General features: G+C 41.3%; 2 protein-coding genes across 6 annotated transcripts; both read right to left on the bottom strand.

Moving 5' to 3' along the window:
- Nucleotides 1–24,787: 24,787 nt before the first annotated feature.
- Nucleotides 24,788–56,038, bottom strand: HSD17B7 (hydroxysteroid 17-beta dehydrogenase 7). Of its 2 annotated transcripts, XM_040229998.1 has the most exons (9): nt 55,903–56,038; nt 53,138–53,341; nt 51,859–51,951; nt 46,933–47,047; nt 40,823–41,017; nt 37,417–37,521; nt 36,615–36,671; nt 30,863–30,961; nt 24,788–26,117 (listed from the first exon to the last, which is right to left on the bottom strand). In XM_040229998.1, exons 1-9 carry the CDS (start codon nt 56,007–56,009, stop codon nt 26,016–26,018), a joined length of 1,077 nt encoding a protein of 358 aa, XP_040085932.1. In that variant the 5' UTR covers nt 56,010–56,038; the 3' UTR covers nt 24,788–26,015. The 2 variants fall into 2 exon arrangements, 1 of the variants encoding a protein (XP_040085932.1); XR_005719266.1 differs by lacking the exon at nt 46,933–47,047 and having other exon boundaries at nt 55,903–56,026.
- Nucleotides 56,039–65,588: 9,550 nt separating this feature from the next.
- Nucleotides 65,589–236,842, bottom strand: DDR2 (discoidin domain receptor tyrosine kinase 2). 4 transcript variants are annotated; one of them, XM_040230001.1, is made up of 18 exons: nt 236,627–236,842; nt 212,072–212,217; nt 138,108–138,216; nt 113,700–113,802; nt 111,586–111,817; nt 111,118–111,265; nt 110,635–110,740; nt 100,996–101,179; nt 95,721–95,964; nt 92,124–92,186; nt 91,156–91,286; nt 87,529–87,739; nt 85,184–85,407; nt 83,622–83,749; nt 81,179–81,370; nt 80,462–80,696; nt 78,443–78,592; nt 65,589–73,038 (listed from the first exon to the last, which is right to left on the bottom strand). In XM_040230001.1, exons 3-18 carry the CDS (start codon nt 138,187–138,189, stop codon nt 72,904–72,906), a joined length of 2,568 nt encoding a protein of 855 aa, XP_040085935.1. In that variant the 5' UTR covers nt 138,190–138,216; nt 212,072–212,217; nt 236,627–236,842; the 3' UTR covers nt 65,589–72,903. The 4 variants fall into 4 exon arrangements, with proteins under 4 accessions (XP_040085935.1, XP_040085936.1, XP_040085934.1 ...); XM_040230002.1 differs by lacking the exon at nt 236,627–236,842 and adding an exon at nt 236,120–236,588; XM_040230000.1 differs by lacking the exons at nt 212,072–212,217; nt 236,627–236,842 and adding an exon at nt 148,538–148,905 and having other exon boundaries at nt 65,589–71,595; nt 72,882–73,038.
- Nucleotides 236,843–248,780: the final 11,938 nt, after the last annotated feature.

Genomic DNA, 248,780 nt, shown 5'->3' on the forward strand with positions numbered 1-248,780 from the left:
TTTTGTTTTGGTACCATTTCTCCAGTTATAGCCAAGTCAGTTTTATGATTTTTGAAACTTTTATTGATGTCAAATGGATGAAAGGAACAGAAAAAAAAATTGTTTTTGTCTGAGAGTGGGACTTTCCCAGGGAGAAAAGTCCCACTTAGTTCCTAAAGGGACCAGAAGGCCAGCCCGGAATTCAGCACAGTTGATGCCAAGACAGATGATTAGAGAAAATCAGCTTCTACTTAGGGTTTATGAGAAAGCGCTGAGGAATGGTGGCTTGTGAATGACTCTCTACAATCCTGCAGTTAGAGCTATTTTGTAATTAAAAAAAAAAAAGAAAAAAAGAAAGAAAAGAAAGCAGATAAGACTGATAAAAATCCACTATGTGGAAGCATTTGTGCTGTTACATCAGGGACTTAAGAAAAGGAAGGGAACAAGGGTGAAGACAGGTTGCTTCAAACCTTAACTCCTAACGCTGAACTGGCTGTCCCAGCTGCTCCAGCTGTTAGGCCAGTATATCCACCTTTTCTACCACCTCCAGTTCCTATTCAGCCCCAAGTCCCAACACTGGGGCTCAGGAAGTTGTCCGACTCACCTTCCTTGTAAGGATCAATGAGACTATCCTGTTAGATCCTGGGGCACAGAGACCTGATCTGGTATCACTATATAAGACCAAACAGGGTACTCCACGGGGGCCCGGAGCCACTCCTAGGGCAGGGCAATCTCCCTGATGCCATTGTCCTATAGGAAGGCTAACTGTAAGTGGCCAGCCAGCTGGTTTCTGTCAATGCATACTTCATTCTCCACCTCAGACTTACTTAGCTGGAAAGATCACAAGGCCTGCCAAGGTCCTTCTCTGAGGGCCTACTCTGCCTTCAGCCCATAAGCATCAGGCCCTGCCACAGGCTCCACCAAGGAAGTAGGTGCTGGAACCCTAGTTTAATGAGATTATTGGGTCAGACTGAGTGAGCCAGCTCAATACTGAATATAGAAAAGTCAAAGGCAGCTGATGCCGCACAGCTGCCACTGACTAATCTTCCAGTATAAGTCTGGTGAGAACTGGTCTTCAACATGCAGAAGCACAGCCAACACTGAGTCTTGCAAACCTCCTCGATATGGCTACACACAGAACGCCCACTGGCAATCAGGGCCAGCTGGATACGACACAGCCAAAACCTGCTCTGAAGAATCGTGGGCCCAGGTGAACTCCTAGGCAGACCCAAAGCTCGTGTGCCTCAGCGTAGTGGCCAGGTAGATGATGCACTCTCCATCTCCACACACAACAAACCGCCCATTAGGATTGCCATATTCCTGGGGGTGGCATTAGGTTGCTGGAAGGCAAGTAACATGAAGAGGTAAGCCACTGTTGAGGAGGAAATGATGTACTTACTGTGAGGAGGAAGGGCACTGGAAAAAATAATTCCCAAGACTGCATAAGAAAGAAAACCAAAGAATGAGGGGAGCGTCTCAGATGGTAGAAAAAGAGGAATGCGCTGATGATGAGTGAAGAAGCTCGGAGGCTCCCTTGGACTTAAGGCACCCAATTCCAAATTCCCCACAGGAGCCCCAGGTAAAACTGTCAGTGGGAATTGAACTGATGGACTGATCAACACGGGTGCAGCATAGTCCATGTTAAAAACCACAGTGGCACAGAAAACATCTCAATCCATCTCCGTCATGAGAACCTCTGGAGGAGTATTATACAAAATTGTTTGGTCTTAAAGAGGACCAAATAGTAGGGTTTCACTCTTTTTAAAAATCTTTAATTGAGATATAATTCATGTGCCATAAATGTTTCCTTTCTAAGCTATATAATTCAAGGGTTTTTAGTGTATTCATAAAAGTCACTATTTAAATTTAGAATATTTTTGTTACCCCAAAAAGAAAACCTATACCCATCAGCATTCCTTTTCTGTTCCTCCATCCCAAAGCCCTGGAAACCAGTATTCTACTTTCTGTCTCAATAGATTTGCCTATTTGGAACACCCCATGTAAATGGAATCATAAATATGTGGCCTTTTCAAGGCTCATCCATGTTAACAGCATGAATCAGAATTTCATTCCTTTTTTATTGAAGTATAGTTGATTTACAACACTATGTTAGATTCTGGTATATGGCAAACTGATTTAGTTATATACATAAATTTTTCCACTAGAATTTATTACAAGATATTGAATATGGTTCCCTGGACTATACAGTATATCTTCGTTGTTTGTCTATTTTATATATAGTAGCATCTGTTAATCTCAAATTCCTAGTTTGTCCCCACTTTTCCCCCTCTGGTAACTACGAGTTGGTTTTCTATGTTTGAGAGTCTGTTTCTATGTTTGAGAGTCTGTTTCTGTTTTGTAAATAAGTTCATTTGCATCCTATTTGAGATTCCACTGTTTCCACTGTTTCTCCATCTATTTGCCATGAAGTGATGGGACTGGATACCAAATTCTTAGCTTTCTGAATGTTGAGCTTTAAGCCAACTTTTTCACTCTCCACTTTCACTTTCATCAAGAGGCTCTTTAGTTCTTCTACACTTTCTGCGATAAGGGTGGTGTCATCTGCACATCTGAGGTTATTGATCTATCTCCCGGCAATCTTGATTCCAGCTTGTGCTTCTTCCAGCCCAGTGTGTCTCATGATGTACTCTGCATATAAGTTAAATAAGCAGGGTGACAATATACAGCCTTGACATACTCCTTTTCCTATTTGGAACCAGTCTGTTGTTACATGTCCAGTTCTAACCGTTGCTTCCTGACCTGCATACAGATTTCTCAAGAGGCAGGTCAGGTGGTCTGGGATTCCCATCTCTTTCAGAATTTTCCACAGTTTGTTGTGATCCACACAGTCAAAGGCTTTGGCATAGTCAATAAAACAGAAATAGATGTTTTTCTGGAACTCTCTTGCTTTTTCCATGATCCAGCAGATGTTGGCAATTTGATCTCTGGTTCCTCTGTCTTTTCTAAAACCAGCTTGAACATCAGGGAGTTCACAGATCACATATTGTTGAAGCCTGGCTTGGAGAATTTTGAACATTACTTTGCTAACATGTGAGATGAGTGCAATTGTGTGGTAGTTTGAGTATTCTTTGGCATTGCCTTTCTTAGGGATTGGAATGAAAACGGACCTTTTCCAGTCCTGTGGCCACTGCTGAGTTTTCCAAATTTGCTGGCATATTGAGAGCAGCACTTTCACAGCATCATCTTTTAGGATTTGAAACAGCTCAACTGGAATTCCATCACCTCCACTAGCTTTGTTTGTAGTGATGCTTTCTAAGGCCCACTTGACTTCACATTCCAGGATGTCTGGCTGTAGGTGAATGATCACACCATCGTGATTATCTGGGTCATGAAGATCTTCTTTGTATAGTTCTGTGTATTCTTGCCACCTCTTCTTTGTATCTTCTGCTTCTCTTAGGTCCATTTCTGTCCTTTATAGAGCTCATCTTTGCATGAAGTGTTCCCTTGGTATCTCTATTTTTTTTGAAGAGATCTCTAGTCTTTCACACTCTATTGTTTTCCTCTCTTTCTTTGCACTGATCATTGAGGAAAGCTTTCTTATGTCTCCTTGGTATTCTTTGGAACTCTGCATTCATATGGGTATATCTTTCCTTTTCTCCTTTGCTTTTGGCTTGTCTTCTTTTCACAGACAGCCATTTTGCTTTTTTGCATTTCTTTTTCTTGGGGATGATCTTCCTCCCTGCCTCCCGTACAGTGTCACGAACCTCCATCCATAGTTCATCAGACACTCTATTAGACCTAGTCCTTAAATTTATTTCTCACTTCCACTGTAGAACTGTAAGGGATTTGATTTAGGTCATACCTGAATGGTCTAGTGGTTTTCCCTACTTTCTTCAATTTGAGTCTGAATTTGGCAATAAGGAGTTCATGATCTGAGCCACAGTCAGCTCCTGGTCTTGTTTTTGTTGACTCTATAGAGTTTCTCCATCTTTGGCTGCAAAGAATATAATCAATCTGATTTCGGTGTTGACCATCTGGTGATGTCCATGTGTACGGTCTTCTCTTGTGTTGTTGGAAGAGGGTGTTTGCTATGACAACAAACAGTGGAAACAGTGGCAGACTTTATTTTCTTGGGCTCCAAAATCACTGCAGATGGTGACTGCAGCCATGAAATTAAAAGACACTTGCTCCTTGGAAGAAAAGTTATGACCAACCTAGACAGCAGCCAACAAAGGTCCTTCTAGTCAAGGCTATGATTTTTCCAGTAGTCATGTATGGATGTGACAGTTGGACTATAAAAAAGCTGAGCACCAAATAATTGATGCTTTTGAACTGTGCTATTGGAGAAGACTCTTGAGAATTTCTTGGACTGCAAGGAGATCCAACCAGTCCTTCCTAAAGGAAATCAGTCCTGAATGTTCTTTGGAACGACTGATGTTGAAGCTGAAACTCCAATACTTTGGCCACCTGATGTGAAGAACTGACTGGAAAACTCCCTGATGCTAGGAAAGATTGAGGGCAGGAGAAGAAGGGGATGACAGAGGATGAGATGGTTAGACAGCATCACTGACTCAATGGACATGGGTCTGGGTGGGAAGAGAGGCCTGGTGTGCTGCAGTCCATGGTGTCACAAAGAGTCGGACACGACTGAGCGACTGAACTGAACTGAGATTCCACATATGAATAATATCATATGATGTTTGTCTTTCTGTGTTGACTTTGTATATAATATCTAGGACTATCCATGTTGCTACAAATGGCATTATTACATATTTTATAGATGAATAACATTGTATATATATATACCACATCTTTTTCATCCATTCATTTTTCAATGGAAATTCAGGTTGCTTCAATGTCTTGGCTATTGTAGTGTAACTATAAAAATGGGGATGCATGGAACTTTTTAAATTAATAATTTTTTTTCTGGATTTATGTTAGGGAATGGGCTTGCTGGATTGTATGTAACTCTGAATTTAGTTTTCTAAGGAACCTCCATACTGTTTTCCATACTGGAGTGGGTTGCCATTCCCTTCTCCAAGGGATCTTCCTGACCAGGACATAGAACCTGGGTCTTTTGCATTGCAGGCAGATTCTTTACTATCTCAGCCACCAGGGAAGCCCATTAAGCTCCAATATTTTGATTATCTGATGTAAGCAAATGACTCATTGGAAAATTCCCTGATGCTGGGAAAGACTGAGGGCAGAAGGAGAAGAGGGCATCAGAGGATGGGATGACTGGACAGCATCACCAATGCAATGAATATGAACCTGGGCAAATTCCAGGAGATGGTTTAAGGACAGGGAGACCTGGCATGCTACAGTCCAAGGGGTCACAAAGAGTCAGATATGACTGGGCAACTGAACAACAAAATACTGTTTTCCATAGTGGTGGCACTGATTTACATTCCCAACAACAATGAGTGGGGTGGGGGTTCCCTTTCCTCCACACCTTCTCCAGCATATATCTGTAGAGTTTTAATGATTGCTATTCTGATCAGTGTGAGGTGATACTTCGTTGTAGTTTTAATTTACATTTCTCTAATAACCAGTGATATTGAACATCTTTTCAAATGCCTATTGGCCATCTGTGTGGCTTTGGAGAAATATCTGTTGAGCTCTTCTGCCCATTTTAAAAATTAGGTTGGCTTTGTTGTTGTTGTTGTTACTGAGTTGTATGAACTGTGTGTATATTTTGGAAATTAACCCCTTGCTGGTCACATCATTTGCAAATATTTTCTTCCAATCTGTAGGTCAGTTTTACACTTTGTTTACGATTTCCTTTGCTGTGTAAAAGCTTATAAATTTGATTAGGTTCTATTTGTCTATTTTTGCTTTACTTCTATTGCCTTAAGAGACTGACCTAAGAAAACATTACTGTGATTTATGTCACAGAATATTTTGCCTATGTTGTCTTCTAGGAGTTTATGATGTCATACATATTATAATAAGTCTTTAAGCCATTTTGAGTTCATTTTTGTGTATGATAAGAAGGAGTACTCTAACTTCATTGATTAACATATGGCTGTCCTGCTTTCCCAACACTACTTGTTGAAAAACCTCCTCTTCTCCATTGTATATTCTTGCCTCCTTTGTCAAAAATTAATTGACCATAAGTGTCGGGATCTATTTCTGAATTCTCTATTCTTTTCCACTTCTGTGACAATACCATGCTGTTTTGATTACTGTAGCTTTGTAGTATTGTCTGAAATCTGGGAGAGTCATACCTCCCAGCTTTGTTCTTTGTCCTCAGGAATTCTTTGGCAATTCTGGGTCTTCTATAGTTCCATACAAATGTTAGAATTATTTGTTTTAGTTCTGTGAGAGATTTCATGGGTAATTTGGTACAGATTACATTAAATCTATAGACTGCTTTGGGTAGTATGGCCATTTTAACAATATTCTTCCAGCCCAAGAGCATGGGTTATCTTTCTATTTCGTTGATATATCTTCAATTTCCTTTATTAATATTTTATAGTTTGCAGCATATAAGTCTTTCACTTGCATATTCAGGTTTATTCCTAAGTATTTTTGATGCAATTTTAAAAGGGATTGTTTTGCTTTCCCTCTCTATTGTTAATTTATAGAAATGCAACCGACTTCTGTATGGTAACCTTGTATCCTGCTGAAAAGTGAAACTGAAAGTCACTCAGTCATGTCTGACTCTGCAACCCCATGGATATACCCCATGAAATTCTCCAGGCAAGAATACTGGAGTGGGTTGCCATGCCCTTCTCTAGAGGATCTTCCCAACCTGGGGATCAAACTTAGGTCTCCTGCATTACAGGCAGATTCTTTACCAGCTGAGCCACCATCCTGCTACCTTGCTGAATTTGTTTATCAATTCTACTAAGTTTTGTGTGGAGTCTTTAGAATGTTCTCTATATAGAATGTCATTTGCATATAATGACAGATTTATTTACCTTTTCCCTATCAACTATATTGAATAGAAGTGGTGGGAGTGGGCATCTTTGTGCTTTAAATTTTAGGGGAAAGGCTTTCAACTTTTCACCATCAAGTATTATGCTGGCTGTGGGTTTGTCATAAATAGCTTATTATATTGAGATATGTTCCTTCTATATCCACTTTGGTAAGAGGTTTTGTGTTTGTTTGTTTTGTATCATAAATGGATATTGAATTGTATCAAATGCTTGGGGAGAAAAGCTCTACATACATCAAACAACTAGAAACCATGACTACATGCATCAGGACCACCGACTCTGAGTGGAGTCCAGGCCAGTTGGTTGCTCTTGGATCCAATCACACTTGGATCTATGTGATGTATCGATAAGATCCAGTTCCTAGAGTCCAGTTTGATTCAGTTGCATATTCTCTGAGCTCCCCAGGGCTAGGCATAGTGAGGGAAGGTGAGTTGAACATGGTGGGATCTCAGCCCTACCAGGTGATGTAACCACTGGGCATGGGATCCCCCAACTTCACTGTTGCACCCTTCAAGGTCCAGAAGGTGCTCAGTTCAGTTCAGTTTAGTCGCTCAGTCGCTCTTTGCGACCCCATGATTCGAAGCACTCCAGGCCTCTCTGTCCATCACCAACTCCCAGAGTTCACTCAAATTCACGTCCATCGAGTCAGTGATGCCATGCAGCCATCTCATCCTCTGTTGTCCCCTTCTCCTCCTGCCCCCAATCCCTCCCAGCCTCAGAGTCTTTTCCAATGAGTCACCTCTTTGCATGAAGTGGCCAAAGTACTGGAGTTTCAGCTTTAGCATCGTTCCTTCCAAAGAACACCTAGGACTGATCTTTAGAATTGACTGGTTGGATCTCCTTGCAGTCCAAGGGACTCTCAAGAGTCTTCTCCAACACCACAGTTCAAAGAAGGTGCTCACCTCCTCCCTAATGACCACAAACACCTTCATCCTTAGTGTCGTGGTTGTGAAAACTGAGCACCCCGCACCAGGACCACAGACCACAGTTGACTATGTAGTACTTATTTCTTCTCCCTGACTGACTCAGTGGCCCTACCCACAGCTCGACCCTTCATCCTTGTCACACCTGAACCTACAGGGCAGGTAACATGGTCTGCAGGCTGCTCTATTCTCGTGCTGCTGGTTGCATCACTTCATCCCCATGCTTACTGTGCAACCCCTGGCCCAGCGACTGCTCTATGTAAGAGACCCCAGCTGGCTGTGAGGCAGGGCAGGGCCCAGGACCTGCCATTTTTCATCCTGGACTCCACGTGGTTCCACACATCTCCCTGTCACTTACACCCACATCCTCCACCACAGGCTTGACCTATTTCTAAAGCTTTTCCCTAATGTTGAATCATTGTTCCACTTGTTCTTTTACTTCACTTTAAACATAAAGATCATGGCATCTGGTCCCATCACTTCATGGGAAATAGATGGGGAAACAGTGGAAACAGTGTCAGACTTTATTTTGGGGCACTCCTAAATCACTGTAGATGGTGATTGCAGCCATGAAATTAAAAGACACTTACTCCTTGGGAGGAAAGTTATGACCAAACTAGATAGCATATTAAAAAGCAGAGCCATCACTTTGCCAATAAAGGTCCGTCTAGTCAAGGCTATGGTTTTTCCAGTGGTCATGTGTGGATGTGAGACTTGGACTGTGAAGAAAGGCGAGTGCTGAAGAATTGATGTTTTTGAACTGCAGTGTTGGAGAAGACTCTTGAGAGTCCCTTGGACTGCAAGGAGATCCAACCAGTCCATTCTAAAGGAGATCAGCCCTGGGTGTTCATTGAAAGGACTGATGCTGAAGCTGAAACTCCGATACTTTGGCCACCTCATGCGAAAAGACCTTGATGCTGGGAGGGATTGGGGCAGGAGGAGAAGGGGATGACAGAGGATGAGATGGCTGAATGCATCACCGACTCGATGGACATGAGTTTGAGTAAACTCGGGAGGTGGTAATGGACAGGGAGGCCTGGCGTGCTGTGAATTATGGGGTCACAAAGAGTCAGACACGACTGAGCGACTGAACTGAACTGAAACATAAAGATCAAGCCACTCTGTCATTTGAGTTCACATTCCAATTCTTCATCTTCTTTCCCTCTGTTGCCATTACACTCCTAGTCACATCATCTTAGACAATACTCTTTACTTATCTTGATTTATTTATAGGCAAAAGCAGAAAGTCTGGATTTTGATAAGGAATTGTATGTACTACCACAAGAGTAATTTCAGGGTGTCGAAGAGGTCATCCACTTCAACTGCCTACACTTAAAATTGAACCTCCATAAAACATTTCAACTGATTTCTCTTTTTATCTGCTTCTCTGGATCATTTGGCCAAATATCCACCATCAGGGAAAGTGACATCTTCAATGTAGAGGCCTGGAGAAAAAACTAAATATAAACCAATCATTTAATATCCTAGATTTTTTTTCTTCTGGAGCAATACATACTGACAAATAAAACAAAATATATAAACTACATATTCAGTACAAGGGGAATGCATTCAAAATCCTATATACCACTTTTCTTCCCAGAACAGTCAGTTATTATCACAAAACCCAGGTTTCCTGTAGATCCTTCCAGAGATTGTGTGTGTGTGTGTGTGTGTGTATGTGTGTGAGCAAATGAAAGCAAAATATACATATTTCACAGCATCTGTTTTTATTCACTTTAATAACATCAATCCATAAATGCCTACTTATATTCTTTTTACTTCATTTTTTTCAGTACTTTTATTACATTAAACACTTACTACATTTTATGGATATGATATAATTATCTAGGACCCTGGAGACTAAATAAAGTTGAGCCAAGTTTAAGTTTATTCTTCTCTCTTGCTATTACAGGGAAAGAAACATGCTGCAGTGAATGTTCTTGTCTAAAATCCCTTATCTGCAATCCCAAAGCCCAAACAGTTCAGTTTTTTACTGGGTCTTCAAATTCCTAGCACATTCATTTGACAGCTAAATTAACATGAGGCTATCTATAGTCCTTAAACTACTTAATGTGACTTCATAATCTTTTTCAAACACATTACTAGGTTTGATTACAGGTAGATATTTCAGCTCCCACTAGAGTTGTTACAAAAATCCTGTATTGTGTACACTTATTTATTTATTTTATATATATATATAAATTTATTTATTTTAATTGGAGGCTAATTACAATATTGTATTGGTTTTGCCACAGGTGCACTTACTTATTTCTGAAATCCAAGCAATTTTACATTCTGAAGCACATTCAGCCCTAAGGTTTTAGATAAGTTATGGTGGCCCTGCATGGATAACTTGGAGAAGGCAATGGCACCCCACTCCAGTACTCTTGCCTGGAAAATCCCATGGATGGAGGAGCCTGGAAAGCTGCAGTCCATGGGGTCGCTGAGGGTCAGACACGACTGAGCAACTTCACTTTCACTTTTCACTTTCATGCATTGGAGAAGGGAATGGCAACCCACTCCAGTGTTCTTGCCTGGAGAATCCTAGAGACGGTGGAGCCTGGTGGGCTGCCGTCTATGGGGCTGCAGAGTTGGACACAACTGAAGCGACTTAGCAGCAGCAGCAGCAGCAGCAGCATGGATAACTGTACATATTTTTGAGTTGTATCTTTAAGATAAATCTTCAAAGGTGCAGTTGCTAAAGATATGTGCATTTTTAATTTTGATAGATATTGTCAGTTAGTTCTTCAAAGGAGTACATAATATGTATCACGAATAATATTACATGAAAACACCTGTTCTTTCACATGCTGAAAAAACCTATTTAGGTTTGTTAATATGATCAGTGAAAGATGACAACTCATATTCTTTCAATTAAAGCTCAAGTTCATTTATGGGTGAGATTAAGCATCTTTAAAATTTACTGCATTCTTTAGCAGTTAGGTTAGTTACCTCACTGGCTCTCCATATGTGTTATAAATACTTTTCCAAATTGTTTGTGCTTTGATTTTATTTATGATAATTGTATAGAAAGTGTTAATTCTTTTGTAATTATGTTTTTCATCATTGATCCATCTGGAATTTGGTGTAAGGAATTATTTGTAACAAATTGTCACAAAATTAGCAATATAAAACAATACAAATGCAGCATCTCCCAGTTTTGTAGGTCAGAAGTCCAGCATAGCTCAAGTGGATTCTCTGCTCATAGGATCACAGGACTAAAATCAAGACATTAGCTGGATAAGTCTTTCTCTGGAGGCTCTGGGTAGAATTCAAATCCAAATTCACTTAGGCCCTTGGCATAATTTAGCTCCTTGCATGGTGGATCCAAAGTCTCGGATTCCTAGCTGTCAGTTAGGGGGCCAACCTTGGCTGCTAAAGGCCACCCATCATCTCTTGTCACATGGCCCTTTCTAAAATATTGTAACTTCCTCCTTCAGAGTCCACAGGATAGCATCTACTGCAGCTTCATATCTCCATGATTTGACCTCTGCTGCTTCTCTTGTTCTTTTGAAGTCTCATGTGATTACATTGGGCTCATTTGAATAATCCAGAATAATCCTTTTAGGTCAACTGTGCCACATAAGCATAGATCATGCCCACATTTGAAGTCTTCCTGCTACAGCAATGAAGTAGGCTACAATTTTTTTCTTCCAGAGTACTAGCCAGTTGTCCCCAAATTATTATTTTGAATAAATCAGCGATTTGTTTAGTTGTTTGAAATATGAATTTTTGGACAATTCAGATGTGGATGTTTTGAATGGAACCCAACCTCTACTTTCTCCTACTCCAGTTCCTTTAAGGATGAGAGAGATTGGCATTTGACAGACCTAAAATTCCTGGAAATAATCATCATCCCATTCTGGGGCCAGTCCCATAGGTTCAATATGAAAGGGTATTTTCCAAGGAAAGAAAGTGAGTGGAAGTTTAGGCGCATGGCTGTTCCGTATAGAGCTCATCTCTATGGAGACAAGGGGAAGGTCTTGATCTTACAGATGCAGGTTCTTTAAAACCTAGAGAAAAACTAAGAGCTCCAAAAAGGCCTGAAGGCTTTGGATCAAGGTCAGTTCTCTCTCCCTCCCATCATACTTCCAACCAAACCAAGTAAGAAACCCCTAGTTGTTAATACTTGCAGAGACTTGGCACTCTTTAATTAGATAAGTTAATTTCAAGCTGCTGCAACCTTTAAACAACTGGCTGAACTGCTGAAAGTGACAGAGAAGTCAGGAGAATAGAAATTGAGATATCTAAAGAAGTCATTTATTTAAGCTGTTAAATTGTTATGTATAGGATGGTTGTTATACTACTACTGTTTTATTCATATCTCTATGCTTTCATTAACTACAATGTTTTCATCTTGATTATTTTGTTTATGTAGATATTTTGATTTCTGAACACCCAGAAGAACAATCTGGGCATCATAATTCTATCCCTATACATACATTGATCCATTCTAATAATAATCTACCAGCAATCTCTGACTGGTTGAGCTTGCCCATCTGCAATGCAGGAGACACAAGAGACACAGGTTTGATTGCTGGGTCAGGAAGATCCACTGGAGAAGGAAATGACAACCCACTCCAGTATTCTGGCCTGGGAAATCCCATGGACAGAGAAGCCTGGTGGGCTAAAATCCATGGGGTTGCAAAAGTTGGACATGACTTAGCAACTAAACCACCGCCACCATCTCTGACTGGTCACTTGATATTTTCTCATCCTAAGCTTAAAATCTAGTTTTGATGCCCTTCATGTGACTGAACTATGTTGTAGATGGCCAAAAATAAAGTGAGTTAATGTTGTGTTTTGTCACTAAAATGTGTTCAAATCTTTACGACTCTATGGACTATAGCTCACCAGGTTCCTCTGTCTGTGGGATTTTCCAGGCAAGAATACTGGAGTGAGTTGCCATTTCCTTCTCCATGGGATCTTGTCAACCCAGGGGTCAAACCTTTATCTTCTGTGTTAGCAGATGAATTCTTTACCACTGAGTCACCTGGCAAACCCCAAAGTTACAGTCCACCACTGGAAAGCTCGATGAGGATGGGATTCAAACCCACATGTGCAGAGCACGATGGGTTAGCAGTGCGTCACCTTAACCACTTGGCCACCTCATCAGCCCTTTATAAAAGAGAGCTTCCACATCTTGAAATCATATATAAGCCTCTGTGTCCCTGTCTTTTGAAGAAAAAGACTGACTTGAGTTTCACAGGCTCCCTCTGAGTCTCAAAAGGCTGGCTCAAGAGTTAATGAGTAGGAAATGTGAAAAGGTAGAAATAAGGATAGCTGTTAGGCTGGCAAACTGGTAACAGTTTAGACTATAAACCAGCCACATAGCAGAATCACTGAACTCCCAGTTCCCTCAAAGACATTAAGTCCTGACATACATTCCTAAGTTGCTTTATGGGAAGTAGAACCCCACCAGATGAAAACTGCTGACTGTAGGCACATAATTGTGACTTTAGACCAGCTGAAACCAGAAAGTTGATGGTGCTTGAAAATTCATCTTTTTTACCAACCAATCCAAGAATTATGCACAAGCTGATTATATATACACTGCAGCCACCTCCCTCATTCTGCCTTTAAGACTCCTTTCCTGAAAGCCTTCGGGGAGTCTTGGTGTTTTCAGCAGGAGTTGTCCATTCTACTTGCTTGGTGCCCTGCAATAAATGTTGTACCGTCCTTCACCACAACGTGGTGTCAGTAGATTGGCTTTACTGCACATAGACGGTTAGACCCGAGTTCGGTTCAGTAACTTTTGGTGATCATGAAGGGACCTCTTTCCCAAGGGAGCACTTCACATGTGACACATCAGCCCCCAGTTGGTGGCAGCCTTCTGATTCTGTCCAGAATGTTTGTCTTAGGAAATGTCCTGAGTGCTGGCCACTGACTGGGCACCATTGGCTCACGGCATATTCAGTTCTGTGGTAAAGGAAATGAGGTCCTGGTCTTGGTCTGGTCTGATCTGGAAGATATCTCTGGTAAATGGTAAAACCTTGAGTGTGGTGATACAAGGGTATACCTTCCTTTTAGTATACCACAGTTGGAGATGTTCCTTTTTGGAGTGAAAGGTGTAGAACTTAGTCATTTGGGTTTGAGGAGAATGCTGTGTTAACTGGATTTTCCACTCTGGGCTGAGGACTTCTCGGCCATCTGGTATACCCTGAGCAGTGATTGGGAAAATCTCCTGTTAATATTAAGGCTCATCTGGACCCTAGGCTGGTACAGTAGGTAAGAACACTTCCCTGCCACATTAGGGAACTGCAACCCTGAGACCACTGAACACAGTTTATCCAGTCCTGGTTTGTTACTGGTAAATAGTACATTCCTAGAAAGAGAAAGGTTTTTTTATTTAATACTGCATGGACACAATGTTCTTTAAACTCCAAATAAAAATGGCAAACCTGGACCTCATTCCTTCATACTTTATTGAAGTATAGTTGATTTATAATGCTGTGTTAATTTCTAAGGTATAGCAAAGTGAGTCATTTAAATATAAATTATATAACTATATATATTTTTTTCTATTCTTTTCCATTATATTACCATATATTGAATATAGTTCCCCTTTATATAGTAGGACCTTTTTATATATCTATTTCATATATAGTAGTTTGTATCTCTGGGTCAGGAAGATCTCCTGGAGAAGGAAATGGCAACCCACTTCAGTATTCTTACCTGAGAAATACTATGGACTGAGGAGACTGGCAGGCTACAGTCCATGGGGTTGCAAAGAGTCAGACAGGCCTGAATGAGTAAACAACAATAACAGTTTGTATTAGCTAATCCAAATCTAACTTATCCTTTCCTGGCCCTTTCCCTTTGGTAACCAGAAGTTTGCTTTCTATGTCTGTGTGGCTATTTGTTTCATAAATAAATTAATTTGTATTGAAAGAGCTAATGGTTAGGGAGGCCAGGGTCCCCCAAGCAGGAGTGGCAGACTCTTGTTTCCTTTTTTTTTTTCTCTTCTCTACACAGGATTAAAGGAGGCTCGTTTGATCCTGTTATGCCATGACAACAGTTGGGTTCACCTGAAACTATTTCTCAAACCTTGAGTTGTTAATGGCTCAGCAAACAATATATCTTACTCAGGGAAATGTTCTTAAGCTATGTTAATAAAACTATGCATTTGCTGGGGAATCTGCCTTTCTTCAAGAATCATGTCAATTGTTTTATGGCCAGAGATGACTCCCCTTCTGCTGATTCTATCTCAGAATGCATGTGGTAGGAGAGGAGCCTGGTGAAACTCTCAGTCTTGAGGAGTTTCTTTCATCTACGATTAGCAGCTTACTATGAAGAAGGCAATGGCAGCCCACTCCAGTACTCTTGCCTGGAGAATCCCATGGACAGAGGAGCCTGGTAGGCTGCAGTCCATTGGGGTTGCTACGAGTAGGACACGATGGAGCAACTTCACTTTCACTTTTCACTTTCACGCTTTGGAGAAGGAAATAGCAACCCACTCCAGTGTTCTTGCCTGGAGGATCCCAGGGACGGGGGAGCCTGGTTGGCTGCCATCTATGGGGTCGCACAGAATCGGACACGACTGAAGTGACTTAGCAGCAGCAGCAGCAGTAATTGCTTATTTAACTAGCTTATTTATTCCATTTATGTTAATCTTGATCTATCTGAATATATGCATTTTTAATATTCTGGTTGTTTTTTTAAAAGTTGAGGTTATACAGATATATAGTATTGTTTCTGGTGTACAACATAGTGATTCATAACCTTTAGAGGTTATATTTCATTTATAGCTATTATTAAATATTGTGATATTGTCCTGTACCTTATTTTATACATAGTAAATTGACTCTCTTAATCCTCTGACCCTACCATGTCCACCCCCTTGTTTCTCCAGATTGGTAACCTCTAGCTTGTTCTCATGCAGAAGGCAATGGCACCCCACTCCAGTACTCTTCCCTGGAAAATCCCATGGATGGAGGAGCCTGGTGGGCTACAGTCCATGGGGTCACTAAGAGTCGGACATAACTGAGTGACTTCACTTTCACTTTTCACTTTCCTGCATTGGAGAAGGAAATGGCAAACCACTCCAGTGTTCTTGCCTTGAGAATCCCAGGGACGGGGTCACACGGAGTCGGACACGACTGAAGCAACTTAGCAGCAGCAGCAGCAGCAGCTGCTTGTTCTCTATCTGTGAGCCTCTTTCACTATGGTCACTATTTATTTTGAGTCCACATAATAGTGATATCATATAGTATTTGTCTTTATGACTTAGCAAACTATTCTCAGAGTCCATCCATGTGGTTACAAAGACAGAATTTCATTTTTTGAAGACAATAGTATTCCATTGTATATATAACCACATCTTCTTTATCCATTCATCTACTGATGGACACTTAGGTTACTTCAGTATTTTGGCAACTGTAAACAATGCAGCTATGAACATGAGGGATGAATGAATCTTTCTGAATTAGTGTTATGGGTTTATTTTTTAGATATTTACTAAGGAATAGAAATCCTGCATCATATGATAGTTCTCTTTAGAGTTGTGAGGGCATTTGAAAATATATTAAACCTAATTTGGGGATTTTCATTCATCTGTTTTCTCTTAGTACCATAATCAGCTTCTTTCCCTTTCTAATTTATTATATTTTTGGATGGCTTGGGTATTCTTTTTTCTTTATACCTCTGTTCGTATGGAAATTGTATATTTTATTTCTGTATAGTAACATTACCATTAAAAACATAGTAAGTCCATTGGATAGTTAATATCTAAAGGGTCTATGACTTGTTTTTTCCATTTTAGGGAAATTGGATGAAATGACTCAAAATATGTAGAACTAACCTACTGACATATCATAAATGACTTGAAATCAGAATTTAGTTCATGTTTAAAATCTCCTTTTGGGTACTTAGTGTGGAACAGAATTAAATAATAGGTCATATTGACAGCACATACATTATGATGTGTACACACAAATTAGGATATAATCTCACAATTCTGCAAGGTAAGCATCAATATTTCTTAAAATTAAATTGAGGTATAAATTGAAGCAACTTGCCCAAAGTCATGAGTTTGACTCAATGTCTGCTCAGTCCCAGAGCCCATACTCCTCCCTCCAAACCCTCCCACTTAGCCTGATGTTGCTCCAGTGTGATGACTCAACAACTCAGAAAATAGAGTAGGAAAAGTGGCTGCAATGGCACAATAAAGACCCTGAGCTCACCTCCTCTCATGAGCACACCAAAATTACAACTATCAGCAGAACGACCATCAATGACAAAGACAGGACCTACCAGAAAAGGTCTTCTGCAACTAAAGACACAGAGAAGGAATCACAATGAGAGGTAGGAGAGGTGGATTGACAATATATTGAAATCACATGTGACACCAGGGTGGAGGACCCACAAGTTGGGGGATTATATTGCAGAGGTTCTCCCACAGGAGTAAGAGTTCTGAGACCCATGTCAGGCTCTCCAGCCCAGGCTTCTGGCACTGGGAAGATGAGCTTCCGGAGCATTTGGCTTTGTAGGCCACCGGGGTTTAACTGCAGAAGCCCCATGGGACTGGGGGAAACACATACACACACACATCACTTTTAGAGGGCACACACAAAATCCAGTATACACCGGATTTTGTACAGGCTATTATAAGCAGTAACTTAATAGCCTGAGCCAGACCTGCTTGCTGGTCTTGGAGAGTTCTGGTGAGGTAGTGGGCAGCTGCAGTTCACCCTAGGAAAAGACACTGGTGGAAGCCATACTGAGGACCATGCGGCCACATTAACAATCCTGGCATCTTGGACCATTAATGCCAAGACCTGGCCCCCATCCAACAGCCTGTAGATTCCAGTGCTGGGACACTTCAGACAAAAGAACTAAATGGACAGGGACACAGTCCTACCCATTAGGAGACAGGCTGTATAAAGGCTAAAGAGTCCACAGCAAAAATCAGGTGTGAAATATATATCAAAAACAGTAATCATGAGGGAAGGAGAATACAAAGGCAAGGTATTTAAAATGCCTTTGAAATTAACATATCAGCAACTTAAATAATCATATAGAGAGAAACTGCTCAGTAAAAACCTCCTCATAACTAGAAACCTAAAATCTATAATATATATACAAATTTTAAAAAAGGAATCTAAACATAATACAAACACAAGAAAGAGGAAAAAAGATCTACAAAAACAAACCCAAACCAATGAACAAAATGGAAACAAGAATATTGATATTGATAATCACCTTAAATGTAAATAAACTAAATGTTCCAACCAAAAGACACAAACTGGCTGAATGCAAACAAAACCAAGATCTGTAGATATGCTGCCTACAAGAGGCTCACTTCAAATCTAGAGTTTCATACAGACTCAAAGTGATGGGATGGGAAAAGATATTCCATGCAAATGGAAATCAAAGGAGAGCTGGAGTAGCAATACTCATATCAGACAAAATAGATTTTAACATGAAGATTGTTATAAGAGACATAGATGGACATTACATAATCATCAAGGGATCAATCCAAGAAGACATAACAATTATAAATATATATGCACCATATTATATAGCATATTCAAAAGCAGAGACATTACTTTGTCAACAAAGGTCCATCTAGTCAAGGCTATGGTTTTTCCAGTGGTCATGTATGGATGTGAGAGTTGGACTGTGAAGAAAGCTGAGAGCCAAAGAATTGATGCTTTTGAACTGTGATGTTGGAGAAGACTCTTGAAAGTCCCTTGGACTGTAAGGAGACCCAACCAGTCCATTCTAAAGGAGATCAGACCTGGGTGTTCTTTGGAAGGAATGATGCTAAAGCTGAAACTCCAGTACTTTGGCCACCTCATGCGAAGAGTTGACTCATTGGAAAAGACTCTCATGCTGGGAGGGATTGGGGGCAGGAGGAGAAGGGGACGACAGAGGATGAGATGGCTGGATGGCATCACCGACTCAAAGGACATGAGTTTGAGTGGACCCTGGGAGTTGGTGATGGACAGGGAGGCCTGGCATGCTGCGATTCATGGGGTCACAAAGTCAGACACGACTGAGCGACTGAACTGAACTGATGCACCATACATACACACACACACACACACACACACACACACACACACACACTCACACACACACACACACTCCCTCACATAAGAAAGTGAAAATCGCTCAGTTCTGTCTGACTCTTTGCAACCCCATGGACTATACAGTCCATGGAATTCTCCAGGCCAGAATACTGGAGTGGGTAGCCTTTCCTTTCTCCAGGGGATCTTCCCAACCCAGGGATAGAACCTAGTTCTCTTGCATTACAGGCGAATTCTGGAAAAAAAAAATATATATATATATATTTATTTATATATAGGTTTCTTTATATATATATTTACATATAGATTTTCTTTTTATTTATATATATATATCCTTCTAGGACTCTCTAATGTGAATATTAATGCACTTGATGTTGTTCCAGAAGTCTCTTAAACTGTTCTCATTTCTTTTCATTCTTTTTCTGTTCAGTGGTAATGCACCTTAATATATAAGGTAAATATTAACAGATGAAAAGAAAAACTGACAGTAAGACAAAATAAGGGCCTTTAACATGTCATCTGCATCAACAGACAGACCATCCAGACAGAAAATCAATAAAGAAATATAGGCCTTAAATGATACATTAGGCCAAAGAACTTAATTGATATTTATAGAGCATGCCAACAGAAAGCAGCAGAACACTTTCTTTTCAAGTGCACATGGCACATTCTCCAGCACAGATCACATGCTAGGCCACAGAGCAATCCTTGGTAAATTTTAAAACAATTGAAATATCAAGCATTTTTTCGAACCACAACGCTATGATGCTAAAAATGAACAAGAGGGAAAAAAAAAAAAAACTACAAAAAGCCCAAACCACATGGTGGCTTAACAATGTGCTACCAAACAACCAATAGGTCACTAAAGAAATCAAACAGGAAATCAAAAATACTTACTGCCTTATGACCCAGCAATCCCACTGCTGGGCATACACACCGAGGAAACCAGAATTGAAAGAGACACACGTACCCCAATGTTCATCGCAGCATGTTTATAATAGCCAGGACATGGAAACAACCTAGATGTCCATCAGCAGATAAATGGATAAGAAAGCTGTGGTACATATACACAATGGAGTATTACTCAGCCATTAAAAAGAATACATTTGAATCAGTTCTAATGAGATGGATGAAACTGGAGCCGATTATACAGAGTGAAGTAAGCCAGAAAGAAAAACACCAATATAGTATACTAACACATATATATGGAATTTAGAAAGATGGTAATGATGACCCTGTATGCGAGACAGCAAAAGAGACACAGATGTGTAGAGTAGACTTTTGGACTCTGAGGGAGAGGGAGAGGGTGGGATGATTTGGGAGAATGGCATTGAAACATGTATACTATCATGTAAGAAACGAATTGCCAGTCTATGTTCGATGCAGGATACAGGATGCTGGGGACTGGTGCACGGGGATGATCCAGAGAGATGATATGGGGTGGGAGGTGGGAGGGGGGTTCATGTTTGGGAACTCATGTACATCCGTGGAGGATTCATGTCAATGTATGGCAAAACCAATACAGTATTATAAAGTAAAATAAAGTAAAAATAAAAATTTAAATTAAAAAAAAATAAAACAAGCCAAAGATTACCTTCTAAAACCTGATATATTTTTAATGTTTTACAGCAGTACTATAATTTGTATTTTCATGTATTTTAAACAAATAATATTAAAATATATTAAACAAAGCTAAAAAAAAATACTTAGAGATAAATGAAAATATTACAATCCAAAACCTATGGCATGCAGCAAAAGAAGTTCTAGGAGGAAGTTTATAGTGATATAAGCTTACCTCAGGAAATAAGAAAAATCTCAAACAACCTAATCTTATACCTAAAGCAACCAGAGAAAGAAGAATAAGTAAAACCCAAAGTAAGTAGAAGGAAAGATATCATAAAGATCAGAGCAGAAACATATGAAACAGAGACTAAAAAGCAATAGTAACGATGAGTGAAACTAAAAGCTGGTTCTTTGAAAAGGTAAAACTGATAAACTGTTATCCAGAGTCATCAAGAGAAAAAGAGAAGGCCCAAATCAATAAAACTGGAAATGAAAAAGGAGACATTACAATCAACAATACAGAATACAAATGGCCATAAGAGATTACTACAAGCAACTATATGTCAATAAATGTACAGTCTAGAGGAAATGGACAAAGTCTTCAAAAGGTACACTTTCCCAAGACTCAACCAGGAAGAAATAGAAAATAGGAAGGGACTAACTACCAGTAATTAAACTGAATCAGTAATTAAACTCCCAACAAACAAAAGCCTAGCACCAGACAGCTTCACAAGTGAATTGTTCCAGTCATTTAGAAAAGAGTTTAGCTCCTGTCCCTATGAAATTATTCCAGAAAATTGCAGGAAAACACTTCCAAACTCATTATATGAGGCCACCATCACCCTGATGACAAGACCAGATAAAAATATCACAAAACAGAAAATCACAGACCAATGTCACTGAAGAACATAAATGTAAAAATCCTAAACAAAATATAAACAAACTGAATTCAACAACACATTAAAAGGATCATATACCACACTCAACTGGGATTTATCCCAGGGATGCAAGGATTTTTCAATATCTGTCAGTCAATCAAAATTATTAATATACTTATTAATAAAATGAATAAAAACCATATAATTATCTCAATGGACGTATAAAAAGTTTTTGACAAAATTAAACGTCCACTTTGAATAAGAAATCTCCAGGAAGTGAGCATACAGGGAACATACTTCAACATAGTAAAGGCCATATATGACAAACCCACGGCTAACTAATGTTCAAAAGTGAATGCATTCCCTCTAAAATCAGGAATAAGACAAGTATGCCGACTCTCACCACTTTTATTCAAAACAGTTTTGGAAGTATTAGCCACAGGAATCAAAGAAAAGAAACAAAAGGAGTCCAAATTCCAAAGGAAGAAGTAAAACTGTGTTTGCCAATGACATGATACCACACATAGAAAATCCTAAAGATGCTGCGAGAATACTACTAGAACTCAATACAAACAATGGTAAAGTTGCAGGATACAAAGTTAATACACAGAAATCTGTTGCATTGCTGCTACTGCTACTAAGTCACTTCAGTCGTGTCCGACTCTGTGCGACCCAATAGACGGCAGCCCACCAGGCTCCCCCGTCCCTGGGATTCTCCAGGCAAGAACACTGGAGTGGGTTGCCATTTCCTTCTCCAATGCATGAAAGTGAAGAGTGAAAGTGAAAAGTAAAATTGAAGTCGCTCAGTTGTGTCCGACCCTCAGCGACCCCATGGACTGCACCCTTCCAGGCTCCTCCATCCATGGGATCTTCCAGGCAAGAGTACTGGAGTGGGGTGCCATTGTACACTACCAATGAACTATCAGAAACAGTAATTAAGGGAAAAAAAAATCCCATTTACCATTGTATCAAAAGAATAAAATGCCTGGGAATATCCTACCCCAAGGGGCAAAAAACCTGTACTTCAAAAACTCGAAGATGCTGATGAAAGAAACTGAGAGAGATGGAAAGATATACCATGTTCTTGGATTGAAGAATCAATATTGTTAAAATGACCATACCTCCCAAGGCAATCTACAGATTCAATGCAACACCCATCAAATTACCAATAGTGTTTTCACAGGACAAAAAAAAAAAAAATTTAATTTGTGTAGAAACACTAAAGGCCTGAATAGTCAAAACAATCTTAAGAAAGAAGAGCAGAGCTAGATAAATCATGTTTCCTGACCTCAAACTAAACTTCAAAGCTACAGTCATCAAAACAGTATGTTACTGGCACAAAAGCAGACATTTAGCTCAAGGAAGAGGATAGAAAGCCCAGAAATAAACCCACATGCTTATGGTCAATTAATCTATGACAAAGGAGGATAGACTATATAATGGAGAAAAGACAGTTTCTTCAATAATTATTGCTGTAAAACCTGGACAGCTATATGTAAAATAATGAAATTATAATGCCCTATACAAAAAAAAATTCTCAAAATGGATTAAAGACCTAAATGTAAGACTGGATACTATAAAACTCCCAGAGGAAAACATAGGCAGAACACAGCAATATATGTATATTTTTTTGGATCCATCTCCTGAAAGTATTAGTAGCTCAGTCATGGCTGACTCTTTGAGACCCCATTGACTGTTGTGGCTCAGCTGGTAAAGAATCCACCTGCAATGCAGGAAACCTGGGCTCGATCCCTGGGTTGGGAGGATACCATGGAGAAGGGAAAGGCTACCCACTCCAGTATTCTGGCCTGGAGAATTCCATGTCCATGGGGTCACAAAGAGTCTGTCAAAACAGTGAATTTCACTTTCACTTTTGACTATAGTCTGCAGGTTCCTAAGTTCATGGAATTCTTCAGGCCAGAGTACTGGAGTGGGTAGCCATTTAATACTCCAGGGAATCTTCCTGACCCAGGGATTGAGCCCAGATCTCCTGCACACTGTAGACAGACTACCATCTGAGTCATCAGGGAAGCCCTAAAGTAAAGGAAATAAATCAATGCAAAAATAAACAAGTTGGGCCTAATTAAACTTAAAAGCTTAAAAGCAAAAGAAACCATCAACCAACATATAGAATAGAAAATATTTCAAAATTGTGATTGACAAGGGGTTAATTTCCAATATATACAAATAGCTTATACAGTTCAATATTAAAATCAAACACCCCGATCAAAAAATGGACAGAAAACCCAAATAGGCATTTCTCCAAAGAAGACATATTGATGGCCAAAATGCATATTTAAAAAAAAACTCAACATGGCTACTTATTAGAGCAATGCAAATAAAAACTACAATGAAGTATCACCTCACAGCGGTCAGAGTGGCCATCTTCAAAAACTATACAAATAGCAAATGCTGGAGAGGGTGTGGAAAAAATGGAATCCTCCTATGCTATCAGTGGGAATGTAAACTGGGACAGCCACTATGGAGAAGAGTATGTAGGTTACTTTAAAAAGTAAACATAGTTACCATATGATCCAGCAATCCTAGGCTTTCCTGATAGTTCAGTGGGCAAAGAATCTACCTGCAAGGCAGGAGACACAGGAGACATGGTTTGATTCCTGGGTTGGAAAGATCCCCTGGAGCAGGAAATGGCAACCCACTCCACTATTCTCACCTGAGAAATCCCACAGACCAGCCGGTGGGTCCAGTCCACAGGGTTGCAAAGAGTTGGACATGACTGAGAGACTAAACACAACACCAGCAATCCCACTCCTGGGCATGTATCTGGAGGATGAGAACTAACTGGAAAAGATACATGCACCCCTGTGCTCACAGCAGCACCATTAGTCAAGACATCAAAGCCACCCAAATGTCCCCTGACAGGTGAATGGATAAAGATGTGGTATATAAAAATGCTCAGCTACTCCTCAGCTCAGCTGACTACTAATCAGCCATTAAAAAGAATGAAATAATGCCATTTGCAGAAACATGGATGGACCTAGAGATTATCATGAGTCAAATAAGTCAGACAGGGAAAGACAAATATCGCGTGATAGCACTTATATGTGTAATCTAAAAATATGATACAATGAACTTACTTAAAACATATAGATTCACAGAGATAGGAAACAAATTTAGGGTTAAGTAAGGGGATAGCGGGGGAGGGGGATTTAAATTAGCAGTTTGAGAGTAACAGATACACTACAAATAAACAGATACAAACTACAAATAAATAAAACAAGGATCTACTATATAGTACAGGGAACTGTATATTCAGTAACTTGTAACTATCTATGGTGGAAAACAATCTGAAAAACTGAATATAACTGAATCACTCTGCTGTATGCACTGTAAACATTCAATTGAAAAATCTGAGTGTGTGCAGTGGAAACACTGTATATCAATTATACTTTAATTAAAAAAAAAATTCCAGAAACAGAGACCACTCTCAGTCAGACGGCACGTGGTCACTCAGTGCCCCTTATTAATCTCTAAAAAATACTGTGTAGTCATCGTTCTCAAAAAATGCTCTTTATTCATTCACATATATGACTGCATTTAATTCTCACTTCATATCCATGAACAGAGAACACAGGAAGATAATTATTCCACTTCACAGACAAAAAGCTTGAGATCCGCAATAAAGTCCATCTTCCCAATTAACGGTGAGTAAACAGAGGAATGAAAACCAGCTCTGTGCTTTCAGCTCTCTAACTTCACCCTTCTTTTTCAAAGAGAATGGAGAGTGGTCAGCTTTCATTTCCATATATGTTTAAAATTATTAAAAATATCTTTAGCAACAAACTTAGAGAAGGAATAAACAAAATTCCACACTTTAAAACATATAGACATTATATTTACATGTAATTTTTCATATTAACTCATTTAAAATATTACTCTAATATTTCAGATATTGGTTGAAACACCTAGGCATTTTAGCATTTTGTCTTGACATCATGTAAACTAGTCCTAACCACTTTCGACCACTACTAATACTAAGAGACATTCCACCAGTAATTATTCAATTGAAAAACCTGAGTAAATTCATTGAAACAATTTGAGTCAATCATTTTTGGTGCAGGATTACATCCACTAAAATATGTCATGAAAACAAGTTGGTCAGTAATAAATTTGTAAACTGTGGTGAAGGTCAGGCCCACTATTAACACGGACTATCTCAATACCAATAAAAGATACTTTGAAAATAAAGGGAAAATAATTCAAGTGGCCCAAATACATATACTTTTGTTACTATGATGATTAATTACATGGGCATCTGTATTAGGATTTTTAAATGTGGCATGTGGAGGAAGAAATAAGGTACAAGACCTAAGAAAACTGCTTGTGAAGAGCAAGGCTAAGATTGCTACTCAGAGAATGAGTAGTATGTCCTCCTTCTGGGGCAGGTGAAAAGGAGAATCAGTATGTGTTGGTGTCATAATTATTCAAGTCAACACCTCATCCCATGAAGTAGAGCTTGTGCTCTCGTTAGCAGAGCAAACAGATACTCAGTTGGGTGACTCTAGCACGACTTTGATGTGACATCATTCTTAAAGATTGATAAAATATCAGATATTCTTTTCTCACATGCACACACAAACATAATCATAGAGGTGATTCTGCAAATGAAGAGACCGTCAGAAATCACTTTTTACCACAAATGCACATGGTCCAACTCAGGAGAAACCCACGCACTCCAGAATCTACAAAAGGCACAATCTGTTTCAGAGAGCATCATTTTCAGTTCTGGTTAGTGGTGTTTTGAATGGTGACCCTAACCTGCTTTTCAAGTTTCAGTAACTTTTGGTAAAATTTTTCAGCAGTGTCTTCATCTAGGTCCATCTGGAAAAGAAGCAAGATAGGCATGACTAGAAAGGAAAAATAAACAGTATTTGAATAAAAGGAATCCATTTAAATAACAGGAAAGAGAATCCAAAAAAGGCCCAGTGGGGAAGCTGCAGTGGAGGCCATGTGGGGAATGTTTAGGAGTCTTAACTTTTTTTTTTTTACAGCCGATACTTACCTCCTAGTAAGTAACTTCTTTAGTAAAAGAGCACTGATCTTAGCTGAACTCACTACCCTACAAATAAAAGACTAAGTGTCCAGCCTTCACTGAAGCTAATGGTACCATGGACTAAATTCTGGCCAATGAGATATAAGTGGAAGTGTGTGGTACTACCCAGGACTCTCCTTAAAGGTAATGAGGCACCCCTTTCTTTCTCCCTTCTTCACACTGCTCTCCTGAACCATAAGGATGAGGGCCATACCTCAGGAATGGCAGAGGGAACCTGGATACCTGACAATTTGCAAAGCTGCCAGGCCAGCCCAAAGCTGCCATTCTCCAAACTGCTTTACAGGCAAGAAATATTAGCTTTTATCTTGTTTTATCCACTTTACTTTACATTCTTCTGTTTTATGTAGAAAATTAATTTGAACTGATACATTGTATGCAAAGCAAACTTCTAGCCCCCAAAGCTAAAAGGCTATAAATTAAAGAAAACTTTAAAACATTTTGGAAAAACATTACATTCAATCATGTTAGCATTTTTTTCATGTTGTAACTGGAAAAGGAATTATAGCTCTCTTTAATTCAACCCAATCTTTAAACAGCAGAAAGCTGACTTCCTAAAATTAATCGAAGGTTAAAAACATTCAGTAATGCATTTCTAAGAAATGCTAATATAGTCCTTTGGTTTATCGAATTAAACATTTTATCCCCTTGGTAAATCAGCTATTCCTTTGAGATCAATAGATGTAAGTTCAAACAAATTCTGAGGACCTAAAAGTAAGCTTATTCGTTTACAATAGAGTTCCCCAGGTGGCTTCCCAGGTGGTGCTAGTAGTAAAGAACATGTCTGCCAAGGCAGAAGACGCAAGCGATGCTGGTTCAGTCCCTGGATCAGGAAGATCCCCTGGAGAAGGAAATCGCAACCCACTCCAGTATTCCTGCCTGGAGAATCCCATGGACAGAGGAGCCTGGCAGGCTACAGTCCATGGGGTCTCAAAGAGTTGGACATGACTGAAGCAACTGAGCAGAGCACAGAGTTCCCAAAGAATTTCTTGGGATGTTGTTATGCATTCTTAAATTTTAAAAGGAAAAGAAAACATCATATAATCAAGAATAACTTAGAAACAGCAGGATGAAACATGTCAGGCGTATTTCCTAACTGTATCAACTTCTCAAAGCCTTTGCTGGCATAATGTGCATTGTGCGGGTCTCTGAAAGGCGGGGAATATAATATGAAGCATTTCTCAGACTTCCTTGGATGACAAATTGCTTTTTGCAAATCTTAAGGAACTAGTATCTCACATATAGTTTGGAAAACACTGGAGGTTCTTAGTTTCATTTTCAGTAAACATATACTATGGGAAGTGGAGACCATGGTTCCCTTTGACTTCAAGCTACTGACATATAGACAAGGTCACTGTAAATTATGACTCTGCCTTAGCTAACTTATTTGCTTCAATCTAATTTTCCAGCAAATCTGGAAAACTCAACTGTGGCCACAGGACTGGAAAAGGTCAGTTTTCATTCCAATCCCAAAGAAAGGCAATGCCAAAGAATGTTCAAACTGCCACACAAATGCACTCATCTCACATGCTAGCAAAGTAATGCTCACAATTCTCCAAGCCAGGCTTCAACAGTGTGTGAAATGTGAACTTTCAGATGTTCAAGCTGATTTTAGAAAAGCCCAAGGAACCAGAGTTCAAATTGTCAACATGCACTGGATCATCAAAAAAGCAAGAGAGTTCCAGAAAAACACCTATTTCTGCTTTATTGACTATACCAAACAAAGGCTTTGACTATGTGGATCACAACAAACTGTGGAAAATTCTTAAACAGATGGAAATACCAGACAACCTGATCTGCCTTCTGAGAAATCTGTATGCATGTCAAGAAGCAACAGTTGGAACTGGACATGGAACAATAGATTGGTTCCAAGTAGGAAAAGGAGTATGTCAAGGCTGTATATTGTCACCGTGCTTATTTAACTTATATGCAGAGTACATCATGAGAAATGCTAGACTGGATGAAGCACAAACTGGAATCAAGATTGCCAGGAGAAATATAAGTAACCTCAGATATGCAGATGATACCACCCTTATGGCAGAAAGCAAAGAAGAACTAAAGAGCCTCTTGATGAAAGTGAAAGAGGAGAGTGATAAAGTTGGCTTAAAACTCAACATTGAGAAAATTAGATCATGGCATCTGGTCCCATCACTTCGGGGCAAATAGATGGGGAAACAATGGAAACAGTGTCAGACTTTATTTTCTTGGGTTCCAAAATTACTGCAGATGGTGACTGCAGCCATGAAATTAAAAGATGATTGCCCTTGAAAGAAAAGATATGACCAACATAGACAGCATATTAAAAAGCAGAGACATTACTTTGCCAACAAAGGTCCATCTAGTCAAAGCTTTGGTTTTTCCAATAGTCATGTATGGATGTGAGAGTTGGACTATAAAGAAAGCTGAGTGCCAAAGAACTGATGCCTTTGAACTGTGGTATTGGAGAAGACTCTTGAGAGTCCCTTGGACTGCAAAGAGATCAAACCATCCATCCTGAAGGAAATCAGTGCTGAATATTCATTGGAAAGACTGATGCTAAAGCTGAAACTCCAATACTCTGACCACCTGATGCAAAGAACTGACTCATTTGAAAAGACCCTGATGCTGGGAATGACTGAAGGCAGGAGGAGAAGGGAGCGACAGAGGATGAGATGGTTGGATGGCATCACCGACTCAATGGACATGAGTTAGAGTAAGCTCTGGAAGTTGGTGATGGACAGGGAAGCCTGGTATACTGCAGTCCATGGAGTTGCAAAGAGCTGGACATGACTGAGTGACTGAACTGAACTGAATTTTATTTTATGTCATTGCCTCCTCACAATAAGCTAGGCAGTGAAAAATGGGAGGCTGAAATAAACCTTATTCATGACAAAAATGTAACAAAATTGATCCTTATGGGGTCACGATAATTTTTTTCATTTTCTACTATATAACTATGTTTAATTTCATTTTAGATAACAGAGTCTACAAAACACAGCACCCATTTTTCCAAACTCTGTCCCCTGCCTCTTCAAATACCGAACTATTAAAGCTAATAATTGTCAGCGAAACACAAAGCGAACCTAACTTCACTCAGTAAGATGCTTTGTATTTCATTCAACTTGTGTCACATTTCTTGAGCGTGTGCCATGTACAAGGGAACTTGCAAGGAAAGCGGGTGATTCCCCTCTTCACAGAGCTTACCCTTGGAGCAAGGAGCCCACTGCTGTATGAGTTCTACCCAGAACTGGCATTCAGTTCAGTTCAGTTCAGTGCAGTCGCTCAGTCATGTCCGACTCTTTGCGACCCCATGAATCGCAGCATGCCAGGCCTCCCTGTCCATCACTAACTCCTGGAGTTCACTCAAACTCACGTCCATTGAGTCAGTGATGCCATCCAGCCATCTCATCCTCTGTCGTCCCCTTCTCCTCCTGCCCCCAATCCCTCCCAGCATCACAGTCTTTTTCAATGAGTCAACTCTTCACATGAGGTGGCCAAAGTACTGGAGTGTCAGCTTTAGCATCATTCCTTCCAAAGAACACTCAGGGCTGATCTCCTTTAGAATGGACTGGTTGGACCTCCTTGCAGTCCAAGGGACTCTCAAGAGTCTTCTCCAACATCACAATTCAAAAGCATCAATGCTTCAGTGCTCAGCTTTCTTCACAGTCCAACTCTCACATCCATACATGACCACTGGAAAAACCATAGCCTTGACTAGATGGACCTTTGTTGGCAAAATAAGGTCTCTGCCTTTAAATATGCTATCTAGGTTAGTCTAACTTTCCTTCCAAGGAGTAAGTGTCTTTTAATTTCATGGCTGCAATCACAATCTGCAGTGATTTTGGAGCCCCCAAAAATAAAGTCTGACACTGTTTCCACTGTTTCCACATCTATTTCCCATGAAGTGGGATGCCATGATCTTCGTTTTCTGAATGTTGACCTTTAAGCCAACTTTTTCACTCTCCTCTTTCACTTTCATCAAGAGGCTTTTGAGTTCCTCTTCACTTTCTGCCATTAGGGTGGTGTTATCTGCATATCTGAGGTTATTGATATTTCTCCCAGCAATCTTGATTCCAACTTGGGCTTCTTCCAGTCCAGCGTTTCTCATGATGTACTCTGCATAGAAGTTAAATAAGCAGGGTGACAATATACAGCCTTGACGTACTCCTTTTCCTATTTGGAACCAGTCTGTTGTTCCATGTCCAGTTCTAACTATTGCTTCCTGACCTGCATAGGAGGTCAAAAAAAATCTAGCATGGAAGCACCTGACTCGATGTAAAGGTCACATAAAAGCTGAGATCTTAAGAATAAATGGTAGGAATGAATCAGAAAAAAAGACAAGTAAGAGCAGTTGAGGTGGAGAAAAGGTGTGCCAAGCAGAAAGACAGAAGAGAGCAGAAAGAAATGAAAATAGGCCAGTGTGATGGCAGAGAGGGAAGACTCACAGAAGAGAAGCTGGGCAGCTGGCAGGGTGGTCAAGAACCCAGGGACCAGCCCACCATCAACCTCTTCAATGAAACAAAGCAAAGAGAGTCACCTTTTTGGACGTCACATAATTGCTTCCAAAGCCAGTGGTCGCACTCAGATATTTCACCAGAGGATTGAGAGACTCGGGCTTTTGGTGGAAAAGCCAGACCTGGAAAGGAAGGAGGGTGTGAATGACTCTTCTCTTCTGCCCAAAGTGAGTGAGGCTGGAGGGGATTTTTAATCAGCACTTCAGAAAGCCCCAAACAAATTCTAACAACCCTCCTGAATAGCATCAGCTAATTGTGATGCTGGCATGAACCACTACTATAATTTGAAGGAAGAAGGTAGAACAGCCCGCTTAACAGTATCCTTTGACAATTTTTAAGTAAAAGGTCCCATATTTAACTGACTCTTCCCTTAATACTCAAAGCTCAGGACATGTGAACTGGAACTCACTCCAAGAGGATACTCAGCTGACATCACAGCAAAGTACAGGTCATTGATGTAATACTTAATTTTATTAATAGATGACTATGTACATGTACAACAATCAAAAGATGTACATAGTAGTCAAAACTCTTCCTCCCTTTCAGTTTTCTAGCCACCCAGTTCTCTCTGGAAGCAAGCACTCATGTTAGTATTTTGTATACTCTTCCAAAGAAAATGTATTTGGTTAAAAAAATAAATACATCCATTTCTCTTAGGCAAATGGAAGCAAAATATACACTATACCACGCTTTACATTTTTCACTTGAACAACAGGCCTTAGAGATACTTTCAAACCAGTATATGAAAATGTCAGTCTCTTTCAAAGTCTCATCTTGCTATGGATGTGCCATAATTTACATAAAGTTTCCAACTAATACAGAGGTTTTCCCCAGTTTTTGCTATTACAAACCTCACTGTGATGAATAATGACTAAATCATTCTATGTAAGTTTGAGGATATCTTATTTATCTTAGATAAATACTAAAGATGGAATTGCTAGGTTTAAAGGTATGTGTATTTATCATATTGAATGATATTGCCAAAGAGCCCTTGACAGAGGCTGTTATCAGTCTACTCTCTCCAGCAGTGTGGCAGAGTGCTCATTTCCCTAGATCCTTGCCAATATAGCATCAATACACTAACTTTCTAATCTTTGCTAATCAGAGGTGAAAGTTTTTCATTATAGTTTTAATTTGCATTTCTCTTTAGTATAAGATTAGGCATTTCTTCATATGATTACAAGTTTCAAAACTCTCTGTTCATGTCCTCTGCCCATTGTTCCAATAGGTTGTTTTCCCTGATTTGTTGATGTTCCTTAACAATTAAGAAAATTTAGTAATTTCAGTAAAATTACTAGTAAATTTAGTAAATTTTAGTAAAATTTAGTCAGTAATTTACAGTTAATCAAAATTGTAGGTTTGATTTGCATTTCTCTAATAATGAGCGATGCTGAGCATCTTCTCATGTGTTTGTTAGCCATCTGCATGTCTCCTTCGGAGAAGTGTCTGTTTAGGTCTTTTTCCCACTTTTTGATTGGGTTGTTTGTTTTCCTGATATTGAGTTGTATGGGCTGCTTGTAGATTTTGGAAATTAATCCTTTGCCAGTTGTTTCATTTGCTATGATTTTCTCTCACTCTGAGGGATGTCTTTTCACCTTGCTTATGGTTTCCTTTGCTGTGCAAAAGCTTTGAAGTTTCATCAGGTCCCACTTGTTTCCTTTTGTTTTTATTTTTGTTACTCTAGGAGGTGGGCCATAGAGGATCTTGCTTTGACTTATGTCATCGAGTGTTCTGCCTATGTTTTCCTCTATGAGTTTTATAGCTTCTGGTCTTACATTTAGGTCTTTAATCTATTTTGAGTTTGTCTTTGTGTATGGTGTTAAGAAGTATTCTAATTTCATTCTTTTACATGTAGCTGTACAGAATTCCCAGCACCATGTACTGAAGAGGCTGTCTTTGCCCCATTGTACACTCTTGCCTCCTTTGTCAAAAATAAGGTACCCATAGGTGCATGGGTTTATTTCTGGGCTTCCTATCTTGTTCCATTGGTCTATATTTCTGTTTTTGTGCCAGTACCATACTGTCTTGATGACTGTAGCTTTGTCATAATATGAAGTCAGGAAGGTTGATTCCTCCAGCTCCACTCTTCTTTCTCAAGACTGCTTTGGCTATTCTAGGTCTTCTGTGTTTCCATATGAATTATGAAATTTTTTGTTCTAGTTCTGTGAAAAATGCCATTGGTGATTTGATAGGGATCGCATTGAATCTATAGGTCGCATGTGGTAGTACAGTCATTTTCACAACATTGTTTCTTCCTACCCAAGAACATGGAATATCTCTTCATCTGTTTATGTCGTCTTTGATTTCTTTCATCAGAATCTTATGATTTTCACCAGCTAGAATGGCCATCATCAAAAAGTCTACAGACAATAAATGTTGGAGAGGGTGTGGAGAAAAGGGAATGATCTTGCACTGTTGGTGAGAACGTAAATTGATACAGCCACTATGGAAGACAGTATGGAGGTTCCTTAAAAAACTAGCAATAAAACCACCATATGACCCAGCAATCCCACTCCTAGGCACTTACCCTGAGGAAACCCTGAGGAGGAAAAAGACACATGTATCCCATTGTTCATTGTAGCACTATTTACAATAGCTAGAACATGGAAGCAATCTACATGCCCATCAACAGATGAATGGATAAAGAAGTTGTAGTACATATACACAATGGACTACTACTCAGACATTAAAAGGAATGCATTTGAGTCAGTTCTGATGAGGTGGATGAACCTAGAAACTATTATACACAGTAAAGTGAGTCAGAAAGAGTTATCTAAATACTGTATTCTAATGCACAAATACAGAATCTAGAAAAATGGTTCTTAATAATTTATTTACAGGGCAGCAATGAAGAAACAGACATAGAGAATAGATTTATGGACACAGGGAGAGGGAAGCAGAGGGTCTGATGCATGGAGAGAGTAACATGGAAACTTATATCACCATATGTAAAATAGATGGCCAGTGGGGATTTGCTGTATGGCTCAGGAAACTCAAACAGGGGCTCCGTATCAACCTAGAGGGGTGGGATGGGGAGGGAGATGGGAGGGAGGTTCAAAAGGGGGGAGATATATATATATATATACCTATGGCTGATTCATGCTTGACAGAAAACAATAAAATTCTGTAAAGCAATTATCCTTCAATAAAAAAATTTTTTAAAAAAGCAAGTGCTTTGTAAGCGTAGGTGAAAGAGGGCCACATCTTTTGCTCTTCGCCTACACGAGGTCGCAAAATCTTTTTTTTTTTTCCCTTATTGTATTTTTTATTGAAACATAATGGCTTTACAATAGTGTGTTAGTTTCTGCTGTACAATGAAGTGAGAAGTTAATCAGCTATATGCTTATCAAGTTCTAATGCTTTAGTTAAACTCCAAAAACTTTTTTGTACTGTTTTGTTTTTAACAGGATTTTATAATGAGAGCCAAGCATTTTATGGGAATGACCAATGCATAAAATAAAATAAACTATATAGTCTTTTCTTTGTGATGAAAAAAAAAGAAAAGAAAATTTAACCTTTATCTGTGTTATGGGTAGCAAGTATTTTTCTTCCATTTTGTGGTAAATCTTTTGAGTATCTATATAGTGAGAATTTTAGTCATGTCATTTTTTTTTAACTTTTATTTACTCAAATTTTTTAGTTTTTTAGAGTTCCTGGGAATACTTAACCCTCTGCACTCTTAATTATTTTAAAATATCCCCATATTTTTTCCAAGTAACTATACATTCTTTGTGTGTGTGTGTGTAATTTTATTTTATTTTTTTAATTTTTATTTTTACTTTATTTTACTTTATAATACTGTGTTGGTTTTGCCATACTTACTTTTATACATGAATCTTTCAGTTTACCTAGAATTTTATTTGACTGTAAGGTATGTAGAAAAGATACTATTCTATTTTTTGGCAGCATTTGTTGAATAAACCATCTTTACCCTCACTGATTTTCTGCATCATCATAATATACCAAACACCTATTTGCTTTGGGCCTATCCTAAACTTTCTATTTTATTCCATTGAGCTGTCAGTTCACATGCCAACACTGCCTTATTTTCATTAAGATGGTTTTCTTTAAAATCTTAAATGCTAAAATACACAAAATCCTTTACAATAAGCCTTCTCTCATTTTCTCCTGTAATTCCTATTTTACAGCTGATAATAAAAGGCTTAGGCAAGTAAATAATGTGCCCAAGAGTTCACAGTCAGAAACTGGAGAACTGGAATTTGAACAGAATTACTGTAATTCTACAGTCCACATTCATAACCACTGTGTTCTAGGCCACTCAAGCTCAGCCCATTTAAGGAGATAAAATTTATTCAACCAAAGGTTGAAGAGATTCTTGCAACACATGTGGTGTGCTCAAACCCTTATCTGTATCCACAACATATACGATCATCACTAAGTGGTAATGACATCCTACTCATCCACACTGAAGGAAATTACAGCAGGTCAGAAACTTTTTGACCATGACACTGGGGACAAGCCACTCGTCTTGTCAAATTCAACCTATCCTTCAGAGCCCAAATAGGCCTGACTCAGTAAACAGAGCCTGCTCCGACTAGTCCAGCCCCATGGTGATCCTCCTTTCTGACCATTCCTAGAGTACTTGCCACCAGATGATAGAATGTCTTAATTTCTTGTCTATTTTCTTGAATCATTCTTTTTTTTAAACATGACTCTAAGCTCCTCAGCAACTGGAGATTCTGAATTTTAACTATTCCGACTGCTCTGACACAATATATACTTGACCTCTAGATTTGACCTTCAGTGTCATAAATGTGCGGAAGGAGTCACCCCTAAATGATCATTATTCTAAATGGCTTGACAAATATATTAAGAAATAAGCAAAATTAGTTTAAAAGTATTTGCTTCTATTATCAATTTGTCTCTCTATAATAAATGAATTTCCTTCTGCAATGTTTACCAGAACAAGAATGCCAAGTCAATTCCCTTAGTGTTTTCCAGAGTTCATTTCAACTCAGCTATGATTTAAGAATCTGTTAACTATGAACACTATAGTGATAGGCTCTCAGGTTTCCAAAACACAGAGCAAAAATTCTGAAGGAGCTAAGTAGAGTAAGGGAAACACACACACAGAACTGACTTTTATCTAATACAGTGGAATTTCAACCAGATGGTATAAAACACAGAGGACAAATAAGTTTCATCTTGTATGACAATTCTCATCCACTGGTAGGGAATGTCTTTGGGGCCTTTAGTTGAAAAATATTCAGAGACATCATTTATGTACAACAGAACAGAGTATTATGATCCATTCGTAATGCAGTCCATCTGCATGAGTGACTTAAGGAAACAAACTGGCTTTCTAATCAAGTTAATAACTCAGTTCTCTATTATTAATACAGGAAAAGAGAATCTTCATATTGGGAAATGGGGTTGGGCTTTCTTGCCTCTACTCTTGACCCATGAATCACACCTTCTCCGTGGGAAATCTCACACTGACTGCCCAGCCAACATCTTGCTTTGCCTGCCCCTACAGTATTCCATGCTCCGCTCTCCTCTGGCTGCTCATGTCTCTTGCTTCTACAGAAGTGCTGACCCCAGAACCACAGTACTCAGTGCCAAGAAACATACTGAACTTTCAAAGTTCACTCCTAATGACCAGCATTTCACCTTATGACTCACCTTAGTCCTAAATAGGACCTTGCTTATACAGAGCCTGTTCTCATCTTTTCTGTTAAGATTGTTTCTAATCCAGTGAACTTACAGTCTACATCCATGAAGTGAATACAACATGTTAAAACTCTAGTAACATACCAGTGCTTCTGTTCCATTGTGAGGTGTCAACGTGAAAGCATTTGCAAAAAAGCGTAACTGAGAAAAAGAAAACAGTAGTCATTTTGTGGTGGTCTTAGCAGCAGCAGAGTCACAAAAGTACTATCCATTTAAATGTTTAAAAAAGACAAACTGCATTTCTTATTATAGAGTATTTTTTCAGTTTCAGAAAATGAATCTAAACAAGAAATAATTTCCATCATTTAATCTCCATTACTCCAAGTCAGCCACTTTTAACATGAAGGCATATGTCCTTCTCATCTTTTTCCCATGCCTGCCATAAACAGAAGGATATTTCTTCCTGAGCTCTACAAGGGAAGGACATTTCCTGAAAGCAGCATTTTCTAATGAGTGCTGGAGGGATGCTCAAAATACAAACAAAACAAGCAAAATCATGATACTGTGATCATACAATCCACAATCACGCCCTCCTTGGGAAATTTTAGTGCAACTGACTGTATTAAAGGCTCAGAGAAATCCAGGTTGATATCACTTAACACAGGTTTCTCAAAATTATATAATCATAGAACGCCTGGGCTATATGGTGTGTGATCAGAGAAACATTCCCTTAACGCAAAGTGCACACTAAGATGGTGGTACAGTGGGAGTATCAGGCAGTATGAAGCAGAGATTACACGGTAAGTAACATCAAAACTTTGGAGTGAAATGGAATTCTGCCACCTTCAGGTTCAGTTACTTAAAGCACTTCCCAACCCTTAAACATCTTTTTGGTTCCAACTTGAACAGCTTAAGTAAATTAAGAGAAGGAGCATTTATCACTTACCAGCCATATGATTGGCATGATTAACATCCACACAAAGGGAGGTAGAATTCCATATGTCAAATTGGTCAGCATCGTACCTGGGCACACTACACTGGAATACAGACCCTGGGGCACAGAGAGGGGTAGAAGTTCATTTTAATTCAATACACATTGAGCCTGCCTCTGCGTCAGTTAATAAAGGAGAAACACAAATGAGCCAGGAAGCCAGAGAGCCAAGGCTTGATGCTCTAAGCTGTCCTTGCAGCTGGGTAGACCATTTTAGTTTAAGAATCACGTACTGAAAACTCACTATGAGAGACACTCGATAAAGTCTTTTATTCTCAAGTAACTCAGAGAACCAAGAGTAACCAAGCTTGAAGCTGGATGAGAAAAGTAAGACTGGTTACCTGAGTTTTCCATGGCTTAACTGAAAATCAGTTGACCAATCAAAATGAGCAGTTAGAGATAAGAAAGCCATACAAAGAAAGTCTTTGCCTGAAAGAAGTTTCTACTCTAGTAAATATAGACAGCTAAACCTCAAGTGTGTCTCTGTTTCCTGCAGGAACACAAGGCCTAGGGCTCTAGCTTGAGGCACCAGAGAGGCGGGTATGATTCCACAAAGACCTCCTCTAACTGAGGATCTCTAAATAAGGTTCTTAGCCCTGGACTCATCATTTTAGAAAGATCCGTTCTATAAAAAGAGCCCCAGTTAACACATGGCACATATTAATAATAGAAAGGGTGCTTGATGGTCTGTAGGAATCCTTAGAACACTGGGATTTGTTTAACTAGTTTACTTGGTTTAATTTTCACCACATTTCACCTTAGTTTGATATTGACTATTTTAATTCATGGGCGTCCCTGCTGGCTCAGCTGGTAAAGAATCTGCCTGCAATGTGGGAGACCTGGGTTCTATCCCTGGGTTGGGAAGATTCCCTGGAGAAGGGAGAGGCTACCCACTCCAGGATTTCAGCCTGGAGAATTATGGAGTCACAAACACGAAGTCAGCTGGACACGACTGACTTTTACTTTCACTTTCACTTTAATTCATATTTTTATTACTTTTAACTTTTTTTTTTCCTTTTAAACAAAAATAGAAAGTGCCAGGATAGCACAGTCAGTTCAGGGGACAGAAAGCACCCTGACTGTCAGAAGCTAGAAGGCTGGCTTCCTTTATTCACTGCTGCAAGGCCTGGCGGTGCCTGACGTGGATAATTTAGATCTGAGAATCCCCTTAATTTACCAGCAGTCCTCTGAAAAAAGTCAGGAACTTTACAGACCAAAAATTCTTCCCAAATATTTTGCCCCAAAGATAGCTAAGGAGAATTTCTTATTCTGGAAACTAGCCAGGGACAGTTAGGACCTATTCAGCCCTAAATGAAGACATCTGTGAACTAAAATCCAGGGCTTTCAACACATACGACTTTCTGACATTGAGCAACAGAAGAAACAAGCAAGAAGGCCATCTTAATCTAAACTGAAGTCCCTTCACACATTTGATCTGAAGGAATGAGTGTGATGACCCTGAGTGTTTCTCAAGGCTGTGTGACAGGAGCAGTCATTCATGCACAGGTAAAATCTATCAGGCAGCCTATAGGGATCCAACATTTCCAGTCATACAAGTCTTCGAAGGGAGGTAGTTCTTTCTTAGCTACTTCTTTCTTCATAAAAGCCAAGGTAGACACATCATGAGCTACAAACCAATCACACAGATTTTAAAGGAGCTGGCAGTATTAGCTAAATCTTTTTTTTTTTAGATGAAATCCCAAAACTTGACAATTGAGACAAGCAAAATTTCAGAGCTTTTTATATCCACTCTGGCCTTATCCCTAAAAGGGAGTTTTCAGAGGACAAGCAGTTGTGACAAGTTTTTAAACATCCCAAGAAATCTCAGGAGGAGGCTCACATCTGGACCAACACACTGAGCCTGAATAATAACAATAATAAAGGCCAACAAACAAACACACAGCACGTGCATGAACAGGTGCAGACCACATGACCAGACACCTACACCCATGAGCACATAACCACACACAGTCACCTTCACACATGTTCACAAACCCACAAAACCCACACCAGTGCACGTGGCTAGGCACACTCACACGTGTATGCATGCACATAAGTACACATATGTACAGATACATACATACACACACGCACATTCTAACACAAAGCATTGTTGTGAATGCTTCATACCACTCCAATCACTCAACCCTCCCAGCAAATCTATGAGGCAAACACTATTATTAACCCTGTTTCTCAGATGAGGAAACTGGAAGTACAAAGACATTAAATAATCTGTCCAAGGTGACAGAGCCAGGATTCAAAAGCAGTTCTAGAGAACATGCTCATAGCTTCTACTTTTATACCATCCTCTTCACTAAGAGGTTTAATCCTAAGAGCCAGTTCTCAGAAGTGAGAATTCCAGCTGATGAAGGTCTCCATTCCAGAATCAACCAGGTCTACACCATTACATAAGGTTTAGACTGCTCTATCTAATGGATGATCGAAAACAGCCCCTTAAGGGCAAATAGTTTCTGCACTGTCTTTTATTTCTCCTTCCTCCTCAATTCTAAGCCTGGGTCAGTACCCTAAAAATGGTCAGCTTTTGTACATATTGTTGGAGTTAAATTTCTCCCCAGTCCCACATTCAAAAAACACAGTCAAAGCAAACAAAGGAAAATGCCCACAGGAGAGACTGGAGATTTCCAGTTAAAATTTTGGACCTGGGCAAGAAAAACATGCAAAGCAGCACTAAGTATAGAGGCCACAGAAGCCAGCATGTCTGACAAGGGCTGCTCTCTAAGCCCAGGCCTCACAAAGACAGACCTCTGCAGCCTCACCAGAGATCCTCACTCTCCAAGGGCTTTCTAACTGCCAGCTGTCCTGTAACACTGGATATAACACTGGGAGGTGGCACGGCTTGATGGGAAAAGTCCAAGCTTGGCGTTAGACAGCCTTGAGCTCAGCTCTGAGCTCTACCCTTTACTGACCCTGTGAGTTCTGGGGAAATGACTTTAATAAGGACTCCAAACTTTAGTGTCCTTGTATGAAAATGGAAATACTCAGACCCACCTCACTGTGACGGGAAAGGTATTAAATGACACGCATGGCAAAAGCTTAACAGGAGCTGTTGACACCATTAGTAGTGTCATTCTGTTATATAAATTATAGCTCCAGAGGAGCTACAGACTGGTAAGTGAACCCCCACATACCTACAAGTCTGGAGCTCATTATCTCTGCCCTAAAACTTCCTATACATCAACTACCACTCTTTGTCATGTCTTAGCTTGTCCTCACAGCAATCCTGCTCAAGAAACAATATTTCATCTTCACACTACAATAGAGAGCCAGCCAGTTTACTAAGCAATCAGTGCTGGTTCAGCAAAAACTGCCCTGCCATCTCCATATCACTGAGACAGGCTACCTGATGGTTGAAGTTTCTGTTCAAAGCCACACTCAGAAGGTCAATAGCGTATTTGGAAGAGCTGTAGGGCTCCTGGCCTTTGCTGTGCTGGACATCCTCAAGGCTGAAATTAGATTTCTTTGCATTGCGAGATGATGTCCAAATGAGCTGAGATGGACTCTCACTGTGACATAGGAGAGATTCTAGTTCCTGAATCTGAATGAGGAATAAAAGAAACAACAACAACAAAAAAAGTATCAAAATATACTAAGGGATTACAAGATAACAATTTTGAATTCAATATATATGTACATTAGAATTGAACAGGTGTGTCATTGGTAGAGTGGGACACAAGTAAGCAAGAGAAGGAGTTTAGACTGATCCATGTGGTAGGGGATTAGAGTCAGAGACACCAGTGTGAACTCATGTTTAGCTTAATAAAGATTCAGATGGTTACATACAAAATATTTATAGATTTTTATATATAAATGGGTTAGTCTGCACATAGATATTTCCTTGAATTCCAGAAAAACATCTACGTCTGTTTCATCAATTACACTACAGCCTTTGACTGTGTGCATCATAACAAACTGTGGAAAGCTCTTAAAGAGATGGGAACACCAGACCATCTTACCTATCTCCTGAGAAATCTGTATGCGGGTCAAGAAGCAACAGTTAGAACCCTGTATGGAACAACCGATTAGTTCAAGTTTGAGAAAGGAGTACAACAGGGCTGTCTGCTGTCACCCTGTTTGTTTAACCTATGTGCTGGGCACATCATGAGAAATGTCAGGCTGGATGAGTTACAAGCTGGAATCAAGATAGGAGGGAGAAACAACAACAACCTCAGATATGTGGATGATACCACTCTAATGGCAGAAAGCAAGGCAGAACTAAAGAGACTCATGATGAGGGTGAAGGAGGAGAGTGAAAGAGCTGGCTTAAAACTAAATATTAAAAAAAACTAAGATCATGGCATCCAGCCCCATTACTTCATGGCAAATTGAAGGGGAAATGGTGGGCTCTAAAATCACTGTGGATGGTGACTGCAACCATGAAATCAGAAGACAATTGCTTCTTGGCAGGAAAGCTATGACAAAGCTAGACAGTATGTTGAAAAGCAGAGCCATTGCTCTGCCAAAAAGGTCTGTATAGTCAAGGCAATGGTCTTTCCAGTAGTCAAGTACGGTTGTGAGACCTGGACCGTAAAGAAGACAGAATGCCAAAGAACTAATGCCTTCAAACTGTGGTGCTGAAGAAGACTCCTAAGAATCCCTTGGACAGCAAGGAGATTATACTAGTCAAATCTTAAGGAAAGTCAACCCTGAATGTTCACTGGAAGGACTGATACTGAAGCTGAAGCTCTAGCATTTTTGTCCTCTGATGCAAACAGCCAACTCACTGGAAAAGTCCCTAACGCTGGGAAAGATGGAGAGGAGAAAGAAGAGGGCATCAGAGGATGAGATGGCTGGATGGCATCACAGATGAAATGGACATGAACTTGGGCAAGCTTTGGGAGATGAGGGACAGGGAGGCCTGGTGTGCTACAGTTCCATGGGGCTGCAAAGAGTCAGACATGACTGAGAGACTGAACAAAAACAAGATATGTCCTTGCTCTGTGAGCTGAGAGGGGCTACAAGCACATGCTATCTCAACAGCAAGGAGCACCAGGTCTTGGTTTCTAAAACCATTCTCCAACAAAAGGAAACACATCTCCTCAGAGAAATGTCTGATTCTGAGACTGGGATAGGAAATATACAACGTGAGTCTTACACACCATGTGGTGTCAGGAAGGACATGCACAAAACAAAACCGGAAACCCACAATGATGAGGCTATGTCAAAGATATAGAAGCACCACAGGACAGAAAGCCTAGAAATAAACCCACCCACCCACGGTCAAGTAATCTACAAGGGAGGGAAGCACATACAGTGTGAAAAGAAGGTCTCTTCAATAACTGGCACGGGGAAGACTGGACAGCTACATGCAAGTGAATGAAATTAAAACATTCTCTAATACCGCATTCAAAAATAAACTCAAAATGGATGAAAGATCTAAATGTAAGACCAGAGACTATAAAAGTCCTGTAGGAAAACATAGGCAGAACACTCCTTGACATAAGTTGCAACAATATCTTTCTGGATACACCTCCTAGAGTAATGAAAATAAAAATAAAGCTAAACAAATGGGATCTAGTTAAACTTAAAAGCATTTGCACAGGAAAGGAAACAATAAATTGAAAAAATAAATATAAAAAAAATACAACCTACAGAATGGGAGAAAATACTTACAAACAATGCAACCCATAAGGGATTAATTCCAAACTATACAGACAGCCTGTTCAGCTCAATGTCAAAAAACAAACAACCCAATCAAAATATGGGTAGACGATCTAAATAGACATTTCTCCAAAGAAGATACACAGATGGCCAAGAGGCATGTGAAAAGATTTTTAACATCATTCATTATTAGAGAAATGCTAATCAAAACTATTAATACAATGAGGTATCACCTCACACCAGTCTACAAATAACGAACCCTGGAACAGGTACAGAGAAAAAGGAAAACTCTTAAACTGCTGATGGGAATATAAATTGGTACAGCCACTATGGAGAACAGTACGACAAGCTCTACTAAAAACAGAGCTGCCAAAACGTACTTCGAAAAGACACGTACACCATGATGCACATTGCCGCCCTATTTCCAATAGCCGAGGCGTGGAAACCACCTAAATGCCCAGATAGATGAATGGATCTAGATGTGCTGTGTGCATAGACACAAGCAAACATATCACTCAGCCGTGAAATGAACAAAATAACGCCATCTGCAGCAACGTGGGTGAACCTGGAGACGAGCATACTAAGTGAAGTCAGAGAGACAAAGATATGATAGCACTTATATGTGAAATCTAGAAAGAAGTGACACAAAAGGATTTACTTACAAAACAGAAAGAGACTCACAGACACAGAAAACAAATCTGCAGTTACCCAAGGGTAAAGGTGGGAGGGACACGCTATTGCATAACATAGAGAACCAACAAGGACCTACTGTATAGCACAGAGAACTATACTCAATATTTTGTAATAACCTATATAGGAAAAGAATCTGAAAAAGAAGATATGTGTGTATATAGATACACACATACATATGCACGTATACGCAACCTCATCATTTTTCTGTACACCTGAAACTGACACAACATTGCAAGTCAACCATACTTCAATAAAAGCTTTTGAAAAAGATATAAAAGTTCCAACTGAAAGAGGTCCAATGGCCCAAGCTAAAATAATTCGAGTAAGAAAATAATGTTTATAATTCAAAGGAGAAAATACATATCCATGAATCTGCGTGGATGTAACAAATGCCTTTATTCAGCTTTACTAAGGGAGAAGGGGACGACAGAGGATGAGATGGCTGGATGGCATCACTGACTCAATGGACGTGAGTCTGAGTGAACTCCGGGAGTTGGTGATGGACAGGGAGGCCTGGCGTGCTGCGATTCATGGGGTCGCAAAGAGTCGGACACGACTGAGCAACTGAACTGAACTGAAGGAATAATAGGCCAATAAATAAGTGGCTGAAAAAAGAATTAAGTGGAGGAGAACAGACATATCTCCCTTGCAGAAAAACTCCAAATAATTCATATAGCTACTCTATGTTTAAGAAGGCCAAGCACAACCAAGTGTCAGCTACACAAAGCAACTCTCTTCTACAAGACTACTATATGTAAGGGGAGAAAGAAGTAACTTTACAAAGGAAAAACCTGACAAACACTACTTCAAGTCAGCAGATCAAAGAGAACATCAACACTAATAAGACATACTGACAGGACGTGATGAGACTGGCACTCTATCTCTGTGGCCTTCCTTTCAAAAACACATTTTCTCAAATCTAATTATGAGGAAAACAGATACATCTCAATAAGGAACCATGTACAAAACCTGAGCGGTAATCCCCAAACTGCCAGGGTCATCAAAAACAAGGAAAGTGTGAGAAATTATCATGACCAAGAAGAGCCTAAGGAGATTTGGCTATTAAATGTAATGTGAGATTTAACTACTAAATGGGATAATAGAACTGAAAAAGGGTATCACACAAAACTGAAGAAATCTGAATAAAGCACGGAGTTTCATTAACAGTAATATATCAACATTAGTTCACTAACTGTGACAATATACCAAACTTTGCAGGATGTTAATAATAGAGGAAACTGGGACTTCCCTGGTGGTCCAGTGGTTAATACTCCAAGCTTCTAATGCAAGGAGGTGCAGGTTCAAGCCCAAGTCGGGGAACTAAGATCTCGCATGCAGCATGATGCAGCCAAAAGATGATAATAATAGAGGAAACTAGGCCTAAGGTATGCAGAGACTCTCTCTGCAATAATTCTGTAAATCTAAAGCTATCCAAAAACTAGAAGTTTATTAAAGAAATATCTAGGAATGCTTCCAGATCTGCAATGAATATTTACATCAAATCGAGAGAACCCATGAACATGAGATTAACTCAGTTATCTGGCTCCACAATGTATACTGCACTGTACCTGAAAGTTTACAGAAATTATCTCTAGTCTTTTAACAGCCCTAAAAGTTTGATCATTTATAATCAAACTGGGGATGGAACCATTCATATAATGCATTTACACCTGGACCTAGAATCCAAGTTTGTAATCCACAAAGTGGTAAGATTCCTAAAACTAATTTGGAGAGAGTAGAAGGCATCATAAACCTTCCTGTTATTTTATTTGATAAATCAGTCCCCAAACCCCTACTGTTAGGCCTACCTGCTTAAGGACACACAATGTTAAGTCATGTCACTGGAACACCTATGATAATCGTGCCTTTGGTCGCAACTCTCCTCTGCCATTTCCCCAACCTGGATTACCCCAAAATACTAGATTTCCTTAACAACTTGATTTTTTAAACAATAGATTCATCAAAAAGTTGACAGACCATTAATAGTAACATTAACTTACCCTCTATCATTGCCAGTTAATTTAATAATTCAAAAAGATGGCAAAGAATGAGAGGATTATAAAAACATAAGGGATATGTTAGATGAATCTCTGAAGAGTTATAAAACATGATCAAATATGAATTCAACCCTGACTATATTTTAACTTTTATCATTGAAAAAGCAATACCATATTTTTAAGTGCTAAAGGACCTAGAATGACAGATGAATCTCACACTCACTCCTGATATTCTGGTACCCCAGTTCAAAGGGGGTCCCAATTTCATTTGTATCATTCTAGAAATAGATATATATTTTTCTATTTCTTTATACAAATGAGACCACACTATACATAGTACAACCAGCTGTTTCTTCTCAATAATAAAATATTAATGGCTATCCCATCTAAGTGCAAAAGACCTTTTCTTTTAGTGGTTTCACAATATTCCAATGTTTATGTAATCTTAAATTATTATATTTATATTTACAGCTAGTCTTCAAGGAGGTACAATTATGAGGGAAATTATATTTGAGGTGAAAAAAATGATCATAAATCTAAAAGTGTCAGAGATACAAATTCTATGCATCAGAAAGAGTTCTTCTAATACTAAAGAATTAAAAGCAACTGGCAACAGAGCTGGACATTACTTAATCTAGATATTAAAGCTGTCTTATGAGACTAAATGTCAGGCAAGAGCACAGAACAACTTAGGCAATTTGCACATCACTTGCTTAGCTTTATATGTATGTCTGGAATTGTAACACATCAGTCTGGATGCTTAAGAAATCACATCAAGATAGTGAAAGATTAACTATTAAGTACTGTCTAATAGTGTCTTGTCTGTTACCCCATCCTATCTGATGACAAGCCCAGTTTCAAAGACCATTTAGAACAGTTCTTGTGCACTTTCTCAGTTGTGTTCATTGTTTCTAAAAGTGCTTGTGTGTTCACATTTTCTTTCTGCTCTCTGAAGCTGATGTCCAAAGGAAAAAATACACCAGCAGGCTGCTTTAGGGAAGCAATGTTTTCAAAGAGTAATCACCCCATTTAAACACTCAAAGATGTAATGCTAGCCATAAAGCTAGCTCATTAGCTTAACAACACAGCACTGGACATATCTGCACATGTGTTTAGGATCACAGCACTAAGTGTTAGCTTACTGAGTCTAAAACCTTTTTACCAGGATAAAGTGGCCAAAGACGTTGGTTTCAAACACCTCCTGGAGCCCGTCAGGAGTAATCTTGTCATTCTGGGTCAGCAGTCCTTCAGCTGTGGAGAATATATGAATCACTTTTCTGAAACAGCAGAAGACAATGGTATGATTTTTTAAAGCTTCTTTAACTGAAGATACTAAAGAGATACCCCTCCCGCTTTCCCCCAAATTTTCCTTGCTTCTGTAATAACAGGAAAAGAAATACTTATTTCTCAGAGAGGGTTATTTTGAGCACTAAATCAAATGCAAAAATGCTTTCTTGCACCCAGTTCAACTTATATACTTATAGTTCATACAACCATCAGGAACCTGAGCTGCAAAACCCTGCTGCAAAAACTCTCTTCCCTTCATTCCAAATCAAGCTATTAGGTTGGGGAAAAAGTAATTGTGGTTTCAGACCGTGAATTTTAAATCATTATAACTAGGTTCAAACACACCTTTATTAATCAAAATAGGAACCATTACAATCAACACATTTTTGCCAGTGAGAAGTAAGTTTGTTTATTCCTGTGGCAAAAAATTCATGCTTCAGGATTCCACAAACTCTTGGAAAGCATTTTTCTGCCTCCTGCTGGTTGTGGAAGCATTTTCCCTGCAAAAAGTTTCAAGATGCTTGAAGAAGTCGTAGTCAGTTGGCGAGAGATCCAGTGAATATGGTGGATAAGGCAAAACTTTGTACAGCCCAATTCATTCAACTTTTGAAGCGTTGGATGTGCAACGTGTGGTCATGGAGAAGAACTGGGCCCCCTCTCTTGACCAATGCAGCTAGAGGCACTGCAGTTTCCGGTGCAGCTCATTGATTTGGTGAACCTACTTCTCAGATGTAATGGTTTCTCCAGGACTTGGAAAGCTGTAGTGGATCAGAATGGCAGCACACCACAAAACAGTGACCACGACACTTTTCTGGGTGCAAGTTTGGCTTTAGGGAGTGCTCTGGAGCTTCTTCTTGGTCAAAACACTGAGCTGGTTGTCACCAGTTACTTCTTCATCCAAACACTTTGAGCTGGTTGTTGTCAGTTGTCATATACAGTTCACTTTTTTGTGCACATTACAATCTGACTGAGAAGTGGTTCATTGTTTTTGTATGAAATAAGAGAAGATGACACTTCAAAAGGATGATTTTTTTGATTTGCAGTCAGATCATGAGGCTTCCACTTATCAAGCTTTTTTACCTTTCCAATCTGCTTCAAATGCCAAACTACCATAGGATGGTAAACACTGAGTTCTTCAGCAACTTCTCATGAAGTTGTAAGAGGATCAGCTTCAGTGATTGTTCTCAGTTGGTCACTGTCATCTTCTGACCATCGGCCACTGAGTTCCCCAATCTTCAAGGATCTCGTCTATCTTTGCAAAACTTCTCAAACAACCACTGCACTGCATGTTAGCAGTTTCTCGGCCAAATGTGTTGTTGATGTAAGTTGTCTCCACTGCCTTACAAACAATTTTGAACTCAAATAAGAAAATCACTTGAATTTTCTTTTTGTCTAACATCATTTCCCTTGTCTAAAAAAAAATATAAAATACACAGCAAGTAATAAGTCATTAGCAAAAAACAAAGTGAGAAATGTGCATGAAAATGATGTGTAACATAACCACATTTATTTAAGAATATATTCCAATATCAACAGCAAATTTCAACCATGCAAAACCACAATACTTTTGCACCAACCTAATATAAGTCAACTGCCCTGGGGGAATAACAGTCACGCCAAGAAGAAAAAGTCTTCCCCTGCACACTGATGTCTAACTGCTGAACAAAGTAACAAAGTGAAGCAGGCTTTTTTATTATACGGAATTCCTGAGGCATTGAATACAGGAAGACAGTGATTTGCTGTGAGATCAATGTAATAGGTCAAGATGAGCATGTGATTTTGTGTGTAGGGGTGTGTGTGTGTTGAATGGCAGAAAAGTAAAATAAAAGTAGCAGTACAGGAAATAGCATGAAGCAAGAGTAATATCTATTTATGAATAATTATGGATGTGTTCAGTTGTGTCTGACTCTTTGCCACCCCTTGGACTATTGCATGCCAGGTGCCTCTGTCCACTGAATTTTCCAGGCAAGAATACGGGAATGAGTTGGTTGCCATTTCCTTCTCCAGGGACTCCCTGACCCAGGGATAGAACCCATGTCTCCTGCATTGGAAGGTAGATTCTTTACCACTGTGCCACCTCGGAAGTCCACGAATAAATAAGTACACTGGGTCACAAAAAAGATTTATTTCTTACTGTAGGTTGTAGTTAAACATTTTTCAGAAGACTCTACACATGGACATCACCAGATGGTCAACACCGAAATCAGACTGATTATATTCTTTGCAGCCAAAGATGGAGAAGCCCTATACAGTAAGCAAAAACAAGACTGGGAGCTGACTGTGGCTCAGATCATGAGCTCCTTATTGCCAAATTCAGACTTAATTGAAGAAAGTAGCGAAAACCACTAGACCATTCAGGTATGACCTAAATCAAATCCCTTATGATTATACAGTGGAAGTGAGAAATAGATTTAAGGGACTAGATCTGATAGATAGAATGCCTGATAAACTATGGAATGAGGTTCATGACATTGTACAGGAGACAGGGATCAAGACCATTCCCATGGAAAAGAAATGCAAAAAAGCAAAATGGCTGTCTGGGGAGGCCTTACAAATAGCTGTGAAAAGAAGAGAAGCAAAAAGCAAAGGAGAAAAGGAAAGATATAAACATCTGAATGCAGAGTTCCAAAGAATAGCAAGAAGAGATAAGAAAGCCTTCCTCAGCTATCAATGCCAAGAAATAGAGGAAAACAACAGAATGGGAAAGACTAGAGATCTCTTCAAGAAAATTAGAGATACCAAGGGAACATTTCATGCAAAGATGGGCTCGATAAAGGACAGAAATAGTATGGACCTAACAGAAGCAGAAGATATTAAGAAGAGGTGGCAAAAATACACAGAAGAACTGTACAAAAAAGATCTTCGTGACCAAGATAATCACGATGGTATGATCAATCACCTAGAGCCAGACATCCTGGAATGTGAAGTCAAGTGGGCCTTAAAAAGCATCACTATGAACAAAGCTAGTGAAGGTGATGGAATTCCAGTTGAGCTGTTTCAAATACTGAAAGATGATGCTGTGAAAGTGCTGCACTCAATATGCCAGCAAATTTGGAAAACTCAGCAGTGGCCACAGGACTGGAAAAGGTCAGTTTTCATTCCAATCCCAAAGAAAGGCAATGCCAAAGAATGCTCAAACTACTGCACGCATCTCACACGCTAGCAAAGTAATGCTCAAAATTCTCCAAGCCAGGCTGGTTTTAGAAAAGGCAGAGGAACTAGAGATCAAATTGCCAACATCTGCTGGATCATGGAAAAAGCAAGAGAGTTCCAGAAAAACATCTATTTCTGCTTTCTTGACTATGCCAAAACCTTTGACTGTGTGGATCACAATCAACTGTGGAAAATTCTGAAAGAGATGGAATACCAGACCACTTGACCTGCCTCTTGAGAAACCTATATGCAGGTCAGGAAGCAACAGTTAGAACTGGACATGGAACAATAGACTGGTTCCAAATAGGAAAAGGAGTAAGTCAAGGCTGTATATTGTCACCTTGCTTATTTAACTTATATGCAGAGTACATCATGAGAAACACTGGGCTGGATGAAGCACAAGCTGGTGTCAAGATTGCCGGGAGAAATATCAATAACCTCAGATATGCAGATGACACCACCCTTATGGCAGAAAGTGAAGAGGAACTAAAAAGCCTCTTGATGAAAGTGAAAGAGGAGAGTGAAAAAGTTGGCTTAAAGCTCAACATTCAGAAAACGAAGATGATGGCATCTGGTCACATCACTTCATGGGAAATAGATGGGGAAACAGTAGAAACAGTGTCAGACTTTATATTTTTGGGCTCCAAAATCACTGCAGATGGTGATTGCAGCCATGAAATTAAAAGACACTTACTCCTTGGAAGAAAGTTATGACCAACCTAGAGAGCATATTGAAAAGCAGACATTACTTTGCCAACAAGGTCCATCTAGTCAAGGCTATGGTTTTTCCAGTGGTCATGTATGGATGTGAGAGTTGGACTGTGAAGAAAGCTGAGAGCCAAAGAATTGATGCTTTTGAATTGTGGTGTTGGAGAAGACTCTTGAGAGTCCCTTGGACTGCAAGGAGATCCAACCAGTCCATTCTAAAGGAGATCAGCCCTGGCTGTTCTTTGGAATGAATGATGCTAAAGCTGAAAGTCCAGTACTTTGGCCACCTCTTGCGAAGAGTTGACTCATTGGAAAAGACTCTGATGCTGGGAGGGATTGGGGGCAGGAGGAGAAGGGAACGACAGAGGAGGAGATGGCTGGATGGCATCACTGACTCGATGGACGTGAGTCTGAGTGAACTCCAGGAGATGGTGATGGACAGGGAGGCCTGGCGTGCTGCGATTCATGGGGTTGCAAAGAGTTGGACACGACTGAGCGACTGAACTGAACTGAATGTGTATTGAGAATCTCCCAGGAAGGTATTTAGCCATGTACATGTCCTCAGCCTACTGGTCAGAGTACCTGACCCATGGCTGAGAAATGCTGCTCAAGTTGCCTTCCTGGATATTAGTCTCACTGACAACTCTGCCTAGTTCTGAAATGTTCTAATGGACACAGTGAGGCAGGCCAAAACTGACCTGCCAAAACATGCAACATCGTTGGAATATCCGCGGACCAAGAACACAGAATCATGACTTGCTACGTTCCTTACAAAGACGAAAGCACGTGTCATGACACAGCTGCAACACGCACTTTCTATCTTCATTCTTCTCCACACCCTCTCACCCCCTCAACTTAATGGACTGACGGCAAAACTAGGCAAAAAATAAATCAACAAACACCTTCCTTCCAATCAGTTAATCTAGAAGATAGACATTACCTTGAAAAGAGACCACGAAAAAGTGCTTTGATATTCAGCTGTGGATTAGGCATGATCCCAGCATTTAGATATACATAGTCTAATCTCTGAAACCTGCAAGTAAAATCAAGAAAGATTGTTAGCTGTCTCTTAGAGCAATTAGAATAAAGAAGGTCCGTGAAGGACAGAAAGCACAAAAAAGATGGCCGTAGCAAGCTAAGGCATCAGTACTACCTTCTCAACATTTTTTATTTAGCCTGGTAAATATTTGAGTATTCTTTTTTTGATGGTGACCTCAAACAGAATTTGGAGAGCTATAAAGGGTTTTGAAGTCAAATCTTCTCTGATCAATACTCCTTCCAGCTTAGTCCTCCCAATAAGGTACCACAGCGACTCTATTAAACCCACACTCCCTCTGGTCTTAGAAACGTTTTTGCTTTTAAAAAAAAAAAAAAAAAAAAAACTCACATCTTGCCTCTTTGACAAGTAAAATTTGTATAATCTGATCCATTAATGCTGGAATCTGAACACCAAGATATCCACTAGAGTAGGGAACACAGGTAATGCAAACGGCTATCAAACATAAATGAAATACAATATATTATTCTTCAGCCAATTCTTTTACCAAGAATGCTTTCCTTATATATACTGAAGTTCATTTTACTGTCTGTGGAAATAAAGACGCTCTTGCTTATTAAGGGCCTAAATTACAAAAATGTAATTAATATTTTATTAATTAAACTAATTATTATTCATTCCTCTTAGAAGAAAAAAACATGTCTCTCCAGAAAAATGCATTGTGTAGCTATATGCAATTTATTGTACATTTTTTGAGAAGTTATATATCTAAGGATTCTAGCCCTTCAGATACTAAACATTTATCAAATGTTTACTGTATGCCAATTACTGTCAGTATGAACAAATTTTTAGTGAGTGGCCTGGGGAAATTTCTTCACTTGTCAATACCTGCCTCACATACTTAATGGAGTTTTTTTATGTGAAGCAAAGATGCAAAAAATGTATTTAAACATCAAAGGAGTTACACTAACCTAAGGCTTTACAACTGACTGCATGTCAAAATATGCTCATAAATTAATCTTCATGGAATGGTCATGATTGTGATTAAGAATGAAAATATCGTATACTGAGGCATAATAATATGTTACTCTACAGATTTCCTCAGTGTAACTTCTTTTTACACTGCACCTGTTTCTTTTATAGATCTTCCCATCCCTTCTTACTCTATTAGTTGTTGCACTGCACAATCACATGAGAAAAAAGCCATCAGTAAGATGCAGACCTTTGCTTGAGCTCCTTGGTGGCCTGGAACACCGACGGCAGGCTGCTGACATCCACCTGCACGATGGAGACCTCAGCAGTGGGGTGGGAGGCCAGCAGAGAGGTGCGGACAGCTTCTGCTTTGCTCATGCTCCTGCACGCCAAGCACAGGTGAAGCGCATCATCTTCTTCCAGCAGCCGCCTGCAGAGGGCCAGGCCCACGCCACTGAGAGGACAATTCAGATATCGAACATGCATTAAATGAGATGGTGCCAAATAGAGGCAACTTCTCTCTGGCTCAGAAGACTGACTTTGTCAACTTGAGCCCCAAACAGGAGCCCAGGTAGACAGAAAGCACTCAAAAACTATGTAAAGAAGTGGGGAACCCTCCAACTCTAATAGTCACTGGCTCAGGATGTTGTCCAGCTTGTGTTTCTTTCATTTTGCAAAAGCTCAATGACCCGAATAACTGCAAATCAGAATTGCCCTTTAGCATTTAAGACAGAGTTTATCCTGTCAGTGGTTTTCATTTTATGCTGATTATGACACTCATGAAAGTGATTCAATACATCATCAGCAAGTGCTAAAAAGAGCATCTCAGCAGTCAGCAGTGTGCATGTTTTACGCTATGTCTAGGTTTCTCAAGGGCAAGGGCTCTTCCATCAGTTGGTGTGATGGCCACTATCAGCAGCACCAGAAATTCCTAATTTAAGCAATGGGTGACTCTTTCAGGGTAAGGTATAAGCAAACGGCAGGAGAGACAAGTCCCTCTCCTACTACTAGGAGACTACTAGGACTGAATAACCAAAAGGAAGATGATTAAGTAGAAGATAGGAAATATAAGATGGCTACACGGAAAGAGAAGCAGGGATGAATGCGTGCTTCGTGCTTAGTCAATCAGTCGTGTCTGACTCTTGGCGACCCTATGGATTGTTGCCCACTAGGCTGCAGATGGTGACTGCAGCCATGAAATTAAAAGATGCTTACTCCTTGGAAGAAAAGTTATGACCAACCTAGATAGCATGTTGAAAAGCAGAGATATTTGCCAAAAAATGTCCATCTAGTCAAGGCTATGGTTTTCCAGTGGTCATGTATGGATGTGAGAGTTGGACTATGAAGAAAGCTGAGTGCCGAAGAATTGATGCTTTTGAACTGTGGTGTTGGAGAAGACTCCTGAGAGTCCCTTGGACTCTCAAGGAGATCCAACCAGTCCATTCTAAAGGAGATCAGCCCTGGGATTTCTTTGGAAGGACTGATGCTAAAGCTGAAACTCCAGTACTTTGGCCACCTCATGCAAAGAGTTGACTCACTGAGAGGGACTGGGGGCAGGAGGAGAAAGGGACGACCGAGGATGAGATGGTTGGATGGCATTACTTACTCGATGCACATGAGTCTGAGTGAACTCCGGGAGTTGGTGATGGACAGGGATGCCTGGCGAGCTGCAATTCATGGGGTTGCAAAGAGTCGGACACGACTGAGCGACTGAACTGAACTGAACTGGGGCTCCTCTGTCTATGGAATTTTCCAGGCAAGAACACTGGAGAGGGTTGCCATTTCCTCCTCCAGGGGATCTTCCCCAGGAAGGGATGAGTACATGTGTCAATTACCTCCTTCAGAAAGAGCATTGTGAAACGACACAGTAGATGGAGAGAGGGGTCGGATCAGGTTGGCTGATAACAGTGAAACCCTAGGTAAGTGGGCTTTTTCCAAGACCTTAAAGCTGATTCCAGGCAAAGAGCCTAGCACCATGAATAAACCATAGTTTATTCATCCCCACTTGGGAATAGGCCTTTACTATAAATATACAATTGCACATATCACGATATTTGTAAAAGGAACAAACACAAAATCAAGCCTGACTTATTTAAGCACATCAACATAGAAAGCACCACACTGGTTGTTAAAGTTATTCAGGTGAGGGCATATTAAAATTCTGCCCATCACAGGACACCTGCCAGGTTTGTCTTTTAACATGGACATGTCTAGATAACTAAAAGCTGAACTAATTTTAAATGTCGTTTAACATAACCTCAGTCTTAATCCACCCGCCCCTCCCCCACAAAACGCCTCAATTAGAAAACTGCTTTGGTTAGTTTCATCCTTCACACACTGTTCATTGAATTACAAACGAAAAGTAAAACAGAGGCTGAATCCAAATACCCAACCCCCGGAGTAAATTACTCATCGGCAGTAAGGTTACTTGCACTCCTTCCACGCCTTAACAGAAAAAAGTTACTTTTCTCTGAGTCTCTGAAGAGTACTTATACTAGGTGTCTAGCACTGTGTTATATGAGATATTCCCACCCCACCCCCAACCCCCGTATTCTAACGTTCTTGGACGCTGAAATTTATCTAGGGGCGGAAGTCTAGCACAGAAAAAAACTGGGAGAGTACAAAATATATGGTGATCTGGTCTAATTTACCAGTGATGAGAAAGTTAAAAGTGTAAAGGGGGCAAGGTCTGAGTAGATAGAGCCCTTTCTCTGCATACCGACAGGATCGTCACTGAGACACATCTCTTAGTGACGCTCTACTTTTTGTTTTTCGCAGTCATGTTTAATTGAAAGCACGTTACTGAGCTGCTCACGACGCCGACAGGCCTGGTACCTCGCGCACAGGGGAACCCAGGGAAAAGCCGGACAGGATCTCGGCCCTGTCCCCACCAAGGCAGGGTCAACAACGACAGGAGCTCCTAGGGTCTGTCGGTGGCGGGTCCACCTGGCTCGGTACTTCCTGCTCCCTTGGACCCCAGCCCCGCCGCCTGCACTATCTCGAAGGAGGTCTCACCTGCTCGCCCCGGTGATCAAAACCACTTTCCGCATGCTTGCGCACCCTGTGACCACGCGCCCCAAAGCAGGAACCCAGCAAAGCTTCCCACGGGTACTTAGACCCATATCCCCGCCTCGGCCACGCCCCCGGGCCGTCAATCAGGGCCCGCCGGGGCCCCGCCTCCCTTTTTCATCATGGATTTCGCGCTGGGCGGCTCTTCGCTCGCGGCCTCCAAGCCGCTCGCAGCGCAGGAGCCCGGATGGAGTGAGATAGGCCGAGGGGCGGATCCGCGTTGTCGCACGAGGCCCGAGCCAATCCGAGCTGTCCCTGCTCCTGGGCCTCGGAAGGTGTCCCGCCCCGCGTCCGCCCCGCTGACGTCAGGCTTCTGTCGTGGTTGGGGCGTTCTCCTAACTGTGCGCTCCGGTAGGGGAGTCGCGGCTCACGCAGGGTGAATACCCTGGCGCCTCTGATTAGCACTTCATGGCAGTAATACCTCAGGATATTTTCACCAGAGCTCCGTATTTTAGAGGAGAGGTTTGAGGCTAAGAAGTGAAGTTTAGAGATGATCATTACTTAGTTTTCCATCCAGGCACTGTGCCAATTAACACCCAAGCTTCTGGTTCCAAAACTCCTCCTCTTCCTCTAAAAAATCATCTTCGTGAAAATGAGCGTTGATTTTACTAAGAACTTTACGGAGAATTATGCATGAATTGGCCAGTTTTCAAAACTTGGAATATGGTGTAGAGTCAAGAGAAGCTTAGAATTCCATAGGACTTAATGGGTCCTGTATTGTAACCTCCTATTTCAGTGTGTCTCAAATTCTTTGTGGTAAAGGACCCGCTTTGTTTTTCCAAGCCACCCCAGATGGGTATTTCTGGAATAACCAATAAAAATAAATTGCTAGAAAAATTAAATAAAAAGCAAGAAGCATACAAGCCCCAATTTTTTTTAAATTAAATTCAACAGATGTGAGTACTCTGCCAAATTGCCATAAAAGTTTCTAATGCTTACTTTAGGTTTCTGGATTTATTGTGGGCTAGTCACAATGTGACCACCAGTCTGGGTCCACAGTAAGGAATTCTGCACGTCTCGTATCAAACTCTGTGGAAGGTACTTCATAACCACTTTCAAAGTTTTAATTATTTATAAACAGCAATGATCTCTGAAAGATACGAGACTGAGGTCATTTTCATTGGCTTTTGAGTAACCTGGACGTTTTGATTAATTTTATATCAGTTTAGTATTAGATAAATCTTATGCCAATAAAATTAGATTGAAAGAATAAATGTGATTATTAAAGATTTAATTCCTGTATCATCAATATATATATATTTTTTTGAGTGGCACCCAGCTTCTACCCATAACCCACTTACAACTATTATAAAGAAACCATGATTTAACAATATTTTCTGAAAGTTCTGCAGTAAAATTAACTCTTATGTTGGGCTGCAGCCCTACAGTCTTGCAAGCCTTGTAGCTGCCCAGTTGCTAGACCAAAGAAAGAATCCAGAGGCAGCAAAAGAGACATCAAAGATTTATTACATCTCACACATCAGAGGCACTGTCCTGGAGTGAGGCCCCGCTGTGCATGGTCAACAGGAGGCAGGACAAAAGGCAGCAGTATTCACTGCACGGTGGAGGAGAAGGCTGTCGGTAACAGGGAACTTGACATCCAAAGGACTCCTTGATGGCCAGGGAGACTGCTGAAACGTCTTCCCACAGTTCTTTGAGTTAGCAACCTGTGCAAGGGCCACTGTTTCTTGTTGGTGATCAAACGTGTTGGCATCATTCTGGCCCTCAGTTTTAGAGTAATTGTTAGCTAGGGCCGGGGCTGATCATAACCAATTAAACTTTCAGCTCAGAAGAAGGAGGCCACCATGGCCGTATAGTAAGGATGAGGCAGGGCCAGGTAGGGCAGCGATGTACAGAGACCAAGAGAGCAGCAATTTTATAGGGCCTGACAGTACATCTCAATCTTTAGAATCTAGACCCAAAGCCTCCTTTTAGAGGGTCCAGAGTTCAGAGTTCCCTGGAGGAGGGCGTGGCAACCCATTCCAGTATTCTTGCCTAGATAATCCGATGGACAGAGGAGCCTGGCGGGCTACAGACTGTGGGGTTGCAAAGAGTCAGACATTACTGAAGCAACTTAGCATGAAAGCCCATAGAGCTCAGAAGTGACTTGTGAAATAAATAAGAGAGGGGACATTGAGTTGTATGGCTATCCTATGAAAAACTCATTCTTACCAATAAGGGGAGGGCCCAGACTCAGGATTTAGTATCATCACAATCTTAGGATGACCACCAGTATAGGACTGATTGTGAGTTAAGTGAAGGCCTGAAGACTTGGGAGCAAGACCAGCAGTCTTTCCTTCCATCATTATGTCTATCCAAGCCAAGTGAGGAAACCTTGGTCCTCTCCAAATAAAGTTTCTGCTTTCAAGGTTCTGCAGCCTCTGAAAGATAGGCTGAACTGCTAGATGTGCCAGAGAGACCAGAGAGACTCTGTTGATGACAGATACTTAATTTTGTATTTTAAAGATATTCCATCAAATGTCAGATGCTGCTCCATAACAGCCATAATTGTTTTAATAAATCTTTTTTTAAAAATTTATTCGCCTGCACTGGGTTTAGTTGTGGCATGTGGGATCTAGTTCCCTATCCAAGGATCAAACCCAGGCCACCTTCATTGGGAGCGCAGAGTGTTAGCCATTGGACCACCAGAGAAGTCCTTACAGGTGAATAACTGTGACTTTTATCACCGCAAGCTAGTCATCTTTTTTTTTTATGTTTTATAAACTGCATGGTTTTATTGATTTCAAATATTTTGTGGTATTTTCCATACTATTAATAAATCCCAGCAGGATCCTCTATGACCCACCTTCCAGAATATTGGAAATAAAAGCAAAAATAAATGGGACCTAATTAAAATTAAAAGCTTCTGCACAACAAAGGAAACTATAAGCAAGGTGAAAACACAGCCTTCAGAATGGGAGAAAATAATAGCAAATGATGCAACTGACAAAGAACCAATCTAAAAAAATGTACAAGCAACTCCTGCAGCTCCTCAATTCCAGAAAAATAAACGACCCAATCAAAAAATGGGCCAAAAGAACCAAACAGACATTTCTCCAAAGAAGACATACAGATGGCTAAGAGACACATGAAAAGATGCTCAACATCACTCACCGTCAGAGAAATGCAAATCTGAATCACAATGAAGTACAGTTAAGGGACCAGACCTGAGCTATGACAGGCTCAACAAGCTATACTAGGCCTAAGATTCAGATTCTTGTAAAACCTGTCATGATTCCGGGAAACCACACCCTGGGAAAGTCCCCACTGGAGCCAAACCTGAGCCAATCCGGATAGGGATGCGGGATTTGAAAATCGCGTGAGTGTGTATGGCTCAGCCAATCATAACCCGCCAGCTGTACTAAGAACCGCGTGTATAAAAGCAGCTGTGATTCAGAGCTCGGGGCTCTTGTCAAGACTCCACTGGGCTGGATGAGACAGGAGCCCTAGTTCGAGCTAGCAATAAAACTCCTTTATGCTTTTGCATTGCTGTGGACGTCTTATTCTCTCAGTTTTGGGGACTCGGACTTTGGGCATAACAGTACCATTACATGCCAGTCAGAATGGCTGCAATCCAAAAGTCTACAAGCAATAAATGCTGGAGAGGGTGTGGAGAAAAGGGAACCCTCTTACACTGTTGGTGGGAATGCAAACTAGTACAGCCACTATGGAAAACAGTGTGGAGATTCCTTAAAAAACTGGAAATAGAACTGCCTTATGATCCAGCAATCCCACTGCTGGGCATACATACTGAAGAAACCAGAATTGAAAGAGACACACGTGTGTCCCAATGTTCATCACAGCACTGTTTATAATAGCCAGGACATGGAAGCGACCTAGATGTCCACCAGCAGACGAATGGACAAGAAAGCTGTGGTACATATACACAATGGAGTATTACTCAGCCACTAAAAAGAATACATTTGAATCAGTTCTATTGAGGTGGATGAAACTGGAGCCTATTATACAGAGTGAGGTAAGCCAGAAAGAAAAACACCAATACACTATCAGTTCGGTTCAGTTCAGTCGCTCAGCCATGTCCAACTCTTTGCAACCCCATGGACTGCAGCACACCAGGCCTCCCTGTCCATCACCAACTCCCGGAGTGCACTCAAACTCACATCCATCGAGTCGGTGATGCCATCCAGCCATCTCATCCTCTGTCGTCCCATTTTCCTCCTGCCCCCAATCCCTCCCAGCATCAGAGTCTTTTCCAATGAGTCAGCTCTTCCTATGAGGTGGCCAAAGTACTGGAGCTTCAGCTTTAGCATCATTCCTTCTGTCACACGAGTGTATGTTCCTCGGTTCTTTGTCTCATCACAACAAAGATTTGGAGCAACGGACATTAAAGCCCTTGGCTCATCACAGCTCTCGGGTCTTGGACAAACCGTGTTATAGCTCTTAGGCAAATCAGTGTTACAGCTCTTGGGAGGGGGGAGAGAGAGAGGGAGAGAGAGAGAAAAAGCGCACGCACGTGGGAGAGAAAGAGAGAGAAAGAGAGCACGCACGTGGGAGAGGAAGAGAGAGAGAAAGAGCGCTTTGGCTCCTCCTTTTATATGTTTTCCTCCACCTGGGCCTGCCCTATGCAAATTGGGCTTAGCCAGGAGTGCTGTTTCTTCTACCTGAAGTCTTCACTCTGGTCCTCGGACCTTCCTTTGACCTTCCTTGTTTTTTTAGCCCTCGCCATTTTGGACTCCTTTTCCCTATTCTACCTAACATTCCCCCCTCAAGAGATGGGAGGCCCAATTCTTTGGGAATAGGGGTGTCGAGGTCTTTCTGGCTACTTCCTGCTGAACTTGGGTGGTGAGGGGTATTGGGCCTCCTCCTCTCAGAGTCCTTATAGTGGTGTCCATCTAAGGGTGTGATATTTTTCGTCATCGGCTGTAGTTTTATATCTTTGTTGAACTGGCACTGTATGTTGTAGCTTGTTGACAGGTGTATTGAGTGTCCTCTTCTGTCTTCTTCCATGGCCTGACTCGTGCGTAGTGAATCCAAGAGTCATGTCCTGGTACCTTGACTGCTGGTGGCAGAGGCTTAGCCTTTATGGTCTCAAAATTGGAGACTACTGCATACCCAGCTCTTCTTTTTCCATCCAAGACAAAGCTGCTTCCATCAGTGTACCAGATTTCTTCAGGATTGGTCAGAGGATCTTCTGACAATCCCTCTCGGGATTTTGTCCAGTGGTCCAAGGTTTCTTAACCAGAGGTCTTCTGGGATCTGAGACTGGGCCGCGTGAGCTTTCTGCTGAGTTTGTTTTTTGCTGTCCCGGTTTCCAGCACGATGGGCCTTCCCCTGCACTGGATTTTCTTTACGTTCTGCCTCTACCACAGGAGCTTCGCTGAGTTGGGCTCCGGCTGTGCTTGGCCTCTTCCACGCGAAGGTTGTTTCAGCCAGGTTACATCCGAGTCACAGCACCATTGATGTCACGCGAGTGTCTGTTCCTCAGTTCTTTGTCTCATCACAACAAAGATTTGGAGCAACGGACATTAAAGCCCTTGGCGCATCACAGCTCTCGGGTCTTGGACAAACCGTGTTATAGCTCTTAGGCAAATCAGTGTTACAGCTCTTGGGAGAGAGGGAGAGAGAGAGAAAGAGCACACGCACGCGGGAGAGGACGAGAGAGAGCAAGTCATCTTGAGTTTATATTGTTCATGGGCTGTTTTCCTAGAGATGTCAGAAGAAACGTGCTACCCAGAGATCGCATTTATCCCTAACACACCTTGGCCCCATGATCAGCATAGTAAATGTAGCCATTACCTTTGGCGGTTTATTCATTTCTTCATATAATAAATTTGCATCTACACTAAACTCTGAAACTGATCTCTCATTTCTTGTATCGTGCCTGAAATTGTCCTTAGGTAGACAAAAATAAATAAAGATATCGTTAGCCTCCATAACAGAGCTTTGTTCTGGGTCCTTACAGTCCTCTCTAGAACTAACTTGCCTATGGTTTGCAACAGGGGCAAAAAAATACAGCTGCCAATGGGACCTTACTTGTAGATACCTTTCATCTGTCTTTTCTTCAAATCACTGTACATCCAGTGTGGCCAAGAACTACTTTGAGAGTGGCATTTTACCAATGTCATTAGATAGCAGAAGGTCACATGCTGCCTATACATAATTAGTTATTGTTCTGTAGGACTCAAGGACCAGAAGATATTATGTGTGTGCATTCCTTTTTCAAATAAAAAAATGAATATAAAATTGTAAATGGGGATAAATCAGTTTTCTAGTACTGATTTTACTAGTTTTTAAACAGCGGTTGAAAAAATGCACCAGGACTTCCCCGGTGGCTCAGAGGGTAAAGCGTCTGCCTGCAATGCGGAAGACCCAGGTTCGATCCCTGGGTTGGGAAGATCCCCTGGAGAAGGAAATGGCAACCCACTCCAGTATTCTTGCCTAGAGAATCCCATGGACAGAGAAGCCTGGTAGTCTACAGTCCATGGGGTTGCAAAGAGTCGGACACAACTGAGAGACTTCGCTCACTCAAAAAAATGCAGGGTCTTTTAAGTTGTTAGATAAAATATTAAAGAGCAGATATAATCTGTTTTTATTTTTTAAATTTTTTAATATAAATTTATTTATTTTAATTGAAGGCTAATTACAATATTGTATTGGTTTTGCCATACATTGACAGGAATCCACCACAGATGTACATGTGTTCCCCATCCTGAACCCCCTCCCACCTCCTTCCCCACCCCATCCCTCTGGGTCATCCCAGTGCACCAGCCCAAGCATCCTGTATCCTGCATCGGACCTGGACTGGTGATTCATTTCACATATATAATATACATGTCTCAGTGTCTTTCTCCCAAATCATCCCACCCTCGCCCTCTCCCACAGAGTCCAAAAGACTGTTCTATATATCTGTGTCTCTTTTGCTGTCTCACATACAGGGTTATCGTTACCATCTTTCTAAATTCCATATATATGTGTTATTATACTGTATTGGTGTTTTTCTTTCTGGCTTACTTCACTCTGTATAATAGGCTCCAGTTTCATCCACCTCATTAGAACTGATTCAAATGTATTCTTTTTAATGGCTGAGTAATACTCCATTGTGTATATGTACCACATCTTTCTTACCCATTCGTCTGCTGATGGACATCTAGGTTGCTTCCATGTCCTGGCTAGTATAAACAGTACTGCGGTACTGTTGGGGTGCTACGAAACATTGGGGTACACGTGTCCCTTTCAATTCTGGTTTCCTTGGTGTGTATGCCTGGCACTGGGATTGCTGGGTCATAAGGCAGTTCTATTTCCAGTTTTTTAAGGAATCTCCACACTGTTCTCCATAGTGGCTGTACTAGTTTACATTCCCACCAACAGTGTAAGAGGGTTCCCTTTTCTCCACACCCTCTCCAGCATTTATTGCTTGTAGACTTTGGGATAGCAGCCATTCTGATTGGTGTGAAATGGTACTTCATTGTGGTTTTAATTTGCATTTCTCTGATAATGAGTGATGTTGAGCATCTTTTCATGTGTTTGTTAGCCATCTGTATGTCTTCTTTGGAGAAATGCCTGTTTAGTTCTTTGGCCCATTTTTTGATTGGGTCATTTATTTTTCGGGAATTGAGGTGCAGGAGTTACTTGTATATTTTTGAGATTAGTTGTTTGTCAGTCGCTTCATTTGCTATTATTTTATCCCATTCTGAAGGCTGTCTTTTCACCTTGCTTAGAGTTTCCTTTGTTGTACAGAAGCTTTTGATTTTAATTAGATCCCATTTGTTTATTTTTGCTTTTATTTCCATTATTCTGGGAGGTGGGTCATAGAGGATCCTGCTGTGATTTATGTCAGAGAGTGTTTTGCCTATGTTCTCCTCTAGGAGTTTTATAGTTTCTGGTCTTATGTTTAGATCTTTAATCCATTTTGAGTTTATTTTTGTGTATGGTGTTAGAAAGTGTTTTAGTTTCATTCTTTTACAAGTGGTTGACCAGTTTCCCAGGCACCACTTGTTAAAGAGATTGTCTTTAATCCATTGTATATTTTTGCCTCCTTTGTCAAAGATAAGGTGTCCATAGGTGCGTGGATTTATCTCTGGGCTTTCTATTTTGTTCCATTGATCTATATTTCTCTTTGTGCCAGTACCATACTGTCTTGACGACTGTGGCTTTGTAGCAGAGCCTGAAGTCAGGCAGGTTGATTCTTCCAGTTCCATTCTTCTTTCTCAAGATTGCTTTGGCTATTCGAGGTGTTTTGTATTTTCATACAAATCGTGAAATTATTTGTTCTAGCTCTGTGAAAAATAACGTTGGTAGCTTGATAGGGATTGCTTTGAATCTATAGATTACTTTGGGTAGCATACTCTTTTCACTATATTGATTCTCCACCAGAAAATTACTAGAGCTAATCAATGAATATAGTAAAGTTGCAGGATATAAAATCAACACACAGAAATTCCTTGCATTCCTATACACTAATAATGAGAAAATAGAAAGAGAAATTAAGGAAACAATTCTATTCACCATTGCAATGAAAAGAATAAAATACTTAGTAATATATTTACCTAATCTCTGTCTTTAGTAATAAATTATATATTCAGATATATGTATAATATATGAAAATGAAAGTGTTAATTGCTCAGTCGTGTCCAATCTTTGCGACCCCACAGACTGTAGCCTGCCAGGCTCCTCTGTCCATTGGATTCTCCAGGCAAGAGTACTGAAGTGGGTAGCCATTCCATACTCTTCTCCAAGTGATCTTCCTGACCCAGGAACTGAACCTGGGTCTCCTGCATTGCAGGCAGATTCTTTACTGTCTGAGCCATATATATATATATATATATATATATATGGCTTATCACCTGTGGATCCAAATGTATCGCTTATACCTACCTTTAAACTTTGGGAACAGCTGTTGAGAACAGAATTGTACCTCTTTGAGCATCTCTGCTATCCCTGTTTATTTTTTATCTCCTCCACTTCCAACCCTACTGCCATTACATATATACTTGAACTCCTGGTCTTTAATTGTGAAACCAAACCAGAAACTCTGGGGGGAAAGAGTATGTTTTCAGGAGTCCTCTGGTTATTCTCTGGGGGGTTATATCCTTTTGCTTATATATTGTGGCCATCACTGAAAAAGATAATATTACTCAGAATTTTTAAAATATAAATGTATTCTTCAGGGACCAGATAAGATATACGTTGTTTTGGGTGGCTCCATCTTATTCTCTGTTATGAAGACTGAGTCTGCATGCTGGTTAATCATAGTTTTTTGTAGCTCTTTCTATGTGTGGGCAGTCTTGAGACAGACCATATTTGGATTTAGAAGGGATTTCTATGTATTAAACAAGACAACTTTGTATCCAGAACAGTAAAGGATACCCAATTTTGGACTAGGTTCTCTAGAACTGGACTAATCTAACAACCTACATCAATCTCTAGTAGGTTTGGATATGCCAGGGGCCAAGATGCTTTTCTTTCAATAAACAGTCAATTAACATATCAGAAGCCTATGTAAATAACCCTCTGTTGCACTTCCTTCAACAAATAAGGCATCCACACCACATACATCCCTCAGCTCTGTCCTCATGCCCCATCACTTCTCCAAAAAGGGTGTAAGGGTATAAGGAGTAATGGTAATGAAGCCCAGAACCAGTGCTATTTTCACAGAAAAAAAAAAAAAAGGATCCATCAGTAGCATATTTCTTTAATCATTGTTATTTACAATTTATCACCTGACAGACTTACAGAGAATAAATAAAGACAATATACAGTTGGTATCTCATTTCTTTTTCTAATACAGAGAATTTTTATGCATACTATTTTGGAATGACTATGACAGTTTTAAGCAGAAATAAAATCAATTTGCTATTTTTACCCCCTTGACAAGACACATCAACCTCCAAAGCTTGAAGAATAAAGCCCAGATGTTTTCTCCTCATAGGAAGAGTGCACCACATTGCTTTAGAAATCGGTCCTCAGAAAATGTTACCAGACAATGGGGTGGAAGACTAGAATATCATGAATAGTCAAGGACATAAAATGAATAGGCTAGATTACAAACCCTTGGTGCATTAGTAGTAATCTGATCAACTTTCACTTCTTTCCAAGCCTCTTTTCAAGAAACAGTTTTTCACCAAAAGTGATTACCTTATCCCTTTATGCTTTCCCTTGAGTCTCTTTGCAAATTCTTCCTTTACATGCAATTGTGAACGTAGGTAAGCATGAGCTAGCCTGGGACTCCCATCTTTTACCTTTGGAGGCCCGAGAAGTTGTTGACAAAGTGTTTGCAGGAGAAACTAAAAATCTTGTTCCAAAAGAGCTGGGTTTGGGGCCGGGATCTCTCCCTGCTCTTGATGGGGTACCATGCAGAGAAGAACCTTGCATTTCTGTCTAAATACCTCAAAGAATAAGACATTTACATAGATCAATTTCAACATCAGTAAACATAGAAATGGAGGACGTACAAGTTTGGGGACAGTTTCCTCTTTCTTCATTTGAAAATAAACCCTCTACATTACAGCAAAGTAGTTCTACCTAAATTCACCCTAGTTATGCCAGTTGACAAGTTTTTGCTTCTACCTTTTATTTGTTCAAAAAAAATTCAGCAAATATTTATGGTGTGCTCACTATGTGTTAGGAACTTTCTAGGACGTGGGATATGCGGAGGTTAACTCAGATATAATCTCGTGACCCTTAAACAGGGCAGCTTAAAAATGCCATTACAGAACTCAAAACTGTAATCCACAAAACTAAAGCTTCAACTCCTCTATCTTTCTGAACCTCTGGGCCAGGTTGCTGCTGTATCTGTACTTAATTTAGTCCAGTGTGGTTATTATTCCATTTAAGAACAGACATTTAAGTAAATGAAACTTCTCTAATATTCTGAGAATAGTGTTTTACTACACAATAAGAGTCTCCACCATTGTACTCTATTCCTTCCAAAAGCTCTTCCTCGTGCCAAGAATGAAGTGCCACCTAGTTTTTAATCAAAATACTGATTTATTCTAAAGTCCTCTCCTTGCCACGATATAAGCCCTACTCAAAGGAACTGCGGAAACCATCTATAATTTCCTTCTATACCTAGCTAGTGAGCTATGGGTCTTACTCTTCTTTGTGTTATCTGATTTTTCTAAGCTGTTTTTGGATTGTTTCAGGTGCCAAACAGCCAAACTAGTCAGAAAATATGGATACACTCTAGGCAAGATATTATTTATTGATTAAGGAACAGATTAATTTGTTATATCCTCTTAAGGATTTGACAGAATTGTATCCCAATAATGTCTTTCCTGATGATACAAATCAGCAAGGGTTAAAAGTATCCAGAAATGAAATGTATAGATATGAAGAACTGGTGAACTAGTTTAGTTAATAGCATTATACCAATGTCAATTTTCTGGTTTTGAAACTGGACTATGATTACATAAGATGTTATCAATCCTGGTATTAGGTAAAGGCCACACTGAAGTATTTTCGCAACTTCTTGTGAGTCTTAAAGTATTTCAATATAACAGTTGGAGGAAAAAAAAAAAAAAGATACATCAACTAAACAATTACCCTCCATATTTTTGCTACCAAGTAATGCAGTTAACTGCAGCAGAGAACTCAAAATGCCAGAAATCTAAAAACCTTTAACCATTCCAGTCTCTTTTTATCTCAATTTAGCATTCTAAGACATTTACCAAGTAGAAAAGACATTCATCTGTTTCTATAAAAATGTTAAATTTTAATTCAGAAGGAAATTCAGCCTAGATTTGGATCTACATCTTTCAGAAACCTATTATAAGCACTCCCAGATATCAGAAGTCTCACTGAAAAGAGCAAGATGGAAAATCCCAGGTCTACAAACTCAGTTTAGGATCAAAGACTTAATAGCTCTGTATTGGGAGTAATCTAAGCCTTAAAACTGTGATTTTCTCCATTTATTTTTGTAGCTTTGGACAAAACAGATGTTATTCTGTTTTACACTATTTCCTTGGAACATCTTCATCTCTTTCCTTTCTTCTGTTCTCCTTTACTTGAAACAAATGGCTTAGCCCCACATCGTGGCTTTCTTGTGGGACGCCTGGATGGGACTAGAAAAATACATGGTTCCAACATGGCACGTACCTCTTGGTGCAGATATCAAACAAGATTTCATCTAGTTTGACCTAAGCCTGTTGTCCCAGTGTTTCCCTGTGTCCTCTCTGGACACAAGAGTGATGAGCATTACCTAAAGTGGATTTCAGTGACAGGAACAAAGAGGGGAAGACAGAGCCTCGTGAGCTAACATGAATTCCCCGGCTCCTCTCTTGGTCTTCATTTCCAAAGCAGCACTTGGAAAGCCAAGTCCAGCTCAGACAGAGTTGATCTCTTCACCACCATGAATCCCTGGCACTGGAGGTGGTCTAGAACACCCATGTTCAAACTGCCTCCCTCTCCTACATCCCATGAGATGAAAAGGTCATTCCCTGGTGGTTGCGTATGTGTTTTTATATTCTTGATGGGTTTATCTTTTCCTAAAGCTCTGAAAAGCTCCCTTCCATGTCATACTCTGCACCTCACTTTTCGTTTTTTAATGACTACTTTTAATAATCTCTATCATCCAGAATTTCCTCTCTCTCCACACACATTTATCTTTTATCTTCAAGACTCTTACGTTTTCTGAGATTGGCTTTCATGCTTCACAGTGGATTCTCAGCAGCACCATCTGTCTCTGTCTTGCTGCCCTTACCTCCCCCATCCTTCTCTCTATCACCCTTTACTATGTAGCCTCCTTTCTAAACCCCACCTGCCTCCCCGACCAGTCACATGCACACTCGTTGCTCTACGTTCATACAGTGCCCTTTGTTATACAGTCTTGTACACGTGCAAGTGGTCTTTCCAGAGCATTAAAATCACATTTCCCCTTGGGTGCCTCTTTAGACTCCAGATCTTTTCTTAGCACATATGTGTCTGGACAGCTCATCAAGATTTGGACCTAGCTATCACCACATTCACTAGCGAAAGTATAAATTTAAATCTACTACCCCAAACCACAATCTGGACATAAAACATTTCACACATATCATGAAAAAGATGACTTCCTAGAAAGGTAACAAGGCCCCACAGTTTCTCATCCCTTTTCCTACCTCCTTTTCTACATAATTCCTAGCTTCATTCTTCTATTCTTTAAAAGTTCTTCGTTCTTCTTTAAAAGTCCACCTACTTTTAAATTCTAGATACTATGCCAAAGCCTTTGACTGTTTGGATCACTATAAGCTGTGGAAAATTCTGAAAGAGATGGGAATACCAGACCACCTCACCTGCCTCTTGAGAAACCTGTATGCAGGTCAGGAAGCAACAGTTAGAACTGGACATGGAACAACAGACTGGTTCCAAATAGGAAAAAGAGTATGTCAAGGCTGTATATTGTCACCCTGCTTATTTAACCTCTATGCAGAGTACATCATGAGAAACGCTGGGCTGGAAGAAGCACAAGCTGGAATCAAGATTGCCAGGAGAAATATCAATAACCTCAGATATGCAGATGACTCCAACCTTATGGCAGAAAGTGGAAGAACTGAAACGCCTCTTGATGAAAATGAAAGCGGAAAGTGAAAAAGTTGGCTTGAAGCTCAACATTCAGAAAACTAAGATCATGGCATCTGGTCCCATCACTTCATGGGAAATACATGGGGAAACAGTGTCAGACTTTATTTTCTGGGCTCCAAAATCACTGCAGATGGTGACTGCAGCCATGAAATTAAAAGACGCTTACTCCTTGGAAGAGAAATTATGACCAACCTAGGTAGCATATTTAAAGGCAGAGATCTAGACAAGGCTATGGTTTTTCCTGTGGTCATGTATGGATGTGACAGTTGGACTGTGAAGAAAAATGAGCACTGAAGAATTGATGCTTTTGAACTGTGGTGTTGGAGAAGACTCTTGAGAGTCCCTTGGACTGCAAGGAGATCCAACCAGTCCATTCTGAAGGAGATCAGCCCTGGGATTTCTTTGGAAGGAATGATGCTGAAGCTGAAACTCCAGTACTTTGGCTACCTCATGCGAAGAGTTGACTCATTGGAAAAGACTGTGATGCTGGGAGGGATTGGGGACAGGAGGAGAAGGGGACAGCAGAGGATGAGATGGCTGGATAGCATCACGGACTCAATGGACGTGAGTCTGAGTGAACTCCGGGAGTTGGTGATGGACAGGGAGGCCTGGCGTGCTGCAATTCATGGGGTTGCAAAGAGTCGGACATGACTGAGCAACTGAACTGACTGAACTGAACTGAAGCCTTGATCATTTACCCTGATGGCTCTCTTAGATTTGTACTGCTGAACTCAATGTGTATGACAAAGGAAGAAGTTAAAACTGTGTCTATAATACAAAAGTCTTAGTGCCAGAAGATGGAACATTCCTCATCTCAGAAAAATATAACTGTACATGACATTACATATTTGCCAGTTGCTTCCAACAGATCACCTCTATGACTCAAGGACAGGAAAATCTAGACATACTAAGTTAATTTTAAACTTTTTTTTTTTTTATGGTATCATGCAATGCAGTGGCTTGAGGCAGAATTGTAAAAAGAAATAAGTGGAAAGATACTAGACAAAGGAAGGATAAATTACATTACATATTTCCTCTTGCCACATGGGAAGTCATGGACTGGTCTGAATGTAGCCCTGCCAGATGCTCATGGATCAAGAACAAGTTGCAGGCCCTGATTTCAAGTCCCTTTGATTCTACTGAAATGGAAAGATTAACTTTAATGCATCAACTTGACTGAGACATGTGGCACCCAGGTTAAACATTATTTCTGGGTGTTTTTCTATAATGGTATTTCCAGATGAGATTAACATTTTCATTGGTGAGCTGAGTAAGGCAGATTGCCCTCTCCAGCATGGATGGGCATCATCCACTCCAATGATGGCCTAAATAGAAGAAAAAAAAGTAAGGGGGTATTTACCCTCTCTGCCTGACTACTTGAGCTCACACATCAGTCTTCAGCTCTCAACTGGGACTTAAACCTTTGACCTTCTGGTTCTCAGAAGTACATCACCACCAGCTTTGTGGAACTCCTCAGTCTCCATAATTATGTAACCCAATTCCCCAATTCATTATAATAAATCATATATATATATATATAAAGTTCTGTTTCTCTGGGGAACTATGAATAATAAACGAAGTTATTACTGATCTTGAGAAGACAGAGTGTGTGGCAGGTCCCAAGTATAAAACAACATGAGAACATGTCTGGCCCTGCAGATATCAAATGAGATAAAGTATGTAGAAACACATGATAAACTTTAAAGCACTGAGCCGGTGACAGGCATTCCTATTACTACTATTATCATGACTTCTTCACATGATCTCTTTTGCTGACCACAATTATCAGAGCAGGAGATGACCGGACAACTGAGTCTGCAGCAATTGTAGATTTAATTATCCACTGAGGTCTGAATACATCAGAACTGGAAGAGACTTCAAGACCATCTCATTCCTGTTTCCTGTTCCCTACTGAATCTGAGGATCTGTGGAGTGTGAAAGCTCAGACTCTGTTCTGAGGGGACTTTTATTTAACAGTGTTATCAGTATCCATGGATTCTGAAGCCAGAGCCTCAAGCTTTCTTTTTCTGCTGGTCATACCATCTCCAAGGCAAGAGTGTAAATCCCAAGCAGTAGCAGCAGATGACTCTTCCACACTCAACCTGCTCCTCTCAAGAACTCCTAGGGTTAGAAGGACATAAAACATCATCTCCCACAACCACTTATTATGTCTGAAACACTACCTCTTTCTTGCCTAGTCTTCAGCCTGTATCTCAACCTTTTCAGTGACAAAGGACTCCCCACCTCTCTAGGCAGCCCATTCATCCTTGTATATTCTGCCTCTGGCTGTATTTTCCCTAATAGGGAGTTAAAATCAATCTCCCTGTAATTTCCTTTCACTGATCCTCAGTCAACCCTTTGGAAACATTCAGAACATATCTATTCCCTATTGTACATGACCTTCAGATTTATGCCTGAGAAATGTAATCCCCAGCCCATAGGTTCCATAGAGTATTCATCCATTAAAAGAGCTGGAAGTTTTTGAGGAGATGAACCAAAGGGCCTACGATCAAGATATAGAAACAACAGTTTGTATTGACTCAAAATCAGGCTCTCACTAAAACACATACCTGAAAATGTCTGAACAAGGTAAGGGGAGGACCCTCTGCAGAAATGAACGGCACACCGGTTACCTGTCCTCCACTGACCTCTTTTCCTGTGTCCATTCTCTACTTAAGAATACTTCCATACATGAGGCACATTTTTTTTTTTGCAAATAACAATCCCTGTTCAGAAAGCCTTGCAGTAAATATTCTTCCCTATGTACATACTCTGTATTTCCTATGCATATAGATCTCAACCCTCATCCCTGCCCAGGAATGAACAAAACCACCATTCCAGTAAGTTGAGTTTTTTCCAAGCATGTAACATTTTGCCAGGAGAAGAAAATGCAGAGTTTAGGTCATGTCTACAGGCCAAATTAGGAAATCAAACCATCGGTAACTAGTTACTGAATATCATTTCATCATATTCTCCACACTTACTAAGTGTTTTCCCTACGCCTAGTCTCATGTTTCCTAAGACATTAGTATTCTTCAAGTTTTTCTTTCTGAAATCACTTTTTAAAAGATAACATGGAAAATACTTTGTAGAATCTGCACATTCATAAACACGAGCATATTTATCCTTTATAAATTATCTAGCCTTTGTTATCCAATACTTTAAGTACGTCAAGTAAGAGTCTTTACTAGATTTTATCTGTCCTAGGCTTTTTTTTTTTTTTTTTAGTTCTTTAATGTAAAAAAAAAAACTATATATGTGTCAGGGGTAGAGAGTCGGGGAGTGGAGTGGAGGGAGACAAGGGACAGAAAGAGAGAAAGACAAACAAGCCTCTGTCCCCCAGGTCCATTTAGTGTCCAGATGGAGTGGCTTAAGCGAGGGTGAGTGGTGGGGCTTGTGAGGAGGACCTGTTGCCAGGCTCTGACAGCATCACTCGTCCGCCTGCTGAAGAAGCAGAAGGTGGATTTCCTGGAAAGAGGGCCGGTGCTTGGTGTCTCTTCTCCAGCAGCTGAGCATCAGCTTATACACAGAGTCAGGGCAAATGGCAGGCTGAGGGAGGTAAGTCTTTGGAAACAAAAAATGAACAAAAGAGGAGAATATTAGAAGAGTGGAGAAGAGGTCACTGCATCACAGTATGATTTGCCCACTCCCCACTTTCCTGGACTTGATAACTGAAACGGGTGTGGTGTCTCTCCTTCTTCACGAGAATTTTACATCATATCAGTCCCTTTCCATTCTCTTTGTCTTTTCCAGGTCTGCAGAGCAGAATTTCCTGATGGGCCATCCTGTGGTCCCTGTGCATGCATGCCTGCTAAGTTGCTTCCCATCATGCAAAAGATGAAACTGAAGCAAGAAGACATCTTTGACTGGAAAGTGATCAGAACACCTAATCCTCCAATTATGGCCTATCCACAGTGAGCTTTATCTTGGTTGAGCCAATTATGGCAAGGGCGGAAAGCACGTTAGTTGCCTTGGCTCCTTGACTAAGAATGGAATCTGAGCCACTGAGACACAGGATGTATCCTGTGTCTTAACCATAGGATAAGTTTTTTAAAACTTTTTCCCTGGGCTGTCCTTCTTCTGTACTGGCCGCAGGTGGGAAGATTGGATTTCTTCTTTACATTATTCACCAACATTTGTACGTTTAACCCCTCTACAGCCCTGCCCTGAATTCCAACCTAGATCTGTATTTGGATCTACTCTCAAAGCAAGTTACTGTGTCCACCCAGCAAGATCAACTCCACATCATCTTCTGCTTACCTTTAATGTGTGCTGTCATTTCCTGACCTATGTTTTTTAAAACCTTGTATACTGACATATTCCTGAACCAAACCTAAATGTCTCAAGCTTTTGGAATCACAGGTCCAACATCTGCTGCTGGTTAGTAATTACCCATTTCAATATTGCCTTCTCCCACACATAGACCAGCCTGTATCATGCATGGTAGGATCAGATGGTAGTTCCATCTTTAATTATTTGAAGAACCTCCATACTGTTTTGTATAGTGGCTGCACCAATGTACATTCCCATCAGCAGTGCATGAGGCTTCCCTATTTCTCTACGAGCTCACTAACATTTGTCGTTCCTTGTCTTTTTGATTATAGCCATTCTAAAGGTGCGAGGTGATATCTCATGATGATTTTGATTTGCACTTCCCTGGCCTGCCAGGCTCCTTCCTCTGTCCATGGGATTCTCCAGGCAGGAATACTGGAGTGGGCTGCCATGCCCTCCTCCAGGAGACCTCCCTGAGCCAGGGATCAGACCCACATCTCTTCTGTCTCCTGCATTGGCAGGCAGGTTCTATGCCACCAGTGCCACCTGGGAAGCCCAGTAACTAGCAGTGTTGAGCGCCTTTCCATGTACCTGCTGGCCATCTGTTTGTTTGTCTTCTTTGGGAAAATGTTTAGTCAGATCTGCTCATTTAAAATTGGATGGTTGGGGGATTTTTGCTCTTGAGTTGCATGAGTCGTTTATGCATTTTGGATATTAACCCATACCAGATATATGATTTACAAATTTTTCTCCAGTTTGGTAGTTTGCCTTTTCATTTTGATGGTTTTCTTTGTTATAAAGAAGATTTTTAGTTTGATGTAGTCCCACATGTTTAGGGTCTTGGCTTTGGTTGTCAGATCCAGAAAATCATTGCTAAGACCAATGCCAAGGAGTTTTCCATCATCCATTCTTAATTAAAGTAAAAAGATAAATACCTCTGGCTTCTATTTGAATATATAATAAGATCTGACAAACCTTAACTCAGTATGTTAGAAGTGACTATGGCTACAAAATAGCAAGTATTTAAAAGAAATATTACTACTATTATAAAAGATATAGGATAATAGACACTCTCGTATACTACTTGTGAAACTTAAAACTGTTAAGCCTTATCTAGGGTGTTCACTAAATAATTTTAGAAAAAATATCTGTTTTGAGCCAACAGATATCAATAAAATGAAATGATAAATAACTTATTTGCCTTTTTCAAAGTTGTATAAACTTGGCAAACAAAGTTATATTTCATAATAATTCTCATTATGTTGACAGTATTTTACTTTTCATAACATCAAACAAAATAAGCTTTTAAAACTGTATTTAATTTTTAATCATTTAATTTCATTTTGACAATGGGATTTCAAGAAAAGTGCTTTCTGAGAATTCTTTACAATTTGTAAAAACAAACTGAAAACAAAAATTGTCAAATACATTTTTAAATTACTGGAATTATTATTATAGATTTCCAAGCATTTTTAATTGACTATGAAAGATTTAAGATTTGTCTAAGCTATGAGCCCTAACGATAAGATTCTCTCTAGAATTTGTGTTACTGAAAAGTTTTCTCCTGCACTTTATCTGCTATATTCAACAAGTTGGTGACATTAACAATGCTGTTTGAATACAAATTAGATCATATGCGTAGAGTCCATAAAAATCCATCTAGCAGCTGAGAGTGATGCATAACTATTGTGCTTACATTCTAATGTCAAACTTTCAAAATTTGAATACTGAAATTTTAACAATAAAATTTAAAGTAATTAAAATTTGTAAACTGTTATAAAATATAGATTTAGTGAATTATGCTTAGTTTGTTCATATGTTGAATTAAATAAACTTTTATCAATATTTTAAACCTATAGGTGAGAAGCTTACTCAGCATATGATGGTGATATTAGGCTTTGGTCTTGGCTTCACTCAAATATTTAATTTAGTAGTTGGTCAAAATATATTTGACTCTCTAGCATCATTTAGTAAAAGTGAACATGATGGACCCTTTTAATAAGCAGTTAAAAATAAATAAGAAAAATTAAATCCCCGAGATTATTAGAATTTAAAACTTCCATTAAATGATAAAACAATATTTTCTTTGGAAATGAATAGCATAACATTTTATTAATTAATATGCAACTTGAAGGCGATGGCACCCCACTCCAGTACTCTGGCCTGGCAAATCCCATGGACAGAGGAGCCTGATAGGCTACAGTCAATGGGGTCGCGAAGAGTTGGACGTGACTGAAGGACTTCACTTTCACTTTTCACTTTCATCCATTGGAGAAGGATATGGCAGCCCACTCCAGTGTTCTTGCCTGAAGAATCCCAGGGACGGGGGAGCCTGGTGGGCTGCTGTCTACGGGGTCACACAGTCAGACACGACTGAAGTGACTTAGCAGCAGCAGCAGCAGCATAACATTTGATTAATTAATATGCAACTTTTTAGTACTAAGTAAAAAGTTACCTAATATCAAAAATACATATAATGCAAAGCAGACAGTGGACATAAAGTGTGGGGAGGGGAAGCATGCCTGTCTTGACTGAATGTTTTGGTGGTTCAATTGTGCCTCATACAAATTGTTTTTTGCATGTGAGATTTCAGTCACTGAATAATAAAATCAGGGAAACTGAAAGGTTTAAAATATTCCTCCCTTTGCTTATACTTCCAGGATGTAAGCAAATTAGAATCATTGTTATGATGAATAAAATTACACTTTCTAATTGAATGCATTACCTTTAATTGGCCATGAGACATCTAATAGGTTACCCAGGTGGCCATGAAACGCCCCTAGTCCAGAAAAAAAAATTTTTCCTTTGGTGCACTCCTTATCTCACGCACCCAGCAGTAAATCATCTTTTGCCAAGATGAGAAGGCAATTACCTCATAACCAAAATAGATAATTTAGATCCCCTGAGTGATCTTAAAGCTTAAAGCTCAACATTCAGAAAACTAAGATCATGGCATCTGGTCCCATCACTTCATGGGAAATAGATGCGGAAACCGTGGAAACAGTGTCAGACTTTATTTTGGGGGGCTCCAAAATCACTGCAGATGGTGACTGCAGCCATGAAATTAAAAGACGCTTACTCCTTGGAAGGAAAGTTATAACCAACCTAGATAGCATATTCAAAAGCAGAGACATTACTTTGCCAACAAGGTCCATCTAGTCAAGGCTATGGTTTTTCCAGTGGTCATGTATGGATGTGAGAGTTGGACTGTGAAGTAAGCTGAGTGCCAAAGAATTGATGCTTTTGAACTGTGGTGTTGGAGAAGACTCTTGAGAGTCCCTTGGACTGCAAGGAGATCCAACCAGTCCATTCTAAAGGAGATCAGCCCTGGGGGTTCATTGGAAGGAATGATGCTAAAGCTGAAAGTCCAGTGCTTTGGCCACCTCATGCGAAGAGTTGACTCATTGGAAAAGACTGTGATGCTGGGAGGGATTGGGGGCAGGAGAAGAAGGGGACGTCCGAGGATGAGATGGCTGGATGGCATCACTGACTCGATGGATGTGAGTTTGAGTGAACTCCGGGAGTTGGTGATGGACAGGGAGGCCTGGTGTGCTGCGATTCATGGGGTTGCAAAGAGTCGGACACAACTGAGCAACTGAGCTGAGCTGAGCTACCAAAATATCTACAGAGTATCACAATAAAACTTTAGGACACCCCCTTCCCTATTTATAACCTGCTTATTCCACAATCTCTAGTCACTCCCTTATCTTTTGTTTGCTTTAATCTGTTTAAGCACAGAGGATCCACTTTTAATTTTCTTTAAGAGCTTTTTCCCTCTCCTCAACTGTTATCATTTCCCTGTCTGAGATGCCACACTCCAAGTCACTCTGGGGGCTCAGCACTCCAGCCACCAGAAAGCTTTCAGTCCCACATCTCACAGGAACTTTAGACACTGAGTTATCAGAAAGAATCTTGGAATATCTTAACTAGAAATTGGAACCCCTATCAGCTTAGAAGCTTATCTTTTCCTGAGTCCCAAGAGGCCACAACATCTGGGCCCTGAGGTGCCTTCCAGGAACAGCAAAGCCAGGATGCACTTGATGGTCTCTGGGCATGTAAGCCGAGAAATATTTTTAAATAGTCCAAACCAAATTTTTAACAAGTGCTAATAACTCCCTTATTCACTTTTAGCTTATGGTTTTATTCTTATGTTCCTCAACCACAAAGACACACTGTACAGTCTAGACCAGGAAACGGATCAAATATGAGAGACAGGATTTATTTCTTGATATCTTTGACTTGGGCTTCCCTGGTGGCTCAGTTGGTTAAGAATCCACCTGCAATGCAGGAGACCCAGGTTCAATCCCTGGGTCAAGAAGGTCCCCTGGAGAAGTAAATGCCAACCCACCCAGTATTCTTACCTGGAGAATCCCATGGACAGAGGAGCCTGGCAGACTACAGTCCATGGGGTTGCACAGAGTAGGACACAGCAACTAAACCACCACCATCTTTGAGTTATTCAGAAGCCTGATGGGACTCCCCAATGACCAGTGGGTTGACCCATGGATAAAGCAGAGTGTATGGATGCCTAGGGAGGGCCTTGGTCTTTCTCATCACCCGGATAATTAGTGACAAATGACTGTCATCCAGGTAGCCCATCTTCCAGCTCAGGCCTATCCTGTTAAATCAGAACTTTTCTTTCTCTCACCTTCAGGAGCACCCAAGGCCACAGCTCTCCACCCCCAGAAGCTCTCACCTGCCTCCCTTGGTCTCGGAAGAACTCTCCAGTATTCTCAATGACCTGTTCATCTGACAGTTGGGAATAGGGCTGTTCCTGGCAAAAGGTGAATGTCTCCCACAGAGTCACCCCAAAGGCCCACACATCACTTGCTGTGGTAAATTTGCCCTGTTTAAGTAAGGAAAAGAAGAGAAAGTCAGAATAATCTGTGTACGACAAGAGCAGAGAGATTTTCATAAAATGGAGTTTTTCACTACTCAAGGCAAGGAATACTGGGACTGCCAAGATGTGCACTGGGAATCTGAAAACGACAACAGGAAGTTGTTTCAATGCCAACCTCCACCCATCTCTCACCCTCAGGATCTCTGCTGAGGTCTGCTTCTCTTGCAGATCAGATCCAAGGACTGAAGAGGATGTGGCCATAAGCTACCTGACTCTCCCGCTGAGAGTTAGAAGGTCAAACTCTAGGATCTAGGGCAGCCTCAAGTAAATGCCCTCGGGAAAGGCAAAATAAGAACAGGAAGAGATCCAGATATCTCTGTGTTCGAGATAGAGGAATCCAGTGTGAGTGCCTCGAGTAGTTCCTGTTCAATGATCATCACAGTCTTGAATGATAGACTGACAAGTGATCTCAGTGAGATTCAGATGCAGTCAACATCCATTAAATACCTGCACGTGTTCTATTCAATAATCACAGTGCTGAAGTAGATAATATTTATTCCTACTTTTTAGATCAGAAAAGTGAGACAACATAGCTTTACTAAAATCCCCTGGGTTATAAGACCATTAATAATAGAAAAACTGAGAGTTGGACCAAAACCCTCTGAATCTTGGTCTAATAATGTTTTATAATACCATGAAATACATTTAAAGGGAGCAAAGCTTAATAATCACATTAGAAAGGGGTAAATACGTGATTTACCTATATAGATGATAAAAATCTTTATAATGATTTATAAAATGGTATATCTTACAGCATCATTCATAATCATAGGAAATTGGAAAGTACCAAATTATTATGACATTAGATTACAGGATATATCTATAACAGAATATTATATAACCATTAAAATCATGTTTTTGAAGAATATTTACTGCCAATGAGAGAGAATTTTATGTGCATAGTATCATCCCAATATGTAAAATAATTTTATATACCTAATACATATATTCAGAGAAATACATGTGTAGAAAAAATCCTCAAAGAAAATATACTAGAATATTAATATTAATAGTGGTTATCTTGGTGAGAGGAAAAGGATGACTATACAATTTTTATTTTTAAATTAACAAATCTTACAAGAATATGAACAAGAAACAAACAGATTAACAATAAATGAACAAAACTAGATTACTTTCAGGCTTTTCTCTGGAATATTAAATGACAAAAGACAAAATTACATGTATTCAGCATCGTAGGAAGTAAAAGTTTAAAGTTTAATAATTCTATAAATCAGCTAAGTGGCATAAAACCAAGTGGCATAAATTGCCTCAAATATGCATGGTAAGAGAAGAGAAGCATTTGGGAAAAAAAAAATTATTTGCTTGTGATTCAGAATACCAAGAGTTGAATAAAAATTATAAAAGCAAAGAACGAGGAACTTAAAAAGTAAATGATGATAATCATTGAAATAGAAACAAAATAATTAATTAGAAATATGGTTATGAAATTAATACAAAAAATATTTTATGTGGATATCAGTTCTTTAAATGACAAAATTTTAATACCCCAAATTAAGATCAATAATATCCGAAGGGTAGAGATTTTTAAAAACTCATACTAAATCTCTTATCATTCCAGGTATATTTTTAACCTTTCTCTCCAAATTTTCTATAGTAAGCATTTACATTTTATCAGAAGAAATAGGCAAGTGTTAAAAAATACTGATTAGTACCAAAGTAAGTCATCTCAGGTCAGAGAAAACATTAAAGTCTATTCATCGTCTGTCCCCTGCTGTCTCTGGCTCACCTCTACATGCCCCGTGCACCTGCCTATATGCTGGTTGCTAGGGCAGAGCTCAAAAACAGGAAACTCACCAGCAAGATGCTCTCCCAGGACATCCAGCGGATCGGGAGCACTGCCCGGCCCTGGATTCGGTAGTAGTCACCACTGTATAGGTTTCTGCTCATTCCAAAATCAGCTATCTTGATGGTATAGTTCTTACCCACTAAGCAGTTTCGTGTGGCCAGATCTCGATGAACAAAATTAAGTGAGGAAAGGTACTTCATACCAGATGCAATCTGGGTAGCCATAAACTTCAGGTTGGCATAACTGAGGAAATACAAAGGAAGAGAGAAAGTAGCCTCTGGAAACAAGAACCTGTGAAAGGTACATACTCTAAAGTTGGTACCAACAAACTGGGGTTCCAACCTCAGCACCCCTTCTCTATTCCTCCTTTATCTCTTTGCTTTCCCCCAAAGCGCAGCTGCTCTGTTATTCCCTGCACACTAATTGGGAAAGACCCTGATGCTGGGAAAGATTGAGGGAAGGAGGAGAAGGGAGCGACAGAGGATGAGATGGCTGGATGGCATCACTGACTCAATGGACATAAGTTTAAGTAAACTCTGGGAGATAGTGAAGAATAGGGAAGCCTGGCGTGCTGCAGTCTATGGGGTTGCAAAGAGTCAGACACAACTTAGCAACTGAACAACAACATCCCCTACCATCCAAGAACAATGATGAACTTTAAAGCTCACTGCTCCCCATCTTAGTCTCATGAACCAGGAAAGAGATGGAAGACTCAGCTTATTTACCTGACAGTGGGTACACTGGCAGAGGAAGAACTGGGTGGCTCGTGGCGGGAAAGAAACTGATTGAGATCTCCATTTTCCATGTACTCAGTGATCATGCAAAGAGGGTCCTCAGTGATGCACACAGCTAAGAGACGGATGATGTTTGGGTCCTTGAGCCGGGACATGATCTTTATCTCCTTGAGAAAATCATTCCTTTGAAGGACACAGACATAGATAAACCCAGAGGTTGCCAGAGTTAGAATCAAGAAGTGGGAAAAGACACAGCAAAGTCTAGTCCTGCCCATTATACTAGTCTTCTTTTCCTTTGGATAACCTTTGTGAGAACAGAGAAATTGCTTCCTGGAAACTGTCTCATTCTACTCATCCTGGAATATGATAAACCCTTATTTAACTGTAATTTTGGAGGCATATAGACCATGACATTCACATTTGCACCCTTAGTATCCAACAAAAGCCCTGCCACATAGAAAGTGATTCAGTTCAGTTCAGTTCAGTCGCTCAGTCGTGTCTGACTCTTTGCGACCCCATGAATCACAGCACACCAGGCCTCCCTGTCCATCACCAACTCCTAGAATTCACTCAAACTCATGTGATTAATATTTGCTAAATCAAATGTAGGTTACTAAAAACTAGTCTTAAAAATAAAACCTTCAACTGAAAATTATATCTTAAGTGCACTGGGGTCTTTCCCTTTTTTAAAAGCCATGGAGTCACTCTATAAACAAAGCTAAGGCACTTTTTTTTGAAAATGAACAACCATCCTCTGGTTTATCTGATAATTTTGTATGTCCCATGCTGGCTTCTTTTAATGCAGAGTGTACCAGCAGACAATCACAACACACATTTAGTAACCTGTTCAAAATTGAGCGGTTTAAAGTTCATGGTGGTAATGCAGTCATTTCAAAAGAAGTACTCACTTGGCCAAAACTAATAGGTGTTAGAGTAGATGGTGATGACCACCCTTGAAATGGCTACCTTCCCAGTAGCAATATTTGGGGGAGTAAAACCACTAGCCCACATTCTCAAAACTATTGGAACAGACATGTTGTACGTCTCCTAGGAGTTTTCTAGCAATCCTGGACTGGGAGTCATACCAGTCAATATAAAATCCTTAAAATCAATATGGTTTCAACACCTCTCCTCTTTTATTCCTCCTTCAACCTCAAAGCAAGGGGGTCCATGGTTTGGGAGGGCACACAACCTAAGCCATCTATTGTTGCTTAATTGGAGTGGGCACAGATGGGACACCAAACCTCACCAAAAAACAGTGAGCAAGGAGGGAGGCTCAAGAGGGAGGGGGTATATGTATAACTATGGCTTATTCACATTGCTGTATGGCACAAACCAATACAACATTGTAAAAAAAACAAAATGTTTTTAAAGAGTAAAAGATTTGTTACATCCCATAGTTCTTTTTCCTCTCTTCTTGCCACCTTCTCTAATCATGGGCTAATACTTATATCAGGAATATTCTTTCTTTCAATGGGACCTGAGGATATCACTTTTCATTCATATTAGTATCCTTAAGATCAAAATTCTCACAGTTAAAATCCCAAAACCACTACAGTTTTGTTCCCTTGACTTTCTTTCTTCTTCATACCACATCCTGCCGATTGCAAGACTTTTAATAAAACCCTATTCACCATTCTTGAAATGTATGATAATTTGAGGTATAGCAATGTAAACTTTTTATGAATTTGAACATCAGTGAGACAAATCAAGCCAACACAAATGAAGAAATGCATATGTTACCCAGATGTGCAGATTTTCCTGAGACACATTCAATCAGCTTTCAACCAGCATGCCTGTCTGGGTGAGGATTAACTCACCATTACTGTAATGGAAAGGCTGTCAAACAACGGAGTGTGGCTGGAAACTGCAATTTATGTAGTAAAGGATCCAAGAGATTATTAGCCAGTTTGGAAAACTGCTAAAGGACTGTGGATCTTTTTGCTTTGAGGTCCATGGGTACTTTTCCAAGTAGAGGTAGCTTCTCATTTAGGGGGTTGCTGGATATAGACGAAGAGGAGCATAAAAGAGAAAACAGGGGATGAGAAAGTAAATAGAGATTCAGTGCGAAAAAAGAATGGCAGAAGCTTAGCAAGAAAGATGTGTGTGACTGTGAAAAGTTTGCAAGGGTAGGTAATGACATTCAGGAATGTCAGACTGTTGTGTAGGTTGGGAAGCACAGTGCTGTGCAAAGGAGGTTAGGAAGTAAATAGGTAGCAGATCTAACAGAAAATGTACATTTGTTTTAGACGGAGATGAGAATGAAGATGAGGATTACTGACCCATCCGAAATATAAAACACAACAATGGATCTATAAGGCAACTCACAGACCTTCCCATCTCAAAAGAAACAAATTGCTCAGAAGTTTCCAAGAGTATCCCTGATCCTGAAGATGAAACAAATATAGGAGAATTCAAAATGTAGACCACAGACCTGGCATTCTTGTTGGCATCTGCTCGGAGCATTTTCACAGCCACCAGGACAGGCTGGTTGGCACTGACATCTAGGGCAAAATCTTTGTCTTTGAACTTTTCCATTCCCTCCACTTCACAGAGATGAACCTAGACAAAAGTCATCTAGTCTCAGCATCATCATTTCTCCGGAAGATGTCTCAGTACTCTTGCTGGGCATTTCCTGGAGATAAACTAACTCTTACAACTCAGGCAAAATAATCAAAGACCAATAAGAAGCTATGTGTAGCATATCTTTGACTCAAATAATTGATTTTTTAAAAAATGGTAAGCTAATGTGATATGTTACTGCTTTATAAAAAATATATATGGGTTGGAATATTAAATATGTGAATGAATTTATAACAGCATTTTGTTACAGCTATAAAATACAGTATTACTTTATTATACTATAAAATGTCATCTTGTATAAATGCTTCAACTTTGATTCAAGGGAGTTTGGCTATAAGATTGCACAAAACATAAGGTATTTTATTCTCTAAGGTAATCCGTTAGGATGGAATTAGCATTATCAGGAACACCTACATGTCAGTAACAGTATAACAAGCCTGCATTTTCAACTCAGGGGACAGGATGAATGGACATAACACCACAAACGAATGCCATGGGCCCTTCTTCCTCCACCACCACCAAACCTACACAAGGTTAAAGCAGGCCACCCATGCTGGAAACCAGTACCATACTCTTAAGAAACCAAGTTACATTTGGAGTTTAGATGGCGGTATTGAAGAACTTCTGTTGCCACTTAAATCATTGCTTTGAATTCTCGGAAGGCTCATGTGACTGTTGTAAGAGTGAAAAGTCAAATATTACATGCATCACTCTGAGGGCAATTGAGAAGAGTGTTCTCCTTATCTTGGTTAGTGATTTATTCCCTAGTGGCTGATTCTGGGACTAAAAGCAGGGGCGAGGTTGTTTTTGACCATTTTACACGTAACTCCCATTAAAATGGAAAAAAACAAAGTGGCTATCCAATAGCAGGATGTTCTTGGACAGTTTATAAAAGATGATCACATCTTATGGTCCCCACCCTCTGTAACCTACTGTAAAATATTTAGAAAATATTGGATGTTTTTAGGATCTCTAAGTCTAGTGACTTTCCTGCTTTAACAACTCTTGTACAGGAATCAGAATTCCTAGGAATTCCACAGCTATTTGACAAAGATGAGACTAACCCAATACTAGTCTTCTAGAGTAGGGGTCCCCACCTCCAGGAATGTATATATGATCTAAAGGTGGAGCTGATATAATAGTAATAGAAACAAAGTACACAATAAATGTAATACAGTTAGGATTTGGGGATGCCAACACCACCCCTCCCCCAATCGAAAACTGTCTTCCATGACACCTGGTGCCCAAACTGTTGGGGACCACTATAGAGGACAACGCAAGGAGAGACGGCTAGAGGACACGTCCCGTGTGAGTCCACTCTGGATGGGCCACTTTGCCCTACACATCATTTTTATTCCACTACTCCCTCTGAACTGCCAAGGACTGGAGACTCCACTCCAAGAATCAGCTTACCTCCCCAAACTGGCCTTCACCCAACTTCTCCTTGAATGTTAAGAGCTTCCTGGGGAACTCTTCCACAGCCACGTCTTTTCCTGAAAGCAGGTCCATGGTAACGGCAGGCACAGAGTAGGTGTTGCCTCCAGTCACCCCCTGGAGGTTCACAATGTCAGCCTCTGCATAGTGGGGCACGCCCTCGGGCCCACTGGGCTGGACTGGCTTCACAACGCCACTGCAGCCTGGGAAGACAAGGGCAATGAGCTTCATCCCGTGGAGCATTTCTGGAGATCTCTTTAAGAAAGAAAATCTGACAGGAAGGCTAAAACATGCAGCCAATTCATGTTAATGTATGGCAAAACCCATCACAATATCGTAAAGTAATTATCTTCCAATTATAATAAAGGGAAAAAAAAGAAAAGCCCCCAGTCTAACCTAGGCTATGACATTATTACTTGGACAATGGTTCCTCTAGAGACTTTCCTGTGGCCTCCAGAATACAGGTCACCATTTTATCTCTTACCCTTCTCCTCATACTACATGATCATTGACAATCTCCTTGACTAAACTTATGGAATTGCAGTGAAGCTCTAGGAAGGCTGGCTATACTAGTTAGGGCGGGAGTATTAAAGTTTTAGGATTTAACAGCATATTTGCTTAATTTTAAGATACAATCACTGATGCAAATAACCTACTTTCCGGATTTAAAACTTTGATTAAATTTATATGATCTAGCTTAAGACAGCCTAACTTTAAAACACATTAAAATATGAGGGGGGATATTTTAGACTTCAGGAAGTAGGTAAGCTACTTTGGTTCGGACTAAAAAATAGAATTATATCCCTTTTCTTGTTATCTCTGTGACAGTCCCATAGTTCAATATGCTCTGTCAAAGTTTGCTATCCACTGAGCGGTAAATATAAAGAAAGCTGAACTCCAAAGAATTGATGCTTTTGAACTGTGAGAAGACTCTTGAGAGTCCCTTGGACTGCAAGGAGATCCAACCAGTCCATCCTAAAGGAAATCAGTCCTGAATATTCATTAGAAGGACTGATGCTGAAGCTGAAACTCCAATACTTTGGCCACCTGATGTGGAGAACTGACTCACTGGAAAAGACCGTGATGCTGGGAAAGACTGAAGGAAGGAGGAGAAGGGGACGACAGAGGATGAGATAGTTGGATGGCATCAAAACTCGATAGACATGAGTCTGTGCAAGCTTCGGGAGTTGGTGATGGACAGGGAAGCCTGGCATGCTGCAGTCCATGGGGTCGCAAAGAGTCAGACATGAGTGAGCTGCTGAACTGAACTGAACTAAACTGAGTGGTAAACACACATGAGTGTCCTTTCTTCATTTGGAAAGACTCCCTTGAAAAGCCTCTGCCCTCGTGGTTAGTCCTGCTACTTTTCCAGTGATCTCTCCTGAACACCATCAGTCCTCTCCTATTGACGCGGGTCACTTTTGGTTGCTGTAATTATGGAAAGAAAACCTGCTCTTAGTCTCAGTGATGACCCCAGCATCCCTTCTGATGTCACTCTGTAGCCCTTTTAAAAAACACTGGGATAGGAATCAATTGGCATCATTTACCAAAGCAATGCTTTTACTGAGAAAAGGCAAGAGATATTTACTTTCATAAATATATGAGTCTAATACATCATTCACCAAAGAGAGATGAACAAAAATTAAATAACACAATTATCTGTGCTTAGTCTCTCAGTCATGTCCAACTCTTTGCAACCCCATGGACTATAGCCCGCCAGGCTCCTCTGTCCATGGGGATTCTCCAAGCAAGAATACTGGAGTGGGCCCTTTTCCAGGGGATCTTCCCTACCCAGGGATCGAACCTAGGTCTCTCACATTGCAGGCGGATTCTTTACTGTCTGTACCACCAAGGACGCCCAACACAATTATCTAGGTGACTAAAAACTGAGGATTTTAGGATGTCGTTAGCTTCATTGTTTTTTCTTCAAGTTTGATTTTAGTCCTGAATTTATCCCTATTGGTGTTTGATGTTGAGTAAATACCTTATCTGAGTCTTCTTACTTTCCTCTTATGAAAAAAGAGGAGGTTGGACTAGTTGCGCTGTTTAGGTTCTTCCGGTGTTAACACTTTACTAACACATTTTATCTATTTTCTTCTTCTAACATGTGGGGCCTTCCAAACATCTGCTATTATTAGTAGCAGAGGAGAGATGCTCAGATTTGAGTAGGAGTAGCAGCATACCCAATCTAGAAAGACAGTGTGGACTTCCCAGGAGAAGGTGGATTTCTCTAGACTAAACTAGACTTGGTTGAGCAGGAGTAAATTGTGTCACACCTTCATAAACCTTGTCCCTCAATTCTCTGCCTATCACTTCATCCTCACCTGACTCTTCCTCCCCTGGAGCAAATTCTGGAAGTTTTCGTATCAGCCTGGATGGCTCCTGGTAGTCAGGGCGAAGTGGAAAGATGCGATCATAAGTGGAGTTGGACTCCTGCTCACTTGGTGATGAGGAGCGATTATTGTTGAACATGCTGGATTCGCTGGGCAGGGAAAGGCTGACTGTCATTTCATCATCCAGCATCCTCCGGGAAGCCTAAAAGAGAAGGGGAGAAAGGCATGTTGGCACAAAAGAGATCATCACTCCCTCCTCTTCTTAAAGCCAGCTCTTCCACTCAGATGAAAATAACTCTTTAATACTCAAACTCCAGAAGCAATGCATGTGACAGGGATGAAACCTGGTTCCACAAATACCTACACTGTAGAAATTCAGAATAATCTTTCATTTCATCAAGGAAGAATTTGACTTCTAAATATAGACACTGCCGACATTCATTAACTCCCACTGAAGGACTTAGAAGCATCATTCACATACTGTAGGAACCTATCAATAACCAGAGAATCTCAATCTTGGCATTTTCAAAGTTCTATTAAATAATGGGTTTTCCTGACACCATTCAACCACTTGATTTTGTGTAGATATAAATTAAAATTCTCATGAACACAACAAATGTGTTGTAATACGATGAATCTGCACTTCACCTGATCACCCTGCCATTGTATGTTAGAGTAATACTCTCTTTATCCTGCATTTCTGCTAACCAAAAATAAAATGACTACAAAATAGGAAAGGAAAGCCCTGCATGTCTAGGGATACTGAAGTGAATTATACCTGTGTGTGTGTGTGTGTGTGTGTGTGTGTGTGTGTGTGTTAGTGGCTCAGTCATGTCCCACTCTCTGTGACTCCCTGAACTGTAGTCCACCAGGCTCCTCTGCCCATGGAATTCTCCAGGCAAGAATACTGGAATGGGTTCCCATTCCCTTCTCCAGGGCATCTTCTCAACCCAGGGATTCAGGTCTCCTGCACTGAAGGCAGATTCTTTACCATTTGAGCCACCAGGGAAGCCCAAATTATACCTAACACAGGAATAAGAAGAATTAAACAGCTAATTGTTCTTGCATTCCATCTAATATGGCCTGCCTGCTCCTTCAAAATGAACTCTCATAATCTAAATATATATGACTCTTTAGATTTAAACACGTGAAATGTTCTACTCCAGCAAACACACCTTGAGTGTGCAATGGAGAAATTGAGATGTCTGCTCCATAAGCTAGGCTGATAGATCCTCAACAATGAGTATAGAGCCCAGCACATATAGGTACTCAATAAATATGGGTTGATTCTCTCAAAGAGAGAATTGAGGACACCATTAAAAGTATCCTGCAAATAATGCTATAGCATAAGGCTACTTTGAGTAATGTATTGGGAATATAAATATATGCTTAAAGGTCTTCTACAAAAAAAATCCTTTCCTCAAGGAGAAATCCTGTGTTATTCCAGAGCATTTTTGAATTTTCTCACTCAAGATGTACAGGGATAGAAAGAATTTCTTGAAGGACCAAATTAAGTATTCAAGGGCAAAATGTTTAGTCTCCCTTTTACCTAGAGAGTCTCCAGCCCCAAATTCCTCTCCCAGACCATGAATATATTCCAGTCGGTTTCAGAAGAAAGATTCAGAGAAGAGTGGTAAATTCTGGTGCAGAGAAAAATAGCTTATAGAATAGAGAACACAGACTTTCTCCCTCAACTGAAAAAATGCAGTCATAGCAGACTGTTCAATAAGAGCACGCATCAAGCTTTCCAGTGAATCTTCAGACCACCAGCTTCTTCCACCACCACTCTTTGCTAGCCTTCTCCCTGGAATCTAGAGACTCAGAGTGTGCTTCAGCATGCTAAAAGAAGAAAGGTTTTCGTGTTGCCTCATCATGCCAGTGTGTGAGCTCTCTGTGGATTCTACCTTTCAGCCTTCAGTCACTATTTATGGACTGAAAGCTTTAATTTAGTCAAAGTATTTTCAGACTCATGATAGAAGTCCCAGTGGGAAGCAAAGAGATTCTCTCTTCTGTGAAATATTCCTGCCTAAAAACCTTAAAGTAAACTTCAGGCTTTCAGCGCCTAAGTGTGTAACAGCTCAGAAGGACTCGCAGGCTGCTTGTCTGGGCCATTCCCGTCACTTCTCTGATATTAGCCCCTTCCTCTTGTCCCACCCACCAAGAGTTCAGAAGGTTCCAGTCCATTCACCTCTTCTGGTATGTACTCCACAGAGGCACTGGTCTCTTCTGAGAGCCCATCTCCAAACACAGGAGCTATGAACACAATCAGGCATTATAACCCTCCCTCCCGGTCCCAGCCGTCAACGGGCACTTCAAAGTCTCACAACCCAGAGCACCTGTGACCTCTCACAGTCCACATCCATTTGAGCTCATTGACCAGGGACAATGCCCATGGCCAAAGGTGGAAACACTTTATCATCAGCAAACTCCAAGAATATCACACACTTAGCAACCGTGCCCAAAGTTGCTATCTGGTCTAAAAAAACCAAAAGAAGTCATAGATAATCCATCTGCGCATGTGTGCTAAATCGCTTCGGTCATGCTCGACTCTGTACCCCTATGGACTGTAACCGGCCAGGCTCCTCTGTCCATGGGATCCTCCAGGCAAGAATACTGGAGTGGGCTGCCATTTCCTTCTCCAGGGGCTCTCCCTGACCCAGGGATGGAACCCACATCTGTTTATGTCTCCTGCATTGGCAGGCAGAGTCTTTACCACTAGTGCCATTGGGAAGCCCCAGTCTACCTGTGGTGGAATGTACATAGTTTAGAAGAAAAAAAGTCAAACAAATTTCAAGACTGACAATTGGAACCAGCATAAAAAACAGGATATTAATGGCACTGAGAACTTCATATTTTTTAAACAGAAAAACAGTTAAATATAACTACTATGACCAACTCACCATTATTCAATGAGGTTCAGGTAAAATCATTGGAAAAAGTCTCTGTAGACTGTAAAGTGTTAGACAAATGCAGTAGAAATTATACAGATCACTTGGCCTAGACAAAATGAATCGGAGGAGGCATTCAGAGGATGTATAGCCATAACATTCAAGTACAAAAAGAAGTTGGAATAGAATTGCAAGAAACTTGGCTTGGATATTAATGATGTTGGATATTTTTCTACACACACACACACCAAAAAACAACCAAGCAGTAAAAACAAAAGGAACAGCATTATCAGAAATTTTAGCTAGATATCAGTTATGCATCAGAATCGCTTGTTAACTTTTTTAATTAATTTATTTTAATTGTAGAATAATTACTTTATAATTTTTTTTAAAATACAGATGCTGACACTCCACCCAAAACCCAGTGAATCAGAATCTTCCAGGAAGATGCCTAAGTTGAGATGCCTAAATGTGTTGGGAAGAAAAAAAAGTTTTTGAGTTCTCTAGGGAGGTTTCAAAATCTCCATCCTAAAAATGAGAAACTGGACTTAGCTTATTCTTTTCTGATCCTTTCAGCCCTAGCTTCTCTATTCCTATGCCTCTTGGCAGCCTTGATTATCTTTCTAACCATTTACATAATTTTGTAATTTGCCTCCTACTCCCAGGGTAAGAGCAGCACAGGAAAGGATGGAGTAGTTTCCTATGTCATGATTGTTCTGCACTTCCTCACCTTCTCCAGCATTTTCTGCCAGAACTGCCTCCAAAGGATGATGACAATGATGGCCAAGAGAATGAAGATAATGGCTACCAAGCAGCCAATCAGGATTCGAGTGTTGCTGTCATCAACTTTAAGCATGGGATCTGTAACCAGGAAAGGAAAGATGAAGAATATTATTATCCCTCAAGGCAAGAAAAGCATGAAGGCTTGGACTAGAGATAAGAAGGGAGAACTTGCTGCTTCAGGATAATTCCACAACATGTCACCTTAACACTTGGTATTGCTCCTCTTGTATTACCTTGCTCCTATATCCTACAGTCCACATCCATGGGACAGTAGCCTCCTCTTCTTCATGTTTTAGACTGGATAATGGAGAGGCTTTCCATTCTTCCCAAAATTTTGCTCCTTCATACAATGGCTTGGGTCTGCTGGCCTCTAATCTCACCTCATGTAAAGCAGGTGAAGAACTAGTCTCACTGTGATTTCTTTGAGACATTCCAGGGTAGTGAGAGTCCTCTCTGGACTTTACACTATGATTATGTATTTCCCAGATAGCTGACTTATACAGCCAGTGGCTGTCTGAAGCAATGGATACATTTGTCCATATTTCCCTGCAATTGGGGAGACTAGCTTTTTGTTCCATAGACTTCCATTCTTTCCTTGAGATCCCTACAGTGGGTCTCACCTAGACACATCCCCCTCCCTGTTTTTGCTCCAAGTGTCCCAAACTTCCAAGAAGCTGTTGGGACAACCCAAGACTCAGCCTCAGCTGAAGAAGCACATAGACCAGCAGGGAAGGGAGTGAGTTTGGGCCATTAACTTTGGATGTGGACTGTCCTATCTTTCCAGAGCTACTCTTCATCCAAGGACACCTTGTATCAAGCTTCCTACACAGTCAGGCCTTTGCAAATCTCCACTCTTCATCCTCTGGAAGGTCTCCTCAACTTAATTTTTATAACGAAGAATTCTGTAACACATACCATAGGTTGTGGGTGCCACAGGCGATGTGGGCAGGGCTCCAGAGTTGTTGTACATTGCAGCATCTGTTATAAAACAAGGGTGAGTCAGAGCTCAAGGGAAGAAGACAGCTAGACAGCTAGGTAGTGGTTTTTCTGAAGGTAGGTTCTAAGCTAGTACTTTGTGAAATCAATTTACTGGATTAGAAATGAAATCATATATTATTAATAAATAATATTACCATTCCTCTCAATAGCAAGGGCAACTTTTCTTTTGTAAGTATCATGATATAAAAAAATTTAAGAAAGAATGATCAGAGGGCTGTGACCACACATTATCATAAAGCGTGCATAGGAAGTGAGACCCAAGTTCAGTAAAATACAGAGAGAATATAATGAGTTAGAGACATGGAACAGACATGGTGCTAAAGATCATCTTTCCTTCAAGGAAATTAAATTAATTGAACTCTTTTGTTTATAAAGAGTTTTCATTATGTTTCATTGTCCTAGACTTTTAATTTATAAATTAAGCCTTCATCATTATAGATAAATTAGAGCAAGGGTCCCCAACCTCCAGGGTCTAATGCCTGATGATCTGAGGTGGAGTTGATGTAATAACAGTAGAAATAAAGTACACAATAAATGTAATGTGCTTGAATTATCCTGAAACTACCACCCCTCTCCACCCCGTCAGTGGAAAAATTGTCTTCCATGAAACTGGTCCCTGGTGCCAAAAATGTTGGGAACCACTGAGTTAAATTATCCTTTTCTGTGATCCTGAAGCTTCCAAGACTAGATCCCAAAACTGTATTTGACAGATTGATGTTGGTAACTTATTTTCCCTTCTGATTTGTCTAATAAAGAGGGGAAGAATTAAAATACTCACTTCCCATCCAAAAGAGATTCTGTCCCCAAAACCTAATTTTTCTTCTTATTAGCATTATGATATAAACAAAGTTTCTGGCACCCACCTGTACTTTTCTGAATTGGATTCTCAGGCTTCAGTGAAAACTAATACTATCATGACATTAAAGTTCAAGATATTTCAGCAGTCAAAAAGTATGTAACTATAGTTACATAGCTACAACTATTTTAAGTCTTTTTCTCACACTTCTAAAAGTGTCTTCTTTAATGTTAATGAGAATATATACAGCAGGCATAACTAACATGTTGGTCTGATTTGGGTTTACACAGGATGTATTTAATCACTTACTGAGAATATTTTTTCAAAGTTGTGTTCTTATCAAGAAAATGTAAAAAAGATATGAATGCATTTTCTGTGATTTTATGCCAACAAACATCACTGTTTAGGAGATCATTTAATATGAAATAATTGCACTGACACACCTTGTTCTATTTTCCTATCAGAAATACAAGTTTAAGATGACTTAAACTAATCATTTATGTTGTTCTAAAATTCTCTGGTCATTAAGTTAGCAAAATATGCCTTATATTAATTCCTGAAGCAAACATTTCAAGTCTTCTGCAGAAACTCTGAGGATGGTGGAAACCTACTGTCTCCTAATTAACACTTACAACTTTAAGTAACACTGCTTTTGAACATTTAAATTTCTTCCCTCAATAAATACTTTATAAAATAATGAATCCACTTACTTTTAGCTTAATTAATTTTCATAACAGAAGGTATTGAGGCACCAAATCTCTTTTTCTAAACATGTGCTCTATTTCCTTATCAATACATCTTAATTAGCAAAACATCTTAAATTTTTTTCTTTTAAAAATCAAATTAGGAAGAATGGGATCTTCTGGTTTATTTTTAGTCTCCCCTCTTCTCTGATGTCATTTTTTTGCCTATATTCTTCTTCCAGATCTAGTATAAAGTCTCACTCCTTTGTCCATTACAAATCCACTCTCTAGTGACCTCTCTTCTTCTGACCTTATTGTTGGTCACCACTTTGAACATCTTATAAAAAAAAAATCATTATCTAAGTTTTAAATCCTCATCTAAACTGTGATGATATAGACAGTGTCCTAAATGGCTTTTAATTTTTCATGATTTGACACAGTCCATATTGCCAACTTTGTGGTCTCTAAATACCGTTCCCCAATAAAAGGAACCAAGATCAATTGAGGAAATGTGATTCCACATCTGGGGCAGTGAATGCTCAAAATAAGCTCGGAACATCTCATTCTTTCAGATAGTAAAACAGCTATCAAAAACTTATAGGATCCAATTCAAAGTAGACAGAGTCAGCTTAAAGGCATGTGCTTTGGTCAAATGCAGGCAATCTGTATATTAAAAAGAACATTAATTGCAACAAACACTGAATTTATAAAAACCAATGAATGCATAATGATACTAAGAAACATAACAAGGATGAAAATCAAAACAAAATCTATTCAACACCATTGAAAGTTGCTAAAGGTTGCATTAACGCATTACTCTGAAAATTGATGAAAAAATTAATCATGTATCCTGCCCTTGCAATGTGAACTATATTTCAGGGTTAACAAGGGTATGGAGAATAGTTCTCATATTCAGAATAAATTCAGCTAATAAATGCAAAAGGAACAAAAGAATTAGAAAGTCATCAGTCAACAACTCCTAATGAAATAATTTAAGCAGTAGTCATCAGTGGAGGGTAAAGTGTAAGGAGAAAGATCGTGGGGAACTTTTCTGTGAAAGAAAAACCACCTGAGCCCAAAGATCAATCTTAGCATCACTAAAAGTGAGGGAGTCTAACATAACATCTCCATGATGAGATTCAACACAAAGTACACAACACTATCTATGAAAAATCCTTAGCAAAAATAAATATTGAATTTGAATCAAATTCACCTGTAGATATAACCTCCAGTCAACAAGATGACAGAGGATATAAGTTACAGTAAAATGACACCACAGAAAGCAGTTAATCCAGAATGGAAATTTTTTTAAATTTATTTAGATTAAAAGAGATACAACCTAGCAATGTAATAAAGGTAATACACCAGGAGGGGCTTATTTGTAGGATCCTAATTCATTCAAGCCCACTGTTGTTAAGACATTATTAGACAATCAAGGATACATGAGTGCGGGTTGGCTATTATATTAAGGAATTAGTTATTAATAAATGTTGTTATAATACATTGTTATAAAGATAATGTTATCTTCTCAGGTGTATTCTAAAATTTTATTATTGAAATCAATTAACATCTCAGATTTGCTTCAAAACTCTATAGCAAAAAGGAAGGAATAAATGAAACAAGGATGACAAAAAAAATCAACAATTAGTAAAGCTAAGTGATGGATGGAGGTTCATTGTTCTCTTTAGTGTATATTTAGACATCTTCATTTAAAGACTTTAATAGTGCTAAGGTTTGCATTCCCTTAACTGGTTTGATTTACATTAAAGTTTTAACACATTGTATTCATTTTCTTTTTCTTTTTTTTTTTAGATAAATATGAGTGAGAGCCAAGTAAACATTCTGTCTACTTCCACAGTCTCATCTCTGCCCTTCCACAACCAAACTAGTGGCGAAAAAGATTCTATCTACCCATGAGACGCCACTTGTATAACTTTTTTCTTCTCAGAGACCCACCAATGAGAAGCTCTGGACACTGCCTTCCTCCTTCACCACCCTGCTCCCACTTCCCTAAGGGCCATCCAAGCTCCCAACCTGATTGGAAGGTGATCTCACTGAACATCATCCAGGTGTCAGCAAAATGGTATTGGCACTTGATGGCACTGGCCATGCGGTGGTGGAGGGGCACAGTGACGAAGCGAGCACTGGGGTTGACGTCATCCAGCACCAGCGGGAAGGAGACGGCGTTAGGTTCCCATTCATTGGCTTCAGAGCGGAAGTAGCACTGGACCTCCTTAAAAATCTTCACACCCTTAGCAAACATGTTGTTGCAGTGGACCTGGCCAAAAAAGAGGCACGGAGTGACAGCTTGACCCTGCTGGGTGGCACTGGGGACACAGTGCAACCTCACCCAGTAAGACCTTAGACTTGTCAAATTTCTCTCAGCACTACCCTTGGTGAATAACTGATGCTCTGCAGTAATGCATTTTCCCCTTCTAGGAACCTCATGGTGGCAGGGGAGCACTGCTCTGACTATAAAACCTAGGCTACTACTCTAGTCACCTTTATACAATTGTGCTCCCCTAGCCATGGGGTTGCCAAGAGTCAGACACGACTGAGCGACTTCGCTTTCACTTTTCACTTTCATGCATTGGAGAAGGAAATGGCAACCCACTCCAGTGTTCTTGCCTGGAGAACCCCAGGGACGGGGAAGCCTGGTGGGCTGCCGTCTATGGGGTCGCACAGAGTCGGACACGACTGAAGCGATTTAGCAGCAGCAGCAGCAGCAGCCCTCTTGCTGCACACTCCTGGGAGAGGCGTCCTCATCTGTTAAATGAGGGCTGGACCAGCCTCCTCTCAGATCCTTTATTGCCCTTAACACTCGCTGGTCTATAACTGTACCTCTCACCACTCCAATCCTCTCAACCATGATTGCTATTTACCCAGAATCAAGCTATTCTGAACTACTTTCTGCTAGGTACATTTCCAAAGTTAATCCACTCCTTTCGATGAGTTTAGATGAGAACCCAAAATAACACACTATCCAGTACAATTTCATCTTTCTCTTTAGAAATCTCATTTTAACTGTCAGATACTAGCATTTGTCAGCCAGAGACGCAAGACTTAATTATCTCTCTTAATTAAATTCATTTTGGTAAAGCCATTCTGAGGAATGCATTAAATCTTCATCATAGATACTTTCTGAGATGAGAAAAGAAAGTCTTTGGGAAGGTATCTTGTCCCCTCTTGCCTGCTGCCATGACTCTCTAGCCAGGGTATTTGTATGGCTTTTAAGGGTCATCAGGAAGAAGGATTCCACAACAGTTCTGTAGCACCTTGCTGTGAGTAACATCCCTCAAAAGCAGAATGTCCGTGTTTGTAACTAAGTCAAGTCTCTGGTGGTAGTTCAGTAACATTACCTCAGGCTCAGTCCTATGTAGAAAATGGAACTTTGCTGGTCACTCGCCCCTGAATTTAAAGACTTTATGTTGGAAAAGCATCACTGTAATTTTTGGAATATATTTGTTATTTCAATTTTATGTCTTGCTTAGTCCCTGAATTGTAACCCTTTAAAATACCATCCTCTGGTTTCTGGGTAATCAGTACAACCCAAGTGGCTCAAATGGTAAAGAATTTGCCTGCAATGCAGATCTCAGTTTGATCCCTGGATTGGGAAGATCCCCTGGAATAGGAAATGGCAACCCATTCCACTATTCTTGCCTGGAGAATTTCATGGACAGAGGAGCCTGGCAGGCCACAGTCCAATGGGTCACAAAGAGTCGGACACCACTGAGCAACTAGCACTTTCATTTTTTTTAATTCAGAATTTGTTTTTAGCTGAGGAGAAGAAGTAATGATATAGGAATTTAATGACTGATGAAACAGACCAGAGATATGTGAAAAGAATAAAATCATGAAATATTAGAGTGACTGGAGTCTTCAAAAATCTTCTGTATACTAATCTCTGTATACTAATGAGGAAACTGACGCTCCAAGAGGTTTGATCTGTCTGGGGTCAGTCAACATCAGAACAGGATCTAGAATCATAGACTACAGTCCAGCATGCTTTCTATATCCATGCCACATGGAAAGGGGGCAAATCACCTCAAATTTCCCATTTGGATTTTCCTCTAAATGTTAATGATGAAAACATGTGTTAATATCTTCTTTGGGATGAATTAACAGCTTCAGTCTATTGAACACAAGTAAGTAGAATAAGGCTAAGAAGAGAATCAAAGAAATGCCATCTACAGCTTCAATAGATTTTTCAGATGTTTTGAAATCTATGGAGTGTTGGATAAGTGGTCTGTGGGGAAGACAATAATCTGTCCTGCAAATGTTTTGGGAATCCTCCTGGAATGCAAAAACATAGCACAGGATTTCATTCCCCAATGGACTTAAACACCCGTGGCGGATTCATGTTGATGTATGGCAAAACCAGTACAATATTATAAAGTAATTAGCCTCCAATTAAATAAATTTATATTAAAAAATAAATATTTATTTAACAAATAGAAAACATTTTTAAATGCATTTATATATATATTTCAGAATCTCTTTTAATTTATTTTTCCTTGTCTTTTATTTTATTTTCATTTTACGTTTTTCCAAAGAAAAAGCTCTTGGGTTTACAATAATTTATATAGTTTTCCAGTTTCAATTAATTGGTTTATACATTAATCTTTGATGTGGGAATTCAGTGTCTAGTTCATTTGTTTTATATCTTCCTTTTTAAATAATGAGTAAAATATTCAATACCATGAATTTTATTCAGTGTAGTTTTATATGTATCCCATTTGTTTTGACATATGTAATGTTATCATTTTCTAAATGCTCTGTGGATTCGCATTTCTTCTAAAGGCTATATTTTAACTACAATCAGGGCAGAGAGGGAAATGGGCAATACTTTGCCTAGGAAGCAAAACTCCTCTCTAGAAGACATTGATGACCTGAAACTCATCTTTTACTTTTTGTTTCAGAAAAGTTAAAACAAGGTAGATACCTGTTCAGCCTCTTAGCCTTAAGAGGACCAACCCTGAGTCAGCTCTTGAGAAGTCTCTGGTACCTTCTCATTGCAGAATATGCTTTTGTATAATTTTGACCTGTGATAAACTACACAGGAGTGGCTGGGGACTCAGGAAGATCAAAGTCAATTGAGTTAGTGTTATAGCTTTATGGGGACTTTAAAATACATTTTATTATTTGTGGGACTAGAAATTCTCCCAATGATATGCTTGTTCATAGGTATACATTGGGTATACATCTTATTCACAGCACAAATTAATTTTTCTTTGAAGAATACATAGTTTTGCTACTATGCAAATTTCCCTCCTCCCCCCAAAAAACTTGTGAAGGACAATTTGTTATACACAATTGCACAAATGTTTTACAACTGCCAAAGAACCATTCATGAGCAACACACTGGCAGACCAGGTATATTCTTCTGTTCTTATTATATAACTAATAGTTATTAATCCAATTAGAAGATATTATCATCTTAACATGTGAGAGTGATATAATAGTCATGCATTTTCTTTTTGACTCCAGTTTCATGCCAAGAATTAGCAAATTTTTGTTTACTAGGAAGCCTTAATGGTAAAACAGTTCCCTTCTTCAGGGTTCCTACATACCTCCTTCTGCAAACAAATAGTGTCTTCCCCCACTGAACCTCGAACTGTCCCAAGAAAGAGACTATTTCTTATTCATCTGTTTACCCCAGAATCTAGCATTCAGGTTTAGCATCTAATCTGGTCAGACTTCACATGGATGTTTTCTTCCCTTCTATTCCTTTCTCTCTGAAATATACACGGGATTGAAAAGGCAAAATGACCATTTGAGCTAAGTACCACCATGCCAATAGAGATGTCCTCAATGCTTACATCTAGGGTGGGCTCTCCTGAAAGGCCCTACCCCAGAGAAAAGGGAAATCAGGCCTTAAGTCCCCTCCTTCAGCTCTTCTCAGGGACTCACTTAACTCTCCCCAGAGCTGTCCTTTTCCCAGATCTTTCAGCTTTCATCCAAGTCCTCAATAAAATTTACTTACTCATTCTTAACTACTCTGTAATAATAAACTGATAAAATCACTTCTGCTATTGCATTTAAGACATTAACTTTTTATTGTTTTACTGTCCCTGAGGTAAAATATTTGCATTTTAATGCAGACTTTGGGGTGATGGCATTTTATCAAAAACAAATACAAAAACCTAATAACTTAACATTTGAGGGCTTAGAAAAGACTTGGGTTAAAACCACACCACCTCACCCCACCACTTGCCTTGAATCTCATTCATTGGATAAAACTCCTCTGGCGAAGCAAAGAGTCACAGAGATCTCAGAATCTGTGCCTGAGGTCTAAAATCCAGATATTGGCCCAGCCAGGTCACAGTAATTTCTCCTGCCTGGCCCCAGTCCTTCTACAAGTTTCTGTTTATAGTTGAGAAAATACAATTGTATTTTCAATGTCTCATTATTATTCATCATATCTCCTCCTCCTAGGTGGCACAGATATTTATAACTATACATGGTGAAAGTAGGCAATAAAGGATATCATTTGTTCACTTGCAAACATTTTTTGAGCCTGCATATATCAACTGCCAGGTGCTTGGGTACCGAGAGCAGAAAGCAGAGTCACCACCTTGAAGGAGCTTGAGGTCTAATAAGAGAGCCAGACACATACACATATAGATGATCATAGATAAGGAAACGAAGAACTCTGGGACTAGAAGCGTATGGGATCTTTTATCACGGTTTCTCAATGCTGAGCGCATACAGAAAATACTCAGAGGGTGGAGAGTGGTTCAAAATATAAAGCCCTTTCTTCTTCCATTAAGCATCAGAGCTACAGTGAGTCACCCTTACTGACAAGAGCGTGATCCCTCCCTGAAGAGTGCTGGGCAGAGCCAAGTAATGATGTTCATGGGCCCTAGTCGCTTCTGCCTTTGTGGGCGCTACCCTTCATAAAAACACATTAAAATTATATTTTACAACCGTATTTGTTAAAAAGATGAGAATAACTTTGACCCTAAAGCTCATTTCTTTTATTCTGACAGTAAAAGAAGTTAAATCATTTCTGTGGGCTTAAAGTATCATGGGTCCCAGAAGGTGCACCCAATTTGCATAATGGATACATCAACTCTGTTGATGAGACAACAGCAACAAAATACATTGAAAAACAGTGACCTAGTCCAACACCCTTCTTTACAAATGAAGAAACCAGCCCAGAGAAATGAAGTGACTCATGAAATGCCTGCAGCTAGTTAGCAGTAAAATATGTATTTGAATCCTGTTCTGCTGGCATCACCCTCAGGTTCTTCCCAGCATGCCTTTTTCCTTGATCATGATTTTGGCTTCCATGCCTAACTCCACTGACCTTCATAGTAGTAAAATTCCTGATGCGGTCAAATTCAAACATGATCTCAATGTAACCATTGGTGGCACTCTCGTTTCTCCAGCCCACGTAGTCATAGCCCGGCCACACATGGTATTCATGGGTCTGCGTGAAATCATCCAGGCCAGACACCCCATCAGTCAACTGGCCCAGCCCTTCAGTCATGCTGCTCAAACCAAAAGAGGAGAAGGAAAAAGAAGAGAGGAACTTGGAGTTAATCGCATATTCACAGAAGAGTTTTTATCCAGTTTCTCCACCCCAAGTTTTGTAAGAGTTGATTATCTTGGAGGTTGAAGAATTATGAAAAATCCAATATAGTTTACAGTACTGACTCATTTATCCTACATCAATGGGGAACAAGGAATTCCATATAAATGAACTTTACATAATATTCGATACTTAACTCTATTACAGCAAAGCTTTTAAACACTTTTTAAAATCATTTTATATGAAACGCTTTCTATGATCTATTGTATCCTTACCTTTTCTTATACTTAACATAATAAGTCTTTATATAATGATTCAATATTATCAGGTGCATTTGACAAATTCATCCATTAATGAGTAAATAAATGAATGCATAGAATGAATAATGTAGTAGATGGTGGCACTTGCTCATCACTAAATAAATGGTTCCAGAGCTGGTTGGAAATTTTTCTGACTCCTCTTTGACTGTATATTGTTATTGTTTGATAAATCAATTTCAGAGCAACCAGTCTTGCCTTCTACCTCACATCCCCAACAACTTAATTTGATATCAAACTAAAGGGGAAAAAAGTAACCACTGCCAAATTTAAATACTAATTTAACTCTAATTACATTTGTAGAATACTAGACTCATGCAGTAAAATGCATGGATCCCATGAATATCTCAAGTATTGGATTTCATTTTCTTTTCTAGTTTGGCAGCCTTTCCACTTCTGAGTGTGAGGCTATTGTGAATGGCTGAAATTGCCAGAAGCCTGACCGCTTCTGTTTAAAGTTTGAAGAACATAAAGAGACCTCATTCCTTCTTTTATGGAGGGACAGAATGAGAACACATCATGTGGAGTTTCTCTCTCCTCAAGCTCTGGAAGCTATGTCAGGAGTCTCCCAAATGAAAAGATTGGGATAGTCACCCTCAAGCAATAACCTGTGTAATCCTTGAGGTTACAGGCAAAGCAATGCCATGTAAAATTTGTGAATTACCAAAAAAAAAAAAAAAAGATTAAAATGATTGTGCCAAGCTTACAGATATATTTTTAAATATATTTGCTCATTGAAAAATGTTTGGCAAATTATAATATTTATCTGCTGCTACTGCTACTGCTAAGTCACTTCAGTCGTGTCCGACTCTGTGCGACCCCATAGACGGCAGCCCACCAGGCTCCCCCGTCCCTGGGATTCTCCAGGCAAGAACACTGGAGTGGGTTGCCATTTCCTTCTCCAATGCAGGAAAGTGAAAAGTGAAAGTGAAGTCGCTCAGTCTTATCCGACCCTCAGTGACCCCATGGACTGCAGCCTTCCAGGCTACTCTGTCCATGGGATTTTCCAGGCAAGAGTGGACTACAGGGACTAAAGCCTGGCTCTCCCTTCCAAGGTTTTGCCTTCTTTTTCTTCTCTCTACAGATCAAAAAGGCGAGGACAGCATAAGTTTACTTGCCATGAATGTATTACCCATTGTCCCCAGAAAATTAAATCCCCATGAAAATCTTCAGAAAAGCAACACAAATTAAAAGGAATGCTAATTCAATTCCCTTTAATCAGAATTTAATCAAGTGGGGAAAAAGTAAGGAAAGAAACTTTGCCTGTTTGCTTTATATACTTTAGGATTGTTAGAATTTCTACAAGAGTATACATTACTTTTAGATTTTTAAAAATTTAAATAAGTAATTTTTGCTACTATAACTGTTTATTTCCTGAGAACTTGAATTAGGTAACTGTTATCTTCTCACTCAGCCACACCCGAACTAGATATCTCATGACCTCAGTTATGAGGTGGAAGCTGATTATGTCTAAATCTCTGTGATCATTTTTTTTTAAATCTTTTCTCTGGGGTCCATCTAGAATCATATTTCCAGTTTTCTGCCTTATTTCTCCATCTGAAGTCTTATCAGTTCCTTACATTAATAACCCAAACTGAATCCATCATCATCCATTTCTAAACTAAATCTTCACCTAGATTTCCCATTTCTGTCAACTATACTTCTCTTCCATATCCACTGAGTTCCTGGCATATAATAAGCATATGTTTGTTGAATGAATAAATGTCATCTTTGTTGTTTTAGTTACCTAGACTACCATGTTTCATCTTTTCCTCACATCCAGTGATCCCTAAGTGAGTACCTCTTTCTCATTCCCATTCTCACAGTCACCATTTTGGCCTGGGTCCTTAACTCTTTTCATCTGACTGAACTTGGAATTAGAATATATCCCCCTCTTATCCTCTTTTTCCATTCAAATCTAGCCTTTGAATAGCTTAATGAATCTACCTAAAGCACAGCTCCCATCATGTTCTTCTCCAGCTTTAAAAAATCTTCAGCAGCTCATTGTGTTGGTGATGTTGATAAAGAAGAACAACTCCCCATCCTGTCTCTTCTTCCTGGCCTTGGTTCCCTTTTCTCCACATTCTCTCTATAATTTATCATTTGTAGATTTTTTAAATCATGGCCATACTGATGGTTGTGAGGTGATCCTTCATGTAGTTTTGATTTGCATTTCTCTAATAATAAGCAATGTTGAGCACTTTTTCATGTAAGACCAGAAACTATAAAACTCTTAGAGGAAAACATAGGCAGAACATTCTTTGACATAAATCACAGCAAGACCCTCTTAGAGTACCCACCTCTTAGGGTAGTGGAAATAAAAATGAACAGATGGGATCTAATTAAACTTAAAAAGCTTTTGCACAGCAAAGGAAGCCATAAACAAGATGAAAAGATGGAAAAATCTACATCCAAGATTACTGCACCCAACAAGGATCTCATTCAAAATTGATGGAGAAATAAAAAGGTTTACAGACAACCAAAAGTTAAGAGAATTTAGTACCACCAAAGCAGCTTTACAACAAATGTTAAAGGGACTTGTATAGTCAAGAAATAGAAGAGAAGGAACAGATCTACAAAATCAACCCCAAACAATTAAGAAAACAGCAATAGGAACATATCTATCTATAATTACTTTAAATGTAAATGGGTTAAATGCGCCAACCAAAAGACACAGATTGGCTGAATGGATACAAAAATAAGACCCATATATATGTCTACAAGAAACCCATTTCAGACCTAAAGATACATATAGACTGAAAGTGAGAGGATGGGAAAATATATTCCATGCAAATGGGAAGCAACAGAAAGCTGCAGTAACAATCCTCATCAGACAAAATAGACCTTAAAATAAAGAAGATTACAAGAGATAAGGAAGTACACTACATGATGATCAAGGGGTCAATCCAAGAGGAAGACATAAGAATTGTAAATATCTATGTACCCAACATAGGAGCACGTCAATACATAAGACAAACACTAACAGATATGAAAGAAGAAATTGACAGTAACACAATAATAGTAGGAGACTTTAACTCCCCACTCACACCACTGGTCAGATCATCAAAACAGAAAATTAATAAGGAAACACAAGTCTTAAATGATACATTAGATGAGATGGATCTCATTGAAATCTTCAGGATATTCCATCCAAATGCAGAAGAATACACCTTCTTCTCAAATGCACATGGAACATTCTCCAGGACAGACCACATCTTGGGTCACACATCAAACCTCAGTCAATTTAAGAGAACTGAAATCATATTAAGCATCTTCTCCAACCACAACACTGAGACTAGATATCAATTACAAGGAAAAAACTGTAAAAAATACAAAGAAATGGAGATTAAACAATACATTTCTAAATAACCAACAGGTTACTGAAAAAATCAACAGAGAAATTAAAAAAATTTCTAGAAACAAATGACAATGAAAACACGACAACTCAAAACCTATGGGATGCAGCAAAAGCAGTTCTAAGAAGGAAGTTTATAGCAATACAATCCTACCTCAAGAAAGAAGATAAACATCAAAGAGACAACCTAACTTTACACCTAAAACAACTGGGAAAAGAAGAACAAGAAAACCAAAATTATAAGGAAAGAAATCATAAAGATCAAAGCAGAAATAATTGAAAAAGAAATGAAAGAAACCACTGTAAAGATTAATAAAACTAAAAGCTGGTTCTTTGAGAAGATAAATAAAATTGACAAACCTTTAGCCAGGCTCATTAAGAAAAAATAAGAGAAGAATCCATTCAACAAAATTATAAATGAAAAAGGAGAGCTTACAACAGACAATGCAGAGATACAAAGGATTATAAGAGACTACTATGAACAGCTATATGGCAATAAAATGGATAACCTGGAAGAAACAGACAGATTCTTAGAAAGGTTCAATCTTCCAGGACTGAACCAGGAAGAAATAGAAATTATGAACAACCCAATTACAAACACTGAAATTGAAGCTATGATCAAAAATCTCCCTAAAAACAAAAGCCCAGGACCAGATGGCTTCACAGGATAATTCTATCAAGAGCTAATGCCTATCCTTCTAAAACTCTTTCAAAAAACTGCAGAGGAAGGAACACTCCCAAACTCAGTCTATGAGGCCACCATCACCCTGATACCAAAACCAGACAAAGACAACACAAAAAAAGAAAACTAAAGCCCAATATCACTGATGAACATAGATGCAAAAATTCTCAACAAAATTTTAGCAAATAGAATTCAGCAACACATCAAAAAGCACATACACCATGATCAAGTTGGTGTTATTATTCCAGGAATGCAAGGATTCTTCAATATATAAATATCAATCAATGTGATACACCATGTTAACAAATTGAAAGAAAAAATCATATGACAGTCTCAATAGATGCAGAAAAAGCCTTTCTCAAAATTCAGCACTCATTTATGATTAAAACTCTTCAAAAAAATGGGCATAGAAGGAACCTACCTCAACACAGTAAAGGCCATATATGGTAAGTCTACAGCAAACAGTATTCTCAGTGGTGAAAAACTGAAAGCATTCCCCCTAAGATCAGGAACAAGACAAGTGTGTCCACGTTCACCACCATTATTCAACATAGTTCTGAAAATCCTAGCTACAGCAATCAGAGAAGAAAAAGAAATAAAAGGAATCCAGACTGGAAAAGAAGTAAAGCTCTCACTGTTTGCAGATGACATGATACTGTACATAGAAAACACTAAAGATAGTATCAGAAAATTACTAGAGCTAATCAGTGAAATTAGCAAAGTTGCAGGATACAAAATCAATACACAGAAATCACTCACATTTCTATATACTAATCAATGAAATCAGAAAGATAAATTAAGGAATCAATCCCATTCACCATTGCAACAAAAAGAATAAAATATCTAGGAATAAACTTACCTAAGGAGACAAAAGAACTGTACACAGAAAATTATAAGACACTAATGAAAGAAATCAAAGATGACATAAACAGATGGAGAAATATTCCATGTCCCTGAATAAGAAAAATCAATATTGTGAAAAATGACTGTACTACCAAATGTGACATACAGATTCAGTGTGATCCCTATCAAATTACCAATGGCATTTTTCACAGAACTAGAACAAAAAATTTCACAGTTCTTCTGGAAAGTGAAAAGACCCCAAACAGCCAAAGCAGTCTTGAGAAAGAAGAATGGAGCTGGAGGAATCAACCTTCCTGACTTCATATTATACTACAAAGCTACAGTCAACAAGACAGTATGGTACTGGCACAAAAACAGAAATATAAACCAATGAAACAAGATATGAAGCCCAGAAATAAACCCATGCACCTATGGATACCTTATTTTTTGACAAAAGAGGCAAGAATATACAATGGGGCAAAGACAGCCTCTTTGATAAATGGTGCTGGGAAAACTGGACAGCCACATGCAAAAGAATGAAACTAGAACACCTCCTAACACTCTACACAAAGATAAAGTCAAAATGGATTAAAATCTAAATGTAAGACCAGAAACTATAAAACTCTTAGAGGAAAACATAGGCAGAACACTCGATGACATAAATCAAAGCAAGATCCTCTATGATCCACCTCCTAGAGTAACAGAAATAAAAACAAAAGTAAACAAGTGGGACCTGATTAAACTTAAAAGCTTTTGCACAACAAAGCAAACTATAAGCAAGGTGAAGAGACAAACCTCAGAATGGGAGAAAAATAATAGCAAATGAAGCAACTGACAAAGGGTTAATTTCCAAAATATACAAGCAGCTCATACAACTCAATGCCAGAAAAACAAACAACCCAATCAAAAAGTGGGAAAAAGACCTAAATAGACATATCTTGAAAGAAGACATACAGATGGCTAACAAACTGAGAAGATGCTCAGCATCACTCATTATTAGAGAAATGCAAATCAAAACTACAATGAGATTTCACCTCACACCGGTCAGGATGGCCATCACCAAAAAGTCTACAAACAATAAATGCTGGAGGGGGTGTGGAGAGAAGGGACTGCTCCTGCACTGTTGGTGGGAATGTAAATTGATACAGCCACTATGGAAGACAGTATGGAGATTCCTTAAAAAGCTAGGAATAAAACCACCATGTGACCCAGCAGTCTCACTCCTAGGCATATACCCTGAGGAAACCAAACTGAAAAAGACACATGTATCCCATTGTTCACTGCAGCACTATTTACAATAGCTAGAACAAGGAAGCAACCTAGATGTCTATCAGCAGATGAATGGATAAAGAAAGTGTGGTACACAATGGCATATTACTCAGACATAAAAAGAAACACATTTGAGTCAGTCTTAATGAGGTGGGTGAACCTAGAATCTATTATACAGAGTGAAGTCCAAAAAACAAAGATAAATATCGTATTCTAATGCATATATATGGAATCTAGAAAAATGGTACTGAGGAATTTATTTACAGGGCAGCAGTGGAGAAACAGACATAGAGAATAGGCATATGGAAAAGCAACCAAATCAAAAAAATAGGCAGAACACCTAAACAGATGTTTCTCCAAAGAAGACGTACAGATAGCTAATAAACTGTGAGCTTCTTAAAGGTAGGATCAATGATTTTACTATATTTGAATCCCTACCAAATTCCTTGCATGTAGTAACAGTTGATTAGCAAAGATTTACTAAACTAAACTGAATTCAGTTGATCTCTGCTTTCCTCTGTGCCTTGATTTATGGCATTTGGGTGTGGCTAAGTGAAATGATGCCAAGACCAACTTATGTAAATGGGGAAGAACAATGACTGAGTAGATGGAAAGGAAGTGATTCGCAGTAGAAATCCTGATGAGTCAGGTCTTCAGATAGGGATCGGGAAGCTGAAGGCAGTAGTTTATTCTTCACATCGCACAGAGTCGGACATGAATGAAGTGACTTAGCAGCAGCAGCAGCAGCAAGACAAGGGAAGTGCTGTAATTCCACAGTCCTCTTCCTGAGACTCACTAATTTCTCTCTCTCTCTCAACCACCTACAACCTCCATTATGCAGTGTGGGCTTCACTATGATTGAGACCTCTCTGCCAAGCTCAACCTGTGTAGACAAAGATCAACTTCAGGGAGAAAACTATTGATCTGGGGTAGAAGAATGGCAAGACTTGGAATCAATCGGAATAGATGGGAACATCTCTTACCCAACCCTAAATTCCTCCTGTATCTGAACATATTCCTCTACCATGGCCTTCCCTTGGTTCACTTCAAGTATCCATCGGTCCTTCTGCTGTTCCCAGTTCTAGCTTCTGCTGTAGTCAGGTCATTCTGGTCCTCACCCCTGATTCCTTTCCTCTGCTCCCTCTACCGACCTCCTTTTCGCCAACTATCATCTCATCCTAGAAACTTTCCTTGTCTATTATAAGTCTTAACAGTCTCCTTCTTTTCACAATTTCTAAAGCATTTACATGTATGGAATTCATTCTTTCTGAACTTCTTTATAAGTCCAATTCATTGTAGCTTTAGTTCTTCTGGCCCTTGTCTCCATAAGTAGGCTCTTATTTATGTTAGACCTCATGTCTGTTTTGAGGGTCAAAAACATGGCTACCTTATCATACTACAACATTTAGTCCTTCTTTGTATAATTTACTGTATTCCTTGTGATTATTTTGTCTTGTTGAAGATCTCCTGGAGAAGGAAATGGCAATCCACTTCATTATTCTTGCTGGAAAATCCCATGGAGAGAGGAGCCTGACAGGCTACAGTCTATGGTGTCACAAAGAGTTGGACCCGACTGAGCGAATAACACTTTACTTTCACTTTGTCTTCCCAAACTAGGCTCTCAGCTCCTTCCAAATAAAGACTACATCCATTACATTGTTGGATCATCAAAAAAGCAAAAGTTCCAGAAAAACATCTACTTCTGCTTTATTGACTACGCCAAAGCCTTTGACTGTGTGGATCACAACAAACTGTGGAAAATTCTTAAACAGATGGGAACACCAGACCACCTGACCTGACTCCTGAGAAATCTGTATGCAGGTCAAGAAGCAATGGTTAGAACATGAAACAACAGACAGGTTCCAAATCAAGAAAAGAGAACATCAAGGCTGTATATTGTCACCCTTCTTATTTAACTTATATGCAGAGTACATCATGAGAACTGCTGGACTGGATGAAGCACAAGCTGTAATCAAGATTGCTGGGAGAAATATCAATAACTTCAGATATGCAGATGACACCATCCTTATGGCAGAAAGCAAAGAAGAACTAAAGAGCCTCTTAATGAAAGTGAAAGAGGAGAGCGAAAAAGCTGGCTTAAAACTCAACATTCAAAAAATGAAGGTCATGGCATTCAGTCTCATCACTTAATGGCAACTAGATGAGGAAACAATGGAAACAGTGACAGACTTTATTTTCTTGGTCTCCAAAATCACTGCAGATGGTGACTGTAGCCATGAAATTAAAAGATACTTGCTCCTTGGAAGAAAAGCTATGACCAACTTAGACAGCATATTAAAAAGTAGGTCCATATTCAAAGGTGCATATAGTCAAAGCTATGGTTTTTCCAGTAGTCATGTATGGATGTGAGAATTGGACCATAAAGAAAGCTGAGCACCAAAGAATTGATGCTTTTGAACTGTGGTGTTGGAGAAGACTCTTGAGAGTCCTTTGGACTGCAAAGCGATCCAACCAGTCCATCCTAAAGGAAATCAGTCCTGAATATTCACTGGAAGGACTAATGCTGAAGCTGAAATTCCAATACTTTGGCCACCTGATGCGAAGAACTGACTTATTGGAAAAGACCATGATGCTGGGAAAGATTGAAGGCAGGAGGAGAAGGGGACGACACAGGATGAGATGGCTGGAGGGCATCACCAACTCGGTGGACATGAATTTGAGCAAGCTCTGAGAGTTGATGATGGACAGGGTAGCCTGGTGTGCTTCAGTCCATGGGGTCACAAAGAGTCGGACATGACTGAGTGACTGAACTGAACTGAACTGATTTTACTTTCTCTAAATTTATCTCACGATGCCTAGTATAAGTGCTAAATAAACACTGGCTAGTTGATTGATTCATTGAGTGTTGTTCCCAGGCCATGATAAAGTATTATTCTCTTCTGGTGGTCATTTTCCTAGTCTGATGATTAAAGTCTCTTAGGATTTACCTGTACCCAACAGCTCCATCATAGACAGAATCGTTGAGATAAATGATGGAGCCTCCCGGCAGTACAAACTGCTGTCCAGCTGGAGCACTGTAAGACACCAAGCCATCTGCCAAAGGAAACACGGACGTGTCAGTGTCTTTGGGAAGGAGATGTACCTGCTGCTTAGACCAGCTATCCCAGGGAACTCTCTGAGGCTTCAAGAGTGATCTTTTGAGCAGCGTGTCCACCTAGGATTCAATTTGGGCACACAAGGAGCAATCCTGCGAAACACTCCTCTGCAGCAGCAGTCAGCAAAGTAAGGGTGTGGGGCACGACACCCTGGATGGACGAATAATATTCCTTTCTTTACTCTAACCAGGATGATTAGTAATTCCAGTGAAATTCTTAGTGGAAATAAATCCTCCTTCTGATTTGATTGCCTTTATTGACCAGGGGTTGATGTTTTTAATAAAGTTTATAAGCTCTCTCTCTTTAGACACCTACCCAGCCAGACACATCCGTAAAGTTCCACCCTCATGCACACATTCATGGAGTGATCAGTTACTGGGATAAAGCGGACGAATCTGGCCACAATGGGTGGCTCCAAATCCTTTAGGAAAATGTCATAGGGGTTACTATTTCCATCCAGCACCTGAGAAGAAGGAAGAGAAAGAGTGAGGAGATGCAATGAAGTTACTGACTCTTCTTCATTCCCCAAGTCATTATCTCTTTGATCGAACCTCTCTTTTTAGTTCAAGGAGCAGACTGTAATCATTCACAGCTCTCTCAGCAGCCTTGATATCCCTGTCTATGCCCCCACCCTATCCTCTTCATCTTGGGTCACACATTCACAAGCGCATGGCAGGTCTGTGGACACATACACCTGCATAGACAATCTGCGTGCTTCCTCTTCTAGCCTAAGTCAAAATACGGTCCCAGACACCCCAGAGTTTGCATGCCTCTTCTTCTTACCTGTTTCCCATGCCGGTTCCGCCAAGAGATCCAGCGAGTGCCATCTCGGCTGTAGTTGATCTTGTACATGGGGGCAAACTCAATGCCATGGCCCCCTGCATGGCGTCCCTGGGTCCCCACCAGAGTGATAAAGTGCAGGGTGTGCAAGTCAATCTGCAGAAACTCCTTCAGGTCATCAGGTTCCACTGGAATCTCGGGACACCAGGCTCCGTCCCCTTCTTCTGAGTCCAGCCTTGATGGATGGGGGTTAGGGGAAGAGGAAGGAACCATGAAACCACAGTTATTTGCCAGTCCCCAGCAAGCAGCTGCCAGTCCTGAAGGGAGAGAGCAGGCTGGGAGTCCAGTCCAGACGGACTCTTTGGGTTCTTCCCACCAGTCTGACTGTCACCACCATACCCACTTGTGGCCAGTTCCCTCTCCCTGGGGCACCATGAAACCCAGAAAGACACTCATCACCAGGGAGATGGAGACCTTCAGATAACATGTAGCCTTTACTTCCCACCCTTATTTAGAGGTCTCAAGGGAGGTCCCATGCAGTGAAACCTCCCTATCCTCTATTCCTTATAACAAAGCTAGCCACTCCTTGCCTGGATATCAAGTTATAGGAGTAGGGAGGGAGGAATCATCAGATCTGCAGTGTGGGTTGTGCAATGCAGTGGAATTTCAACCAGCAGGGTGAGCGTGGCAGCTCAGCAAAAAGCCATGAAAACCTATGGTAAGAGTGAGGAGTAAGGGCATGTCAGGGAAGAGTAAATAATCTGGTTTCATTTTATGACCTCCAGGATGACCAACCAGCAAGTAAAACTGTGAAATCATTGTAAAGCTTATTGTGGGACCCTCTTCCCCTCTTCTGTCTTCCCAGGAATGTGTCTCCTCTCACAGATGATACCTACTCATTGCCACTCCCTTCCAGCCCTACCAGACATCACTCTAATCTTTCACACACCAAGACAGAAATCATGGAGAAGGTTTATAGGGATGTTTATAAGAAGGCTTAAAATGGATGATTCCATTTTAACAGAGATCAATACTTTACACCAAAAGAACTAGATTCCAAGAAGAACGTTATTTCCTAACAAGTTAAATAGTTTTTGACAAGGGTGTTTATCGCTTTAAAGGACCCCTAATATTAGACCAGAAGAAACCTACCATATTTTGTTTATGGATGAGGATGGCCCTTCAGTGTAAGGTATCATTGAGAGGAGGGAAGAATTTGCTGGATACCTCAATGTCTAGTTAAGTCCTTGATGTCTTCTTCTGTGAGTGATGTTTCACAGATACTCACCAAGAAGAGGATCAGGTCTCCTAAATCCCAGTGTCCTACCTAATCTGCACTTTCCCATAGGTACCACTGTAGTCCACTTCCTACAGAAGTTCATGCTGAGAAGAAAGTGGCTAAAGCAAGTGTAAAGTGAAGCCACTCAGTCGTGTCTGACTCTTTGCGACCCCACGGACTGTAGCCTACCAGGCTTCTCAGTCCATGGGATTTTCCAGGCAAGAGTACTGGAGTGGGTTGCCATTTCCTTCTCCGGGGAGCTTCCCAACCCAGGGATCGAACCTGAGTCTCCCTCATTGTAGGCAGACACTTCCCAGGTTCGATCCCTGGGTCGGGAAGATCCCCTGGAGAAGGGAATGGCAACCCACTCCACTATTCTTGCCTCCCCTCCCCCCAAAAAGGGGCTCAAAGCAAGTGTACTACATGTCAACAAACCAACCTGCAACCTGGGTGGTGAGGCTCTAGGGGTGAGGTTGCTAGACTAGCACATGATGTCTTCCCCATTCCCACCAGCTCCCACCAAGTATCATCCGTCTCTGTTAGCCCCTTGAGCCAGTTATTCTGTCCAACCCATGCATGCATGTTCAGTCCCTCAGAAGTGTCTGACTCTTTGCAACCCCATGGACTGCAGTCTGCCAGGTGGTCCATGGAATTCTCCAGGCAAGAATACTGGAGTGGGGTGCCATTTCCTCCTCCAGGGGATCTTCCTAATGCAGGGATCGAGCCTGCATCTCCTGCATTGCCAGGCAGATTCTTTACCTCTGGGCCACCTGGGAAGCCCCAAGAGAGCCATCTGTCCAACCCAGAACTCAGGTTTTTTTGAGGTGCCCGTTCTCACCTTCCATATCTGGCAGCGGTGGACTCTGACCACTGACTGGAGGCTGTGATGTCCTCGTCGGGAATGTGGCCTCCTGACATGCCCAGAGGGTAGCGGCATACAGCTGAACCAAGAGGCACCAAAGAGAGAGGAGAGGAAACGCTTTTACTTTTATTTTCAGAGACCCCCAGCCAGAATGTAGCTGATTATTGGACCGGAAAGAGGGGCTAAATCCCTCTGCAACCCCAGTTTGACCACTCTGACTCTCTCAGCCTTTTCTTCCTGGACTGGCCTCCAAACTTATTAGCGTCTGTTTTCCAATCATTGACCCTCAGTCAACCCTATTTTTTGGTCCAAATTCTGACAATCCAGTGACATGCTGATTTATCCTTTCACTTGGTAATAACTCCATGGCCCATCCCCATTTCCTTATTAGCAGACATGCATTTCTAATCAGTTTCCCAACAGTGGCTAAGTCCACATCCTCATAATTACTAGGTACCTTTTATGACCCATAGCATTTCTTTCCTTAGATAGCTGATTTCATAAAACTATGGAGCAGAGTTTTTAAAAAACTCTCCTAAAGGTATTGAACACATGGCTTTGGCCCCATCAGCACCATGTTTTTGCCTCTGGCTAAGAATAATAATCTCTAGAGATGGACTTCCTCCTTCAGCCAAGATAGACTAACAAAGACCAGATTTATTCTCCTGGGTAAAACAACAAAAAACAGGAATAGTATATGAAAAATTGGGTTTCAACATAATGAAAATCAGACAACAAAGGGCAGCAATCCCTGAGAGAAAGGAAACGAAGAATATGAGCTCCACAATGGCAACAGCTTACTTCCATGAGTGCATCCAGGCTGTAGCAGAGGAAGTGAAAACTCAGGCAGTGGCTGGAGGATTTCCTGAGCTCAGAAGACAAAGAAAAGAGTCTGGAGAGGTCAAGGGGACTAAAGGTCTCAAGACATAAATTGCAATAAAATAGAGGATCCTTAGCTAAATTTAAACTTCAGATAAACAATGAATAATTTTTTTAGTATAGATATATCCCATGCAATTAAAAAAATTGGGCTGTAAGAGAAGCAGAGTAGTATCTATAATAAAAAAATAAATCAGTTGAAACAGATTCATAATTAATACAGAAGTTAGAATGGGTAAAGAAAAACACCAAAATAGTCATAACTGTGTTTCATAGGTTCAAAAAATAAGGAAAGCTATAGAGGATATAGAAAAGTGGTAAATCAAATTTCCAGAGATAAAACGTGATATGTGAGCTAAAATACACTGTATGGAATTAAAAGCAAATCACATATTGGAAAGAAAATAATACACATAAAGACAACAGTAGAAACTCTTCAAAATGAAACAATGAAAGAAAAGAGAATCAAGCAATAATCAAAAAGCAGAACATCAGTAAGATATGGAGCAATTTCAAATATCTAGATATACATGGAAATGGATTCCGTGAAGAGGAAGGAGGAAGATAGAAAATTATTTGAATAAAAATGGTGTAAAATTGTTTCAATTTGATGAAAATTATAAACTCAAGAAAATAATCTGAAGCAAAAAAAAAAATGAAGAAAACTATGCTGCTTCTGCTCCTGCTGCTAAGTCGCTTCAGTAGTGTCCGACTCTTGCGACCCCATAGATAGCAGCCCACCAGGCTCCCTTGTCCCTGGGATTCTCCAGGCAAGAATACTGGAGTGGGTTGCCATTTCCTTCTCCAGTGCATGAAAGTGAAAAGTGAAAGTGAAGTCGCTCAGTCGTGTCCGACTCTTCGCGACCCCATGGACCACAGCCCACCAGGCTCCTCCATCCATGGGATTTTCCAGACAAGAGTACTGGAGTGGGGTGCCATCGCCTTCTCCGAAACTATGCTACAGCCTATCATAATCCAATTGCTTAGAACAGGTGATAAAGAGAAAATTTTAAAAACATCTAGAGGAAAAGGATACTTTATGATCAGAGGACCAAAGATAAAGATGACAGCAAATATCCCATTCAAAATGGCAATTACATGGTAAATAAGATGATTTTTAATGTTATTTATATCTCTTTAAGAGGTAATAGGCTATTTAAACAAAAATAATAATATATTGTGTTTAGGACATATACAAAATTAAAATACATGACAATAATAGCATAAAGACTTAAAGAGGAAAAATAGAAGCTATCCTGTTGGAAGGTTTTTTTTTATACTCCGCGTGAAGTGATATAACATCATGTGAAGGCAGACTTTATTTAGTTAAAGATGTACACTACAAACCCTAAAGCAAGCACTAAAATCATATTTTTTAAAGACTTATGGTTAGTAAGTCAAGAAAAGATAAAATGGAATCATGAAAATTCAATTAAAGTTGGAAAGAAGACAGAATTAAAGGAAACAAATAGGGCAAATAGAAAACAAATAGAAAGAATATAGATTTTATGCTAACCATATAAATACTCCCATTAAATAGAAATGGTCTACATATACCAATTAGAAAGTAGGAATTATCAGAGTGGATTTAAAAAGAAAAATCAAGTTTAAAGTACATATAACCTATAAGAAACATATTTTAAATATTAAAACACAGATAAATTATAAGAAAATATGGAAAAAATATACCATGAAAAGTTAATCAAAAGAAAGCTGAATGTCAGACCCAATATATCAAGACAAGGGATAAAGATGGTATTTCACAGTGATAAAGGGGTTCGTTCATTAAGAATACATGACAGTCCTAAACATTTATTCACATCATAACAAAGCTTCCCAAAAGATGAAGCCAAAAAAAAAAAAAAACCTGCCAAAAAGTTATCAAATTCATAATTATAGTTGGAGATTTCAACTATTCTTCAACTAACTCCCTTCCAAAGAAGACATACAGATGGTCAACATATGAATAGTATATGAAAGAAACTTAATATCACTAATCATCAATGAAATGCAAATCAAAACCACAATGAGACAGCACCTCACGTCTGTCAGAATGGCTATTATGAAAGACAGGAAGTGACAAGTATTGGCGAGGGTGTGGAGAAAGGAGACTGCTTATGCACTGCTGGTAGAAATGTAAATTGGTGCAGCAACTATGGAAAAAAATACAAAGCTTCCTCAAAAAATTAAAAATACGATTACCATATAATCTACCAATTCTATTTCTGGGCATTTATCTGAAGAAAATGAAAACCACACTCAAAACTACATGTTTACCCTTCACTTCAATTGTAGCGTTCTTTACAATAGCTAAGTTATGGAACAGCATGAGTGTCCTTTGATAGGTGAATGGATAAAGAAGATATGTGGTGTGTGTGTGTGTGTATACATACATATATATGTATATGTACATACATACACGATGGAGTATACACAATAGAATGATAATCAGTCATAAGAAAAAGAATGAAGTCTTGCCATTTGTGACCACATGGATGGATCCTGAAAGCATTATGTTAAGTGAAATAAGTCAAAGACAAATACCATATGATTCACTTACATGTGGAATCTAAAAACCAAACAATCAAAAAAAGAAAGAAAAAAAAAAGCTCACAGATACAGAGAACATCAATCAATGGTTGCCAGAGGCAGGTAGTGTGGGATGAGCCAACTGGGTGAAAGGGGTCAAAAGGTGCAAATTTCTAATTATACAATAGACATGTCATAGGGATGTAAAGTACAGCATGGGACTATAATTAATAATACTGTACTGCATACTTAAAGTTATTGAGAGTAGAACTTTAGAACTTAAAAGTTCTTATCACAGGAAAAAATATTTTTGTAACTATGCATGGTGATAGATGTCAACTTAGACTTACTGTTGTGATCATTTCTCAATATGTACAGTTATCATTTCAATATACTATATCCCTGAAACTAGTATGCTGCTATATGTCAATTTTAGCTCAATGTTGGAATACTGAAATTATTCTAATAATGATTGAATATTTTAGAATACTGAAATTTCCTTTTAGAACAACAGGTCAAGGGGAAAACAATAATAAAAGGTACCCAGATTGGAAAGGAAGAAGTAAAACTGTCTTTAATTGGAGATAATATGATCAGTTATATAAAAAATTAGATTAAGTTTATACATGGTGAACAGTTGCAATTTAAATACCATCAAAAACTACAAAATACTTAGGAATAAACTGATGCTGAAGCGGAAGCTCCAGTATTTTGATCATCTGATGCAAACAACCAAGTCACTGGAAAAGTGCCTGATACTGGGAAAGATTGGGGGCAGGAGAAGAGGGAGGCAGAGGATGAGATGGCTGGATGCAATGGACATGAACTTGGGCAAACTTCAGGAGACGGTGAGGGATGGGGAGGCCTGGCGTGCTGCAGTCCATGGGGTTGCAAAGGGTCAAACGTGACTGGGGGACTGAACAGCAACAGCAAACCTTACAAAAGAGTGAAAGACCTAAATACTAAGAACTACCCGACACTGCAAAAAGAAAGGAAAGATCTAGAGAAGTAGAGATGCACACTGCTGCGCTCATGGGTCAAGAGAGTCAACTCGCCCAGTCCACCCAATCAAAGTCTCAGCAGACACTTTAGTGTAAATGAACGGATTGTTCTGAAGAGCCTATGGAAAGGCGAAGACCACAGAAACGCTGAAAAGCTGAAAAAGAAGATCAAAGCAGAAGGACTAACATCAGACTTAAAGACATTACAAAACTACAGAAATCAAGACTGTGTAATATTGGTGTAAAGACAGACAAGCGTACCAATGAAGCAGGAGAAAGTCTAGAAGTAGACCTACGTATCTATGCTTGGGTGCGTGCTCAGTCGGGTCTGACTCTTGGTGACCCATGGGCTGTAAACCGCCAGGCTCCTCTGTCCATGGGGTTTTCCAGGCAAGAATGCTAGAGTGTGTTTCCATTTCCTCCTCCAGGGGATCTTCCCAACCCAGGAATCAAACCGGAGTCTCCTGCATCAACAGGCTGATTCTTTACCACTGAGCCACCTAGGAAGCCCAGTTCACTCCTAGGTATTTGCCCAAAAGAAATAAAAGTGTATGTTCATGCAAAGACTTAGCAGTGTGCCTAACAGCTTTATTTCCAATATGTAATTAAGATTGGAAAATGATCATATGTCATCAACAGATAAAGGGATAAACAAATCACAATATACCCATGCAATGAAATACTACTCAGCAGGACTGGGATTAGAGTGAAGCAAGCGAGAAGCTGAGGGTGCGAAACTCCCAGGGTCATGGGAATGCCAGCGCTGCCTTTGCAGAGGGCAAGCGCCTGTTTCCACTTTGCACCCTAGGCCCCTCCTTTGCCTCACCCTAGTCCCAGCTCTACTACCCAGTAGGAACAAAAAAGGATGTTCCATCAGTACCTACTACAGCACAGATGACTTTCAAAATATCTGCTGAGGGAGAGTATTGAAGAAGTTGGCCAAAAAAGAGTATATGTGACGTGCTTCCATTTATACATAATTCTAGAAAGTGAAAACAAGTCAATCCACAGTGACAGAAAGACAATCAGTGGCTTCCGAGGGAAGGAAGGCGTGGGCAGGAGGAATTACAAAGTGGCACAAAGAAACTTTTGGCAGGAATGGATATGGTCATTATCCTGATTATGGTGATGATTTCACAGGTCTATACATATGTCAAAGCAGACCAAATCATGCATTTTTAATGTGTGTAGTCTACTGTATGTCAGTTGTACATCAGAGAAGTTATTTTTCAAAAAGTAACCTCTGGAATAGGATAACACATTGAGATTTTATTTGTATATTTCCAAAGCCCTTTTCAAAGCAGGTAGCCAGGCCTTCCTATTCCTTCACCCCTTGGAAGATTTATGTTGACAGGGAAGAAATAAGAAAGAAAACCAATGACTTCCTAGAAAGCCTGTGCTTGTTAAGGGACTGTAGCATGAAGTAGAGATGGCAGGAAGACAGGTGAGATTTCCCTAGGCAGGAAGGCGACAGAGGTAGGGAAGTCACAATGCTGCTGCTGCTACTGCTGCTGCTAAGTCGCTTCAGTCGTGGCCGACTCTGTGTGACCCCATAGAGGGCAGCCCATCAGGCTCTGCCGTCCCTGGGATTCTCCAGGCAAGAACACTGGAGTGGGTTGCCATTTCCTTCTCCAATGCAGGAAAGTGAAAAGTGAAAGGGAAGTCGCTCAGTCGTGGCCGACTCTTAGAGACGCCATGGACTGCAGCTGACCAGGCTCCTCCGTCCATGGGATTTTCCAGGCAAGAACACTGGAGTGGGGTGCCATTGCCTTCTCCAAGTCACAAGGCTAGCAGGAGCCAAGCTCCTTTCCTAGAAGTTCCCTGGAGTGGCTGCAAACTGTCAAAGAGAAAATGATTCCACACGAGCATTGTGTCCAAGGTTGGCACAGAAACAGCCAACCTGCTGTACTTGGGAACAGGGTGGGCTTGGAAAATAATGACATCCACTGTAATAATGACAAACTGAAGGCAAGGGGCCCTTCTGTGTGTATCACACCAAGCAAAGCTCCTGGATTCTTGTCTGACCCTAGGGAAAGGATGATTCTGGGCCAGCTAACTCTCCCAGAAATAGTATGATTAAGCAAAATCATATATAGGTAGCTTTGGCAAGAAACATGGCCATATACCCAACTGAAACTCTTCTATGTTACTGTCCACTTCCTTTTCCAAGTCAGATTTTAATCAAGAGATGAGCATGGGGATTTAGTTTTGCCTTTTCTTATCAAATATATAATTTCTCCTTCAGAGGTGATTGGTTCCACAGATAATCATTATTCTAGACCCTTAAGTGAAAATCTTAAGTGTAAATCTGGGAGTTCCACGAATGAAGCATCAAATTCTCAAACTCTGAACTCTCTAGAATGAGAAATTGAAGGGAGGAGTAAGGATTAGGAAATTCTAATACAAGATGCCAGTGAGCCAAGATTACTAATGAGTGAGGTCAATATACATTTCAAAATCACACACAGGGCATGGTCCTCTCTTCTGCTCCATTCCATCATTCAGCAAAAGTGGTACCCTGACTCCAGGTCTGCTCCAGCCCCATGGTGTTGGGTGTACTAAATGTTTTCATCTTTAGCACCAGTGACTTAATGGCAAGGAAAAGCTTCTGGAGGTCTAGCCCACAATCTACATGCCCTAGTCCAGTCTTCCAGAGGACTTGCATGGACATTTGGGACACAAGTGCAGTTACTTGTACTTTGCTTTCCCTTTGCAATTGTCCCTTGTGAGTATATTCCTCTCAGGGACCTCCTGGGGAAGGGGCTGAGCTGGCCAAGGCAGGTATTCCTGGCTCCTTTGGCAATCATCCAAGTTGCAGTGCCCTCAATTGCCATCTTGACCCCTAACACACAATTCTTCACAGTCTGCAAAGTGCTGTCCAATTGCTTACCTCATTTTACCCTTCCAATAACTCAATATGATAGGCAGGGCATGTACTATTATTTTCAAATTATATATATGAGGAAACAAACTGAAGTCCCATGACTATTAAGCAGTAGGGGTTTGACTTGGATCACATTTCTGAGTCCCAACCCAAAGTCTGTCCCAGCGCACCAGACTGCCCTCTCTGCTTCAGCCAAAAGAGAGACTGGAGGCAAGCTGTCTCTCCCAAGACGCAAGCTACTCAGCAGATCCATAAGAGAGCTGCTCCCCGGCATTCCCCTCTCCCTTCTGAAACCAAAGCTTGATTCCCAAAGCTAGTCCCATCCCCAAAATCACCCCCAGCATGAAAATCTATTTGTTTGAGCATTGCTTTCCAAATCCGTGAGGTTTTTAATTCTTATTTTTATTAACTTGCTCAGTAACTTGGGGGGATTTCTGTGGTGTTACAGTAGCAAACAAAAGAGACAGAGGACCTTTTCTCACAGAGTTTACATTCTAGGGTGGAAGAGAGGACAGAAAGCAAATAAGTATCTGATCTGAGAGAAGATGGTAAAGATAAGGCATCTGAACACAAATCTCAGTGAAGGAAGACAGCAAACCAGGTGACGCCAGAGGGGAGCACGCTTCATGTAAAGGGAACAGGGAATGCAAGGAACGAGCATTTTTGGTTGGTTGAGTTTGAGCAAGGAGGTCAGTATAACCTGCAATGGAAAGACTAGCGTAAGTTATTATGTAGTGTCCTCCTTTGGCCGTCTAATAAACTTGTACTCAACTAAAGCAAGCATTTTGGAGGGAGGATAGTACCACTTTCAATAAATTTCTCCTTCCTCTGATTTCTGACATTTCCAACATCTCTCTTATAGCAGTAGGCACACACTGCTATGTAACACTTGTATCTAGTCCTATCTCCCTACAGATGGCCAAGTTTTGGAGGGAAAAAGTAAAAGGACTGTATCTTATTCATTTTTCTTTTATTTCTCAGTGCACATCTGGGGAGAGAATAGTTGCTTTAAAACATTTCTTGAAAACAGAAGGTAAACCTTTGAGATAGATATAGCTCAGGAATAAAAAGAAAGCGGAGTAAAATATTCTCCCTCTGAAACTCATTCCTGGGTCTTTCCATTTCAGCCAACTCCACTATTCCAATGACTTGAGCCAAAAATCTTGAGGCCCATCTTTGACTCCTTTCACACTTCATATCCAGGCCATCAGCTGATAGGAAATTCTGTTAGCTACTCTAAAAATATTCCTATATCCCATCCACCTTTTGCAAATACTATGCTACCAGTCTAGGCCAATTTACTGTCCTCTGTCACCACGAATAGAATAAGAATCTTCTACCTGGCCTCCCTTCATCCACCCTACCCTTCCCCATATATCTACTACAATATAAATGAGATCATGTAAATCTTCTGTTCAAAGCTCTCCATTAACTTCCCATCTCACTTGTAATGAAATTAAAACTCTTCACACATAACCTGCCCCCTGACTGTCCTGAACCTCACCTCTACCCGAGCCTTCCATCAGCCACACTGGTCTCCTTGCTGTTCTTCTCATATGCTGTGTGCTTCTTCTTCACAGATCTTACTGTTGAAGTATTTAATTTAATAACATAATTATCTTTATAAGGTGGAGGAAAGAGAAGTGGAATACCGTATTTCCCATTTTTTTCCCACATGTGAATGTCCCTAAAATCTGAATGCATCTTGCGAGCAAATAGTGAGTCATGGTTCCTCGGTGTTTTTCTTTCCTTAGAGGCACAGAAAGTAATGACACATCTTAGAGTCAGCAGTTTCTTAAATTCGATGAAATATGTAATAATAACATTCATTTAGAGGCATTTATCAAGTGTCAGGCAACAAGATAAGCGTTTTCTTACTCATTATTTCAGGTTTCCCACTTATTACCCATTTTACTGGAAAGAATTTAAATAATTGCCCAAGACCTTTCATTGAGTAAATACTAACTCAGATTAGAATCTGGTTCTAGAATCTGTGACAACACTAGACTTTACAACCTCTGAAAAGCAAATGATTTCAAGTTCATTCCTGGCTCCACCACTTAATCCATGTGGGATCTGAGCAAACGCCACAGCCTCTTTGGATCTCAGTTTCCTCCCGTGGACAGCAAGGGAGTCAGAGCAGATGTTCGCTAAGGCAGTGGTTCCCAAAAGCCAGTCCATGGACCAATTGTTTAGAATTGCCTGGGGAGGTTCTGCTGCTGCTAAGTCACTTCAGTCGTGTCCCACCAGGCTCCCCCGTCCCTGGGATCCTCCAGGCAGGAATACTGGAGTGGGTTGCCATTTCTTTCTCCAATTGGGAAGGTTCTAGAATGCACATTTGTGAGCCTCTGCTTCTGAAGCTGAGCCCAGGAACCTGCACACTTCTAAAGTTTTCCCAGTGATTCTGCTGTGCAGCCAGTCTTGGGAACCACTCTGCTCCCAGATCCTTTGCAGCCTGAACACCAGATGATCTTCTGAGACCATGCCGGACAGAAAGAGAAACCCATGTTCACAGTCCCACTGGGCTTTCATTCCCGGCTATCATGTATCTCTAGACACTGAGCTGTGAGTGTATGAGAACTGTTTCCCGGAACATCTAAAGTAAACCAGAAATGGGGAAGGGGGGTCGCCTGGGGTGAATCATGATATTGTTGCAAATAACTTCCCCACCAAGGCATAGCTTATCCTGGGAAAAGCAACCAAGAAGTTTCAACAGAGCTGCTGCTGCTGTAGCTGCCTTCATGAAATATTTTGGTTCCATTATATTCCCTAGGTTCAGGGATCCTTTCTATTTTATGGTCTAACTAAACGTATATGGGAATTTACCCTGTTAAACAGAGAGAGAGAAAACCTGAGATCCCACCTGGGATGCTCTCCTTGGTACAAAGGAGTGCCAACTCCCTTCCCCAAGGTTCCGGTCTCCTTATCTACCACTGTGTTAGAGCGGTGGTCCTCTGAGCATGCTCCCAGGCCCAGTAGCACCAGCAGCACCCAGGAACATGTTAGAAATGTGAACTCTGAGTCCCTACCCCCATCCTACTGGATCTGCAGACGGGGCCCAGCAAAGGATGGTCCCACAGCCATTGGCACTGATGTGCAATCAAGTTTGATAATTAGAGGAACTGGGGGAGAAGATGAGGCTCCAGTTCTTCACAGAAAAAGTGCTGAATGTCCCAGAGCCCCCTCCTCATCCTCTCCAGTCCATCCATCACAAAAGGGTTTAAGCTCACTGTGTGTAAATAGCAGAGTGGCAACAACATTGACAAAAACTAGAAGGGCTCTCCCTGAGTCGGGGGAGAGGGGCAGTGGTCTCTGAACCTCTGCCTGGAAACTGATACAAACATTTTGGAGAGGAAGGATTCAGGATGACAGATGACATGTTATTTCTGCTAAGAGGCAATCAAGAAGTGCGATGTAAACTTGGCCTTTGAGAATCATCTGGTTCATCAGCAAATCCCTCAAATTTGTTGGTTTGGCCAAAAAGTTTATTCCGGTTTTTCCATAAGATGGTGTGAGGAAATTAACAAGATAGCGCCAGTCAGGCTCTCCCACCCCATGTTCTGTAAACAATGACTTTGCATGGTTATGTAATGGCTGAGATCATTCATAGCACTGCACATGTGTGTCACGAGGTACTCGCTTGGCCGCGGGCTACTGTGTGCAGTTCACCTGTATGAGCTTCACCGTGAAAGCCCTGGCTGCTGCTGCGCTGGAGCTGTGTTGGAGCGACAGCATGGTTATGTTAAATGAGGTTATGTTATGGTTATGTTATGGCTGCTGAGTCAGCCAGGAGAGAGGCTGTGTTATAGCTGCCATGCCAGCCAGGAGAGAATAATTGTGTCTGCAGTTCCGACGGCTCCTTGAATCTTTTTCCAGCTTATTAGCTCACGCCTTGCCTACCCTGGGTTCAGCGAACAGTGCAAACAATGTGAACAGTGAGATAGATGGTACAGAAAACGCGAATGAACTCTTGCCAACCCAATGAAAGTGAAAGTAACAGTTGCTCAATCGTGTCCAACTCTTTGCAACCCCATGGGCTATAGTCTGTGGAATTCTCTAGGCCAGAATACTGGAGTGGGTAGCCTTTCCCTTCTCCAGGGGATCTTTCCAACCCAGGGATTTAGCCCAGGTCTCCCGGCCCTGCATAGAAGTAGTGGAGAAGGGGAGAAATAGCTGAACTTAAAAAATTTGCAGGAGGCATTGGACTGGCAAATTTTTTAAGTTCAGTTACTTCTCCCCTTCCCCACTACTTCTACACAGGGCCCAACCTCCACCACCTCGTGCCTGAAATACTATAATGCCTTCTAGCTCTTCTTCCTGGCTCTCCTATTGTCCCTTCTCCATATAGTAACACAAGTGAGCTTCCTAAAGCCTTATTCGAACATGAACATTCTAACAGCTTCTCATTCTTCTCAAGATAATGTGTCCCATGAGGCCTACATGATCAGGCCTCAGGTTACCTCTCCGGCCTAATCTTGTGCTATCCCAGATCTTTACTCTCTATATCCCAGCACACTGGTCTTATTTCAACTTCACAAAGACACAAAGTATCCTCCAGCCTGGAGGTCTTTCTAAACATGATGTTCCCTTTGCCTGACACATTCTTCCTTTCCCCCCCTTTACCTCCTAAATCCTGCTCAAGCTCTAGCTCCCAGACCATCCCTCCATCAGGGAATTCCTCTGTGTCTTCAGCTCAATAAGAATTGTTTGCTACATGATCTTATAATGCACTACTCTTCTTTTATAGCACTTTTTACACTTTTAGAACAAGTAACTGTTTAATTTTGGCCTCTCCATTAAACAGTACATGTCTTGAGGGCAAGGATCCTATCTAGCTTTTTCTTTGTTGTCTCTCTGGTTTATGGTAGGGTGTCTGGCATTAACTGAGTCCTTAATAAATATATACAGGTAGAAAAACTACTAAAAGAAGAATTCTGTATTGTGTTGTTTATTATTGCAGAACTTAAAAACATGTTGATGTAAATCAAGCCAATATTATAAAGCAATGAATTAAGAATAAATAAATATGCAAAAATAATAAAATAAAATAAAAATTTTGTAAAAGAAAGAAAAAAAAAAGGCCTAGGAAGTTAAAGAAGGATAACCCCTATTAGTGACATTTAACCTGGCAGCAGATATCTGAGACATCGTTAAAAGTCTGGGCCATTATAGGGCTTCCCTGGTGGCTCAGACAGTAAAGAATCTGCCTGCAAAGTGGGAGACCTGGGTTTGATCCCTGGGTTGGGAAGATTCCCTGAAGGAAGGCATGGCAATCCACTCCAGTATTCTTGCCTGGAGAATCCCCATGGATTGAGGAGCCTGGCGGGCTACAGTTCATGGGGTCACAAAGAATTGGACACGATTGAGCAACTAACACACACACACACACACATCTTTTTGTTCATGAATTTAACAAGTTTGTTGTTGTTCAGTCACTCAGTCATGCCTGACTCTTTGCAACCCTGTGGACTATAGCCTACCAGGCTCCTCTGTCCATGGGATTTCCCAGGCAAGAATACTGGGGTGCATGCTGCTGCTGCTAAGTCGCTTCAGTCGTGTCCGACTCTGTGCGACCCCACAGACAGCAGCCCACCAGGCTCCCCCGTCCCTGGGATTCTCCAAGCAAGAACACTGGAATGGGTTGCCATTTCCTTCTCCAATGCATGAAAGTGAAAAGTGAAAGTGAAGTCGCTCAGTCATGTCTGACTCTTAGCAACCCCATGGACTGCAGCCTACCAGGCTCCTCCATCCATGGGATTTTCCAGGCAAGAGTACTGGAGTGGGGTGCCATTGCCTAGCCATTGCATTCTCCAGAGGATCTCCCTGACCCAGGGATCAAATGTGGGTCTCCTGCATTGCAGGCAGACTCTTTACCGTCTAACAGAGAAGCCTGACAAAACTATGGAAAACATTAAACATGGTGTGAGGATAAAAGCGATGGCGGGAAAAATTGGGACATTCACTTAGGTAGCAACCTTCACCTGAGATTTTCCATTTTACTTATGCTTATTTACCTCCTTACTGAAATTGTAAGCACTTTTGAAAATACTAATTATATCAGATTTTTTCTTTCCCCCCTTACCACCTACAAACACAGAGTACCATTAGGTACTCACCAGGCATTTAGCAATTAAATAAATAAAGAAAGAGATAGAGTGATGGGTAGATGGATGGAAGGATGAATTCAAGGATGGATAAATGAAGAGTGTGATCTTAACAACATGTTGAATTCTTTAGAGCAGGTGCTACAACTGATCTGCCCCAGAACCTCTCAAAGTGCCTGCCCATAAAAGGCACTCAGCCCATGTTTGCTGAGAAAATACCCTGATTAGCAGTGTTTCCCTGATGAGGGTCAGGGTTTGTCACAGGGAGCACCATCTTGTTGCCAATTCACAACAATCTCTAGAGGACAGTGCTGCAAGAGTGCTTTGTGGGCATTTGCATGAGAGGATGGGGAAACAATAGAAACAGTAAGAAATGTACTGTCTTAACAATAAAGAGACTTTATTTGGGGGGGCTCCAAAATCACTGCAGATGGTGACTGCAGCCATGAAATTAAAAGACGCTTGTTCCTTGGAAGAAAAGCCATGACCCACCTAGACAGCATATTAAAAAGCAGAGACATTACTTTGCCAACAAAGGTTCATCTAATCAAAGCTATGGTTTTTCCAGAGGTCATGTATGGATGTGAGAGATGGACCATAAAGAAAGCTGAGCACCAAAGAATTGATGCTTTTGAACTGCAGTGTTGGAGAAGATTCTTGAGAGTTACTTGGACAGCAAGGAGATCCAGCTAGTCCATCCTAAAGGAAATCAGTCCTGAATATTCATTGGAAGGACTGATGCTGAAGCTGAAACTCCAATACTTTGGCCACCTGATATGAAGAACTGACTCATTGGAAAAGACCCTGATGCTGGGAAAGATTGAAGGCAGGAGGCAAAGGGGACGACAGGATGAGATAGTTGGTTAGCATCACCAACTCAATGGACATGAGTTTGGGCAGGCTCTGGGAGTTAGTGATGGACAGTGGGGCCTGGCATGCTGCAGTCCATGGGGTCTCAAAGAGGCAGACATGACTGAGCGACTGAACTGAACTGCATGAGAGAAAGAGAAGTTCTGACCAGACTATTAGTCAGTAGAAGACCCCCAACTCAAGCCAGAGTAAGACTCTGGGCTACAAGTATTACACACCTTCTTCAGACAATGGAGCAGAGCTGTAGGTCTAGAAGCTGAGACCAATGAGCATAGCATGAAGAAAGGGAGTTCAGAGATAAAAGCCATCACAGCAGCCACTAGGCAAAGTTCCTTGATGAATCGCTACTCCCAAGAGCCTCAGAAAAAGGCCGCAGGGAAGTAGACAAGCTGGTCTTGGATGGCCTTCCTCATCCTAGTGGGTCTTTGGAACCAGGATAAACCTTGGCCCTCAGCAACCAACGTGGCACTTCTCAGCAGTACCAATGTGGTTTTCCCGTTGAATGTGCCTATTTTTGACAAACTCCTTCTGTGGAAGGGATCCCAGCCAAGAGTGAAGACTCAGAATTGCCAAGTCGGCCCAAGTCCTAAATGTCAGGTCCCCTTCCTTTCCCCCAAGCCCACTTCATTGTTAATCCAAACCCACCCATCTGTCTCTGAGCTTCACATTATGAAATATAAAGCAGCATGAGAAGGCAGAAAATCACAAAGGGAAGCAAGAGACCCTGAAGCAAAGAGGCATCACCTGATTTTGCCTGCTGAGTTGTCTTGGTGGTTGCCTACGCTTCCGTTACCCGCCAATCTCCTGGACAGAGAAGCTAATTGACTTTTCCAGTTTCCCAGAGTGGAAAACTACTAGCGCTGGCTGCTGCATGCCCGGGCAGCAAGGCAGTTCCCCCTGAGCTCTGGTAGGGCCTGGCAGGCAGGCTGAGGAGAAGCAGCTGCCACCAGGCCCCAGCTTCCAAGAATTATTTTCACACTGTGCTGCCAAAGTTGAGAGCCTGAAAGAGCCGCTTGTTTCATGATGTTTACCATCTCACTGTCAACTCCAGACCACAGGCTCTCCCCATCAATGAGTGTCCTATATGCAGCTTCCAGGAAAACGCTCGCATGGCACATAGGCCTGAGGCCACGGAGAGCTGACAGCTGGGCCCCTCTGGCACAGGGCTGGTAAGACTGGTGGGGGTGCAGCTCAGCTATTAGGTTCAACCAGGGGACCCGAGGCAGCTGATGACCTAAAGGAACATCTGTAATCATGAAACTTGAGAGCCAGGCCTTCAAGAAATCAATCCTTCCGGTGGCTCCATGAATATCAGAACCTCTGAGGCTCAGAAAGGTGAATTGACTTACTCAAGGATGAACAGTTAATTAAGGTAATCAGGACTGAAATTCAAATCTGATCCCTGGTTCCTCTTTCTTCAAGCTCAGGCTACCATGACCTAGTTTTTCCAGCTCCAGAGAGGACAAGGTGGTCTAATTAAAGAAGCTGTCATTTGGGCCCCTTCTCTCCAGAAACCCTACTGAGCAGACTTGTTCACTGTGCAAGTAAATATCTACATACTGGGATCTTGCTAGGTGCCAAGGAAACTTACTTGGGTTCCTCTAAGTACAATGAGGCTATTTTGCCAAGACTTCTTTTGCCCAAGTTGAAATTTCCCTTAAGAACAGCCCTTTAGAATTGCAGTTTTCCTAAAAGCCTAAAATACTCTCCAGAAACAATTATTGTAGAACTCCAGAAGAGGGGTCCCCAAGCTGTACTGGACTTCCGGGTACTGAGATAAGGATTGGACAAGGTATGTTAGACTTCCTGGTTAACAAAGTCAGTGAAAGCCTCCTGCTAAAATAGTGTGTCCTTTTCCTCAACAAGGATGTAAGTTGAGACAGCTGGGTAGCCATGAGCTAGGAGTTGAGAACAAACTCGTGGCATAGTTTGGAATCAAAAGAGGCCTATGCTTAAAACTTGATTCTGCCATTTGCAAATTGTAGGACCTCAAGACAAATAACTAAGCCTCTCTGAACCTCCACTTCCTCATCTTAAATAACCCTGCCAAGCAAGGTTGTTGCAGAGATGTAATATATAAGGAACTTAACAATTCCTGGAAGGCAATAGGGTTCAATAAATGATATCCAGAAGGAGAGGGATCACTCATTTTAAATATTACATTCACTCCTTCTTAAGCAATTTAGAGGTTTTATGGCCTTAGGAAAATTAATTAAGCTTTAAATGGCTCAGTTTTACAGTAATAACAGTACTTGTTTATGAGAAAATATGAGTTATAAATGTCAAGTACTTAGTAATGTTTATAGCACAGTAATGCTTAGAACAGTAACATTTAATAAAGGGTAGGTGTTATTGATTTTTTAACTATTTTTACTCTGACTCATTCTAAAAAAAACTTGGAACTGGCTTCCAAAACTGTACAATATACTAAGTAAATAAACAAACAAATAAGTGTAGAAATGCAGATATGGGGAAAGAGAATAAGGACATTAAGGTAAGCTGGAGCTAAGGTTAATACTAAAAATATAATCAATATTACATTTGGTTCTATACACTTTGCTGGTGATGGGCCTCAAATTTGTCTCCAAGCTTCCTACTAACCAATTCAAAAAGCAAGGCATAATCAGTTAACACGAATCACAGCAACAGCAAGGTAAAAGTTAACTTTTTATTTTTGTTCCCAGGTGGGATGGCGTAGCTTATAGTAACCAACATGCCCCCTGAAGATAACTGGAAGAACTAGATAAAATCTGTAAATCATCTGTTTACAGCCATTCGATTGCTGCTGACATGGTGAGAACAGAGGAACTGAAGCTTCAGAGAAGGATTGAGAAGCAGCGTCGCCTCTGCAGTCATATGTAGCCGTTTGTCAACTGCAAGGGGCAGAGGCAAGAGGCTGACCCTGGGCTTCGCACTGGTAGAGGGTCACTGGAGGATAAAATCTCAGAGTTTCTGAAGGAGTCCTGGGATCCTTCTAGCAGGCAGCTTTTTTCTTGTCCAGTACATTTGCCAAATGCTGGGGTTGTATAAGAGAGGCAGTGTAAAAACCTAAGGAGAAACCCTCTGAAAAGCTGAGCTGAGTGTTTGAATCTGATAAAGATTAGAGTTCAGGACCCACCAGGAAGAGAGGCCACAGAAAATGTGGGAGTTTTTAAAAGCACTGAATGACCAAGAATCCAAGTTTAAACCCTGCCAATTGCCCAAGGTGAAGACAGTCCACCCTACTGTGTAAAGGCAGACCCAACTGCTTTCACTGTTAGCCAGGCTGGACTTTGGGTTCACATCCTCTTAAGAAAATCAAAGACCCAAACACATTTCTAAAGAGAAGACCACCCAAGCCTCAGAGAACTGAGACGAGCCAGTTTTCTACCTATATGCAGGGCATCTTAGTGGTCATAAATGCTGAAAAAAAAGTCTTTAAATTTACCCCAATATTTGTAACTTTCTTACTCTTGGCACTTCAAGAGAGGAATCCAGATTCATCATCATAAGAGAAATTAAGGATTAATTTTACTTAATGAAGAAACAAAAACAGTAACCAGAGATTTATCATGTCATTATTGCTATTATCACTAGTAGTAAGAGCAGTAGAGGTAGTATTTGTATAGTAGGAGGAGAGGCAGCCATTACTATTTAGCAAGTTACTCAATAAGAAGCTATAAAAAGTCCTAAATATTGGTTTAACCTACTTAGAACAAACAAACTAATATTGTAGCTTTCTCAACGTGGCTTTAGCCTATCCCCATATTCAGGGATTCTCCTATGCCAAGATGAAACATTTCTTAAATTAGCAATAATTATGCATACAGGATACTCTTCATTGTTAGATCTTATATCTTGACTATAGCTTACAGCACCCAAAAGATTAAGTCTGAATCCTTCCCTTGAAATGTCAAGAGTAATACAAATTTGGGTAAACGTAAGCACATTTTTATTTATAACCACTAAAATGCTCTGCCCATAGACCAGAGGAGAGGGAATTTAGGCTTTTAGGAATAATCACAGAGGTTACTCTACCTCTGCAAGGAAAAAGACTCTCAAAGCCCTCGAACACCAGGGGCTGGACCTCATTACTGCATATTAGTAGCTGCAGTTCAGGGAACTTCAGTCTGTCTTCCTTCTACTTAACACCCCCATCATTTAAAAGAATGATATTCTTATTTCTTCTTCTCAGCTTCTGAACATCTTTGTGAGCTCAAACCTCTCATGGCATAACTTAGATCCATTTTTGTAGAAAAATACAGAGAAGAAAGGGAGCTTCTCGACGTCCTTTCTTTCCTGCCTTCTTTTTACTCCTCAAACACTTACTGATTGCCTTTACAAGCCAAGCACTATGACAGGTGTCCATCATGAGGACCCAGGAGATCAACACCACACCAGATAAGACAATGACCCAAGTCATTAACATCTGTGAAGCAGGGAAAAAAGAAGTTGCATACTTTTTAGCAACTCATCGCCTTCCACTTAAGCCCCTCCAAAACCCTCATTGTTTTGAATGTCTTAACTTTTGCCTTACTTTACTGTGTACGTGTCCAAACCACTGAAAAATTCTGGGAGGCCTATCTTACCACATCCATGCTCTTCAGGGGCCTGTTGGCTAAGACCAAGAGCTAAGTCAACAATCACACTATTCTCCCCAGAAAAAAAACAAAACAAAACACTGTCATGGATATGCTCAGCCTGGGCACAGGGCCCTGCAACCCTTGGAGTTGGGATGGCCAGAGTTCAGGGTTGTTAGAACCCCTATTCCCCAAAGGTAACATGAGTCTCTCTTGGAGACCTCGAGGGACCATAATAGTTACTAATGAACTCTTTTTCTCTCTCCTCCTCCATCATCAGCTTGAAAGAAACTGTTGTTTTACAGTTTGCATTATTTTCATTTCCTTCTCTTCCAAAAGTAACAAGTTACAACCCTTGATATTTGCATATAACTTTCCAGAGCCCACTGACTTCCATTATCTCATTTGGTCCCCCTATTGTAACCCTGTGAAGGGCAGAAAGCAGACTTTATTCTCCCCATTTTATAAGTGAGCAAAGTAAAGTGAAGAAAGGTAGCTAAAGTCACAAAGGAGATAGTGCCAGAGCTGAGACTCGAATCTAGATCTCTCAGTTGCCATCGTCTCTTCGCCATCTATGTTGCCATCACACTCTTCTGTCAGCACATACTCTCCATACTGTCTGTAGTGTAACAGCAGGGTCAAGAAGAACCACCAATTTAGGGAACAATCTGGAAAGATGGCCCAGAGAAGCTTATTGCTTGTTTGAGTTTTAGAATGCCCTGATTCCTGATTTGTTGAAATCTTATAGCAAAAGGAACATGCATCCTGGGCGGAAAGACATAGCATGGCATTTTGTTATCACTGGGTGAAGGCAAAGCCTTTGATTGGGAAGCATTTGCCATATACCAAGGATCCCAGAGTCATGTGGTTCCTGCTTTGGGTACTAACTTAACTTCACGTTTGCCCTATTACTCCTCGGTGACAACCATCTCCACCCTCTTGTTTTTCTATTTGTGGTTATGCGTCTTTACTCCATGTTCTCCCTTTCTCTTTTTACCCAACCTAGCAAATTTCTTTTCCTCTGGATCACTCTCAGCCTTCACTGTCTCTGCCAGCATGACATTAGAGACTTGATGTGATTGGTTAGCACACAGTCAGTGAGGCTAACTCTCCAGGAGGCAGCAGAGCACAGAGGTCAAGAATATGCTCCCTGGAGGTGGATCACGTCCCAGTTCTGCCACTTGCCTTGAGTGAGGTACCTAATTTCTATGGGCCTCAATTTCCCCTCTGTGAAACTGGAATAACAATGCCACCTAATTCCTAAGGTGCTTCTGAAGACTAAATTTGCTGATAGAATGGTACCAGGAATATATTAAGTGCTTCTTAAATATTAGCTGGTACTCTTCTTTGAAATTGCATCTTTTTTTCTCTACTTGGCATAACTAAAGTGCTTAAGGGGCAAATGAGTTTCTGATATCCCCAGAGAAAGATCTTTTACTGTTAGGAAGGATACCAGAGGCCACCCTCAGGCTAGATTTGACAAACAAACATATTGATACAAGCAAGAAAAAGCCAATCTGGGCAGCATCTAGCATTGCTCACTGAAGAGAAATTTAACCCAGGAGGTCCCTTTCCAAGGCCTTTCTCAAGCCACACACACACACATACAAACATACACACAGCCTTCATAACTCAGGCCTGGGCTCAGAAACCTGGGACTAGCATCACATTCTCATTAGCAGTTGAGATCCCATAAACCCTCTCAGCACATCTCTGGGGGCATGAATAGTGAGAACCCAGGGAAATAAAAATGATTTTCCGGAGTGGAAATGTGTATAGGTAAAGTTGGTGATAGACAGGGAGGCCTGGAGTGCTGCGATTCATGGGGTCGCAAAGAGTCGGATACAACTGGGCGACTGAACTGAACTGAAAGTAGCTGTATGAACTTTGGTGGGAGACACAAAGTTGGGAGAAGGGGACAGTTGTGCAGAAGGCAACCAGAGCATCTTCAGCACTTGGGTTTCTTTGCCAGGGTGAGCTGGTCCCGAGGGCCTTCGAACTCTAGCCTTTCTTGCTGAGCATGCTAACAAGACCAAGGTTCCAAGAGCTATGCGGGAACCTGTTGTCTTGCCCAATTCCTTGGATTCAGGCTGTCCCTCAAACCCAAATTACTTCTCATCCCCATAAATGTGCATCAGAAGTCACAGAAAGGAAACCATAAAGCTGTCCAGCTATACATGATCATTAGAGAAAGACTGTTTCCTCAAGTGGCCTCCAAAGGGGTGGGTAGTCTGACGGAAGGAACCTGGGCCTGGGAGTCATGAGCCGGTGGTCCCTGCTTTACCGTTAGCTATGGGTGTTGTCCTGGGCAAACCACCAACTCACTCACCCTATTTGACACCCAGTTCCTTTATCTATAAAATGAGGAAGAAGGCCTTAAATATCTCTAAGATTCATTGCAGCATGACTAGCGTAGGATATCAAGTCCTTAGACCTTAAGAGCTCACTGGATGTAGGATTGATGCTAGAAAGAATAAAACCACAAAGATGAACTGAAAGTCAATTTGGAGCCAGCAGGAAGAGGACACTCTGAATCTCCGATCCTTAATGTCTTTGTGCCTCCAAACATTTAAGATACCAAAGGAGGACTCCACCACCCCCAAGACTCTAAACTGCTAGCAGGTTGCCTGCTTCTTATGAGGGGAAAATCCAGGTGGGAAGTCCCAGCACGTGCCCTGGCTCTGTACCATGGATCCTAAATGCCTAGATTGCCTGTCGGAGAGAAGGGGTGTTCTCCCTTTTCCAAGCACAAGTAGTTGTCACAGGCCAAGTCAGGAGAGTGGGGCTGACTGCCCCTGTGCTCTCCACACTCAGCAGTTATTTAGTTGGCTGGGTGAGTCCTCAAGACTAACAGACCCTCAGCAAAGTTTTCAGGACGACCAGGTTGGTTCTACCACTTCCCTCTACCTGAAATTCCACCAGGTTCTGGACCCCCAGTGGCAATCAAAACACTGGTTTTTTACATTCTGGAGGAGCCTGACCCTGGAAACTGATCAGACAAATTCAGTAGCCAGGAGTATTCATATACATCATATGGAGTCTAGAGATATCCCTTTCCCGCGGAGGCAGGCTAGGTTGGGGCATGATTTCTAGATGCAGCTTCTTACTAAGGAGCATTTTAGGATTTACATCTTTAAGATATTCATCAGCTATCTTCTATGTGCTTAGACTAAGGGACACGATTCCTCTGAAGTTCTGACTTTAGATTCCTGAGCCTGGGAAGTGGCAGGGAGTTGGGGACAAATGGTCTTTCTTGTGAAAAACAGCCGTGCAAGTTCAAGGACCCTGTTTCCAAGCCCAAAGTCTATCAGTGTCTTCCAAAATGGGCAGCAAAGCCATTATACCACTAAATTATAGTAAGTTTGTGACAAAGGTTTCATAGCTTATCTAATCCAACTTTATTTTACTGCTGGTGAATGAAAGAAGTACAAAGAGAAGTACATGACTATTGTCATGTAACTAACTTAAGACCAAGTAGAAGGCAATTAGACTTCAACTCGGTGAGAGGAACACAAAGTGAAAAACGAAAGAATGGTGTCAAAGTTCAGGTCTGAGATGCACTCACTAGGCTTATTACAAAAAAGTAACAAGGTATAGATTTACTGAACCAATTAATCACTGATATTAAAGTATCTTGATTATATGCCCTATGGAAGAAAAAAGAATATCCCATGGAAATGGAATTTTTGCAAAGATAAGAAGGTGAGTGTTTCACAAATGTATACTCATACTGTATGAAGAAGAGGAAATGAAAATATCCTCAGGAATTCAAATATAGCCTGAAGCCACTGGGACTCTCAAACACTGCAATGGGGTGGGATATCAGTAAAATCACTTTGGAAAACTCTTTAGCAATATGTAGGAAAATAGATCATATGTAATATATAAGCTGTGTCGTGCTGTGCTTAGTCACTCAGTCATGTCTGACTCTTTGTGACCCCATGGACTATAGCTTGCCAGGCTCCTCTGTCCATGGGGTTCTCCAGGCAAGAACACTGGAGTGGGTTGTCATGCCCTCCTCCAGGGGATCTTCCCAATCCAGGGATCGAACTCAGGTCTCCTGCATTGCAGGCGGAATCTTTACCATCTGAGCCACCAGGGAAGCCTAACATATAAGCTACTTCTAGGTATATATCTAAAAGACTTCAGTATTTACCTCTACCAAAAGATGACCAAGAAGGCTTATAGGAGCTTTATTTATAATGAGCTCAAACTGGAAATAATCCAAATTACCATCCAAAGTAGACTGAATAAATAAAATATTCAAACAAAATTATACAACAACGAAAACAGAGTTGCCAACTGCATGCCACGATATGAATATCATGAACAAAATGTTGAGAGAAAGAAGCCAGAAACAAAAGGTGATCCCACTTATATAAAGTACAAAAACAAGTATCACTGATTTGTGTTGTTACAAAACAATAATGACTACCCTTGGGATGAAAGTGGGGCAAAGTGACTTGAAGAGAGTGTAAGAAGAGCTTATGAAGTCCTGGTATAATTCTGTTGTTTAATCTGGATACTGCTTAGATGATGTGCTCAGTTTATAAAATTCATCAAACTGACACGTATGCTATGTCTAGTTTCCTACATTTATATTTGTGGCAAAAAGGAAATATGGCTCCAACCCTTACTCTTCCCTGTACTCAGACCTCCCCTGGGTAATATTTTTATGCTCTCGCACTCTGACTCTGGGCTTGGCCATGTGGCTCGCTTTGGACGATGAGATCTCAGCAAACACGACTGAAGCACTGGTTTGAAAAATGCTACACATTTCCCTCTCTGCTTTGCTGCTATGCAATTTCCATTCAAAGGTATCTACACTAGTGGTGCTAGAGGAGAGCACATCGAAGCTGCCCCAGTTGTCAGAGCCAAGGCCATCCTCGACGAGTCAGTAAATGATGAGCTTACTCCCAGATATGTACAGAAGGGACATCCAGAAGGGACCAGAAGAATAATCCCATCAAAACCAGACTAAATCACCAACTTTGCATATGTTGTTAAGTGGCATCACTATGGTAATAGACAATTGATACCATTGTATACTTCAATTTAAAGTGTACACATAATTTTAAAAATTGAGAGAAGGGGACTAACATATCTATTTTTGAGCATGGCCCACACCCTGTAGGAAAGAGAAACTGCCTGAGATCCTACAAGACCAGGGTCCCCAAAGCATAACATGACAGCCAAGTAAAATATAGGCCTAAACCAACCAAACATAACTGGGAAACCAACTTGCAGAAGTTCTCTAAGGTATCTGAAAATTTTCTTGTTTGTTTCCCAGAAGATACAGAAGCAAATTGTTGCTTCTTCCACCTCCCATTTTATTTTCTTTTTATTCCACCCAACTCCATGTAAGAAACACTTCAACACTATTCAGCCTGTTACAGAGTATATTCATTTCTATTTCTGCTACGGCCCTGTTTCACCATAGAGAAAGAAAGGAAGGAGGGACCTTTGGACCCCTCAGCAGTGCTTTTCCCAAGATGAACACTGAAGGGCTTGAGTGTTCAGCTGGTCTCCAGCATGTGGCTGAGCAATGGCAGTGTTACCTGGGTTAACCTGAGCTTTTGCAGAACTCAAGATAGGCAGCAGCAGGAGCAGCACCAAGGGCATTCTGGGAATCAGGATCATCTCAGAAGATGGTGTTGGAACTGGAGCCTTCAGCCCACCAACAATGCAAGACAAGAAGAAAGAGGAGAGGGAATGAGTGAAGCAGAAACTGTCAACACGATGAGCACAGTTTACATAATTATCTTTGTGTTTTTACAGTGTTTATTTCTATATTTAGAATTTTAAATCATGAACTTTGATAGTTGAATGGGACACTGAATTGTCACAAAATATAAAAACTTTCAAATTCTGGGACATTCAATAGTTAGGTAATATAAGAACTTTCAAACTTTATTAGATTATATTCTCATGGAATTAAAATTAGCAAAACTATAGGTGGGCAACAAAGTTTCAATAAGATAAATACCCAAATTGTGAACAGTGATAAAGTAAAACTGACTTTTACAATATTTTCATAATTTTAATATTTATTCCACTATTAAACCAAGAAAAACATTTAATGATGTTAACGTGTTTACCTTTCAAAAGATGTAAGGTGAATATTTATCCTGATTTATTAGCTCTGGAGTTGTACCTGAAGCTCAAATTCCCCTAGAATAATCCATGTGGTTATGGATTAGAGTTGAGACATCAGCATGAACTCATATTTAGCTTAAAAGAGATATAAATGGTTACACACGGAAATATTTATAGATGTTTACACACAGGTTAGTACATACCCATATATCTATCTTCTTATTATGAGAGTGCCTAGAAGCAGTGACACCCAATAGTAATGAGCAAACCTGATGCCCAGATCTTGACTTCTTATACCATTCTCCAATAAAAGGAACCAGGGTTCCTTGGAGAGACTGCTACTTTCAGGGCTGAGGCAGGAAATACAATTATCTTGGAGAATGTTTCAGTGCTCCAAGTTGAGCATATATACACACACAAGAATGATGGGGATATGGCAAGAGAACACAGCCAATGAAAGGGTCCTCATGGCCAAAGCTGGAGCAATTTACGCAACAAAACGGATAAAGCGGTATTGCATTATAACTCGAGACATAAAATAAATATTTACAAGCCCATAAATAAGTGATTGAATAAACAAATGGGGGAGAATAAACAAATTTTCTCATGCAAAAGAATTCTAAATAATTTATGTAGATACTCTCTGGTCTGTTGTCTTTCTCCCAAGAACCCATCTCTCCAGCCTAATCATGAGAAACACATCAGACAAATAACATTCTACAAAATTCCTGCTATATAATCCTCAAAACTTTCATGGTCACCCAAGACTAGAAAGTGTGAGAAACTGACACAGCTAATGTCAAATGTGACACGTGACATCCTCGATGGGATCTTGGAACAGAAAAAGGACATTTGGGGAAAACTGAGGAAATCTGAATGAAGTGCAGACTTTAGTTAATAATAATGTGTCAATATTGGTTCATTCACTATGACATGTTTACTATACTAAGTTAAGATGTTAATAATGGGGGAAACTGGGTAATGGGTAAATAGAAAATCTATGTACTCTTTGCAATGATCCCATAAATATAAAACTGTTCAAGAATAAAAACTTTCTTTTAAAAAAGAAAGTTTCTTCCAGGTAACACTATTAGTCAACAAACACCGGGTCCACTATTAGAAAACGGTATAATGTGAAATTATAAAGGGAGACAAGATCCCTTTAAGCTGGAGTGATTAGAGGAGGTTTCATGGGGAAACAAGCATCTAATCAGATTCTTAAAGGATGAATATGATTTTAATGGACAATAATGGGAATACAGTAAATAATAGAATGGCATAGCTAAGAGGAAACAGAAGCTTTTTTTTTTTTTTTTGAGGAAACAGAAGCTTTCTATGATGTTTTCTAGGCAACAGAATTCTGACCAACCCCAAGTGGTTAGATAGATAGATGGATAGAGTGGCTCAGATGGTAAAGCGTCTGCCTGCAATGCAGGAGACCCGAGTTCGATCCCTGTGTAGGGAAGATCCCCTGGAGAAGGAAATGGCAACCCACTCCAGTACTCTTGCCTGGAAAATCCCATGGACAGGGGAGCCTGGTAAGCTATAGTCCAGGAGGTCGCAAAGAGTCAGACTCAAGTGAACACACACATACATACATACAGATAGTTCTGACTGAAGAGGATAGAGCCAAAACTAGTCAAACACAAAAAAACTAAAGTGGCCTCATGGTAGGGGGCAGGGAAAAGCGGTCCATAGATGTGTTGACCATGGTTTTGTGGCATAGATTTGGATGAGAGCAAATATGTCTCAGTACCTACTCACTGCCAGCAGCAGGAACACTGTTTCCACGACTGAGTCCACAAACAAACATGCCCAGAAAAGAGACACACAGGCAGACCTTGGAGACATCGGTCTCGGCTGTAAACTGGAACTAGTCCATGACCATGATTCAGGATGTCCTTCTACAAATAGCTTAGCTTCTTGGGAGCACTGCCTTAGGCAGCTACCCTCTCTTAGCAGCTTTTGAAGAACAGTTCTCCAGTTCTCTTTCATGACACCTTCCTTGTGGATTATTGGCTATCACTTTCTCCCCTCCATAACCTTCCCCAGGATTCCTTCTTCAAGGATTGTCTCCTACACCTCATTCCCCTCACACAATGAATTTGTTTCTATTAGATCCTCCATAACATTGCTATAAAATTACCCATTTAATCATAAGCTGCAAATGGTTTGTTCTTGTATCCTCAAAACAAAACATTATATCTTATACAAAGTAGATGCTCAAAAAATGGTTTCTAACTGAACTAAGCAGAACTTCAGTTCAGTTCAGTTGCTCAGTCATGTCTGACTCTTTGCGACTCCATGGGCCTCAGCATGCCAGGCCTCCCTGTCCATCACCAACTCCCAGAGTTTACTCAAACTCATCTCCATTGAGTCGGTGAGCTTTCCAACCATCTCATCCTCTGTCGTCCCCTTCTCCTCCTGCCTTCAATCCCTCCCAGCATCAGGGTATTTTCCAATGAGTCAGCTCTTCGCACCAGGTGGCCAAAGTATCGGAGTTTTAGCTTCAACATCAGTCCTTCCAATGAACACTCAGGACTGATCTCCTCTAGGATGGACTGGTTGGATCTCCCTGCAGTCCAAGGGACTCTCAAGAGTCTTCTCCAACACCACAGTTCAAAAGCATCAATTCTTCAGTGCTCAGCTTTCTTTATAGTCCAACTCTCACATCCATACATAACCACAGGAAAAACCATAGCCTTGATGAGATGGACACTTGTTGGCAAAGTAATATCTCTGCTTTTTAATATGCTGTCTAGGTTGATCATAACTTTCCTTCCAAGGATAAGCATATTTTAATTTCATGGCTGCAGTCACCATCTGCAGTGATTTTGGAACCCCCCAAAATAAAGTCAGCCACTGTTTCCCCATTTATTTGCCATGAAGTGATGGGACCAGATGCCATGATCTTAGTTTTCTGAATGTTGAGCTTTAAGCCAACTTTTTCACTCTCCTCTTTCACTTTCATCAAGAGGCTCTTTAGTTCTTCTTCACTTTCTGCCATGAGGGTGGTATCATCTACATATCTGAGGGTATTGATATTTCTCCCAGCAATCTTGATTCCAGCTTTGCTTCATCTAGCCCAGCATTTCTCATGATGTACTCTGCATACAAGTTATTCAAAAAGTATTGACTGAACTTTCTTTTGGAAAGTTTTGCTTGGTTCAGGTTGTGAATCCCCAATACCAGTGATTATTTCTGCTTTGTTTGCGTAAATTAGGGTTCCCAGCAGGTAACAAACACAAAAGAACCGTTAAACTTAGAAGTACTGTACCATGGATACCTAACATGTGCCAAGGACTATCTCATGTAATATTTACAGTCACTCTACCAGGTTTATTTTCATCAATAAAGTAACTGAGCAGAAAGAAGTTAAAACTGATCTGGTTACACAATTGATAGGCATCAAAGCTCATGCACGAAGCCAGTGTTTGCATTACTCCAAAATCTACTAAGGTTGCTTTGTTGCTGTTTGTTTTGTTTTTGTCTTTGTTTGTCATCATAATACACTCTCCTTTGATCTGATCTCTGCTGCTTCACCAGAGCTACACTCCTGCTCAACCTTTCTGCTTAGTTACATTCAGACTTCTTTCTTTTTTTCACCTTGCCTCCTTAGGACCTCTATTTAAAAGTTTCAGTCCTCTCTTTGATTCAAATCACCACCAAATGGTTATTTCTTCAGTGAAATATTCTCTTACCCCCTTGATTGCACATGCACTGAAAGCATCGTATAATTTTTCTCCATAGAAAGGATCATAGTTTATAATCATATATCCATTGCTATGGTTGTCTAATTAGTGCCTGCACCCCTATAAGCTCCTTGTTTATTTTACTCACCATGGTATTCCCAGCACTTATCAGAGGGCTGGATAAATAGTTGCAGAATGAATTAATGATTGTCTTAAGCCACATATTCAGTTGTTATATCTGGCTAGTCTAAATTCCATACCTTAAAAGGAAGTACAAAACTTACTATAAACAGACATCACCCTTTTCTGCCTCTTTGAATGAATCTTTCTAAAGGTTCAAAATTTAAGTGATGTGACATGTGAATAAAACCCATAAACATACATGAAAGAATTTCAAGAAGATGGAAGGTCCTTCTCTACCCACTTCTTTGGTTAACAGTGCAAATTCATTTGACAAGAAATTTATTCAAACCTTAAAAATAAAAAGTTATTGGCCTTCATTCATTCAGCAACTATTTTCTGAAAGGTGCTATTCTGGGTGCTAAAAAAGGCAGAGAAGACTCCTGCCATCATGGTGCTTATAATATCTAAACTAGCAAATTAATAAGTAAGAAACCTAAAGAGATATTCATGCCATGAAGACAATAAAATCCAGTAATGTGATGGAGAATGAATGAGGGTCATTTTGGGTAAGATGATCAGGAAAGGCCTCCCTAAATATGAGATTGACAAAGAAATAGATAAATAGGACAATGAAAAGAATAGGCAATACTCATATACACAAGAAAAAAATATATATAAGTGGGAACTTTCCATATAAGAAAAAGGGCATTTAGAATCAGTGAAAAGTTTCAGATGAATCAGTAGCTTTTTCAAAAACAAATAAAGGTATATTCATATCTCACACAAAAATAAAGAGTCCAAAATGTAAAAACAGAACAATCAAAGTATTTCTAGAAAACACTGAGAATCTGCTGTGAGCAAGAGGAAAACCTACATAAATAAGACATAGAAAGTAAGATATAAAAATAAAAAGAATGATAATGCTTTCACCAAAGTTCAAAACATCTTTGAGATAAAAGGCATCATGAACTTAAGAGACAAGCAACAGGCCAAGAGAAACATTTGAAATTTTAGAACAAAACAATGTGTATGTATTTTTCTGGTATAAAGAGTCTCTATAAATCATTTTTTAAAGCGACTAGAAAAATGGGCCAAGTAAATAAAAAGCATTTTAAAGAGGAAACAATATAATACCAGTAAACATCTAAAAGCACTCAGTCTCACTAGAATCAGAAAGACAAACAGCAGCAGCTGAATACCAATTTTATCGGTCAGACTGGCAAAAATTTAAAGTGTGAAACTATGAAATTTGGCAATAGTGTGGAGAAATAGAGACTCCTACTCTGCGACTGGGTTTATAAATCGGAAGATGATTTAAATCAAAACATGCAAATAGACTCTGATCTATACATTCCATTTATTATTTATCCTAGAGAAGATTTACATAGGTGCATAACGATGTAGCCACAAAGAAGTGCTTTGCTCTTTTTTTAATTTTTATTTTTCATTGAAGGATAATTACTTTACAATATTGTGCTGGTTTCTGCCATACAACAGTGTGAATCAGTTATAAGTATACATATATCCTTCCCTGTGAGCCTCCCTCCCAATCCCCCATCTCTCCCTTTTTTTAATTTTATCATGGTAAGAACAATTAATATAAGACCTACCCTTAACAAATTTTTAAGTGTATAACATATTATTATTGACTACATATTATTGTTGACTACATGTGTAATATTGTATCAGATCTCCAGAACTTATCTCACCTTGCTTAACTGAAACTGTATGCCTATTGATTAATAACTCTCCATTTACCCCTCCCCTTAAAAGTGAAAGTCTTAGTCACTCAGTCCTGTCCAACTCTGCGACCCCATGGACTGTAGCCTGCCAGGCTCCTCTGTCCATGGAGTTCTCCAGGCAAGAATACTGGAGTGGGCAGCCATTCCCTTCTCCAGGGAATCGTCCTAACCCAGGGATCGAACCCAGCTACACTGCAGGCACATTCTTTACCATCTGAGCCATCAGAGAAGCCCACCCCTCCCCTTCGTCTCTGGCAACCACCATCCCACTCTTTCATTCTATGAATTTCACTATTTGGGATACCTAATTTAAGTGCAATCGTGCGCTACTTTTTCTGTGACTGATTTTTTTCCCTTAACAAAATGTCCTCAAATCTCATTCATGCTGTTGCATATTGCAAAATCTGCTTCTTTTTTTAAAGCTAAATATATTTCACTGCATGTATAAGCCACATTTTCTTTATCCATTTATTTGTCAGTGGACATTTAGGGTGTTTCCACATCTAGGCTATTGTGAATACAGTGAACAAGGGGAATGCTAGTGTCTTCAAGATCTTGATTTTAATTATTTTGGATAAATACCCAGAAGTGGGGTTACTGGGTCATGTGGTATTTCTATATTTAATTTTGAGGAATCTTCATACAGTTTTCCATAAATGCTGTGGCCAACTGATCTTCAAGAAGGATGCAAAGAATATATAATGTGGAAAATGAGTCTCTTAAACAAATACTGTTAAGAAAACTAGGTACTCACAAACAAAAGAATGAAATTGGACCCTTATCTTACACCATTCACAAAAATCAACTCAAAGTAGTTAAAGACTTAAATGTAAGACCTGAAACTTTAAAACTTCTAGAAGAAAACATAGAGAAAAAGCTTCATGATAGTGGTCTTGGCAATGACAACATAGATATGATACCAAAAGCACAAGCAGAAAAAAGCAAACATAAAGAAGTGAAACTACATTAAACCAAAAAGCACAGCAAAGGAAACAATCAACAGGATGAAAAGGCAACCTACAGAATAGGAGAAACTGTTTGTAAATCATATATCCAACAAGCAACTAATACACAAAATACCTAAGTAACTCATACAACTTAATGGCGAAAAAATAAAATAAAATTCCACTAATAAAATCCCTGAAAATGGGCTAAGGAATTGAACAGACATGTCTCCAATGAAGACATATAAATGGTCAAGAGATATACGAAAAATGCTCAACCTTGCTAGCCATCAGGAAATACAAATCAAAACCACAGTAAGACACCAACCCCATATCTGTCAGGATGGCTATTATAAAAAATGAATAAGTGAAAGACAACTGTAGACAAGAGTGTGGAGAAACTGAAATCCTTGAACACGTGAGTACAATATTTTTCTAAGTAACAAAACTTGGACATTTTCTACCAATAAGGGAGTGTTAGAAACTATGGCATATTCCTGCTACGAAATACTCATCAATAGTTTAAAAGTATGAGTTAGAACCATATGTGACTACATGGTTAGATGTCCATGACATGGTTTTAGGTGAATAAACAGGATTCAAGACATACATAAAGCACACTATATATTTCTATGCATACAAAAACATACATACATATATACACATATATACAAAAAAGATCTAGAAAGTTAAACACCATCAATCTAGGGCTCAGTCTAGTGCTAAAATAGGCTAGTACATGAGTACAGAGCAAGGAATCTTGGAAGGCAAGTGCTGATAATAGTAATTCCCTCAGAGATCGTAGTGTCTGGCATTAGAGATTGGAAATGAAGATCAAAAGGAAACTTTAGTCTTATTTGTGATGTTTTGATTTTAACAAAATATGCCCCCTGTTAATGTCATTCACATTTGTTTCTCTGACAAAAGAAAAATATTCCTTGGGGCAATCTATCAGAACCTTGGGGGTGCTAACCAACCAACCATGCATATCCAACAATGTGTGCGGCGACCTATCTTATGTTTTGAGAATCACTTCAGATATTGAGATATTCTTTAATAGTATTATATCTTGTGACAGAGTAGAAGAAAAAACAGTTCATAATTGCTACTTAAACCTTTCTCTCTCTCTCTCTCTTTTTAGAACTTACAAATGAGTAATCATCAAGCCTTACAAGAAACCTGAAAGGAAAGATTATCATCCTCGCTTTACAAAGTGGGAAAGTAAAGCCCTAAGTCACTTCACTCACAACCTAGGTAGACTTACCTGATCTGGCTGCTAGACCCCATTCATCATACTGAATTTATATTGTCTGTCTCTCAAGCCAAATCGTGAGTCATTTAAAGTTAGGGATCTTGCTTCCCTATATATCAAAATCAGATTAACTCTAACTTGCCTGAGTCACAAAACTAGAAAGAGACAGCATTAAGACTCTTCCAGTTCCTCTGACTCCTTGGCCAGGGCTACTTCACCCATAGCCCAGTAGTTTCCAAGGAACACCAATGACTATATAGTTCAGAGAGCATATGTTTGTGTAATGAAAAACCCACTTCCCTCTTGACAGTCAAAATTCCCAACCCTGGCCAAGCTGGATACTTGGCTGGAACACTCCAAACTGACTCCAAAGGAGCCATGATTCTGGACCTCCCAGATCTAATGGTAGATGGTTGACTCTGCATTGCAGGACTGACCACACCAGGACTGAGACAGGCCATGGGTCAAAGCCATCAGGAAAACTGGGAAGTAAATGGAAGGCTAGGCAGATGTGACTGTGACAGTCATAGCCAGAAATTACCAGGAATTTTTTAAAAAGAACCTAGAATCAAACTTTTCACAAGTCATTTCTGTACTTGGATGAGTTTCCAAAGGCCTCTTTCTGAAACAGAGCCAGGGCCACATCACAGTTTAGAGCAAGTCACCAGCATATGCTGCTTGATATCGTCTTGTTCTGTGGAGATTTTATGCAGGGAGGGCTCCCTCCTGGTCAGTCCTGTGTCTCCTGCAGCTTCAGGTTATACACAACTGAGAAAGTATAACACCCTTCTTTTACGACTGCCATAGACAGTTAGACCAGGGGCTTTCTGCATGGTCCAGGGGCTAAGACTCTGCCTTCCAATGGAGGGCCTGTGGGTTTGAGCCTTTTTGGGGAACTAAGGTCTCAGATGCCACAGGGTGCAGCCAAAATTTTTTTTAATGTTGGACCATTTCCTACTTTATGCTATCACTTATATGTGGAATCTAAAAAAAGCCAAACTCAGAGAAACAAAGCGGTAGTTATCATGGGAAGGGGGTGGGTTGGAATGGAGAAGTATTAATCAAAAGGTACAGACTTACAGCTATAAGATGAATAAGTTCTGGGGATCTAATGTACAGCATGGTGGTTATAGCTAATAATACTATATTTTATACCAAAGTATAGATATCAAATATTCTTACCACAAAAAGGAAATTATATGCCAGGATGAAGATGTTAGTTAATGCTATGATGATGATCATTTTGTAGCATATAAATGTATCAGATCAGCAGGCTGTACACCTTAAATTTACACAGTGTTGTATGTTATTTATAGCTCAGTAAAGCTGAGCCGGGAGTCATACCACATTCCCAGGCACAAGCTCTGCTCTGGGGCTCAAACAGGAGCATGAGTGAAGATGGAGACCTGGAGATGAGTGCTGAAACGACCTCTGACATGCTGAGTGAGAAAGGGTGTACAAGAAGCTACGGCCTGTCACATAGTTCACACCTGGGGTCTCAGGGTGTGAGGCTCCCTGCACTGATGGAGCAACAGATTCCAGGGCTCCAAAACGCAAGCCCGACTGCAGAGTCTGCTTTCTACGACAGGACTGATAGATGGTAGACAGATAGACACACAGACAAGAGATAAACACATGATGAAGAGGTAGATAGACGATATTTATTTAGATGATACAGATTTAATATAAAAAGAAACAGTTTCATAAGTGTTGCTATAATAGTTAACTGCATTTATTTGGAAAAAATAGCACCATAATTTCCCCTTGGTGATAACACGGAAAGTAGGAAAAAAGGCCACCCTTACGATTTCCTGCCCTAAAAAAAAATGGAAAATTTGAGTACCTCTATTTCTCCCAAGTCCCTCTGAAGTGACTATAACTCACAGATAGTAGAGTTCTCATTTTCCCCCCAAATCTGATTATTAGCAAAAATCACCTTTTTCTCTGAAGCAGAGCTAGAGGTATATCCCCCTTTAAAAAATGTCTGAACTTGCCAAGCTCATAAATCATGAAAAGTTTATCCACATTTCACAATAATTCTTTGAACAAGCCTTCAGTGCTGAGTACCTTTGAATAACAAGTTTCCACACAGTACATTTAAAATAACATTCAGTATACAAAAATGTTCCATCTACTTACCAAACTCATAAATCATGGAGAGAGTCTCCACATTACAAACTAATTCTTCACTTTACGAAAGGATCCACTGCTAAGTTCCTCTGATAGAAAATTCTTCCAGTAATTCAGAATATGACTCAGTATACCTTAATCCAGTTTATGCTCAACTTTCCAGGAATACAGCTTGTGTACCAAGCAGGCAACATCTGGTTTGGCAGATGGTCATTCTTCCCAGATAATACATCCTTCCAGGTCCAAAAGCTAGAGATAATCTGAGGTGACTACCACTTAATGGAAAAACAAAAGTCTCAGATTTCCCTGAGGGATCTTTACACTGAGCCTGTGAAAGGAACCAAAGAGGAAGTACCTGCCCTCCTAGAAATCAGCTATGGCCTGCAGCCAGGGCCCCTCCACCTAAACTCGGGTAGACCATCCTGCAGGAAGGGGTGGGGGCCCTGGAAAGGCTGGAGTGGGAGGGGAAATGAGATAAAGGGACTTGGGTCAAACAGGAGCCTATCTGAGGTGCGGCGTGTGCACAGCTGGGCACGGTATACTTGTCCTCGTGTGTGTGTTGAAGAGCCTGGTGGGGAGAAGAGAAGCCACATGCTTTGCGACCGTAGATTTTCATTCAGGGGCCACTCAGGGCATTCGAAGCTTGTTTTCCTCTCTGCTGAGTCATTTTTCATTTCAGATTCAACAAATAAAAAGCGCAATCTTTGGAGTATTTAATACTCAGCAAACAAATATGCAGAAATGAGCTTAGGTTTTGGCAGAAGAAGAGCCACACACACACCCACACACACCCACACACACACACACATACACACACCCTCACTGTACCAAACATCCTCCTGTTTTATATTGATTCCCAAAGATTTGTTGATGTCTTCCTCATTCCCAGCTTTCCTCTGGGAATCCCAGTCTCTTGCTTCTCAAAATGTAGCTGCTCAGAGCTGAGCCAAAGACCTGGGCTGGCCCAGTCTGTAAGTGTTTAAGCACACAGGATGTTCCCCAGATGACCCGAGCTGACCCTCGCTGCTCAGAGGAGGATGACAGCCGGCTGCGCTCCTGCCTTTGTTAGAAGAGTACTTTGCTTTCTTCACCCTTGTCACCTGTAAAATGGAGACAACTAGAGGTCGCTGAGTGAGATCCCTGTGTGGAAGACATCCCCCTGCCCGGGCAGAGGGAACCACAGAACATCCATGATGTGACATCATTTGTCTGCCGTCCTTTCTAAGAATATAATCACTATAATGCCTTCATGAGATTAGGAGGAGGGAGGGAAAATATTGATACATAGTGAAGGCGGGGTGTTTTCTAAACCCAAAGGGCTCTGTTAGAAGCTCAGCATCCCTTGGCCTGCTGAGCCCTCCGGCAGAGCCTTCGGCCTCACTGAGTTCTAGCAGCCTCAGCTCTCCACCAGGCTGTCTCACTCCCACCCTGACTTCCAGGCTCCCATACTTGAGCACCTTCCCCACCCCGCCTCTCTCACTCTCGCCCCATCCCACCCTCTACCCAGGCTCCTCAGGCCCCTGAGCCATGTCCTGGGGAGCAGAGGGCTGCTTGCAGGCATTCTCGAGCACAGGATGGTTAACAGGAGGGCTGACTGACAGTCTTTCAGAAGGTTTTGGAGGTTATGAAATAAAGATATTAGTCCTCAAAATTATGGACTCACAGCCACAAGAGCTTGAAGGTACCTGAAAACTCAACTGTATCGATCCTCTGTGGTTAAAGGTAAGCAAGGTCAGTCAGCCCCCAAAGCAGAGAGCCCTCGGTGGGGGCAACAGCTGGTCAGAGGCAGGGCAGGCCTCTAGTCACCAGGCGAGCATGGGTTCTCTGATGACACTGCCCCCCATGACCCAGCCTCCTGCTTTTCTTTCCTCAAACTCAGCACACGCACCTGCTTTACCCTGTCTGTCTCGGTAACTGATCTCTTTAAACCACAGTGAAGTTATTTGGAAAACCTCTGTGATGGTTTTCAAATGTGTCCACAAATCCGTGACCCGGAGCCATGTGTTCATGGAAAGCTGGCATCTCACTTCCCTCCTCCTGAATACAAGCTCAACAGGGTGCCTCACTTCTAACAAAATTAAAACAGGAGGAGAGATGGCTGTGAACCTCCAGAGCTGGGTCCCAGAAGGTAATCCACATCCACTGGGCTCTCTCACAGACTTGCCCTGCGAGCGCACTGCCAGGCAATAAGGGAGCCCAGGCCACGTGGAGAAGCCAGGCACAGGTCTTTTGGCGGATGCCATTGCCAAGGTCCCTGCAGGCAGCAGCAGAATCTCACACACTTGTGAGTGAGGAAGGCACCCAGGTGACTCCAGCCTCAGCCATTAACTGTTACAGTCCCAGGAGAGACGGTGGGCAAGACAGCTGAGCTGAGCCCAGTCCCCAGAAACAGAAGCGATAACAACAATGACATGATCGCTGTCTGTTAAGTCACTAAGTTGTGAGGTGATTCATCACATGGCAAAAATAACTGGAACAACCTCCTTGGGTAAGGAAGGCACAGCTTCCTGCAGACCCAAGGATTGGGTTTTGAATGCCCCCTGGTTGTTATTCATCAGCAATCTGTCCATTGCCTCAAAATCTAGGGGTAAGATGGAAACAATGGTGAGCAAGAAACACAGCTCTCTCATCAAACCCAGAGGTGGGCTGAAAGACTAACCATCCACATATAAAGTGCCTTTCCCTTGAGGGCTTGGTAGTGAATCTGGAAGCAGCACCTTACTCACTATATCACCCCTTCCTATTGCCCCTGGGTCCCTGCACCCCATGCTTGACCACCCCTCTCTCCAACAACTCCTTCCCAGTCACCAGGTCCAAAGCCAGACCTTCCAGGTTTGACTCCTGCAGAGTTATGTGGACCTGAGCACACACCTGAACCTGGGCTCTACAGGAGTGTCGTGAGGATGGAATGAGTTATCACATAGAAAGTACTTAGAACAATGACCGGTTCACAAATTTTCACAGATACTTAAACTTCTACTTTATTTTTGCTAGGTACATCTCCTTGTCTCAATAAATTTGCAAGTTACAGGCAAAAATATGCCTCCCCATTCATCACCCTCTATGTGCACCAGTTCACATCTACACAGTGGGTGCTCAGGAACACTTGCAGGTGGGCAGGTCATTTCAATGGTAATAAAACAGGCAATGCCACCAACACAAACTCCTTGCCTTTGACAAGCACACTAAACCTATGAACATCCGATGAGTGACGCTGTCTCTGGAGAAAGTGAATTGACCCTTTGCGTACAGTCGTTCACAAGTCATGAGAGACTCGGGCACTTCACTATGAATCAGCACAGCACAAACCAGCCTGGGGCTGAGGAGCGCAGGGCTAGACCATGTCTGGCGGGACAGTGATGTGATCACACCGCTAGATCAAGTGCTGTTCTGTTCCCATGTGAGCGTGCACACCTCCCAGCGACCTTTCAATCCAGCCACCCAAAGCCACGAGGTTCCAGACATGCCATTTCCACGAGGGGCTGCCTTATTCTTGTGGTCCATGGTAGTGCTAGCCTCTTAAGAACACATGTCTCTATCAGGCTGCTTATTAATTTGCATAGGCCCAATCAACGTGAAGTAAATTTGATCTCACCCACCCATAAGAAACCCTCCTGAGCCTCAGAAAAGATTTGGTGTGATGCCAATGAACCCCGCTTCAGGTCCCTGCAGGAGGCCAGCCAGCCTGCATCTCCCCTTTCAGCACAGGGACCTAGGTGTCTTTCCCTTAACATAGTCAGGGACTCCCGAATACAAGGGTTAACACCAGTGCTTTTGCCACAAAAAGAATGGAGATCCCTCACCTTCTCTGAGACCATCAGCTGAACAAGGAAGCAAGGATTTCACCTCTTAGGGCTTTGCAACCATATTCTGTAGTGAAAACTTCAGCCATGATACAGGTCAGGCACTTCAGCCAGATACTAATTGATCTCTGGGTTGAAGGACACTTTTCTATAGATCTGGAAAGTATGAAATATGGATAAAAGTAGAAAATGGTGTCACAATTAAAGTTAACTGAGATGATGCATGTAAAGGACTTAGAGCACCAGTGCCTGGGAGATAGTAAGTACCTGTTAGCGTTTAGTTGTTATTAGTAGTACTATGAAGCTCCAATACTTTGACTACCTGATGCAAACGGCTGACTCACTGGAAAAGACCCAGATGCTGGGAAAGATTGATGGCCAAAGGAGAAGGGCGCAGCAGTGGATGAGATGGTTAGAAAGCATCACCAGTTCAGTGGACATGAAACTGGGCGAACTCCGTGAGACGGTAAGGGACAGGGAGGCCTGGTGTGCTACCGTCCATGGGGTCACAGAGTCACACACGACTTAGCGACTGAATAACAACAACAAGTGCTACTATGAATAGAATGGTGCACAGGAACAAAAAAAAAAAAAGCTCAGCAGTTGAGGTGACACGTATATACTGAAAATCTGTTGTGAGCCCCATACAGGTTGAGTCACCTGGAGGCAATACAACAAAAAAGCATCGGGAGAGTTACATGGCTGGCACACGCAAACATTTGGAAAAACAAAGCTAGCGGGCCGGCAAGTTCACGGCGGGTCATAGCTACGGGGATGGTGTGATAGAGCAGGAGACACACAAGTGGGCCTGGATGAATAATGGACTTTAGGAAAGACCAAGAAGGAAAGAAAAAGTAAAGAATTCTGAAAAATTGCAAAGTTTGACGGGTCTGGCCAATGAAAGAGGTGAAGGCTTACTAAGACCTTCAAGGCTGAGAAAAAGAAAGAGAGGAATTCAGCCATCACTACCAAGCTCAGATACCTCACAGACCCTTTTGGGGACCTGCAGATCTTCCTACACTTAAGAGTCTTAAGAAAAACAAGCAAGGCAAGGACATGGAGCAGTAGTGATAAACTTAACCTGCTCACTTCGCTCTGAGTTTAGGGGTGGCACAGCAAAGCAGAAGATGCAGTATTATGCAGTTCTTGTCATGGGGCCATATAGACACTAAATGTAAAGTGGGCCCCACCACCTTAGACAAATATAGAGTCCCTGCCCAAACCCCAGAGCCCAAATTTTCATTCAGCAGTTGGGTCGGGACCAAATGTCTGGGACTCCTTTCCTGGTTCCTACCCTGCTCTTCAAGCAAGTCACTCCCTCCTCACCTGCAGCTCCTACAATCCTTGCCAAAATAATGTCACTGGTCATGAGATGTCTGGCCTCTAACCCTTTGCATTTCACGCTTCCTTCATATTGCTAGCTGGCATTCCCTTCTATGTTACTTTCACTGGAAGCCTCTGAACCAGAAAATATAAGTTTATTTAAGGCTATGAAACATCTGCAGACTTCATCTGACTTCAGGAAGTTTCCCTGTGCGTCACCAATGCCTGGCACTTACTCCTGATGTGTAAAGAGCCTCCTCTCTCCAACCTGCCAGGCCTAATCCTCCCCACTTCCTAGCTCAGCTCCTAACCCCTACATTGCCAAGGACAAGTGAGAGACCAAAAGCTTGCCTGATCCTGGTCTCAAAGCCTGAGATCCTAGTCTCAAAGACTGAGAGTGGAGATTCTCAGTCTCAGAAAGTTCTAATAACTCCACCTCTCCTGCAGAAAGACTCACACCTTCCAGTTCCTTTGAATGAGACCTAATGGCTCTTAAGCTGTCCCTTTTCACCAAGTAGATCCATGATTTTGTTCAAATTCATGCTCTGAACACCTATCTGACTTGCCCCATCCCACCTTTGGCCTCAGATGATGACTTTGGAGATATATATAGATATGAATAGAACATCTGTTAGTGCAATATTTCTCTGGATGCCCCTCCCCACTACGCTAGGCTGTGTGAGCACTTGTAGGCAGGGACCTTGTCATGCCTTCTTTGAATCTTCAGAGCATAGTCTGGAGATAATCAGTGAACATGTTAGGCAGATGAACAGATGTCCAGAGGGGTCCTTAGGATCCAGGAGTGGCTGTTGGCTTGTCCTTCTCTCTGCTGACAACAGAGAAGATGGAGTGCACCGGCTTCTTCATTAGTCTCTCCTCTCCTTTTTGGCAGTGCTTCCAGGTCAAAATAGAGTCTCCTCTCTCGATTCCTTTGCATCTATAGCCCATAACATAGCAGATACCATCCACTGACTGATATAACTGTGCTTGTATATATGTGGGACAATCTTGTCTCCTCAGTAAAACTGTGAGTTCCAGAGGGCAAGGATATTTCTTATCTCAGCACTTATGAGAGCCACAGTAAAGATTTCTGGAGCATGTATTACACAGTAGGCAATACACTCGGTCTTATATGAACTTTCTCAGCCCTCGTAACTCTCTCTGAGGTTTTTATTATTATTGTCCTCATTTTGCAGACGAGAAGACAGAAACACAGAGAACAGATAATTTGTCCAAGATCACACAAGTGGCAAGTGCAACAGCATTCAGTATATGGTTACCCACTGGAAGGCTGATGAGGTTGGTGGCTGCACTCTGCCATGCTCTCCCCACCCAGTCCAGTCAAACTGTACATTGTCACTGGGCACAAAGTTATGTTCAGCTCACCTACACTTGCAAGATTTCTATCACACTGCCAGCAAGTGAATCTGCCTGCAAGAGGCCATCCCCCTGGCCTCCACCTTTTCTTTAAATTGAAGTATAGTCAATTTACAATGTTGTGTCAGTTTCTGGTGTACAACAAAGTGATTCAGTTATATTCAAAGTGATTTACACACACACACACACACACATATGGATATTTTTCATGTTCTTTCCCATTCTGGTTTATCATAAGATATTGAATGTAGTTCCCTGTGCTATACAGTAGGACCTTGCTATTTATTTTATATACAGTAGTGTATACCTGTTAATCCCAAACTCCTAATTTATCCCTCCCGTAGCCCCTTTCCCATTTGGTAACCATAAGTTTGCTTTCTATATCTGTGAGTCTGCTTCTGTTTTGTAAGCAAATTCATCTGTATCATATGTGAGACTGCACATACAAGAGATGTCATGGCGTTTGTCTTTCACTTTCTGACTTCCTTCACTTAGTATGATAATCTTTGGGTCCATCCATGCTGCTGCAAATGGCATTATTTCATTCTTTTTTATGGCTGAGTGACACTCTATTGTGTAAATGTACCACATTTTCGTTATCCAGTCATCTGAGGATGAACATTTAAAGTGGCCCCTAAGTCTTTGGGGCTTCCCTGGTAGCTTGGATATTGTAAATAATGCTGCTATGAACATTGGGGTGTCTTTATCTCTTTTCATTAGAATCTTCTCCAGACACATGCCTAGGAGTGAGACTCAAGATCATATGCCCCTGCCTGCACCTCATGCCCCTTGATTCCCACTGGCTGACCTGGAGCCCTTCAGGTACCTGACCTCAGAGCTGCACTAGGCATCAGAGCACTGAGACAGCCCGGTGTTCCCATCTGCCTCTTCTCCTCACAAACACAGGCAGCTCAATATAGTAGAAAGGTCTGGGCAGGGATGCGTGGTTCTGTGGCTCTTGAAACTTAGACAGTTGGAAGGGCCCCTTCGCTTAAGAAACAGAATACAAAATTACAGATACAAAATGAAGTTCAGGGCCTCAAAAGGATCTTGAATTAATGAGGAGGGCAGAAGCAGAAGCTGTACCTACTATCACAAATCCATCTCAGGGCCTGCATTCTAGTCCCGACCCTTCCACTACCATGCTACAGCCTGAGCAATCCCTTTCCTTGAGCAGGCTCAGCTCCCTCCTGGTTCAAATGAGGGGGCTGGGAGGAGAAAGAGTCAGGGAGCTCTGCACCCCCTCTCAGCCCTGGAACTCTGAACTCTATCAGCCATAGTCCAAACACTTTCCCAGGCTCCCTGCAAAATCACAGAACGGCCTCTGATCCGGGAGGGATGCTACTCCTCCCTCCAGCCCAAAGCATATACTGTATTACAGTAATGAGAGCTTAGGTTGCTTTAAATATCACAAAACAAAAACAACAGCATCCCTGGTTCATCATCATTCCCTGCCCAGACCACAGAGGAGAGCGCCGCCAGACCGACACCAGGGTAGAGATGGAGAGAGAGCCCACACAGCCCCTTTCAGGAATCCATTGGCCCGTGTCTAGAGAGAAAATCACTCGTGGCAGAGGTTGTGAAGAGCCAGTCAGAGGGAGAGCCCACAAGGTCGCTCTGGGACACAGAGGCCCTTAAATGGAGTGAGGCTGGAGGTCAGGGTCCTGGATCCACCACGGCCGAGCTGGTGCCAAGCCTGAGGCTGCAGGAACCGCGGTCTCTCACCTCTGGGAGAGCCAGAGAAGTCCAGCCAAAGGTCTCTGCAAAAGGAGGCTCATCTCCCCCCAGGTCCTGGGAGGCATCCACTGAGCAGAAGAGCAAGCATTCCTCAGAAATGAAGGAACCGTGGGGACGTCGAGGGGACTTTCTCTCTCAGGGCTCCCCGAAGCCAAAGGACAACTCCTTGGGGGAACCTGGCAGACCTTACAAGTTTCATTCTTAAAGCAAGAACTAACTAAACTGTTCAGCTCACCATAAAGAGGCCCTAGTTAACTCATGTTCTGTAAAATGGTCTATGACAGATCAGAGGTCCTGTCAGACAGTTGTTTGATGTTGACATGTGTCAAACTGCAGAGTAGGACATGCCCACAGCAACCCTTCCCAGACAGGGATGAGACACACACACATACTCTCTGCACACCTGGCTCCCCTGCCCCTCATGGCTCTTAGGCCACCCCTGCCCCTCATGGCTCTCAGGCCATGTGACTCCACTGCTCCAAGGCTGGCCCTGGTGACCAGGGAACATGGCATTTAGAACACATGGGGGTTGCAGCCAGGGAGGTGCCCTCTCTACACTGTGCCAATCCCAGTCCCCGAACCTCTAATGCATGGTGCTCCCACCAGAGAAAGAAGTGACGAGCGGAGCTGCCAGTGATCTGTGTTTAACAGCAAACACACACGAGCACCTCTTTCCTAAGCCTTGGGTTCTTTTCAGGCTGAGGATGCTGAGTTATTGAGAAATAACTATGTTATGTCAGCCAGATATTTTAAAAGGGAAGTGGAAAGTCTGAAGTCAAATGGAGGACTGAGCTCCTTTCACCGGGACCCTGCTCAGCAGTGACTACAGGAATGCGCATTGAGCATCCAATGGCGGGTGGTGTCACCAATGCATGGGGATCCCAGCCTGCTTACAGGGGACAGAACTAGGCTTGAGAGAGACAGAGACTCAAGAAGGCTGGTGTTGGGTGGAGCGGAAGAAACTACTGTAAAATTCATTAAACAGGGAAACCAGGACCTGGAACACCCGGTTCCTAGCACACAGCCTGGCCTACTCTTGAATTTACACTCCAGTACAAAGATAGCACTGATCCTTGATCTCTGCTGAATCCCCAACATCTAACACACTGCCTGACATGGAGCAGGTGCTCGGGAAATCTATTGAATTAATGTACAGTAGTCTGCCTGCAATGCAGAAGATCCAGGTTCAATCCCTGGATTGGGAAGATCCCCTGGGGAAGGAAATGGCAACTCCAGTATTCTCCCTGGAGAATCCCATGGACAGAGGAGCCTGGTGGGCTACAGTCCATGGGGTCACAAAGAGTCAGACAGGATGGAGCGACTAAGCACAAGCACACACAAGGTGCCCAATAAAGAAGGCTGGGTGCCGAAGAAGACTCTTCAGAGTCCCTTGGGCTGCAAGGAGATCAAACCAGTCAATCCTAAAGGAAATCAACCCTCAATATTCACTGGAAGAACTAATGCTGAAGCTGAAGCTCCAATACTTTGGCCACCTGATGTGAAGAACCAACTCATTGGAAAAGATCTTGATGCTGGGAATGATTGATGACAGGAGGAGAAAGAGGTGACAGAGGATAAGGTGGTTGGATGGCATCACCAGCTCAGTGGACATGAGTTTGAGCAAACTCCAGGAGATAGTGAAGGACAGAGAAGCCTGGCGTGCTGTAGTTCATGGGGTCACAAATAGTGGGACATGACTTTGCACCTGAGCATCAACAAATGTGCCTAATAAACTCTTGTTCCCTTTTTTACATTCTTAATCTCCTCCATCTCAGGAACTTAAGCTGACTGTGGGTTTGTGAACTGTTTGCCACTTGTGGCTGGAACTCAATGAACAATACTGTTTTGGAGCACACCAGTGCCTCACTTATACTTACCACCCTTCCAACATAACAGCAAGCCTTCCATTACCTTCCCTTCTCTGAGCTCCTCATTGATTGCATTCTCCCTTGGATTGGAAGTTAATTTTTTTCATATGATGCAGTCTTGTCTCTATTTTTATCCCATTTATACAGTGCCAAGTATATTCATCCCATTATAAACTCACTGAGATTGGACTGAGTTCTACATCCTTTGTAGGCACCATGACACCAAGCAAGATGCTTTATCTATCTCTGAGCAAACCTCACAGTCTCTTTCTCCCAAGATCTGACCTCCATAGTTATACTGAATTCTTCATTACTCAATATGGTCTTTTCTCTTTATTTTTTTCTTTTTTTAATATAAATTTATTTATTTTAATTGGAGGTTAATTACTTTACAATATTGTATTGGTTTTGCCATACATCAACATGAATCCGCCACAGGTATACATGTTTCCCCATCCTGAACCCCCCTCCCTCCTCCCTCCCCATACCATCCCTCTGGGTCATCCCAGTGCACCAGCCCCAAGCATCCAGTATCATGCATCGATACTGGACTGGCGATTCATTTCATATATGATATTATACATGTTTCAATGCCATTCTCCCAAATCATCCCACCCTCTCCCTCTCCCACAGAGTCCAAAAGACTGTTCTATATACCTGTGTCTCTTTTGCTGTCTCACATACAGGGTTATTGTTACCATCTTTCTAAATTCCATATATATGTGTTAGTATACTGTATTGGTGTTTTTCTTTCTGGCTTACTTCACTCTGTATAATAGGCTCCAGTTTCATCCACCTCATTAGAACTGATTCAAATGTATTCTTTTTAATGGCTGAGTAATACTCCATTGTGTATATGTATCACAGCTTTCTTATCCATTCATCTGCTGATGGACATATAGGTTGCTTCCATGTCCTGGCTATTATAAACAGTGCTGTGATGAACATTGGGGTACACGTGTCTCTTTCAACTATACAGAAAGGCCACCCCAAACTCAGCAATATAAACAAGATGAAGAGACAGAGGAATACTCAGCAGGTAAAGGAACAGGAGAAATGCCCACCAAACCAAACAAAAGAGGAAGAGATAGGGAATCTACCTGATAAAGAATTCTGAATAATGATAGTGAAAATAATCCAAAATCTTGAAATCAAAATGGAATCACAGATAAATAGCCTGGAGACAAGGATTGAGAAGATGCAAGAAAGGTTTAACAAGGACCTAGAAGAAATAAAAAGGAGTCAGTATATAAAGAATAATGCAATAAATGAGATCAAAAACACTCTGGAGGCAACAAATAGTAGAATAACAGAAGCAGAAGATAGGATTAGTGAAGTAGAAGATAGAATGGTAGACATAAATGAAGCAGAGAGGAAAAAAGAAAAACGAATTAAAAGAAATGAAGACAATCTCAGAGACCTCCAGGACAATGTTAAACGCCCCAACATTCGAATCATAGGAGTCCCAGAAGACAAAAAGAAAGACCATGAGAAAATACTTGAGGAGATAATAGTTGAAAACTTCCCTAAAATGGGGAAGGAAATAATCACCCAAGTCCAAGAAACCCAGAGAGTCCCAAACAGGATAAACCCAAGGTGAAACACCCCAAGACACATATTAATCAAATTAACAAAGATCAAACACAAAGAACAAATATTAAAAGCAGCAAGGGAAAAACAACAAATAACACACAAGTAGATTCCCATAAGGATAACAGCTGATCTTTCAATAGAAACTCTTCAGGCCAGGAGGGAATGGCAAGACACACTTAAAGTGATGAAAGAAAATAACCTACAGCCCAGATTACTGTACCCAGCAAGGATCTCATTCAAATATGAAAGAGAAATCAAAAGCTTTACAGACAAGCAAAAGCTGAGAGAATTCAGCACCACCAAACCAGCTCTCCAACAAATGCTAAAGGATATTCTCTAGACAGGAAACACAAAAAGGATGTATAAACTCAAACCCAAAACAATAAAGTAAATGGCAACAGGATCATACTCATCAATAATTACCTTAAACATAAATGGGTTGAATGCCCCAACCAAAAGACAAAGACTGGCTGAATGGATACAAAAACAAGACCCCTATATATGTTGTCTACAAGAGACCCACCTCAAAACAGGGGTCTTTTCTCTTTAAACAGCTTTCCAACTTTCAAAAAGAAAAAAAAAAAAACTTGAAATATTCATTAACCAGCTTTTATTGAGAACTATACCAGGCACAGTGCTAAGTGGTAAAAGAGGGAAAATGAACACACACATTAGAGATCAGAAACACCACAGTTTAAGACTCCTTCTCTACTAAAGCCAAAAGAGTTACCTAGCTAAGTGGTCTAGTGGAAACAGTATCTGACCAACTGCTCAATTAATGGTGTAACCTTGGATGAACTAAATATTCTCCCTGATATCTTACTAATCTGAAAAATAAAGGAGAGGAACACCAAGGACATGCCCTCTCTCATTTTTCGTTCCTTCTTGACAATAAGCAGTACCAAAGTTTATGTGATTACATTCTACGGTAAAGAGTAAAAGTTCTGTAGTATTGAGAGAAGAATGAGAGCCATAAGGTTGAAATCATTTGCAGGTAAAATTTAAACTACCATTGGCAGTAACTATCCTTAAGCCCACATCAACAAACTGCATACTCAGAGACTTTACCAGTGATACACACTCAACGAGTCATCTATACTCAGGGTCACATACATGAATCCAGCTGGGTTGACAGCATCCAGGCAAAATGAGAGTGATGGACAGGGAGGCCTGGCATGCTGCAGTCCATGGGGTCGCAAAGAGTCAGACATGAGTGAGCGACTGAACTGAACTGATAAGACTTTATGTTGCTCTAGGTCATTTTGCACTCACTGGTTCTAAGGGCTGCAACTATAATTTGATTTCGCAGCAGGAGGAAAAAGAAAAGGACCTAAAGAGTGTCTCTTTTTTTTTTCCCATATGATGGAAGAGTTTAAATTTTTTCAAAGGAGAATGGAAGAAATAATTCAAGAAGGAAGATAGAGTGGCAATAATTGTAAAGGAGTAAAGATAAGGAAAATGGCTCAGCACTTGATGTACAAGGATGCTGGGAAGAAAAGTAAGATAAAGAGGAGCAAGAAGAGAACTCAAAATTGTACAACCGGAACTTATAAGAAGAAGGAGAGTTTTCTCAGAGAAGGCGTATCGGACTTTGCGGAATTCCAAGGAAGAAGAACCTCCAGGATCCACAGGTTCAAGAAGTTTAATATTCAACAAGTGGGAAGGGAGGAGAGGATATTTCTCTACAAAGCAACCAAGAGCATTCATTGAAGGAGACTTTGGAATATTTCAAATGGAAAAAAGAAGAATCCACTGGGAGTTGATGGTCTTCATAGACATGATACACCATCCTGAAGTAGAAGGATCCAGATCATGCAACCGACCTGTAAAGTCATAGCTAAGGAAGTTTTGGAGAGGAAGATTTTGACCAAAACTAAAGGGGAACATCCTAAAAATTAGAATCACCCAAAACTGGTATGTGTTTCTTTGTGAGGCTATGAGCTCCTCATTACTGGAAGTGCTTATTCAAGTGCTGCTGCTGCTGCTAAGTCCCTTCAGTCGTGTCCGACTCTGTAACCCTACGGACAGCAGCCCTCCAGGCTCCTCCATCCACGGGGTCCTCCAGGCAAGAATACTGGAGTGAGTTGCCATTTCCTTCTCCAGCTTATTCAAGTAGAGGCTGAATAATCATTTTATTTCGGAGACTCATGTTCCTTTTCTATGATTAGGCTGGCAAACTTCTCAAAGTTCCCTTCCAACTTTAAGAGTCTATATGTCTGTTCACCAGAGTGAAGAAACAATATAATCTAACACAAGGACTTCCCTGGTGGTCCAGTAGCTAAGACTCCCAGTGCAGGGGGCCCAGGTTCAACTCCCTGTCAGGGAGCCAGATCCCACGTGCCTCAACTAAGAGTTCACACACTGCAGCTAAAAACCCCCACATGCGGTAACTGAAGGTTCCCCATGTCCCCACGAAGATCGGAAGTCCTGCACGCTACAACCAAGACTCAGAGCAGCCAAATAAATAAGTAAATATTAAAGTAAAAAGATAAGCTGACACCAGCCTGATATAGAGGACACAGTGAATTGAGAGAATGACTTATTTATGCAGACACAGATGAGAAGACTCATGTTACAATAACTTCTGGCCCAAGAAGCATATGGCCTGTAGTCATAGTCATATAGACTCTCACATGCTCACATCACACACACATGCACACTTCAGAGCTGATCACTGTCCCCTTTCCTTTCATGCGCATTCCATATGGCCCAGATTCGGTGGCAAAAGAGACATCATCAGGACTCAACTCTACTACAGTCAAATTGTTTACAGCAACTTTGAGCTTCAGTCAGAAGTGGGCAAAATTAACCACTCTTCCAAGAACATACAATCAACCTATTTAATGCCACTTGACAGTTGTAAAGAATAATTAGATTTATTATAGTTGGTCATAAAATCCTAGCCATTTAGCGTTTTAATCTATAAATATACATTAGTAAATTACCAGTTTCTCAGTTCCTCCTCTCATGTCCTGATCTCCCCAAATCTTGAATTATTTATCTGAATTATTGTATCGTTGAAATAGAAGCCAATACTGCTCATATCCATAGTGTTAGGAAACTAAAATTGGGTATTCACCTCCATAAAACTGATGGCATTTGTAGAAATGATGAGTAATTCTTATAGAAAGGAAATAAAAATAAACTTAAGAGAAGTTGAACACATTGAATATATTCCACATTTGGCTTTTATTTTCTGATGCTCTGAATGAATCAGATATGAAATAGAGAAAGGCATCATGTGTCCAGCCACCAGCCTGACAGTTTGTAGGAACCAGATCACACAACCACATTCAGCTTCCAACTGTTCTCTAACAACACTCCATACTCTTGAAGGCCAACATCCATAAAAGTAAACAATCCCAAGTTAGAGCAACTATGACAATCAGGTTTTCACAGAAATTGAATTTGCAATGCAGAGCAAACACTATTTTTTAAACAACATTGGGGAAGTATCCAAAATTAATACAGAATCAAAATGACAGGATGTAATGAATGCAACCAGAACCAACATAGATCTTATTAAAGCAATCATTAAATCACTATGGCCTAGAAGGGCCAGCACTTAGAATGATTAGATGTTTCAATTCACTTCAGCAAACAGCTTTTGAGACGGCACTGAGAAACCTCCTTGCCCTCTGCTCACGGCCCAGGCTTCTCGAAGCACTGATATAAGTTAGCAGTCTTTGCTGGTCCTCTCCTGCACTCCCTGCCAGGGGAGCATCCTGTTGCAGATAATTCTGGTTAAAAAAGGATATGGAGAGCCCCAGAAAGTACCCTCACAACACCCCTCCCCAAACCCCGAAGGATTATAGGTTAAAAGCTCCTTGCCCTGTGAATCAGAGCAATTTCAGGCTTGAGAAAACCAACTAATCTCTCTTCTTTTTCCTCTGAAAGCCCAAGACAGGCCTTTAGGAAGAAAGCATATTCTTAAGAGGCCGTGACTTGTGGGAGAAGCCCTCCAAAGCTAGCAATGAGAACAATCAGGGAGGAACTCACTGAACAAGCTCCTCAGACTCCATTGAAGTTCAAGAGGAAAGATGAGCACTGCAAGGTGCCTGTGAGCCTCCCCGTGGTCAGCTTCTGCGGGTGGGCACACTCCTTCCCATGACCCTCTCCAGCCCTGAAGATGCATAATCTGTGCCCACATACCAGGAAGCAGGGGAGAGTCCAGGGAAGGAAAACCTGACCCCTACCATAGGGCTGGACCTCAACCCAGCTTGAGATAGGTACTAGTCTTCCTTCTCTCCTGAAGAATAATCACCATGGCACATCCAAAATGAAAATAAAGGAGACGGAAGGGTAAATTAAAACATCCTCAGGTGCTTCTCCGGTAGTCCAGTGGCTAAGATTCCGTGCTCCCAATGCAGGGGGCCCAGGTTCGATGGTTGGTTAGGAAACTAGATCCCACACGGTGCAACGAAGAGTTCACAAGCCACAGCTAAAAATCTTGCATGCCACAACCAAGACTGGAGAGCCCACACGACACAACTAAGATGCAGTGCAGTCAAGTAAGTAAACATTTTTTAAAATAATAAAAAAATAAAACATCCTCATACCAGGTAAGCCTAAAGGGGCAATAGGATTAGACACCTCGAGTGAGTCACAGAAAATACCTCCCCTGATTTTTTAAATGTTTTAATTCTAATACAATTAATTTACAATATTGTGTTAGTTTCAAATGTACAACAAAGTGGTTCAGTAGCATATATATTTTTTTCAGTTTATTTTCCCTTATAGGGTATTAGAAGATGTTAAATATAGTTCCCTATGGTGGCTCAGACGGTAAAGCATCTGTCTACAATGCGGGAGACCTGAGTTCGATCCCTGGGTCAGGAAGATGCCCTGGAGAAGGAAATGGCAATCCACTCCAGTACTATTGCCTGGAAAATCCCATGGACACAGGAGCTTGGTAGGCTACAGTCCATGGGGTAGCAAAGAGTTGGACACGACTGAGCAACTTCACTACTCACTACTGTGCTTTGAACAGCCTCAAGTGTGCACACAGCAAGGGGCCAATTCGCTATGGTGAGCAGAGCATGCACTTGGAAGCTTCTTAGACCTGAACCCCGGATGGCTCTGCCTGGACACAGCACTCCACAGAGCTCTGCCATTTGTCTGATCTCACTCCCTTCTCAGTTTTCCTCTCAGTCAGCCACCCCAGCGATTGGTTTCCTTTAACAAGATCTTCTAAGAAGACAGTTAGTTCTAAGGCACAGAGATGAGAAGACAAACGACACACATCAGTCACCAATAAATTCCTACATCCTGTTCTCAGTCTCAGGGAGGGTTTATTTAATTGGCACTTGCTAACTTTCTGATCAATAAGTCTAGATTCTCAGAGTTAGGCATGGATAAGCTTAGACTGCCTAGTGGGTTTCCCCAGTGGCTCAGCGGTAAAGAATCCGTCTACAGTGCAGGAGACCCAGGAGACATGAGCTCAGTCCCTGGGAAGGGAAGATCTCCAGGAGGAGGAAATGGCAACCCACTCCAGTATTCTTGCTGAGAGTCCCATAGACAGAGGAGCCTGGTGGGCTACAGGCCACGGGGTCACAGAGAGTCAGACACGACGGAGCGACCGAGCAGTCACTCCCTCAGACCGTCTAATGCTGTAACTGCTTCTTCACCAATCGTAGCAAGAAGGGTAGCTCCATAGGCGAGCTGTAAGACCTGCAACCAGATCTCCTATCTTTAAATCTCAACTCTGATTTCTACGAGCTGTGTGATTTTAAGCAAGTGATGGAATGATCCTGCCTCAGTTTCTTCCTCCAAAACACAGGATACCAATAGCAGAATGGCCTAAAAGGACTGCTGGATTCTAATAGAACAGTGCCCAGCTTCAAATCTTAGCTATTATTATTATTACAACTGGAGCTGTTTAAATGACTGGAGCTTGTCTCATTTCATAGTAAATATATTTTGACTATCCCTAGTGCATGGCTAGGGCTCATACATATAATAATAAATAATCATGACATTACAACCCCTTGGCAGCAAAAGCAAACAAAAAGCTCTACCTCCTTTGCCATAACGAGCAGCAGTCCAGGTTAGCATGCAAAGTTGTCAGATTCAGTCTCTCCCTGGAACATATTTCTGCAAATGTGTCTAATGCTACATCAGTTATAAAGTTACTGGGATACTTCAGCTTGCAGCAAACAACTATGAGAATCTCTGCAGTTTCAACAACTTCTTAGCAGCAGAGATCTCATCACCTAGGTTCTCCAACCTCCCTAGACGACCACTTAGGCTCTGATAGCGAAGCTCCTCTGTGCACACCTGGAAGACAGTCCTTGGTTCTTCTTAAAAACAGTCTCTAATTTCATCGCCTCTAGGAAACACATGCTGTAACCAATGATCCTAATCCATGAATTCTATGAAGTTCACCGAACAAATTAGCAGAGAAAGCGTTGCTTATCAATGTGTTATTTCTTCTCTTCTGTGTTTTCCCCCAAAGATGACGCTCAGACTCCAGATACATGAGTCCCCACCAATCTCATTCCAGCTTCCCCCAGGGATGATGGGGGATTCAGTAAAAGGAGGAACGGAAGTGAGAGGAGAGGGCACTGGGTGAGCCTCTTATGGAAACCTCAGCAGGGATGTGGAGAGTCTAGGGAGCTAAGTACAGGGATGCAAGGTCCAGAAATCCAGAAGTGAATTCTGGAGCCTGAAGAAGAGGATTAGCCCAGTTAAATAAGTGGGGGCTTTCCGTGTCAGAAGAAACTAGTGCTGGGCAGAGGGTAGAGTAGAGAAGAAGGCTGTGAAGCACATGGCCTGCCTCTGATTTCAGCAGGAAGCACTGGGCAAGCTGCAAGGGTGTGGGTGGGGAGGAGAGGGAAAGGGCCTCTCTTAATAAGGCAGTGGTTTGGGCCCCAACCAGGAGGGTGTAGCTGTCAGCTTCATTTTGGGCGGGGGATGAGTGAGGTGCTTCTCCAGCAATCACCCCCATCAAATGTGCATCCAATCAGTGTCATTTTTCAAACCCTCATCCTGCTTTGGCCAAGGAGGCAGGAATGAAAGCCAGGGGCGCAGGCTGAAACTGGAGGGAGCCTGGAGCTCTATGGCAGGCTCTGGCCCTGGAGCTCAGGAAATATGACACCTAGAGAGAGAAACTGCAGGAAAAGAGTCACAGCCAAACAAACACACCCTCAGCCAGAGCGCTGAGCCCAGAGGCCAGAGAGGGGGCCTCTGGCCTTTCAGGGAAACATGGCCAGCAGTTCTCGTTCTTTCTCTCCAGGATCAATATTTCCTCAAAGAGGAGGGACTCTTTTTGCTCACAAAGTATACTTACCTGCCTCACCCACAATTTAGAGATCTTCTTTTATGAATCCTTGCTTGGTGAAGCTTTTCTAGTGCTATTTGGTGAAAAAGATGGTGCTTCAGTGTCTCCTGTAGGTTTGATGCCCACATTTGCATGGAGTTTGCTGTCACTTCTCTCCTGCCCTTTAACCAGAACTGGAGCATAATGGGCGGACTCTGCCACAGATAATCCGCAGGGATAGATAACCTACAGTAAGATGCATGTAGCTGTAGAATAAGTCAGCTGGTTTGTTTTTTGATATGGGAGACAATAGAGCCTAGTGATTAGGACCCCTGCGCCTTTCAAGTCAGAGAGAATGGGTTTATAACTCAGCATGACCTCTGACCTGCTGTGTAACCTAGGGCAAACCACTCAGCCTCTCTGAGCCTGACATTCTCATCTAGAAGATGAGGATATAGCTTGATTCCACACGAGTGTTAGTAGAATTAAAGAAGATTGTCTCCTTAAAGAAGTTATACCTCTTGGCATAAACAGCACATGCTCCAGGTGGCACTAGTGGTAAAGAACTCGCCAAGGCAGGGGACATAAGAGACTCAGTTTGATCCCTGCATAGGGAAGATTCCCTGGAGAAGGAAATGGCAACCCACTCTTGCCTGGAGAGTCCCCTGGACAGAGGAGCCCGGCGGGCTACAGTCCAAGGGGTCGCAGAGAGTTGGATACGACTGAAGCGATTTAGCACGCACGTGCACACACAGTAAAGAGTAGTTATGAGTGTACCTTATGCACAAATATTTATAATTCTCCGAATAATCCTGTTAAGCAACTTTTAAAGGGCAATTTGAGAGACCAGGACAGTGTGCCAACCCCCGCTTGCGTCCCTTGCTCTGCTGTCTTCTAAGTATCACGCCTCAGGGGTCAGCAACATCCCTTGTCGCCCAAGTACAAAGGATCAGCATAAGAAGAGCTACTTTTGCTGTCTCTTTTCCTTTCTCTTGTCTCTCCTACTCTCTCACGTTAAAAGCTTTCATTTTCATATGTGATAAATTTAAAAGAACATCCACCTACCAGGCCCCGTAATTCACAAAACTAATAATGTTTACCTTGGAAATCTTTTTCTAGGGATTTTCCGTTTTAGAAATAAGTCACAATAATGATATTGCTCTGTAGCCAAAACAAGACATTTGGTCTCAACATTTGAATTTTTTCACAAATAGGTACAAAACTCCCCAAATTGAAATTTTACATGATATTGAATGAAATAAGATAAACTTAACATTGAAATATACTATTTATGTGTTTGAGAAACTAAGTTACCTGGCACAAGAACTTAAATACAAAACTGGTCTGACTTTTCTAAGTTAATAAATATTGTTTTGACTGGAAAATATTTCCGTCAGTGACTAGCAAAAATACTAGACTGTTATCATACCATAGGGCTCTAGTTCAACACACATTCATTCATTTAGTATCCATTATGCAACTTCTAAATGCAGGAACTGAGCTTACAACTGAGACACAAAACAGAAACAGCTACTTCCCACCTGCATCTTAGAGTTTACCAAGAGGTTCAGAAAAATAAAAAGCAAGTACAGAATGGTGTAAAAGAGCAATGATGGGGAGACGCAGGGTGCAGTGAGAGCCCTTGGGAGGATACCTGGCCAACAGTTAAGGGGCAGAAAAAATTTCCCAAAATAAACAACATCAAAGCAAAACCCGCAAGATGTACAAAGCCTGAAATAAGTAGGTGGGGCAGGGAAAGAAGGCTGCAGGCAGTAGCACCCTAGGGTAGAACGGCCCAGAGGGAAACTGGGGACGTGGACTCATTTTTGTTGTTGACTCGAGTAGGAGTCAACATGTACTCCATAAACATGGAGTTCAAGGCACAAGCAGCAAGAAACGAGACCAGAGAGGAAAGCAGGAGACGTGGGGGGCATTTACTCTGAGCAAAGGGGGGACCCCATCAGAGCACCCAATTTAAAAAATGGGACATGAGAAGGCAGAGTTAAGAAACCATTGTCCGAATAGGCAAGGATGGTGAGGATGGAGAAAAAGTGAAAAGGTTAAGAGATATTTCAATATGGAATTAAATGGATTGATGGCTTGGTTTGAATAAGAGGTGAAGGAGAGAGAGAGAGAGAAGCCAAGAGTAAGGCCCAAGTTTCTGGCTTAGGAAGCTGGAGGTCCCACCCCAGGGCCTTTGCACTTGCTGTTCTCGCTGCCTGGAATACTCTTTACCATATACCTTCTAGATTCATCTCTCACGTCTTTCAGGTTCCTGCTCAACTACCACCTTATCAAAGCATCTACTTCACCCTATATAAGCCTAATTTAGTTTAGTACCCAAATCTTCATCCCAGGTCCATTACTCTCTATTCTCTTAACCCCTAATAGTACCCCAGAGCATTTATCGGCCCCTGACATTTTATGTCCTTGCTCAGCTGCTCTTCTGTCCACATGAAAATATGCACTCCATGAAAGCAGCATTTTTTTTCTATTTTGTTCCTTATTTATCCACAGTATCTAAAATAGCTCCTGGTTACTCTCAACATATCTTTTAATGTTTAATGGTTAAATTCACAGAGGCAGAAAACACTGAAAAAGAAAACACAGAAGTGGTCAAGGAAAACACATTCACTTCTATGTCTAACACTCAGGTTCAGAAGCTCCTTTGTTTTTCAGTCAATGAAAATATAAGACATACAGAAAGGTACACAAATCGTACATATATCACTCAAGGAATTATAACAAAATGTTGCTAGCATGCAGCACAAGACATAAAACATCATCAGAGCCCCCAGCATGGCCCTCCCAATCACTAACGCTCTTGTACCTCCCCAAAGGTAACCAGGAAACTGACTTCTAACCCCATCAATAGTTTTGCCTGTTCTTCAACTATTAATAAATATAAATGGAATAATGTCATTTGTATTCTTTGTGTCTTACCTCTTTCACTTAATATTAAATTTGTGAGATTCATCCACGTTGTTATATGAAACAACACTTTCTTCTTTTTTTTGTGGCTGTATGGGATTCCAGTTTGTGAATGGTCACAACTTATTTTCCATCAACAAACATCTGGGTGTTTTGAATTTGGAGCCATCACTACAGATGCTGCTATGAACATTCCAGTATATACCTTTAGGTGAACACATGTATTTGAGGGAGTGGGAAGGGTGGGCTATATGTCTAGGAAAATAAGTGCTGGATCATAGCGTATGTATGCGCTTCCCTGGTAGCTCAGCTAATAAAGAATTCACCTGCAATGCAGGAGACCCTGGTTCAATTCCTGTGTGGGGAAGATCCCCTTGAGAAAGGATAGGCTACCCACTCCAGTATTCTTGGGCTTCCCTGGTGGCTCAGACACTAAAGAATCTGCCTGCAAGGTGGGAGACCTAGGTTCAGTCCCTCGGTTGGGAAGATCCCCTAGAGGAAGGCATGGCAACCTACTCCAGTATTCTTGCCTGGAGAACCCCATGCACAGAGGAGCCTAGCGGGCTACAGTCCGCAGGGTTGCACAGAGTTGGACGTGACTGAAGCAGTTGAGCAGCAACAGCATGGAGTTGTATATATGTTCAATTTTAATAAGTCCTACCAAAAAGTGATCAAAATAATTGGATCAGTTCCAAATCTAACCTGCAATGTATTCCATATGTTATTTTCCACTGCTCTAAATCCTCAACAATACTTAACAGTGTAAGTCTATTTAATTTTCTTGGTGGATGTTTGTGAGTATTTCACCTTCCCAATGACTAGTGAAGGTAAGCATATTTGCTATTTGGAGATCCATGCTTATGAAGTTCCTGTTCAAGCCTCTTTCCGTTTTGCTGTCTTTGTTTTATTAACTTGGGAAGATTACTAATACATTCTGAATACAAACTCTTCATTGGTTTTAAGTGCTGCAAATAGTTTTCCTTATTCTATTATTTGTCTTTCACTTTCTTAACACTGCCTCTTGATGAACCTAAATTCTTAACTTTGATGTAATTCTCTTTATCAATCTTTTCCTTTATGGTTCATGCTTTCTGTGACTTGGAAGAATTCATAAAGGAGGATATGGGGAAAGCAGAAAAACGAAGACAAAGAGAAAGTGTTTTGGAAAAGAAGGGATAGTGTCAGCCAAGGCAGAGATGTGTTCCTAAGAGCGGAAGAAAAGGTTAGCCAGGGAAGATAACAATAGACTGAAAGGGACCTTAAAATTGGCCAACGTGTTTCCTTTTGACCTGAAGACAATGGCGATGCTATAAGGTCCTATCTCTACCTGACTGCCTTCCTTACACATCTTTTCTGCCCCTGCAGCTCAGGGGATGTGCCCATCACAGAATTTAACCACTCTCTTCCATGACACTTTTCTACCTTCTACATGCTTCTATCTCACCTTTTTCATACTGCATTGCAATTTATCAATGTTCCAATCTAAACTGACAGCTTCTGGAAAGCAGGCACCAGCAACAGAGTACAGGACCAGCTTGTATAGACTCATGAGAGCTGACTTAAATTTTTTTAAGAATTCTGCAAGCCCGTTGACATTATGTCAGTAGCTTGAAATCAACCATGGCATTTTATTTTATTTTTTTAACCAGTGTTTTTTACATCAAGCGGAGTATTCTTACACTGTGGAAATCAGCAAATGCTACAAAGCAGGGCTCCTCCCTCCCCACACAGCCTGTTGTTAATCATTTACCAGCACACCACTAGACACAGGTCTTATTCATCTCTATACGTTTGTCACTGAACACAGTGCTTGCTCCAACATTTATTGAATTAAATTGCATTTTTTTCACAATACCTATCACTCCCTTTAGAATCCCAAGTAAATAAATTCTCTTTATAATTGGACATTATGCTAAGTGAAATGCCAAACACAGAAAGACAAGCACTACGTGACTCCCTTTATACAGAATATATACAATAGTCATAATCATAAAATCAAAATGTGGAATGGTGTTTACCAGAGGCTGGAGGAGGTAGGGAAGGGAAATAGAGAGTTATTCATCAACAGGCATAAAGTTTCAGTTCAGAAATAGGATTACACTCCAGAGACATGCTGTCCAACATGGCACCTACAGTCATCAACAATGTAGTGTATACTTAAAATTTTATCAGAGGGTGGATTTCATGGTCTTGTCAAAAAAAATTTTTTTTTAATTCAGAGAATTCTGCTCTCTGCTCCTTCAGTAGATAAATTATGCTTGTTCACTATGCATGGTTGACACCATCTCTGAGAGTTTATATATGAGTCCCCGAAATAATTAAGGACAGTATGGGCAACACATAAGCAAGTGCCAGGTAAAGCGAGCTTGAAAAGCCCATCTTCCTGAAGCCGAGTTTTCAGGAGGCACTTGTAAGCCAGTTGGTGTTCCCAAGGGGTCTGTAAAGCACAATTTCCCATACAGATCTCAAAGTACACAGCCCAGACATTTCTTAGAGACAAAACATTCATCTAACTCACAAGGCCACTGAATGAGGAGGAGCCTGTGGACCTCTCTTTCCTATACGCAGGCATGTTCTTTGATGATCCCTCCATTAACAGGATGGGAAAATGTCAGATGGTAAGAGAAATCATGACTCACGATGATGTCCTGGTGGGGAGAAAGGGTTTTCAGTAAAGGGCATGAGTGAAGTTTTACGTGCCACACAAACCCAAGGGCCAAAATTTGGTGAAAGAATGAATACAAATGAGACACAATGCCAGCATTGCAAAGCAACTGGAAATTTAACTGTCAATCCCTTTGTTGTTAGTGAGACACCATTCTGATGATTCTTCAAGGAAAGAATGCCGAGGATTGGGGGCTCGGCATGTAAGAATCTCCCTAGGGGTAGGGGTGAGGGCCTGTGTGATTCAAAACAAAAATTACTCAACATTATAATTGCTTTATTTTTAGTCATGGTAACTCAATTACTTGGAAATTTCTGAAACCATTAGGAAAAGCGTAATGTTTATGTTTATAAAAAGAGGCATGGGTTTTCAAAAGGACAAGAAATGTTTTTTACTATATTTTAATTCTTAACTTTTAAAGATGAGGAAACTGAATTCAACTGTAAACTGTACAAGAGCATGGACCAAGCCTGTCTCCTTCACCAGGATTTGCCCAGCACTAACCATGCCTGGCACACAGTAGGTGTGCTATAAACAGTGGCCGAATGGATGAATGAAGACCGGAGGAAAGGCGAGGCTTGGCCAGCATTACACATGTTGACATTTTGTCAGAGCTGGCAAGACTGTCCTAACCCCAGCGATCTTTCCACCCTAAGTGGTGGTTAATTAAACACAGGGACTGTGGAGGCAGACTGCCTGGGCTCCCAGACCAGCCCCATTACAAGCTTTGTGACTGTGAGCAGTTTATGTAACATCCCTGAATCTCAATTTCCTCTCTCATAAAATGGGAATAATCATAATCTACTCCCAGAGACCAGTTGTGAACATAAGGTGAGAAAACCCAGGTAAAGAGTTTACAAAGTGCCCAGCTCACAGAATGTGCTCAATATACAATGGCCGTTATTATTAGCTACAAATAATAAAGTGGGACTATGTGATCTGAATCCCTAATGGTTCAGCATTGTCTTCTGTGGGAAGACAGAAACCCTTTGGAAAATTTACCTGAGACAAAACCTTGAAGCATTACTTATAAATGACACTTTATATTCCAGAAGTCCATCAAGTTCACATAAGCACAAAGACTACTGAAATCCAAATAAATGAGGCCAATGAGCCAGTCTTTGAGGGAAGGTCCTGTGTTATTTGTCCGTTTATCCCCTATAAAGCATAGCAGAGGGGAGGTGGGATAGCCTGGTGGTCGAGAACACAGAGGCTGGGCCTCAACTGCCTAGGTTTAAATCCTAATTCCTTTATTTGTTTACTGTGTGACCCAGGCCAAGTTACGTATCTTCTCTGTGCCTTTGCTTCTTAATTGTAAAACGAGTTTAATAACTGCATCTACCATATGGGATTGTGGTGAGGACAAAGAGGTGGCTGATTCTTAGATGGTGCTAACAGCCATCACCACACACAACGGGCATTTGTATGAAATCACATGCGTTGCCATGACTTCAGCCGCATAAACGACAGCGTCACTGCCTTGCCATTGGCTCTCTTGGCAATGGCTGATCATGTTACAACCAGCACCAGAGTCATGGCCCCAGTCTATTAGTGTAGCCCTGACACCACACCAAAGAGACGCACTGCTGCTGCTGCTGCTGCTAAGTCGCTTCAGTCGTGTCCGACTCTGTGCGACCCACACCATAGACGGAGCCCACCAGGCGCCTCTGTCCCTGGGACTCTCCAGGCGAGAACACCAGAGTGGGGGGCCGTTTCCTTCTCCAAAAGAGATGCACAGAATAATACAAACACCAACACTAATCACTGGAACAAAGTCCAGTCAAACAAACTGAATTAAGGAACCAAGATTCCCTGGCAGAACGATGTAACGATGTTTCCAAAAGGAAACAAACCCATGAAGGTACCAACACATTGACAAGAGTCTAAGGACAGCCATCACCACGGCCAGAACCAGCCAAGACATGATCGGCGGTGCCCAGAGCCCCTGGGAGCTGGGAATTCCTTTCCACCATCTGTACTTTCCTGGACCATCTCCAGCCAGTGTTGTGGCAGCCATAACAAATAACTTCAACCCAGGACAGCTTTTGGATTATCTTGTCCACTAACACTCCTCAGGATATCACTGCTTTGTGAATCACAGCAGAGTCTGCCTTACAGACATCTATAACTCACACACAGTTCAGATGTTTAATAGAAACAGTCTATAAATGCTTTGCAACTAACAGAGTTTGAACTCAATAACCTTGGAGATTTTATAGAGACAGTACAGCATTGTGGTTAAAAGCCTAGTCTCTAGCGTCAAGTGCTGAGTTCAAATGTTGGCTGAATCGTTTCCTTACTGTAGATGAGATACTTAACCTCTCTGGGCCTCAGCTGCTTTATCAGTAAATTATAACAATTATATCTACAGCATATAACTTCTGTGAGACTAAAGGAGGTAACATGTAATACACTTAGGAAGTATCAGACAAGTGGCAATCACTATAGACAGACTAGCTTTGACAAGCGCACAGCTTACACTGGCTGGTGAAAGCATCTGTGCAAAGGAAGAGAAAGGACACAGAAGACGCCTCACAGTTACAGAACAGGAGACTGTGTTCATCTGTGTGTGCTGGCACTTGATGGGAGAAATGTTAGTCTTACTTGTTTCAGCCTTAACCCATGCTCAAGGATTCCCGTTGGTTAAGTCACTTAGAACGTACCAGAGCAAAAGTTCTTTCAATTGCCTCCATCCTTCTGCTTGCATAATACTGGAGTCACAGAACCAATCTCATTCAACTTTTCCAAAACAATCACCTTTGCCCTGAGTCAGCCTGGAATCTTTTAGTAGACGGGGTTGCAGTTTCTAAACGCTTAGACCGCAAATACCAGATGCTCACCTACATCATATCTTGCTTGTTTCTCTAGTTGTACCAATATATAAATGGGGAGCCACAAAAATGATCCACCCAATTGCCCCATTAATGCTTGGTATGTGTGCTCTGCGCTCAGGGGCTCAGTCATGTCTGACCCTTTTGTGACCCCACAGACTGTAGCCCTCCAGGCTCCTCTGTCCATGGCATTTTCCAGGCAAGAATACTGGAGTGGGTTTCCATCTCCTTCTCCAGGGATTGAACTCACATCTCTTGTGTCTCCTGCATTGGCAGCCAGATTCTTTACTACTGCACCACCTGGGGAAAATACTCATTATTCATTATGGGATCAGGTTAGCAACTATATTGGGGTCAGAATTGGTGAGTTCAAGTTCTTAGAATTCACGGCTTCTCTATGTCCAAACTGACTCAGGAAATAGCATCTCTGGTTCAGATTCTCAAGCATTCCCTACATCCCTACTAGATTTGTATCATCTTAGTCAACAACAAGATTGATATACATGTTTACTACAGTCTGTATGAAGCTCCGGGTAATCTACAGGTCTGTAATGAATAGGACACAGTCCCTTTTCTTTTTTAATTTTATTTTTTAAAAATTTTATTGGAGTATAGTTTCTTTACAATGTTGTATGAGTTTTTGCTGTATAGCAAAGTGAATCAGTTATTCATATATACATATCCTCTCTTTTTCACATTTCCTTCCCATTTAGTTCACCACAGAGCACTGAGTAGAGTTCCTATAATAATGTGTGTGTATGTACATATATATATATATATATATATATACATATATATATATATACTCCTTTCCCAATTTTGACCCAGTCCATTGTTTCATGTCTGGCTCTAACTTTTGCTTCTTGACTTGCATACAGGTTTCTCAGGCAACAGGTAAGGTGGTCTGGTATTCCCATCCCTTTAAGAATTTTCCATAGTTTATTGTGATCTGCACAGTCAAAGGCTTTAGTATAGTCAATGAAGCAGAAGTAGATGTTTTTCTGGAATTCCCTTGCTTTTTCTATGATCCAACAAATGTTGGCAATTTGATCTCTGGTACTTCTGCCTTTTCTATACCCAGCTTATACATCTTGAAGTTCTCAGTTCAAGTACTGCTGAAGCCTAGCTTGAAGGATTTTCAGCATAACCTAACTAGCATGAAATGAGCATAACTGTATGGTAGCCGGAACATTATTTGGCACTGCCCTTCTTTGGTATTAGAATGAAAACTGACCTTTTCCAGTCCTGTGGCCGCTGCTGAGTTTTCCATATTTGCTCACTTATTGAGTGAAGCAATTTAACAACATCATCTTTTAGGATTTTAGAAAGTTCAGCTGGAATTCCATCACCTCTACTAGCTTTGTTAGCAGTAATGCTTCTTAAGGGCCACTTGACTTCACCTTGAGCCAGTCTCCAGGATGTCTGGCTCAAGATGAGTGACTACACCATAGTGGTTATCTGCATCTTAAGACCTTTTTTGTATAGTTCTATGTATTCTTGCCACCTCTTCTTAATCTCTTCTGCTTCTCTTAGATCCTTACCATTTCTGTCCTTTATCATGCCTATCCTTGCATGAAATATTTCCTTGATATCTCCAATTTTCTTGACGAGATCTCTAGTCTTTCCCATTCTACTGTTTTCCTCTACTTATTTGCACTATTTATTTAAGAAGGCCTTCTTATCTCTCCTTGCTATTCTCTGAAATTCTGAATTCAGTTGGGTATATCCTTCCCATTCTCCCTTGCTTTTTACTTCTCTTTCTTTTCTCAAATATTTGTAAAGCCTCCTCAGACAACCATTTTGCTTCTTGCATTTCTTTTTCTTTGGAATGGATTTGATCAGACTCCTGCACAATGTTATGAACCTCTGTCCATAGTTCTTCAGGTACTCTGTCTGTTAGATCTAATCCATTGAATCTATTCATCACCTCCACTGTATAATCAGAAGGGATTTGATTTAGGTCATACGTGAGTGGTGGGAAGACCCCCTGGAGAAGGAAATGGCAACCCACTCCAGTATTATTGCCTAAAAAATCCTAGGGACAAAGGAGCCTAGAGGGTTACAGTCTATAAGGTCACAAAGAGTTGGACACAACTGAGCAAATAACACACATTGAATGGCCTAGCGGTGGTCCCTACTTTATTCAATTTATGCCTGACTTTTGCAATAAGGAGTTCATGAGCTGAGCTACAGTCAGCTCCAGATCTTGCTTTTGCTGACTATATACAGCTTCTCCATCCTTGGCTGCAAAGAATATAATCAGTCTGATTTCGGTACGGACCATTTGGTGATGTCCACATACAGAGTCATCGCTTGTGTTGTTGGAAAGAGTGTTTGCTATGACAAGTGTGTTCTCTTGACAAAACTCTGTTCACCTTTGCCCTGCTTTATTTTGTACTCTGAAGTCAAAGTTGTCTGTTACTCCGGGTATTGCTTGACTTCCTACTTTGCATTCCAATCCTCTATGATGAAAAGGATATCTTTGTGTGTGAGTGTGTGTGTATATGTTAGTTCTAGAAGGTCTTTTGTAAATCTCCATAGAACCAGTCAACTTCAGCTTCTTAACCCTTGGTGGTTGGGGCATAGCCTCGGATTACTGTGATGCTTATTGGTTTGCCTTTGAAACAAGCTGAAATCATTCTGTCGTTTTTGAGACTGCACCTAAATACCATATTTTAGACTCTTTTGTTGACTATGAGGGATATTCCATTTCTTCTAAGGGATTCTTGCCCACAGTAGTACTTGTAATGGTCATCTGAATTAAATTCACCCATTCCTGTCCGTTTTAGTTAACTGATTCCTAAAACGTCAATGTTCACTCTTGCCATCCCATTTGACCATGCCCAATTTACCTTGATTTGTGGAGCTAACATTCCAGGTTCCTATGCAATATTGTCCTTGACAGCATCGGACTTCACTGTCATCACCAGACACATCCACAACTGAGCATTGTTTCCACTTTGGCCCAGCCACCTCATTCTTTCTGGAACTATTAATAATTGCCCTCCATTCTTCCCCAGCCGCATACTGGACACATTTCGACCTGGGGGCTCATCTTACAGTGTCATATATTTTTACCTTTTCATACTGTTCATGGGGTTCTCATGACAAGAATACTGGAGTGCTCTGGCATTCCCTCCTCCAGTGGACCACATTTCATCAGAACTCTTCACTGTGACACATCTGAGTGGCCCTGCACAGCATCATAGCTCATAACTTCACTGAGCTATACAAGCCCCTTGGCCACAACAAGGCTGTAATCCATGAAGAAGGTACTCTCCATTATCTGAATATAAATCCTAGTTCTGTCACTTATTAGCCACATGACCTTGGGCAAATTATTGACCCTCTCTCGGCCTCAGTTTCCATATCTATAAAATGGGGATAATGATAAAGCCTTCTTCATAGGATTGCTGCAAATGTTAAACAGGTCAAAGGACTCTGAAAAGTGGTAGCTACAGAAATAGTGTTCAGTGAATAACTACCTATTATTAAGCTTCCATAGGAAAATGGTCTCTTCATCTATGGAGCATCCTGTCTCTTTAAATATTAGAGCTGGGACGGACCTCAGTGGTCACACAGTTCAGCTTCTTCAGGGTACAGATTAGAATGAGGTTCAGGACGCCAAAGGACTTGTCCATAATTATAAACCCTATCAACAGGAGCCCTGAGATTAGACCCAGGCCCCTAAAACTAGTCTTCAAACTGCCTCCCAGTCTAACATTGTTTAGTTGCTAACTCACATCTCACTCTTTTGTGCCCCCATGGTCTGTAGCCCATCACATCCCTCTGTCCATGGAATTGTCCAGGCAAAAATACTGGGGTGGGTTGCCAATTTCTTCTCCAGGGGATCTTCCCGACTCAGGGATTGCACCCATGTCTTCTGCATTTGTAAGTAGATTCTGTACCACTGAGCCACTAGAGAAGCCCCCAGTCTAGTAAGCTGGTTTATAAATCACTCTGTTGATCCTCCTCAAAAAAAATTGTATTTAGTGATTTAAATAAAGAAATGAATATTGTTGTAGGAGTATTGTGGCAAGAGTACCGTGACAAAATACGTGAAGAAATTATCTTAAGGCAGCGGTCCCATTCCATTCATACATTACACGAAAGCACACAATTATTTCTGCTTTAATCTGTTCTAAATGTGTTTCATGCCTAAAAGCTCAGCATAAATTGTCCTTTCAAATCCTCACAACAATCCTATGAGATAGGTATTATTCCAGTTATAGTGAAGGGCAAACTAGGCACAAAGTAGTTAAATAATATGCCTAAAAATCATAGCTACTAAATGGTGAGATTGTGATTTCAACCCATGAAGTCTGCCTCTAGATTTCATACTTCTAACCACTATATTGTACTGCTTCAGTAGCATAAGAGGGTAAAGTTCTCATGGCTCAGTTAAAGTCTGGGTGTTAACAACTATGTATTGTTAGGTTTTATCTTCCTAACAGGAGTATTTATGGTAATAAACACAGAGGTGGCAGAGGTGCTAAGGTATTGCTGTATGTCTATCTGTATATCTGCATTTCACGTATGTGGCTTTCAAAGCTCCCAGTACCCATACAGTATGAATTTACATACAATCCTCTTTGGGTGGTTGGCTGTTGGATGAATTATTTCAAGATCTTCCTGCCCACAGAAGCAGAAATATTCTGCTGGGAAACAGAGCGTCTTTGAACCTCTCTTTAATTGCTATAAATCTCTTCTTTACATTCTCAGAAGCTTACATAGCCAAACCCAGAACTTTGGGCCTTGGAAAACTCCAAAAACAGCTCCACACAAATCAGACACCATTCCTCATGCTCCTGAAGAAGTCCAAATGAGGAACTGACGGTATTGGAAAGAAAGAAAGAAACCAAATTGAAAAACTACACTAAAGTTCTTGGCACTTGAACTTGAGGGCACAAAGTCAAGTTCTGACAGTGTTGAGGTTTATTATGAACTCAATTAATGTAGTCATTCTTTTGGCTTGTAGAATCCTTGATACATAAAAGAGAAAGGGATTTTGTACCTCCTTGTAAACAGAGGGTTGGAAGAGTGAGGACAAAATATCTCCTTTAAATAGAAAAGGAAACAGACAGAAAAAGTTGTGATTTACATCCAAAGAATCAAAGACTTTTAGAACTGGAAGAAGTCACTTGTCCAGGCCACACAGCAAGTAGATAGTAGTCCTGGGACCTAAACTTGGGGCTCCTGACTCCAACTCTAGAGACTCTCAAGCAAAATAAAGCCACAGATAAGCATGTTTGTGTGGGTCTATTTTTGTACTTTCTATCGTGTTCCTTTGATCTGTGTGTCTATCTTTCTGCTTGTACCACACAGCTTTGACTCCCATAGCTACTTAAGTCTTCAAGTAGGGTAGCCTGATGCCTCCCACTTTATTATTCTTTCAAAACTGCTCTAGTTCCTTGCCCTGTCCATGTAAATTTTAGGGTAATCTGGTCTGTATTCATTATAAAAAACATTAATATTTTGATAACAGTTGTGCTAAACCGATATATCAATTTGGGGAAACTGGCATTTTACTATATTGACTCTTTCAATCCAATAGTATGTTTCTCCATTTATATAGTCCTATTAATTTCTTTCTCAGGTTTTACAATTTTGAGCAAACAAGTTCTTTGCATGTTTTATTAAATGTATATGTAAGTATTTTTAGTGATTATAAATGTCATTGTATTTTTAATTGTGGTATCCACATGTTCATTGCTAGTATAATGGAAACACAACTGATTCTTGCATGCAATTTTTGAGCTTTGTAGTTTGTATTCTGTGACTTTGCTGAACCCCTTTTTTGGTTCCAGGAGGGGGATTTTTTGGTTGATTTCTTGGGATTTTTTAAATAAGCAATAATGTCATCTTCACAGCTTTATTTCTTCCTTTCTAATCTGCAGGTCAGGAAGCAACAGTTAGAACTGGACATGGAACAACAGACTGGTTCCAAATAGGAAAAGGAGTCCGTCAAGGCTGTATATTGTCACCCTGCTTATTTAACTTATATGCAGAGTACATCATGAGAAATGCTGGAGTGGAAGAAACACAAGCTGGAATCAAGATGGCCAGGAGAAATATCAATAACCTTAGATATGCAGATGACACTACCCTTATGGCAGAAAGTGAAGAGGAGCTAAAAAGCCTCTTGATGAAAGTGAAAGTGGAGAGTGAAAAAGTTGGCTTAAAGCTCAACATTCAGAAAACGAAGATATTGCATCCGGTCCCATCACTTCATGGCAAATAGATGGGGAAACAGTGGAAACAGTATTTTTGGGGGCTCCAAAATCACTGCAGATGGTGACTGCAGCCATGAAATTAAAAGACACTTACTCCTTGGAAGAAAAGTTATGACCAACCTAGATAGCATATTCAAAAGCAGAGACATTACTTTGGCGACTAAGGTCCATCTAGTCAAGGCTATGGTTTTTCCAGTGGTCATGTATGGATGTGAGAGTTGGACTGTGAAGAAGGCTGAGCACCAAAGAATTGATGCTTTTGAACTGTGGTGTTGGAGAAGACTCTTGAGAGTCCCTTGGACTGCAAGGAGATCCAACCAGTCCATTCTGAAGGAGATCAGCCCTGGGCATTCTTTGGAAGGAATGATGCTAAAGCTGAAACTCCAATACTTTGGCCACCTCATACGAAGATTTGACTCATTGGAAAAGACTCTGATGCTGGGATGGATTGGGGGCAGGAGGAGAAGGGGACGACAGAGGATGAGATGGCTGGATGGCATCACTGACTCGATGGACGTGAGTCTGAGTGAACTCCGGGAGATGGTGATGGACAGGGAGGCCTGGCGTGCTGCGATTCATGGAGTCACAAAGAGTTGGACATGACTGAGCGACTGAACTGAACTGAATCTGCATACCTTTATTTCTTTTTTTGCAATGGCTAGAACTTCCAGGACTATATTGAATAAGAGTGTCAAAAGCAGACATACTTGCTGTGATCCTAGTCTTAGAAAGAAAAGCATCCAGTCTTTCATTATTAAGTATACCATTTGTTATAGACTTTTTAAGTTCCCTTCTATTCCTGTCTTGCTGAGAGTGTTCATCATGAGTGGGTGTTGAATCTTATGATATTATTTTTCTACATCAATTAATGTAAACATGTGATTTTTCATACTGAACTAGCCTTCCTTGTATGGCTGGAATAAATTGCACTTGGTTGTAGTGTTGTTGTTGTTCTTTAGTCACTCAGTCATGTCCAGCTGTTTCGTGACCTCATGAACTGTAGCCCTCCAGGCTGCTCAGACCATGGGATTTCCCAGGTAAGAATACTGGAGTGGGGTGCCATTTCCTTCTCCAGGGGATCATCTTGACTCAGGGATCACACCTCTTTCTCCTGCATTGGCAGGCTGATTCTTTACCACTGAGCCATTTGTGAAGCCCTGGTTGTAGGGTTCTTTTAAAAGAATGTATAAACAAGTTGTTGTTTTTTATTTGCTAATATTTTGTTGAGGACTTTCACATATATTAATATAGTTCTTGCTTTCTTTTGGTTAGTATTTTCATAGCTTTTTTCATCTTTTTTTTCTTTCAACTTGTCTATGTCATTATATTTGAAGTGAGTATCCTAGACAGCATATAGAATATATATTTTGAAAGCATTCTGCTAATCCTTGTTATGTTTATAGGTTTTCAATGATGAAGATATCAGCAATCACATATGCGTCACATGTTTGGGAACGCATGTACACCCGTGGTGGATTCATGTCAATGTATGGCAAAACCAATACAGTATTGTAAAGTAAAATAAAGTAAAAATAAAAAAATTTTTAATAAATAAATAAAGTGTTAGTTCATTTAATCCTCAATACAATATTCTCAAAACCCTTAAAATACACCCATTTTACAAAGTAGCAAACTGAGACGTATTGCCTAAGTTAACACATCCAGGTAGCAGTGGAGTTGGCATTTGAACCCAGCCCAGCTCCAGCTTGATTGCACCCAGTCCACTTCACAGCCTGAACAAGGGAGCAAGCAGACTGCCCCGTACTTGCTCCAGGAGGCGTCTGACACAAGCTATGAGTACGCCAACAGGCCCACCTGCCCAGGAGCATCAGCCCCACTAAGGAGAGAAGTGAAGTTCTGGCTCACTGGCTAGACCTTGGCCCTGAGAGTGCTTGCAGCCACGCACGCCAGTCCTGATTAACTGCTGTTAGGTTTGGGCTGGCAGGGAGAAACAGTGCTCTCCTTATGCCCCTAGAGAACCTGAACAGAAAGAGTCAAAACCATTGGCAGACCAAGCCCCTGGGGAGAGTCCCTGGACAACATAAAAAAGAGAGGTGTGCTTCAACCTGTCAAAACAGCAGTGTGCAGTTCAAGTGAGGTCCACCAAGACACACCCTGACCCCATCCTCCACCCTTACTGTGGAGAAGACACGGGCCAGCACCTTGGGTCTGGCCCAAAGCAGACATACAGACATCCAGGGGCCTCAGGAGGTTACCGCTCAAGGCTATCCTGGATTTGGCAAGAATCCTTTAATGTTCCAGAGGGAACCCCAAATTAACCTTCCTCCCTTGAAATAAAGCAGCTAATAAGATGACTCAAGGCAGAGGAGTGGAGGTCTACACACAACTCATGGCTCCCTTTAGTTGTGAACACCTCTGCGCTAGAAACATTTACTCTCCTGCCATCCCATCAATGATGCATGGTCTCCTGTGGCTTAATAATGAAAACAGAAGGGTGAAATGATCTAGGAAATGACCCTTGTCGCCAGAGAGAGGAGAAGACCTGGGAAAGGAGCGTAGAAGACAATAGATAATAAAGGCTCTCAATCAATCCACAATTATAAATCAATCAAATCGTTGTCAAAGACCATATAGATGAAATTGTGCCTCGAGTCCCTGGAAACCTTTTGCTTGTGTCAAGACTGAGCAGAGAGCACAGTACACAAGCCGGTGCTATCACCACGCAGCAGTAACCTATGTAGTAAAAGCCAGAAGGCAGATCCAGAAAGGTGACGACGCTTTCTGAAAGTCGTCCAGCAAACACAGAAGCGGGGCTCAGGCTTAGAATCTGGTTTCCACCACATTCATCACACAAAGACTCCAATGCTCCCATCTGTAAGGATGCAACATTCGCCTCCCCCCAAAAGAGCCAGATTACCTTTTCTGAGAACAGTCAGCAAGTCCTTGACTAAACCAAGAGCATGAGTTGAATTTTCTTAGAAATGTCTTGCTCTAAAATTTCAATTTTAAAAAATGTTGTGTTTATAGAAAAATAGTGAAAGTAAAGTCCTCTTCACCAGAAAAAAAAAATACTGTCTAAGTTTGGGTTGTATTATTTTTATACTTAAAAAAAAAAATAGAAGTCCATTTTCCCCAATGTCAAGGCCAGAGAATTGAGGACTTTTTCAAGAAATTTCATGCTAAGGATCATCATTCTGGTAAGGAACACGCGTCAGCATTGCAGGAACCATCACGACAAAAACTTCCCAAGTCCTTGACTTAAAAATAAGATGTTCAACTGTGTCTTTGAGACTTTTTGTGTTCTCCATTCCATATCATAGACTTCTTTATACACAGGCTCCAGGACCTATAAACTCCACCAAGCTCCTGTCACCAGGTTCAATACAGGGACTAGTGACCAGGGCAGTTTCTCTACCTCCCTGGTCTTTCAACATAACTACTATGTTACCTGAGAGACTCTCATAGAAACTGTGCCACTGTTGGAGGGGAAATGGCTTTATATGGAGATAGGCAGTCACACCTGGAGGGCTGGTCCATCTGTCCTGCAGGCCAATGACGGGCAGCTTTGTAAGAAGAGACGTGTTCTGAGCAGCAGACAGAACACTGTTTTCTCATGCCTCTAGGACTCAGGCCTGTGCTTCCTCATCTACAAACCAGAGCCTCTCAGATTCTTCCCAGCCCTAAATTTTCGCAAGTGTCTAATGCTGAATCCCAGAAGGTTCATTTGAGAGAGACTGACATACCAGGTAGGACAGACTTTATTTAGACTGACCAGATATTAACAATAGCACATTGTAATGAGTGTTTAATGCGTGTCATGTACTATTCTGAGTTTACTGTATATATTTCTTTATTTAATCCTTAACAACACTATGAGGTAAAAATGATTGTTATCACTAACTTATATATGAGTAAATAAGGCTCAGAGAAGTTTCCTCACCTGCTCAGGGCCAGACAACTGGTAGGTAATAGAGACAACACTAGAACTCAGCCAATTTTGTTCCAAAGCTATGTTCTTAACTGCTATAACTATATGCAGCTTCTATAATCACATATACATTGGAAGATCTGTCTGCAGAACTCAGTCTCTCCCAAATGAATGAACTTTACTGGCTTCAGGTCTCGCTAAATTCACCCTCTTCCTTCCCTACATGTTGCCCAAAGTCTTCATGGATCTCCCTCTATAATTAAAAAAAAAAAAAAAAAAAAAAAAAACCTCTTGCTCAAACCCCAGAACATAGGTGTAAATACTATGAAATGGGAGAGGTGGTTACCATTGTGTCTAATGGTGAGATCTAAGCCGAAATGGGCTTCCCAGGTGGCGCTAAGTGGTAAAGAATCTGCCTGCCAACACTGGAGATGCAGGAGATGAGGGTTTGATCTCCGGGTAAGGAAGATCCCCTGGAGGAGGGCATGGCAACCCACTCCAGTATTCATGCCTGGAGAATCCCATGGACAGTGGAGCCTGGCAGGCTACAAAGGGTTGCAAAGAGTAGTATGCAACTGAAGTGACTGAGCAACATGCAAGTCTAAAGAGGAAAGAATGAAGCTAATATCCAGCAGATGAGGGAAGTGGTTTTAGAAGATGGGTACCTTCCTGCAGGCTTGAAATCACTGACTACCTTGAAATTCATAACATCCCATGTTCATTTCTGCCCAGTTCCTAGGACGGAGGGCTCACCGGGAGGCGCTATTCAGTCCCAAGATGCTAAATAAAAAGACTATGTGGATGAGTCATCCAGATTGGAGAGTATAGAAAAGTCAGGCAGAAAGAAAACAAGCTAAAACACCTACCTTGGATATCCCCACCTGTCCATGCGGGAGAGCCTCCCTTGGATTTCCTCTTTCTCCTTGGGTTTCCCTGACAATGAGAAACCCACTGGGAAAAGAGCTAAGGAGCCTGGAAAGACCAGCAGTGATTTATCCACAAATGGAGCCTTGCAAAGACTAACCAGCCAGTTAGGAACCATCAACAAATAAAATATTAATAGAATATCAACCATGTGCAAGGCAATCTGGAGATAGGGAGTTGTAGCCTTTTTGTTTGAATTCACTATAGTAACTAGAGCTGGAAATAGCAAACCTTCAATGAAGTTGAAGTTTGCAACCCAGAGGCAGAGCCGATTTGGGAACTGGCTCCCCATGGAGTAGAAAGCATCCTGCCTGGATCCTAGGAAAAGAAGAGAAAATGGCCAACATTCAAGGAAAGGGAAATCTTAGTCCTCAACCCACCATGAGCTTGAATCTCAATTGAACTGATCATCATTCCTCCTACACTCCTGGGAACCAGCTACAACATCCGGAGCTAGAGTTAGCACAAACTGGCCACGTCTCTGGGATAATATTGTTCTTGGTTCCCTCTCTGTAACTGGCCAAACCTCCTTGAGAACAGAGGAAACACTGTTTCCTTTTGACCAGATTAAACCCTTTTATTCTCATAGGGAGGGCAGGGACGCTCACCACCATGCAGGAAACAGTGCAGGGATGAGGCACCATAGGGAACTGCGGGCTGCAGGACACAGGAGTTAAGGAGCCAGACTTTGGTTCCAGTTGTGGGGCTGTGCTTTCTACCTGGGTGACTTGCTGAGTGACTTGACCTTTGTGAGCTTCCGTCGGTCAACTGTAGAAAGTAGTCAATAATATCCATCTCCTTAGGACCTCCTGAACATTGCACATAATGTATCTGGCATTGAAACTAGCACAGAGCAGGTTCTTTAACATTGGGAACTGTTATTAATGTTATTTCCAAAATATAGGAGGCCATACAAGAGTTTCCATTGGAGACTTTAGGTGTTGGCTAAGTAAACTACAAAATTACCGCTTTTTCTTTATTCAGCAAACATTAGAGAAACTGCTATGTGCTGAGTAAGTTAGGCTCCAGGGATAGAAAGACAAATAGATAGGTAGAAAATAAGATAAGTGATGCACTTTCCCATCTGTAAGGATTTCACAGGTTAGCAAGGAGAAAGTGTTATATAAACTCATAAAAATAGTGGTGTCACAAGTGTAATGGAGGAAAATGCTGTATGAGCATAAGGGGGGAGCAATTAATTAAGTTGGCTGGAAACAGCTTAGTGTGAGTCAGGATGGAATTACTGGGCTGAGCTGTTCTGCCCATTTCTCTGTGTAACTTGGAGCATGTGATTGGGAGTAAGGCATAAGGAGGGCTTCATGAGCCTTTAGGCCAAATAGATAAGTATTAGTAGGAATCATTTTTGAATGTTCACTTGCACTCCTACGTGTATACACATACAAACACACACACACGTTCCAACTTTCTCTCTCTAAAGCACACATTCAACTTAACTGTGCCCACACCTACCAGTCAGTCCCCAGAATATGGCATTCCACCCGCCTGTCTCTACCTCTCCATGCCACTAGGGCAGCCATAGGACTGCTCTTAAATTATATAACCATCTCTGAAAGCCCTTCTTGTCCACGCTTTCAGCTCCCACCTAAATTTATAACCCTTCCTGTCTGTGCTTATAGCTTTAGTCTCATTCTTTCCGATCTAGCCTCTGTTCTACAGCCAAAGGGGATTAAAAAAAAATTCAAACCAGTGAGGTCTCTTCCCTGCTTAAAGGAGACTCCACTAGCCACTTGCCCACTCCCACCCTAGCCCTAGCATGGCCTTTGAGGCCCTCCATGGCCTTGCCTCTTCCAATGTCTCTGGCCTCCCCCTGCCATTTTTATCCACTCATTCACTAACTACTAACTAAGTGCCTACTCTGTGCAAGCCTTTGGCCCAGGCATATTTTCTTTGAAGTGCACACTTCAGCAGGTCAGCAACATGTGGTTCCTTGAAAGCCCCAGCCTCTCTCCAGCCTGGTCCCTGGATCATGAGAAGTTCTTAAGAAATGCTTACTGAGCAAAGCAGTGTTTCCTCAGTTTCCAACCATGAGAACTTGCTTTGCAGTATTTATCCCTCACTGTCAAAGTGGTTATGGGGAGGAAACTCCATATGGGTTTCCAATATTGAGGTTATCTTTAGTAAGAATAATTGCAAGGTAATTAGCAAATGGTAAGGTTTGTACAATATTCTCTACCAGAATATGAGTGAAGGGCAGACATAGGATTCAGATTCAGACTTCTGATGGAATTGTGTGTTCAGAAGAACTGGCAAAAACAAAAGTGGGATCATGGAAGCAGAAAGTAGAATGATGGTAGTCAGGGGCTGAGAGGAGGGGTAAATGAGGAATTATTGTTTAATGGTTATAGAGTTTCAGTTTTACAAGATGAAAAGAGCTTTGTACATGGATGGTAATAATGGTTACACACTATGAATATCTTTAATATCACTGAACTTAATACTTATAAATAGTTAAAATGATGTTTTGATATTATGTATGTTTTATCACAATAAAGAAGAATTAGGGAAAGAGGAGATTTGTTGGTAAAATAGTAAAGCAAAAGGGATGGTCTGCTCTCACCTAAAGTAAATGTCAAACTACCCAGTCCATTGATTACCTATGAAAGTACATTAATCCTGCCCTGAATTATTCATTCCTAGGGGACAGAGTGTCTGTTATTCATTCATTCGTTCCTTAATAATAATATTGAGTATGAGTATGTTCTGAGTTCTGTGTTAAATGCTGGGCAAACCCATCAGTGGGAGTAGGAACTGCTGTCCCAGTGGAATTTACAATCTGTTGGGGGAGATAATTACAAGGTGTGCTGAGTGTGACAGAAACATCTAGAACCTGAGGGCTGAAAATAATAAAGGTAACTGCAAATAGGGAGGTCTTCCCTGAGACGGTGAAAGCTCAGACCTGAACGACAGAAAGGAATCACCAGGAGAAAGGTCAGGAGCAGAGGATGATGCCAGTTATTCTAGGTAAATAAAATAGCTTGCATAAAGGATCTAAGCAGAAGAGAAATTAGCCTGTTCCAGAAGCCAAAATGAATCCAGAGTGACTGGACTGGAGATGACCACAGAGAGTAGAAAGTACCCCACCATAAAAAGCTTCACAACCATGGGCAAAAACTGACTCATGTCTCCCTCGAAACCCATATGTTGAAGCCATAACCCCTAATATGACAGTATTTGGAGATAGAACATATAGGGAGGTTGTTAAGGTTGAGTGAGATCATAAGGGTGAGGTCCTGATCTGATAGGATTAGTGCCCTTATAAGAAGAGAACCAGAAATCTCACTTTCTCTCTTTCTCTCTCTCTCTCTGCCATGTGTGAAAAGCCTGATTCTGCAAGCAAGAAAGGAAGCTCTTACCAGAAACCTAACCCTGCTGCGCCTTGATTGTAGATTTTCCAGCCTGCCAAACTGTGGGGAAATAAATTTCAGTTGTTTAAGCCACACAGTTTGTGGCATTCTGTTATGGTGGCTCAAAACGATTAATACACCATGGTTAGAAATTTGAGTTGTATACAAAAGAAATCTATAACATTTTTCAAGCAAGGGAATGACATGAACTAATTTGTTTTTTATAACAGCTTTTGCTGGCATTGGGGGAAAGATGAAGAGAAAGAAGCACCAAAAAGGAGAAAACAAGAAGCTACTGCAGTCAGCTGGGTGAGCAGTGGTGGCAGCCTGAACTGGGATGCTGACACCAAAAAGAGAAAGAATGGGACCGATTTAAGATACGGTCTGGGATTCCCAAGTGGCGCTAGTGGTGAAGAACCTGCCTGACAATGAAGGAGACGTGAGAGCCACAGGTTCCATCTCTAGGTCAGGAAGATCTCCTGGAGGAGGGCATGGCAATCCACTCCAGTATTCTTTCCTGGACAGAGAAGTGTGAAGGGCTACAGTCCATAGGGTTGCAAAGAGTTCACATGACTAAAGCGACTCAGGACACATACAAGAGACATTTTAGAGAAAAAACCAGCCTTGTTGACAGCTCACGTGAGGAAAGAGGAACCACAGAGGATAACTTTGTGAGTTTTGGCTTGACTAGCTGAGTGGATGGTGCTGTCATTTACCATGTCTAGGAAGGAAGAAAGAGCAAAGAGTTTGGGGAAGAAGTAAATTCAGTTTTGGACACATCAAGCTTAAAATATCTATGAGTAGTCCAAGCGGAGATATCAAGAGTTCTGATTGTTATCTGAATCTGGAGCTCAGAGGAGAGGTTGGGACTAGAGATCTAAATTGAAGAACAAGAGCTTACAAACAGCATTTAAAGTATGAGACCAGGGAGATGAAATACAGAGAACCTACATGTGCAAAAAGAGAAGATACATGTGCAAAAGGACCAGGATCCTTACTAAGGCTCTTTCTACTCTACCAAGCTTCCTCTTTTTCCTTATATTTATAAATGAGAGAGCTAGATAAATATGTAAAATATATAGGATAAAATGAACACAGTAAGGTCCATAGGGAAAGACTGTCTTTTAGTGCTGCCTTTTAAAAGCAGAGTGCTTAACTAGAGAAAGAAATGAAGAGAGATCTGAATTATTGAGAATTCTTATAAAATAAATTATAGTTTAAAAAGGTCTGTGTTTGTTAAAAATGTAAAGCAATTCCTCTCTTTCTCTGATGATAGAGAAGTGATAGAATGATACAAACATAGATAATTAGCTACTCTCACACACACAGAATATAAACTCTATGAATCTAAAATGCCTTTTCATCATTAAGATGAAATAAGTTACAAGAGAAACAAAAAGCCAGAGTTGCTCTATCATTAGTTCTTTCCTCTCTTGTTAGTGATTCACTGACAATTAATGCCACCTTTAAATATTTCAGTCAAGAGAAATTGGTTTTATTTATACAAATACAAGGAGTTCTAACTACGCTAGACCCAGCAAGATCCCTCTAAGAAGAAACTGCACAATCTACAAGGAATATAATCAGGGTAATGCTCCCATATCCTTTTGAACCAGGGTCCCTCCCTTGAAAACACCCACTGGCTCCCAAAAGCTGCCCTCTGAGAGGCTCCTTCTGTGCACAAACTTTTTAAAGATATATTAATTTTCTTTGAAAGGTAGCGTTGGGGAAAGAATCGGGAAGTGCATTTGAGCTGATTGTAATATCTACAAAATTAACTTCTTTATATTTAATTATAGAATGAAAATAGGCAATTAAAGCCCATAATTAAAAGATATACATAATGATGAAGTTACACTGTCAAGAAAAATCCTAACTACATGCTGTCAACCTGAAATCCCTGACACCACCTCCCACTGCTATTTCCATCACAGAAACCATTTACAAGGGCTTATCTAAGGAAGGCTTTCCATGTTTCTGAGCAGATCCATTTCATAGGGACAGAGAGTCTCTGAGAACATCCCTGCTGGTAATTTTCACTAAGACCAGTCAGCAAATCCACCCTTTACAGAAAGACTGGTTCATTGGGGGGAGGGGGGGAAATATATATATATATATACACACACACATATATATATATCTTATGGTTAGTGGGATGGAAAGCTATTTTCTGAACAGTTCTCAAAATTACTCTTTCACCATCACACCATAAGTAAGGATTTGCCCAGGTTTTTTTCTTCCTTGGTGGCTCAGACTGTAAAGAATTTGCCTGCAGTGCGGGAGACCTGGGATCATCCCTGGGTCAGGAAGATCCCTTGGAGAAGGGAAAGGTTCCAGTACTCTTGCCTGGAGAATTCTTGTCTGGAGAATTCCATGGACAGAGGAGCCTGGTGTGCTACAGTCCATGGGATCCCAAAGAGTCGGACATGACTGAGCAAGTAACACTTTCACTTTTTTCTTTTCAATCAAAACATTGAGTCAATTAAGAAACAAAGAAAAGAGTATATGTGACTCTATATATGTATGTGTGCGTGTTTGTATAGTTCGGTACATATATACATATGTGTGTATATGTGTGTATGTATATATGCATATATGTACATATTTAGAGGTATATATGTTTGTGTGTCTATGTATGTGAGAGAGAGAGAGTTTTCTGGGAAATGTGAAGAAAAACACAGTAGTATCATGTAGTTCAGTTTCAGCCACTAGTCTGTGGACTAGTTTGCAAACAGTTTAGAAATATAATAGACAATGTGAGTGATAAAACCAAAAAGTTAAGGTACAAGAGAAAAAACATGGAGAAACAAGGGGTGAGAGGATGCACCTAGATGGAATGCTGATATTACATCAGGCACTTTAATAAGCACTGCACACGTGCTGACTCATCTAATCTTTATGACAATCTTCTGAGATGAACATGACTCTCTTACAGGCAGAACAAGCACAGCACAGTGTTTAATAACTTGCCAAGGTGCCAAGGGTAGGGCTAAGAGACTGGCAGGTGTGACAGAGAGTCAAAGGTGACTAAGTTTTTGACCTAAATGAAAAAAGAATTATGATAAAATTTTCAGAGACCAAAAAGGGAAGAAAAACAATGGCCTTGTTGAGTTCTTCCACAGATGTTGTGCCTTTGAAATGCCTGAGGGTTCCCATGAGGAGGTGTCCATTATGCAGCTGGAGATTCCAGACAAGAACCTGAGCAAAAGGTCAGCCTAGAGGTCTGAAGAGAGGAGACAAGCCGGTGGCTTGAGGAAGCCAAGAGAGAAGACACAGAGGAGAGGAAAAGAGGGTCAGAGAAAGGACATGAGCCCAAAGTAGGACAAGCATCAATAACTAATCATCTCTTACCAGAGTCTCCCCTGACCTTAACCTCCACGAACTCCCTGCTTCTTCCATCATAACCCCCATGCTTGGGACAAGATAACCCTCAGCGAGTACTAAGGACAGGATCGTTGTTACTCATTGCAATTGCTCAACAGTAAGACCAAAAAGCACAGGGATTGTCACAGAGCACAGGGGTGGAATTGGAGCAAGGAGAGGGAGGCTCAAGACGGAGGGGAGACATATATATATATATATAATTATAACTGATTTGCACTGATGTATGGCAGAAACCACCACAGCGGTGTAAAGCAATTATCCTCCAATAAAAAAAAAAGCACAGAGGTAGCATCGGTCTTGTTCACAATTCAATTCTAAAAGTGCTTAGCCTGGCACTAAATCAATATAGCCTGAGTCATGAAGGAATGAGCAGAGGATTGAAGAAGCCTCACAGATGAGAAGTAGTCAGAGTCAGTAAGCAGTGGAAACTCACTCCAGTCCGGTGCCGTTTCTACCACACTCCACCGCCTCCCCTCCCCTCGCGGAGACCACTGCCCACAGTTCCTCAAGGTCAGCCCCCACACAACGTCTTCACATGTTACAGAGCATGTGTGTGTGTGTGCCATACGGTGTGGAGAGGCCAAGCCGCGGCCACTTTCCCCTAACAGACCACACCCCATTTACTGTGAACCTCCTGGCACACAGATACAATATCAAATCCAGCATTTCAACCACTGTAACAAGCATCAAATGTTTACCCAGGCCAAAGCAAAAAGCACCATCCCACCCTCTGGCCCCACGGAACTTGTACCAGAATCAAATCACTGAAATTAGTGTGCTGGCTCCTCAGCTAACATAACCACTCGCTTCTGGCAAATCAGAGAGGAACCACTTACCCTTTCCGACCACGCAAGCCTTTGAGCATCAACAGATGACAGAAGAAGCTCAGGGAAATTTGCACTTTGTGTTAAAGCCACTGAAGTCAGAGGGGGCATTAATGCTGAACTCAGTCAATATCACCAAAAGTATTCCAGTGGATATTAGCTATAGTGTTGAGGCATTGGAAATACTGACAGACTGGATCCTGGCTTTAAAGTGGGATGAACATGATTCCTCCTTTTCAGTGAAAACCTGGATCAAAGCATCAAGAGGTTCAGGGTTTGGCGAGACCTGGCAGGTGGGGAACAGCAGAGCCGCCCCAGCGTGGCTTTGGCGCCACTCCCAGGGGTGGACATTGACGAGTGAGTCCCTGGGCGGGGGACGGGGAGGTGTGGCTGTGGAGGACACAGCAGTGGCAGCGGTGGCAGCAGCCACGGCCCCTGCTCTCTGGCACTGGAGCCCTCCAGGAGCCAGAATGGGAGTGGGGAAGAAAGAGGAGAAAAACGGAGCTGTTTCAGGGTAGATGAGATGGCCCTGTTCCTGAGCCACAGGAGAAAAGCATGCTAAGAATCCCTGGAGCTGTTAGAGGAGATTTTAATGCCATGAAAGAGAAAGAGTTGGTGGTTCTCTAATTGAGGATGCAGTCAGAAACTTTATTATTATTATTATATTTGCTCAATGTTTATCCTCACCAGCCTCAAGAAACCCAGGTAGAGTAAGCGAAAAATATTAAACTCACAGGAAACACCAATACTATGGCAAGGACTCTGCATAAGCCTGAAGCACTCTGCCAAATCTAAAGGCCCAGTGGCCCTGTATTGCTGCTGTAACAGATTATCACAAACTTAGTGGCTCAGAACAACATGAATTTATTATCCTGAGGTCAGAAGTCCTAAAGTTGATGCATTGGCAGAGCTGTCTTCCTTCTGGAGGCTCTAGGGGAGAATCTGTTTTCTTGCCTTTTCCAGCATCCCCAGGCTGTCTGCATGCCTGGGCCCATGGTCAGCAGCATACCACGGCCTCTTTCCTCTTTTCCAGCATACCTCTTTCCTCTCTGGCCTCTGCTTCTGACTTTAAATCTTCTCTCTTTTACTATGATCCTCCTGACTCCCTCTTTCAAGGACCCTTGTGAGTACATCAGGACCACCCAGATAATCCAGCAAAACCTCTCCATTTCAAGGTCCTTAACCTTAATTAACCATATCTGCAAAATCCTTTTTATCACATATAAATAAATAAATCCTCAGATTCCAGGAATTAGGACATGAACATCTTTGGGGGGAATCAGTCAGCCTACCACAAGCCTCTTGAAATTTCCCACTAGATTCTCTCTGCTCTTAGCCATCTCAGGCCAAAGAGCATCCAGGCAGAGCTGCCTCCCGCTCCTTGTGCCTGGTCCACAGTGCTGGGCTTCAGGGCCACACGAGAGCAGCACCCAGACCAGCTCTCTGCCAGCAGGACTCCCTTATGCTTCTTGCGCGTTTTAGAGGTTACAGAGAAGTTTTCCATTCTCTCTTTCTCTCTTCTGTGATCAATTTCATGAGGCAAGAGGAGAGATGCTATTTAACTCCTTTTACAGACAAGATACAGAAGGGTTCACCAATGAGCTTAAGGCCACACATTCAGAAAGCAGTCAAGTGGAGCTCAGATGCCTGCCTCTCTGCTCCAAGTCAGTATACATTTTGCTGCCTGAATGATACCCTGGGTAAAGGTGGACAGAACGTGTCATCTTCAGTAAGGACCACACAGTGGAAAACTTTTCAGCTATTTCACTTCATTCCTCTTGACCCATGAGCCATCTATAAGGCCACACCCTGCCGTCACACACACACACACACACACACATATTCCTAACACAGCATCACACCCAAGCCCTCACACACTCACAGACAGAATCAAAAATGAGAAGGACAATATGGTTCCTCCAACCTGGGAGATCCTAACATTGTTTTATGCCCTGGACCCTTATGCAGTCTGGTGAAGCTTCTGAGTGTTTTCTAGGAATAACGTTTAATGCATAAAATAAACAGCATAGGATTAGAAACAAAACTAATGATACTAGTTATAAAATATTTGAAAATGTACAGTAAAATAATAGATCTTATTAATCCATTAAATAATAAGATCTAGTCAATGATCTAATAACACTAAAGTTTCAAAGGGGTGATGAGTATTTATAATATTTTGAGATAGCCACTAAAATTATGTGACAGAAAAATACTATTAATTTCTACTAATTGGAAGAAATATTACATTTTGGTTAGAGTTTAGAAAAATAGAGGATTTTTTTTCCTATCAAGGTTATAGAACACTACCTTCCAAGTTCTACCTAGAGAATTCATGTCTGAACCTCAGATTTCAGAATCTTTATTTCAGCCTTGCCTCAAGATAATCACATACTTAAAGCAATGAAATGACAAGCATTTAAAGAAATTTAAATTTTCAACAAGAATGGAAAGTCCACAAACACCTTTAGTCACTTCGTTCAAATTCTGGGACTTCATTCTTCAGACACTTTCTAAAATTATATATTTATAATATATATAAATTATATATATATAATATATATATATAGTTTCTACTCATTCTTAGTTTTAGTGAGGGATAAACTGAATTAAAATAAATTTAATTTTATCTTTGTACTATAAAAAATGTTTACAAAGCAAATCAATCACTTCGACAAACAAGATCGCAAGGAGAACTTTAGCCTTTTGGAAAAGAGCGGACGCTTTCCAAGCTCTTAAAAAGTCCTTTAGTAGTGTAATGGATGCACCAGCATGCAGATGTCCATGACAACTGGTTTCTGTCTGACTTGCTCCTTCACTAACGCTAGCACAGTTTGCTGACCGTGCTTCCTGGGTGTTCGGGTCAAATGCTCTCATACAGAAAACAGCCTATGTACAGAAATACCTCCAAATGGGCTAGTGATCCTCAACCAAAAGCAGAAAATATATGCAGGTCATTTCAAACCCAAGTAAACAGAATCTCGTTCTCAGGAAAGAATTACTGCATTAGAAGTGAAATAATGCACTTAAAGTGATCTATCCCTGTACCTGGTATGTAATAAGCACTCAAACTTCAGCTATTATTACTGAACTGTTAATTTATTGATACATTTATTGATTATATAATAACTATGGATTAGTGATCCAATAATCAAAATAGCTAATAATATTAAATATGATTGCTATACAATGGATTTTTCCCACATTTTAAATAGGATGTTAATAACATTGTTCACTAAAGGAATATGCCACATTTATGTTTCAGAACTTGGCTTTGATGTGTCTGGAACATGGGAGAAAACAGATTTGGTTCCCTTGCACATCTATCTCAACTTCAAATTCAAATGATATTCAATAATCCCCATTGTTTCATCCTCTTCTGGCAGGTCTCAGAGGCATAATCATATTTCATGAACAAAAAGTCAGCATGCTAGGTCTGACAGAAGATTTTTTTCTTCTAGTTTGTGCATTTATGTGAAAAAATCTCTAAAACTTGTCACATTCAGTTATATTCATAACAAATTAGAAAATTGCTTTTATGGAGAAAACTAAAAAATCAACAACAGAAAGATAAAATTGAGCAAAAATATTTTCCAATCATCATCATTTGAATATCTGAAATCAGGACTACCCTTAAAAATCCTGCACCCATTGGTTACCACATCCATTCGCAGAAGTTAGAACATTTATACCCCCAAAGAAACCAAACTGTGTATCTTTAAATATTTTCTTAGGTATTTAAATCATGGCAGGTGTTGGCCCATGCCTTGGCTGCCAGATTCCTACAAACAGATAATATGCTTCTGTTCCATCTATGTTAAACCAAACCCACCACTGTTAATTAATAATAGCGCAGTAGGTCAAACTGTGTCACCCTAGGAGAAAGTCCTAACCCCTAGTACCTATAAACGTGGCCTTATTGGGAAATAGAATCTTCGCAGATGTTATCAAGTTAAATTGAGGTTATACTAGATGAGGGCGTCATCCAATGACTAGTGTCTTTTAGAGAAAGGAGAGGGAGGTTCAGACACAGAGGCACAGACACACACTAGGAAGTCTGTGTGACTACAGAGGCAGAACTAGAGTAACGCGGGAGGCACCAGGAGCTACAAGAGACCAGCAGGATGGTTCCGTAGAGCCCCTGGACGGAGCGTGGCTCTGCCGACTCCTTCCTGGCCAGAACTTCCAGGCTCCAGAAGGATGCATTATTACTGCAGTAACAGGGCAGTAAGGATGCAATAATAAATTTTGGTTGCTGTAAGCCAGCCAGTTTGTGGCAATTTGTTAATTCAGCCCCAGGAAGCAAATAGAAACAGTTAAATCTACCTATTCTTTTTTTTCAGAGGTATTTTTTTCCATAAATCATGGCCTAATGTCTGATATGTCTAACACTCATGTGCTTAACCAAGGCTTTTACATGTCAAATATTAGCTTGGAGCTCCACTGCTGCTGTATTTCAATATCACATTAAAGGATTATTTCTCTTTATCACTGAGATTTTAGTACCCCTTTAAAGTTTTAAAGGCCTCCCTGTTTCACCCCATCTCCAGCCCTGTTTCCCTAAGCCTTTTCCCACTGTATCCATCAGTTTGTATTTTTCCAGGCTGAATTGTTCTCTTTCCTGTCAGCACCCCCCAAACAGTCTTGATGCCTGTGAAATAATTATTGGTCTCCAGTGACTCTGACAATTGATTGCATCTGTGAATTTTAATAACATACTTGATATTTCCTGCAGATAGTTGAGGAAGATGTCAATTAAGGCCAATCCTAACCAGATGCCTACAGGCCCTTTCTAGATACTTCCCTGGGGTGGGGTGGGGTGGTGGTGGGGTAGTATCATTGTTGAGATATCCTTTGTAATTTTTCTGCTACATTTCTGCAACCTAAGCCTTCCTCACCATTTCAATGCCATCCTGAGAACATTTCAAAAGAGGTGATGGGAAAGAAATCCAACAAAGAAGGGATACGTGTATGTGTATAGCCAATTCACTTTGCTGTACATAAATATATGCCTATGCAAATTTGGAATAGGATCAGGAAGGATAAGCATCAGACATGAAATGTTAAGGAAAGTAGATATCTCTGGGGAATTAAATGGCTGAGAAAAGAAATTTTACTTCTCACTTCATATCATTCTTAAATGATGAGATTATGGGTTGTGTTTCCTGAGTGACTTTGAGGTTTTTTAATTTTAAAATATTTGAGGAAAAACAGTGTTACAAAAGTGCCTGCTATTCAGCTGCAACATTGTGCCACATGAATTAGCATATACTGTCCTTAAGGTGCACATTTTCCATCAGTAATCAACACACACACACACACACACATCACACTTTTTCAACAGCTGGGGAAACCACCCTCACAGAGAGGAAGGCACTTCCCCAAGGTTACATAACGAGTAAATCAGAGCAAGGACACATTCACCACTCTGACTATAGCCCTGTACTCTCTCCACAGTTCCCACTGCTCCTGTTACCATCAGATTCTGTCTGTCCCGCATTTGTTCACTCACTTGCTCCACTAACACACGCCAATGCCTACCTGTGTTTAGCACCACACTTCGTACCCCAAAAAGCCGCAAAGATGAGCAAAGCAGAATGCCTGCCCTTTAACAGTTCACAGTCTCTTCTGCGGTTTATAAGAAACAGAAGGAAAAAGAAGGCTCCCTGGGCAGAGAGAGAGTAAAGAGCGGGGAACTGTCCATCCGCCCCTGCGACTCTTGTGAGGTTGAGTCACAAGAGCACTCTGAGCCCCTCCTTCTAAAAGGGCCCTTTTGTGCTAGAACAGGGCAAAGATGCTCTTGACATTGGAGCATATCTTTGGTTATCTCAACCAACCTCTTATTTTTGTCCCACATGTGCACAGAGGAAGTGGGGGAAAAGGAGGGGAGCAAAGTATTTGTAGAAACTTGAAGAGAGTGAGGACTCTGGTTGTGGTATAAATTATACATGGAACGGCAGGTTAAACTAACGGTTGATAGAAGGGGGATACACACTCTGGGGGCTCTTGTTGTTCAGACTCCTATGAGTTTCATTTTTATATGCTGGTGAAAAAGGAATACAATTGCTCTGACCCAAAACAAAGAAACACAGACTTACTGTGGACGCATGGGTGATTTTTCTAAGGATTTTCAGAAACGTTATAGTCGAAATATTGTAAATAACTCTCCCCTTATATAAATGGGGGTCACATGTTGGGTTCTATTGGACCTTGATGGACATGTAGACACTGCTATACTTAAAATGTATAACTAACAAGGACCTATTGTATAGCACAGGGAACTCTGCTCAACATTCTGCAACAACCTAATTGAGGAAAGAATTTGAAAAAGAATAGACAAAGGTGATGTATAACTGAATCACGGTTGTGCAGCTGAAACTGAGACAACATTGTTAATCAACTGTACTCCAATATAAGATAAAAAGTTTCAAAAAGGATTTTAAAAAGTATGCAGCTTCCCCTCAAAGTTCACTTAATTTGTTTTCTTTCCCCTGGGGTTAAAATGTTTTCAAATGATAGTACATTTTACATCCTTGGCATACACCATGGTTTTGACAAGAGGCAGTAAATATAGTGCCCAAGGGACTGGTGTGCACACTCACTGTTAACTGGAACTTCTTGGGTCATATCATGAAGGACAAGAACAGTGAACTGGGAAGGGTAGAATCTGCAAGGTGCAGAGGAGGGCCGTGGGCACTTGAGGCAGCTGTCACCATGGAGACGAGGTGCTGAGAGATGAAGGAGCGCACCCAGGACCGCAAGGGAACAAGGCTGGCCAGGCTCTTGAGATGCAAGGAACCCTGGCAACCACCTGTCACCCTCCCACCTGTCACCCTCCCTCCTGTCACAGGGTGCCACCTGAGGCTCAGAGAGGTGCAGTGGTCTGTAAGCACCACACAGCAGCATCGGCCTGGCCATCTGAGCAAGGACCCCGCTCTGCTCGGCTGTTCAGTACGTGCTCTGTGAACACAGCCCCAGCAAGAAGCAGAGGTTCCGAAGTGGGAAGGTGGGGACCCAAACAAGAAATGACGAGTCTGAGAGGGGTTTTGATGTGAGCAGAAAACACATGTAGGGATAAATAAGTCATAGGATGAAGTGCAGAGCATGGGGAATATAGTTAATAACACTGTAGCATCTTTATAGGATAACAGGTGGTAACTAGACTTATCATGATAATCATTTTGCAGTGAATAGGAACATCAAATCACTGTTGTAAATCTAGAAATAACATAATGTTGTACGTCAGTTATAACTCAATAATAATAATTAATCCATTAATTAAAATACATGTAGGAAACTGATGAGAAGTTAGAGAGATCAGGTGGGGTTTGGGGCTGATAGCCCTTGAATATCATATCAAAGTGTCTCATACCTTTTTTTTTCCAGGAAGGTAACAGAGAATTACCACATATTGGAACAGAGCTCAAACAGCAAGTTCACTATTTTTTTGTCCCCAGAAACAGACTAACTTGTGATGAGGAAGGAAAAGATCTTCCTGAGAGTAAAAATAATCTCAGAAAAGATCTTCCTGAGAATAAAAATAATCTCAGAATCCCAGGGAAGGAAAGAGGGTGCCTAGATTTTTCACACATTCTCTCTGAAAAGAACAAATACTTTCATAATATCTTCCTTTAAAAAAATACATACCTTCTTTTCTGTCTTTTTCTGATGTAATGCATACATAGTAATTATTTATGAACTTTCAATTGTATGAAGAACCAAAAACAATCCTTGTAATCTCCTCATCTGAAATCAAACATGGTTAATCTTTTAGTATATTTCCTTTAAAGGTTTGATTTTTTGTGCCCATTTTTACATAACTGATCTCATACTTTTATTTGACTCTATAACTTCTAACTTTTCTTAATATGACATAAATTCCTTTCAGTGGTATTCAACAAATACCTACAATTAAAATTCTCAAACCCATCATTTCAAAGGTTTAAAACCTATACACTTAACCATGCCCTCATGGCCACTTAGATTATTTCTTTTTTGTATCTAATGCTTAATTTTTTGTTTACATTTTTTCCCTTTCAGTATGTTTACTTAGAACAGATTCATAAAAATTAAACTCCTACATGAAATAGCAGGGACATTTTTAAGGTCATTCATATATCTTGTTGAATTGACATAATTCTGGAGTATATACAGTATATATATATATATTATTTTTACATATATAGAATTGCTAGAGTTTTTAGTTGAATGAAAGCAGTTTCTCCTTTTTAATGGCTTTTCTCCAATTAAAAAAATATTTCATATTTGAAGAAAAGAACACTCTCCACAATGGTAGACTGCTGGGACTGGGGATAGGGCGGCAGATGCTTACATGAAATTTAATGTCTACCACCCTGGGGCAATTTTTACAGTGCTGCTTTCTCCTGTCTTCTGATCAGGGCTACACGACCCTCCATTTCCTCATCAACTACTCCACCCAGGTTCTCTGCCAGCCTCTCAGATTCTTGGATATGATCTGTCCTATGATTTATCAAGGGAGATTCCATCTTGCATTTCCTGGTAAAGAGGCCAAGTTCACACAAAGAGGCTTCTGCACCCTTGCCCAGGGCTTTGGAAAGTGAAGTTTTGCAACAAAAAGATTTGTGGTGCATTCCTGATCTTCACAGCCTGTGTGTTTCTCATTATCTTCCCTTGGATACAGTCACTGGCTTTCGTTCCAAAGGCACCCAAGGCTGGTCACTGTTCCTCCCAGAGCAGGGAGACTTCTTTAGCGCTAATGGTATAGAGAGATGAGTCATCAACCTTTCATGTAGTCAGGCCTCCTCCTCTCCATCCCTTCGGGCAGAGGTCTGCTTCACTCCCTCACTACCCACCTGCTCTCTTGCTGGGCCTCCCCACCCCCCCACCTCCTCTCCCTTCCAGTATTTATCATCCACCACAGCAAGGTCAGGTCTTCTTGGAGCAGAAGTCGTATTATCTTACAACTCTGCTCCAACATCTGCAGCAGTTCTTTGTTACCTACATGGGAAACAGGGCCCAGCATTTTGCAATGGGTCAATAAATGTTTAGCATCTGCTTTTTAATGAGTAAGCTCTAAGCACCATGGGAGCTATACAATGAGCTCTATGTCTGGTTCTGGGAGCTGAAACAGACATATGAAAAGTTAAATAAGAAGGCATCAGCTTCCACCACTTTCCAGTTCCCTAGTCCTGCATATTTGGCCGCCAGCTCTCACACTCAACTTGTTTCAAACAGAACTTACTCTCTTCTCCCCCAATCTATATTCTCTATAGAATGGCCCCACTATCCATGTTCTCAGGACAAGACAGATACAAGCCAGGAATATGGGGAGATGTAGGGGTCAGGAAATTCTGGCTTCATAGTGCCCATCAACATCAGTTATCTACTTATTCACTTTCTTAGTAGTGCTTAGATACATAAAAAGTATAAACATAAAAAAATAAACAAGGCATGTACCCACTGTTGTGAGTAGATAACCTAGCGGAAGAGACAGAGTGTGCAGGAACAAACTGTCCAGCGTCAACTCATACACCCAAACTGTGGCTCACAAACCTGAGTCTCCAGGTCCTCCCCCAATCATCCAGTGCAGGAAAAATGGGCTAAGACATCTCCATGCATCCTCACAATTCTCTTGGACTTCTCTTCTACCAAATCTCAATCAATCCAAACACTAGAACCACAATTTGTGGGCACTTTATACTTATAGAGCACTCTTCCAAACATCCCAAACCCTTCACGCAATATCTTGTTGTGATTTAACCCTTACAACAAAATCACAGGGTGTGTTCTCATCACCTTCATTTTACAGATGAGAAAATCATGCTTGAAGGAATTTATATCCTTTTGGTGCAACAGATATATGTTTAAGTTCTAACGTGTCAGAAATTAAGGGTGAACATGTATTCATGAAGATCGTCGCCATTAGTGACTTAACAATCTGAGGAGAGAGACAGAAACCTAAACGAATAATTTCCACATAATATGGTGAGAGGACAGAATATGCACAAGTTGCACCAAACGTAGAAAAATAACATCATTCAGCCCAACCCACAGTTTCAGGGAGAGTCCAGGGAAGGTGGGTGCGAAGAGAAGAAACATGTCAACTAACCCAGAACTTCAATGAGTTGTTGGCTCACAGATAGGGAAACTAGAATCTGAATTTGGGCTTGTCGGACTCTCCAATTCATGTTTTTCCCTGTTCTGTGACATGGTAGGTTTTCAATGGATATTCATTGAATGACAGAAGAAATGAAGGAATAAATGAGTACATCATGCTTCCTCCTATGGAGAGAACGGCTGAAATATCGGTCCAAACAGTAACTTTGGCTTCCAAACGCCCACATTCTGACCAGCTGAGCTAACCAGCTAATGCAGCTTAGGGAATTCCAGGAAGGCTCCCTGGTAACAGGGCAGGTGGTTCTCAACATTGGAGGTCCTAATTCACTGCTACGATCTTGCAGAATTGGTTGGTGGGTCCTAGAATTGAGAGGAGGACTCCCCACTTCTTTCTACTCCACTGCCTCAAAAAACCTTTTGTAGTGTCCTGGGCTTTGCAGACAATGGAAAATAAACTACAATAAGTGAGACCAGAGTTCCAGTTGCCACAGCAAAGATTCCCTCAGAATTCCACACGAAACCCCTTTGGCTCCAGATAACTCTGTGTAAGGAAAACGGATCCTAATTCTCCTATGCCTACCTCCTCTGAAAGTCGGTTTTGGAAGGAGGAGAGCCAAGATCTCCAAGACTTGAAGATCAGAGCGGTGCACCCGCTTCCTCAAGCAATTACATGGGGCTGGCTCTCTCCTCCCACGGCCTCCTGCTCCACTGTGTTTGCAGAGCAGGTACCTCTGTCCCAGCAGCCCCCGTTCTGTACTTCCTGCTCCGCAGCCCAAATCTCTGCCTTCTGTCTTCCTATGTTTGTACACATGCAGTAAGCTTGGAGTTTGTGTGTGCCACCATTTCACAGTTAAAAAACCCCAAATAAGAGACAGGTGGCGGGATTCTCCCAGGGAATTAAAAGAAAGACATCAAGCCCACACCGCCGCCTGAATCTGGCTACCCAGTGAGCACCCCCGGGGTGGGTATGATTTCAGTAGTAAAAATGCAGAATCTACCCAAACCATAAAAAGTTGCTTTTATTCCCTGGTCCCAAATATTTCTATTCAGAATTTCCTCTTGGCTCTTCCCAATTCTTGAGAAAAGTCGGACTCATTTTGAACAATTAACAGAATCAGTTTGTGGAGATGTGTCATCTCAATAAAATCACAATGGTTTCTTGAAGGACGGCAATATGAAATGGACCTTAGAAAGTCACAGACTCTTTGGTACCGTTATTTGCATCAGTTTGGGGCTCAGGAATCTTCATTGCCTGCTTGGGAATTAAGATTTAATGAATCAACTTCTCCATGGTGGGTTAAGATGGGCTTGCAGATTTTGCCACTGGGGCAAAAATCACTGTTATTTTCCTTTCCTCTAAGGAAGTAGGGTTCATCTCATACTCTGGGGGTCAGCAGACATGTTCCTGAAAAGGCCCAGATAGTAAATATTTTAGGTTTCGTGGGCCATAAGAATTCTGCTGCAACTATTCAACTCAGCTGATGTAGCACAAAAGAAGTCACAGACAATATGTAAATATATGAGCATAGCTAGGTTTCAATAAAACTTTATTTACAAAAGCAGGCCTGTTTGTTCTACCATCATCTAACTAACCTCTAAAAATATCAGAACCAGCATTAAACATGATTCCCAGGTGATCTGTATACAATATATCTGGAAACCAATGTGTCTCAAATCTAATCAAATTGCAAATCCTGAGGCCTGAAATTCTGTATTTTCAAACAAGCTCCCAGGTGATACTAATGCTGTCAGTGGATGTTGCTTTAATTAGCAAAGATCTATTTAGAGATGCTGCACAAAACCAATACTGGGGTAGAACATAGGAATTGGTGGGTACTAGCAGCCCACCAATCAGTTCAGTTCAGTCGCTCAGTCGTGTCCGACTGTCTGTGACCCAAGGACAGCAGCACGCCAGACCTCCCTGTCCATCACCACCTCCCGGAGTTCACCCAAACTCATGTCCATCGAGTTGGTGATGCCATCCAACCATCTCATCCTCTGCCGTCCCCTTCTCCTCCTGCCTTCAACCTTTGCCAACATAAAGGTCTTTTCCAGTAAGTCAGTTCTTCGCATCAGGTGGCCAAAGTGTTGGAGGTTCAGCTTCAGCATCAGTTCTTCCAATGAATATTCAGCACTGACTTCCTTTAGGATGGACTGGTTGGATCTCCTTGCAGTCCAAGAATCTTCTCCAACACCACAGTTTAAAAGCATCAGTTCTTCAGTGCTCAGCTTTCTTTATAGTCTAACTCTCACATCCATACATGACTACTGGAAAAACCATGGCTTTGACTAGACTGACCTTTGTTGGCAAAATAATGCCTCTGCTTTTTAACATTCTGTCTAGGTTGGTCATAGTTTTTCTTCCAAGGAGCAAGTGTCTTTTAATTTCATGGCTGCAGTGATTTTGGAACCCAAAACAATAAGGTCTCTCTCTATTTCCATTGTTTCCCCATCTATTTGCCATGAAGTGATGGGACCAGATGCCATGATCTTAGTTTTCTGAATGTTGAGTTTGAAGCCAACTTTTTAACTCTCTTTCACTTTCATCAAGCCCACCGATATCCACTCAGTTTCTCCACCTCCAAACAAAATAATACATGGATGATCCTATGCTAAATATTATGCCAAAGCCAAAATAACTGACAGATACTCAGACCATGACTAAGAGGGTCTCACAATCGTTTGGAATGGGAGTGGGGGGGTGCAAGTGGAACCTCATACACATAAAAAAGTAATAAATACAAGAGACAGTGTGAATGTCTTTTGTAAGACAATGAGACATCAGTGAAAAACCCTGACAAATGCTCTGACTATCTAGCAGGAAGACCCCAATCCTTCTCATCCATCATAAAGTGAGGAATGAGGGGCTCTGTAATCCAGGAAGCAGGAATTTTGAGTAAGCTCAGGGTCAAGAGGAAATTCAGTGAACATTTCTAGCCAGAAACACAATATGATTCCTTCAGCCCACAATAGCAGAATAAAAGTTGACGTAATATGAGAAATTATAGAGTATTGAAAATGGAAACAATGGAAATAAGATTCTTTATAGCAGCCCTAGATCAACTCTGAGGGCAAAACAGTTTGTGACTGACCCTTAAATCTACTCTTAAAAGCTACAAAGACTAAAGCCAGAGCAAGAGGTTGAGATCTTAGAAAACACTAGCTCAAAGTGTTTCATGCATATATATTTTGAGGTCCCTAGATATTTCCCCCTGAAGGCTTATTGTTATGACACCCTAAATCTGGTTCACTCCCCTGGTAGCTTAGTTGGTAAAGAATCCACCTGTAATGCAGGAGACCCCGGTTCACTTCCTGGGTCGGGAAGATCTGCTGGAGAAGGGATAGGCTACCCACTCCAGTATTCTCTGGCTTCCCTCGTGGTTCAGCTGGTAAAGAATCCACCTGCAATGCGGGAGACCTGGGTTTGATCCCTGGGTTGGGAAGATCCCCTGGAGAAGGGAACGGCTAACTACTCCAGTATTCTAGCCTGGAGAATTAAGGAGAGGTTGCAAAGAGTTGGACATGACTGAGAAACTATCCCAAAAAAATCTGGTTCAGAAATGCAACCACACTCAGCAAGAGGGGCATCGGAAATGAGCATCTCCCAAAGCAAAGTCATCCATCCTGCCTGGAGCATGTTCCACACAGATGGTGGATTTCAAGGATGGTATCCAGATGTCTCAAGCCAGCCAGCGAGCAGGCTGGAACCTCCCTCCTTTGTAACTCTATCTTTCACCACTCCTCCTCCCCAACCCTCTGCTCCTAGGAGATGGCTATTTCCTCCTTCCCCTCCACCTGTATGCCCAGTTCCATCCTTGTTTACTGGTCATTCTGCATCTTTGTTGTCTAGGTCCGCTCCATCAATAATGAGTGACCTACACCTTTCTCTGTGTATCAAATCTCTGCCTGGCCTCCAAGCCGCACCCCCTCCACAGTCAAGGCATTTATCCTCTGACCCGCCCAGCCACAATTGCTGCTCTCTTCCCTTCAACCTTTCATCACTCTCTCAACACATCCTCACCTGCTTAGAGGGAATTCTCTTCTGCATTACTTCTCTGTTGTTAGCCATGAGCAGCTTAGGCTGGGTTATTTCTCATTTATACTTAAATCATTCCAAGTCTCTTCCAGAGTCACTTACATATCACAGGGGCTCAGTAAACAGTGTTATTATTTTATTAAGTAAAAATACTATGCAAAGTCCTTGGATCCCATGAGAAAAAAAAAAGAAAGAGCATGTTGCCTAGCCCACCAGTTCTTTTTCAGATCACTGCAGTCTGCTCTCAGGTTCTGCTTTTCAGAATGTTTTTGGAGCCTGGTTCATCCGGAAATGTCTGAGTCAACCTGCCCACCTCCAGCGCATCTCACCCCACCCCACCCCCGTCTCTGTACAGGGCTAGCTTCCTCCTTGTCTATCGGGCTCCCTGCTGTCCTGCAGTCACACACCCTCCATAGTTGTGGCTCCCTGATTAGATGCGAACCAGGATCTTGCCTTCTCTAAAATGATCCAGACACAGTCCAATTCCAAAATCTCAGACCCTCGGGTTTATTGCAGCAACACAATTACAGTGTGTCATTGATCTCAACTATAATCCATTCTGTGACTAAGCAGGCGTCTCCAGGGTTTGCTCCTGTCACAGCCCCAACTTCCACCCACCCCTCACCTCCAACACCGCCACCACCACCACCCCCCCCCGCATGCTGTCTTCATGCCTCAGCACACATGTCCCCCAGGACACATGAAACCAGAACTTCCCCTCAGAGATGCTCTTGAGAAACAGGCCACTTGCAGTGAGAAAAGGACGGCCTGCAGCTTGTGAAGGAAAACCAAGCTACAGCAGGAAAGACAAGCTTTTCCTTTAAAGGAGAAAGTCAGCTTGGCAGCAGTGCTCTCCTAAGCTGCCTCCAACAGTGTCGAAAGAGCCATTTTGGGAGAGAGGGAAAGGAAGAGCGTGCCAGTGACAAATGGGGAGCAGAAGATAGCGAAAGAGCAGAGAGAGAGGAGACAGAAGAGCAGCAAAAAGGCACAGTGGAGAGAGGAGGGGGAGGCAGAGCAAGAGAATGGGGATCCGAAAACAGGAAAAGGGGAGAGGAGCAGAGGGGGCGGCGGGAGCACCGGGAAGGAGGGGAGCAAGGGCGGAGGAGGACGGGCCGGCACCACCGGGTCTCACAAACAGGGCCGCCAGTTCTGTAGGAATCCTGCCTGTCTCCCGTGGGAGCTCTGCCATCCAGAAGAGGACAGGCTCTCCACTGGCTTATTAGAAACACTCAGTGCTAAGAAGTCCATGCCAGATCCCCTTGGCCCAATACAGCTAACTGAACAGAATTCAGGGAAGCTATCTCCAAAGGCACTTGTTGACCTTCTGCGCTCAGCCTTCATTAGAGATGCAAGATCTTTGAAAAGTCGGTGAGCAAATATCCAGGGTTTCTATTAATAACGCTCCTTTTCCCTCACAAGTGTTCCAGTTTAGATGCTAAATACTTGCTCTTCCTATTAATAAGAGACACAGGAAGCTGAAACTTATTGAGTCTTTAAACAGATTGAAATACTTAGTCTCATCATTTGAGAAAAGAAGGAAGTCTGCACTAGTGACCAGCAGAGACCAGCAGGGTGAAATGAATCCAAAGTACCTGAGATAATTCTGGGCAACACTACGATGGGGAGGGTGGGGTGCACACGGACAAGGTGCTCAAGCCAAAGCTACTTATAGCACATCTTGGATATTGAAATAATACTTTCTAGAAATAGTCATTAAGATCGGGTGGCAGGGGAAGAAAAGACCACAATGATGAGTACTTTTACCCTTCTGAGAGGTAAAACAGAATGAATCACAGATAAATAATGGAATAGAGAGTCAAATGGAGTCAGTCAAATGGAGAGAGTCAAATCACAGTCAAATGGAATAGAGAGACTCTGCAGTAACCTCTGGTTAGCGGTTAAATGCAGCTATGGATTCTTCGTTCTGAAATGTACACCATGAAGGTTCAAGTTAAAGAACACTTAGCTCTCCAGTATCAAGAATCTGTTGGAAGGAGGAAACGAAGGAATGAAGGATGGAAGGGAATTGGTTTCGGGGCAATCTATGGGAAGAAAGGGACCCAAGTTATTTTATCACCACAAGTAGGCTAAGGAGTAATGGGGGAAGGTGGGCAGCTACCTAGACAATAAACAGAAAGGAGTGTGTAATCCCAGGAGCATTGTTAGTGAGAAGAAATCTCCTGGGGAAGGTGAGGAAATAGTACTTTACCCACCTGCCCTTCATCCTTCATCCCAAGGGTTGTCCACATTATTCACTCAACTGTGCATTCATTCAACAAGTGTCATAGAAGCTGCAAGTTAGACATAAGCCTAAGTCAAGGCACGGGGTCCTCAGTGAGCATCTCCCACGTGCCAGAACCCACACTAGATGCTAGGGATACAGGCATGAAGGAGATGTTCTCTGCCTTTGGTGACCTATGGACTGAGAGGGTCTCAGATGCATGAAATTACCGCAGACCTAGTTTAGTTGGTAGGATTCAAGTCTGCTAACAGATGAACTAAGAAGTCTCCTTCAGACCAAAATTCACCTACAGCTGACCACCTGGACCTGTGCAAGTGCTTTTGGTTTCCTCATGAAGCTTTGCAGTATATCATGCTTCTTTTTTTGCCTTGAGACCTAGAGCTAAGTGGCCCACTTATCTCCAATTAGCATCCCTGGCTAGGTTTTCTTGTGCTTTTAACTCTCCCAAACCTTATTATAGGGCTCTGGTTCTCTTATCCTGGTTTTAGTAGTTCTATTAAGTTGTTTGTTTGTTTTTTTTCTAAACCACCTCAAATTATTGCTGGAAGCAGGAAATTGATTTAAATTTTTTCTAAATGGAATTGTACTATTAGAAGAGGCCTAGATTGATCCAGAAAACCCAGAGATTCCAGTGGGTCCTATAAAAATAGGGGAGACCTAGAGATCCTGGGTCACTCAGAGCTGGGGGTCCAGGACACCCTAGGATGAACATTTACTCTGGGTTGGCCACAACCAGATCCTTGAAGTGCAAAGAGAACATGGACATTCAACAGCAGGTTCCCTATATGATCAAACCCATGACCTTTTCGTTTGCTATCAGCTCTAGGATACAGGGCTTCCCAAGTGGCTCAGAGGTAAAGAATTCATCTGCCAGTGTAGGAAGTGTGGGTTCGATCCCTTGTCCAGGAAAATCTCCTGGAGAAGGAAATGACAACCAACTCCAGCATTCTTGCCTGGAAAACCCCATGAACAGAGGCACCCAGTGGGCTACAGTCCATGGAGTTGCAAAAGAGTCAGACACAACTTAGCAACTGAACAACAACAACAACAAAGACAGAACCCAAGGTGCACCTTTCTCCATGACACCGACCAGGGTAAGCGAGGCGCTCGGGGGAGCCACACTGTCACCCTCAATCATCTGTGGCTAGAAGAGTGTACTTACATCAATGGGTGCAGAGCATTCTCCGAGGGACAGGATACTCAGGAATAGCTGGCCTCTGCTTCTCTTCAATTATTGTAGCGTCTTGGCTTCAAGGCACAGCCTTAGAACTTTCTAGAGCACTGAACCCCGGACCAGTTGTGGATCTCCTTTTAGGAAGGGGGAGAAAAGGGAAAGCAATGCTTTGTTACAAACTTTTTCTTCACTCACATTTTCTTTCCTGCTTGACATTTCTGTCCACCACTATTAAACAGAAGCCTCCCAGCGGCCCCAGGCTCTGAAGGAATTTGACAGATCCTCAGAGATTTTGTTTATAGGGGTTACACAATTGATATTTATCAATTTAGAAATTAAAAACTGAATTTTAAATTTACTACTTATTTCATTAAAATATAATTGTATGTTAACACATATAATAATTTTTATTAAAATTTTTCAAAAAAATAGTGAGAAGACTGACACTGCTTTATATTTTTAAAAATCTCTTTGATATCTGACTTAATCAAATAGATCCTCTTATCTGCTTCTAGACTCAATTTGTTACAATAATAACGCAAGTCATTTAACCTCTGGAAAACTCCACCATACACTTGTGGGAGAATGAGAGTGAAAAAAAAAGCAAATCCTAATGTTATTTTGAGAATAGTTTTGATCTTGTGGATCCCGTAAAATGGTCTCACACACTTGCAGGGACCCCCAGAGCACCCTAGAATAACTGCTCCATATTCCACCTCAGACTATCAGTCCCCTTCTTCAGGTACAACTAGTTATCAGCTGACTGAGTAATTTTCTAGAACCATCCTACATGTATGTAAAACTATACGGATGTACAGGGTTTTTAATTTAAAAAAATCAAGTTTTAGTATCCTGTACATTTCACTTTGGGCTTTCTGTTTACATGTTGGGGGTAGTTGCATTTTAGCATATGTAGTTATGTCATTCCTTTCTAAAGATCTGTTGTTTTCCACTGAATGGATGTAACCGTATATAACTACATCAGTGTTGCAGTGTCCAAGTGAGTTGATGAACAGCTACCAGAAGTTGGCAGCTTCTTCACTGAAAGATCTAGAACTTAAAGGGAATAAAGTGGCCACACAGATCAAGAAGGGATATCACATATGTTAGTACAGCTTTCCTCTGGCGTCTCGTTCCCCAGAAAGGCATGCAGCTGAAGCCTTCAAAATTTGAGAAAATATTCAAACTCTTGCTCTACTACTGTCCTTTTCTAGTTGGGGTTTATCTCACTATTTCAGAAGAAACTTGTACTAATATCTCTGCACCTACCTGTGCAGGAATGTTTACAAACATCAGCCTCTCAAAGCACACACACTATCATCAGTGTTACATCATCATGGGGGAAGTGAGTGTCCCCAAGTATTTTATTTTATTTGGCCACACCATGCAGCATGTGAGATCTTAGTTTCCTGACCAGGAATCAAACCTAAGCCCCCTGCAGTGGAAGCACAGAGTCTCAACCACTGGACCTCCAGGGAAGTCCCCCAAACAGTATTCCTGAAAACTAGTTCCCTGTGGCACTAACGTGGCAAAGACTAACCCTGTTAGATCACAATTTTCCTGACACAGAAAATGCATCACCTAAAGGAAACCCTCACCTCATATGGCTAATGTGGTTTAATTACATTGAAGGATTCAAAGGCTAAAATGTATGCAGACTACCCGGGTTCATTTCCTCACTTTCATATTCACTAGCTGTGAATCTTGGGAGTTACTTAGCTTCTACTTACTTGTGAAATGGAGATAATGACACCTGTCTCAAGAAGTCATAAAGAAGAATTGTAATTCTCCATTAGATGGGCCTGCCACAGAAGGTGCTCAGGGCTCAGGAACTGCTCACCTTCTCCCTTTACTGTTCTATTAACAGAAATAATATGTAAGATGGGTCTTACGTCCTGGACTGAAGATGTCATGTCTTATGTCCTGGCTTTCCAGGAACCTCAGTCACCCTGTCCTTTAGGAAGTCTGGAGCTATTAGACACTAGGACGGGAGAAGATGATGGAGATTGTTTTTTTCTCCTCTTGTGAGAGGTTTGTCATCTGTCTGATGCAGAATGAGAGACACAGGCCTGCTTTCCTTTTCACTAGGCCAGGAAAACAGGCACCAACATTCCCAGCATTTCTGCCTCAAGTTTCCAGTCTACCTCTGAAATTCTATAGGCCAGTGTGGTTTTTAGACCCATAGAACCTAGAGAAAACCTCCTAGGTTTAGGGATCCTCCTCCAGTGAGGATGAGCAAAGATTTGCTTTTGAACAATTCCTAGGGGTAGAACCAGCACAGGATAATTACAGACAGACGTATTATAACCTTCATTTATCGATGTGAGACTAAGGTTTGAAGACAATAGGTAAATCCCCCAAGGTAACACAGCTAACAAGGTCAGGATTGTAACTCAAAACCAGGTTTGCCCTACTCTGAAGCTCCAGTTTTTAACCACATCATATGATGCTCCTGTTAGAAAGGAAATCAGCCCCATCATGACATAGCAAGACACACAGCTTCACTGAAATGGTCTCACAAAAGAGACAAACTATCCTTAACTGTAAGCTAAGGAGTTTACTAACCCAATATTGTAAAAACGTAAAATTAAAATTCTTCAGGAAATCATCCCTCAGCTACATGCAAAGAGAACAGCAGGATACCAAAACCAGTATTTTATTAGTTTGGGATTATTTACCTTACTTTAAGGTGATATGCCTTATTTTAAGGTAAGATTATTTACCTTACTTTATTAGTATTTGATTAGATCAATTACTAAAATGAATTGGTTGTTTCCATTATTATTATTTTTAAAATTGATTAATATCAACTTAGCCAATAGTATTTCTAGCTCCTAGTATATACCAGGGACTTCAAATGTTATAGATGAAGAAAGCATGTTCCTTGGCCTTGATGAAGAAGATGTAGTGGACATTATAAGATCTGATACATATATGACTATATATATATATATATATATATATATATTTGTGTTGGTGAGATACTAAGATAGAAAAGAATAAGATGCTAAAAGAAGGAGAAATCAAGCCAGTGGAGTGGCTTGATTTCTCCTGACTTCCCTGACTTCAAGTCAGGGAAGACTTGAAGGAGGAAGGAGGCATCATTTGAGCTGACTCTTGAAATATAACTAGAATTTTGTCAAAAAAAAAAAATAAAAAGCCGAAAAAAAAAGGAACAATTTGAATTGCAAGTTATGTGGCTGGAGGACAGGAACAGCACAATAATCAAAGCTAGAGCTGGAAGGTGGCTGAGGCTATAGATGCTAACAAGAGGTGAGCATGTGCGGCCCAGGAAAAGCTTTGGGAGAGAGGGATGGCAGGTGAGGGAGGCTCTCTACAGCCTAACCTGGCATGTGGGGTGCTTTATAGGGGAGAGGGGAGCAGAGAGGCCAATGGGAGCCTGACCCAGAACAATGACATCAGGAAGGGGAAAGAAATAATATGGAGGTATGCTAATGATCACATAAGGGGACTGAGCATCAGTCAGCAACTAGTTACAGCAGGGAAGAAGGAAGGAGTCCAGGAAGCCTGCATGTCCAGCCTGCAGGTGACCAAGAGCACAGCACTACAAGTAACGGATCCTGGGAAAACTGGGAGAGGAATTGGTTCAACAGGGATGATTGCGAGTTTGGTTTGAACATAAAGAATTTGCTTTCCCTTCCATGAAAAGAGGCAAATACATCAAGCAGAGGAGTAGAAATCTGGGTCCAGCATTCAAGAGTTTGGTACCATCAACAGATGAATGGATAAAGAATATATACATATACACACACACACACATATATACATATATACACGCAGAATGGAATGATGTAGTAGATAGCATCACTGACTCAACAGACATGAATCTGAGCAAACTCCAGGAGATAGTGAAGGACAGAGAAGCCTGGTGTGCTGCAGTCCATGGGGTGGCAAAGAGTTGAGCAACAAGAATGGAATACTAACACTATGTGTTCGGTCATTTTTTTTTTTTTTTAATTGCCAATTTCAGCAACATGAACATACTTGGAGAGCATTAAGTGAAATGTCAGACAGAGAAAGACAAATACTGCAAGGTATCATTTATATGTGGAATCTAAAAAGTAAAACCAGTGAACATAAGAAAAAAGCAGACTCACAGATAAAGAGATCAAACTAGCGGTTACCAGTGGGGCAAGGGACGGGCCACATAGTGGTAGGTGATTAAGAGGTACAAATTATTGGGTACAAAATAATCTGGGCCTCCCGGGTGGCTGAGTGGTAAAGAATACACCTGCCAATGCAGGAAACAAGAGTTTGATCCCTGGGTCAGGAAGATACACTGGAGAAGGAAATGGCAACCCACTCCAGTATTCTTGCTGGGAAATCCCGTGGATGGAGGAGCCTGGTGAGCTACAGTCCATGGGGTTGCAAAAGGATTGGAAATGGCTGAGCAACTAAACAATAACATAAAATAAGCTACAGGGATATATTGTATAATGTGGGAAATATTGCCAATATTTTTATAATAACTATAAATGGACCATAATATTTAAAGACTGTGAATCACTATTGTATACCTGTAACTTATACAATATTGTGAATCATCTATACCTCAATTTAAATAAACAAATGAGAGAGTTTAATGTTAGAGATTCATATTTGAACATCAAGTACATAAAGGCAATCATTGAAGTCTGAGGCAGATGAAATGATCTGGGAAGAAGGAAGAGAAGAAAACTGAAGACAGAACCCTGGGGCTTATCTGCACTGAGTGATGGAAGAAGGTCTCTGCTTTCCCTACCACGCTCCGGTAAGAGTCAAGATGACTTGACCAACAGTTCCTCTTCACAAAACATCAGGACTCCCTGATCTAATGCAGCTTCCTTAGTTCACAGATGAAGAAAACTCAGGCCCAGATGGTTAACTGATTTACCCAAAGCCTCACAGCTGCTTATCAGCAAAACTGAGACAAGATGGATTAAGTGACTGTTAGGAATTAACCTCGCCTTGAAAGTGAAAGTGAAGTCGCTCAATCATGTCCAACTCTTTGCGACCCCATGGACTGTAGCCTACCAGGCTCCTCTGTCCGTGGGATTTTCCAGGCAACAGTATTGGAGTGGATTGCCATTTCCTTCTCCAGGGGATCTTCCCAACCCAGGGATCGAACCTCGCCTTAGCCATTGGATAATTGTGTGTGCCCCACTTGACATGCTTGGATTCAGAGAAGCCTGGGAGCAAACCAGGAGCTTCGTTCACTCTGCTCCGCCAGCCCACTCTGCGATGGTGCCCAACCACATAATCAGCGCAGGGCTCAAAGCACCTCTCACTCATCTTGCTGTCACCATCCCACCACTGTCTCTGCCACCAGCATTATTACAGCATAGAAAAACCAGATTATTTTCCTCCTCTGCATATGCACACAACCACAGACTTTGGAGTTTTAAGAACTAAAGAATTCATCTAGTATTAGTATAACCTCTGTGCAAACAGACCCAAAGTAGTTCAATACCAGATGACAAGTCAGTAGTAGACCCCTGACAAATCCCAAACTCTTTTTTTCTTTCCATTACACTACCAACCTTAAGTGCAAGAGACTTACTTTTTAAGTATTCATTTATTTCTTTGGCTGCACCAGATCCTAGTTGAGGCACATGGACCCTTATTTGCATCATGTGAGATCTAGCTCCCCGGCCAAGGATCAAACCCAGGCCCCCAGCTTTGGGAGCATAGTCTTAGCCACTGAACCACCAGGGAAGTCTCAAGAGACTTATTTTTAAGACAAAATTTCTTGTCTCCAATCTCTTGAAATGTGTCCTATGTAGCCATTTCCCCTCAAGATGCTTCTTGAAAAAAAGAGAGCTCCATGATCCAAACGTTCATTGAGTGTTATAAGCTACATCTCTCTCAGAAGGTAAAAACGCTCATTTCCATATTATAGACCTTGGGAAGTCCTTACAGTAAACAAATCTGCTTAATTCTCAAAGAATATTTTCCCAAACTTATTAAGCCACAGAAGTCTGGCCCTTGCCCTCCCCTATTGTTTTCTATTTAAAAACCCACAAGTTTCCAAGGATTGTACTTTGGGAAGTACCATGTTTGTCCAATTAGCAAGATTTCCTTCGTTAGGTCCCAACAGAAGTGCCCGTCCTGAGAGGTTCTCCTTGTGGGAACCCAGCTGGGGAGGGATGAGAGACAGAGAAGGAAAAGGAAGCAACCACGTGCCCAGCCTCCTCCAGGGCCATCTGCTCTGCCGACATCAAAGCGCATTTGAAAAACCTGGACTCAGGGTCCTGGTTAGAAGCTTAAGGCACTTTTCTCCGGCCTAAAGTTCTTGCGGGAAGATGGGTCTCTAGGTTCTCACACACTCCACATCAGTTAGTGTGGGAGCGTCACCCTGCTTCTACCCCACCATTAGTAGCAATACTGTCTCACTGGTGTCCTTCAGGTTACACCCACGCCAGCCCTATCTTGTCCTGGTTCCTTCTGCCATCTTGGTCCAAACCTGGTCGCTTCACATCTGGAGGACTGAGAAGAGCCTTTGGCTAACTCTCCCTGGCTTAACCCCTCCCCTGCAATTTCCCTGACATGCTACAGTCACATTAATCTTAAACAACACTGCACTTGCTCTAAGATAAAGGAAAATGTTCAAAATTCCACAACTCCCCTTAATGTAATAAAACACATCTATGCAAGGCTGTTTTCTCCATGCTCCCCAGTACAAATTTCCCACTATACCAGGCTTACATCCTCACTGTTCCAAGCCAGCTGATCCTAAGCACTCTGACAGCCAAGCCTTTTCCTGTTCTTTGCTTCCTGTCTGTCTAATTCCATCCAATTCTTACACCACTTCTAGCATCCAGCTCCAGTCCCCTGACAATACAACCCCTTCCCTGCATTTTAGTGTTTGCAGACACTGAGCAACTAGCCCCACATTTCCTTTACTGTTTCCTGAATTTTCTAACTGATAATAAACTCAGGAAGAGAAAAGACTGTGCCTTATGACATTCAAGTCACTTAGTAAGTACGCAACAAAAAAAATTTTTTTTTTTGCTGAATAAAGGAATAAATCCATGTAGATCTCAGAACCACGAGTTAAGCAGAACTCTTGGAAAATGCCTACAACACTGTGGGAAAATGAGCCCCTTTCTGGGCCTCCAAGGCATTTACACTTTTCTATTGATCTTAGTTTTAGGAAAGGGGAAGAAGATTGATTCTATCTCATCATGGGGCACCTGGTGAGTTTTCATTCTTTTTTTTTTATAGACAGAGCTATGCTTTCTGCCCCTTCTCATAGACTCCTTGCCATTTTGGCCTCCAGGAGAGAGTCTAGACTGAGTACATTAAGTGATATTTAAACATGTATCTCTAAATTTTCCAAGGGTCTGGCCAAAAGAATGTTCTTTCCAAGAACATATTCTCTATTGACAATTGTTCCTTCTTTGAATTTAGTGAGTCCTTGAGATAGAAGGATGGATAAAAAACAATCATGGGCCACGAAGCACCCACAGTCAAATGCAGTTTTACTCTAAATGGACGCCTGCAACAGAATCAGTCACCTGAGGGAGGCTGCTAAAAACACAGGTTCCCTGGACACTTTGCAGAAAATGTTTCCATCTAGCAAGTTTTACGGGCTTCCTCAGGGGCTCAGTGGTAAAGAATCTGCCTGCAATGCAGGGACGCGGGTTCAATCCCTGGGTCAGGAAGATCCCCTGGAGGCAGGCATGGCAACCCACTCCAGTATTCTTGCCTGGAGAATCCCATGGACAGAGGAGTCCGGCGGGCTACAGTCCATAAAGTCTCAAAGAGTCAGACACAACTGAAGGGACTTAGCATGCATATATCTCATGCATGTTTTGCGTGGAGCCTGGGCTCTGCATTTTTCAGAAGCACTGCAGATGATTCTGATGCATACTGAAGTTTGAGACTCACTGGCTCAACAGAAAAGACAAGGGTATCAGGAGATAACTATAAAACAGGGATGCCTACTTGCAACAAAAAAAAAGTGAGATCCACAGGTTCAAGAAGAGTAACCAAGTAGTGGTAAAAAGTGAGGTGCTTCAGTGAGAAAGACCTAGGTTCCAATTCTTATTCTGCTACTTATTAGTATCTGCTATGTGAGTGAGCCTCTCTTAGCATCTTGTGTTCTCATATATACATAGGAAAGCTAACCACTTCACACAATTATAAGGTTTTGATGAGATAATGTATATAAAGTGCTTAACATAGATTTTGGTATAAAATAAGCACTCACTGCTAAGTTGTCATAATGTTTTTGATTATTAGCAAAATTTAAAGAGGACAGATCAGAAAGGCTTTCCTGGAAAAAAAAAAAAAAACGTAGCTTGAATTTACTTTTAGAGTGGAGTCTCTCCAAGTACAAATACATTCTTTCAGACCATGATATTTATAGAATTTTTTAAATTTTATATCTTCGATTCTATAATTTGGAACTTTTAATGCTAGTGGTAACAAAGTGATTTCAGGGCCTGCCTTTTCATCTGGGTTTGTGATTGTCCAAATGCCAAATGAAAGCCAGATCAAATCAAGAACCAATCTAGAAACTGAGGAAATGGTGGGAGAATTGAGTCACCAGGTGGCACAAGGCAGTTTAATCCGCTCAGCCATTGCGGTCAGCACCATGTTCCTGCAGTGGGCAGGTGTGTGGCATGAGCTCTGACTCTACATACCAGTGCCTACAAGTTTATAAGCAGAAATCTAAAGCATAAACACAAAAATACAATGGTTCTGTCACTGATTCTAGTAATAGTTAGATTAGATAGCAATTTCTTTATCAGCCCCATGCTAACCCTATCTTCAAGAGAATAGACACTTTAACAAATATTTAATGATACCGAATTAAAATTAACATTTGACCACTGCCTACTGGCAGAGACTTGGTTAAGTAAATATGAGATCTGATTTTCCCAAATGCATAAACCCTTGAGGCTATTAATAACAATATGTTTAACACACTCTAATAAGCCTAGATAGCATATTCAAAAGCAGAGACATTACTTTGCCAACAAAGGTCCATCTAGTCAAGGCTATGGTTTTTCCAGTGGTCATGTATGAATGTGAGAGTTGGACTGTGAAGAAAGTTGAGCGCCGAAGAATTGATGCATTTGAACTGTGCTGTTGGAGAAGACTCTTGAGAGTCCCTTGGACTGCAAGGGGATCCAACCAGTCCATTCTGAAAGAGACCAGTCCTGGGTGTCCTTTGGAAGGAATGGTGCTAAAGCTGAATCTCCAATACTTTGGCCACCTCATGCGAAGAGTTGACTCACTGGGAAAGACTTTGATGCTGGGAAGGATTGGAGGCAGGAGGAGAAGGGGACAACAGAGGATGAGATGGCTGGACGGCATCCCTGACTTAATGGACGTGAGTTTGAGTGAACTCCGGGAGTTGGTGATGGACAGGGAGGCCTGGTGTGCTGCAATTCATGGGGTCGCAAAGAGTCAGACACAACTGAGCGACTGAACTGAACTGAACTGAATAAACATTTTCTGCACAAATATTAATTACGTTTAAAAAACAGTCCCAAATTAAACATAGACCAGGCCCTAAGGCTACATGTGTCCACTCTATCTTTAAACCCCACACTAGTGGTTAGTCTCAACAAACCACATCATCTCCCGCATTAAAATAATGTTTTATTATTTTATTGAGTTTATAGCTATATTTGACTTCACTTAAAACTTTGCTTCAGCTTTATAGTTGCAGAAAAACTAAAGTATAAGAGATGTTGTATATTATGATTTATAAGAAACATATAGCTGGTCATTCAAAGACCAAAATAAATTTCTCATATATATTTGGTCTTCATCCACAGATCCAGGCTCACAGACTCCCCAAACCTTTGGAATTTCCTAAGTGAGGAGAGCCATAAAGGTGCCTTTGGTTACATTACTGAGGTGATTCTAGGACCCTACCTAAGGATGGGAGCTGGTTGCCAGGGAAACCAACGTTGGGATTAGAAGGGTGGAACTTTCAGTCCCAGCTCCACTGATCACTGGGTAGAAGAGAGGCTGGAGTTTGAATCTATCTCCAATAGCCAATGATTTAATCAGTCATGCCTGTGGCATGAGGCCGCCATAAAAACCCAAAAGGACAGGGTTTGGACAGATTTCAAGTTGAAGAATACACAGAGATTTGGGGATAGTGATGCCTGGTGAGGGCATAAATGCTCCTCCCCTCTCTCCATACCTTGCCCTATGCATCTCTTCATCTGCCTGTGCCTAACATTTCCTTTTATGATAAACCTGTCATCTAGTAAATAAAATGTTTCTCTGAGTTTTGTGAGCCACTCTAACAAGTTAATCAAATCTGAGGAGGGGGTCTTGGCAGCCTCTAATGTGTAACCAGTAGATCAGAAGCACAGGTAACAGCCTGAGCTTACAACTGGCCTCTAAAGTGAGGCATAGTAAGGAGGTGGGGGCAAGACACTGAACCCTTAACCTGTGGCATCTGATGATACCTCTAAGGAGATGGTGTCAGAGTTCGTGTGAATTGTAGGACACCCAGCTTGTGTCCAGAGAATTGTCTGATGTCCTGTGGGAAGCCCTCCCCATCCACACACAACGTGTACATGGAAACTGAGTCCAGGAACCTAATTTAAGTGTATACCTGGCTTTAATGTCTGTATATATTTTGCTGTTGTTCAATCGCTAAGTAATGTCCAACTCTTTGCGACCCCATGAAATGCAGCATGCCAGGCTTCCCTGTCCTCCACTATCTCCCAGTGTTTGCTCAGACTCAGGGCCATTTCATTGGTGATGCCATCCAACCATCTCATCCTCCATTGCCCCTTTCTCCTCCTGTCTTCAATCTTCCCCAACATCAGGGTCTTTTCCAGTGAGTCAGTTCTTCGCATCAAGTGGCCAAAGTATTGGAGTTTCAGCTTCAACATCAGTCCTTCCAATGAATATTCAGGGTTGATTTCCTTTAGGACTGACTGGTTTGATCATGACTACTGGAAAAACCATAACTTTGGCTATACAGATCTTTGTCAGAAAAGTGATATGGCTGCTTTTAATACACTAAGTCTGTCATAGCTTTTCATGTTTTAATAGTGTCCAAATATGGAGAAGGCACTGGCACCCCACTCCAGCACTCTTGCCTGGAAAATCCCAGGGACGGAGGAGCCTGGTGGGCTGCAGTCTATGGGGTCGTGAAGAGTCGGGCACAACTGAGTGACTTCCCTTTCACTTTTCACTTTCATGCATTGGAGAAGGAAATGGCAATCCACTCCAGTGTTCTTGCCTGGAGAATCCCAGGGACGGGGGAGCCTGGTGGGCTGCCGTCTATGGGGGCACACAGAGTCGGACACGACTGAAGCAACTTAGCAGCAGTAGCAGCTGTGTCCTAATAATTGATCATCCTAAAAAGCTGAAAAAAAAATTCTCTATAAAATAGGTGCACATGTTGCTCAGGTGTGAGTAATTAGATAATCCTGAGGGAAATTTTTTAGACTGCTGAGTCTGTTCTGTGACCCTGCCTTTCCACAAAAGGAAGCAGCAGAGGATGTGCTCCTTCCCAGCAGCCCCACTGCTGGGCATACACACCGAGGAAATCAAAATTGAAAGAGACACATGTACCCCAGTGTTCACTGAAGCACTGTTTTCAATACCTAGGACATGGAAGCAACGTAGATGTCCATCAGCAGATGAATGGATAAAGAAGTTGTGGTATGTGTACACAATGGAATAATACTCAACTATGAAAAGGAATTAACTTGAGTCAGTTCTGATGAGGTAGATGAACCTGGAGCCTATTATACAGAGCAAAATAAGTCAGAAAGAGAAAGACAAATACTGTATATTAATGCGTATATATGGAATTTAGAAAGATGGTACCGACAATCCTACATGCAGGGCAGCAAAGGAGACACAGATGTAAAGAACAGACTTTTGGACTCTGTGGGAGAAGGTGAGGGTGGAATGATTTGAGAGAATAGCTTTGAAATATGTACATTACCATATGTAAAACAGACGACCAGTGTGATGCATGAAGCAGCGCGCCCAAAGCCAGTGCTCTGGGACAACCCAGAGGGATAGGGTGGGGAGGGATGTGGGAGGGAGGTTCAGGAAGGGGGGACACATGTATACCTGTGACTGATTCGTGTCGCTGTATGGCAAAAACCCATCACGATATTGTAATTACCCTCCAATTAAAATAAATCAATTTTTAAAAAGAGGAAAAAAAAGAAACCCATGACTAAAAGCATCCCTGCAGGATGGCTGGTTCCTACATCTTCAGCAGCTGTCTCATGACTTTCCCAGTGGCCCCTATAGCAGCATCAGGAAAGGTACTACGGTGCAGGGAGGGAAGGGGGGGAGAGTACTTCTTTGAGTGTGGAACACCATTTACCTTACACTTAAGACCATTTACCTGGCCTGAAGAAATGTGGTTAGTGGTGAGGGTGGGGATTATTAAACTCTAATGAAAGGAAGTCACATGAATCTAGACATCCCATTGCTTTGTCACCACTCTCACCTAATCTTCATTGATTCACTAGAAAGTATGCTTGACACCCCATGACCAGTGAGTGGATTATTTTTCCCCAATACGCATTACTGAATCATGCAGTGGTAACTATTGGCTTGGGCAATAGTTAGTTTGGGGTTTTCTGTAACGCCTTACAGAAAAACGCTGAATGAACTTTTTGACCAACCCAGTATAATAATTTTCTCATTGTAAGGATAGATTTGAACATATTTATGAAGAGCATCAGAGTACTACTTCTCCTAGGAGCTCTGAGGAATGGTGGCCCAATAGATTTGGGAGCAAATTGTGGCTGACAATAGCTTCTGTTCCTACGAAGGGCTGGATTCAGATGTTTAGGAGACCCAGGTGGTGAAAATATTATAACACCTTCCTCACTCCCACCTTACCAAGTACTCCGTTATAAAAAATAACACTCAATGTAACATGAAGTATAAGAACATTCAGTAAAGTTCCAATTTTTTCATTATGATTGTTTCAATACTTTTTTGGAAACCAAATTTCTATTTATTTCTGAAAGAATTTGGAGATGCCCCTGCTAGGGCCTTAAACACCTTCATGTAAAGCAACATTGTAAGTGAATCCAGGGTCCTCACTTCCATCATTTCACTTGAAACCAGGGTCATGTGTTGCATCTAGTCTACTGATAACAAAGATGGAGTCTTTTTTTGTGTTGAATTCCTTTCTTCCTATGTACTGCCCAAGAACTTCTGCACCAGCCTTCTCTTTGCCCTAACCTACCCAACTCAAATAAAGACTTAGATCTAAAAATCTGAAATTCCTTTCAATATCCATACTACTTAGTAAATTAGGGCTAGAAATGAGAACTTCTGCCCTATTTAAAACAATGTTCCTTTTTTTTTCCCTCTCTTATATTACTCCTGCCCAAGGCAAGAAGGAACTGGATGTCGGATCACCAGGAAATGCAGTCATTGAAGTTTACATATGTATATAGGATAAAAGTAGCCATCCTGAGATCTTTGACAAAACATGTTTTGTAAATGCTGGCAACTACTTGTCAGCTGGAAAATGAAAGTGGGGAGCACCTGAGAGGCTAGAGGTGAGCCCTCCTACAGCTAAGCAAAAGGCACAAAACAGCTCCCTTTTTCTAGAGGGCTTGGGGCTCCTATGGATCTAGGAGGGGGGAAGAAGTTAGCACCCTAAGTCATAAAAATGAAAGAGGAGAGTAAACATCAGGGACTTGTGAAAGGGAAACAATGGGAAGAGCATCAATCATCTTTTATTCTTCAAAAGCCAAGTCTGTCACCAAAAACACAGCAAAAGGATGACAAAGTAACTTTTCACACTCCACTAAGGTATCCGCATAAGTCTAGAATTTACATCTTAGCTTGACATTCAAGCTTGACATCTCTTTGGTAATGAATGGCTGACCAAAATGCTTAGAAAACTCTTCACCTCCAAACATAATATTAAGTAACAGTTAATTTACTCTTCACATAACACTAACTAATCAAATGAGAATTTTTAGGGAAAAGTAAGAGGAAAGCATTTCTATCACCAGAGGTATGAACACACCAATGAGGAAAGAAGCATGATGAGGAAGACATCAGCTCTGCGCATGGTCAAACCAAGAGAAACCAAATCTGGAGCTGTACCCTAAAACCTAGAACGATAATCATCACCCTCTGGGAATAACCATTTTCTATTTATTGCTTAAAGGAAAACAGCCCTGTGTGCATTATATACCCAATACCCACTCCAGTATTCTGGACCGGAGAATTCCATGGCCATACAGTCCACGGGGTCGCAAAGAGTCAGACACGACTGAGCGACTTTCACTTCACACTCACACAAAGTATTCAGATGTAAACTTACATGTTACTCCACATCTGTGCTCATAAAGACTTTACTGACTTCAATTTTCACAACTAAAAGAAACAGGATCTGAACCCAGCGCTTCTGATAGCAGTCTCAGTGCTTACACCATTTCTCCATGACCTGCTCTCTTCCGTGTTTTGAAGTTATGACTAAAGTTGCCATAATCATCTGTACTTAGGTTTCTGCATAAACATAAGTTCTCAATTTGTTTGGGTAAATGCCAAGGAGCATGATTTCTGGGTCACGCATATGAATATGTTGATTTCTGTGAAAAACTGCCAAAGTGGCTGTGCAATTTTGTATTTCCAGCAGCAATGAATAAAAGTTATCACTGCTCTCATCAGCACCAGTATGGGGTGCCGTCAGTGCTCTGGATTTCGGCCATTCTAACAGGTACTGTAATGATAATTCATTGCTGTCTTAATTTGAAATTTCCTGATGACCTACAATGCTGAGCATTGTTTCATGTCTACTGTGGCTCTGCTGGTAAAGAATCCGCCTGCAATGCAGGAGACCTGGGTTCGATCCCTGGGTTGGGAAAATCCCCTGGAGAAGGGGAACGGCTACCCACTCCAGTATTCTTGCCTGGAGAATCCCATGGATTGTATAGCATGGGGTCACAAAGAGTTGGACTCAGCAACACGACTGAGCAACTATCACTTTCACTGCGATCTGTGGGCTTCCCTGGTGGCTCAGGTGGTAAAGAATCTGCCCACAATGCTGGGGACCTGGGTTCAGCCCCTGGATGGAGAAGATCCCCTGGAGAAAGGAGTGGCAACCCTCTCCAGGATTCTTGCCTGGGAAATCCTATGGACAGAAGAGCCTGGCAGGCTACAGTCCACGGGGTTGCAAAGAGTTGGACATGACTGAGTGACTAACACTTTTGCCATCTGTATATCTTCTTTGGCGAACTGTCTGTTTATTTCTTTTGCTCATTTTCTTATTGTTGAATTTGAAGAGTCCCTTACACATTTTATGTAACTGTCCTCTATTGGATAGGTCTTTTGCAAATATTTTCTCCCAATCCATGTCTTGTAGTCTCATTGTCTTTAGCTTTCACAGAGCAAAAATTTTTCATTCTAATGAAGTCCACTTTATCGATTTTTTCTTTCAAGGATTGTACCTTTGGTGTTGAAACGTCATCACCATACCCAAGGTCACCTAGGTTTTCTCCTATGTTATGTCATAGTTTTCTGGTTTCTCATTTTACATTTAGGTTCATGATCTATTTTGAGTTCATTCTTGTGAAGGACATAAGGTGTGAGTGTAGATTTGTTTTGGTTTTTGGGTTTTCTTTTGCATGTTCAATTATTCCAGCACCATTTGGTGAAAAGACTATCTTTCTCCATTGTACTGCCTTTGTTTCTTTGCCAAAGACCAGTTGGCTATATTTGCTGCTGCTGCTAAGTAGCTTCAGTCGTGTCCGACTCTGTGCGACCCCATAGACGGCAGCCCACCAGGCTCTGCCGTCCCTGGGGTTCTCCAGGCAAGAACACTGGAGTGGGTTGCCATTTCCTTCTCTAATGCATGAAAGTAAAAACTGAAAGTGAAGTCTCTCAGTCATGTCCGACTCTTAGTGACCCCATGGACTGCAGCCCACCAGGCTCCTCGGTCCATGGGATTTTCCAGGCAAGAGTACTGGAGTGGGGTGCCATGGCTATATTTACATGGATTTATTTCTGGGCTCTCTAGTCTGTTCTGTTGATCTACTTATCTTTTTTTCCAGCAATACCACACTGTCTTAATTACTGTAACTATATATTAAGTCTTAAAATCGGGTAACATCAGTCCTCTGACTTTGTTCTTCTCTAATATTGTGTTGGTTACTCTGGATCTTTTGCCTCTCATTATAAATTTTCAATAGTCACAAAATAACTTACTGGGATTTTTACTGGGATTAGGATCTATCTATAATTTCCTTTTATATTATTTTAACATTTTATCTCAATTTTAAAAATCTATCTAGTGTACACACTCTTAAAGTAGAACTATATCTGTCTGAGGAACAATTAGCTACTCTTAAGTAACATTTTATTTATTTATTTAATTGAAGGATAATTGCTTTACAATATTGTGTTGGTTTCTGCCATATATCAACATGAGTCAGCCACAGTACTCCTGAGTAACTTTAACACTGCTCTCTTCTTTAGGTCAACTTGTTCCCCAGGCTCTCAAGAGAGTACATCTTAAAGAACCAACCCCAGCAGCCTTTGTAAACTTCAGCTCTCCTCTAAACTTTATATGCCTCTGGGAAATTACAGTCCTGCATGGCCTTTGTTGGTATCACTCCCGTAGGGACTGCCAAGACAATCCTGCACACAGTAAATTTTGCTGGATTTGCTACTATGAAAAGTGTTCAAAAGGCATTTGGACCAACCTTCCCCATAGGCATAGTGCTTTCCCATTTACAAAGTTTCCTAACAGTATCTTCTCTGAACCTAAAAGAAGGGGATAAAGACATATGAGGAAAATAGATGAGGAAACTGAGGAGCACCAAAGTTAAAAGCCTTGAGGTAAAAAAAAAATCTAGAAAATGATGGTGCTGAGATCAAAACTTACTACATATTTGCATCACTACCTTTTGCTCACAAGGTTCTATTCTTCAGAAGCCCTCCCAGTTATACCCACACCATGGAGTACACAGCAATGTTTGAGCAGTAGATCCCAGGCACTGTCCTCAAACATTTTTGGAAGGTCTCATTAAGCACAAAACACAAGCCACAGACAGTTGAGAGAGTGAATACATTAAAGACAGTGATGATCTCCAGGAGAAGCCCAGCTGAACCCAGGAGCTTTGAAGTAAGTCTAAACCCCTCTTAGAATCTCTCTGACCTCTCATTGCTCTTCCAGGCCTCAGGGATACTTGGGCTGGCTCAAACCTAACATTTCTCAGTCCTCAGAGACCAAGATGAGAGTCCAACTAACAAGTAGTGTGTGCACACTCAGTCATTTCAATCATGTCCAACTCTCTGCGACTGCATGGACTGTAGCCCACCAGGTTCCTCCATCTATGGGATTTTCCAGGCAAAAATACTGGAGTGGGTTGCCATTTCCTTCTCCAGGGGATCTTCCTGACCCAGGGATCGAACCTGGGTCTCCAGCACTGCAGGCAGACTTGTTACCACTGGCCCAACAGGGAAACCCCAGCTAATAAGTAAACAATCTGCCAAATTCTGTCACCTCTGTTGCTTGGAGAATTACAGAACTTGGAAATATCTAGTAGTTCTATGCACAATAGAAAGCAAAAAATAAGAAAACCAAAATAAGAAGAGAATTATTTTCAACCAAATCATGTCTGAATAACACAGTATCAACCATAATATGTCCAAATGCATGCAAATAAAATTAAAAGAGATGGAAAAAGTTTAGAGAGACCATCACTTTAGCCATTAGGTGATAGTTTTTTTAGTGACTATCCTTGGACAGGCATCTGGACATCTTGGTTCCTCTGTTAAGCTATTGTTATTAGAAAATGTTAAGCAGAGTGTCTTATACTCAGAAGTAGTCAATAAAAGCTGGTAAATAGAATTAAACCCAGTAAAACACAGTTGAATTGTTGAGGGAACCCAACGCAATCAGGGAGATAAACAGGTTAGAAACCACTGAGAAATGTAGCCAGATGGGGAAAATGGACAAGACTTGGGCATTAGGAGCAGGAGGGGGAAATGTGTGAACATCAGTCAAGGCCAGTCTTCACTCTGGTGGTCCCTCCAGCTTGGAGCCTTGGTGGGACAAGTGAGTTACTGGTTGACTACTCCAGAAGCACGAAACTTGATTTCTCCTTTGTTAACTCATCTCTCCCTTTCCTGAATGCATTTAGTTATGATAGCACTAGCAATTGGAACCCATACTGTTTTACACTGCCCTTTAAATCTTCCCACCATAATAGGATTATTTGTCCAATATATAATATATTTTGTCCCTCCTTCCCTACCTGTCCCAAGGTGCCAACTCTTTTTTCCTTTAGGTGTTGCATGGACCCCTAGCCAAGTACTCCACTCTTGTGTTTAATTCCTTGTGAAGATAGCATTATGCACAAGTCTGTTTTGACCATCAAGGGAAAGGTTGGGGAAAAGTGAGGTAAGGGTGCATAAGGGAGTGGGGACAAGGAGATGAACTGACAGCTGTCTTTTCAAATAGAAGAGGACAAGTTTCCCACAGATTACATCCATGCTGCTTCCCAGGGAGCACCAGTTGTAAAGAACCTGCCTGCCAATGCAAGAGACATAAGAGATTTGGTTCCATCCCTAGGTCAGGAAGATCCCCTGGAGGAGGGCATGGCAACCTACTGCAGTATTCTTGCTTGGAGAATCCATGGACAGAAGAGCCTGGCGGGCTACCGTGCATGGGGTCACAAAGAGTCAGACAGAGTGAAACAACTTAGCACACACTCACATAGTGAAATGAAATAGATCTATCCAAGATACCAGTCTCCATGATTCATACATGATGGGCTTTTAGACCAGAGAGTATTGAAGATTCCACCAGAAAAAGCAAGAGAAGTGAGCATTGCCTTACTCGGAGCATCTACTGTGTATGAGGCTATGTACTGGCCTCTTTGCAAATCTAATGGCACCTATGAGACAAGAAAAATGAGACCTGAAAATGTTAAATATCTTGCCCAAGTTTACATGGCTAGTAAATGGTGGCAAAACCAGAATTTAAACCCATGTCCTTTCCAGTGCAAAAGTACTTTGAGAAGTATTATCTGTAGAGGGGGATTTTGCTCAGTGAATGTTGTTGCCTGGAAGAATGTTGCTGGACTGAGGATATGGGGAAATAACTGAGCTGAACAAGCCAAAGCAGCTGTGCCAAACTAATAATAAAAACAACCATCATCAGCATCACTTATTAGCTACATGCCAAATGTTATGCTATATACTCACAAGTGGCATCTGTAATACCTATTAGATGGGAATTACCAACCTTATTTTACCAATTAGGAAACTGAGAGAGTTTAAGCAACTAGCCCAGGGTCACAAGGTCAGTGAGTACAGAGCTGGGAGTGGAAATCAGGTCTGTCTGACTTCACAACAGAAGGAGTTCAAGGCCTAGACAAGTGGTCCATGTAAGGGGAAAAGGCAGATTGTGGACATTTTAAGGTGGTCTTGACCCAGCTCGAAGCAGTCAGCTAGGGGAAGGAGGCATGCCAACCAGAGGAGGGAGGCACTGGCTGCTAAATTTTTTACAGGACAACAGGGTGGGGCTGTCCTATAAAGGATGTCCTTACTTCATGTTGAGGAGTGACCGAGGCGACAGACTTGGAGATTTATCAGCAGAGATTCAGGTTAGACTCACACGGGAAACACTTCAAAGTGCTGATTTCCACCTTCAGCTACTCTTACTTAATTGATCCTTAAGGTCTACCCAAAATTCCTAACATAGTGGTAAGCAACCCACATTGTGGACGGTTGCTGAATTCAGAAGTCCTGGGAGGACTGGGGATGCTGGACGCATATATGGACTGAGTTGTCATTTTTGGGAGAAAGTCAATTCAAACACTGCACGACTTCAAACAGCGCAAGGGGCATAAAGAATCCAGTGTGTCTGTGTTATGGGCAGGTTACCATTTATGTCAGTGGGTGCACAATATCAGAAGGTCTGTGGAGGTCAGTTTTTGAGGGGTTTTAGCTTTCTGGATGCCCAGGAGACGTGCCTGAAAGTGGATCTTATAAGAAAACTTTGGAAGAAGAGTCTGAGAGCTAATGTTAATTTAAAGTGGTATGACATCCACTCACTTTATTGTCTAAAATAATGCCTTTAGCCAAATCACTGTAAAATTCTGACTAGATCTTCAACCTTCTCACCTCTTTGGTTTAGACCCTAATCAGAGTTACCTCCAAAATCTAACAGTGATAATTGTTATAAAATGCACAGTGCATACTTCAGTAATTCACAAAGCTTTCTCCCATGTGTATTTGATATACGCGTAACGGTAACAGGAGCAGCAGTGATGACGTGAAATCAGTATCTGTTGAGCACTAGATGCTAAGCTTAGAGTGTTTCATGTACGTTATTTCAGGAAGTCTTTGTAACAGTCCTGTTGGTGGGGGAGAATGGTGTGGCATCAATATACAGAGGAGTGGGAGGCACTCTAATATTGTAGTGTGTCTATTAAAAGGTAATCATGAGCTTCCTTGGTGGTTCAGTGGTGGAGAGTCCAGCTGCCAGAGCAGAAGACACGGGTTCGATCCCTGGTCCAGGAGGACCCCACGTGCCATGGGGCATATAAGCCCATGTCCCACAACTGTTCAGCCTGTGCTCTAGAGCCTGGGAACCGTAACTACTGAGCCCACATGCCCTAGAGCCCTTGCTCCCAAACAAGAGAAGCCACCACAATGAGAAGCCTGCACACAGCAATTAGAGAGTAGCCTTTGATCACCACAACTAGAGAAAAGCCAGGGCAGCAATGAAGACCTGGGCACAGCCAAAAATAATAAATAAATAATATGGATCTTTAAAAAATGTAATGATATGAAATGATCTGGACTTGATTTGTTACATGTGATAGATAATCCATATGACTTAATGTCTGGGAAGTGACCGTATAAGAAGGGAAGAAAGCAGTGAGTTAACAGAGAGGCTAGAGGAGAGACAGGAGGGGAGACTCCTTTGGACGACACTCCCACTCTGTGCTCCGACATTGTCTAGGAGAAGCTCACTGTTTTCCTCTCCTCACACACTCACTTCCTGGAGCTGGTGCAGCCCCCACAGGTTGAGGGCTCAGACCCACAAAGGGCCCCACAGGAGAGACACTGATGACAAGGGTCCCCAACTCACCTACAACTTCTTTCCAACTTGACTACGAATCACAGGTTGCCACAACCCATCCCCCATCTCCACCACCCCCAGCTCACAAAAGCAGTGTGATGTGACGTGAAGTAAAGTGAAAGTCACTAAGTCGTGTCCAACTCTTTGTGACCCTATGGACTGTAACCTACCAGGCTCCTCTGACCATGGAATTCTCCAGGCAAGAATACTGGAGTGGGTAGCCATTCCTTCCTCCAGGTGGTCTTCCCAACCCAGGGATTGAACCCAGGTCTCCCGTATTGCAGGCAGATTCTTTACCATCTTCCCCACCAGGGAAGCCCATACACTTATGGGTACTTGTTTATTATGTATTAAAGGATATGGATTAAATGGGGCTTCCACAGTGGCTCAGCGGTAGAGAAGCCACCTGCAATGCAGGAGACCAGGGTTCAATCCCTGGCTTAGGAAAATCCCCTGGAGGAGGGCATAGCAACCCACTCCAGTATTCTTGCCTGGAGAATCCTATGAACAGATGAGCCTGGTGGGTTATAGTCCATGGAGTCAGGCATGACTGAAGCAACTGAACAGCACAGATGAACAGCCAGCCAAAGAGATACATAGTGCAAAAGAGCGTAGGAGCTTCTGTCCCTGTTGGGCAGGGGTGCACCATCCTCCAAATACATGGTTGTGCTCACCAACCCAGAAGCTCTCCAAACTTGATACTTTGGGGATTTCCATCACGTGGGGATAATTAATCATTAACTCCATCTCCAGCCCTTCTCCCCTTCCTGGAAGGCAGGAGGTAGCGCTGAGAATCCCAAGTCTTCCGGGACACCAGCCTCCATCCAGGAGCCCACCCAAAGTCACCTCATTAGAAAAAAAGACAGTCCTATCACCCAGAAAATTCTGAGGGACTTAAGAGCTCTACCCTAGGAACACAGGTCAGAAGCCAAATATTAGAATAAAAGATGCTCCTAATACTCTCATCACTTAGGAAACTGTAAGGGTTTCAGAAGCTCTGTCCCAGGAACCAGGGAAAGAGACAAATATACTTTTTCTGCATATGTCACAGACATGGATACTGTTGGAGTTACAATTTGTAGATTCTAAGTAAAAGAAACTGGGAATTCCTTCCACACTTCCCTTAACTTTAGTGTTTGTAAAGCAAACAGCTCTTAACTAGAAACAGAGGAAGGGCCTCCCCAGCACCTGCTGGGCCTCCACAACCCCCCACCCTCATTCCCAGGACCAGAGGTATCCCTTCTGACCACAGGCACAGATGAGGGAACACGAGGAAGGTCCAAGGTCGAGCAACAACCCTTAACCAGATATGAAGCTCCTGGAAAGCCATCTCCTTCGAGGAGAAAGCTGTGGACTGATCCAAACAGACCTTCCTTGTTCAGAGATGGTGCAGAGGCAGGCAAAGGAAGCATGGTATCCTTCAGCGCCCACCGAGCCCCCGGTTGAGGCAGTGTAACCAGGCCAGGCACCAGAGGAAAGTTTCAGATGGAAAGTCTGGGGATATCCCCTGCAAGGAAGGACTGGTTCCATTCAAAAGAGATGGGCACTAAGGCAGAAGCCCCCCACTGCAGCCGCCCTCCCACCAGCACCAGCAGGCGCTGCCTCACATTTCATCCCAGTGACCAGTGTCCATTGTCACAAAACCCATATGGGGAAGCCCTTTACAGCCTTCAGACGGCATTCATGTCCAATATCTCTTCAAACAATAATACAGAAAAGTAGTGCTATTATTCCCGTATACTACATACAGAGGCCAAGGTACAGAAAGGAAGAGCAACTTTGCCAAGTAGTAAAAGGGAGAGACAGAACTTGAACTTGGGTCTTCAGAACCTAAATCCAAGGCTCTTTGCAGAACAAAGGTAAATATATACCGAACACTCAGAAGTAATGCACAGAGCTGCCCATCTGCAACCTCTTTCTGGTATCCAGACAGATAACCATCCAAGTGCGGAAGTGGCCTCCAAGAGACGGTCCGCACAGCTCCCCTCGCCTGACATCTTCGCCCCCTAGTCACCAGTCACCCACCGAGGGAAATGTGGAGTTTGACTTGGAAGTAATCAAATGTGTGTATGGAGTTGGGGAGGGGAGTGTTATTAGAGAGTGAGTCAGAGCACAGAGTTTAGAGTCAGACATTCGTGAGTTTCAACCTTATTAGCTGTACTTCCTTTTGCAGCTCACTCCACTTCTCTAAGTTTTAAGGTCCTTATTCATAAAATAGGAATAATGTCTCCAGAACTGTGAGGATTCAGACAGATTATGGATGGAGAGCTCTGAGCATGGAGTCTGGGGTAGAACAAGCACCTCGCTTTTTTTATTTTACACACAGACACACAACCAAAGATGACCACAGATACCATTTGCTGATGAACCACTATTGGGCATCCTCTCTTGAGGGTAACTAATGTCCTTGTGGTGACTTGTTAATTAAACTGCCTCAGCCTCATGAATGTGGAGGTATGGAGTGCAAAGAGCAGTGGGTTAGCAGGAAAGAGAACTTCGATTTCATCTGCAGCTTCACTACTAATGTTGCTGTGTGACCCTGAGTGTGTCAGTCCCCCTCTGGCACTCCCACCGCTTGAGAAACGAGGGGTCATGAGAGCTCTCTAAGGCTCTTTACAGTCGCTGACTCTCATTCTTCCAGAGAAAGGACGCAGAAGGCGAGCAGTCAGCAAAATGGTGCTGAACCCCTCCTGGCCTGAGCAGTGCAGACTCCCGCCTCAAATGGCTGGCCTAAGAGCTTCAGCCACTTGGAAAAATCCTCTTCCCCCTTGGATGAGACTCTTGAACCTCAGCCAGGACTCAGAGGTCCCAACTGCAAACAGTTACAAGTCATTTGATAACAAAGGGAAAGACACCCCGGCCAGCGAATTGGGGAAGATGAGGCTGGTCACAACTGAAAAATACCCCAGCCAGCCAGCACCCCACCCAGCCATCCCAAACCTCAGGGTGAAGCCACTGCTTACCCGAAGATGTCCTTCTCACAATTAGGTCTGCAACTCCCCTGAAAAACCAGAAGTACTAAAAGCTGTCCTCTCCCAAACTCAGGACCCTCCAACATCACTACTAAGTGCCGTAAACGTAGCACTCCGCTCAGGCTTCTCCATCTCTGAAATCAGCTCTGCGATCGGCCTGTCTTGCCTGCCAACAGTTTCAACTCTACGGACGCTGTTTATTGTATCCTGCAGTTGCGATGGATTCGTTTATTTTGCCTCAGTCTTCTTTGGTTAGTAGTGCTTTATTCTTCTCTCCATAACATAAATCCAGCCTCCCAAAATGCGAAACCTTGGATTTCTCAAGCCTATGGTGACCCATTTCCTTCCCTTCCTGGCCTGACTTGAAATGAAACTCCCTTCTGCCTCCTTTTTCAAACTTTTTCTGAGACACCGGGAGAAGGATAGTGAGAGCTTTCGTTTTTGGAAAAGTGGGAAAAAAAAATGAAGGAAGAAAAAAAATCAAAACACATAACTTACGTTCATCCAGAAGTGCACAGTTTTGGATGGAAGAAAACAGAGCTATAATCCACTGCGTTCCCCCAACCCGAAAAGAAGAATCTGTTGTGAAACGCTTCTTTTTCCACTTTGCCGGTGGAGGAGCCCCGTGGTAGGCATACATCCACAGGCTGATGCAAGATGCCTTTGAGAGAAACCTCACATTCTGAGGATTCCTGGGAAAGCGCCAGGGATCCCAGCATCCAATATATTGCACATTTGGTTTCAATTAGGAAGGGGGTTGGGGAGGGAAGAAGGAAAGTCACCAATCAGAGCTGTTTTCTGTTTAGAGACTATTTCTTTTGACCCAAGGGACCACGGGCAAAGCTATAATTTACAGCAAAACCCATTCATAGAAGAAAAAATATGTATAACCATAGGACAGACTTAAAGACACAGTTCCCTTCCGCCTTATCCCCACCGCATCCATCCCCAAGCCCTCCCCTTCTTCCATCTAAGATTTGGTCCCCACCCTGTGTCCCCCCCACCTCATTTTACTTACTGGAGCTGAAGCTATGAGCACAACTTAAGGTTTGGATTCTCCTCCAACCGAAGCTTCCAGGACAGTTGGGTCACACAAATGAAGCTGATCTTTAGTGTTTTATCCATGAAAGCCCAGAGCTGAGCCCTCCCCCCAAAAGAGTTTATTTAATCCTCCCCTCCACCCCTATTACCTCCCCCACCAAAAAAGAAAAAAAAGAACTAGATAGTTTGAGAGTCTAGGATTCCTTTTTTTTTTCACTCAGTTCCCAGTTGGTTGCTCCCTCTGAGGGTCTGTTGCTGTCCTGAATCCATGCTGCTAAATGAAAACACAAGCATTTACAAGGACTTTCTAAATTATTTTGAAACTTTTTTCCTCTTTTTTTTTTTTTTCCTATCCACTGCTGTGAAGTAAGATCATGTGAAAGGAGAGTGTAAGTGACAGGGAGGAACTCTTCCTCTGCTCTTTAAAAGAGTAACTAATAATCCTCTTCATCCATCAAGGCTCCTGGCATTAACCCTTCAGAGCCTGGATCCTTCCTTACCAAGCACAGGCTTGGTCTTTCCTGGAGGTCTCGATGTTCTGTGAGTACAGGAAATGCAGGGTAAGCAGAGACTTAAGGTCAGCAGATCCAAAGAGAAAGGTAGATGGCAAAAGAGGTTAAGAAGACCTAACCCACCTTTGAGCAATGCTTCCTATAAAAAGACCTTCTACCTCTGGGCTCTTAAGTGATCCCTACCTCTTCCCTGTTGTACTCTGCCAGGTAATCTGTGATTGCACAGCCCCCAAGATGAGCAAGGAGAGAGGTGGGACTAACAGGAAAAGGAGAGTGGAAAGGGATCATGCAAGGACATTCTCATAGTAAGTTTGAGGACCGAGATATTTCAGAAGAGGAAGGGGAAGGCAAGAGGACATCCAATTGGCATGGCCATGAGGAGTCAAGCTGCCAGTATTAAGTCCTGAATAGGCCTTTAAGCTCAACCAGAAAGTAGCCTTCCAAATCTGTGCTTTCCAGGTGGAAGACGCAGAGGACCCAGAGAGCGATCAGAGGGCAAACACAGAGATGGTTGAAGGTAGAGAACAAAGACCAAGAGGAGACACTAGAACTCGGGGCATCTTACAAAGAGCAAAAACAATGCAGAGATAAATCTATCAAGAAGACTTCAGATAACTTAGACAATCCAAAATTAGCTGAGGGTGACTGACTCAGCTCAACTCAATAAATATATATTGAGCTTTTATCAGGCACTTTACTGGGTGCTTGCTTGAAACAACTACAGATATCTTGTTACAGAAATAGTCCTAGAATCCTCCCAGATATCTAGGCCTATAATCATTCACCTCTTTGGCATGACCAGGAAGAATGCACTGATAGCCTGACCTATAATTTCACGGATTTAGTGAGACTACAGTTCAAGTGTGGAAAACAGTGTAATAACTTCATGAAGCCAGAAGCTAATAAAGGACAGATAAAATATGTGTCCCCAGACACCAGTATTTAAAGTGGTTCAGCTCCATAGTCAGGGCTGGTTGTCTGTCTGTGTATCTGTGTAACTAGGAGTCCAGCTTGAGCCAATGACGCTGACTACAGAGCTCAGACACGCCGGGGTCTGTCTGAGGAAGGGTGGGTAGGGCTGTCAAGAGTCTATTGCTGGGACTTTCTTAGTGGTCCAGCAGTTAAGAATCTGCCTGCCAGTGCAGCAGACACGGGTTCGATCTTCCCTGGCTCCACATGCTGTAGAAAGACGAAGTCCTTGTACCACAACTACCGAGCCAGCGCTCTAGAGCCTGAGCTCCACAACAAGGAAAGCCTCCAAAATGAGAAGTCTGCGCCCCGCAAAGAACAACAGCCCCAACTAGCTCCAACTAGAGAAAGCACACACAGCAACAAAAACCCAGGGCAACCAAAAATAAACATTTTTCAAAAAGAATCTATTGGTACACAGACCAAGGAGACTATAGGGAAAAACTCGCTGAGTGAAGAGAGAAACAAGGGACAAAAGACCGCCCCAAGTACAACCAAGCTGTGTCAAAGATAAGGGAAAGCGCTAGAAAATTACCAAGTCTATCACTCAGGTTGTGTGTGTATGCTGTCACTGCAGTCGTGTCTGACTCTTTGTGACCCCATAGATTACAGCCCCCCAGGCTTCTCTGTCCATGGGACTTTTCAGGCAAGAATACTGGAGTGGGTTGCCACACCCTCCTCTAGGGGACCTTCCCGGCCCAGGGTTTGAACCCGCATCTCCTGCGTCTCCTGCATTACAGGCAGATTCTTTACTGCTGTAAAGAAAGGGAGCTACAAAGGAAGCCCCATCACTCAGCTTGCTGCTGCCGCTGCTGCTGCGTCGCTTCAGTCGTGTCCGACTCTGTGTGACCCCATAGACGGCAGCCCACCAGGTTCCCCCCGTCCCTGGGATTCTCCAGGCAAGAACACTGGAGTGGGTTGCCATTCACTCAGGTTACTCTTAGACAAATCTGAGAGTCTCACCTTGAATTCTAAGAAGAAGATGCTACCAAAAATAGAGCAAAGAAAAGCTGAAAGCAGTATTTTACTAAAATATCTGAGGGATACTGAAAGCATTAGGAGGGATCATCAGATTTGAATCTCCACTTTGGAAGAAAGCTCTGGTTGGAGGAGAGGAGTATGCTCCTTCAGACTTGACAACAGCCACTGATGGCTCAGTGGTAAAGAATCCACCTGCAAAGAAGGAGAGCCGGGTTCAGTCCCTGGGTCAGAAAGATCCTCCAGAGAAGGAAATAGCAACCCACTGCAGTATTCTTGCTTGGAGAATTCCATGGACAGAGGAGCAGGCATGGGGTTGCAAAGAGTCAGACAGGACTGAGCAGCTAACATACACACAGGCTGCTACACAAAGCTGCAGCTGAAAAGAAAGAAAATGGCAAAGGCCATTTTAAAGCCGAAAGCATAATTCTCAGAATACACAGAAAAATATTTCCTGGAGATTCTCATAACTATTTGACAGAGTTTTGAGTAAGGCTGGAATTCCTAAAATTGTGGGAACAGATGTGGAGAAATATCATTTTGTTACTCTTTTGTGAACAGATTTTGCCTCCTGGAATGGTTTGGGAAACATGAGTCATTGCAACCAGAATTATTTATGTTCCATGGGAGGTAATCCATCCTAGTTATGAGGACTGTTTCACACTAAAAATGAATTACTGACAAACATATAGAACTCCATTACTGGAACTTTACTAAAAAATAAGACAGATCTATCTGGAATGGCCAAGATACAGGATTAATTAAAAGTAAGGAAATATGCAAGATGATTTTTTTAAGATCTTTTCTATTCAATAAACCCAGCTCCAAGTAAATACAAGTGTTAAAGAGTTGAAATAACTATAGTATTTCTGTCTCCAAATTCTCAAGGGCTGGAGACATTTGTGGTGCCTTAGGAAGTAAAATAAAAGCTGAAAATAAAAGGAATGTAACTCAGTTTAAGAAATACACGCACACACATCTTAATATCTTAACAGGCTATATAGGTATTCACAGAAACCAAACCCAATTGGTACATTTAAGCTTCTGCGCTGTGCTTAGTTATTCAGTGTGTCCAACTCTTTGCAATGCCACAGACTGCAGCCTGCCAGGCTCCTCTGTCCATGGGGATTCTGCCGGCAAAATACTGGAGTGGGTTGCCATGCCCTCCTCCAGGGGATCTTCCCAACCCAGGGATCGAACCCAGATCTTCAGCATTGCAAGCAGTTTCTTTACCGTCTGAGACATCAGGGAAACCCTGGTACATTTAAGCTTCACAAGGAATTAAAACCAGAAATTAACCACTATCAATTAATTCCTAATTAATTGTATCTCTCTTTTTCTTTGTCTCTTTCTTTTCTTCTCTTTCTCCTTCTCTTTATTCTCCCTCTCTCCTTTCCCTCCCTCCCCATCTCTCTCTCTCTCTCTCTCATTTATCCATTCATTTTCCACCTCTCTCTTACACATCTTGCTTTAACCTATTCTTTTTCAGCAGACCAGACTTTTCTACTTCTTTTCACACATTATTGAAAATGCTTACCCTAAAATGAGGTCTTAATTCTCAAATACATACATCTCCTCATTTCAAGCAAATGACAAAGAGTGACTAGTTTTCTGAAGCCCAGTTCTGGAATCCTGAGATGAAGAATTTGACTGATCAGGTGTGTTTCAAGTATTCATCCTCTGTTTCTAAACTGTGGAGGGCAATGAGTCATGTAATATGAATATCACTCCATCACGCTCATTGGTGGGTCAGTTCTCAGAAAAGAAGTGTCATACATTAAAAGGCAAGCCAAGATATCTAGACAAAGCTAATTCAAAAAGATACATGCACCCCTATGCTCATGGAAGCCCTATTCACAATAGCCAAGACATGGAAACAACCAAAATATCCATTTTGGATGAATGGATACATATAAACAATGGAGTACAACTCAGCCACACACAAAACAGAATGAAATAATACCATTTGCAGCAACATGGATGCAACTGCAGATGATCATAGCAAGTGAAATAAGTCAGAAAGAGAAAGACAAATACCATATGATGTCACTTATATGTGGAATCTAAAACATGGCACAAATGAACCTGTCTATGAAGCAGAAACAGACTCACAGACAGAGAGCAGACTTGTGATTGCCAAGGGGGAGGGAGACGGATGAGGGGAGGACTAGGAGCTTGGGGTTAATAGATACAAATTGGTATATACAGAATGGGTAAACAACAAGATCCTACTAGATAGCAGAAGGAATTATATGCAATATCCTGGGATAAGCTATAATGGAGAAGAGTATAAAAAAAGAATATATATGTGTGTATAACTGAGCTACTTTTTCTGTCCAGCAGAAAGTAAGATATTATAAATCAACTATACTTCAAGTAAAAAATAAATTTAAAAAGGACAAGCCAAAAGTATCTGCTATGTTAATAATTAACAAAGCCTGATAATCCCTGGATTTTAAAGAAATTTTAAACCAAAAAAGAGAACAATGTATAGAATGAAGTCTTATTGTATACACATTTAACTGAAGTACCAGTTTTAGAACCTAATCCTTAAAATAAGATGTCTTTTTATTAGTTAATCTGTCCATAATATATAAATCCATTGACATATATGTTATAAAGTCTTAATTTAAAAAAAAATCAACACAGAGGAAATCTTGTAGGCAGTAGAAATACTCTGGTTTTCTTCAGCAGTGTGGTCTTGGTGTCTGGTTGGCTGCATAAAGACTTTCATTTGACTTCTTCCTGAGTTAAGCTCATGATTCAGGAATCTTTGTGTGCTTAAGAGTTATCCTATGGAATTGTGAATACTATCTTTATGAGCAATTTAAAGGTTTCAGATATAATTTTTGAGATTATCACAAAAGCATGAATATTATTTTTATGGGAGATTTCAAGGTCTCAAGGATAATCTTAACCCTGAGAGATTTGTTTTCCCTCTATGGGCTGGGTCTTAACACTACCTGTTACCCGAAGCTGCTCTCCTCTGATAGACTTTAGTGGAAAATGAGCCAAGCCCAAACCTCTATGAATAGAGTCACCTTGAACAAGTCATTAACTTTCCCATCTATAAAATGAGGGGTGATATGAATACACAACTCTCAGAGTTGTGAGAATAAAATGAGATCAGGAAAGAATAATTGACTGAGTACTGACTGTACGCCAGGCATTCTTCCAAGAACTTTACGCTTATTATCTCATTTCTCAAAAGAACTTTATGGGATTAGGTACTAGTATTTCTCCAACATTCATATGTGAAAATTAATGCACAACAAATCTAACTTGCCTACAATCATAACTGGTGAGCTAGATTACATGTATGTAGGTATGTACGTATGTGCTTTGTTGATAGCAAAGTGTATGTGCTTATGGGTGAACAGGAAACATGTAGAGAGGGTGGGGAAAGAGTCAGTTCTTAGTTACTCAGGGATTGAAGGCGGGTTAGCCATTTGGAGAATCAACTACGTATTTTCCTTTCTGTCCTTTTCCCCTGAAGCCCACCTTTGTGTCATGGCGTCTCAGCACTTCCACCAGAAAAAGAAATGAGAACATTTAAAACATTAAAATCATTCTGTCTGTGACTCTCCCGTGGACAAGCTGAAAAGTCACATAAAGAGGAAGTTGAGGTTAATGGCCAAAATAAGGTTCTTATTCGCGTGTGTTTTTAACAATGCCATATATAATATTTCACAGGGTAAAGGAGTGCTTTCACAGACATGACTTCATCTGATCCTCAGACAGCCCCAATATGTACTCAGTGCAGATATTAATATCCTCCTCTGACAAACAAGGAAAATGAAGCTCAGGGAAGTAGTAACTTACTTGAAGTTGTTGCTGGTAAGTGGCAGAATCTGAGCTGGAATCCATTTCTTCCCATTCTCAGTGCTCTTTCTGCCCATTTGGTATCAACAACACACCTGAGAGCCTCTAGCCTCTTGGTTTACACCCAGTTCTCGTGAACTAGGTTACCTGATTTCCCGTCTGATTTTCTCTTCTTCCATTTCCTTTTTCACTGTGAAGAAAGAATAACAAATCTTCACTTTGGCAGAAATTCTGAGATGAGAGGGTGAAAAAAATAGGCACAGAAAACTCAGAAGTGTAACTCAGCTTAGATTCCCTAAGGAGGGTGAGGGCTACAAAAGGAGTTTTTTAAACAATGCATTTCATAGTCTCATCCTAGGAATGTAACCCTTCTCTGGGCTTTAGTCTGGAAATCTAAACTGTCCTTGTCAGATAAGAAAGTAACCTACTTTAAATATCTCCAAGAGAACAGGATCTTTCAACAGCCGGAGTGTTTATCAACACTGTGTCAAAAGTTCTGCTTTTTATCTATCCCAAATCTCCCCTACCACCACTTTACCTCCTCCTTGTCTGCGCTCTTCAAAAACAACCCTCAGCTAGTTAAACTGTCTCCCAGCTCCTTAGACACACATACACATCTTTCAGAGCAGAGTGGAGTTTGAGCAGCCGTATCATTTTTCCATGTTCAGGCCCAGTTTGGAGCAATCATTTTATACATAATGATAACCCTCCTTATGAAATTTGAAGACCCTCAGCTGCCTCGCATCCGGACTGGGTTTTTTCCGGCGTCTGGAAGAGAAACACCATAATCCCCACTGACTGTCCTGTTAGGGATCCAAGAAGCTTGGAAAATCAAAGGACTTTGTTATTTGAGTCTTGCTTTTAGGGATTCATCCTCTTTTCCTTGCGTCTCTCTGGAGAACGTTCAGAAGCCTGAGAGGTTAATATCTCTGAGTTCCTGGGGGGAGAGGCCCTGCATAATTATTGAGTTTAATTTTATCTTCTAAAACATCTCACTTTAGAGACTCTGCTTAATGCTCTGCCATTCATCTCTCGATGCATAATTCCACCCAGTGCCCTGAGTTACACGTAAACATCACCTCTCTGCTTCTAACACACAGCACATTTCAAAGCAGAAAGGAATTTATAGTGCCAATGGTATTTTTCCAAGTACAATTCCAGTTTGGAATGTCCAGCAGCACTCAAATCGCCTTTCAAGATAAAGACCAGATTCTGATTCTATGTAATCCTTGTGTACTTCTGGGAAAGCTCAAATGTTAGACTTATGGATGGAATCCATGTTTTCCAGGACCCTTCGTGTCCCAGAGAGGAACCATTTATACCAAGCCAGTGACTTAGCAGCAGGTTGCATCAAAATTCTCCAGTGGCCTTTTGCCAGAGCTCTCACAATGAGCAAGACAAGCTTCAGTGGCAAGATCCGTGTGACACAGAGCAAGGGCAAGTTCTTCTATCCCGAACTCAGTTCAGTGTAAACTGGGAGGAGCCTCAAATGTCAACCAGCCTAGCCCCCTTGTTTTCAGCTGAGTCCCAGAACAGTTAAGTGATGACTGAGGTCACCCAAAACAGGAGAGGAAAGCACAGCATGGAACTCACCTGTGAGTCCCTATCCATGACTCCCAAACATCATGGAATTGCACAAAATACTTACAAGGTTTAAAAGGTGTCTCTGTGGCTCAGTCGTGTCTGACTCTGCGATACAGCCCACCAGGCTGCTCTGTACATGGGATTTTCTAGGCAAGAATACTGGAGTGGGTTGCCATTACCTTCTCCAGGTTAAAAATTACAAGGCCAACAAAACAAACAGGGAAAAATAAGTAAAGCCTCTGTAGTCCAAGTGAGGGCCAGGGGACTGACCAGACGGGAAGAGAGTCTGGAGAAGAAATACCTCATGGGATGTCAACAGTCTCTGTAGACACAGATGAAGCCCCGCAATCTCTTGTTCTCTGCTTTGCCCGTGGGGAGCCCCAGTTTCTTCAATAGGATGAAGGCAAGAGGTAAGGTTTGTTTGTTTGTTTTCATGAGAAATCTAAATACACTTGAGAGAGATCTGGCAGAGGTGAATGGAGAGATGGATACTGAGTCTGCCTCCCTTCCGCTTTCTACGGAGGACCCTCACCTGTAGACTCAGTCTCACCCCTCTTTCCCTACACCTTGTTAGAATCACTCTGAGCCTGATATAGGAGGATCTGTGGAGTCATGGCTGGTGTGTCTCTGATTAAGGACCTACATCTGCTCATGGCCCTGATTTCAAGTTTTATCAACATTCCTGAGGCCAGAATAGTAAATATTCATAGATCTACTCAATCCACAGGGACCTCAGGACTGCCCTCTCTCCTACAGGGGTGAACTACCAAAATCCATGCTTGTATTAAATAACCTCCTCTTCCTTGGCCATAATTGACAGGATCAGGGATGGACAGCTAATTCAAGCTATTTTTTTAATAATGTTTCCTAAAATACAAGACATTATTTCATAAAATTTGAAAATGGATCAAGGGATTGCAACTTCAGACTGGACTAGTTTCTTAGAAAGAGGAAATCTTGACTCTGAAACCTTAGGTGGTAATAATCTCTACATCACATGTACCATGAGAACCAGAGAAAGCTCATCTACAGGGAGAAAAGAATGAATTCAATGTTCAAAAAATGCAAAGGCAATGGAGAGTCCTGATGGTTTTCTGTTTCCAGTCCCAAGCTCTTCCCAAGGTTAGTAGGCATTTTCTGTTCCCATGTTATACTCTGTATCTTTATAGTACATCCCCATGTGTCATTCAAACTGCATCAGGTGGGTTTCTATAGCTTGAAATCACACTCCTTTTAGGTCTCTGCCTGGGCATCTCTTTTGGGAAATTAGCATTTCAACAAGAATAGAAGGTGGGTATCCTTATTCCAATTATAACAGACAAGAAAACCCACTCAGAGTCTCACCTAGGGATTCCTAGTAATGTTTTCGCTACCTGTTGATCAACGGCTTATGTGCCTGGATTCCTGAGTAACACCTCCCTCTTGAGTTCTCTGTGCCAAGCTTTACTGCTATATCAGTCAGGATCCAGCTGGGAAAGCAGACACCATACTAGGTATTTCAACAGAAGGGATCTTATATGAGGAATTTGCCACAAAGGTGTTGGAGAGCAGACCAATCAGAAATAATAACTGCAAAAATCAGCTATCACCCTAATGCTGGGAGAATAAAAGAAGGGTTTGGGCTATGAGAACTTAGGAGCTGGAAGGAGGCAGAGGCATTTAACTATAGCTCATATCTCTAAGATTGTTCATAATATAGCTTCTGATGGTACTGTTGATACGACATGTTGAGGCTGGCTCTGGGAGTGTACAAAGAAGCTAGAAGCTGGAACAAACTGCCCTGGAGGCATGAAATGACACTGCTGGAGCTAAGGGCCGCCGTCGCTGCTGCTAAGTCGCTTCAATCGTGTCCGACTCTGTGCGACCCCATAGACAACAGCCCAGCAGGCTGGCTATCCCTGGGATTCTCCAGGCAAGAACACTGGAGTGGGTTGCCATTTCCTTCTCCAATGCATGAAAGTGAAAAGTGAAAGTGAGGTCACTCAGTCCTGTCCACTGGAGTAAATATACTGATACCAAGAAACAGGAAATGACTCTCTTCTCTCCTCCTCCAGGCTTTCAGTCTTAATCTCTGGCCTTATATTGGCAAAATCAAAAAGGAAGTCCGTTGATAAAAGAATCTCTGATTATAGTTTCAGTTCAGTTCAGTTCAGTCACTCAGTTGTGCCTGACTCTTTGCGACCCCATGAATCGCAGCACGCCAGGCGTCCCTGTCCAACATCAACTTCCAGAGTTCATACAGACTCACGTCCATCAAGTCAGTGATGCCATCCAGCCATCTCATCCTCGGTCGTCCCCTTCTCCTCCTGCCCCCAATCCCTCCCAGCATCAGAGTCTTTTCCAATGAGTCAACTCTTCGCATGAGGTGGCCAAAGTACTGGAGCCTCAGCTTTAGCATCATTCCTTCCAAAGAAATCCCAGGGCTGATCTCCTTCAGAATGGACTGGTTGGATCTCCTTGCAGTCCAAGGGACTCTCAAGAGTCTTCTCCAACACCACAGTTCAAAAGCATCAATTCTTTGGCGCTCAGCTTTCTTCATACTACAACTCTCACATCCATACATGACCACTGGAAAAATCATAGCCTTGACTAGACAGACCTTAGTCGCCAAAGTAATGTCTCTGCTTTTGAATATGCTATCTAGGTTGGTCATAACTTTTCTTCCAAGGAGTAAGCGTCTTTTAATTTCATGGCTGCAGTCACCATCTGCAGTGATTTTGGAGCCCAAAAAATACTGTTTCCACTGTTTCCCCATCTATTTCCCATGAAGTGATGGAACCGGATGCCATGATCTTCATTTTCTGAATGTTGAGCTTTAAGCCAACTTTTTCACTCTCGACTTTCACTTTCATCAAGAGGCTTTTTAGTTTCTCCTCACTTTCTGCCATAAGGGTAGTGTCATCTGCATATCTGAGGTTATTGATATTTCTCCTGGCAATCTTGATTCCAGCCTGTGCTTCTTCCAGCCCAGCATTTCTCATGATGCACTCTGCATAGAAGTTAAATAAGCAGGGTGACAATATACAGCCTTGATGGACTCCTTTTCCTATTTGGAACCAGTCTGTTGTCCATGTCCAGTTCTAACTGTTGCTTCCTGCCCTGCACATAGGTTTCTCAAGAGGCAGGTCAGGTGGTCTGGTATTCCCATCTCTTTCAGAATTTTTCACAGTTTGTTGTGATCCACACAGGCAAAGGCTTTGGCCTAGTCAATAAAGGAGAAATAGATGTTTTTCTGGAACTCTCTTGCTTTTTCCATGATCCAGCAGATGTTGGCAATTTGATCTCTGGTTCCTCTGCCTTTTCTAAAACCAGCTTGAACATCAGGGAGTTCATGGTTCACATATTGCTGAAGCCTGGCTTGGAGAATTTTGAGCATTACTTTACTAGCGTGTGAGATGAGTGCAATTGTGTGGTACTTTGAGCATTCTTTGACATTGCCTTTCTTTGGGATTGGAATGAAAACTAACCTTTTCCAGTCCTGTGGTCACTGCTGAGTTTTCCAAATTTGCTGGCATACTGAGTGCAGCACTTTCACAGCATCATCTTTCAGGATTTGAAACAGCTCAACTGGAATTCCATCACCTTCACTAGCTTTGTTCGTAGTGATGCTTTCTAAGGCCCACTTGACTTCACATTCCAGGATGTCTGTCTCTAGATTAGTGATCACACCATTGTGATTATCCGGGTTGTGAAGATCTCTTTTGTACAGTTCTTCTGTGTATTCTTGCCACCTCTTCTTAATATCT

The sequence above is a fragment of the Oryx dammah genome, unplaced genomic scaffold (assembly GCF_014754425.2).
Source record: "Oryx dammah isolate SB20612 unplaced genomic scaffold, SCBI_Odam_1.1 HiC_scaffold_28, whole genome shotgun sequence".
NCBI classification, from domain to species: domain Eukaryota; kingdom Metazoa; phylum Chordata; class Mammalia; order Artiodactyla; family Bovidae; genus Oryx; species Oryx dammah.

Excerpts from the sequence above, each read along its gene's own strand:
- DDR2 (XM_040230000.1), bottom strand. Across the intron at positions 113,803-138,107 it reads AAAAGCTCAGGTTAACCCAG|CTGTATGCCGCTACCCTCTG; the intron begins GTAACACTGCCA and ends CTCTTGGTTCAG. Across the intron at positions 111,266-111,585 it reads GGAACCGGCATGGGAAACAG|GTGCTGGATGGAAATAGTAA; the intron begins GTAAGAAGAAGA and ends CCTTCTTCTCAG.
- HSD17B7 (XM_040229998.1), bottom strand. The coding sequence starts at position 56,009 with ATGGGTCTAAGTACCCGTGGGAAGCTTTGCTGGGTTCCTGCTTTGGGG. Across the intron at positions 41,018-46,932 it reads TCTTTGGCCACTTTATCCTG|ATTCAGGAACTAGAATCTCT; the intron begins GTAAAAAGGTTT and ends TTCCTCATTCAG. Across the intron at positions 37,522-40,822 it reads ACAGAAACTTCAACCATCAG|GGTCTGTATTCCAGTGTAGT; the intron begins GTAGCCTGTCTC and ends TCTGTGCCCCAG.